Consider the following 244,898-nt stretch of genomic DNA (forward strand, 5'->3'; position numbering starts at 1 on the left):
ATTTTTTTTTAGCATTTCCATTAGGAATAGTAGCAAAATAATCGACCCCAACCGTTTCATTTCTCTGGAACCCTTCCCTTGGGTACGGTATGGGTGGAGCTAGAGTCACGACAGTCAGCTGATTGGGCGACAGAAAATCGTCACGCCGAAAAATAGACTGCGGGCTTTGAAACGTCTTGTTGAGACAAACAGTCACAAACCGAGCAGGAACAAACGAGCTGCGAGATGTTGTCTGTTGTGTCGCGTTCGATGTCCTCGCTGCACTGGTACGATGTCACGCTACGTATCTCGCAGGCCCGACAACATCAGGCACAAACCGTGCCAAACCGAACTGCGCCATGATGGAAACACGCCTTCAGTCGCATTATCTCTCGTTCCATCTTTATATAATGTGTGTGAAGTATATGTGAGGAAGAGGAGGATGAGCAAATGATCTTATTGGGAATAAATCTGCCTCCTGTGAAAAGTCTGTCGTTGCTCGTCTGTGGTGTTACTTCGAGAGCTCAATATTTTCTCAGGTTGTGCTTGGTATAAAAACTTTGAGAATCTCTGCTCGAGGAGAAGATGCCCTGAGGCCACACTTCCCTCAAAATATACAGCATGAATACTACATCACGGCAAATGGAATAACATACAATATAAACTCTGTAACATATGCTGTGTGATAAAACTGTCTGAGGTGTGGAACCTCCAATCCCTTCCACAGCCTCCTCAATCAGGTTCTCTCCTTCAGAACAAACTGTTTTGCTCTCATCTCGCCCTGAGAGTAAGTGAGAGTTGTTGGCAGGTGTCATTACCCCACAGCCCACAGGGGGCGAGGGATTCACAAACAGGAAGCGCTGATATTACATTTCTTCTCCCCAGGCAGTGAATTCCTGTCAGGTCTGTGGGAACGCAGTTATTATCATTACACGAGCGCTCGCTCGTTTGTTCGTCCGCTCCAGCAGCAGCCGGAGCTATTACTTTACAGAGTGAAGATTAAAAGATTAAAAGAATCACCAACATTTTTCATAACCCTCCATCTAATCTGATCACTCCTCTTCAAAATCCTCAAAGAATTGTTATTTACTTTTTGAGGAGATTTGGGGAAGATTAATATTTTTCGGATGAAGTGGGGGATGAGGAGTGACTTTCCTGAGGTGGACCTCCAGGCTGCAGGGGTGTTTACCCCAACTGGAGTGAGCACGGATGTCCCAAGGAAAAGGATCCATTCTCTGGGAATAACCTAATTCCACAAGGACTGCTGACGATGTCAGACTTGGATTGACAGAAGAAAAAAAAGGCCAGGTAAAGATAGAAATAGAGAGGGTGAAGCAAAGTGATAGAGGGGTCTGACAAAAAAGGAGGGGAGTGCTGGATAACTGTCCTCCACCCAGGGGCAGTGTAATTATATCTGAGGATGAGATAAATGTCCTTTTAAACAGACTCCCTTACACACACACACACACACACACACACACACACACACACACACACACACACACAGGATCACAGGTAACATATAGATGCTCCAGACCTTGGGCAATTCCCCACAAGTCTCTGACTGAGTGAGAGATTTCTCTAAACTGCACCCTTGGGCCAGCGTTCAACCATAAGCCAGCCTGACAGGAAAGTGTAATCCACATTTGGTTAACTTCCCAGTGCAGAAACACACACACACACACACACACACACACACACACACACACACACACACACACACACACACACACACATAGCTCTGCAGTGTGGGCCAGCAACAGTGTGAGAGGGAAATGGGTGATAAAATCCTCATTTTCCTTCATTGCTGGGTCGTTTGTCTTCGTCGTGCAGGCAGCTCGCCAGTCATGGAAATCCTGGCCGGCAAACAAGAGCTGAGTCACGTCAGGCGATGCATCGATCATTTGACTGTTTACTGTTGCTCTCACTTGCTCTTTCGTTCCTGTTTTTTTTTTTTTTTTTTTTTTTTTTTAACAGTCTCTTTATCCCTGTATTTGCCTCTGTCTGTCACTCACATTCACTCAGTGGGTGTGTTAGCTCAACTCCACACCATCTTTCTTTATTTCCCAGTATGTGAACACCTGTCAGGGGAGGAAACCAGTGCTTTCCACAGTGTACGTGCGAACATCATAAAGTAAAAAAAAAATCCATACATAAAACTCTATAAACACACAGCGGCAGAATAAATGTACTAGAGCTGTGGTTCTCAAACTTTTTATACCAAGAACAACCCCGAGAAAATATTGAGTTCTCAAAGTAACGGCAAGTAAATAAGACGAGCAAAGTCAGCTCCGGACTTTTCACAGGAGGCAGATTTATTCTCAATAAGATCATTTACTCTCTCATCATCCTCCTCTTCCTCACATACACTGGTATAGTGACATTAGATGAAGATGAAGCGAGAGATAAGGTAATTATTGTTTAATGTATTATTATTTTCATCTGGCCTCTGTCCCGATCACATACCTTTGTAAAGACACGAGAACAGTATTCCTGATTTTCCTTCATGTACCACCAGAAGAAGCTTGCGTACCACTGGTGGTACACGCACCAAAGTGTGAAAACCTTGGTACTAACCAGAGGAATGCGTCTTGTCGTGTTTGTCTTTGAATAACTGAAACACATAAGCTAAATAAATCTATAAATAAATACAAAGAGCCCGTACAAACGTAGCAGTTCCATTAATCCCGAGAGATTGGGATTACGTGCAGATTGTGCTAAATACAGGTCTGAATAATCCCAGTCTGTCCTGAATGTATGTTCATGACATCATTTGACCTGCTACTGTTTCACAGGTTAAATTATTTCATTCATTTGTAGCCACCACCACTATATTAACACTGACCCCTAATGGTTAACATGTTATTTCTTAACTGGTGGCTAATGATTTAAAGGATTAGGATTTTATCCTTGATATGTTTGCCTTTATTGGACAAATGTTTTCCATAGGGTAATAATCTGTATGATGATTATTCTTAAATACGTCTGATAATTATTTGTTTATGTATCTTTACACATCCTTGCTCTTGAACACGATAAATGCTGCTTAGTCACTAAAACGTTATCAAATGTTCACTTTGCTACATTTAATATACATATATATATATATTTATTAAGTGTATTTAATATTTAGTTTATACATTCTTTCTATACAAGTGCACTGCAGTGCAGAGAAAAAATGCACATTAATTAAGTATTTTAGGTTAAACTTAAACAAATACTAGATTATTTGATTACTAAGTTAATTTCCAACTATTTTGATAATCAGTGAATGAGTTTGTTGCTGATGTTTTTTTAAATAAATAAAACAAACTTTCTGATTTTTCAGCTTCTTAAATGTGAATATCTCTTGGTTTCTTTGCTCCATATAACGATGAAATTAATAAAACTGAATGATCCTCATTTCCAGGTTTGAGAAACACTGATCACCATTTTCTGACACTTTATGGACCAAACTATTACTCGATTAATCCAGAAAATATTCAACAGATGACTCAATTATGAAAATAATCTTTAGTTGCAGCGCTAATTTCACTTATTACTAAACTCAATTTTATCAGATAAAGTGGGGAAAGGAAAACTGGTCAAACATATCAGCCCAAAAATGGCACAATTTATCCACCATTGCACTGATTTCTAAAGAAAAACCCATATTGGTCAACCTCTATTTCACGGCGACAAAAGGTTCATGATGTGATGGAGTCACTCTGATCAGTTCACACATTCAACCAACTCAACACTAACACAACACTAACACAACAGGTTCAGTTTTACACCAGTACAACTCATTTCAGTGACATAAAGAGACACTGTATTTTAACAACTCCCTGAGTTTAAAAAACTCAGGGAGTTGCCACGTGAAAACAAGCAATACATGAAATGACTCTTGATGAGGAGGCTGTAAATGGGATGAGAAAACTACAACGCAGTGATTGGTCTTTCACCAGAGTGTTCCTATTATTACTGTACGCCACATTTCACCCTGACTGTCAGTGTAATCAGAGGCAGACTGAAGGCACAGAGAGGAACCGTCAACAGCTTTGGTCTCGTGCTGACGCTTCAACAAGCTGCACAGGTGATGGACTGAGACACACACGCACACGCACAGCTTTTGTGCAGCTTTTCTTCTTAGGAGGGCACTGCATTGACTTCCATTTATTTGGACAAATCGTTATTCATATCCTTAACCATAACTAGTTAATGCCTAACCCTAACTTGAACCTTACTACACAAACCAGTCCCTCAGAAATGAAGTTCTGGTCCTGATAAGGTCAGTGTTTATGCCAGAAAAGATCCCAGAGAGGTCGCAAATACACAAACATCCATAGTGAGGACCCTCATAGACATCATGCATTCCCTAACCCCTGACCCTTACTTAATCCCTGAAAAACCATTTTAGGACCAGACACTTTCCCAAAATGTCCTCACTCCCTCACTCATGTATGGCTTATGAAAGATGTTTGTCCTCACAAAACTACAAATACAATAAAACACACACACACACACACACACACTAAAATTCCCATTGGATTCCATTCAGTCGGACGTTCCTGTGACGTTCCTGTGTGTGTGTGTGTGTGTGTGTGTGTGTGTGTGTGTGTGTGTGTGTGTGTGTGTGTGTGTGTGTGTGTGTGTGTGTTGGGAGAAAACTGAAGAATTACTGTACTGTTTAGCTTGTAGCGGATGACTCAGCAGCATTCAGCCCCCACAGGGACACAGGCTGCCTGTTAGCGCTCAGCTAATAAGACGCCTGCTCGAGCTGATGCATCACCTCCCACCTGAAGACTGCAGAGAGAGCAAGAGAGAGAGGGAAGAGAAGGAAGAGATGGAGATATTAGAGAAAAGGAAGTGTCTTGAACATTAGTGTCACCTGTTCGCAGGCTGCTGATCTTGTTATCTCTCTGTGTCTCATCAGTGTACAGAACCTTGATATTAACCTTGATATCCGTCCTGTGAGATCACAATCACATGTGGACAGCATCAAGTACGACTGTCCACACCTGGTGTCATTGTGTATCCGGGGTGAGTCTCATGTCAGTATGTAAACACATATTGATGTCACGTCCAACCACAAACACAAAATTATGTTTTTAACTGTACAGATGTGTGTGTATCAACAGGAGTGACAGGTAGAAGGAGAGTGAATTATATGAGGTGCCGTGTAGGCCATAATTCCTTTTTTTACCTCTCACATACACAATTTTACCTCTCACATACAATTGTTTTACCTCTCACGTACTCTCTTTTACCTTTCACATACACTTGTTTTACCTGTCACATGTAATGTGTAAAAAAACATTTAATGTATGATGTTAAACATTTAATGTATGAGGTAAAACATTTTCGTCACATGACCGGAAGGCGTTCCGCTCACATTAAAAGTTTTTTACCTCATACATTAAATGTTTTTACCTCATACATTAAATATTTTACCTCATACATTAAATGTTTTTACCTCATACATTAAATATTTGACCTCATACATTAAATGTTTTACCTCATACATTAAATGTTTTACCTCATACATTAAATGTTTAACCATCATACATTAAATGTTTTACCTTATACATTAAATTTTTTACCTCATACATTAATGTTTTACCTCATACATTAAATGTTTTACCTCATACATTAAATGTTTTTACACATTACATGTGAGAGGTACAACAATTGTATGTGAGAGGTAAAATTGTGTATGTGAGAGGTAAAAAAAGGAATTATGGCCTACACGGCCCCTCATAGAATTAAAGCTCTACTCACGCTACTCTGACATGAAATACGTTCAAGAATTTGGGGGAAACAGCGACCAGTGTTAATACTGTAGAGACAAATAAATCAGTGCGTGCAATAATACTATGGAACTGTAGTAGGATGGAGGACGTTAGCTGAGGAGGCGGTTTTGACACGTTTCTTCTTTTGTGATTAGATTTTAATACACATTCAGGACGCTTTGGGTGCATTAAGACTTATAATGCATGTAAATTGCCATTTATCTTGTGTTAAACAGCACATTTACAGAGATGAGTACTGACAAACCAAATTTGTATTTCTGTTTCTGAAAATCTGGAAATACTGTGATTTAATGTCACTGGACTACATTTTGCAGAACAACTGTGTGATCACAACATTCTTGAAGGATGCAAAACAGGTAAATAAAAAAAGGATTTGTGTTTCTATGACCAGTTCAGTTGGTTTCAAAGATCGTCTCTGGTTGTTCTTGGCTTTCTGGACTCCATTCAAAAGCCCAAGTTCAACATGTTCATGACGTTTGGTGAATAAAATGTTGCAATAGCAAATCAAAAATTAGGGCCAGATTTGTGAAAACAAGCCCCAGGTGGTTTAAACAAACAGGCCCTGAATGAGTTCAATACTCACTTGCCGCACACTCACATGCCTGGCTCTTGCAAACACACCCACACACACAGATGCACACAGAGACAGACAGACAGGTTTGCAGAGCTATTCTTCTTACATCTGTATTATACAACACGGTCTCCTCTGGTGCTGTCTTTCTTCTTTACAAACTCACTCAGTTGTGCAAGCCCATATTTCAAAAACAAGACATACATCTAAAAAGTATGAAAAGCTATCACTATTAAAGGGGACGAATTATTCAAAATTAACTTTTTAATCATTTAAATCCTTATATTTGGGACTCTGGAGGTCCTATCAGTTGGCAAAGTGTGAAAAAAGATGACTCACTCATGTTTTTGTGGTCCTCCTCAGTCTATGAACAGGAAATAAAACACACGATGTTGACTTCTGCGCTCATTGTGACATCACAATGCGCTAAATGACTGGAATTGTTGTCTCACGGAGCTCCGCTTTGTCCGTGCTAGCGAGAGCTACGGTATCCGAAAACCGGAAATCCGGAAATTCGAGAAAAGTTCTATTCTTGGCTTCAAAGCGCAGCACAGAGTTCTACACAAACTTCCAACCTCAGAGGATTTATCTGTCCAGTGGATACATGTTATATATGACGGCAATGTGCCTGCTAGAGTCTGCAAATTATCACTTTTCCAAATGATAACTGCTGTTAGCTCCCAGTAGCCTCTGTGGCTGATGTCATTTCCTGTCCCTTAAGTTTCGTTTTACTTTTACATTTTTTTAAGGTGGACATAAAGAGACGCTACTAAACTGAGCGTTCTGAACAGGGCTGTTTTGGCAGAGTGATTGAACTGCTGTGGTGCTTCATCCTTATGGTATTTTGACCAAAGCATGTCACAGACATGTTCATTAGGACATCAGGGAACTAGGTTAACTTGGAGAAATAGGGTATAATATGAGTCTTTTTTTAAAAATATATATAATATGGCAATGAAGATAACTGCTTTGAAGGTCTGCTTATACAGGGTTTCTATCGGCGTCAGAGTGTTCTTGCTTGCTTGGGACCAGCTTATAAAACAGTATGATATGTGAGCAAAGATCATAGCATGCATAAAGACGACTACTGGCCTAACCCTAACCCTAACCGTAACCATTATGTTTTAGGAACTTGACTTTGTCCCCATAAGGAAGACAAGTCCCCATGATGTGATTGTCTGACCCCACAACATGTCTAATACCTGGAACGCACACACAGCCAGCCATTCCCTTATGTCTGCTGGCAATGTCTGACACTTTCATGCACTCTGTGTCGAGATGTTTTCAGTTCAACTTTGTGTGTGTGTGTGTGTGTGTGTGTGTGTGTGTGTGTGTGTGTGTGTGTGTGTGTGCGTGCGTGCGAGAACAGTGAAGAACACACCATAATGTGCTGGGTCACTCGAGGTCAGATCGGAGATGACTATTCATCGCACAGACGTTATCCAGCTCTCCAAGCATCTAATGCAGCAGGGCACGGATCCAAATCATTTGCTCTCACTGGCTTCATTCTTGCTGCAATGAGAGAAAAAAAAAAAAGGATTACAATGCAGCTGTGGAACAATTCATCGTTAAGACCATGGATTTCGCAAATGAAAATGAAAACTTAAGTTTCCTGAACCAAAAGGGAGCACAGACGCTGATATAAACTATTTTTTTTACAACCCCGGAAAGAAAAACAGAGAAACTGCGTGAATCTGACCTTGACTTTATCCGGACAGATGTGTCACAGTGTGTGTTAGTAACTTTATGGGCCGAAGTAAAATTCCCCTAAACAAACACGTCCTGAGAGACCAAAACACCACTAATTCATCACCAAGAAACACAAGTATTTCCTCACAGAGACCACAACACTGGTGTTTCTCCTACACAGTCAGCAAAAGATCCCACAGAACAGAGAGAGAGTAAAGGGCAAAGAAAGAAAGAGAAGCAGAAATGTCCTGTGGTTGTTTATACTCATGTCACAGGTGACGCTCCATGTTTGTGTTCCTGTCCTGAAAACCTCACATATACCAGTACTGGCTCCGACGTCTGAGGCTCCATTTATGCTGACAGAACTTCTGATTATTTTTATACCCACGTTGGCTCAGATCTGATGTTCTTTGGGCCGACTACACCATAAGGTTTCTAAATTTTCCCTCATTAGGGAGTCAGGAATAGATCTGGTTTGATACAAAGTGGCTCCTCGTGTGAAGGTGACTTTATTTAGTGTTTGCTGGGAATAAAATAAACGCCGCGTTCAATGTATTTTCAGCTATTTGGACAAAATTCCACAAGTTCAACAAGCAGCTGAAAACATACTGCTCTACATGGATAACAATGAGCTACACTGTGCATGATGCACCTGCAGCTGCTTAACAATAAATCAGGGATCAATTCAAATTGTAGACAATCATTTGCAGGCAGTTTAAAATTCAAATTAGTCACCTTGGATACTCCAAAAATAGCTGATTTGGGACGTTAAATGATTAAAATACTCGTACGCGACATATGACCTGGAGGATTTCTTATTCTTTGAATGTTTTAGCTGATACTGACAGGTTTTATTGTATTTCATGCCAAATTTTTTTGGCATGAAAGTGTCTTAGGTGTCTTAGGTTTCTTGGCAGAAGGTGTTGTTTGCACAGTATACCAGAAAGGACTTGAATGCAGAGTCTGTGAAGTAGAGCAGCCAAGACAGACACCTGTTCCTTCTCTGAGCTGCCCTGTGATTGGTCACAAAGTTTTCCACACGACAAATGTACGTTTTTAAAAGAGCTTGTTCCCTCTCAGATCGCTCGTTTTACATTAAGCTGACAGGATGTTATGGAATGACTTACAAATACCTGCCGATCTGCACGTTCAAAATGAGGATGAAGATGCTTTTCTGTTTGTGTTAATGACCCATTTCTGGAAATATCACTCATCAAACCGGCATTTCTGCGTAAAAAGCAGACGATGAAAGCAAAAACATGTCACAATTAATATGGTCAGAGGTTTCTGTGTCATTTGAGAATTCACCACCACAGATTATGTCGCTCTTGTGTTAAAGAAAACAATCTGCAGTAATAATGCAGGGAGGCTGCGGGGCTAACTTTGTATCTGTGACTGTACACTGCTGTGTCTAAGAGCACCAGAGGTTGAGTGTGAGTGTGTGTGTTTGTGTGTGTGTGTGTGTGTGTGTGTGTGTGTGTGTGTGTGTGTGTGTGTGTGTGTGTGTGTGTGTGTGTGTTTGTGTGTGTGTGTGTGTGTGTGTGTGTGTGTGTGTGTGTGTGTGTGTGTGTGTGTTTAGAGGAGACAAACATCCACCTCATGAATTATAATGTAAGCTGTCAGAGTGAGCGTGCCTTCAGGTTGGTAAGTGGCCAGTTCGTGTCAGGACAGGACAGGACAGGACAGCTAGGAGCCATGTTACACACACACACACACACACACACACACACACACACACACACACACACACACACACACACACACACACACACACACACACACACACACACACACACACACACACACACATTCTTGTATGGGTATCAAAGTGAGGTCCGAGCTGCAGCACTATCAATGTGAGGACCACCCTTTCTGCTATGCTGAAGGGGAAAAAAAAAATACATTTGCACACAAGATGGCGCCCTGAAACCAGTTACCACTTCAGCATCTTAAAAAATGGTGTTTGAAAAAAGAATTAAAAAATTGGTATCACTAGTGAAGTGAGGACTTTGAATGGGGGAACTGTTGGTGGTCATTTGTGGCCAAAACATGTTAATAACTGTCTTCCTTTGCTGCAGTTTTATGTTAAGACTCAGATAAATATTATTACAGTCTGAAAAGAAGAGTAAATTTAAGATATTATAAAATTATGATGACCCAAATAAATAAAAAGTTGTAAACAATCTGAACTAATATTAAAATATACATCAACATTAAAAATAACAAATAAAGCTGCAAATTCAAACATTGACTGTATTAGTTTTATTAAATATTTTCAAAAATCTCAAACGTTGAGAATGTGTTTAAAATTTAAAATTCTCTCCTTGAAATTTCTGACACTCACTCGTCTTCTATCGCTCTCTCCTCCACATGAGGTTCACGGGCTGGAGCCAATCCCAGCTGACAGAGTGAGAGGCGGGGTCAGACCCTGGACAGGTTACCAGTCAATCACAGAGACAACTATTCACACTCACACCTACAGTCAATTAAGTCAACATTTAAACATTTAACCTCTGCATGTTTTTGAACTGTGGAAGGAAACCGGAGAACCCGGAGAAAACTCAAACACAGATGGAGAACATGGAAACTCCTGGAGGAAGACCCACATATATATTTATATATATATATATATATATATATATATTTATATTGTAACTTGCAATTGCTGCATTGTTTTGCAGCAGCAGAAAACTTAACCAGTGTTATGAACACATTATTGGCTCAAACAGCCTTAATGCACAAAAATGCACTTTAAAAAAAACGTTCACTGCCTGAAAGTTTCCTTTCGAGTTAAAGTGACAATGGTGTTGTACACAAAATTTTTGATGTCTTTCCAGGATCTTTGTTCCAAGACTTTCTCTTTCTCCTTGCATCTCATGCACGGTTCCTTCCCAGGAACTCTGCGTTCTTCAATGTAATTTGTCAAATGTTTACGAACTGCAGTTTTCTCTGCTTCACTCCATACCCTCCTTTCCTTTACTCTGGGTAGTTCTGTAAATGACAGAAGATGGAGATATAAACACAGTCTGGACTCCAAATGCTTTTTCTTTTGTTTTATAAGAACTTGCCTGTTGCTTTCTTCTTTGAAAGACTTGGAGCACAAGTGGATGTTGGACTTTGGTCTATAACAGGAACAGACAAATGCAGCTGTTAGTCAATGAAATCACACAAATAATCAGGATCATAGATATACATAATAAAGGCTAGATGTCTCGACCACACTGCCAGCCAATGGAGTCAAACATCAGCACTGGCGGCCATCTTGCCACAGGCAGCTCGCTCACCCATAACATGTGTTGTAGTGGTACATGGACTTTTTAAATAACCATAACTTGCTCAATTTTCTTATGAATGTCAGCGATGTAGTTAAATATAACCATGGGCTTTAAATAACATTAAACCTAACATATAGTTGCAATGTATATACACACACACAAGGTATTTATGTTAAATCAATATAAGGGTTGCTAAAATACAACATACAATATTCCTGTTAGAAAAGTATACATATAACTCAGGTTGCCATTCTTTATTCTGAGTTTTAGTCACCCATATATTGATAACATAAATACCTTGTGTGTGTGTGTATATTCATTGCACCTTTCTGTTCTGTTAAATGTTTATAATAAACCAAACCGTTTGAAAATCGGTAGAAAATTGAGCAAATTATGGGTATTAAAAAAGTCCATGAACCACTACAACACGTTATGGGTGAGCGAGCTGACTGTGGCAAGATGGCCGCCAGTGCAGACTTTCGAGACTCTGCCGTAAGACATCTAGCCTGTATTATGTATATCTATGGTCAGAATAGTCAGGCTCATGTGTATTTAATTTGGCTACTCGCGTTCAAATTTCAGAGGATAAAACTAGTATTAAAAACACGGTCTGAGGTTTTTACAGTACAATCAACTTGGTAACAAACTCCCATAACTCACAGTTATGTGAATGTCCATCCTCTCTGCAGGGAGCACATCTCTTTTTAGTGGAGATGAGGTCAGAGCTTTTGTCTGAAAATCAAACAAAACAAAAATATTACAGATAAGAGACCACAAACAGATACACTACTGCACTACATTACTTTAAGAAAACAGTGATGTCATAGCCCCGCCTCTCTCTCTGCTGTCATTCACTGTCTTGTGTTGTGATAGTTTGACAGTGTTACCAACTAATGTTAATAAAAAGTAACTAAAGTCAGTCTGAAAAGACACAGATCAAGAGGACACTTCAGACACACGAGTGAAGACTGAAGTTTAACAGTGAAACTGAATTGTAAAATAAGGCCTAATAAAAACCTATTTTTACTTAAATATCTTACAGCAGTCCACGACCCTCATGTGGAGGATAAAGTGGTAGGAAATGGATGGATGGAGGGTCTCCGTGTGTGTGTTTGTGGTCAAAGTCTCTCACAGAAAACAACCTGGTCTAAAGCCCAATTTATACTCCTGCGTAAAGTGCTCTGCGTAGCTACGCAGAGTCCTCTGCGTCGACGCAGAACCTGTCGAAGAGCCTCTGCGTCGTCTCCGGGTGCACGGAATATTTTTTAAGTGTCCGTCACTCCGTCAAGGGACTACGGAGACGGCAAGAGCTGCGATTGGTCCTCAGGACAGGCCGAGCTAAGCTGCTCTGTGCCGGCTCTCAGTGCGCTCCGGGCGTCCTGACAGAGGCGGAGCTGATCCCCGCCGATAACGCCGCTGCCGAACTATAAATATGTCATATCTTAACACACACAGCACATGTTTAGACTCTAAATGGCCAATTTCTCGCCTCAAATTATCTTAAAACTGCGTTCCGTGACACAGAAAAGTGAGAAACGGCCACTTTTTCAACAACAACAGTCTTTCTCTCTCTTTCTTTCTCGGACGCCATTGCTCACTGTAGCCAGAAGCACAACAACCTTGCGCAGCGACCCCTACTGATCGGGCGGGAAATTGCAGCGAGTGTCCGTCACCACGACGCAGAAGTATAAATGCTCGAGGCGTCTCCGTGGTGACGCAGACGGATAACGCATACGCAGTCGGAGAAGTATAATGTGGCCTTAAGTCTTTTAGATTTCCTGATTAAAACACACAGAACTCACCTCCATCATTATCAGAACTCTCATCCTCACTGCAGGGGTCACTTCTCTTTTTAGCAGAGATGAGGTTAGAGCCTTTGTCTGAAAATCAAACAAACATTTATTTATCAAACAGATATTTTATTTACATATGGAGTAAGTGAAGTCAAAGTATGTTTGTCAAGTTGACAGGAAATGACCTCTTGCTTTCATAGACTTGGTCTGTTTCTGTCTTTTCTTCTGTGAAGCTATTTGACTTGAGCTTGGATTCTGATCTACAACAGAAACACATAAAAACACAAAAGCACGTCAGTCGAGGTTCATATGTAAACATTATTAAACAATTGTTCTTCACAAATGTATCACAATAACACAATACGTTAAGAGCAATATAAAAAGAAATAATAATAAATAATAAAGAAAAAAATACCTAAAAAATATATATAAATATATATATATAAAATAAAATTATAATTTAGAAAAGTAATTAATATTCTTAAGAGAAAAGTATCACTTGTGGTCTTTTAATTAATGAAATAGGTGGAAGTTTGTTTTTAATATAAAATCTGTGATTAAAAACACATCACACTCACCATCATCATCATTAGAATCCCCATCCTCAGTGCAGGGGGCGGGGGAACAGAGGTCATGACCTTTATCTGACAAAACAAACAAACCCATAGACCTTATTCTGTGTCTGTAAAAGGAATTCACTGTATGTGAGAACAACAACTGAAAAAAAGTAAAACATTTCAATTATAACTCAGATATCAAGATGAGCATTATTCTTACATTTGACAAGCAAATATTGTATGAATATTTTTGCTAAAATTCACTTTTTGAATTGAATTAATGAATTGCTGCAGCTTTAACAGAGACAAGATAAAAAAATAGACTTTAGTTTGAAAACCTTACCTTCATTCACTTCACCTTGTTCTGCTTCTATCAGAGAGGTCACTTGACTCTGTGTCAGTGGGGGACTTTCACCTAAGAAAAAGCCAATAATCAAATATTAATACAGAGTATTTTTAAAGAAACAATTTTATCCAGTTAGAAATATGTAGTCTGTGTAATTATCAAACCTATTGCCCAGCTATAGTAAGTGTTGACAAAAAACAACAACACAGACCGCTGTTACACAACAACAGTGTGTGTACATAAAAACAACAGTGTGTGTACATACATACCACACACAGAGGGATCGAGTGTGTTGAGGTTCTTCCCTATTAAGGTGGTACTTCCTTGTTCCATAGCAAACAAAAGCTTGCTAATCTTGGCTATCTGAAAGGTTTTGTCAGTCTGTCTGTAAAAGTCACGATGAACTCTGATGTCATGACCCATGAACCGAGCCACTTGTTCCAGCTCTTGTTCGCCGAGATCCAGGAGCTGACAAAGTGTAGCCACCTGTTTTCTTAGTTTAGTTGACCTGAGGAGCTCAGGGTTTTCTGCTTTGCTCTCCTCTGCATATTTCCTCAGACAGTCACATCCACGTATGTTTGTTAGCACACCAGCTCTGGCAAAAAGGTAGGGATTGTCAGTGGGAACACCAGCTTCATCTCTCCATTTCATCAAAACTTGGATTGACTCCATCATCCTGTGTGTGAAAAACACAGGCACCTTCTTCCCTCTTTTTCCACGGACCTCAATGCGAGTCAACTGTTTGCTCAGTTCCTTCTCTAAAGGAGACAGAGTGCTGTAAATATCCTCATTGACAGGATTGGTGTTGACTTTTTTGTAGGCTTCGAGAGTCAAGCGCGATGCTTCCCCTTCACGACGCTTATTAAAAACAATGAGCTGTGCCAGAACGCTCTCATTTAACACCTTGTATGCTGGCAAACTCAGCTGTTGCTCAAGTTCAGCCCTGGCTTTGTCTTCCACCATCCTGAGGTGGTCTCTAAGTGCCATGACATTTTTGGTCAGGGGAATGTCATCGGATTTGTTCCATCTCTTCTCTTGCATGGTCTGGTGAGCAGATACCGAAACATGAGTTTTCCAATTTTTTTCCAATAGCTCCAAAAACTTTTTTGCCTTTTTTTCTGCCAGGTCATCATCATTCATGAGAGTTTGCCCAATCAACACCTCCAGTGCTCCTTTCAGGCAGAATCCCACTCTCACTGCTGTTGAGGGTTTCCCGTATTCATTTTTTCTTGGACTGAATTCCGTTAATTTCTTGGCTGCATTCACAACAAGCAGAAACTTCTTGGGTACACATATGTCTTCCAAAGTCTTCACAGTACTGTCCATACCTTTGACAATCAACATGAATCTGCCAAGCTCCCTCATCCTTTGAGATATGTAGTTGTGCCTGGACTTCACACGGCCGTGTTTTGCATACAGTGATTCACCATAGTTGCAGATCAAGGAATCGCCCCTGATGTGGAAGGACACATCATCCTGTCTCATTTTATTAATAATAGTCTGACATCCACTAGATGAAGCCATTATAGGAAGTAGGCGTGCTGAAACACTCTGTACTGCCCCCCTTGTCTTTTTGTTGTTATCTGTCTTATTTGTACTTTTAAATTTACATGAGGCCTGGTGTCTCCACAATTCAGTCTTAGAAAACATGCCATAGCAGAATTTACAAGGCAAATATTCCCCTGCAGATTTTTTAAAAGACGGCTGTTTAACAGTTACTATCTGTCCTTTGCCTTCTGCCAGGACCCTCACATTGTGCTTAAAATCACCTTTTTTTCTTATTTTTTCTAAAAGAACTTTTCTTTGTGGTGACCTCAATGGAAAGCTGAATGCATGTGCCACATCCTTTACCTCCATATGCTTTCTCTGCAAGTGCCTCGCCATCTTGGCATTTGGCTGACGGCAATAGAGACAATAATGTTTCTTGTCCCATGCTCTTTTGTTGTCTTCTCTTTTTGTACATGTCTTTACAGTCACATTAACTCTAACTTCAGTTTTGTCTGTCTTTGTTTTCTTATTTTGCCGCTTCACATAAGTTCTTAGGTTCTTTTTTTTTCGAAGTGTGAACTTGCCTTTAAGCGGATCATCATCCTGGTCATTATTCTGGTCATCATCCTGATCTTCTTCCTCATCCTCATCCTGATCTTCTTCCTGGTCATCATCCTGATGTTTTTCCTGATCCTCATCTTGGTCCTCATCCTGATCTTCTTCCTGATCCTCATCCTGATCTTCCTGATCTTCTTCCTGATCCTCATCGTGGTCATCATCCTGATTTTCTTCCTGATCAACATCTTGGTCATCATCCTGATCCTCATCCTGATCTTCGTCAGCCAACATTGCATCTTTAGATTTGGGCTGCTCACTGTCAAACTTCGTGTCCACATTTTCATCCTCATCACTGGACGTTGATGCATTATAAATGGGATCATAGTGTGGGTCCTTTACGTCACAATCCACATCAGAAGACTCACTAGACATCACAGGGACAGAGACCAGCTGCAAGTAAAACACAATCATGAGAACGTCATAAAAATCTATCTTCACTGAGCCACTATACCATCATTAACTAGATGCTAACCGTGTTACCATGTTACAGTCATCAGGTCTAAACATTTGAAACCTTAGTTTCAGGCAGTGCAGATAAATTCTAAATCAATATTAAACAAATGTCATATATTTAATCCACTCTTGTGTCACAGACAAAGTTTCACCCTGCTGCGCACACGCACACACACACCTGCAGTACTGCACTTTAAATTTATCTTACTTTAAAACTATATTAAACATTCAGATAGTGAAACAGTAATGTCAAAGTTCAGGTTGTTGAACAAAACAAAAGTTAAAAAAGCTAAAATGTATTACTCTTAATTAACAAGTAAAACAAGTTTAAAAAAAAAGTGTTAAAAAAGTTCTTACCTGCAAAGACTGACTTTGAAAATAGTGTTTTTCACACTTTTGGTGATGGCTTCTTAATCTCCACAATCTTCTGCTGAATCTGTCCACGCTGTCCATGAGACTCAGTCTGCTTAATTGGTGAAGGAGGAGCGTGTGCTCTGAGCATGTGCAGTGTTAGCTAGGTGCAGTGTTAGCTAGGTGAGCACATGCTCAGAGGTTAGCTCAGAGCAGGGTGGGGGAGGGGAGGAGGAGCAGAGGAGGCTGAGCTTCAGACTCACAGTGAACCTGAACTTTCAGGCCTGAAGTTTCATAGATGTCACAACAATTAACTACAAAATACTGATGTTAACATGAATGTGTCTCTGTTTAAGTCACTTACATGAACATACAACATTATTTATTTTAAATTATAAAGACATTTTTACTGTGTCTCTGTCTGTCTCTGTCTCTGTCTGTGTCTCTCTGTCTGTGTCTCTGTCTCTCTGTGTCTGTGTCTCTCTGTGTCTGTCTCTCTGTCTGTGTCTGTGTCTCTCTGTGTCTGTCTCTCTGTCTGTGTCTCTGTCTCTCTGTGTCTGTCTCTCTGTTTCTCTGTGTCAGTGTCTCTGTCTCTCTGTGTCTGTCTCTCTGTTTCTCTGTGTCTGTGTCTCTGTCTCTCTGTGTCTGTGTCTCTGTCTCTCTGTCTGTGTCTCTGTCTCTTCATGTCTGTGTCTCTCTATGTCTCCTTATGTCTGTGTCTCTCTGTGTCTGTCTCTGTCTCTCTGTGTCTTTGTCTCTCTGTTTCTCTGTGTCTCTGTCTCTCTGTGTCTGTGTCTCTGTCTCTCTGTCTGTGTCTCTGTCTCTTCATGTCTGTGTCTCTTTATGTCTCCTTATGTCTGTCTCTCTGTGTCTCTGTCTCTCTGTTTCTCTGTGTCTCTGTGTCCGTGTCTCTGTCTCTCTGTGTCTCTGTCTGTGTCTCTGTCTTTTCATGTCTGTGTCTCTCTATGTCTGCTTATGTCTGTGTCTCTCTGTGTCTGTCTCTTCATGTCTGTGTCTCTCTGTGTCTCCTTATGTCTGTGTCTCTTTGAAAAAAGTGTTTTTCACACTTGATGATGATGATTTCTTAATCGCCACAATACTCTCCTAAATCTGTCCATGAGACTCAGTCTGCACTAAATCGGTTAGCTAGGTGCAGTGTTAGCTAGGTGAGCACATGCTCAGAGGTTAGCTCAGAGCAGGGTGGGGGAGGAGGAGCAGAGGAGGCTGAGCTTCAGACTCACAGTGAACCTCAGAGTTCTGAACTTTCAGGCCTGAAGTTTCATAGATGTCACAACAATTAACTACAAAATACTGATGTTAACATGAATGTGTCTCTGTTTAAGTCACTTACATGAACATACAATACAATACTTTATTTATTTTAAATTATTAATACATTTTTAATATTATTAATCCTAACATTAAAACTTAATAATTAAGTGACATGGATGTAAAATTAACTTGTGCAGCAGATTTTTCCTCCTGTCTCTCTCCTCTGTCTGCACTGCTCCTGTCTGTCTCTCTGCACGAATCCTGTCTGTCTCTCTGCACGAATCCTGTCTGTCTCTTGTCTGTCTCTCTGCACGAATCCTGTCTGTCTCTTGTCTGTCTCTCTGCACGAATCCTCTCTGTCTCTTGTCCGTCTCTCTGCATGAATCCTGTCTGTCTCTTGTCTGTCTCTCTGCACGAATCCTGTCTGTCTCTCTGCATGAATCCTGTCTGTCTCTTGTCTGTCTCTCTGCATGAATCCTGTCTGTCTCTCTCCTCATGTCCGTCTCTTTGAAAAAAGTGTTTTTCATCCTTTTGATGATGATTTCTTAATCTCCACAGTCTTCTCCTAAATCTGTCCTCTCTGTCCACGCGACTCCGCTCAGTCTGTGCTTAATTGGTGAGAGAGGGGCAGGTGAGCAGGGTTAGCTAGGTGAACATGTGCAGTGTTAGCTAGGTGAACATGTGCAGTGTTAGCTAGGTGAGCACATGCTCAGAGGTTAGCTCAGAGCAGGGTGGGGGAGGAGGAGCAGAGGAGGCTGAGCTTCAGACTCACAGTGAACCTGAACTTTCAGGCCTGAAGTTTCATAGATGTCACAACAATTAACTACAAAATACTGATGTTAACATGAATGTGTCTCTGTTTAAGTCACTTACATGAACATACAACCTTACTTATTTTAAATTATAAATACATTTTTAATATTATTAATACTAACATTAAATCTTAATCATGTCATGTGTGAGCTGATCCATCAGAAGAAATTAAAAAAGTGTTTAAGAAGGATTTAAAGAACTTTAGCCAATGTCAGGTTTGAAGTTGACAACATCTCAGATCACAGACTCATGATGATGACATGTCAGCACTAATGTCCAAGATACTTGGCTCGTTATTTTATTCTCAGTTGAATCAGTGATATCAACTGTTGTCTTTGTGACGACACAGAATAGGTTCTTTTCACTGGACCACATTTAATTGGACAGACATTATGTTAAGTGCTGGTTAAGATCTTAACTGATTCTAATGATTCAGTTACACTGAAAACAACTGCTTTACAAGTCACTGTCACTCGTTTGTGTGTCACAAACAAAGTCACAGCAGTTTCATGGAGCTGTGCAGTGATGATTCTGCTCACATTGAGTAGGTACTATTTTGTAGTGGAAAACCAACCTGAACCGTGCTGTGCCACAGCGAGGCGAGCTGGGACTATAGTGGAAAAGAGGCTTTAGTAAGAGCCAAAGTAACTGAGCAAAAGAGTGACCAGAAAGACATGCTCCTAATGTGGCTATAGAACAGTTAGACAGAAGGCAGTGTAGTGTAGCTATATTAGCACAGCTAAACTTCACCTAGCTATGTAAGTTAGCTACATATAACACCCCTTAAACACACGCACACACAGTGTGTGTAAGAATACTTATATCTAAGGGTTAGTTTAGGTCTGGTTGGATAGTCAATAACACAAATGCCTGTCAGAAAGAGTTGGGCATTCAGTTGAACCTGAATTTCTAAAGTTGATTTTGCTAATATCAATATATATATATTGTTAATAAGTTATTTTATTATTTTACATAATTGTTGCATTATTTATACCTCCATGTCTCCAGACAAAGACACGCATCAGTAATACAGTACACAGATGTTGGCATATCATTGTAACGCAGACACCAACCAACAAGTGAGCACATGAAAGCAGTGTATAACTGGGTTTAATTCTGCAAATTTAAGAACGAAGTTAGCATTGTTAATGAGATTTCCTGGTCAGTGAATGCATCATGACAGTCAGTGGTGCAAGAGGCCTGTCAATCATATGTGGGCCCTGTGATTGGCAGGAAATAGAGGGAAAAGTTGTGTATTTCCTGAGTTTTTGTGTAAAAAATCAAGTGTTCCATTTGAACAAGCTCAGAGAAAGTGAACTCCTCCAGGTGATGGAAAATGGACATTCAGTGGTGTGCACTGTGCTTACTCTAAATGACAAATGTAGTGACCCTACACCATCAACTGTGAGTAAAAACTTGACTAAATCTAAATTTACTCTGCTTAATTTAGGTGAGTACATGGTTTATTTTGGCTGTGTGGTAATTATCATACTCATATCTGTTCTGTGTGTGTTGTTTCAGAGGGAATTGGATAAAGTAATACATTTGTTTTGCCATAATTAGCCTCTAATGAAAACAATCATCCATGGATTTGACTCTGGATCTGATAAAACAGTTATAACTCAACTTTAATATATAAATCTTTTAACATATAAAACTGTTATTTCAATTTATCAGTGTATCAGTCACCAGTCAGTCACTATCACCACCACAGCCCTAAAATACATGGAATATTTGGGAAAAACGTAATTGTTTACTTTTACATTGTCATTATAATAAACTGCTAGAATTACTTTAAAAAAAACTCTAATTTTGTTAATAAAACATAACACAATGGTACATTTCTGCATACAATTTAAAATATGTGCTTGTTTTTAATGAATACAAACGTGACTGTGTTTTGTGTAATTGTAGTCATTTTGGTGCAGTAAATATGCAAGACCATAGAGGGCACTAGAGCGTAGAAAGGGTGTAGTAAATATGCAAGACCATAGGGGGCACCACAGCATAAAAAGGGTGTCGTAATTTTGCAAAGACAATAGGGGGCAGCAGAGAGTAAATGTGTGTGTATTTAGGTAATACACACACACACACATTTTTTACTCGATTTTTGCAGTTTGCCACCGTTCTGAGGTCCTCTCTGAAACTTTGAGAGAAGCCTAAAAACAGTCTCTAGAGGCCATTACAGTGAAAAAAAAGTGAGGACCGACCTAAATGTCCTCACTTTCCAAAAAGGTCCTCACTCCAAAGGTTTAAAAATCACGCTGGGTCTCACAAAGATAGCTATGCAAACACACACACACACACACACACACACACACACACACACACACACACACACACACACACACACACACACACACACACACACACACACACACACACACACACACTATAAACCAGGGTGTGTCAGTCACTACTGTACCTCTAACCCATTATGTCCTGTTGGATTCCATCACAGCAGGAACAGTGTTTGGAGAGAACAAAGAGATAATCACACACAAACAAATCAGCCAAATATTCAAATGTCACACATCGAGACAAATCTGTATCAGAACTCTCATTTGTAAACATCTTTCCTCGCCTTCCTGCAAACCTCTCTGCCCCAGATTCTCTCTTCAACCTGCTCTTGTCTATATTTTGTCATACGTGCACACGGTCGAGTGTGTCCTGTATGTAATGTCATTGTTTGCGAGTCTCGCTCGCGCTCAGCAGCACCAGTGTGTTGGGGAGGTATAACTGTGCCTGTAGGTTATCTACAAATACCAAGTGACAGTAGGTACGAGACCAGAGCAGGGGGAAGCTTGTTGAAGGGAGGTGAGAGAGAGGGACAGAAACAGAGAGAGAGAGAGAGTCTGGAGGGAAAGTGCTGGGACAGATGAGAAGGTCATGTCACTGAGCATCAGATCAGCTGAGCTGCTGGCCTGGGTGGTGACTGTTTCTGTGTGAAAAACTCTATCATGAAATGCTTTCGAGGCATCTTCACTGTTTCTTCGTCTGTGCTGTGTGAACCCAGTTGTTGAGCAGGAATAAAACAATGTCTATATGTTATTATTATTTAAAACAAAGGATTTCAATGGCTGACATCTTAAAATGTTTTTTTTTTTTTTTTTATGTCTAAAGGTCCATTGCTTAAAATGTGGGGTGGGTTAGCAGAAATGTTTGGATGCCATGAGGCTCTTTGTTTGTTTATGCCGCCATGTTGGCAGGAATAGATTCTGCAAACATAAAAGGCACACACTGCTTTGGAGCTAGTGATGTAACTACTTTACCTCCAATCTGGAATCTGCCCCAAATTCTCTAAAAATAGCTGTATAATTATAAAAATATTATTCACGACATATGACCTAGGGGATTTCTTAATCTTTGAATGTTTTTGCTGATACTGACAGGTTTTATTGTATTTCATGCCAAGTGTCTTAGGTTTCTTGGCTCTTTTTTATGTCTAAAGGTCAATTTGTTAAAATGTAAGGTGGGTTTATTAGCAGAAATGTAATATAGAGCTTTGGATGTCATGTGACCCGTGTTTGTTTATGCCGCCATGTTGGCAGGAAAAGACTCTGCTAAGATACAGTACAAGGCACCAGTGTCAGTGATCAGTGCAGACTTTAAATCAATCAAGCAGAACATGACAGATATCCATGCGGTGCTATTCATGAGTGGATATCACAAAGGGCCGCAATTAACTATTATTTTCATAATCGTTGATTATTTTCTCAATTAATCAAGTACCTGTTTTAATTATTAAAAACACTCACACTGATTAATAACCATCTAATCGTTGATATTACTCTAGACCTGCAGTATTCTGACATCATCAACTGTCTGATAAACGTTCCCTCATCCTACTCTGGACACTTAGACATCACAATAAAAGCATGTAAAGTAAAGAAATATTAAGTTAGTGAACATTGGAATCTGTACCTGATACGAAGTGATCACTACTGAGTGCCATTGCTCCTTCTTCTATGGTCAGCGATTGTCTCCCATACACGAGGTGTTTTTCACTGAAAGAACAAGCAAGTTTCCATGGTTACCCTCTTCTTTGTTGTCTCTTTTGACCCAAACAAGAATGTGCCACCAACTAAATTGGAAAATGTTGTGCTACAGAGAGCATGACTTCACAGACATGGGCGTACGACGACATTTACATCGGCCCTGTAACAACACGCAAAACACAGAAAGTGTGACCCTTAACCTTGACCCCAAATTGCCGATGGTGGCTGTGCTGGCACCACATGAACGAATATGAATGATAGAAAATGTAACCCATACATGTAGATACGCTATGATTGTATGTGAATGTGGTGTAAAATAAAATAATGTACGTACAGACATTTTATCATTATTATGACTTTTCTGATTTGTCAGCCTCTTATATGGGAATATTTTCTTGTTTCTTTGCTCCATATAACAAAGAAATCATTAAAAACGAGACATTCGAAGACGTCATCATTGCCAGGTTTGAAAAACACTGGTGAACATTTTTCAACATTTTCTCATATTTTACTGCCCTAATAACTTTATTTTGCTGGTTTGTTAAGAGGCATCTTCATGGATGATAAGTGGAGACCTCATGAATCAAATTTGATGATTTGTTTTCACGTCTGATGAAAGATTACATACATCCATCTCGCCTGATAATCAGACTGAGTGCCATTTCATTATCACATCCTTATTCTCTGACAATTTTGGAGATCCAGCTGGTAAATCAGATCTCGTGTACAATAATTGTTCTAGAAAAAAAACAAAAAACTGAAAAAACATTTTCCACCCTTGCAAACACCACTGTATAAACTCAAATAAAGTCTTTCTAAGTGCATGAAAAGCTACAGAATGCTTTTATCTGACAAAGAGACACTTGAGAAACAGTTAGACTGACTGGACCGGATCATATTGTACCTTAAGAAAGCTTTATTGTGACTCGGAGAAGAAAAACAAGGATAAAGAAACCAATCTTGAGTGCAGGGCAAAAAAAGAAAATCCTTACAACATTTGAAAGTTCAAGCTACAGCCATATTTCAACCATTTTTAAAAAAAAAATAAAAAAAAATAAAAGTTCTCCCAGAGTCCAAGTTGGTGTGTGTGTATCTGAAGGTGTCTGCGACTGAACCTGTCAGTGAGTCATCAAGTCTCCTCTCTAGCATTTCAATAAATAACCATTGCAACCAACGTCGGCTTTACTCACAGGTCAATTTCCTCAGCAGTCTGACAAGAGCGGATTCCCCGGAGAGAGCGGAATGAGTCAATATCTAAAGAGGAGCTGCAGAAAAACCAGCGCCGTATGACTCACCGTTCACCCAGATATGTCTCCACCTTACCTGCCTCCCGCTGTGACCTTCTCTTTGAAAAATGGTTTGTCTCAAAAACACCTATTTTGTTGCAGGGGGATGATGCTGAAAGGAGTTATGCATCAAATTTGACACATAAGAGTGTAATTAGTGCTGAAGTGACTGGACACTTAATCAGTCTGTTGTGTAGTTTCGACATAATATTGATGATGGTCACTGAAGTCTTCTCTTAAAGGTTCAGGATCATTGGGGTTCTCAGATCAGTGCCGCTCTCTTAATGTGTACTGCTTAGTTTTTTATGTTGTTATTATCAGATAAAGGTGAAATGCACTCAAAAACAACATTTATAAAGTAATTTAAGCAAAAATGTCATGTATTTTCTTTACTGTACCTGCATTCACCACCACAGCTAGTAATTCGTTCATGAATATATACTGTTCAGCTAAGACTGGGTCAATGTTAAAGGTGCATTATGTAATAATAATAACTGGCCATAAAATCCTCCTAATATGTCACAGAGACTCATGAATAATGTTCATATAACAAACTGAACTCACCAACAACAACAGTACAGCCAAAATATTTGCATGAATAAAAATATTTTGCAGACTGCAAATCATGTTTTGGCATGTGGCGCCACCTACTGCCGTCTACCAATCATTGTAGTCAGTAGAGTCTCAGCAGCAGAGCAACCATGGGTTGCCAGTTACGTCAGGAAACAAAACCTAAAAGACCTCGGTATTTTGAATTTGAATGTAGTAACCCTTTTTAGCCACATTCTTACATATGGCACCTTTAATGTTTGGGCTTTCGATTTTTAATGGTTTAAGACAACTTAAATAACGTAACATAAGACATTATTCTGACAAAACATACACTGTACCTTGGTATGAGACAACAGCTCATTTTCCACTACAGGAACTCATCTCATTTACCCGGGATTTTGAAAAATCACGGCGCATTTCCACAGAAATTAAGTGGGGATAAACTTTCCATCGACCCCAAATTTTCAATGAAACAAGTTGTTTTCAGAATTTTCGAGGGGCGGGGCTGTGTGCTCATTTATGATTCTCCAAAAAAAATGGAAATTCACCACTATCAAATCATTGTGAGTTGTTTTTTAAAAAAAAAAAAAATAAAATGAATGAAAAATATTATTGCAATACATGATCATACTGTCCTATTCTTACATATAGCAATTAAAAATACAGTACCTTTCCAGCTGAATTCGGGCCACACGGCAGAGCAGTGGCTAGCACTGTTGCCTTTCAGCAAAAAGCCCCAGCTTTGTGACCTTGGATTGACTCCAGCTCCCAGTGACCCTCATGTGAAGGATAAAGAAAATGAAAGAATGAAAGAATGAATGAAACATGAGTACAAAACAAGAATGAATGATGGACTTAAAGGTCCAGTGTGTAAAATTCTTATAGGGTAAGTTAAGGGATATTCATTCAACATATAATTGAGGTAATTGTGTTTAATATCCACATTTAACTGAGTTTATTACAGTAAAATGATGAAACCTGAACCAAACTGAACTGAGAACCTAATATAATATGATTGCAGGCTTCTACCTCCGGCTGATATAATGTTCTTGGACAGCAGCTGACCAGTCCCCCTTTGTGGTTTCCCTCAGAGTTCAGTGTAACAACGGGAGAGAATCACACGCAGAGGTTTAACCGTGTGTTTTTAACAATATGCATATAGAGTATCGCTATGTCATTGAGACAAAGGTCAAAGAACGGACGAGAATTCAGCCTGTGGAGTCGTGTGCTATATTATCTACTGGGGGCGACGACAGGTGGGGGGTAGTTGCAGGCTGAGGGCAGTAAAACCAAGCTGGGGTCGTGTGGAGGTCAAGGTCTGAGTCATGACGCTCTCACGGGGATCAGTGCATGACTATTACACATCATCTACACACACACAGTAAACATCCAACGAATGTGTTCCTGCTGTTTGAGCCCAGTCTCACATTGCAGCGTTTCTAAAATAGCTCAGCATGTGTCTCGTGTGTCTATACTATAGTGAACCATTGAGGGACAAATTAATATATACTAATATGGCCGTTTACATCATTCACAAGGATGCATGAACGACACCAATGATAAGCTTCAGTATCAAGGCAATATGATTAATCAAAATAAATCGCAGCAAATTCTGCAATCAATTAGTTTGTTTTTCAGCCGACTGACAGCCTTTATAAATAGTCCATAAAAGTCAACAGCCAACAACTCACAAGCTCATTTCTTATTCATCAGAGTTCTTTTTTCTACAACATCCAAACCTTGGCAAAAAAGAGGGAGAAGGTGCAACGTGGAATAAAGCACCCTAATAGACCTTCATTTTCTTTATTTGTAACTTTCAACAAGAAAAAGAAGGCGACATGTTGTGAATTTCACAGACGTCACCATTACCTCCTCAGAATAATGTTTACTGGCTTTGAAAAACAAGTGAGAAGTAGTTTCCCTGTAGACTTCCATTCAAATGGAGGGACAAAGAGGCTCAGTGGTGGAGATGACGTGTCTCTCAGGGCGAGACACTCAGGGACAGCCAGTATTTCCAATGAATGCATTTCAAATGTAGAATATTTGTATTTTATTGAGTTGATGAACATGCCTTTGTCACGATCCACATTTCATGGCTTCCATAGTTGTTGTTATTTTGTCTGCTGCTCCGTGTTTCTCTCTCTCTGTGTTCACCCTGCAGGGGGCGTGGTTGACCCAGTTTTTCCAAATGACGCCAGAGATGACTTCCACCTGCGCAGCTCCTGCCCAGCTGCGCCTGATCAGCGATCATCCGGGCATATAAGGCGAGACTTCACGTCTCTCTGGTGTCAGTTCCACGTTTTCGCTTAGTTGGTAAATGCTTCTCTACCTCGCTACTAGAATTCTTGACTAGAAGAACACAGAGTCCCCGCGGATTTCCTACCACTCCTGGAATCGCCTACTCCTGTTCTTCTCCACCGCATTCGTCTCTTCCACCACGACGAAGCGGCTTCGCCTCTCCTCGACCTTTGTGGATCTTCAAACCCTCCTCGCTGAACATCTCGAGTGAGTCCGTTCCTTGGGAACGTGAAACGAACTGTGTTTGCCACGAAGGAGCCGCTGAGGATATGGCCTGCTGCTATCTATACTCTTTGTCTATCACTGTCACATTCTACGCTCTCGCTAGCACGTGTATTTGTGTATATATATATATAGATATATAGATAGATATAGATATATAGATAGATATATAGATAGATATAATAGATATATCAATTTTTTCGTTTTAATAAATATTATTATTATATATATATCTACCTGTGTCCTGCTCTGCATTCGGGTCCAACCCTTTAAGTTCTAGGTTTTCCCTTTTAAAGGGAAAACATAACAGCCTTAATACTTTGCATCAAAATACTTCACTGTTGTGCATTTTTAGAATTTTGAAAATACAAAAAGACAGTATTTTATTTTGATGCATGGGGTTGGTGTATAAGTGTCTCATTTTCTTAATGCCAAGTTGGTTGGCAGTGTGTCAGGAGCGAATGTAAAACTGAATTAAAGCAGCTTTAGACTGAAACAGTTCTGCTGCATACAACAGTGTGTCCCATTAAGAAGAGCCAACTGGAATGCCTCTACACTACACTGGGATGCAGCCACTACAGCCCAAATCTGACTTTTATGCATAACCAGATTGTATCGAGCTTGATTTTTTTGGGGCAGTCTGAATAGCTAAAAAACACATGAGATCTGATTTTCCCAAAGCTGAAAAGATCTGATTTGTCAGGTCCATTTCGTCTCGGTCACTTAGACAGGATTTCATGTCTTCCCCCAGAATTCCACTGAATGTGTCTCTGTCGCGGCATCAGAAGTGACGCGCACCCACAGACTCAGTTTGCGCTGTGTACCGGCTCTGTTGTTGTTCCGCTGATCCCACAGAAAATACACATGTTCTACTTTTGCCGGATGACGGAACACAACTTCAATTTAGCAGAATTCAGCCTCAGCAGGACAGGAAGTCAAACACCGATACAACGTTAAGCTACTGTTCCTTTCAAGAATAAAAGTCCCCGTGTTGACACTATATCGCCTGTAGATCATGTGGAACATGGGACTAGACAAGATCAACATGGAAACACACAGATCAGATCTGATCACTTGCAATTTATAATGTGAACAGTTGGTCAGGAAGATCAGATTCTGATCCGATATGCTTACAAATTGGATTTAGGCCACAGACTAGACTACGCCTAAGATGGCTGCCACTTCCATTAACAATTAAATCTCAATTGTTTACTTGTTGTGGCATCTCCGACCCCTGGAGTGGTTTAAATCTAAATATCTCTCTGGCCGCACTCAGTTCATCCAGTTGAAAACCTTCACATCCCAACCATCTCCCCTCTCCTCTGGTGTTCCCCAAGGCTCTGTACTTGGCCCCATCCTGTTCATTATCTATCTCCTCCCCCTTGGTCAGATCTTCCGCAAATTCAATATCCACTTCCACTGTTATGTGGACGACACCCAGGTCTACCTTTCTTCCAAACCCACCTCCACCTTCCCGCCCTCCTCCCTCTGTAACTGTCTACAAGAAATCAAAACCTGGTTCTCTTCCAATTTCATGAAACTCAACAATGACAAAACCGAGGTTCTCCTCATAGGTTCCAAATCCAATCTCGCCAACACTCCAAGTTTCACCATCCCCATCGAAAACTCCTCTGTTTGCCCCTCCCTACAGGTTAAGAGTCTGGGTGTTGTCCTTGATGGCACTCTCTCATTCCAAACCCACATCAATAACACCACTCGATCACCCTATTACCATCTCCGCAGCATCAACCGTCTCCGCCCATCCCTTACTCCCGACTCCACTGCTATCCTGGTCCACTCCCTGGTCACTTCCCGCCTTGACTATTGTAACTCCCTTCTTATTGGTCTTCCACACAAGTCCATTCATAAACTCCAATTGGTTCAGAACTCTGACGCCCGCATTATCACCAGGATCCCATCTATCAATCACATCACACCTGTTCTGCAACAGCTTCACTGGCTTCCGGTTAAATTAAAGGCCTACTCCCTCTAACTCTCTAACTCTCTACATGTTCTGTTACTTTTTGTTGTTATTATCTTGTTGTTGTACGGTAGGATTGCCACCTTTCAGAAATTAAAATAAGGGACGCCCCGTCGCGGCTCCTCGGGGCTATGACCACCACGGAGCCGACTAATGTAGGACATCTAGGCACGTGTGTTGTAAGGGTGTCGGGAGTTTTTCTAGTAAAACTTCACTATGGAGAGTACATGGCGAGGGAGCGGAGGCGGGTTGGTGTGGAGCATTTGAAAATTTGAGGTAAAAATGGGGCGTTCTGAGGCTTTTTGAATTATGATGACTCATGAAGTAAGGCCAAGTAACTCAAAACATTACAGAACTCTGTATTACAGAAAACATCTAGTTTGGGAAGCAGCTGGGGGAACACATGAACAAGAAATGTCTTTATTGGCAAGAGCAATATAACTAGGGATGCACCGAAAATCAGGAAACAGTTGGCCGAAACCGGAAAACCGAAATAAGTTATTGTGCTAATTCTGTACCATTGTTTTTTTTCTTCTAATTTTGTTATGGCAGGGACTGTGTGTGCTTACCTCACTAAAGTCAAGGCATTGCAATTATAGTATTTTGTATTATAGAGTGCACCCGCTCATCTGGTGCAGACGGGCCTTTTTTTCTGCGCACCGCACCTGCACTGTGGCTTCTCTCTCTCTCTCTGCTGTGTTGTGCGTCGCTGCTGCGCTCTGAGCTTCTCCTCCAAGAGATCTTTCCGTATCAGCACAGACTGGATTATTTCTCTACACGCAGTTTTATCTTTACATCCAATAATAATCTTTATGACGAGGATCGAGTACAGTCGCGATGGCGTGCAGGGGATCCGAGTAGATCTTAGTGTTAACAACTCTTAACAGTGCACTTTTCATTGTTTTCACTCCGTGGTCTCAATCTTTTTGTAGAAGAGCTTTAGTTTAGTTGTAATTAAGGGAATAACCGATTAATCAGATGAGCTGATGTCTTTAGTTAACTGTGAGCAGCACCGATGTGTGGCGTCTGTTGCTAGGCAACCGTGAGAGCAGCACGCGCACGCTGGATCCCGGGGCGGCCGGGATCCTGCGTAGATCCTGCCACGACAAGTTTGCTGGCCTTATTATTCCCTGTGTTTTATTTTCATCTTTTTGCGTCCCGTATTGAACCAATATAACATTTAATTGCCAAATAAAGGACGATTCCGTATTTTACGGGACGGGTGGCAACCCTATTGTACGGCGACCTTGAGTGTCTTGAAAGGCGCCTTCAAATATAATGCATTATTATTATTATTATTATTATTATGTTAAGTCTATTGTACATGTCAACACATCCACATCCAGTTTGTAGACATGTTGCAACGCTGTTTGTTGGTGCAAAATACCACGAAGAGTGTTGTTATTGACTGGTATTGCTAACAATGGCTACCTAGAGATCCATATTTTTCCCCCAACTTCTCAACTCAAAGATGACATCACATCTAGTCCGCACCATAAATAGTTGCCCCCTGGTGGCTACTCATTATATTTTTACTTCCCCAATGGCTTCCTCCTTTAAACCAGAAGACAACATCCACTTATTATACGCAGTCTAGGACATCTGACCACAAGTTTTGACACACTGCACTGACTGTGTGCTCTCCAAAGCTCAGTAAACTTTGCTACTAACACAAAGAAAGTGGTGGCAGCACCCTGTAAAAAAAAAAAAAAAAAAAAAGCAGCCGAGAAAAGTGTCATACGAGCAGAAGCCTTCGTCTGCTTTTCAGGTCTGGGGAGAGGAATCGATGTTCACACATTACTGCGTGTGACCTCCTTTGTCTGACAATGTGAGATGGAGCTACAGGCTGCAGGGAGAATGTGTTGCATTTGGCTCTGCGGCCTGGATTGAGCTCCGACACACAAGTTCACACACAGAAAGTTGTTTTTATATCTGAGTGAGGACAAATCATTGACATAAGTTCCTAACACTAAAACCAGCTTTTAACCCTAAGAAAGGCCTTTAAAGTTCAGGAGCCCAGACAGAATGTCCCCACAAAGATAGAAGGTAGTTTTTCTGTGTTTTTGGGACCTCACAAAGACATAAACACAAGTACACACACACACATATCTAAAATCCCGAGAAACACAAATGCGCACTAACCTTTGCCTTCACCGAAATTACCACACGAACATTTCCAACACCTGCTTTCAAAGCCCGTGAAAATCACACAAAGACACGGACACACATGAGCTCACACACACTCGCACACACTGATAATGTGTCTTGATAACATTATGGATGGATGAGTGAGCAGCTCCATTGAACAGTGATTACTGGCTGCTGTGTGAGAAAGGAAATAGATTAGTCACTGTCTCCGCTCTCTCCCTTTTTAATAACACAGTACATAAACACTCCTTCATGGATGGAGAAAATAAACCCAGAATTCCATGTTAAGCTTAAGCCCAAATAAAGGCAGCAGCATACACTGAAAATGACTGGATTGCTGTATCCTTTCCATCACTGTGCATGGATCTGCGTTGAGTTCATTAAACACATTTAAAAATCTAATTTTTAAATCTCATCGCACCTCTGACAATGAAAGCCCCTGTGTGTCACCTGTTTCTTTGTATATCAGGCTCAAATTGCTTGGTAAGCCCTGCCATGAATGTGTCATGTGAGATTTTATCCAAAGTGCTGCTGACAGAAAAATACAAAAGGAAATAGACTTTCACCGTCGCTGAGGTCTTTGGAGGATGTAATATTCGAGGAGAAGAGGGGGTTGAATAGAAAACAAAGTGGCTTTAAACCTGATTTATACTCCGTTCCCTGACACTTTTAAACGTGCCGGGCGACAGATAGTGACAGAGAAAAGTGTCACTCGACACTTTCCTCTCCTCTGATGCACACCTGTAGAATTTTGTTGTGTTGCAGATGGCGTCATATTTTGTCACACGTAATGATCGGCAGTCTTCTTCTGGAGAGCAGGGGTCTCAAACTCAAATCACCTGTCAAGAGTGGGTGGGTCTAGAGAAAGTGTGGAAAAAAAACAATATGAGCTTAAAATTATACCACAATATTCCATTATGATGCTGCAATAAAGACGTTCATGATAGTTTACAGAATTTCAAGGTAAATGTACTTGTAGATGAATGTGATTTCATTGGTTAATCCCTGTGCTGGAATATTTGCATAACCTGATCTGATTACGACAGATTAATACTGTAGTTCAGCAGCACAGCACGACTCGGCTACATTCAAAATGAATAGCAATCGTTTCAGTTTGACGCTTCACAAAACGATGTTCTCAAACATCTTATTTATTCATTTACTAACCTTCATTTCACCAGCTAAATCAGATTAACAAAACCTTTTTTCCAATATTTAAAAGCAAAATCGATTCTGTCATTTTCCCAACATTCCGCTGCATGTTCCATGTAAATGGTACATAAAGAACAGAAAGAGTCTTGTTTTGCTCACAAACCAAAATGATTCAGTTTGAATGATTTCTTTGTTCATGTGAAGCAACAAAACCGGAAAATATGCACTTTTAAGAAGGTGAAGAATCAGAAAACTATAATTCAAATAATTTAAAAAACAATTAATCAATGATACAATTAGTTGACAATTAATTAAGTCATAATAAGTAATAATAAGAATGTGACCCGAATAATGTGGTAAATAATGTCCCTCTGCTGCTTTAAATATCATATTTTTCTTAATGGCTGAAATGCTTTGACATACTTTTACTGCTACAGTGCTATGATTCAGCAGATATGATATGCAGTATTTAAGGCTTTAAAAAAACAAACAAAAAAGACTCATCCCGCCCTCTTAAGTGACTGCACTTTCTTTCTCTTCCTCCTCAAGTTTTGCCAAATGAATGAAATAAATCAGTGTCTCTGCACTGCTCTAATCACAGGTGTGTGCACAGACACACGGACGGACAGACTGACTGATGCTGCACTTCCACACATTAACTCCCATTATTATGTTCATATGAATCTCATCACACAGACTGAAAACAATCAGGTGAAGTGATTTGTTGATGGCAGGATTTATAATCCATACATGATGATGATGATGATGATGATGATAAAAATTTGACATGGTTTTTCTTCACTTTCAGCACAACAGCATGAAGTGGATGAGTATGACCTCTCACCAGTGTTGTAATGTAACAAAGTACAAATACTGATACTGATACTTCATGTATCTGTACTTTACTTTGTTATTATATAGAGGCGCATGGGTTAGCGGGGCATAAGTTAGAGCAGGACAAGGGTTAGTGGCCACTGTGGGTACTGCAACAGAAAACCCCATGGAGCACAAAAGCAATTTTCCTATTAACCGCAATATTAAAAGAGACGCCTGTAAAAGTGTCCACAAGACACCTCGAGACATGGACACGGGCATTTATAGATCTTTATATGGTAGTAACACTACTGCGCATGCTCTATGGGCCCCATGACCCGGAAATAAACAAGTCAAAAACTTTTTTGGCATATGCCAAAAAAGGACATGGGTTAGCGGGGCATGGGTTAGCTGTGCATGGGTTAGCAGCGCATGGATTAGCGGAGTATGGGTTAGGCCTTTACTCCACTATATTTCCCCTAACGATCTTTGTTACTCATGACTACCACATAAAATCAGAAAAAGAAGAGTTGGTAATGATCTGTATTTATATAGAGCTTTTCAAGTCTTGATGAACTGCTTTAGACTACAGTTTTGCCATTCACCCATCTTTCATACCCATTCTCCCAGGTTAAGTGTCTTGCTCAAGGACACATTATAGACTAGCAGTGGCAGCAATTGAACCTCCTAGCTGAAAGTCAACTCACCTGACCATTGATCCATCATGGCTCAATCCTTTAGTCCTTTTGATACTTCAGTAGAGTAAATGTCATATACTTTAAGACTTTTACTTAAGTAATATTATAAAAAGTTTTCTGGTAACATACTTGTACTCAAGTATCCCTTTAAGGACAAGACCTAATCCCACACAAGTACTGCACACACACATATTCTTGACATAATGCATTTCCTAACCCCCTACCCTTAACCTTAACCATCACGGCTAAATGCACAACACTAAAACTAATTCTCACCTTGACCCTAAAACCAAGTGTTAACCCTTGAGGAAGAGCCAAAATGTCCTCACAATGTCAACATGAATCAAAATGTGTCCTATACACACACACACACACACACACATATTGGATGGAGGGTGTGGTGTTGGAGACACAGCAGCACCGGAGGGTCTTGTTTATTAACGGAGCTTGTGAGGTGACAAATGAAGCATGAAATGACTGTCTCGCACAGAACACAGACATATCAGGTGACTGTGCGGTGACGGCGTGAAGGCAAAGACGGAGACCAAACCTGTGTCACGCAGCGAAAACACTCCCAAACATACAGATAAAAGGAATCAATTTCATGGGTCGTGATGGTAAAACGGATGTAGACGTGTGTACGACACGTGGAGAGACCCATTTTACACGGGCTGCGGTTAGTCAGTCAGATCAGTCAGTCTATTGGTCAACGGCCAAGGGTTTAAAGGGATAGATCAACATTTTGAGAATTCAAGGTCTATTTTCCGCTAACAATGAGTTCATAATTTGTGTTGGCATCACAATCACTTGATGAAGATGATTTTTGAGAAATTTTGTGTTTGGTGGTTTTGATTGAAAGAGCTACAATGACAGTGCATGGGGCACAAAACCACTGTCTAACATTTCACTTCTGTGTTTGTGAGGAGAGGGTGCTAACTACAAACCAAACCGTCTGTAGAATGCCTGTAACTCCAGATGTTTCCTTCAAGTTACATCCATGCAACTCTGTCTCTGTTAGAAAACTTATTTTTAAGAAGTTGACTGTTTTCATTAAATGAAACATTTTGTCTGGACTCGTCGTCAGTCAAATAACAGAGATGGTTCTTTATTTATATAAATGAAGTTTTTGTATGAACAAGAAATGACCTGACAACAATTAACCAACTAATGATGAATCATTAACTCAAGTTATTTATGTACTTTTGCATCACAGATACCTTTTTATTGTGAACTATTTATTGTTGCATGCTAAAACAAAATACTTTTATTTTGAAATTCTGTGAACTTTTTTTCAAATATATTGTTATTGCAACATCATGGTGGAATAATGTTAATAAAAGAAATATAAGCTCATATTGCCTACTACGACTAAATAGTTGCTTTTCTTCAAAAAATATGGCCTTTTTTTTCCACTTGAGCAGACAGTGGCCTCCAGGTCATTGAGTTTGTGACCCCTGGTCTCGGGGGTATGAGTGTGGGGTGGTGGGTCAACATGTTACCTTAAAGTTTTGGGGACAAAGTCTCACAATCATACAGATCTTCAGATTTCTGGAAAGAGCTCCTGAGTCAGGGAGTCTGGATTGTCTGTGGGAAAAATCGAGCAAAACACCATAGACCAGGTATGTCCAAAGTCCGGCCTGGGGACCAATCACGGCCCTTGGTCAGATTTTGTACGGCACGCAGCTTTAGTTCTGTGCTGAATTATTTATGGCCTGGGAGGGACTGGGGCAGAAAATCGGCCTCAATCACATGTTATCTTATTATGTTATTGTGATATCTGACTCCAGATGTGAAAGAAATGCAGATTTGTTTCATTTCAGCACTCCTGCATGCCTTAGATTTGGTGACATCTCCAAATCTAAGATGATAATTGTGACAAGGACAATAAAATGATTATAAATCAGTGCTTTTGTGTGTACATTTTACAGTTAAAAAAGTCTAAAAGGGACCATTGGCCCCCGGAAAAATCTTTACATTATCAAATTTGGCCCTCGTTAGAATAAGTTTGGACACCCCTGCCATAGAAAATACAAAAATGGATGTAATTTTCGGGTTTTAAAAGGCCCAGGAAATAGGATGGAAGTAGCCACCAGGGGGCAACTCTGATGAATTCTTCTTGTCCTTTGATTTATAACATTCTTCTGAGGACTTTATGGTCTCAATCACTAATCCCAGGTCTTCTGCAGTAAATAATGTCATGATGTTACCTTCATCTTCAGTGATCTGCATATTGATTTGGCAAAGATTTTACACCGGATGTCCTTCCCGACTCATACCTCCCCATTTATCCTGGCTTGGGACCGGCACTCGGAAAATACAATGGGCTGTAATAGTTTTTCCATCTAATTTTAATGAAACCAAATTGAAAGCTCACCTGGTGTCCCCTGCAGCCTCACGACAGCAGGTGACATCATCTGCTTCAGTGTTCTTGAGCAAGAAAGTGAGACGCCACAACCTGTGAAGACAATATTCTCACCTACTGTTGCAAAGAAGCAGTAGAGAGAGAGCTTTGACGTGGAGACACAGGAGGGTAATGGTGCCATCTATAGGCAGAGGAGAGCTTCACTGGTCACTTCACACACACACACACACACACACACACACACACACACACACACACACACACACAGACACACACACACACACACACACACACACACACACACACACACACACACACACACACACACAGTCCTTCCTCTCATACCTGAGTATGTGTCAAAATCTGTCTCTTGCCTACAGCACAACCTTGGCAAACCTGGTTCCACACGGCAGTTACGCACACACACACACACACACCCCCCCCCCCCCCCACACACACACAGCTCATTAAAACACTAAATTAGTCCACACTACAGGTTATCTCCTTTCTCTCCTAACAAAATCTGACCACACATGACCTCCAGGCCACTGCTGATTGGCATTCAGTTGACCTGTTGCCACTGGCCAGCTCCTCTCTTGGCAGACTCCCTGCCAGGCGGTAAAAAGCAGAGGGCGTCATTCAGAGGTCCCTCACCCCGTCACTGAACCGCTAGCACACATACACATTACGTGGGGACACATATCTGCAGCCATCGTGGAAAAAAACCAACAACAAAGCGGCTAAATATTAATTTCCTTTTGCTGTCATAACCAGCCGCGTTTGATGGATACAACCCGAATGCCCATCATCAGTTAAATTGATCTCAGCGCAGCTGATGTGCATCATGTGGTGGGTAGAGGAAGGCTTTCTGCAGAGTGACTGATAGATAAAGTGAAGGCAGCTAATTGGAAGTTTAAGGTAAAATCACATCGTCGCTGGGGAAGGAAATTGACAGTGTTTCATTTATGCTCCTGCTAAGATTCGCAGCCGAAGTTACGAGATGAGTCGTCGCATATAGTTAAAAAATAAACGAAATAAAAACACATTTAATCACAACCAAGGAGTAGTAAAAACCAAACAGCGGGTTTGCAAGAAAGAAAATTGAAAAATGATTTGATGGATTAAGAACATGTATTGTTTTTAGAGCCTTCATGCTGTGTCAGTCTGTATCAAATAATGTGACGTTACAAAGGCTGGTGCCTGTTCCTGGTTAATCAAAGCATCTGTTGACACAGGGAGTCTAAGGGAGGACACCATGATAGAAGGCCTTGGCGCGCGTGTGCGCGTGTGTGGAGAGAGTGATTCACTTCTTCTCACACTGCGTTTCTCCTCATTGTGCGACAGACAAAGCTGATGGCATCCGTCTATGTGAGGAGATAGGACCATTAAACAAACAGCATTATTGACACACTCTTGTTGTGTGTGTGTGTGACAGGAGGAGAGAGCAGAGAAGGAAACGTCAGTGTTAAAAGTGTGTTATAAATACGTCTCCGACCAGGCCACAGTGTTCTTCAAATGAAATGCCAACAAGACAAATCAACACTATAGATACTAATATTATTTTTGAATATACACCATCCATTTCCAAGAGAATGCATTATTTAATTCATTCATAATTTCAATTCATGCATGTGTATTGAAACATACCGTTAAATATTTTATGAATGAGAGCAAAAAAATGGATTTTGGCACCTGTTTATGTAGGAATTGATACAATATTGTGGAAACGTTGCACTTTTTACTGTACTATACTTTTTGTGTCATTCAATAGTTTGGCTGACAAATTTAATGTAATGTGCTGTAAGACCATGGTTCTCAAACTGTGGTGCGTGTACGACCAGTGGTATGTGAGCTTCCTCTGGTGGTACAAAATAAAACAAATAACATTATTACAAATGATAATAGTATTACTTCAAGACCTCAATATTTTCTCACCTGGTTCTTGGTAGATTAAAATCTGAGAACCACTGCACGAGATATCCTAAAAATGTCCTTGTTTGTGCTTTCGCTGTCTGTTAAATGACACAATTTTGTTCACCATTTAACTGTGGCTAACGTCTCAAAGGGAAACACACTGGTACTATATTAATGCTATAAATAAAAAACAACATTCTACCAACTCAAAACTCCATAAGTACCAGGATCTGCACACTGTGCACATATTTAAATCAGTAATAATGACAAGAGATGGCGGATTTGGTGAAAATGAAACAAAAGTTGTTACACGAAGAAGATTAAATATGTTTTATTATTATGTTCGCAAACTCTGCTGCTCAACATTAATGATTTACTCTTGATCAGTAGCATCATAGCTTGTCAAACCTTACCTCATATTAAATATTACAGTGGCAATGCATTCTCAATAATAACAATTTCGGGTGCAGATGGTCAATCTCTATGACGATTATTTACCAGTCAAATAAAGAACGGTGCTGAAAAGCTGCAATTAAAAGCAGCAACAACAGTTGTTGTTGTTTTCTTTACAGTCATCACATTTAGCTGTAAACACCACACTGACATACTGTATCTCCTCATAAAGCGAGCCAATAATAACATTAGCATTCATTAGAAGGAATGTTAGTGACCACCTGAGGAATTTAAACCCAATTTTCACTTCCCTTGGCTGCTTCTGTGCTGCTCTGCCCCACATCCTGAGGGAAATATCTGGCTTCTCTGCCGTTAAATACTCCCCAGCTAATTAGTAGCTTTGTCTGTCTGCCGTGTGGTGTTTAGCAGGTAGCCAACAGTGGGTTTATTCTAGTCTTTTTTTTGTTGCTGTTTGTGCTTCAAACGGCTGAAGCGTTCCTGAGTTTTTTGGAGAGTAAAATGGAATTGCAGAGATGCAGTGAAATGACGGATGCTAAAACAAGACATTTCTCTGTATCATAAAACAAAGCATCCATCCACCTACTTAAGTGTAAGAACATGAAAGGTTTGAGCAGTTACGGATACATCGCTGCAGTCCACTGCTTTCAGTCGTGCTGTTGCTTTATTTCCTGCACCTACACACTCACCTCAGACTCCTCTCAGACCTGTTGCTGCATTCCCAAGGGGGATTGTTGTCGTGACACTTCCTGGCACAGTATCAAACCTTACTGGCAGCTTGGTTGTCAATGGAAGCAAAAATCCTTCTCCCTGCTCTCAAATCCTGTGCAGAACCTGCCAATAAAGAACCAGAGAAATGAAGCATCCTTGTTTTTCACTACTGCAGGTGCAGGAGACGACTCCACGCCCTAAAATACAGAATAATGAAGCATTATAGTCTGGGGGCTGAGGAGGGTAATAATAAGAATGAGAGCAGCAGGGGGTTGTGGAGCGTGTGACGGGAAAGGGGACAATAGTTTCCCGAGGAAAGAAAGTGTGAGGGAAGGAGGGAGGGGTTGAGGGACGGCGGGGAGAAGAAAGATAAGACTGGTGACTTATCCTAGTTACTGGGGGAGGATTAAGTCATGTGTCTCTTTGGTTTGGCCAGTATGAGAGTCTGACACGCTTACACACATCCACACAAACACACGCCTGCTCAGAGCCTCCATCATGCACAAACCCCTTTCTTCCATTCAGTCGTGTTTTGAGCACAGACATGTGCTGAGAGAGGGTTAAGAAGCTGCGCAGCCCTCTGAGCCAGTTTGACTGAGCTGTAATGACTTTAGAGGGTGTCAGATTCTTTTTATCCACCAGTGTGATATAATAAAACATAAAAGGAGAGAGCGATCATCTTCAAGATGCCTCTACAGGCCTCAGTGGATGATCTCTTCCACTATATCTCCTCTCTACCTCCACCAATCCCCTCCCAAAACTCTCTGTGCTGACTCCCAGATGAAACACTTTGACCTTGACAACCTTGACTCCCTTTCACCCCCGACTCTCATTGGTGTACTGGGTTCCTTCAACCCTCTGTTTTTTTTTGATTCCTTTAATCCAAGGCTCCTCTCCTCCTCTGGTGTCCTCCATGACAGTGCTGGGTTCTTGAACCTCTCTACCCTCAGTCACATGTTGTGACAGCCAAAGATTCACTGCAGACACTTGGGTCAGGTCCCCTGCTGCTCCAGGCCCCTCTGGTTATCTCTCCACCAGCCTTTGTAGTCGTTCTCTCCTCGTCTGTGTGCAGATGCTGGATGAAACGGGGTGTGCTTCACCCTGCGGGTCAAATGGAGTCAGAATATTCACTGCAGCACACTTCAAGGATTAAGCGATGTGGACTCATTTCACATCAAATATTCAAAGGAAAACCTGACATGAAAATATTTTTTGAGGGATAGTTCAAGTTTTTTTTTTTGAAGTGCGTATGAGTTACTGACACATTTACAGCACCAAGCGTGACTCTCAACGCAGGTAAACCTCAGGAAAGTTAAACATAAAGCTGCAGTAACTTTTTGTTGTTCTTTGTGAGCAGAAATAATAACATACAGTAACAGTATAATTATATGCTGCTTACATCTGAAAAAAACATAAACAGGTCAATTTTGTGGTTTGGTGTAAAGATTGTGAGGATATATCTATATGTTTGTACTGCAGAGCCACGAGCTATCATATGATGAGATGAGGCTGCGCTCAACTTTGTGTTACATGGAGTTTCTCTTCTTCCATGCCACAGTGGGATGATAAACACTGTAATCAGTGAATATTTATATAACATTCAGCTGTATTATCTCTCCCTGCCAGACTCTCTTTGTCAGCTTAAACAGTGAATCACCAGTTTTCCTTTATACGAAGCCGACAATGAAGCTGTGGTGACATCACTGACGAGGGCATGGCCCAAAAAGATCAGCCAAGGAAAGAACTGCATCAGAGTGAACGAAAAAAAAAAAAACGACGGACACATATGTGATTCTGATGAAGTCAGTTTGCTATTTAAGAGGGGGCCTGCTTACCCAAATCACCCAAAACAATAAAGAGCAAAAAAAAGCCACTTCCTTGTAAAACCAAACAATCTGAAGTGATTTACTCAAGTTTAGAGATGTAGACTCTGAGAATTCACCCCGGGCTTGTTGTAAAGTGCTGTGCATAATGTGTCTCAGCACATTACCACCACATGTAAATCAGCGGAATAGTGTGAAACCATTGGTAGGAATGTACCAACATGTGCCTGCATGCAATGTGTGAACATGTGCGTCCCTTGTGCACTTACAAAACACAAAAAAAGGCACTCACTGAGTAAAAAAAAACACAGAAAGTGCAGTAATGACTGATTACACTGTGATGAACACGCATCCTCAAAAACCACCGTCGCAGGACCAGATTACAATTAATGCAAGGAAACGCTCACCTCACATGCTCTTGTTTTATCCTCCCTCCCTCTCTCCGTGCTGGAGCTCCATCCATCCAACTGCTTCACTGAGCCGCATGTGTTTATGAGCAGGGTTGGTGATTGTAGTGGGGGGTCTAATTCAATTCACTTGCAGCCAGTTCCAGTTCACATTAACACACTTTAATAAAAGACTATTCAATTAGCTAGAGAGCTTCATGCGAGTGTGTTCTGCGTGCAGAAACGGAATGGTGGTGGCTGTCAATGACGGGAGACACACACTCCAATTAGGCTCACTGTCGACTTCTCACATACTACGCCAAGTTGGCTGAGAGAAGAGAGAGGAAAAGAGGAGAAGGGAAGAGTGAGGCACTGAGAAAAGTGCAGGGAAAGACGCTTCAGAAGTGGAGGAAGGGCAGAAGGAAGGAGGTACATTAGTGAGAATGTATGTGGGCATGTTTGAGCGTTTCATGGGGACCGCATGTGAATTCTTTCCAGTGTCCCAACTTTACTTAAATTGATCCCCATTAAGTCTGAACAAAGGGCAGCAGTTTGTCAGAGCCTCTCCAGTGTGAGAACGCACAGCTGACACGCAGCGTTTCAAAGCGTGAGCCGAACAAAGGAGATGGCGTGGAGCTACAAAAACATGTAACATTAGGCTCCGTGCCCGACTGTCAGACTTGTCTCCAGCTCGGGCTGCAGGACGTCTGACGTGTTAAAGCACTGGCAGCAACTCAAAGAATGGCTTTTCATGAAAACACCTGCACTTAAGCGAGCAGAAAAAAAGCAAGACAATTACTGTATATTGTGCTTCAGAGTTTACAGCACACACACACACACAGGTTTGTGCAGCTATTCTTCCGAGGGCTTCCATTCATTTAGACAGCCTATCTCAACCATAACCGGTTAATGTTTAACCCTAGTCTTAACCTAACAGCAATTCACATCTCGGCTTTAAACTTAACCAGTTCCACAGATATTAGGTTCTGCCTAATTAGGGACCAGGTGGTTTTAGTCGCCATAAGAACTATTGGTCCGAAAGAGGCAACAAATACAAGAATATTTACACTCACACACCCTCTGGCCTTAGCATTTATGCACATTTTCTGCTCGCCGTTGTAGTCAAGTAGGTCCAGTAATTGTCAAGGACTGGAAATCAATAGTGGAGCAGTGAAAGGCGTGAGCAGCCGTCTCCTAACTGCACACTATGCAGCTGTCTCCCCGAGTCAAAGCTGGGCTAGTAACCATGGCAACCTCAATCCCATGTCTTTCACAGTAATAAGGCGGGAAAAGAGAGGCCTGGCACTGAAGGTGTGGGGTTGACACGGATCAGGAGAAGAAGGAAAAATAAATCAAGTTCTGAGGAAAATAGGGAGAAAAGAAAATCAACAAAGGAGGTGTGACTCTGGTGAGACCCAAACTGAACAAACCTCAGCTTCCCTCCAAACATTAGTCCTCCATCAAGATTGTCTTTATCTCATTTCATCACTACACCGCATTCAAAACATCTCATAAAGCTCAGTCTTCCATTTTCCCCCCACCCTTTGTGCTCTCTTACCCAATATATTTGTGAAATAACCCTGATATTTCTGTAATTCAGCCAATTTAATTAAAGTGGGTGAGTTTCTAATAAAAGCGAAATGGCAGATAGCAGTGCCTGGGCTTTCCAGGAGCTTGTTTAATCAGAGAATTGCTGAATGTTAGAAGGCAATAACAGATTGAATAGAGGCTGGTATTTGTAAAGAAATGTCAGAGAGAGAGAGAAGGGATATGAGAGTCGCTGGATGAAACCTCTAATATGGTGTCGCTTTAATATTGGTAATATGTGCATTGTCCGTTAGGTTAGAGCTGCCAAATCCCTAGTGAGGAATGAGTGTGTAGTTTGACACACACACACCTGGACAGCCCAGCCAACACACACACACACACACACACACACACACACACCCCCCCCCCCCCCCCCACACACACACACACTCACACATGCACACACTTTAACTGTCTTTCTCTTTACGAGATTTCTACAATAGAGCACATATTGTATGGATTTTTCAGTGGCACTGTGTAGGTTGTGTCCTGATCGATGACATGGCGGCAACGGCGAGTCAAACTGTGATCAATAGACTTCTCCTCACAGCTATCATTAACAAACGCACTCGACTACATTCATATCGACTGCCACTTGTGTGAATGTGGATTTATATCCAGGCACAAGTATGTGGGCATATTATAAGTCCATTAATATTCTACATGGGTCTGCTCTGTGACTGCAAATGTGCAGGGTGTGTGTGTGTGTGTGTGTGTGTGTTTTTGACCGATAACAAGACTGTGTCATTCCAAGGGTGGCCAGCCATGTCTATATATAAGTGGAAATGCATGTTAACGGAGTCCCACTCTTTCAGACACACACACACACACTCGGGTTTGCACAGCTATTCTTCTTAGGACACTGCATTGGCTTCCATTTATTTGTACAGCCTAATCTTAGCCCTAAACATGACCAGTTCCTCAGAAATGATGTTTTGCATCATAAGGACCAGGTATTGGTCACCATAAGGACAACAGTTCCTGAGAATGTATTTTTGTTTATGCCAGGACCTTAACTATCACAAATAAATCCTAAATCTAAAAACAAGTCAGAATCCTGAAAACACCCTTTAAATGTGTAAGGAACGGCCAAAATGTCCACATTTTCCAAGAATGTCCTAATTTTCTATGGTTTATACATTTCTTTGGTGCTCACAAAGACACACGCGCACACAGGGAGGGGGTGAAGTGAGAGTGTGTACAGAGTAGTGCTGCGAGCTGTCGCTCTGTGTGCTGACCTTCAGGGTTATCTGGAAGGCTTCTCCACACCTTGCTGGTAGCACCAACCCCTGCTGTCGCCATGGAAACACAGCTTGCAGGGACAATGCACGGCCTGTCCGGTGTGTTGCTTACGTGCACGCTCTTTTTTTTTTTTTTTTTCTTTTCACGCGAGCACCTTTAAGTGACAACACACAAATATGCACACAAGCTCATTATATAGACAGGGACACACATCCTTGTACATATTAATATACAAGCACACTTCACTATTCATACGTCCTCCACTTCATTTAGCCCTTGTTTCCTTCACTTCCCTTTCCCTTCTCTCTCTTAATGAAACCATGAGCATGGCACACAATCAAGCCTGTGGGCCTGCGCAGCATTGTCACAAGGGTGCACGCGACCCCATTTTCAGTCGTGGAAGCATTATTATCATGCTGTGAAAAAAGACGACCGTGGGCTGATGCATCGCACACGCATGCACACACACACACACACACACACACACACACACACACACACACACACACACACACACACACACACACACACACACACACACACACACACACACACACGACCTGCAGTCTCATCAGCACCAGATCACTGGGATTTATTTCAGCGGCAGCAGGGATGTGCCGCCGCAACTTGACAATAAATCAACACATCATACACTCTGGAGTGACAAATCAAGATAATACACTCAAAAAACAAGAAAGGCTGCAGAGTGGGAAAGAAACTGGGTTTATTCAGTGATGGAGGAAGAGAAATAAAAGGACGTGTAGAAGGACAGAGGGAAGTCAGGAAACGGACGGATTTGACATGCTCTCCTTTTCTTCACTTCTCCCGCTCCGACTTTCTGGAGGTTTCTCAGCCGTGATTTGTCAGTAAGCCCTAAAAAAATGGGAGGTGAGAGACAAGGAAGGGGTAGAAAAGAAGAGAGAAAATTTAAATTTTCAGAACCCAAGAGGAAACTTACAAAAGTTGAGTTTCATTGTATGTTATAAAAAATGCAGAGAAAGTACCCGGTCTAAATATTTAAATGTCACTAAAGAAAACGCAGCATTTCTTCTATTTTTCAGAATCCTAACTCACACTTTTGACAGCAAGTTTTTTTTTTTAACTCCACGTACAGTAGAGTCTAACATTCAATTCTGCCTTGAGTGAATGTTTGGGAGTAGAAAGTTACAGTTTTCTCGTCATGTATTGTAACTTTTAATAGCTGTCATTTTACTGTCAATGACATTACAACGACGCGTCTACTGAAAACTGAGTGAGGCTGTCACAAAATGTTCCCAGTTTTCATCCAGTGAATCACAGTGAGTCACTGCAGACTGTATCTACAGAGATGTATCTACAGAGATGTATCACAACATAACAATGGATCTACAACAGAGACACAGTGTTTTAGCTGCACAATGTTTGCAAAAGTGACAATTCATGACCATTCATGGTCTTAACTAATCTTACAGGTCGTTGTTGCTCCAATGAAATGTTCCAAGGACATTTTGGATCATTTCCAAAGCAAATCTATCAGATGTTTGTAAATACCTTGTTTCTTCTATCAGGGAACTGGCAGGATTCTCCAAAATCAAATGTAAGATTAAGTACAGATTAAGATCCATCCATCTACCACATTGGTTCTCAAAGTGTGGCCCGCGAGCCAATGACGGCCTGCAAAAAAACATTTCTGGTGGCCTGCAATGAATTACCGTTGATAGTTTTAATCCAGGAGCTACTAAGTTTGTTAAATGTTTATTGGACATTACTGGATACAGACCAATAAAAGTAAACCGTAGAACTGCAATCTGGTCATTAAAATGATTACAAATGGGATTTATTTCTGTTTTTTCCCCTTTTTTTTTTCCTTTGGCGGCCCTCAGTCCAATGTTGGGTTCCTAAATTGGCCCTCAGGTATCAAAACTTTGAGAACCCCTGATCTACCACTTTATCCTTCACACGAGGGTCGTGGGGGGAGCTGGTGCCAATCCCAGCTGACATCTATCTATCTATCTATCTATCTATCTATCTATCTATCTATCTATCTATCTATCTATCTATCTATCTATCTATCTATCTATCTATCTATCTATCTATCTATCTATCTATCTATCTATCTATCTAAGCTTCAGATACAAAGGGCTGAAAGAGGAGCGAGAGAAGATGTGGTCAGTAAAGGCAACTGTGGTCCCTGTGGTGATAGGAGCATTAGGAGCTGTATCCCCCAAACTGGGAGAATGACTCCAACAGACTCCAGACAAGAGACAGTACAAGATGCGCCATTGTAATATTATTTTTTCCAATAATTATGAGGGAAACAGGGGGCTTTCTGCATGGATCCATAGTCCCATGTAACCCATGTTCTACCCGTGTGTGCGTGGGTTTTCTCTCCGGCTTCCTCCCATTGTCCAAAAACATGCAGATTTGGGGATTAGGTGAATTGGTCACTCTAAATTGACGATAGGTGTGAGGTGTGAGTGAATGGTTTGTCTCTATATGTGGCCCTGCGATGGACTGGGGAACTGTCCAGGGTGTACCCCGCCTATCATCCTATGTCAGCTGAGATAAGCACAGCACCCCCCGTGACCCTCATGTGGAGGATAAAGCGGCAGATAATGGATGGATGAATTATGAGGGATGTGTTTTTCATTTGAGCCCCTGTGCATGGCAATGCTATTTAAAATGAAACTTCTATACCATAATGGAGGAAACTACCATTCATGCTTCTACTTAAATGCCCTACTTTCATGATATAATATCACTGTAGTGTGAACTTTTCACAGTTTCCATACATTTCACCCAAAAGCCGAATAGCCCTAACTTTTTGTGAGTATTGTATGTTACATGACAGACCAATAGCAAATGCCTCTTAATCAAATGCGCTGACACGCCCGGTGGAAGTTCGGGGTTATCCCGTAACTCATCTCATAGCCATAATGCATTAAACTAGACAGTTTCTTCCTATTTGGTTTGATTGTTTTCACACCAGAGGAACCGTACCAAAGTAGAGCGGAGAAAGCGAGACCACCCCTTCAGGCAGGTTTCAGACCGGTTGATTTGGTGCACACCAAAGTACAGGGATTACATTCACAGCTACGCAAAGAACCGAACCAAGGGACCAATCACGTTTGGTGCGCACCAAATCCTGTAGGTTTGAAAGCACCCTTAGAAAGTCAGTCCACTTTAGGGAACAGTTCAACTCATGTGACAACAAACACAAACAAACAGTGGCATAGAAAAAGACAGGACAACCCTGGGTTAGTGAAGCGTTAGCTGCTGGGTGGACTAGTTGGCATGTTAACTACCCCGGTGCTCAGCTGGCAGGCCGATACACTGGCAGACAACTTGGTTCACTTGCCAAGTGTAACCGAGGGCATCACAGCCGCTGAGTGAGAGAGGAGCGACAAATGTGACGAGAGGATTTAGCTCTGCTGTGCCACTCAGGTCCTACGACATAAAGCAGGGCCACAGTGCGTCTGTGTGAGTGTACCGCATTATGCATGCACAGTCGATGAAGAAGCTGCTGCATTTTAAACCAACGCGAGCGCAGTTCACGGCTAACTCCGGTGCCCTAAATCTAAACTTGGACTGCTGCCGTCGCCATCTCATTAGAATAATTTTAAGACAGGAAAAAAAGAGAGGACAGCCAAATATTCTGCCTCAAGGTCTGCACATAAGTGTAGCCATATATACATTATATATCCTGGCTTTAATTCTGTATAACTCCTAGTAAAATCTAAGCATTACAATATCACACACGAGTGGCAGTACTGTATTGTAAGTACCACAGTACATATATATATATATATATATTAATACCACGGCAATCATTTTGTAATATGAAAGAAATTTAATGGTTATAACATCTTATTTCTCCATAAATAGTAGAAGCTGGGTAATAACAATGGAAATGATCAATGTTGACTCATGAACATTTTCATTTTAAGGTACTACACTGATGGTAGCCTTTAGCAATTGTCATTTCCAAGCTGTTACCTGGATATTGCTTTGGAAATACTGAACTGTACTGAAATTCCTTGCATGAAGAATATTACAAATGCTGCTAAGTCAATAATAAGCTTATTTGTTTTTATTAAGTTTAAAAGAACGTAGCTGTTGGATGTATTTAATCGTTTATAAATTATTTTTATTTAAAATATACTGTACATGTGTCCTGCAATGCAGACACAAAATGGATATTGGAATGGAAAACAAACAAACTTAGTGTAAAGTAACAAATAAATGTCAAGTGTTACTGGAGTGCTTTAATGTGACGTCACAAAAAAACCCTCCACAGTATAATTACCTTGTTCTTTCATATTTTCTTGTCTTTTACTCTACAATCTGTTGATATGGGAGCTTTTCCTTTTAACACCGCGTCGATGCAAAAGGTGCAGAGTTGAAGCAGCAGCTGCACTTAATTATCACAGACTCTTGTTGAGATGGAAAAGTGTCAGCGGAGATTCGTTTTTACACACTCACGCGCGCACACACACACAAATGCAGACGCACAAACATGTTTTCTTCCACCTGTCAGTTTTCATCCAATTAGAGAGTGGTGTGGGGTAGATAGCAGTCACAGGGAACTATCCTCACAAAGCCATTGTCATAAGTTAATGGGCAACACACAGGCAGCAGTGCAACATGTGAATGCACATCTGTCCAATATATAATTACTGCAGATGCTCGCTCACTCACACGTTCACTCTCTGGACTTACTCACTTGCCTTTTCTATGTGGGGAAAAAACAAAAATAAAATAGAAGCAGGAAATCAATAGCTGTCTTCTCTGCTCAATGCTAACAGCACTCGCTTCTCTCCCTCTCTTTCTCGAGAGGGACTGAGACAGTTGCCAGGCAGGACTGTCAATCAGACACGAGTGGCTGTGGATATAGCTGCTTTATAAAAATTCACTGATTACACAGTCAGTAAGACAACCAGGCAGTCATTTAGTCAGTCAATTAAAGAGGCATCTTACTCAGTCAGTACAGTCAGTGGGTGGGTTGGTTATGTGCACAGGACTGTCTGGATGTCGGTCAGTCAGTCAGTCGCTGTTTGTTTAGGACGGTGTGCCTGACTGATTGGACAATCAACGCATCAATCGACACATCGCTCATCAATTCAGTCAAACAGTCCTTTAGTCAGTCAGTTAAGCTGCCGAACAGAAGCAATCAGTGTCTCCATGTCTGTAAATCATCAGCTCCACAGTCAAGTCGCCGATTTAACATCAGTCACTGATGTAATTTGTTGAAAACTCTGTTGACAAGTAAGGTGTTTTAAGAGTGAGCGGATAAACAGACACACACATCGACAGAGCGACGTATAGTGACAACAGACAGACAGACATAATAGCTCACTGGCATTAGCTGTCACTGTCACTTTTGTTTGGTGTGGCACTCATGTTCAACTGCAACTAGTGGCGTTCAAGTATTGCATATTGGACATTTAACAACATGTCTACATGGGCTGCAACAACGAATCGATAAAAATCGATTACTAAAAGCGTTGGCAACTAATTTAATTATCGATTCGTTGAGTCGCGCGATTAATACGTCACTCCTAGGCACGGAACTGTTTACAGATGCCGACTGTTTCATGCCGGTTGATGCACGCTCACAGCGAGCCTTGTATGCGCGTGAATAGTCGAGCGAATAAGCGGCGCGGGAAAGTTTTAGAGTGAGCGACAACTTATATTTTAGACTTGAAACATGGCGGAGGCGGAGAAAACCGTTCGGCCGAAATCTTCTAAACTGTGGGAACACTTTACCATTCATGACCCTTAAAAGTGTGTTAGCTGCAATCTTTGCAAGAGCGAAATGGCGTGGCACGGGAGAACCACTGTGATTAACCAGCACCTAAAAAGAAAACACGTCGGAGTCCTCCGTGACAAGGAAGGGAGTAAGGAAGTAAGGGAATGTAGCAATAGTCTCTCATGTTTCTCGTTTAGTGGGTTAATTTATCAATTATTCAGCTTTACAAACATGAACAGTTTATTAAACTAACGAAAGCCGGTTAAAGTGTGTGTGTGTGTGTGTGTGTGTGTGGGGGGGGGGGGGTGTGTCTGTCTTTTTTTTCTTCTAATTTAAAACGAGTTTACATATTACTATGATGTAATAATGTAATGAGTAAGTTTCAAGTGTACATTTTCTGTAGTAAGAAGGTGAGATTCAAGTGAGGTAGAACATTATGTCGTCAGACAGGGTCAAAATCAACATATTAAAGGTCACATAGAGTAGTCCTGTTGCACATATATGTGAGTTATGGAGGTCTACTTACATATATTAAGTTGTTTTTATGGTCAAAATCCTCCTAGTTGATGTAAATGAGCCGATTGAAATCTGTCCTTTTCGAAGCGCTTGTCAGTTGCGCTATTTCAGCTATAAATCTCGCCCGAGAAGACAGAGTGTGTTGTGATTGGCCAGCCAGCGTAGAGCCTTCCCACCAGTGTTGTGATTGGCCAGGTATCTGGAAGTGACATAATCTATCACGTCAGCTCTCAGAAGCGCAGCTCCCTCTCTGGAGCGGTGGATGCATTGCTACTCATTATCAAAACATTGTTTTAACAGTGTTTAAAAATAGCTTTGTCACAACTCCCCGCCGCAGTCCCTTTTATGACTTTAAACCGGAGTCAGACCCAGAGTCAGAAGACACTGTTGCTCGTGAAACACCTCCACAACGGACGTTATTCTTCTTCTGCGGTTCAATGTACGCAACCGGATGTGCCCGGACTACCGCCCGGAGCAGGACGATCGGTTGTTCAGGAGAACCGCTGCTTACGTAACTAGTACGGGATTTTCAGTGATCTCGTTGAGCCCCGAGATTACAATAAAACACAACGTTCTCAGCAATGGTTGAACTGTTTGTTTCGAACCGTCAGGCTTCATAAACAAGGTAATGACGCAGATACACACCCAAAAAAACAGCGATAATAGGAACTTCCGGTCTAGTTCCGCTTTAAATATACTTAAATTAGTATAAAAAAATACATGTTTACTTTAACCTGTGTGAGTATAAATTAATTATCGTCTGTAAATGTATGTTTATCATACAGTGTATGTTTTTTGTATGTTATTCCAGTAAGTTTTGATTTTTTTTTATAATTTAATATTACTTTTGATAGCTCAGAGACGTTGGAGCAATAACCAGTTGTTTTTACACTTTAGTCTGCACTGTGAATTTGAAATGTTCTGTTTTTGAATAAAGATGTGGCAATTAAAAATTTTTCTTTTTTTAACCTATTCATCGATTTATCGGAAAAATAATCCACCGATTAATCGATTTTTAAAATAATCGTTAGTTGCAGCCATAAACATCAAATTATTTATTTCCATCCATCTTCTACCGCTTAATCCTCCACATGAGGGTCATCACAGGGCCACATAGAGACAAACAACCCTTCACTCTCACACATAAGGTCAATTTAGAGTGTCAAATTTGCCTAATCCCCAAATCTCAGAACCTGGAGAAAACCCAATTATTTATTTCATACACTTATATTCTGTTAACTAAAACTGATTTTGCCACTCTCCCCAATGCATTACTTATCGTTATATCACAGTTATTCCCCACATTAACTCCTGCAAACAAAAGAAAGATCGCCTAGTTCCGAGAGAACAGGAAAAAAAAATGCTTATTCTACTCTTTGAAAATGGTAAAAGAGAAGAATAAACCATTCCTTGAAAACTAACCTGAGCATAAATGAAGATCAAATTTACCCATTCCTAACAAATTAAACAGCTATTATGTCTAACAATGTAGTGATGAAGATGATAATGAAATATCAGTCTAAGTCTGAGTCAGAATTCACCCTGACACCGTATCTGCAGCCACTGAAGTAAGACACACTGGTGTGGTGGTTCAGCAAAGTGGAACAGCAATTGCATTTTTTAATGCATTTGAAAGAGAGAATAGTTGGTGGACAACAAGGAGAGAGGGACATGAGTGACAACAGATAATCTTTACGTGTGCCTTCACAGAGCGGTTGCCTTGGAGATGATGGATGTGAAGTGGAGCTGAGAAAGAGCGACATGTAAAAAAAATATAGAACAAAATATGTCAGCCAGTATGTGTATGAATATATTCTCACACATATCAATGTTTTATCAGGAAAATAGAAAATAAAAAAAAAGGGTTTCATTATCGTTTTCTTTTTTATAGTTCATAACATGAAAATGGCAGAGGGAAAAACAACCTCAGCATATACTGCAGGAACTTAAGTCACCAAAATTGTGTGTTGAGTTAAAAATGGGATGCACTCAATGCAGTGTTTCCTTTTATGAGGAAGGTGTGTGAACTTTTATCATCACCTCAAAGAAAAAAAATATATACACACATCGACATAGTGATTATACTGGTGAGTAGCAATCACACAGGAGCTATAATCAGCCTACCAGCTCATATTCTATAAAGGAGGTATTAATAGCAGCAATATTATATACATAATGTTGGATGTGAATCCGAGTGTCTGTGTGTGAAAGTATGTGTTTGTAAGTGTGTGTGTGTGGTGATGCAGGACGAGCTTGCAGTGGTTATCAGATGAGACTTAGCAGACAGACTGAGGTTCACAGTGGGGCTCCTCACCTGCTACCACTGATAGCCATACACCATAAACCGTATAGAAAAAGTGAGTGGACGAAGTCTTCCAGTGGCAAAACAATCTCCCATTTTCCTGTTTGAAGCCTTTTTTTTTTTTTTTTTTTACTGTTTATTTGCCAAATAAACAGTAAAAAAAAAACAGGTCAATATCCAGATCAACGAAGAAGAAGAATAAGGTCAACATCATGACATCAGAACGTTATGAATTAGATCATTAAAAGTCTTCACGAAAATGTTTACTGATGTTATAGTCAAAAGGCTAATTTTCCCATAGAATTCTATTCAAATGTAGTCCATCCACTTTTCACATACAGTTAACTCCACACACACACACACACTTCCCTCATTTCCTTACTCTGCCACGCCTCCTCTCAGTCTATTCTTCCTCACACAGCAGTGACCAACAGCACAAACTCCTCTTCTCTACCTTCAGTTTCCTCATCTCTCGCACTGACAGTACCTCTGCACTTCTCTCTACTCATCTCCTCTTCATCCCTTCCATCATCTGCCCATGTTTACTGTATCGCTCTTACAGTTTTCTATTAACTCCTCCTCGCTGACAGGCTCTCCTGAGCCTCTTTCACTTCTGTTTTCCTCTTTTTCATCAATCTCCATCCAATCCCCAACTGACGGGCATCTTCTATTTTTTTTTCTATTCTTTCATCCCTGCTAAAATGACTCTTACGCATTTCTCTCGTCACCCGAAAACAGCATCATTCTCCCTCATTCCTATCAATCAACTTCTTCACCTGGACAAATCAAACAGGTTTGAAGGAGACGTCTTGGTTATTTTGAAGCAGGGTTTTACTTTTACGTCCAGAGAACAGGGGAACAGTACGTGGAAATCCTCTGCAATAACTAAAGCCAGCAAGATCTTTTCATAAGTAGTGGAAGTCTACACATTTTATTACCACAGAATGTTGTCGGAGATGCTCCAACCATTACACTTACAAAATGATGGCTCCTTGCAAAATTGTTGGTAAATAACTATGGTTAGAAGCAGCTCATGTGGAAAATGTCAACCAAACTGAGGAGGGAATAGCTCTGCGCTGATAAACAAGCTGGTCAGAGACTGATGTACACGTATACTGACACATACACAATAGTTTCTGTTGACGTTTTGTTTATTTTCAAACCCAGGTTGAGTTTTGGGCAATGTGCATAGTTGGTGGCCTTCCCATACCAGAGAAGATGTTGCTCTTCTTTGTTTGCATAGTAAGTCTGCTTCAAAATGTGAAATGCACACTTTGGATGGTCTGTCTGTTCAGGCTGCTGCAGAAACATGACTGCCCAAGATGGTGGCCTCCATAAACCAAGGCCTTTGCCGAAAGAACATTTAAAAGACTTAATCTAAGGCTATAAAAACCAATAGGACATCCACTTTTTGCCAGTAAACCCTTCTAATTGTTACACCCACATATTTTATTCACATTATCACGTCAAGCATGATATGAATAGAGAGCATATGTCAAGAGTTATTAATCATTTTGTGCTGTCTTTTTTCATTGCCACTGAGGTACCAAGACCTCCGAAATTGGTCCAATTGAGTCCAAGGCTGATTTCAAGCACTACAACATTACTATATCGTCCATAATGCACTTTCCGCATCTACGTGATACAAATATTGTCGTCTGAAGTGGGGCACACACTTTCCAGTCCAGTTGGTGAGATGTGCTCTTGTTATGATCAAGAGACAACAAAAAAGATGGTTACCATGGAAACTTGCTTGAGGTTATACATGGAAGTCCACTGCAACAGACACATGAACTAAAATGGGACGTGGGTCGAGTATGAATGCGTGGGAACACTTTGTAGATGAGGAACGCGGTGGATCGATAGACAGCCTGGGCAGTGTAAGAGTTCCAAGAGAAACACCAACGAAGAAGAAGAGGAAAGGTTTATGACCTCTTCTCCCCTCAAACCCTTTGTTTTATTTTATCATTATAACTATAGAATGTTTACACATTTCTTAATAAAAAACCTGCCAGCAGCGAAGCTTCCTGACCCAAGCCATCAGACGGTTCCATTAAAAAAGGAGCACCAGCCAAAAATGAACACAAATACAAATGTTCTCTGGTGTCTCCCCAGTGTAGTCAGCTTTCTCTGCTCAACAGTCATAACTTCAGTTTAAGAATAATACTTCTCTATGGTAATCTCAGACACACAAACCCTTGCTTTTTCCACCAGCTGTATTTATATCCAGATAAGAGATGGGACATGTCCAGACTACACACAGTAGGGTTTTTAATTGCGCTGGGTAAACACACGCTTTTTGATCGTCACATCAAAGATTCCTCCTTATGTAAATCCCTGTAAGGATGTAGTCAGACATTATCTTATTTATATTTCCACACTGCTGGTAAATGTTGCACCAGGGTTGTCATTTAGTGTGGTGTATATTCAACCAGCTTAGTGTTGGGTTTGTTTTACATACACAGCTATAAGCTGGTTGAATACCCCTAAGAGAAAATCAACCTAATCATGACTTTTTTTTAAAACCTTGAATCAGAAATGCTAATGCTGATCTTGAAAGGTTACTGCACTTAAAAGCTGCAATTTGAACAGATTTCTGATTACATTTTATAAAAAATAGCACAAATAATGCACCTGTTCACTCTGCTATGTTGTTACTGCAATGAACCACCAGCTCGCTAATCAAGACTTGTGGGACTTCACCAAGCATCACAACACATACTAACACAGTAAAGTTCAAGTGGTTCAGGATGTGTGATATATATATATATATATTATATATATATATATATATATGGGAACCTTGCTGCTACAACGCTGTTGGACCCCGCTGGTCTTGTAAGTGGCACAGCACTCGCAGCAGCATTCTGTGGTCGGCACTAACACCACAGAGTACTGAAGGGGAAAAGGTTGTTCAACTTCTTAACAGCACTAATAGCTCAGCAGTCAATCACATGGCAGCAACTAGATGCATTTTGGCATGTAGACATGGTCAAGACAACCTGCTAAAATTCGGGCTGTGCATTTGAATGGGAACAAAAGTGATGTAAGTGACGCTGAACATGACTTGGTTGTGTTGGTGCCAGACGGGCTGGTCTGACTGCTGATCTTTGGGGATTTTCAAGCACAACCCAGCGTTAACAGGGAATGGTTTGAAAACAAGGAAATATCCAGAGAGCAGCAGTTCTGTCGAGGTTAGACTGGTTTAAATGACAAAACTAGGGTTGCAGATTATGTGCATTTTCCTTAACCAAGTTGGTTGAGAAATATCAGCTAATTGTTATCAATAAATCAATAAATAAAGAAATGCAGAGCTTAATTTTAAGTTTAAATAACATTTTACATTTTACATACATCACAGTTTAAGAGCCTAATAAAACATTGAGGGTCCTGTTTGTGTCGACCTGTAATTAAATCGAGCTGCAGTAAACACTCTTTGATGGCATGGATGTTCATGGGATACACAGATATTAACTGGACAAGCTGGGGACAACGTGACATATTTGCTCTCCACAGAGAGTACATCCAGAAAAGAGAGATTTTGTGGCAGGATATTTCTCTATTGTTCCACAAGAAGTCCACTGTCCTCCACCCAAGTCACAGCACTCTGCCCTGAAGTCGCTTCATCTTGCCTCACATTTCTATGCTCTTTGACTTTGAATCTTCTGCTATTTCCATCAGAGGTTTGGTTCACGTGTGCTCTCTGCTGGTATAAATCATAAAGAGAAAAGCCACACCAACAAAAAGAAATAGAAGTTGGTTATTTAATTAATTAAATAATACATTCTTAATTGGTTAAATTCCCATTGGCAATTAACCCACTAATGGTTAATCATGAACATCCCCAATAGCAAGGTAACAGAAACTCAAATAACCAGGTTGTTAGGTTGTAAGGTTTTCCAGAAGACCGTCTGTGAACACACAACATGTTGAACCCTTAGCAGATGGGCTTCAACAACAGAGGTCCTCAGTGGGGGCCACTCCTGCCACTATATAAGGTGTGTAACAAGTGTGTAACAAACTCCCTGATGTCACATTAAGAGGGACAAAACCCACAAATCTGCAAGATAACAAAGCTGACACTTAAGTCCAATTTATACTCTGTAAAGTGATCTACTTTGGTGACGGAGAGAGCCCTCTAAGTCGACAGAGAGCCTCTCCGTCACTCCATCAAGGGACAACAGAGACGGAAAGGGCTGCGATTGGTCCTCAGCCACTCTCTGGGCGGCATCAATGGGCATGCGTTGGGTGCTGTGATGATTAATATGAGCTAGCACACGGCGTAGAAGTTCCTCAAATTTGCCAGCCGACATTCAGAAGTACATGAAGGTGGTTTCTTCGTCCATGTTAAATTTGCCTGCCATCAGTCTCGGTACATTTAGTGGACGTGCATACCACCACGTCTCCTCAGTCTTTTACATCTCCATTTTGTATCAAAAGTATCTGTTTCAACGTTATTCAGCTACGACAACAACAGTCTTTCTCTCTTGGACGCCATTGCTCACTGTAGCCAGAAGTACAACAACCTTGTGTAGCGACCCCTACTGATCGGGCAGGAAATTGCAGTGCGTATCCAGCACCACGACGGAGAACTATGAAGGCTCGAGGGGTCTCCGTGGTGCAGTTGGATAACACATTACACAGTTGTAGAAGTATACATTGGCCTTCACACAGCACCCCATACACACTCTCCACACCTATACTTGAGGCTCCATTTACATGACAATAGCACATGACCAGGGACACTGAGAGTGGAGGGCCAGGGGAATAAAAGCAGGACCATTATCCTGAAGCAACCGTATTTAATGGATGGCCGTGAAAAGTGTGCGTACGCAGGATTCATAAAACATAAAAGAACTTTTGAGTGACATATAAGAAAAGCTGCGCCACTGTAGATAGTGAGTTGGGTGGACTTCAAGCGGGAGATAGATACTCGAGTGATGTTCAGATCAGGACACGGGCTGAAAACAGACAGATAAGCCTTGTGGTGGTTTCACTGGCAGATTGATTGACAAACGCAAACAAGCTGATGGGAAGTAAGACATATATGCTTTATATACAACAGAGTTTACGTGAATTAACTGTTGAAAAGTCATTTAAGTGAGTGGCAGCTGGGCAGAAGTGACAAGCTGTGACAGAGACATGGTCCGGACACACTGCAATTAATTAACATGTACGTTAAAGCTACAATATGCATCATTCTGTTTCAAGGAAACAAATAATAACTTTTTAAATATTTAGAGTTAAAACGTATTGTGCAGAGACTGACATCACACTCCTATAAATTGGATTGTTTGCCTTGACGAGTACATTTGAACACTCCATCCTCATAACTTTTACATTTCCTTGAAGCTCCGAAAACCAGGATGTCTCTTAAATGATGTGTTCAACTTCATAATGAGCTTTAGAAATAATACATGTATTGACATTTGTGTATCAATTCAGATGTTACTGACTTGATACAGCAGCAAATGATGTGATGGTAGTCTTGAGACATAAAACCATCACCTAAGGTGCAGTGCAGGACATATATATCTCAAAAACATCACTTTTCTTTGCTGTTAAAAGTGAATAAAGCAGCTGTTGTAGTACATTAGGTGTAGGATATTATTCAAAACTTACTGTGCATCATATTGTGTCATTGGTATCCGAAAAAAGGGTTCCCAAAGAATTCAGAGCTATCCCTCATCCCCTTAAACTCATAAGTGATGCAGACATGTCTGTTTTCATCGGCGAATGCCTGGAACAGACATGATATCTTACTGACATTAGCGGTCACCATCACTTTTGAAATAGAGCATATTGGACGGTTAACTTTGCTTAATTGGGTATCCTGTGTATAAGCATAGTTATGTTCAAACAATGGACTGAAAATGACTCGAGAAAACAGAAAGAGTTAGACGTCAAAGAGATGATATTTGAACGCCGTAAAGCTTCATGTACAAAGAGGAACAAAGGAGAGAAAGATAACTTTATATCCAAGAAAAAGCTTCTCCTTTTTTTTAGCCGCATTTTCCCTTTAATCATGGAAAAGAATGAGTCTGCTTGAGAAAATCCTTGCAAGCACACACTGATAACAAAAGAACCAAGCTTTTAGGCTGTCTGGAGGTTTTCACCAGGCTAAAAGCTTTTTCATCTATGGAATAGTCATATTATTGTTGCACAGAGCTGTAAAATGACTGTTTTCAAATGTTATATTTTCTAAGTCACCGAGTAGTTTATGTGTCCATGAACAGGCAGTTTATTTGCTTCAATGGTTACAACAAAACTGACCTCTTTTAGTCCGCAAAGTGCATCTTAAGAATATGTTGGTGCTTACTGCTGTCCTTCAAAGAAAACCAAAAGTATTTTTTCATAATTACACAGGTCATGTAAAACATGTTAACGCCAAACAAGTAAAAAATAACAGTGCTGGAAAGAGCTTTGTTCCGAAAACAGATATTGAAGCTTTTTAAGCCTTAACATTTTGTGACATTTTCACTGGTCTCATGATATAATTTGATGACGATTATCATGTCAATTATTTTGTTCAGTGTAATTCTACGATGCGTTCCATCCCTAGTGTTCTATTTTTATTGACATAGCTAGAGGTTGAAGATACAATAATATTGTATCTTCAATATTGTATCTTCAATACAATATTGCCGACACCAATTTTTAAATTAGATTATTATTACATTTTCTTCTTCTTCCATCAAATAAAATGCAACTGATGATGATAACAATCAGTACAAACAGTGGCTTAACTTCAGTAACCACTCAAAACTACATTTTATATATACTCAACAAAAATATAAACGCACAAACTTGAAATGGTGAACCAAAATAGAATGTCATGACATTTGCTCAGATTCTTGATGCATCTGTTTATGGAATGATTTGTTTTGCTCAAACCCAGTAGTCCAGTGTCACTTGGCCACTCCTATTGACTACAAGAGAGTCATGGAGTATGGCAGAGTGGTGGTCAATATGCATGACCAGTACACAGACACTCCTTATGGTCTGGTCAATCAAAGGGCACACCAAAATGTGGACTTTTGTCACTTGTCAATATGCCACAGTTGTCACAAATCATGAGGGAGCGTGCCATTGGGATGCTGAGTGCTGGGTTGAGCGTTACAGCTGTGGCAACACAACTGAATGACGCCGTATTCACCAGACATGTCACCTATCGAACACCTTTGGGATGTTCTGGATAGGCGTGTCCACCAGCGGGTTCCAGTTCCCGTTCCCCGGAATGACCGCCAACTTCACATAACAATAACTACAAGTTTTTCTTTGTGCGTTTATATTTTTGTTGAGTGTACTATACAAATACTGTATATAATGTATATAGAGTGCACTGCAGTGCAATTATATACAGTATTTTCAATAAATAATAATGGATAAACTAAATATTCAACACATAAAATATGTCATCTAAAACTGGATAGAAAACTATTCAAAATATTTATTTACAATAACAATAATCTGCTGTCCAGCTGAAGCTTTCTGCAACAAGCGATATTCGATTATGTGCCGTCATCATCCATGTCATTTTTATTTCAGAAACAATCATTTTCAACTCTCAGCACATGAGCGTTCCGGTTAGGTGTACGAGGTGATCATAAATAAATCATCAAATACACTTTCCCACTTTTGGAACAGGCACGTAGCCACCGCCGTTTGACAAAAAAAACTTCCATTAACACACAGTCTCAACCTTAACAAAACGTTTCCTCAGGGTTCTGCAGGAAAATTATATTTCATAATATGATCCACTGCTCTCTCCCTCGTGACTTAATCTCAGTGCATATTGCTCCCTATTGACCCTTAACAACCTGGAGCGATAATCAAACTTTTCCTAGTTAAACTCTTGTTCAAGTGCTGCGCACTGCCAAGCTACTGGCTCTGTCAGATCCATTTATAGAGAGGCAGACTGGACAGCTGCCTGTGTGTCCAGGGGGTCTGGGGACTGCCCACTCATTTCTTTTCATTAAGGCCGACTGGAAGCCTCCAGTGGCAGCTCTGCCCGTCTCCTCTCTCTATTTGACCCGGTCTTAGCCTCTTGGGTAGTGTTCCAGAATGCTTTTTCAATATTCACACGTTACACAGCATCCCTGAAAATGAAGATAATCTTAACTTCTACTCTGTATTGACAGAACACTGTGTAAGATTTTATGTTTCATGGAACTTTGTTAGGGCCTGGTACTTCGCTGACCCCATATGCCTACATATGTTGCACTGAACAACACATGACCCTGTCTAATCCATGCCATTGTGTTATAGATACTCACGTTAAAAGGTGCAGTGTGTAAATGTAAGAGGGCCTACAGCAGAAATGTATACTACCTATAAATATGTTTGCATTAGTATATATTCACTTACAGGCAGAAGTTTACAACGCAAATGAAGAAGAATACATCCTTTCTGGTTTGTGATGGCCACCATAGGTCTTTGACATGCCGAGGAAAGGAAGGTGTGAGTGAAGGAATCCTCCGTCTGTGACAAACTGGAGTCTCTGAAGCCTCCTGAAGTCCTGTACTGCCGCGGGAATAGGCAGTACTTCAAATAAAGGTTCCAAAAGGGTTCTTCTACAAGGGCTGAGGTTCTACCTGGAACCATTTGCTTCTGAAAAACCTTTTCCAGAAGAAAGGGTTTTCAAGAGTTCTTGGTAACACTAATGGTTCCAGTAAGAACCATTTTGATCCAGAGAACCCCTTTCCTGAATAAAGGGTTTTAAAAGGGTTTTTTATAAAGGTTCTACCTGAAGCCAAAAAGGGTTCTCCTATGAGGACCTAGCCCGAAAAACCTTATGGTTCTACTTAGCACTTTTATTTCTAAGAGTGTACCAGAAAGAAAAAAACACCAATGAAATGATGCAGGAATTTGCAAAAAAATAAGTAATTTGCTTGTTCACCTGGATCTCATGTCTGCATCAAACCCATTTCAACCCAGGGTTTTTGAATAGTGGGAATGGGGTATAATTCACATACTGGACTAGAGCAGAAACAATTAATCAGTTTGAAGCTTTTTACATTCTGAAAACAAGATTTCTGATAGTTTTAGCTTCTTAAATGTGAATATGTTCATTGTTTCTTTGCTCCACATAACAAAGAAATCATTAAAACGGAATAATTTTGGTCTTTGGACAAAACAAGACATTCGAGAACATCGTCATTTCTAGGTTTGACAAACACTGATCAACGTTTTTTAACATTTTCTGGATGGATGTACATATATCAGCAAGAAGTTTCAGGGTAAAGTCTTACTAACTCTAAAGCTACACAACAACATTAGAACCTGCTTTTGTGTGACTGTGTGAGTTCAACACAGAGAGAAGAGCATGACCATGATAGCACCTGACACGTTAGCAAAACAGTGCAAATCAGAGCTAATGCTCCGGTTAATACACTGGGTGATAGAAGATTTAAAATTCAAAAGAGGGAGCTGAGGAGAGTGGGAACCTAAAAGAGGAGGAGATGGATCAACAGTGACAGCAGCATGAAGCAGCCAAAGATGAGCAGATAAAACAACAAAAAGATGGCTGGATAAGTCAGAAGGAGATCTTTCACATTTAGACATTTAAATCTTAAATCCACGATACGCATTTATACGCCTCTTTAGTTGGAGATTAGGACGGGGCTCTTCAGACAATATTAAAGGTCAGACTGAATATCTCAGCATTTTTAAAAAGAGTAGTGTAGGTCACTCTTCTCTATCCCCCCAAAAAATATAAATAAAGGTTAGATAGAAAAGATTTGGGAGATAAAAAGCGTCAGATAACTTAAAAAAACACTTTTATAAATGTAGTGATTTGGCGTGCAGAGTACAAACAGAACTTACAATTTAAAGTAGAAAATTGCGTAGTGAAATTTTGATGGTGCCTGCTTCTTGGTGCATATCAACATGTCGTCAGTTAAATGGAGTTCTTCAAATGTTTCCTTTCTTTTGGACACTCACTCTGACAAGGATATTAAATCAGCATTACAAGTGCCTATGTTTCTATTATTTAAACACTCACACTCTGAATTCATACAGCACATGCTAACACAAATCCTTAAAAAACATACACTTAGTGTTTTTTCTTTTTAAGTGAGCACCATCCCACTGGCAAATGGATCTTTTGAACCAGTTTAAAAAGACTGATTGCTTTTGTTGTGAGCCTTTCTTTTATCAACTGTGAAAACTGCCAAATTCACCAGTTGTTTTGTGCCTTTTATCTTTAATCTACTTTGGAGCCATATCAGTACATTTTGTCAGGATAATAATGTGCAAATTGCTCCATTCAATATTGTTCTTTGATAGAGAAACTGGGTAAAATAAGCACTTTGTAGATAAGCGTGGGGTCTGAACACTACGTGTGAAAGCATCAGCAGAGCGCAGAATGCGTTACAAAGTGCCGCATGCCAAACTTGATTTTAATACATTAATAATGGTGTAATCTTCCTATCAGAAGGTTACAAAACACTGTTTATGCTTTGCAACAAAAAAATCTGCTCAATAAACATCTCTCTCGACCTGACCCCACCACATGGACAATAAATACGGCACAGTATAGAACGCACAGAATTAAAACTGCAATCAGGCAAACTTTGCTTTATCTTCTGGAAACATAAGGTTTTATGTTTTATATAATAAATCATAAAATCTGCCCATCAGTGTCACTGTCATGCTCCTTCCATATCTATCTAAGGCTCCACACTAATTTTCCATACATCTGCCGTCCACACTACCCTATAGGGATGGGTCAAAATATTGGTTTGGTGATATATATTGTCATCCTTCCTCTTGCAATACAAGAATCGATTCTTTGGCTGAAATATTCATATTTTAAAAATTAACAAATTAAAGCACTCAAAGCACACTAAAATAAAAAGTCCCTGCCACTTTAATTTGCTTACTTCATGTCTCCTCAAGGTGGCGCTGCTCAAATGAACGAGGGAAACTTGTGAAGAGTTTACGGCGGGATAATGCCAGAGAAAGCGACTTTAATTTTCCATCCACGCTCAATACATAGACTTTATGCACTTTGTTCTCTATGTTGGGAATAAATCGAGAAATCCTGCACTTTTAACTTTTCACTTTTGAGGTTTTGTTTTCCTTCAGTTAGACAGATATCGCTATATGATTATCCTACAAAATACTCATTATCTCAGAATCGTATTGTGATATTATTGGTCTACCATGTATCACTTATTGTGAAGTACAGTGTATGCTTCCTAACCCTATTCACCTGGTGTTTTATAGCCCCAAACAACTGCTCTGTTTTAGTTAGAAAAGCCCAGGGCTGCATTTTAGTCATTTTAGCCATTTATAATGTGAGTATCAGCTGTTAACAAAAAGCACCAGTAAAAATTACCTTCAGTTTTGGTTTCACCCTTCACATCTTCTGTCCAATAAAATAAATGATTATTCTTACTTTACTTTAATGTTTGTTTCCCGTTTAATGTTTGTTTCCCGTTTGCTTCCCCACTTTCTGAAACTAAGCAAAAAAAAAGAAAACTGCAGAGAAGAAAGAATCAGCCTGAAAAGGCTGTTTTCAAATGGACATATAGTGTGAATGTAGCCTGATTAACTGCAGTGCTCGTGGGAGCAAATTCATCTGAAAATTTGCTGTCAATTAATAAAATCCAAACCTGATGGAGGGAGTGTTTGTGTGTATACAGCAGCAGCACAAGGACAGGTGAGGATAATAAGTTTTTATCACATAGTAATAGAAATTAATTGTGGGGCACTTTTGTGTGTTTTCAATCAGACTCCAACCTGTTTTGCGGTCGTCTCACTTTACAAGCACAATATTGCTGTTGCCTGTACTTTTTGACATAAAACAAATCACCTTCTGTGTGTAGTGTGGGAATGTGTGAGTTGATAGGCTAAATCAATATTGTGTGAACTTGTCTGACATTTTATTTGTATTTAATAACGGTCTTCTTAAAGGAAAGGGAGCTGAACTATAACGTTGGCACAAACATGACACACACACACACACACACACACACACATCCTGCATGAAGCCCTCATCTACCTTCTTAGCTTGCTGGACGCAGGTCATGTATTGTTTGGCCAGGCTGGAGCAGTGCAGAGTCTGCTGTGGATTCTCTCTGAAGCACTGGAGCACCTTGGCCTGTAGTTCAGTGCACACCGACGCGGCCTGGCGAGGACTGGAAACAGAGGGTAGAAAGAAGGGTCAGAGCTACTACGACTCGGCAAAGGCAGCTGAAAACATCCATTATATGTGCTCAAATCTTTTGGCCACAATCATCCTGTGGTTGCTTTGTGACAACTCGCACCGCATTGTGTGTTTTGACAGAGGCTGAAAAAGCAGCAGGTCTAATCCATAGGTTACTCCCAGTTGTGCTGCATCAATAAGAAGTGATAGATTAATACTGTCCACTGTTGATTTATTGCCAGATAGTGAGCCATACTATTAACTTCATGCAGTATTTGTTATATTTTGAACATTTGTGATTTTTCTAGGGCTGTAAAGTCAAAGTCGACTGGTCGACTAATTGGTAGATGAAAAGCCTAACCCTAACCCTAACCCTAACCATAAACCTAAAAAAAGCTGCGCTTCTGAGAGTGGGTGTGCTGAATATGTCACTTCCGGGTACTGGCCAATCACAAGACAGTTGGGAAGCCAGGGTTAGAGTTGAGTCTGAAATATCGCAGCTGGGAAACAGCGTCAGAAAAGAGGATTTCTATCGGCTCGTTTACAGCAACTAGGAGGTTTTTGACCATAAAAACAAGTTAATGTATGTAAGTAGACCTCCATAACTAACATATATGTGCAACAGGACCACTCTATGTGAGCTTTAAAAACGGTAAGCTAAGGCTGCTCCGTCCGTTTTGAGTATAAACATGCATATTGCATGCATTGCATATTTCAATGTTTTAGTCTAATAATCATGGATTGGTTTTATAACTGCAGACGCACTTGCCCGCAACAGCAACCCGCAGTCTATTTGTGTCTCAGCCGCGAAGCTGCGTTCCTCAGTCTCGCTCTGTATTCCTCAACAGTTATTGTGCTGATATTACTAGTAGTAGTAGCCGCGGCTGGAGTTTTTCTCTGAAGTGTAATCAGTACTACAGGTCTTGATGATATCAGATTTTCACAGAAACTGTGCATCTGTTTGCAAAGGTGTTTCCTTTAAAGCTTACTGCACGTGATACCTGTAAAATTATCCCCACAGTTTTGACCGTCACCTTTTTATTCACAATTTGACTGTGACTCCTTTTAGTTGAAACTGCAGTAACAGCAGCGTTAACAGTTTCTGGTCGGTGTCATTAGAGCTTGTGATGAGCAAAAGAAAACAAAACACCTCAGATGTTTCACGTGGTTTGGTAAACTCACATTGCAGCCTGTGGAGAGACATAAATTATGCAAAGACAAAGAAGCTTAGGAGTCAACGTCAAACTTCTTCTTCTTTTTTTTTTTTTAACTTACACAAACAGTACATGTGTAGAGAGACAAGCGCACAATCATACCCACAAACACGCATACACAGAGAGAGAGGTACTGAATGTTAATCCAACATGAGGGTAATCCTTGAGTGCTCTGTTGCTTGCAGTAATTTACCTGGTGTTGTGACAGAACTCATAACTGGGAGGATTGGAATATGGATACGTGCACGCACACATGCACCAACGTACACACAAATACAGAGAGAGCTTATCATTCATGCTGTACAACCTCTCATATGTACACACAGCAACAGAATAGAACAGAATTCATTAGAACAGAAAGGTTTAATTTTTTTTTTCATACAACCTTTATTTAACCAGGACCCAAGTGCCATTGAGATTTAGAACCGCATTTTGACAAAAATTTTGAGGAATTCAATTTCATGACTAGCTGAATTAAAACCAGTGATGTCTTAGGGAATTTGCCTCCTGAGTGTCTGCAACTCACTCCATACTGCAGGTGGATAGAACAGAAAAGTATATATATACTATAAGTATATATCAGTATAATTTTTTATCAACAATTTCTGCTGCTGCTTATATAAATGACATTGTAGTTCTATAAACATGTCATCACTGACTCTAACTGTCCTGTATAAATGTATAACTTGACAAACTCAAAGTTTGTAATGGAAACAAAAATAACCTCCTGTTGGGGTTCCTACCACAGTGGTCTGGACACTAATGTGTGGAGCCAGGCACATTGATTGGTTGGCAGAGAATCATCACTTTGGTGTGACAAGGTCGAATGGAATGTACTTTGAGAGAGAGGAGTAAAGGCTAAGCCCAGAAGAAAGAACACCAAATTCCTGTATCTCCACCATTTCTAACATTCAGTTATTGTGTACCGAGACGAGTTGTACTGCACTGGCACTGCATCCTGGAAACACGGCTTTAGGTTCTGATCTTCATCCACAAATAAACTTCTCCTTGTTGTCCAGCGATTACACATCTTCAACAATGTATTGATCCACATGGAAAAACTTTGTGGAGGGATTACTTAATGAGTTGCAGCTTCGAGGAAAGAACTTTACACTCTCAACTCTCAAATAGAATGTAATAAAGTACAATACAATAGCTCTGTATGCTCATATATCATGAAGCTATCTGATATTTCAGGTGATATATAAGTCTTAGCCACCCACAGACAGAGGAATACAAAGAATGCGTGTTTATTTGATGAAGCCACGCATGGTTTCATTTGGCATGATGAGACATGCTCTGTGATTTTGGGACGCTGACCGCCTACCAGTCATGTACTCAATCATGCACACACGCCAAGAATGAAAAAAAGAGAGACAGTTGCCCTCCTGTCATCCCTCAAAGCAATTATGTGTGTGTGCATACATCAACAGGGGGAAATTCCTCCACACTGAGTTTGCATGTGTGTTAGTGTGTGCAGTCAAGGGTGGAGCGACAGGATTAAACAAATCACTGACGAGAGAATATTCATGAAAAGAGAAGTGAATGCAGAGCGAGAGAGAGAGAGGAAAGTGACAAATGACAAATAACCCTTGCAGCTTGAATGGACAAACAGTAACCCATGGCAACCACCGCACTCTGTATTCCACCTGTGCCACATCCTGTGATAACCACATCCCATGGTGCTCAGGATAGTAGCTGCATATTTGCTGTTGTTGGCTCATAAAGTAATTATAATACATTGGTACAGGTCATGTGATTTTGTGTCGAATGGCTCTCATTCAAATAATAAAAAATGAGGGTTAGATGAGATAGAGTGGGGAGATGATTAAGGTCCAGAGTGAGCGAACTAGTGACATCCAGTTTTGGGACCGGAGATTACATCAAATGTCTGCTTCCTTTTCTCAAGCTTGTCCGAGAACTAAGGTAGCCCTCACATATCAGAAAAGATAATGGTCTTCCTATGTAAAAACAAACCCGGGTCACGATTTCTATTTATAAAGTTATATTCATTAGTGGATTGGCAATTGCAGACCCGAGCAATGTTTAACAACTGACACTATGACCTTAACCACACGGAAACAGAACTTTCACAATGCAATCTCTTTCATTAGTCATAGTTTCGAGATTCATGTCCTCAGCCACAGTTCACCAGTTCTCTGTGTGTCAGTTTGTTTGCGACCCGAACAAGATTCACGTCCACAGTCAGTGAGTGAGTGACAGCGCAAACGAGATTCATGTCCTCAGCCACAGTTCTCCAGCTCTCTCTGTCTCAGTTCGTTCGCGAATCATGACTGAGTCAGTGACTGACAGCGAGAACGAATCACAGCAGCACGGCAGACACAGTTCTTCTTACTAGTCACTCCCTCCTTGCTCGGCGCACGTTGGCTGGCGTGGTTTGCCGAAGATTCACGACTGAGTGACGGCGCCGGCGAACGATTTCACGAGTGATTCACAGAACGCAGCAGTTCCACTCCCGGCCGCCACGATCGTTGCTGAGCTCAACTGAACTATGAAAGGAACTAATCAGTTCATGAAGTGATCCCAGTCAGTTCGTTCACTCAAATGATTCGTTTGAAAGAACGAATCATTCAAGCCTGACACAACACTAGTCCAAACGATGCAGTATATACGGCAGGCCTGTATGTGGCGCTGTACTGCTGCCACAGAAATACACCAACAATGGAGAAGAAGCATAGAAAGTTAGCATGGGTAAGGATTAGGTTAGTGAGGTGGAGCTATGACATCATTTCTCCAAAGTTGTTGGTGTGTGTGTGTGTGTGTGTATTCTTACTTGAAATGCACATCCCTGATTAATATGAAATGACTGGCTGATGTTTGACTTTGCTCTCTGACAGCTGGTTGGCATTCTGAATCACTCCCTAAGAGGAGGAGATAAAAGGAACAATAGCCTGAAGGTATTAATCCAAGCTCGAGTAAAGAAAAAAAAACTCATTCTTTTCTCTATTCAACAAGAGAAACTTTCTGATAGAGGGAGTGTTTTAATAATGGAATCTGAAGCAGAAAATTGCCTCTGCTAATCTGTGCCGGATGCCTCGTTTGACTGAAATTAAAGGTGAGCTCTTATTAGAAAAACATTAGCCACCCCTGCAAGTTTGATAGCTAAATTTCACAGGGAGACGACGGAAAAAACAACGCTCCAGCTGCTTTCTGTCTGTGACATTTTGCATAAATGCGTATAGAGTTGGGGGAGAATGATTAGGCTCCAAACGTTAAAACTTTCTAATTTTTTTTGTCTTGCCTTGACAGTGTGTTATTTTCATGAAGAAAGCTCAAGTTCTGGTTGGCTGCAAAGCGTGACATTGGGGGATAAAGCAATAAGAAGAAAGGGGAACGACTGCAAAGGCGTAGCATTTTATTATTCCGTGTGTAAATTGGTGCTGTTTGTGTTGTGAATGGTTATTAATGATGACAAAGATTTTTGGTTCCTTTAAAGCAGCAGCCATGGCATTGTACTTGTGCATTTTAATATTACACTGAGTGGAGGAGAAAAAAGGTAAGGATCAAAAATGTCATGGCTGGGTTGAGATCAAAAGGAATAACAGAGCATGCATTTTCATATTGTTAGAGGCTTTGTAAAGCTTTTGTGAGACCGCTATAAGGGAAACACGCAACCACAACAACAACAGCAACAACAGAAAAAGTCTGACATTTAGAATCATCCAAAATACAGATTTAGTTCATAACGCCTGTGAAGGACTGACATAACACAATTATTCTGCTGATCCCACCTGCGCTAAGTGATGGAGCACATGTATAAACTTAGCTCACACCAAAATATGACAGCAACCAAAACATTAAGTTTAAACTTTACTCCAGGAAAAACTTAAAAAGTCTCCATCTTAAACGAGAAGAACAATCAAAGAGAACAACAAGCTACAGACTGAAATCCACCTGTATCTTCTTACGTTGACAGCTGAAGGGAAACAGCAACGTACGAGAACAATTCACAGTCTGTTAGCCTGGTGGATTGATCCCCACCAAACTCACTTTGTGGGCATACAGAGAGATAGAAGCGGGGAGAGAGATGGTAAGGGGATAAGGAGAGTGTTTCATTAAATCTGGAGCTGTGCGTGAACAAGATAAGGTGCACATGTTCACGTGTGTTTGTGTGTGACATCTCCTCGCTGATAACTTTTCAATCAGGGAAGTGTTTGGACGACTCATTCGGGGTTGTGGATGACGTTGTGGGGAAACATGTTCCATGAAGTGTTTCACTGCTATCACATTTCATCGCTGGTGTTTTGATTCGCAACAGTTTCACTGATGAAAGTGTGTTATTTAATTTATTTATTCAGCCCTAGTCACATTTTTGTAGCAATGCACATTAGGGTACATTTCACTTTGTGGTAAGAGAACATTAAGTTTAAGCTACATGATACAGAACAATCATGTCCTGACACGATCACTTTATGTACCATTTAGACATTTGTAAATAATGAGGGACTGAGGGTCTTTTATTATGGTGAGGATTGTCAGTAATAAATTGATCTGTACTGTTACTGGAAATTGAGAGGGAGAATCAATAAATGATTAATGGTCTGGATTTATATAGCGCTTTTCTAGTCTTGATGATCACTCAGAGCTGCTTTACACTACACACTTTTGCCATTCACTCACACTTTCATATGGTGCATTCTTTATCACTCATCTTTCATACCCATTCATCCATTCACAGCCGTCAGGAGCAACGTGGGGTTAAGTGTCTTGCCCAAGGACACATCGGTATGTAGACTAGCGGAGCAAGGAATAGTAAATAGTCGTAAATAATACGTTGATGGCTATTTGCAACAAGTGGACTCCCAAACTGCACTTCCTGTAAACATGGCAGTTTCTCTTATGGTTGACTCTCACACATGTGGTAAAGGTGTCAAATGATTCTCACTAACTTTGAATGGAGCAGTGTCTAGAGGTGCCGAACTGCATTATGGGTCCGTTGTTTGCTTTGGTCATGTTGACTGAGGCAGAAGTTGAGAAATGTTCAACTCTCCAAGCCGATCAAATCAAGACATTAGAAAATAAGCTCAAACACTGCAGGGCTGAAACTGAGCTCTCAGACAAAGTTGTTCTCCCCGTTGGTGACTGGTTTTGTCTGACCCAACAATGGCAAGCATCACATCTCCAACGGCGGTTTGCCATTGTACAGTTCTAGCAATTCGCAGCTCTACCCGACACTTCAAAGTACCTCCTCAATGTAGGCGGGGTCTACCTCACGAATGCTGGCTTTCAGCAGTGCTGTTGCTCAACACACCAGACTCCTCTGTTAAATATTGAGATTTTAGAAATGTACTTGCTAAATGTTGGAGATTAACCCATTTTCAGGATTTGTATGTCTTTTTTAACTGAGCTACAGTTCGGCTTTGTTCAGTTTGATTCCTCTGTCCGTCGTCGCGCTCATGATTGTTCTTCAGTGATGGCCCTCTCTGACCAATCAGTGGCCGGCAGTCAGCCGAGATTCATTTTAGTCATGGAACCTCGCCAGAGCAGGTATCAAAAAAAAGCACCAGGTGCCAGGTACTATCACAAATGGAAATGCAAAGAAAACCATGCAGAGAAACTTTTGATGCGTAGTTAGCTATGACAGACACTGCTCTGCTAACCTCCACCACCAGGCATCAGACCAGTCTGCTATCAAGGGCGAGTGCAGTGGCTGTATTTTAAAAATGGACGAAGCCTTCGAGTTCTCCCAAGAACACCTATTCAGAAGCAAAACTATTCTGAAAAGCCACCAGGTGTGACTAAGCTGGTTGCAAAAAAGAAGACAGTTTGAATGGAAGTCTGAATAGAAAGTGAGCCTACTTTTCACTGACTCTATAACATCGGAAAACATTTTCCTGAGAAGTTAATGCTCTCACTCATAGTTTGGTACCTCTTCAACAGCACATTTTGTAAATTGCACGGTGTTGCAAAAAAGTCAACATGGTATCGGCTGAACTGTGATTCTGGAGGCTTCAAAACAGGATTTCAGATTCTTATTGGTGTCTTCATGACCACTTCATGGCCACATGTTTATTATCTGTTACCTGTACATCACACATTAGTGAAGTAATTTTAGGAGACCTGTGTCTATTTCTCCCCCTGTCTAACTCCATAAATGAGTAAGTCTGACCTGCCTGTGATTGTGATCTTTTGCAGGAGTTTGTGTGTCTTTTTTATGTACTGTATTCTTTAGAGGCAGTCAGGGAGGCAGAATGTGTAAGCGACTGCACCTTTCTGTCCTAATGGTAAATCTTTGTTAGACCACAGTGCAGACAGGTCCTGTCTCTGGTAATGACAAGCAGTCGGTTTCTTTGGGGGGTACAGAGATCCCAGCAGTAAGCTACCTGTCTGTTGCACTAATTGGACACACTACACTCGCATACACACGAGTAGACACACATAGAGAATAAAGAAGACATAACAAACCCACAGGAAAGTAAGCTTTTAGCTACAAACTGTCAGCAGTTACTTTGTGGTGACTCCTCACATAGATATCCACCTGAGGTTCACTTATTTTCCGTCTTCGCAAATACTTTGAGGGGAGCAAGGTTTTTAAGAGGATTAATGGATTTTTAGATCTTAAGGTAAGCTCAACTGCAAGGTTGTGGGTCTCTTAAGTGAAGTATTTTTGGTGAATATGGGTTGTCTAACACCCCAAGGCAGGGTTAATAAAAGAACTCTCTTAAACGTCCCATATAGGGAGTTGAGTTACCAATGACACTATATAACATTTAATCACTACGGGATAATATTTTGGGATTTGTGTCCTGTCAAGTGTGGGACTGGAACAAGCCTAGGAAAATATACAAGAGGGGATTCCATCTTGTTATCAACAAAATACCCTCCATGTGTCATGGTCTGTCTCTGGAGATTGTGACCATCAAGTTAATTTCAGTTCCTTTGAATGTTTCTTTTGTTTTTTATGGACATTATGTAGTATTGTGGTTTCTTTTGGTTTGTTTTCTGTTGTACATTTGAGGTCAACTTGGGGAAGCCTTAGCTCTGTGTTGGAGGGGGTGATGAGCTCTAATTGGAAGATATGAAGGTCGACACATCACCCCATACTTCAACCTCTTCACTTTCAACTGGAATCTCTATTATAATGAGCTACTGGTACAAAAGTTAACCTACTATCAGTCAATATTTAGCCAGTATGTAATTCACATACAGTTTACCAGCATTTAACACAAAGGTGATTTTCCCATAGAAGCAGAAATCCATCCATCCATTATCTACCGCTTTATCCACCACCAGAGGGTTGCAGGGGGTGCTGTGCCTATCTCAGCTGACATTGGGCGATAGGCGGGGTACACCCTGCACCAGGGGTCGCGTTAACCGAATATTTTCCGTCATTAACCAGTTTTTTAAAACAGTGACGGAAAAATCTGATGGCCATCCGTCATTTTGACGGATTGCAATTTACACCCCTGACCACTTGGTGGTGAAGAGCATATTACAGTAATTGGCTCTTGTAGAAGAAGAAAAGTAGAAAAGAAGAAAAATGTCACGGCAGTTGAGTGTCAGAAGTTCCTTTAAAAAGCCCAATAACGATGTTGATAAAAGAGGTGAAAAAATAGGGATAGATGAAGGACAAACTCAGGCCTTGGCCTCGGCGGAGCAAGGAAGCGGCAGCAAGGAGGTGAGGCCGGAGTACAGAGTTCAGTGGGAGCGGGAGTTCTCCTGGCTGAGGACGGAGGATGGAAAAATCCGGGTGGTGCCGACAGCGCGTTAAAGAGCTATGGACGGGAGGCTTTGGAGCACGTCTGTGACCCGCTCATATTTCACTATTCATTGTTCATATTTTCAAATTTCAAATTCAAAATAGAATTGAATATCTATTATCATTTAAAAAATTAAAGTGACCGGTAAAAACAGCTTATGACAGGATTTTTATGACCCTGTCAGTCAAAATGACAGACAACAAAAAAGTCTAGCGCAACCTCTGCCCTGGACAGTTCGCCAGTCCATCACAGGGCCACATAGAGACAAACCCACACACACACAGGGAGAACATGCAAACTCCTTGCAGAAAGGCCCTTGTTCCGAAGTTGTTCCAAACGGGGCTCAAACCCAGGAACCCGGGTCTTCTTGCTGCAAGGGCAAGAGTGCTAACCACTACACCAACTGTGGTTAGAAGCAGAAATGTTGAAAAAAAAAGACCTAGCTCTGACTCGACTTTTAACCAACCTTTAATTTAAGCCTATCCTACAGCTACATTTCAAGCTTCATCAGCTAATTTGTTGTCTGCAGGAGCAACAACACATCAAAAAACCTAATAGAACAGGTGAAGAAGAGGAAATGATTGAGATAGAAAGTTGTTTTAGGAATACGAGGCAATAAGAGAGGGGAAACTGTAAGACTTAGACAGATAAAAGACCTATTGTTGCTACATAACATGTAAGTCAGTGGCGCAGTCTCCCCCCACAGTGCCCGTCACCTTCAGCGATGGGTAAATAGAATAATTACTGGGTGGTCAGTGTAGTGTGAAATGACAGCATGACCACAGCACAATGAAACACTGCCCAAATGCTGACAGAACATGATGAACACATGGTTGTCTGAATACAAAATGTGCCTGTGTGTGCGTTGGGAGAGATAGAACATAATAAATGGAAGTGGACATTTGTGTGCATATTGTATGTGTGTGTGTGTGTGCATCAGCATTAAAAAATAATGATCAACACATTATGGCTCAACGAAATGCCATTTCTTAGGCAAATTGGTGCAGGACTGTTCTTTCTAACCTCTTATAGTCATGGACAACAGCAAATCCCTGACAATGTAATCTTTTGATTTGCACAGACTTTTAGACTGGAAGTAAACACAGTTACATTTAATGGAGCAGGTGTATGAGGGTGACAGTGTCACAGATGAGGTCACTGTCCATAAATGCAGAGCTGGCAAAAAGAATTGGACTGACCACATCATAATAATAGCATTTAAACATTAACTTCTACATTTGCCAAGTCTTTAGAGAGAGAAGGATGTCATATAACAAGTGTCCTTGGAGAAGTTAGAAGGTTGTCTTCACAAGGTTAGCCTTAACTTGCTAAGCCTAAACCATGTAAATAATCCCTAAAGAGGTGGGCCACTAATTTACCAAGGCTTATCAATGTGTGTAATGTACGAAGACAAGACAATCACTTGTGATTATCTTTGAATATGAATATCTTTCAGATATAGTTATTAAATTCAATTTGATTCAAGGATGTAAAATTATAAGTGTTTTTCTTAATCACAATTAATCAGAGAAGTTAAATCACAATTAATCACATTTCATTACAGATTTATAATCATAGAATGGAAGTGAAATAAGCGTGAGGTTACACAATGTCTACTTCAGAAATAAGAATGCAACAGCACCTGCACTAGTTTAGTTGCCTTTTCTGTTTGATACAGACTGTGTATTAGTGTTGGGCAGATAAAAGAGCCAAGCCACAAAGTGGCACATATGGAACTGTTGAAGTGATTCTGTGACACAGAGAAGCAGCAGAGTTATTTCTCACCCTTTCTCAGCAGCTGCAGCAGCACCATTTATTTATTAACTTCACTTCCTGATTAAGTGATTGATTCTGAAAGTCTTTTTTGCCAAAGTCACGTTGTTTTCCAGTTTTTTGAGCATAGTGTTTTAAAAGTGCTGTGGCTCATTGGCGACTGGGCATAGTGATCATTAGTAGATGTGAAGAAATAAGTGCAAGACACGTCCATAAGCACCTGTGTGTTTCACCTACTGATAAAAATAAGGAGCAACCCCATGTGTGTGGGTTAATTCTGGGTTCTCTGGTTTCCTCCCTCAGTCCAAAAACATGCAGATTTGGGGATTAGGCAAATTGGACACTCTAAATTGACGATGACTGTGAAAGTGAAAGTTTGTCTCTGTGTGTGGACCTGTGATGGACTGGCGACCTGTCCAGGGTGTACCCCGCCTTTCACCCCCTTTTGACAGCTGGGATTGGCACCAGCGCCCCCCTGCAACCCTCATGTGGAGGATAAAGCAGTATAAGATGAGTGAGTGAGTAAGTAAGTAAGTACAAAAGAGGTAGATCATGGTCCCTGGAGAAATAATCTACCCTGAGCTTCTCAACAACAATCCCAGAGCTAAAGCAGGAAAGCTTAACAATATGCTACACAACAATCATTGGCTATTTTTATAATAGTGACACCTACCGACCCCCCCCCCCCCTCTCACTTCCGACACACTCCGTTTGTGAACATCATGCATGACGCAGCGAGATGCAGCGAGATGCAGCGTGCGATTAAAAGAATAGCGCATTGAGGTCAGCCTTTAATTGACTGAAGTTACTGCATTGATGCTAACAGCCGTGATTAAATTGTATTAATCACGATTCATTCTTACAGAAGACATGTCCTACTTTTTAGCTTTATGTGTTAATGAACAGCACAAGGTGAAGAATGAGCATGTGAAAAAAAAAATCAGAATTAATCAAGCATCTTTTATCAGTTTTGCGATAATCAATGCCATGTAAATGGCAAAAGGTAAAATGAATGGCTTTCTGACTATTAATGGAGATGTTTGGCTTTCTCTCCTTCCATAAAGGGGTGATGATAGGTGTTATAACGGGGTGCAAATTGGCAAAATCCCGAACAGTCTGGAAGTGTCAGCGTGGTTGTATTTCACTGTTGAATGAAACTGACATTCTTACAGCAGGTGAGGTTGAACCTAACACCACTGATCCCCCCCCAATAATACTTTCTAATTCATATGACGTGTTTGAAACGTGTTCAGAAATTGGCAAGTTATTCCAAATCTTTACATGGCATCATACAAAACTATCATTAAGATTAACTGTCACTGTCAGAATAATTAGACGTGATATATATGTAAGAAAGAATATGTAACAAACATGATGTGTCAACAGAGATTGAAGAAACAAGTTCTATTGAAATACTGTCTTCACTGATGACAGCGGTGCCACTACTATACCTTTACAAAATACATTTTCAGTTGAGCTGCAAACTGTGTTTATGCTTTTGTTTAGTGTTTTGGTCTGTTGTGCCACCAATAACACAGCTTGTAGCACTTCAACACACAGGACGCCAGCAGAGTGAGCAAAGAGCAGCTAGCGGCAAAAAGATTAAATAAAACACTGAATGATACCAAACGCTGTGTCCAGTACAGCACAGAAGAGAGTGCAGGCAGGGTGGAGTGGGTGGAGACGAGTGTCAAGGGTGATGTGTGACAGAAGGAGAGCAGCAAAAGTGAAAGTCTACAAGACAGTAGTGAGACCCACTGTGATGTTTGGCTTGGAGACAGTGGCAGGAGGCGGAGCTCGGGCTGGCAGAGCTGAAGATGCTTTGATGATTTCCATTGGGAGTGACAAGAATGGACAGGATTAGAAATTTGCATATTTGAGGGACAGCTCAGGTTGAACGGTTTGGAAATAAAGTAAGAGAGTCAAGGTTGAGATGGTTTGGTCACGTGCAGATACGTGAGGAGGGAAAGTGATTAAAATGCATGAAGGATGCTGGAGATGGAGCTGCCGGGCAGGAGGAAAAGAGAGGAAGACCACAGAGAAGGTACATGGATGCTGTGAAAGAGGACATGAGGGCAGTCAGTGTAACAGAAAAGGGCATAACGGAGAGAACAAGATGGAGGCATATGATGCGCTGTGGCGAGCCCTAAAGGGAGAAGCCTGAAAGACGAAGATACCCTTCAAGAATGTTTTGACCAGAGGAGAAGGAAAAACAAGTTCAGTGTCATCTCCTCTCAACATCATCATATGATGGAAACACTTTGACTCCCAATCTCTGTTGCAGACACTTGAAAACCAACAAAATAAGGTTTATAACAGATGATGGGACGGTGCTGAATGTGGATGTATTTGTGCATGAACATGTTACATGGTTGTGAATTCAGCATCTCATTTCCTTCTTTTTAAATTTGGCAACCACGCTCCTACATAGTTTTGAATAGGAATTACAGTAACAGTATTAATTAAAAGTACATATTTTATCACCTTTAGTAATTACAATAATGACATCCAGTGAATAACACCGGGTCACTGTTTCTTTAGGCTATTGGCATTTCTGGGCTGACACATTTTGAGATTCTGATATATACGACAGGAGAGGTGATAATAGTCATTTATAGCCAGGCCTCACCACTGTGTGAAAAACATTGTTTTGACAGGCAGTTTCAGGAGGTGTGGAGTTTGCATTAGCAGCACCCTAACACTGCAAACAGCCTTCACACTCTGCCTGTCCACATCGTCTTTCTCAAAACTGTTGTTTGGAGATTCTGAAAGTCAGAGATGAGACTTCAAATTTAACTATTAAACAGTTTCCAGGTGAATTCTGAAAATGTATTTTGAGTAAAGTAGCAAAAAAAACAACAACACAGAGTCAGTGACAGAGTAAAGGTGTATTGTGTCACAATCCCTGGGCACTTTCCACTTTCCAGGGCACTTTTAGTTGGATATTTATTCAGTTTGGTCTTTTTGTTGTTTTGTTTTTCCTTACCATGGATTATTGGTTCTTTGTGTTTGGTTTCCTGTTTTATTTTGAAATTCTTTCTTGTGTGTACCTTGTCCAGTTTGGCTTCCAGTTTGTCTCTGAGTTTTACCCTTAGCATTTTTGTTAGTTTTATTTAATAAAGCTTTTTCTGTTATTTTTTTCATGTGACAGTACTGATAATGTTCTGTAAATCTTTCCACAGAAAATAATGCATATGTTCACAATATTTACCTGATGCGAGCCTCAGCTTTAGTCGCTGCTTGGTTGTACTGTTCTGTCGACTCCTTGTAGATGTCAAAGTTCTGCAGGCAGAGAGAAAACCAATTCAGGGTTTTTGCACACTTCCATTTTTATTTTGAATATAAAATCAGCTTTTAAAGGTGCATTATGTAATAAATCTAAAGCAACTGGCCATAAAAATCCTCCTAATATGTCACAGAGACTCAGGAATAATGTTCATATAACATACTGAACTTGCCAACAATAACACTACAGCCAAAATATTTGCATTACAAAATCTTTTGCAAACTGCAAATCATGTTTTTGTTTTGAAATCATGTTTTAGAATGTGGCGCCACCTATTGCCGTCTACCAATCATTGCAGTCAGTAGAGTCTCAGCTGCCGAGCAACCACGGGTTGCCAGTTACGAAACCTAAAAGACCTCTGTATTTTGAATTTGTTGATTGTTGATTTTATTAGTAACATCATGAATGAGTGGATTTTTTGAGCAGAATTCACCTCTGAAACCTAACATTGCCTTTCCAACCTCGCTTTAGCAGCACAATGTTGCTGTTGCCCTTTTCTCTCTTTAAATAAAACAAATCACTTCCTGTGTACAGCGCGGAAGTGTCCGCGGGTGACCACTATACTGATGGGCTTCATCAGCATTGTGTGAACTCATTTGACAGTGGTTTGATTCTAACTGACGTTAGTTTATGTTCAAAAGTTACACGCTACAGTTTCAACATCTTACATATCTACATACTTTCACACAATTTATATTATTTAGCTTCAACGTGAGCTCTAATAAGCCAGTAATAATAACCAAAATGCATTGCTCCCTGTTTTAAATGTCACTGTTGTTAAATTAGCGACCTTTGAAATTTACAGGGCACTTAACAAATCTGAATGCTGATGGACTGCTGGAACTCCATAATATTTTACTCCATGCAGTACACAGTGGCATTTAAGCACCAATTACTACTCAAATGGAGCCCATGTCTAGAGGGCAAGGTCACATACAGCACACCTTTAGCGGAGTAATCAGTGGTCACAGTGTTAACTACACTGCTTTATGGTCTGAGCTGCTTACAGGGTGATGCCACGAGGAAGTATATGTCCTTTTAGAAAATGTGGTTGTGGAGTATTTGGAGCCACAGTGCTGAGAATTTTTAAAACCATGATCAACAGCTGTAATACAGTTTTTCCAAAATCCCTTCAACATGCAGAAAATCTTCATTGACATCATACACTCTTATCTGAGCAGTGATCACTGTTTTAAACTGATAACTACCATGCACACGCTTTACTTTATTTTATTTGTCCATATTTTGAAGATGAGAAATATTACTTCAGTGACTTAACAGGAAATCGATAACAACACAAACCATCTCAACAATCTCTGGCCTTCTACACACCAGGTGACCATGAGTTGTGTTCATACTGTTTTTTTCAATTACTTGTTGATCCACACCACAACACGGACACTTCTTTTTGAAGATCTCATTTTGGTCTCAAGAATTACCATATTTTTCCCTTATTTTCAAGCTTGTATTTGCTTCAATATAATAACCTACCCCCATCTTGTCTGTTCTTCATAGGAAACAAAACAGTACATAGAAAACCTAGCCCAGAAATGATTTAATTTGCCTGGTCACAAAAAATAAAGACTCAATCAATAATCAATAATAAATCAATTTTGTCAAATAAACATTGTGAATTTTGTTAAATTGTCTGTATTTATAGAAGGTTCTTCTAGTCTTTATTACCACTCAAAGCTGCTTTACACTACAGTATTTACATTCACCCATTCACTCACACATTCATACAGACCAGTTCAGTTAATTTCAGTTCAGTTCAGCGCAGACCTTTATTGTCCCTCCCTTCATTTGCTTTGCAGCAGTGGTCAAAAACAGCAGTCCCCAACCACCGGGCTGCGGACCGGTACCGGTCCATGGGTCTTTTGGTACCAGGACGCACAGAAAGAATAAATAATTTACATTATTTCCGTTTTATTTATTATCGGGGTCTAAACAATGTTTTATTTTGAAAAATGACCGGATTCCCTCCGTTACATCTGTCTTTGACTCACTCTTGACGCATCCCGAGGGAGATCGCTGGCCAGAGTGTTTGAATTATGAGAGCCGCAGCGATTTCTCTCAGAAAAGAAGTCACCGCTGGCAGCATATTTCAGTGACAAGGAGTAGGTCGCAAAACTTGCTTACTTGTGCGACGTATTCAGCCTTCCCCCCCTCCACAAAAATAAGTATATCAACTAATGGCCAAGGCCGCAGACCTCACTCACTCGCACTCTGCACCGCGCTCTCGGCGCATACTGATTTTGATGAACAACAACAATGCTGAGAGCTGATCAATAGTTTTGTGCAAATAATGTAAGGTCCCGACTCTTGTTCCAAATACAGGCTTCATTCAGCGATTGAAACAAATATATCAACATTAATGAAATCTTTACAGCTGTTTTGTGTATCTTATTTTGAAGGCACGTTTAAGCGTTACCATAGCAACAAGAGAGCGTTAGGGGACCGGTCCGTGAAAATATTTCCTGACATTAAACCGGTCCGAGGAGAAAAAAAGGATGGGGACCGCTGGTCAAAAAGACAAAACAGAACAAAAAATATTGCAAGCAACTGGACACTGGTGCCTCGTGCTTGCTCATTGTGTGAACTGTTGGGTTCCTCTGCTCTCCATGATGTTGTCTATGTACAGTGCCTTGAGATAATGTGTTATGATTTGGCGGTATACAAATAAAATTGAACTGACAAAATTTAGCCCTGAGTATTTGTGTACACAAAAAACAATAATGAACAAATAAGCAAAACAATACAGTGCATCGATGTGCGGCACAAATCTTTCATACCCATTCAGGAGGTAGAAGTGTTTTGCCCAAGGACACGTCGAGATGTAGATTAGCGGAGCCGGGAATCGAACCAGGTGAAAGACAACTCACTCTACCACCATCGCCCCAGTGGCTCTGGCTCAGTAGAAATTACGAGAACAATTAAATATGTGTCCGTCTACAATTTACCTTTATCTCCTCTTAGCTTCTGTTCCATTTTGACTGCCAGGGTAATTCAATGTGCTGAAATGCCAAACATCCCTAGTTGCAAGGTTTTACCCCTGCCAGTTCAGGATTAGACTTCTGTTGCCACTAAGTCTCCCCATTGTGGACATGGCTTAAATACTACACCTTGACATGGGGGTAACATATGCAGCTCAGAGGGCTGGAAAGCAAATAACCTTCATCTGAGAACCTCTGCTCAGTGTTCAGATGTTGTTCCATAAATCTGCTAAAGTATAAATAAAGTGTTAAACGGGACTATTTATTGCTTTGATTTAAAGGCGCCATATGTAAGAATGTGGCCAAAAACGGTTACTACACTCAAATTCAAAATACCGAGATCTTCTAGGTTTTGTTTTCTTCTCCATTGTAGCTCAGACGTCACTGGCAACCCGTGGTTGCTTGGCAGCTGAGACTCTACTGACTGCAATGATAGGTAGATGCTGATAGGTAGCGCCACATGCCAAAATCATGATTTCAAAACATAAACATGATTTGCGGTCTGCAAAATATTTTTTTTAATGCAAATATTTTGGGTGTACTGTTGTTGTTGGAGAGTTCAGTTTGTTATATGAACATTATTCCTGAGTCTCTGTGACATATTAGGAGCATTTTATGGCCAGTTGCTTTAGATTTATTACATAATGCACCTTTAAAATGACATCAAACCAAGCCATAGAGTCATTGACATGCACATATTCAGAGAGCCAGAAAATACTTTCCCTTGCTTCCTGAATTTTTGTGGTAAAAAGTTAGCCACATATTAACAACTTATCCTTTAGCCCCAGGTCAAGGGCTCAGTGGGTACAATCAAACAGAAGAAAGCTGAGCTGGAACTTGAACTTGAAAGTCTGTGGTTGCCCTGTGGGACATTCAGTATTCAAGTCAAGATAAAAAAAAAAAAAGGGCTCCATGGGGATTTAGGTCTACCGGGACCACAGATTATGCAGGACATAGAGTACTGCACCAGCAAGGGAAGCAGCAAGAAGGTGGTTTTTTAGGTGTAGCTAACTTCTCTTTATTGCACAGTGCTCTATCCTGAATGTTTTCAGGGGTCAGACGGTACTTCGCATCACACTCCGTATCCCCTTTTCCTAGTTTGCATCATCAACAGCCAAAAGAGTAGCAAAAGAGAGGAATGTGGTACGTTCAAGCTTGACCGAAAGAGCAATATAATACAACTACTATCAAAACATGAATATTCAGTTTCCAACTCCTATCAAAGAAAAATAAAGTGGCTTTTAAATCAACAATGGAAAACAAATACAGAATTTGACATACAGTAATAGCATAGAAAGTATTTTTGGCAAATACAAAAGTTTGTCCACATTCACACTCCCCAGTATGGTAAAGACATAATCTGTCTTTCCTTTAGGTATGAATACTTAAAAAACAAAACAAAAAACATACAGTTTGGTTGTTATGGGATGTACCAGTAGTTAGTGGAACAGCTATGATGACTCTGATCTTACTAACTAGACAATGTGGGGATAATGAGGGTAGTGGATGCGTGAAGGAAGTATTTGGACTTACAGGTGTATCTTATCCTTTCCATGTTGGGGGACTGTGTGTATCAACACGTTTTTTGTGTCTTGTGACAGAACAAACCCTGAGAAACAGCTCCAGTTGAGCTCTCCTGACACCAGAGTGGTGGCTGCACTATCACTGGCACACACACCCTGAGCAGTTCCCACTCATTTGCCCTCATGGGGACAAAAAACCCAATGTGGAGAGACAGGGTTTGGTGGGGGGGGATAACTCTCAATGGGGGAAAGCAAGGTTTGGGGGTTGTTGGAAAGGCTTATGCAGAGGATTAGTGTAGGTGCATGTATACTCTGCAAGTGTGCCTGTGTGTAAGCTTGCACACACACAGGTGTGTGACTAAATCTGTGTTTGTATTTGAATGCTTGTCTGAACACCCTCCAGGAGATGGGTTGATTTTGAGGAGGGGTTGCTTCCACACTAGGACTAAGGTGGATTAGTTGTTTTTTTTCTCCCAGAGGCAGCATCAATAATGGGGAAGAAGATGGGATTAAATGGGGTGAATTTTAAACTGAGGGTTGTTTACGGAGTCATAGGGTCTGTTGCCACAAGAAGACAGATATAGTCCACCTGTACTCTGCTCAGAGATTAGGAAGGTTTCCACAAATAAATGAGAGAGAGCGAGAGAGAGAGAGAATGGAGGATGCACTGGTATGTTTGGCAGTTGTTTCAATCTTGGGATGCCTTTCAAGGAGAAATGCACAGTTGTGCAGGAGAAATGCACAGTTGTGCAGTGCAATGGCCACTCTACCACAATAACTCCTTAAGTGACAGTATGCACACAAACCTGTCAATCATACACACAATCTGTGCAATGTGCAGCTATCCCTTTAAGGACATGCAGACGTGCACCCATTTTGACAGCCTGAACAAAGAATTATCTCTAACCTTAACCATAACCACTCAATGCCCAAGCGTGTGCTTTAAACTAAGCACAATTCAAAGCTTAGCTCTAAACTCAACCAAAAACCTTTTAAAGGAATACTTCATCGATTTGCATTTAGCTTTGTATTACTAGAATAGGGGTAGTACTTTTTGAAAAACTATGTTCCCCAACTTCAGTTTCCCCTGAGTCGAGAAATCATTCTTTTTCTTGTTATGTGCTCACCAGTGACCACCTCGGACCAAAGCTCAGACCGAGTGTCACTGGTGGACACATTGTGACGGTTTCCGTGTGAGTATTTGTGGGGAGGGTTTTTTTTGGGGGTGCCAGTCAGGTTTCTCTCCTGACACACAAGATGTTTTGCTCTTTTTTTTTTTTTTCAAGCTCCCACATTTAATAAACACCAGGGATTAAAACTAACTTTTTTCACCACCGTCCCGGAAACGTCCCGGAAAACATTTTTGAACCGTCCCGAATAGTCCCGAAAATCTTTTTTTACATTTTGAGTTGTTACTTACTGATAATATAATAAAAAAACAATACATTATGTTGATAATAAATAATATATTTATTTCCAGACTAGATTTGTTGTGTTGTAGATGACAACCAACACACTCAGTCACAGAACTGTGGCCTACCGGACCTAATGCCACTACTCCACCATTTAGTGACTGCATTTAGTGGGTTATAGTGGTCATGAGAAGGGCCATGCATTGAGATATGCATGAGGCTGTTTAGGGCTGTCAAAATTACTCAAAAATTATGTTTTAAAAAACACAAATATTCGAATATCTGTATTTGCGCATCTGTTGTGCGCTGCATCCACTGCGTCTGGGCGCTGTCAATCAGCCAGACTGTCAGGTGATGACAGCATGACGTCAATAACAGGACAAACTAATACAACCAGACATAACTACTTGTAGATGTAGTTTATTTAAGTTTAAACATATTTCACAACATATTACCTACACAAAAATAAGTAAATTAACTATTGACCAAGAGCACTGATCTCTCTCTCTGCGCATACTGGTTTACAGGGTTTCCCCCAGAAAACATGCTAAGCCAGTGGTCCCTCTTGGGTCCACCGGCGGCCCACGGCGTTTTTGAAAAAAATTTTTTTTAACGCAGCCAAGTTTCGCTTTTGCGCAGAGACTTTCCAGCGTTTAACAGGTGATGTTCCACAGTGTACTCGCTCTGTTTCGACTGCTGAATTATCGGTGTATCCCTAAATAGAACATCTTTATTGACAAGAAAGATGTAAGCGTAATGATGAATCACTAGATGGTGTGACTTGGGTTTCAATCGGCACCTGGACTAGGGAGCGCTGCACTGATTTCATGGGGGAACGTGCGCTCTTGTTCCCCGGTATAGAAATTATATTATAAATAAATAAACAAGCAATGCTAAGCCTGGCGGGAGGGCAAGTAAAGGCGGCCCGCCAGGCTTATAATACACTGGGGAAAAACCTGGGTTTAAATGAACAACAAACAAATGCTGATCAAGAGTTTTGTGCAGCAATTTAGGGTCCCAAATATGACAGGCTTCATTCAGTGATTGAAACAAACATGTCAACATTAATGAAATGTTTACATGCAGTGCGGGCGCGCAAAGCAGACAGCAGCGCCGCGGCTCGAGCGGCGCACAGTGAGAGAGCAGCAGTTTCTGCTTCTCACTGAACAACACAAACATGAGCGCGCAGCCATTTACCTTTTCAAATGTATTTGAAAGTACACAAGTATTTCCCACCGACCGCGAACCCGTTCTGGTTCACAGAAAGTGTTGAAAACTTAAACAGATAAATTTAGTCAGTCAAAATTCTCTTTCGTCCCGTGGTCGTCCCGAGAGAGAATATTGATCGCCCCGATGACAATTAATTATGTCCCCGGGACGACGGGACGGTGTTAATTTTAATCCCTGATAAACACACAACAAAAACCACACAAAGAAAGTACACTATACAGTGTACCCCTATACCCAGAAAACCAATAATCTAACCCACCATCAATGTAAACACAAAATAACAATTGTATTAACGCAAATAATATTTTCAGGATTTCTGTAATTCTCAATAAATCATTTATATATTCCCATTCAGTTCAGTTCATCTGACTCAGTGTATATAAAAAAAACTCTTCATGAGAAAAAAAAACACTGTTTCCGGGGGAACAAACAAACAATCCCACAGTTCAGGAAGGGAAAAAAGGGCGACTACCAGGGCGTGGACTGCCTGGCTGTCACAACATTTTTCAAAAATTCTAACCCTAATAATACAAAGCTAAATGCAAATCGGAGAAGTATTCCATTAATGCCCAACCCCAATCTCAAAGGACTCATAGTATACCCTATTTCTACAAGTTAACCTAGTTCCCTGGTGTCCTCATGAACATGTCTGTGACATGCTTTGGTCAAAATACCTTAAGGATGAAGCACCACAGCAGTTCAATCACCCTGCCAAAACAGCCCTGTTCAGAACGGTTGGCTTTGAGTGCCTGTCTCTTTAAATGCAAATGAGACACAGGAAACTACGTCAGCTTTACTGAGGCTCCGGCAGCTAACAGCAGTTAGCCTTTGGAAAAGCCATTGTGTGCCGACTCCAGCCGGCACATTGCCGTCATATGAAATGTATCCACTTGTATCCACAGCCAAGAACAGAACACTTTGCAGACTTCCGCTCTTCCTGATACTATTGCCCTCGCCTGAACTCTTGTGTTTTTTAGGGACATAGCGGAGCTTTTGTGACGTCACAATGAGTGCGGAAGTGCATGTTTTATCTCCTGTACTTAGACTGAGGAAGACCGATAAAAAACTGAATTATCTTTTTTCACACTTTGCCTACTCATAGGGCCTGATTTACTAAGATTCCAAATAGCGAGCGCTAAATTGCTTGCGCGAGCAGAAAGACTGCGCCTGTTACTAGATTACGTTTTGCGGGTGAACTACTAAGATTGCGGCCGCAATTGACTACAGGCGCAGAAGTGGTTAAGACCGCCCTATTTAAATGAGGATTTTGCGCGAGTCAAGAGTTGTCTACATGGAGAAAGAGCAGACTCAACGGAAGCGCTGAATTAAATTTGAAGCCACTGAATAGAAAGTGACGTTCTGCGATGAGCAGATAACTGAGATCGAGGGATATGAGTTTCTTGTTCCCCGGGTCCATAGGACCTTTTTATATTATTATTATTTTAATCCTGCGTCGGTATTATGGACAGCTCCATCATTACCTGACGTATCAAACAAAGAAAACTATGGACTATGGATGTTGCCGTAAAAAAAAAAGGTGCTGCGCTCTCCTCCTGACTCACCTGCAGCTCACTGACAGCTGCCAGGGAGCGAGTTCTGCTGTTTCTATGGATCTAATGGATGAGTGACTTTCTTATCAATAAGTAAATAAATAAATAAAGCGGATCATCACAACGGCTTTTTAGTCCCAGTCCGTCCCTGGTTTCATCTGTGTTCATTCAGTCAGGCTGAGTTTCCATTACGCGTGCCAACAGCCTTTGATCTGACGTCAGAGGCGACGGAACAATCGATATAGATGATATATCTATAGCTGATTCAGATAGTTACATTAAATAGTGATTGTTGTGATTATTTATTGCATTTAAATGTGCCTGGAACTGGAAGGGTTAGGGTTAGGGTAACCTGCCTGTGAGGTTTTGGTGACGTGTGCGCACTGTGCCACCTGCGCTTCGCCGTGTAGACCAGGTTAGAGCTGGACCCGTTAAAGGTCACATAGAGTGGTCCTGTTGCACATATATGTTAGTTATGGAGGTCTACTTACATATATTAACTTGTTTTTATGGTCAAAAACCTCCTAGTTTCTTTAACCTAGCCGATAGAAATCCTCTTTTCTGAAAGTGTTTTTCAGCCGCGATGTTTCAGAGTGAACTTTCACCCCCAGAAGACAGTCTTGTGATTGGCCAGTACAATCCAGCACATCCGTTCTCAGAAGCGCAGCGCCCCCCTCTGGAACGGCGGATGCACTGCTCCTCATTTAAAAACATTGTTTTAACAGTGTTTAAAAATAGCTTCGTCACGACTCCCCGCCGCAGTCCCTTTTATGACTTTAAACCGGAGTCAGACCCAGAGTCAGAAGACACTGTTGCTCGTGAAACACCTCCACAACGGACGTTATTCTTCTTCTGCGGTTCAATGTACGTAACCGGATGTGCCCGGACTACCGCCCGGAGCAGGACGATCGGTTGTTCAGGAGAACCGCTGCTTACGTAACTATTACGGGATTTTCAGTGATCTCGTTGAGCTCCGAGATTACAATAAAACACAGCGTTCTCAGCAATGGCTGAACTGTTTGTTTCGAACCGTCAGGCTTCATAAACAAGGTAATGACGCAGATACACACCAAAAAAAACAGCGATAATAGGAACTTCCGGTTTAGTTCCGCTTTAAGGTAAAGCGGGGTTCCCGGTTCCTCTGGTCTTAACCGGGGAACATAGGTACCCCTCCTTGAACCACAAACTGCAGACCAAGGTAAGCCCATACCAGTACAAACACGCATTTCTCCTCTGGATATCTATGTTTAATTTATTCAGATATACCAAACAAGAAATGAATGTGCGTCATCTGTGAACGCGTAGTTGAACATGCTCTGGAAACGCGTAATTTTCTGATTTACAAATATATATAACTATAAATAACCGCAGCCATGTGCGCGCGGCGCACCGATGTGCCAGTTAAAACCTGCCTTTCAAACGTGCTAAATATAGACGCAAAAATAAGCACCGCAATCAGTTTCAGGTTTGATAAATCACTTTGCGCGTGCTAAAATAACATATTTACATTTTATCCTCCCATCACACGCAAAATAGCGTGTAAACGCCCCATATTGCATATGCATTAAGGCAAGAACGCTAAATGGGTTGCGGGTGCTATTTTGCCCGTCTGAGGAATGCGCTCCTCGTTGCGCCCTGTTAGTAGATCAGCATCAACGCTAATCTGCGTGTGCAATCCAGTTTGCACACATTTTTGCACACCCAAAGCTTTAGTAAATCAGGCCCATAGTGTAGTATTAAAAAAATGTAAGTTAATTTTGCATAATATGTCTCCTTTAAATTAAACAAAATTCAAATCTAAGCCCTAAACTTAACCAGTTCCTCAGAAATAAGGTTCCGCTTCATTATGGGACGAGTTTTTTGGTCTCCATGAGGACTACTGGTCCTGACAATGTCCATTAGTATGCCAGAAATGCTCCTAAAAATTAAGCAAATACAAGTACAAGTACACACACACACACACACACACACACACACACACACACACACACACACACACACACACACACACACACACACACACACACACACACACACACACACACACACACACACACACACACTGATTTGTGTCAGTGGAAGACAGCATCCACAGCCTTTGGACAAACACAATAGTCTGTTATCAAAATTCATCCCTTTGGCAAACTGGACGCGAGAGATTGTTTGTGTCTGTTTTACAGGTAAAACACCCACGCACACGCACACACACACACACACAGTTAATAGCCTATTAGAGGAGGCTGCGACTAAGCCAGAGTAAAATGTTGATTTAAGGGAAGATCACACACCAATTACCAGAAGAATCTTCCTCTAATCTGGCTGCTCATACATACGGTTTAAAACTCTGCCTCTGATTGTCACGATCCTGCAACAGAATTGTTTCTTCAAGGTAAAAAATCAATAAAGTGTTATGGAGAGAGCTACGAGATGATTTGTTGAAAAAAAGCACCACAGGCTGGTGTTATTCACAGACAATTGCACTGTACACCTGCTAATCCATGCAATCATCCAATCAGCTAGTCATTTACAGTCATTTGGCAGCAGCACAATGCACACAATCATGCAAATGTAGGTCAGTAGCTTCAGTTAATGTTCACATCCGACATCAGAGTGGAGAAAAACAATGTGATCTCTCTCTGACTTTGCCCAGGACATGAGTGTTGGTTACAGGCAGCCTGATTTAAGTATTCTTGATACCAATGACCTCAGACACAAAACTCTGTGTTTGGAAAAGTCATGTTGAAAAGAGAGGTCAGAGGAGCATGGTCACAATGGTTTGAGATGACAGAAAGACTAAAATACCAAACTACAATCACTGGATACGGTGCAATTAATAAAGTGGCAAGAGTGGTACCTCCTGCTGCTGAGAACATCTGCCTTAAGTTTAGAATGGTTGTGGACCAGCTGTTTCTGGAAAAAAAACATCTGTCATCAGCCATGACATTCAAAGTCTCTTAAATCACATTTCATCTCCATTCTGATGCTTGGTTTGATCTTCAGCAAACTGTTATGACCATGTATACACGCTTAAATGCATGGAGCTGCTGAAATGCGATTGACTGATTAAATATTTGGATTACAAAGCAATTGAACAGGTGTATCTAATAAAGAGGCAGGTGAGTGCACACCAAATTAATGGCAAACGGTCTTTAGGCATTTTTCTAATCTTGCCGTCCACTGAAAGCACTTTACAGAGCAGTTTTGCCATTGAAACCACATCCATTCACTTAAAGTACAACTACTGAATATGACAAGCTATTTTACATCATACATAATTTACACCCGTTCACATGCTGCTTGGACAGTGGCTGTTTTGCCCAAGGCAAGGCCACCGATGGTTGAAAGACCAGAAAAACACAGCCTAGGTCAATTAATCTTGAATGTCTGCTGAGGCTGCAGATGGTGGTGTCAAACCTGCAGACATCAAGTGATGCATTTATATCATCATAGGGCAAAAATGTCTCACAAAAGATTTTGTTGAACCCACGTTACAAAAATAACTGAGGCTGTCTGAAAAGTGAAGGGAGGCTCCACACCTGCAACCCTAACCCCCAGCTGGGTTGTACTTTCTGCTTTCCATGTTTGCAACTACTCATTCCCACATGTATGTATACGGCCTAAAATATAACTAAAATCTGCAGCTTAGTCTCAGGTTCCACACACGTTTTGGATTGGAAAATATTTATTGTACTCGGGGGGGCACTTTTGCTTGCGACAGGAGTCATACACCACATAAATACAATATGCATACTTGATCTCACAATTTTCATTCCAGTCGTGGGAGTCTCTTGCCAGGAGTTTGCCCTATTTGTATATCCTTGTATACTTTGAGCAGCAGTTGGTACATGTGTGGGTACCAGCAGACATCCTTGAATAAACGCAAGCAAGTTTCCATGGTGACCATCTTCTTTGTTGTCTCGTTTGACCAAAACAGGAGTGCTACCAAATGGAATGGAACGTGTTGTTTGGTACACGGCGCAAGAGCAGTCAGCGCGGACAATCTGTGGTCACAAAATGTGGAGGTATTGCAGTGCACTGCTGCAGGTATATGAGCGGATGACGACATTTATATCCTTCGCGGACACTCTTCAAACCCACCTGTTCAAAACAGCCTACTCTCTGTAATCACGCTCCATTTTCTGTTCACTGTCATCCTGTTGCCTGTTTTTTTATTGATGTTTGTTTTGTTAAGTGTCCTTGAGTGTTGAAAGGGATAAATAAAATGTATCATTATTATTGTTATATGTAAATTATGAAAGTATGAGTATTTGTTTGATGTCCCAAGACTGTGAGTGTAGGATTAATGCACAAATATGGTGAAGGAGGCCTTGATATATAATCTCTTCATGCTGTGTTCATTATTTATATGAGAATTGAGACATATTGCATTATACAGTAATATATATAGACAGTATATAAGGGGCCGTTTACTCCTACCAAAAGGGAATTTTCCACAGGTATGAGTGAGTGAAAGAAAGAGCGATAAGCAGAGAAAAAAGGAAAAGGGGCATAAAAGGAGACCAGGATGAATAGAGTGCTAGATGGAAAAATGAAGGAAGATGGAAGCTGGCTCAGGATAGGCTGTCTGTTAAATACCCGGTCCATACAGCCTCTTTATCTTTTGGTCTCAGTCCCTGCTCCTCCTCACTCCTTCATCCACATGCAGGTCAGCAGCGAGCAACTGAGGGGTGGAGAAGCGCGATAGAAAATGTGACCGTGCTGGCGAGCGGTGAAAGATAGAGCATCCTCCCCTTCTCTGCCAATCAGTCTCTTCCGTCGAGCATGTGCCGCCTCCTGCACGCTGTGCAAGGGACCTGTCCATTTAACTTGGTTATGTAAAAGGTTTTCTCAGAGGCCTAAAGAAGGCGAGTGCAAGAGACTAGATAAGGTTCCCCATCTGCCTGATGGGCTCTGCCAGAGGGAGAGAACAGGTAGAGAGGGCTGGTGGGGGATTCAAGTCCCTGAGAGTGTTTGCTGAATACAGGAGGGAGAGTCGTGTGTGCGCTGAGGGTGGGAGAGAGTGAGGTAAGGATGTGTGAGAGAGAGAGTTATGCATGTCTACCTGTGTCTGTACCTTTTGGTTCCTCATTTTTTAAATCAGTTTTCAATAGGTGGGTTTCTATCAGCCTGCTTTCATGTGCATTTTCAATTTCTGCATTAAAAACCTGGATGGAAACAAGAAAATTTTAAAAAGCCAAATAAATTTGGCAGAACAGTTGGCAAACCAATAAAGGGGGAATGTGAATGAAAGCAAAGATGAGAGCTTCAGCGAGTGATGTTTAGAAATCACATGAAGGTCGATGGTATGTGTGGAATAATGCAGAAAGCACAACATTACACAACTTAGTGCAAGAAGCAAACAATACTTGTATAATAGAAGGAAGGAGCAACCAAGTGCCATCATTTATCAATAGGCTCCTGAAGCTCTTTATTCATCTTATCAAGTTGCTTTTGTGCCACCTATATCTCCTGACGCTGGAAGTCACTCCCTGATTCTGTCGCTGAGACCCTCATTCATGCATTCATAACATCACGCTTAGATTACTGCAACGCTGTCCTGTATGGGGTCCCCAACAAAACGCTGAATAGGCTACAACATGTTCAGAACTCTGCTGCCAGGTTCTCACCTTGGCAACACTTCACCCACACACGTAAACATCTGCACTTTCTAACCGTTAAGTTTCCCATCATTTTCAAGCTTATTATTATTATTATAAACCTAATTTATGCAGCAGATTTGTACGTAGCAGTAAATATCAAGCCAGTTAAATACAAAAGAAAGAAGTTAAGTAGTAAAACAAAAAGGGTTAAAACATATAGTGTATGGTAGCTTTGATTAAAAACTAATACAGCTAATCCAGATGAACAAACTCCAAATATTTAATATTTATACATGAATACATAAGGGCATATTTTTCAGTGTCTTTGCTTTAGATTTTAGACTTTTTGTCAGCATCCTTGTCATTCATTCCTTAATTTACCGTTTCATCTTGCCACTGTCTGTGTTTACAGGCATAAAACCAAAAGATTTTTTCTGACCATGAAATAATACACTGTTGTTGCTTCTTTCTCTAACACAGGTTTACTCTGTAAAAAGTGAGCAACATTTATCAAACCACTGTGCTTTTAAAGGGTGTGAATTGAGTGAACACAGGGTCATAATTTCTTAAAAGCACACAACAAACCCCCTTTCATTCTTTCTCCCATTTTGTTAAAAGACCAGTGGGTTGCCAGCAAAAGGACAGTGTGGTAAGAAGAGCACAGTACATTTGATTAGGCAGCTGAAGCTTTCTGAGAGATGGAGCGCTGTGAAACCTCTTGAGTGCTAGTCCATCAACAGCAAGTCGTGACTCCCATCTGTCTGCAGGAACTTTCAATTCATTCACATTTACATTTTGATGCTGGTATGTGGGCTTGACATTTCCAGGACGTAGAAAAGTCTTGTGTTTTACTCTTCAAGGACAGAGGGGAACATGACACTTGGATATTTACTATTTCCACTGTGTGAAAATAGGGATGCTGATGTTTAACAGTTAAAGTATTAAAAATGTTCATTTAGTTCAATTCTTGATGCAAATTAACTGACCGACATGTTTACTTCCCTTTGTGAGTTATTTCTCCTCACATGCTCACAGTTTCTCCAGTGTCCCAGAGACAATCGTATCACCCGTGTTCACTACAGCGTAACGTAATGATAGGCAGGCACAAGCGGTCGTGTCAAGCAAGGGCCTTGTACTTTTATTTGAAACCGAGTTGTTTTCTTCCTGCATTTTTAATGCATTTAATTTACCATCGTCAAAACAATATTTCACTCAATGCCTCAATATCAGTGATGCAACAGCCTGTAAAATATGGAAACGACACCACGGGTACTATATCACAATATGACCATATTCAAAATGTTGCATCATGTTGCTGGATATAATATCGATGTATAACCCAGTGCTATAGCTTATGTGCTGCTAAGTTCCATGTTTAAATATAAAATAAATAAATATGTTTGTTTCTAATTAGCAAATGCAGAGATTCTCCTCTACATCACATAGAAAATATGGGCTGAACAACTGAAAACGGGGAAAAAATAGTGTTTTGGCTCCTCTAAATCTATGGCTCGATGACCTGCAGGAGCGCTATTTAGCATAACTCCTCCTTAAATGCTGTAATGATATAGATGAATAAGTAACTGCATCTGCTCCTACATGAGTCTGGCCTTCACTTTGCTCGCTGATGTCTTTGGCCCATAAACATGTCTATGTAAAAACCCAGATGAAAGCTCTGCCACTTCATTTTAAAATCCGAGAAGAACAGAAAGAAGAGCAGACTCCTGCTGTGAGGCTGCAGTTACCACTGAGAAGAAGAGGAAGGGACAGAGTGTACGACTGTAATTAAAACCAGCTTATGCGTTTATGGACACTATGTCATTAAACCACAACCAAAAATGGGGAAAATGTTGTTTCTGTAGGTTTGTTAAAAAGTGGTTTGATACTAGAGCATTTACATTAATATTCTGTACAAACACTGACGAACAGCAGTGGACACGCCCCCCGCGTCTCAGAGCAGAGAATTTGAAACCTAATTTTTTAACACTTAGCATGTGCAGGTAGATGACAACATCCCAAAGTGACAATATCTCATGGCCACTTATTGGATCTGATCAAGGACCTCATACTGAAATGACACAAATCTGTTTTTTAAAATCTGATTCACAGCCCTACAAAATAATCAGATCTGAGTGACTTCAGGCTGAATGTAGTCTAATGGACACATTTGAGGAAGAACGTTTATGAGGCCTTTAAGCGGAGCTGTGGACATTTGCTTTATGTCATGTTTATAAGATGAAAAACAAATACAGTCCTTACCTTTTTCTCCAGTACTTCTATTTGTTCTTTATAAAAGCTGGAGATGCGAGCAAGTTCCATCTCTTTACTCTCCAGTTGTTTGGCCTGAAGATGAAAAATAAGAAGACGTTGAAGAAGAGCTTATGAAAAGCCCACATACATCAATAAAAAGACAGAAGATATAAAGTAGCAGCAAATGCTACCAACTCAACTACCGGAGAAATGAGGAGAGCAAGGCCAATCCATATACTGTGTGTATCAATGAATGTTTCTTATGTTTCAGTGTTGAACTTGATACAGTTACTAAGTGGGTAACATGATGCTTAAAAGGTAATGGACGAAAGCGGCTCATTCACTACCGTTTGTGAGGAGCATGATGCGCACATGTGACACAAGGCAGAAGTAAATGACGAGGGCAAAAGAAACAAGAAGTCAGATACAGAAAACAGTAATATAACACTGTTTTTGATTCACATAAACGTCTCAGCTATAACACGATGTAATTTTTTTAACTGTATCCAACAACTCTAATCAAAAATCCCATATAATCACTGTACTTTTTTAACATACAAGTACATAACGACATAATAGAAATGTAAGCAGTTGCTGTAACCGCTGCTGTGCAATCATGGAGTAGAAAGGCCCTCATGATACTTCTTACATCAGCTAATGCACAACTAATTACATTTTTCGAAATGACAACACATCTTTTCTGCAGCAGTGTGCAAACAAAACAAATAATTCCATTTACCAACAGATTAATAGGAAGAAAAAATACTATTTGTGAAGAATATGGTTAAAGTGATACCCTTCATCAGGGAGCAGTTAAAGTATCAAATTACAGGTTTATGTTTCAGTGCATTGTTATTCTGGTGACTTAAAGAGTGTTCCTCCTCCAGGCACTATTTCATGGATTTATACAGTACATAATAATGGACATGGAATCTATACTTAAAACACAAAGGAATGTTGATTTAAAGGGGCTCTATGTAAGATATACAAAAGATACTGCTATCAAAACTGAAAATACGACAAAGGGTTGTCCTCCTCAGAGTCCAGACAGTTTGAGGGTGCAATCTAGGACAATTAATCAAAATTTTAAATCGTAATCACAATTTAGCCAACTTCAATTTTCAAATCGCAAGTGGTGCAATATTTGCTGAAGCCATAGTGTGTGTCAAAACACCATATCAGATTAAATATTTTCCTGACTAACACATCATATTCTGCACAGATCTGCACAAATATATCATTTTAAATCTGTTTTTCAATGCAAATGAGAATAATTATGTAAAAATTTGAATAATCATATCTCAATTTCAGTCAAAACAATTGCAATTAGACATTCAATATGGTTCAACACTAATCCAAAGAATAATCAGTGTTCCAGGAGTTTTTCAATTCAACTTCTACATCTCATGTATGACTTAATACAAGGTACAATTTGTTAAATTTAGCAACATTTATTGGTTGCAGTTGAATATCCCTCACCAAACAGTATGTTTAATTTGCCTATTGTATAAACATGGTGGTTGAAAATGGCAGCTGCTGATACAAATGAAAAACAACTCAAACAATCAGCTGTGTGTGCACTTATTTTTCATCTAATGTAACAAAACTTACAAAGCTATTGAAGTGGCATATGATGGGCACAGCAGCAGCGGCAGCAGCAGAAGCAGGCACTGAGATGGTGATGCTGGCATTATGATGAGATGAAATCCTTTAAAATGCCTGCTGAGCCAAGCTTTAACAGACAGCAAGATGGCAGAGTGGCTGCAGGACGACCCATAGTCTGGGTTGTGATGAAGCATCAGGCAAGCAGAGGAAGATAAGAAGCAAGACGTCAAAGAAATGCACAGCGAAAAACAAGTTGCCAGCTATAGGTTAGAAATGCACATGCATGAAGGATTCTAAATTAAATATTCACTTTGGGGAAATATTCACATGTATTGGTTTGACAGAATGAGGCTCCGCAGTATGTTGATATTAATACTAATACATATTATTACTGAACATACTAAAGTATTTACAAATAATAAGGATGTGTGCAATCAAAGCAGCATCAGTGTAAATGAACGGTTCACTCAGCTTCACAATTTCCCTCACTGTGTTGGAAATACAGATACTAATCTATCTCCCATTAGATGGTCCATCCATTTAATCAATAAACAACTGAAAACAGTGTCATTTTAATTTTTTTATTAATTATGTTGATCTGCCAAGTAGAACCAAAATAAATAGCACTTGCATTTCTGATTAGATGCATGTATGAGAAGTTTGGTCAGGCCGTGAGGAGCACGCAGTTGTGACCTCATTGTGGGGCTGGGCGCTGTGTGTTTTATCAAGTTATATTGTATGTATTTTCAATCATGGTATAGGTGATTGAAAATGGAAAATTGCTCCCAGCCAGAGCTCACAGAGCCAGAGATTTGTGCATAAAATCCAAAATCACACACTCCATTTGATAATCAGAACACAGCATCACCCAAAATTAAAACCTGTGACCATTACTGTGTAAGCAAGTCTCATCAGGTCAGTTAGCAGCTATACCTGATTGTGTTCCTGTTGTCAGCATCTGTGCAACAAAATATCACCTCTGAAAAATGTGAAAGTACCAAAGACTCACTGGTATCAAAAGTTAAGTTACGTTGGTTTGGTTTTGATTGTATGGACACACAGGAGAGTTTTTTATCCGCATACACTGTGAGAAGAGGAACAAAAACCTACAACTGGTGTTTATTTTTGAACAGTTGTAATTATTCACTTTATTATTTCGGTATGTGTGCACACACAGGGGTTCAAGCTGGGGGGCCTGGTTTGCACAGGGTTTTTTTTTTTTAAGGAAAAGGTTTGGGATTTATACCATACTCGCGTTTCTTCATCTCTTCAGATTTCTACCAGTGTGTGAAGTGGAATTTAAAAATAATAATAATAATAAAAAAATACTTAATAACACATTTTCTCTCACAACAGTATGTGAAGCATGACTGAGGAGAGGAAGAGGGAGGATGAGGGAGCACCTGTGCTCTCACAGCTCCAAGTGAAAGACGTGATAGTGAGTGATTTCTTTAGAGCGGGATGAAAACTGACCAGAGAGCAGAATAGTACGTGGAGTAAACGTGGAGTGGTCTGCAGTGGCTGTGAGAGCGATGGATGTAAATTCTCATCAGTCTGCTTAACTGAACTGAACATAACACTGTGTGCAAGATAACACCAGAATATATAAGGTGGACCGGGATCAGATTTTTGATCCATATCGCCCAGTCATACTTCACCACAGCTGAGCAGCTGCATAAGCACAATGATGATGACCAGAACACGTTAAAAGATAGATAACACAGAGGCTTGAATTGTGTTTAGAGAAGTTTACATATGTGTGTCTGCGTTTAACAATCACTGCACACTTTCTAACTAACAAGGGTAATGAGTGAAGCTGTCCAACAGCTGTGTGAACATGAAATGGTGTATGAACACAGCAAGAGGCAGCGATGGGGACAGATTTAATGTAGCACTAAAATAGAAAGTAAACATCATGACATGGTGTAACCCCATAAGCACGCACACACGCACACACGCTCACACATGCACAGTGTGCGCGTCATGGTGTAATGGTGACTGATCGCTGAGGCTGATTTGTGCATTAGTGGGTGTGATGTAGATCAGATGGAGCAACAGCATCTTCACTGGCTGTGTGTACACACACACACACAGAGAGAGATTGGCATTACATGTACTGTAATCCAGTTTAATCTTATCTTAAACTTAGCGGACACACTCATCTCCAAAGAGCACATCTGCAAATCCCTGTACTACGCTCACAGCACTTTTCTTTTCATACACTGGCTGTTTGATGCTTAAGGGCAGTGTGCGTGTGTGTATAAAATCACATCTGCCAGCACTACAGATGATGTGCAATTTTCTAGTTGAATACCTCCCAAAGTGTTGTTGTGTGGAATGGTGGCAGCAGCACACTGACGGCCTCGCTTTAATGCACAATGAAAACATGACATTCGAACAGAGAGAGAGAAAGAGAGAGAGAGAAGCGTAATAACACGAGACACTAGCAGTTGTAGTGTTGCTTACCCAGGCATCCAGATCTGCAGGCTAGGAAAGAGTGAGGGGACAGTGGTTAGTGAGACAGTAGAGGGTGTAAGGACGACACAAGGTTAGAAGAGACGGTGACAGAGAGGAAGAGAGGGTAAAAGACAGACGTATCATTACGTCTGTCTCTTTGAAAAATGAAAAGGGAGAAATAACAGTCCAAAGAGGAGCAAGGTGGGCACAAGGTGAGTAAAACCAGTGACCATTGCATACACGTTGCATATGGTAGGGAGTTTAAGGAGAACGATCAAAAAGTATTTTCTTAGCCAAATTTGCTTTGAGAGATACTGAACACCTGCCTTCCTCTGATCCAAAAAAGACATCACAAAGAACTAGGCAGGTCAGCAATTTGGAGTGCGACGGGTGTGCCGGCAAATCAATCATTTTGTTCCAAACAAAATGATTGCTCATGATTATTACAGTACTGTAACAGCAATGGACACAGCACTCCTTTTATAATCCTTTTTATCCCCCAAAAAACCTGGTCAAACTGGTGGCACAATGTTGTGACATGTCTTCTATCTACAGCCCACGTCCACCAATCTGTTTGGTTTCTCTTCACGCCCTTGAATTTAAATTGTATTGATTCTTGTTCAGAATTAGTATTTCCTCCCCTGCTTTTTTTGTGCTGTATGTGAATGTGTTTTAAAGCACCTTGGTGCGAGCACTCACACTTGTGTTGTATTGAAGCATACATTCAGTGTGTTTACAAGCATGTTAAGTCAGACTTTAGTCCGAAATTTGGTTTTCTTAATGCCATGTAAACCGGTTAGTCCGACTAAAATCGAGCTCGTCTTAGTCGGACTAACATACCTGGATAATGCGACTCATACATGCATGTATGCGCTTAGTCGGACTGGAGTCGGACTGCATGCACAAAAATTTAGACGTATAACGACTACATATAAACTGCAGCACTGGAAAAGAACTAACAACACGATGGCAACGATGAGAGCGAAATCTGCGGAGAAGACTCACTTTTGGACTGGTGAAGAGACATGTACAGCAGCTACAAACATACAGAACCACAGCACGGTCCAAAAAATGCCGAGACTCAAAAATTGGTGAAAAGAATGTGTGCTCTCTTTCTGTTCCTGCACATGTGCAGCTGAGTTGTGGAGTAGTTATAACAGAGCTATTTTCTTCTTAGGGAGACCAGAAAGTAGAGCATTACATTCGTCAAGTCTGCATTTAATGAAAGCATCTATTTTTGTCGACGCATCTGACTAAAGTAGAGAAAGGGACGTACTTTGGCAGTGTTTTACAGATGGTAAATTTGCCATGTTTCTAATATAAGCTTCAAAGTTGAGATCTGAAGGGAAAATAAGGCGAAGGCTTTTAACTTGTTTGACAGTGTTTACTGCCAGTGTTTTCAATTTATTTCTCTCTGAGCTTCAGGACAATCACTAAATGCCTTCATACTTTCATGTCTAAATTACTCTATATCTTATAATTTTGGCACAACTATACTACCAACGTATTACATTTCTTTTATTACTGTTAATACACAATTAAATCAAGCACAAATGTTTGAAATCAGTAACACTCGGGTGTATTTTTATTTTCAAGTGTATTGAGTGTTCATTTGTAGCTTGCACATTAATATTTAAAGGGCAGGTGTGTGTTTATTGCCAGAAGATCTTAGCAGGACTCGAACAGTCAGAACTCAAAGATTAACATCACCCTGACCATCCATTTTATGCAATCAGAGATCTGTAAATGTGCCACTCTAATGCAGATGTTAACAGTGACGTGCAGTCAGGGTAGGCTGTGCCGGCAGTGCCTACCCTAGGCTGTCAGGGAAAATTTGAGGTTGAGTTCATGTAAGGTTTGATTATTTTTTTAAATTTAGTATTTTTTAATTTCAAATAACTTTACCACACGCGACTCAACAGCGCTGTTTTCTGGTCATGCAGCGGCTGCACAAGCCGTTCACCATTGCGTTACATTACAGAGCAAAAGCACAGACCTCCTCTGCTTTTCTGTCTCATCTGGGTGTATGGGACTGTTTGTGCATGTGCAGTCAGTTTCCCGTACAGTTAAAATGTACGTCAAAAAGCAGATCGCCACACTGCCTGACATTACTGTACTATGTTTGTGCTGCATTTACGTTCACATTGCTTTTGTGAATTGTCAACACACCGTCACGCCCTCTCGCTGTTTTGCGTCCAGCAATTTAGCGAGAGGTGTAACGATGGCTCTACAAGAGAGGCTTAAACATTTCTTAAGGCTGGCATTTGATGAACAACGGCAGCTTTTATTAGAGGGGAGATCCACGCCTGAGCTACCGGACCTTCTCCAAAGAAAGGGACAGAAAATGATACAAAAGGAGTGGTATAAGAAAAAGGACAGAGCAACTGTAAACTCTGTAGACTCTGTAAACTGAAGGCCAAGTCAGGAGACTTTTATAACTCTGTCATCAACAACTTTGTGAAGAAGGAATGGCACATGGACTTCATCTTCAAACGAAATAAGCAAGTCTTAAAGCTCTCTCTCTCTTTAACATGCTACGCACACACACACACACACACACACACAGTTTAAGTTTCTGTTATAGTACAGTACTACAATCTTGATATTCTCAGATTGCATGGTGCACTGTCTGCAACGTATGAAATACTAATTTAGTGTGTGTACGTCTTGGTCTGTGACTGCCTGCCTACCCTACCCTAGAGCTCACCTCACATCACTGGATGTTAAATTTTACAACGGCACATTCTACACCACAATATGTTACAAATCATTTATCACAAAAATCAAACAGCACGCACTTAGAGCATCAGCACACAAACACACAGGACACCAAGGTGTGTCTATCCTTGCCCACTCCATCCGAGTGCTCCCAGTCCAGCATTAGACACAGAGCAGGACAGGATAGATTAGAGCAGTGGGTGGCTCTAATGTTGCCATGCCTCATAAAAACACCATTCAGTTAAATGAGGTGAACTCGCAAAGCCACTTGCTACAGTGTGTGTGTGTGCTGAGTAATCTGTGTAACGGATACAGCCGCTGCCATCTGTTTAACCTCCCTGCTCTTCAGTGGATGGCCCTAAACTGAATATGTGCCCCAGTCTGAGTCTCCCTCTGTGTGTGTGAGTGTGTGAGTGTGTGGCGTCCCACAGAGTGCTCACAGGAGTGTGGAGGTCCCATTTCCATAGATGAGAGACTTTCAAAGGGAGGTGCAGGGGCTTGTTGTGGTTCAGCCACAGACACAAACACACACCCAAGTAGTTTGGTGTGGTTGATGGGCCGTGTCGGACATTTCAGGTACTTCCACTCATTGTTTTTGGGCTCCCTAGTGACCAGGAGTCAGCAACCGCAGTCTGAACGTTAAGAGTCTAAATGAACTGAGCTAGCAAAAACACAGCCAGGGAAGTATTCCACACAGAGCAAAAGAATAGCATGAAACCTGATTTATACTGGACCAAAAAAGTGCTGACTCTTTTCCCCTCCTGCCATGCACCTGTAGAATTGTAGTTGACACTAGGGCTGAATGTATTGCTGCAGCAATTAATCGCATGGCTCTCAAACTGTGGTATGTGCACCACCAGTGGTACACAAGCTAAGCCTGGCGGGCCACCAGGCTTAGCTTGTTTATTTATTTAAAATAGATTTTTTTTATACACCTCGGCTTTTTCTATACCGGGGAACAAGAGCGCATGCACCCCCAAGTAGTAACTTGTCCAGGTGCCGATTGAAACCCAAGTCACACTATCAAGTGCGTCATTATTACGGTTACATCATTCTTGTCAATAAAGATATTATATTTAGGGATGCTCCGATAATTCGGTGGTTCGAAACCCAGCTACAACACGGTGGAACAGCACCTGTTAAACGCTGGAAAGTCCCTGCGCAAAAGTGAAACTTGGCTGCGTGCGGCACAGATTATGAACTCCCCGCAACATTCACTTCACAGCAGAGAACATTCTCTCTCTTTGAGCAGTTAACTAAAGACATCAGCTCATCTGATGCATCCGTTATTCGCTTAATTACAGCACTAAAGCGTCTTCTTTCACAAAGATTAAGACCACGGAGAGAAAACGATGAAAAGTGCGCTCTGCTCTTCAGAGTCTGTCACCGGCGTTTTACTCAGATCTACACAGATCACCTGCACTTCATCGTGACTGTACTCCATCATCGTCATAAAGGTCATTATTCTTATGTGGGGATAAAACATGTAGAGAAATTATCCAGGCTGCTTTGGAAGAGACCCCTTGGAGACGCAGGAGCGCAGAGCGAGGAACGGCGCAGGAGAGGGAGAAGGGAACAGCGCAGGGGCAGTGCGCAGAAATAAAAGGGCCGTTTGTCTGCACCAGATGAGGCAGATGAGGGGGCACTACCACTTTTATGTTTATGTTGCTTTATTTTACTTTTAAATGTAACCATTGCATGGCTTGTTTTAAGATTCACTGGCCGATTACTTAATTAATATTTAACTTAAGTGAAAAAAATGTATATTATTAGTTTAATTTGTGTGTCTTTTTGCAAGACTCTATAGTTGGTGTTTAAGTATTGTTAATAAATGTCTTACAATAACACATAATAGTCATAATTAAACATTTCCAGTGAACTTTTAATTTTTTTTTTTTACAAAAACGCCGTCGGCTGCCGGTGGGCCCGAGAGAAACCACCGGGCTTAGCTGGTTCTCTGGGGGAAACCCTGAGTATAATAATAATGATAATACTAATAATAATAATAATAATAATAAGAGACACCTTATTTCTTGCTCCATCTTAATCTAAATTCACTATACTGGTGTGTGAAGTATATGTGAATAAATCTGCCTCCTGTGAAAAGTCTGTAGCTGACTTTACTCGTCTTATTTACGCCTCTGTGTGTTTTAACATTGGAGACAATGGTGTTACTTCAAGAAATCAATATTTTCTCAGGTGGTACTTGGACTAAAAAGTTTGAGAACCGCTGAATTACTATATTAATTGTCCAAAATTTTCATAAACGACTGATCATTTAAAGTGCTTTTATGATCATAAAAATAAATGTGAATATTTTCAGATTTCTTTGCTCACAAAGAAATCAGTAAAACAATAATTATGGTTTGTGGACAAAACAAGAAATTTAAAAAGATTATTATTTCAATGTTTGAGGGAAAAAAAATCTTTAACCAAATAGTGATGCAATTATAATAATTGTTAGTCACAGCCCTAGCTGAATAATTTTGGTATAACATCTAAATGTGAATATGAGAGCAAATACGACGATACATTGCGATATAATTAAGATTCATAAAAATATTTAGTGCTATAGATGGAGCATTATCACAGGACAGGACATGCACATAAAATATTAAATATTATACCATTAAGATTTGAACCGTTTCAAACACTTATGTACTTCAGTGTTTCCCAAACTTTCGGGATGTCGACCCACTTTTAAAAGATGGCTGACTATCGTGGCGCAAACCACATTACAAATCACGACAAAAACACGACAAGTGCTTAACGTAGCGACTAATTTACAGCTATATCTATATGGGAGGATAGTAGTGTGCAGTTGGTTGTCATGGAGTCGTCTGCTCATTTTACGGGGAAACAATTCAGGCCAAAAAACGGTCGATCAACAAAGTAAAAGAACAGACCTAAGGCTCACAGAGTCATCAAGGAGAAAATGGAATGATTAAAACATGTGCATAATATGTGAATTTTTCCCTCACCTCATTGTCTGTGACAAACAGCTAAGAGCTGCCATTTACTTTTTCATAAGTGCTTGTTAAATGTTTAAAAGCCTTTCCGACGATGGATTAGCAGGACTGTTCGTGTCAAACAACTTCTGTTACTTTCCATAACAGAAAGTCTGACATTACACCTACTTCCTTCTCAAGTTTCTTTTTCCCCTAACTTGACAAAGCTATTAGTGCTGTTTTACCAGCAATACAAATACAATAAATACGTGAAATAATCCCCATTTTCGAGCAACAATAGCACCTCAGCCCTCTCTTTAATGGCTTTCTTCACAGTGTGGCATTAAGCGTAGCAGTTAGGAACATTGCAATAGAGATTTTCCTAAGTGGTGAACCATTTGCTTCTAATAAAGCATCAAGAATATGAATTTCACCTCAGTCTACAATCTAAGCAAGGTATGGCCATTAGTCAACTTGGACCCAGCTTTACCTGGGTTCACTGAAGGTTATGTAATTATTCCTCGACAACAAATGTCGCCTGTGACACCAGAACAAGAACATTCCTGCATCTACAAAAGTGCTCTTCAGCTCAAAAAGGTCAAAGACATTTACCGGTATAGAGGAAACAATTATGTCCCCTCTAAACAAACAAACCAATGTAGTGAATCGAAATGCATTTTATTATCTGTGCTTGACCGAGTCATGACTGCTGTGGCTGAAACACGAGGGTCAGCAGATGCACCAGCTTGGCAACACTTCACGCTTCATTAAGACTTGAAACTGCAATGTTCTAGCTAAAGAGAGTGTGTGTAAGTGTGGACTCTATATGTGTCTTCACGAGGACCAAAGAAACGCATTAATCATAGGAAGCAAGGGGATTATGGGAAAGTGTGGACATTTTGGATGGTCTTCACAACTTTAAAGTTAAGACCTGGTTTAAGGTTTAGGGTTGAAGGTTAGGGAATGATTTATGTCTATGAGCATCCTTACGAAAGATGCTATACAGCTGTATAAGAAAGTGTGTTTTTGCGTGCGTGCGTGCCTGTGTGTGTGTGTACAGGTCATAGGCTACCTTTGAGAACAAAGACGAGATCCTTGAGGACAGCCAATTGTGTCCCCCTCTCTAGAGAAAGCACGGTCTAGTGGTTAATATTAGGGGGTAAATCAACTGGAATTGCAAGGTATGTGGTAATTTAGTTCGCAGCAATTATAGTTATGATATGATATATGATAAACACACAGGAAGTAAACATACGTTTATGGAATGTGCCAAAGTGGGACGGAATATGCATTAATTCAAATGTAAAGATTGAGCGCGTGTGTGTGTGTGTGTGTGTGTGTGTGTGTGTGTGTGTGTGTGTGTGTGTGTGTGTGTGTGTGTGTGTGTGTGTGCCAGAGACAGAATGGAGATGAGACCTCTTGGTCACACGGTGAAAAACGCTTCCTTAAAAATCAATTATGTAAATACAAAATTATGCAAACGACACATTTGAATAAATCTACATGTTTAGGGAGAAAGGATTTGGGTGAGTTTTTCTACTTGGAGACAGGAGAAGAGAGAGAGAGAATCATCGAGATGAGGAAAGAGCACTTACACGAGAATGTGGCAAGAGACAAACTGTCACGAGCAGGCACAGTCTGTGTTGTCAAACTGCTGATTTGGCTTTTTAATAAGGAAGAAGGGAGAAAATAAGAGTCAGTTAAAGGATGAAACAGTTGTAGTTGCATGCCAAACCACAGCTACATACCAGACAGTTAATATTGCCATTTCACATTTTAAGTATGACTTAAAACGTGTTTGATTACTGTGCTTTTGGTAAAGGTAAATGCAGATCAACATTAAACAAAGTCGAACTGCTTTCAAACCTGCAGTGATCTCTGGGTATTGGCCAGTGTTCCAATGCATGCTCACACTTTCCAGGTTTTATTTTTCATGAAAAATCAGGGAGCATTTTCTTTTCTTTTCTTTTTTAAAATTATTTTATTTCTTGAAGGCTCCGATCTCAGCCGCAGGTAATTGTCAGGAGCAAACTCACAGGCATCACAGGCATTTGCAGGTTTCTGCATCAATTGCCGCTTTTCCACTACATAGTACCGCCTCGCCTTGGCTCGGCACGGCTCGACTCCACACGGTTCGGTTGGTTTTCCCTTACAATAAAGTACCTCCTCAATGTGGCCGGGGTCATCACAGCACGGCTGCATGTGACACACTCGTCACTAGTGACTTGTAAAGCAGTTGTTTTCGATGTACTGAATCAGTTATTTAAAAAAAGATTAGTTCAGTACTTCCTGTATGACCAGAGCACAGACTCCGTCTGACACAATCTCTGAGCTGAAATACAGTGGCAGGATTTGTGAAGCCGCTCGCAATCGCAGGCTTTCACGTTTTCAGGATTTTTAAGTCTTTTTAACTGATCTACAGTTCAGCATTCTTTGCTTTGATTCTTGTGTCAGACTTCTGTCTCATGCTTCTTCCTGTGACGGCACCCTGACCAGTCAGTGGACGGCAGTCTGACGACGTCATTTATAGTATGGGCTCAGCTCGCTTGGAATCTCGCCTAAGCAGGTGCTAAAAAAGTACCAGGTACCAGGTACTATCGCTAATGGAAAAGTAAAATAACCGTGCCGTGCCGAGGCTAACACACACACACACACACACACACACACACACACACACACACACACACACACACACACACACACACACACACACACACACACACACACACACACACACACACACACACACACACACACACACAACACACACACACACACACACACACACACACACACAGATGCACCTGAACTCACACTTCAGCACACACACACACCATAAAAACACCAGAGGCATGAATTGGCTAGTCTAGCTCTTTGCTCATTAAATGCATGTGCTCATCTCATAGCTCAAGGAGGTGCAATGAATTAACACTTCATCATCAGCCTGCTTTCCCACCACAGACTGTCATGCAAGAAAAAAAAAAAAAACGACACTAAGAGGAGGATACAGCGGATGGAGATAGAGAGATGTCGTTTAAATGAGAGCAGTAGGTTTTGTCGAGAAGAGAGTGAAGGATGAGGAGAATTCAAACAGTAGTAGTCAGTGAGGAGGTACAATAACCACAGGCATTTTCAGTCTTCTCCTCTCATTTGCTCCAATTTTTACGACACTTAGCCCAAAATAGTCACATTCTGCAAAGTTTTACTTAGCCAACACGACTATAGACGGTAACAGTTTGGTCACAGCGGAGTCTGATTACGTCTTTCAACTTAAACCCACCCACAGCAGCCTGTCAGGGAAGCGTTCTCGCTTTGACCACCTGTGCAGTTACACTCGGCTGCACTCGGAAATGAACCGAAAACAACAGGGTTTAGAGTTTGCTTGAAAATCTTAAAACCAAGAGTACATTTTAAAAGCAACTTCCCAATTAAATAACATTTAGGTGGAATTCAAGGACCATGAGTGAATGCACAGCTTCAGTCAATAATAGTTTCTACCATCTTCACTTGAACATAAAGCAGGAGGAACCGAAATCATATTACAAAGAGTAGAGGTCAACAACACAATAGTGTGTTTTTCTATAGACAATGTCAATCTTTAGCAATCAGGACAATCAATAGCTAATATACTGTATGATGCAGGTACCTGCAGATCCAGATCTACTCGTGAGACTACCATATTATTAGTAGTAGTTCCCTCATCATTATTGTTAAATTAAAACACAGTATATTTTACGACTTATTTCATGCTACTGCTTGTATAGAGCTTGGGACTTCATGTGAATCAGTCCCTAAGAACCACGATGTTGGCAGCCAAAGATGCGGCAAAAATGAGCGGGACAGGTGCTGGATTCAACCTGTCAGAGTTTAACTTTCATTAGTCTTATTCCAGCGAGTCACTAAAGGTTTATATGAGCCTGGAGGGAAACAAATGATGCAATCTGGCTTTGTGACAAACATTAAACTCTGGAGTCTATTGGCTAAGAATAGCTTTGTTGCCACTGGAACAGGCATTGTAATGTAAATAATTGTGGAGTTAATGTTGCTATGCAGACTTGTATGTCAGTTAAACTGAGCCCATTGTATACAGACAGCTAACCACAAAATCCGTTTGCTTGTTAGTGACCATCTATCCGTCTTCTTCTGTTCAATGTGAGCATGTTTCATCGCACCTATCCACCATCTCCCTGGATCTGTGGGGATCCGGTAAATGCTCTCCTGTTAGCTCCTGTCTCCGACTGTTTTGGCATTCCCGGGCACAAGAGCCATCTAAAATTTTCACTTGATGAAAACAGACGGTGAAGAGACAAATTGTCTGAAATACTGTCTGATTTATGTATTGTCCTTAAATACGTCGAGGTGAACAGCATAGTATCCTGCCAGGAGGCTTTACCTGGGTTGTGCCACTCCATAATTGACACTGTAATAATTAGAATACTATTCTATCTTCAGAATTACTTTTTATCAAGTGTCTAACTCCACATATATACTCAATAAAAATATAAACGCACAAACTTGAAATTGTGAACAAAAATAGAATGTTTGCTCAGATTCTTGATGCATTCGTTTATGGAATTATTTATTTTCCTCAAACCCAGTAGCCCAGTGTCACTTGGCCACTCCTATTGACTACAATCTCAGATTGAGTATTTCAACTCACAAGAGTCATGGAGCATGGCAGAGTGGTGGTCAATATGTGTGACCAGTACACAGACACTCCTTATGGTCAGGTCAATAAAAGGGCACACCAAAATGTGGACTTTTGCCACAGATGTCACAAATCATGACGGAGCGTGCCATTGGCATGCTGAGTGCTGGGTTGAGAACCGAATGTGCATCATTCCAGGATCAGTCCAGGCCATGATCGACAACCTGGTGATGTCCATGTGTTGCCGGTGTAAAGGCCACATTATACTTCTCCGACTGCGTATGCGTTATCCGTCTGCGTCACCACGGAGACGCCTCGAGCATTTATACTTCTGCGTCGTGGTGACGGACACTCGCTGCAATTTCCCGCCCGATCAGTAGGGGTCGCTGCGCAAGGTTGTTGTGCTTCTGGCTACAGTGAGCAATGGCGTCCGAGAAAGAAAGAGAGAGAAAGACTGTTGTTGTTGAAAAAGTGGCCGTTTCTCACTTTTCTGTGTCACGGAACGCAGTTTTAAGATAATTTGAGGCGAGAAATTGGCCATTTAGAGTCTAAACATGTGCTGTGTGTGTTAAGATATGACGTATTTATAGTTCGGCAGCGGCGTTATCGGCGGGGATCAGCTCCGCCTCTGTCAGGACGCCCGGAGCGCACTGAGAGCCGGCACAGAGCAGCTTAGCTCGGCCTGTCCTGAGGACCAATCGCAGCTCTTGCCGTCTCCGTAGTCCCTTGACGGAGTGACGGACACTTAAAAAATATTCCGTGCACCCGGAGACGACGCAGAGGCTCTTCGACAGGTTCTGCGTCGACGCAGAGGACTCTGCGTAGCTACGCAGAGCACTTTACGCAGGAGTATAAATTGGGCTTAACGCTCTGCGTGAGACTAATGGTGGACACACACGTTATTGAAGTTTGTGAACTTGGATCATCGACCCCCATTGTGTTCTTCCTGCCATTACTCCAGGACTTTTGTTTTGAAATTGATCCTAATGCTCCCAAATTAAAATTATATTTTTGTTGGGTGTATGTAAAATAACATGAATAAGTGTCAGATGGTTATTAAAATGGCAAAAACTGACCTGATTAATTGACTGACCAACTGATCGGTCTACCCCTGACCAAGAGCAAGAGTAAACGGAGTAAACTTTTGCTTCAAAACAAATGCACAGGCTGGTTTGTCAGATCAGGCTGCTGCAGAAACATGGTGGCACAAGGTGGCCCATCATTTGAGCCCTTGCCTGAAGCACATACAAAGGCTAATTCCAAAGACAATATATTTATTCTAAACCAAAGGTTTTTATTTTGAAGTAGAGCTGAAACGATGCATCGATTACTAAATTAACTGTTTTGATAATCGATAATCGGTTTGAAGCTTTTTTCATGATCAAAACAAGATTTCTGATTGTTTTAGCTTCTTAAATGTGATTATTTACTAATCATTAAAACTGAATCATTTTGGTTTGTGGACAAAACAAAGACATTCAAGAACATCGTCATTTCCAGGTTTGACAAACACTGATCAAAGTTTTTTAACATTTTATGGACCAACCGATTCATCGAGAAAATAATCGACAGATTAATCGATTCCGAAAATAATAGTTAGTTGCAGCTCTATTTTGAAGTAATTACACATGTATACCAGCACACTTCTGAATAGTATATTCAATTTCTGCCAATAAATCCTGCTTAAAGTTACACACTGGACATTCAAATACAAATTGTTGTATAATAATATTAAAATGATCGCCAATATCACTAGAAAAATATGAGATACATGTACATGGCCCATGGATTCTGGGCCACATGGAGACTTAGTGGCTAGCACCGTTATCTCACAGCAAGAAGGTCGCCAGATTGAATCCCATTTGGGCTAAGGGTCTTTCTGTGTGGAGTTTGTGTGTTCTCCCTGTGTGTGCGTGGGTTTTCTCCACAGTTGGTCACTCTAAACCGTAAGTGTGAGTGTGAGAGTGAATAGTTGTTCATCTCTCTATGTTGTACCCTGCCTTTCACCCCGTGTAAGCTGGGATTGGTTCCAGCAACCAGCGACACTCACGTGGAGGATAAAGCAGGAGACAGTGAATGAATGTGTGACTCTACAGAATATTGTAAACTGCCTTCAATTGTCATGGCATTGAATGCAACTTAAAGAGACTCAACATTTGCAGGAAATGTTACACGGTTCAAAAACCTTTGGCCTGTACTTTGATTGTTCTGACATAAATCATCATTCCCCCTTCAGAAGAACGAGCAACAAGGAAACACGGCTGTTCCTCTGGATAATAAGTCTTGTCCAGCTGTCTCATTACATTACCACCGCTCTCTGAGGGGAGCGGTATTCCACTCCTACACATTTGTCCTTTGAACCGACAGGATTTATGCTCGCCTCCCCCTCCACACCTCCCACCCTCGTCGCTCTGTACTGATCAAAATCTCCTCAGCCTGTTAGCGCTCCGCTCGTCAGCAATTACCGCCGCTTGAGAAGATGGGAGAGTAGTGAACGTGCGTGCATGTGGGTGCGAGTGAGAGCAAGCACAAAGGGCTGAGATGCTTTAACATGCAGAAAAGATGTCAAGTCTGTGATTACACTAGCTGATAACAAGTAGTTAAGTCTTGTGTGAACTGCTTTTGTATTTTACATTGTCAATGTCTTTGAGAAACAAAATTCAGCGTTTATATCCGTGTGTGTGTGTGTGTGTCGGCACCTTCTCAATAAAGTCACACGAGGCGAACAAGCAGACTTCTTGGGCTCCTGTAGCCCAATGCTGGCTCTGTCTATGTTCCTCTGAGCTTTCGGGCCTGTACTACCAACATCTACCACAACATCTATCCTCGCAGGTGGGAAAGAGAAAATGCAGATATAAATTTTGTTTGAACACCTGTATGTTTACATGTACAACATACAGGATCCCCTGATCCGATTATGATCTTTTTACTGTTGTGCATCTGCCAATGCCAAGTCCGAATCAGACACTTATATTTGCCAAAATACAAGAGCTACACAGTACACCATTAAAAAAAATGGTTGCCGTCTGTAAATTGAAAAGAATATTTGTGATTGAAGTTTTGTGTGAAAGAAGGAAGAGCAGACTCTGCTGGTAGAGATAGAAGGAGGATGGGGCTGTAGCTACACCATGGCTGAGTTTGTGTAGAAATATGTTGTTCAACTGCTGAAAATGCTAAATATTTAACTTTTCACACATTTCTTTTCTGCATTAACATTGACAAGCGGTGTGGTAAACTCAAGTTAGTGTGTGTGTGTGTGTGTGTGTGTGTGTGTGTGTGTGTGTGTGTGTGTGTGTGTGTGTGTGTGTGTGTGTGTGTGTGTGTGCGTGCTCGTGTGAGGCATCAGATTAAAATATGACCAATTACATTAAACACATTTAATAATATTGAATATAGGAAATAAATGTCTCAATGATTTTGCACCATATAAAGCTGTACGGTCCACAGCTGAGCTACATTAAGAGCCTACTCCCTGGGCTCCAATCAGATACCAGGATCGGTACATCCCTAATTTCAATGTCAATTTTTATTTTACGCTGATATCCTGCGTGTAAACAAGCATCTCTCCTATGGGAACCAGTAAACATGGGATGATTATTATAGACGCTCAATAGATACACAAAGTTAAAGGACAATCGTCTTATTGTTCTTGGATTGACGGAATACCTCTATGCCAATGTGTCCATCTGCTGCTGCAAAGCAAACACTCAAAGCAGCTGAAGTGATCTGGACCGACAGACTGATGCAACCAGAGGCTGGTAGGATGTGGGTGGATATGATGTTATAATACCAACACTGTATTTGCTGTCAAATCATTGATTTGATGTCAAATTGGCCACAGCCTAATGTCTAAGAGCACAGAGACTTTATGTTGCCATGGAGAGGAAGTCAGTAATTCCACAATAATTAATTTTGAAGCATGAAACATAATGGCCAAAATATATATAAACATAACAACAATAATGGAACAACAGTAAGTCATGCTAGAGCAGAGCTAGAGCTATCTAGAGCAGAGAATTTTATTCATTCGGAGATGATCGACCAATGTCTCTTGGACTCAGACAGCAGGGAGGCCTGCTGGTTAGCGTGAAACATCTCGTAAGTGAAAGGCTAAATATTCAGTGCAAAACACATCATTTCCAGCCTTTCGTGAGACACTTCTCGGTGTTTCTAAGCAGCAGAAGCAGCAGCACAGCGGCAGAGGCAGTAGAGGAAAAATCATCAGAAGCAGCAGCAAAATTTCTGTTATTATGTGTGGCATCATCCACTGTGGTCTGAGTGTTTGTCATCTCAGGTCTGACTTTAATGAATGTTGGGCTTTTCACTCTCGTTTTCATCATCTTTCTTTTGGACAGTGTCAAATGCTTCGCTCTGAGTCATCACACACACACACACACACACACCCACACGTCCACAGAACAGGGATAGGGGGTTGAATAGAGAAAGATAAAAAAAAAAAAGAAGATGAGAGCCAGAGGAGGAGGAATAAATGCTGGGAGAACATGTTGCCCTTGGAGCACATGTTGCTGTGCAGACTATGCTCTTTATCATGGATCCCTGGTAAACCAAACACACTTCACCACTGCCATCTAGTGACTCTTTACGGGGCTACATCTCGTTTACCCTCTCATACCCTCAACATGCCAAGATTCAAAGGTTAAATTTCTGCCTGGCTGTAACATTTACAAGCAAACACAATATGACTGAACAACACGATTTCTTGTTAAATTGACAGACTGCGGTGTTTAAGGAAAGAGGAAGTGAAATATTTAACAAATATTTGGAATGATCAATGGCCTCTCGTCACACATTTAAGCAGAAACTTTGCAACTGCCTAGATTCTCATATCGAGATGTCATTTAACAACATATGTCAGCTGCTCTGTCAAAAATCTGTCACAGATTACATTTGCAAAGTAGAACCGATGACAGTCCTGAATGAGACGGACATATTGATATATGAAGTGTTGACATTTAGGAGGAGATAGTGATGAATAATCATATTATAACTTTAAAAAAAAGGAAACAGGGACACTACAGTTGAGTCAGCATTCTCTACTTAATATTAGTAATAATATGTTTCAGCATTTTGCTAGCAATGTATTGTGTAAAATTGTGACGTTGGTGAAAATACTTAAACCAGTGTCGGCAAATTAACATGAAGGATAAAGGTTTTGGTAGTCAGGAAAGAAATCAGGTCACAATTTGAATAAAACAATGAAATGTAAACTGTTTTTACTCACACTAAAAGGATATTACATTCAACATGCATTTTTAAGGAAACACAAAATTAATTGTTGCAAATGGGAAACTCAAGCAGTTGTGCTTTCTGATAGGGCTGCAATGATGAACTATCAACCATCAACTTTTTTTTTTTTTTTTTTTTTAAATAATTAAAACAATTTTTTGGATTTTTCACCTTCTTAAATGGGAATATTTCCTGGTTTCTTTGCTCCATCCATATTATTATTATTAAGAACCCCGCAGCTCAGCATGGGGAAATTTTATTCTGCAGTGAATTAGTGAACACACACAGCACACAGTGAGGTGGAGAACATGCTAACCCAGCGCAGTGAGCTGCCATGCAGCAGTGAGGGGGTTAGGTGCCTTGCTCAACAGCACTTCAGCTGCGGACTGGTCAGGGATTGAACTGGCTACCTTCCGGTCTCGAGCTCGAAGCCCTAACCACTAGGCCACAGCTGCCCCATAACGCATGTATATGGCCTATGGTGAAAACAAGACATTTGAGAACATCATAATTTCCAGGTTTTGGGAAACAACGATCAACATTTTATTATGAAGTATTCGTTTAATCAAGAAACTAATCGACATTCATCACTTGTGAAAATAATGAATTGTTCTTTCTAATCAACAAATCAACAATTGTGTCTCTGTGAGGATGGAAAGCATAGACTCACTTGCAAAAACCACACAGGTACAAAAAGTAGATTTTTTTCACCCATGCTCGCTATTGTCTTAGTATGTGTGTGTGTGTGTGTGTGTGTGTGTGTGTGTGTGTGAGAATGCTTGTGCATACTAATAGCAGGTTATTTGCGGCACAAATGTCACCTCTGAGGTAGAGAGACTATCGTCCGGGGGAAGAAAAGAAACAGGAGGTGTTAATGAGAATAGGAAAAAAATTGGCAGAGGTGGGGTGAGGGAGACACTAGGTGTTAACTTAACTTGCCGTCTCTTCCGTGTCTCCTCTCAACGTGCGACTGCTGAGCTTTAAATATAGTCTCTGAACAAGGTAGAGTGGCAGGTTGAAAATGTCTACTTGTGTGTGGAGTGAGAAGGTGGATGACACTGAGAAATGATGAACTATGGAGAAGAAGTGATAGCTGAGAAGAAAAAAGAAAAGGGTCACCACAGTAGAATAAATATAAAACTGTTGAGTACACATTACTTGGTGTGGGGGTTAAAGTCCAGTGTGTAAGAATTAGCCAACATCTCATAGTGAGACTGCAGATTGTTTCCCATCACCTCTTCATTTTCCAAGTGTGTCAGGTAACTACGGTGGCCTTCACATACCAGAAAGGAGGTCATATTTCTTTGTTAGAAAGGTAAGGTAAGGTTGCACTACTCGGCTCTACTTCACTCGGTTTGGTATCAGACACGTCATTTTCATAGTACCTCCTCAATGTGGACGGGGTCGTCATAGCATGGTTGCACGAAACTACCGTGACGTTGTTTTATTTGCGACACAAACGCACAAACTAGTGGCGGACAAAGCAGTTATTTTGGGTGTAACTGAATCAATAGAATTAAAGACTTGTTCAGCGAATCGTTCTAGTACTACATCTGACACAGTCACTGAAATACAGCTGAATGGGTTGTGATTCGGCTCACAGTCGCCAGCTTTCGTCAGTGCCGTCAATAAACACACCAGACATTTTCTTTGCTAAATGTTGTGGATTAGCAAATTTTTTCACGATTTTTAAGTCTTTTTTAATTGATCTCGGTTTGATTGTTGTGTCAGACGTTGCGCTCATGACTCTTCCAGTGACGACACTCTCTGACCAATCAGTGGACTGCAGTCTGTCGACATCACATTTTTGATATCGGCTCAGCTGGCTTGCAACCTCGCCAGAGCAAGTACCAGGTACTATCCCTAATGAAAAAGCAAAACAACCGAGTAGTCGAGTTGAGTCGTGCTCGAACTGTATAATGGGAAAGTGCTCAGTCTGGATGATGGCAGAAGATGGCGACCTCTGTAGGCCCCTGACTGAACTAGATATAAATTATACTCAATTAAATTATATAATATAATATAAATAAGTATGTTTATTGAAAATAAATATACTTAATTTCAAGGATTATATACAGTACATTTGATTATGCATATGCATGGGAGGTGTATTCAATTCCAGCCAATTTTAGCCTCCTAAATGTTACACACTGAAGAGTGAAAGTTTCTGTGTCCTCACCTTAAATGACACATACCAGTGTGATTTTGTGACGATGAAGAGGTCAATTTTCCTTAAAAAAAAAAACAATCACTCAAGATACAGTGGTAAGAATTGCTTTATATTGTTAAGATGGAACTGAAAACTTGTGAATTGCAAATATAAAAAGTGATAAAAATGCTTACCTATTGATCGTCTGTGAACATGTATAAATATTTTAACATACAGTTTATGAAGCACATCCCAAACTAAAAAAGGGGGAATGGCCGAGTTATTCATGAACCAAGTTTTAGGAACAAACACTATCAGGTGCAGCACAATTAAACAGAGTTTTGATATGAAAATATGCAAGATGCTATAATAATATCGTATTAATTGATCCATTTATGGATCTTGGAAGCAGAAATGCCCCTCTAATAGCAAACACATTCCTCTGCTTTAAAATAGCCAGTTTAATTCACAGGTACACACACTCACACATGAACATACTGTATACACACATAAACAGTCCCAGTGGTGTTGGTTGGCACTGAGACAGGAGTAAAATGGCTAATGCGAACGCTCCTGACAGGAGGCCTGAGGCAGTGTGTGGAGCAGCTCAGCTCTCTGACAGGTGTTGCCTCCCCCACCTTCCTCACCCCTCGTCACCCGAACACTAACACACAGGCTGCATGCTGGGCGAGCCAAAAGTGCACGTGGGGAAATAACACTCGCAATATATGTGCTTGTGTATTTTCATAGCAAAAACCGCAGTGACTGTGTGCATGTGTGTATTTGTCTTCTCCTCTGGGAAATAAAGCAGCTACCAAACGACTCAAAGCATTTTAAGGTGGAAGAGAAGAGGGAACGAGAGGGGGTGAAGAGACTTTTCCTATAAGTTTCCAGCTGTGTCACTGGTGTTGGATGCAAGGTTGATGGAAAATGCAAAGAGGAAGAGGAAGCCCACCTGCTAAGCAGAGAGATTTGATAGTGGAGGAGCTTTTGAAACAGATTTGCTCTGCAAGCAGATTTCCAAGTCCTTTCAATCTTCTCGAAAAGTCGAAGCAACTCAGCAAAAAAAAAAAAAAAAAGAGTATAAAAACCGAGCACATCTTTTAAATCTTAGAAGTGAGTCCTTGGCGCTGTACACACAAAAACGAGTTCAGGAGAATCTGCTAAAGTTTTTGTTTTTACATGTCAGCTTTTATCCATAGAGAACTAGCGTTTTGGAGCAATGAAATGCTATTTTTGGAAAACTGGTCCAAGAGTGGGAGAAATCGTATATACAACCAATACGCTATCATCATCGTCCTCTTTTGGAGAAGCTTTGGTCTATTCACTTTATGATAACTTTACATTTTATTTCCTTAAGCCCCCTTGTTATTATACTAATTCAAATAAAGTTTTATTTTTTAAAAAGTTCATGCTCCATCTCTGTTTTTGGTGCATTTCTGGATCAGTGTTACAGTTTTTGGTGGGTTTTGTGTTGATGAGGACATCTCTTGAATCAATGCAGTGTTAAAGAAAACTTTATTCTAAGACTGTAATTGGGAAAGTTCTGTTTCCATGTGGAGAAGACCCCAGAAGGTTTCAGGTCTTTTTTGTCTTGATAAGTATGTGTGAAATGTCAGACGGCAGACAAATCTCGCTGGGGAACAATGAACGTGTTATACAGGTGAGGTGACACTCAAGAAGGACAGGTGAGAAAGGAGAGGAGGTGGAAAAGGAACAGTTACAGCTGCTGGGGAGGTGTGAGTTACAGACACACACAGGTTAGGCAGCTATTCTTAGGACTTACATTCATTTGGAAAGCCTAGACAAAGTGTTATTTATTAACCTTAATCGTAACCTTAAACTAACCAGAATTCAAATCTTAGCCGTAGACTTAACCAGTTCCTCAGATCTGACGTTCTGCCTCATTAGGACCAGATTTTGGTCTACATGAGGACTCCTGATCCTGACTAGGTCAGTGCTATGGCCAGAAAAGGTCCTTAACAGGCAAAAAATACACACAAGTGCACATAGTCTTGTACAGCATCCTTAACATAAGCCTGACCTAAACCCAAGTCTTAACCCGCAAAAAGCCCAAAAAGGACCAACCAAAATGACATTATTATTTCTAGAGCGCTTTTCTAGACACCCAAAGCGCTTTACAAATTGGCCATTATTAATTAACACATTCTCACTGGTGGTGGTAAGCTACGTGTAGCCACAGCTGCTCTGGAGTAGACTGACCGAAGCGTGGCTGCCAATGTGCGCCAAACCACCATTCATACATCGCATGTTTTTTTGAACTGTGGGAGGAAGCCGGAGAACATGCAAACTCCTTGCAGTAAGGCTCTTGTTCCAACTGGGGCTCGAAGTTGTTCCAACCAGGGTTTGAACCCAGGGACTCGGGCCTTCTTGCTGCAAAGGCGAGAGTGCAAACCACTACACCAACCGTGGGCCTGGTCCTTGCAGAGACAGATTTGAATGAAAATGTGACCTCACAGGTTACACATCACATGCATCTAGTTTTTTATTCTGCCATGTGAAAGACCAACACCAAACGAAACTCTGAGCTTCCTTTTAAAGCGACAAAAATGTAGGATTTCAACCTCAAAACAATGTCTCCGCGATTCTTTTGATGGTACATCAACTTATAACAGAGTGAATATCACCTCTGTCAAAGCCTGAGCAGGTCTGTATTGCCTGCAATGGTATGATGTACAGTAACTTTATTGGCCGCACAAAAAAAACAAAGAGGGTTCAGGAGAAAAAACTGATTATAAATAAACATTTTACACTTACTGGTCCAACAGTGGACGCCCTCGTTCCTGTATCACTCCTCCTCTTTCATCTCATGCCAGCTAGTAGAAGTATTCTTAATCTGTCAGTGGTTCAGCTTGCCAAGAGTCAGGCCGTGTTATTGAAGTCATCTCATACATCTTCATGAATAAAGTGATTCAAACAATAACCACACAATTAGCAATGCGTTATATAAGCCAGGTCTAAAACATAAGCTACGCAAACCAAAGTTGTAACAAGCAAGACCATTTACCAACTGTAGGGGGACCCCTAGAGCAAGACCTACTTTTTTGTGTTACATTAATCCCACATGCAGCTTAAACCTGTTACACACAAGAGTAAAGGAGTAGAAAAGTCGAAAAAACAAGACCCAGAGGAGAGAGAATACTGTTCCATTTCTCATTGTAATCATTAAATGTTTGGAGCCATATCAGTGTTTGCCTGCCAGTGTTCATTATAGCAGGCTGGCACACACAAAACAAAACACTGCAGAACAATTCAGTTGGAGAGAAGTGAGAGAGAAAAGAAGAAAGAAGAAGCCCCTTTTTACACACTCTGTTAGAAGCGAGAAAGTTTATTCCACTTCATTCTGTGTTAACGATACCAGCATGTAACAGGGAGAGACTCTCACACCTCAGATTATGTAGAGCCCTCATTCCATCTGGAAGTCACATGCTGAGCTGGTATTTGTGGAATCTTGTTCAGTTCAAATCAAACAAGCGAAGCCTGTATATACAGGGGGGCTTTAATTGTTTTTAAAGCGGACCTAGACCGGAAGTTCCAATTAACGCTGTTTTTTAGTGTGTATCTGCGTCATTACCTTGTTTAAGAAGCCCTGAAGGTTCAAAACAGTTCGGCCACTGCTGAGAACGCTGTTTTTTTGTAATCTCGGGCTCAGCGAGATCTCTGAAAAAACCCGGTCCGGTTACGTAAACACCGGTTCTCCTGAACAGCAGATCGTCCTGCTCCGGGCACTAGTCCGGGCACATCCGGTTGTGTACATTGAACTGCAGAAGAAGAATAACGTCCGTTGTGGAGGTGTTTCACGAGCGTCAGTGTCTTCTGACTCTGGGTCTGACTCCGGGTCAAAGTCATAAAAGGGACTGCGGTGGGGAGTCTTGACAAAACAATTTTTTAACATTGTTAAAGGGACACAATGTGTAGTATTTATGGGTTTATATGACCCAAAATCCACTTTTGTGTACATATGATATGCTCCTGCACTGTCTAGTCACTGTATACTATTCTTTGTTTAATTTTCATAGTGTTTAGACAAGCGCGAGAGAACAAATCAAGCGTCGCTTTACTTGTAGCGGAAGTCCCGCCTCCACTCTCTCCGCTTCGTCTGCTACGGCCGCGGTAGCTCGCCCTCTCCCTCGCCTCACGAACCTCATCTGCCGACACGGAGAAAGACGACGAGGACGACATTTGACCAGCTGAGGATACCATAGCGCTCAGGGAAGGGAGGGGGTGAGCAGAGGAGCAATTTGTTGTTGTAAATTTTAGCCTCTCCTCTAGATGTCACTATAAACTACTTACGTCACCTTTAAAACAATGTTTTGATAATGAGTAGCAGTGCATCCACCGTACCAGAGGGGGGAGCTGCACTTCTGAGAGCGGGTGTGCTGAATATGTCGCTTCCGGGTACTGGCCAATCACAAGACAGTTTGATGATCACTGCAGCTTCGTTTCAGAAGAGCTAAATTACTTTAAAGTGAATGACAAGTAAAACTCTAGGAAAGATTCAGACACTAAATACACTCTGCACTGAGATTGCATGCTGTGAAAGTAGCAAAAGTGGAGTTGGACACGTCCTAATGCACCGACACCACACACACTCACTTGAGACCATGTGCTATACTCTAGATTGTTTTAGGGCCCTGAGACCAAAGTGTACAGAATCAGTAATTTCTCAATTTTCTATCGACATCCTGAAGACATTATCAACAGCTGCTGTCACACGTCTTTCACTCCCACACTCTGCAATGTCATGTCACTCATTATCAGTCAGAATTCAGAATTTGACAAGACTCTGTCAACAAGTAGAGCTGTCAGCTGGCGTATGTGCAGACAAGGATCAATGCAGTCACTGTACACACACACACACGCACACACACAGACTGGCAGAGTTAATCAGACTGCAGATATGACACCTGTGTAAGTGTAAAAAAAAATGCAGACAGCCTTTTTCATCCAATAGGTGATGGCATTTAAATACATACATATATATATATATATATATATATTATACGTATATATATTTAAATATGTATGTTCATACATATATACATATACACATACAAATATATATATGTATGTTGTATCATATATACATTCAAAGTATCCTAATGACACTTGCAATAAATTGTCTGTTTTTATATATATTTTTACAAAAATGTCTGGTTGGTAGAGGGTGATATTGTCATACACGCAAGCCAAGAAATTGTAGAATTAAAAAAATGTAGTAATTGAAACAAAAAAGAAGAATATTGGTATGGATGAAACTAACAGAATACAATGTTATTGGTAGATAAATAGATTTATACTGTATTGAAGCCATGTTTTCAATCATTCTGCAATAAGAGGTAAAATAAACTTGGTGGAAGTGCACAGAAAAAGGTCTACACTTTACAGCTTTGACCCTTGGTGAGGGCGCTGTGTTTGTTTACTCACCAATAACTTGGCCTTTTCTTGCTCTTCGTGGACTTTCCCTCTCTCTACGATGAGTTTGGGCATGAGCTCATCGACACCTGTGGTTGCAGCCGCCTCTCTCTCCTTCTGAGCCAGTCTGGACAAACGCTCCTGCACAAAAGCCTGCTGACGCTCAAAGCTAAAGCAGGGAAGGGCAAGAAGTGTTTGAACATTAGCCGATACAAACGCACAATCAAAATGTACATAATGTAAGATAAAATAAAATAATATAAACACATCTGTGTCCTTGACATTATGGGCACCTACTCTTTTCGCAGTTCTTCCTGTATTTCTGTAGGCGAAGTTCCGGTTGGATTCGGAGCTGTAATTGAAATGGGAGGAAAATCAAAACAATTAGAAATTTAAAAAAGCTTTCATGGACAGATCCAACAAATGAAAAGTGGTGTTGAGGGTTTAGTTCTGACCAATCACATCCCCTGCCAAAAGGATCTGTATTAAGTTGATTAAGAACCAAGTTCCTGTGAAATTGACTTGTGATGCTCGTATGGTTAAGGTGTAAGATTTAGACACATTTATTGGCGTAGCTGCAGCTTAATATCCCTCACCTCATCTCTCCTTTGTGTTGGAGAACCTGTGTAGCATTCAGTGAGCATCAAAACTCAAGAGAATTTGGTACAAATATAAACAGTTCTTTCTGGGATAACAAAAACAACAATGCATTCAATGATTGTACACTTATATAAAGAAGGGTAATCATCCTAGCTTTAATTTCTGCCTACTGAAAACAATTTCACCTAAAGTTTACACACTGGACCTTTAAAAAGTGTATAGTGCGTGTGCTGTCCATGCAATCTATAAAATTATTCTTATCTATGATTTTAAGTTCTCGTGAACTCATCTGGCACTGTAGTGTAATAAATCCTTGATTATGCATTATCCATGATTACAAAGGATGTATAAATGCAGCTCGGTGTACCTAATAAAGTGATATATGAGTGGGATGACACAGCAGGTTTGTAAATAATAACAAAAAGGACAGATCTGTGAGTGTGGAACGTACTCGCTGGTGGTTTGTTGCCATCTGTTGGAGATGTCGAGGACTTCTCACTGTCGGACTTCCGATGTTCCCTCATCCAGCGGAGCACATCCTCTGAGAGCTGCACAGGAGTGTGGGAATAAACACACGCACATAAACACACACACACACACACACACACATACATAATGTACAAGGCGTGTGGTGTGTGTCCAGATCAGGACAGATGTGTGACTGCCTTTGCAAAGCAGCAGAATAGAAGCCCACAAGCGACACAAGAGGTGGCCCGACTTCGCTGACATTTGAAAACCTACTGGACAGCCCACTGTGGGGACAGGACATACATTAACTTGTTTTTATGGTCAAAAACCTCCTCGTTGCTGTAAATGAGCCAAAAGAAATCTCTCCTCACTGAAGCTCTCGTCAGTCATGCTGTTTCAGACTGAAATCTCACCCTCAGAAGAGAGACTGTGTTGTGATTGGCCAGCCAATGAGAGCTTTCCCAACTGTCTTGGGATTGGCCAATACCCGGAAGTGACGAAATTAGCTCTCATAAGCACAGCGCCCCCTCTGGAACGGTGGATGCACTGCTACTCATTATCAAAACATTGTTTTAACAATGTTTAAAAATAGCTCAGTCAGGACTCCACGCCGCAGTCCCTTTTATGACTTTGACCCGGAGTCAGAGTCAGAAGACACTGTCGCTCATGAAACACCTCCACAACGGACATTCTTCTTCTTCTTCTTCTTCTTCTTCTGCAGTTCAATGTACGCAACCGGATGCACACGGACTAGTGCCCGGAGCAGGAGGATCCGCTGTTCAGGAGAACCGATGTTTACGTAACCAGAGCGGGTTTTTTTCAGAGATCTCGATGAGCCAGAGATTACAACACAACACAGTGTTCTCAGCAGTGGCTGAACTGTTTGTTTCGAACCTTCAGGGCTTCATAAACGAGGTAATGGCGCAGATACACACCAAAAAAACAGCCTTAGTTGCTACTTCCGTTCTATGGGAGCTTTAAGGAATCTCTGGTTCTCTGACACATGAGTGATGTAGTGAGACACAGAAACAAATTTTGAATGAGAACGGTTGGAATATGGACCTAGAGTTGTCCTTTCAGAAAGCTTGACAGGTTCACCTGAGGAGTGTGCTAATGGTGCATTCCAGTTGTAGTCAGCAGTGGAAAACACTCAAGTTGAAAACACCAACAAATGATTCCAAGATGGCTGCCACTTGCATAAGTCTGGTAGGGTTGCGACAATGACAGTATTTGTAGAAAGAAGTTACACACTGGAGCTAATGTGAAACATCAATATATCTCTGTAAAAGACAGCTTAATAGCATGCTTACTTTGTGTTTACTTCGCCTATTATTGTACGCCTCAGGGAAGTTTATGATAACGGACTGTTGCTCCATTTCAGAGCAATACCACTGGAAATCATGGGGGCAGTACAGAGTCAATAAGGGCATTAGAAATAGTTGCAGCAAAATAACCTCTTCCAATGGTCCCCATGTTTGTTCATTCATGCAACTTGGTGCTTGGCACTGCCCTCTAGAGGACGTATTGTGTAATACCAACGTGGAGGTATAAGGGTAGTGAGAGAGATACCGTTTATGACGTAAAACGGACGAAAATGGAGTGTTAATTGGCCTTAGCATGGGTGCCCACTGCCCACCTGTCTACTGACCTCAGGCAGCGAGGACACGGCACTGGAGAGAGAGAGAGAGCGGCCGGGTATGTGTGACCGTGTGTGACCGGAGTTCGTCTGAGGACATGGGAACTCTCCTGTCCTGTCAAGCCCGCGCCAGCCATAACCGCTATTAGCTTCAGCGTTAACAATTCAAACTTTGGCTTCACACTATGCGATACGTTCAGTTATTATACACATGTATCTACCTTCACTCCTTCAATAACTGTGACCTTCATGTCTTCGTCCAGTCCGAACGACACTCTCCGTGTCGTGCTTTCGTGTGCTCCCATCTCCCCCCGGCTGTGCGCGGCTGCACACACCTGATTTATGACCAGATAAAAACAATAAAAACACCGCTGTCACAGAACGACACACACATGGATGACGGAGCGGCAGGAAGCGCCGCCAGTGGGACTGGTGTTTCTGAAGACTCCAATAAAGGTCACTGTCGGCGCGGCAGTGTCCTCAAAGCGGATTGGCTGGATGAAAAAGCTCCGAGCCAATGGGTGAAGGCGGTGCAGCTCTGTGGACTCAGGGAAGACGGGAGATGTAGTTTAAACACTGTACCACTGATAAAGGCCTGGAGCCACACTTTAAAAGACAAAAAATACAATATCATTACATAATAATATTATATGTGAAAACACAAGGACGAGTTCTGTTTTTATGTCAGTGTGACATACAGCATACACATTTTGACGCCGTTTGACAGCATAGAATACCTGTTTTTCTAAAATATCAATGACATTCTGACTGTAGTTCACTATATTTGAAAAACTACAAGTGGGGTTTTCTATGGCACAGAAACGATCTGATTTGCAGTTGCATTTATGCACATGTGAATATATTTGAGAACATGCAGTGTAGTAACTTACAGTTTAGTGACACCTGAGGTAACCTCAGAAAATATTCCAAATAGTTGGAATCAGCTGGGACTCCTGTAGTAAATTTCCTCTTGTATTATGATTTTATTCATTTGCTGTGCCCATTCTGTCTCCATCTCTGAATAAGACATTTATTGTGTAATGTATCAAACACAGAGGTGGAAAGTAATGAAATACATTCAATCACGTTACTGTAATTGAGTAGGTTTTAAAAGTACTTTTTAAAGTATTTTTTTAAATTTGCAACTTTACTTTTACTTAAGTATGTTTTTTGTTACTGTGCTGTACTTTGCTACGTTTTAAATCACATCCATTGAGTAAAAAGAAAATGGCACTAATTAAGATTCCAGAGTGAGTGAGACCTTTGACCCATTTTGACTGATACATCATGTGTTTACATATTTAATTTTGTCAGCACTTTTTTTTGTAAAGGTTTGCCTTTAATTAAAAAGAAAATAAAAATTAATGTGAGATTTGTGTCCCCTTGTTCTTTTTGCACGACACAAGAACCCCAACCTTGTTCAAAAGTAACTAAGTAACTTTTACTCTGAGTACATTTTAAATAAGCAAACTTTTTTTTATTTTAAACATTTTTTACTATGATACTTTTACTTGTACTTAAGTAAAATGTATGTATCCATCCTGCACAAAACCTGAACATAACCCTCCTAGTAACATAAGTGTAGTTCCTAAAATGAACAACATGGTGGCACCCAATCCCACATTTCAATATGCTATAAGCCATGACGTCCTTTTCTCCAAACAAAGCACATCAAGTAGTTCATCGTTTATTCTGTTGCTCATGCAACGCTCAACACATTGCATTAGTACGAACTGAATACTATACAATCAATGCACTTAAATTAAAAAATGCGTTTTTTGTTTTGTTTTTTTTAAACACACCATTTGCAAAATTATTTCCTCCTCAAACAACTCCTGTATCCACAATGTGCACTTTTCATTTCCAGAACATTGAGCGTAATGTCATAATACAGAAAACTGGTGTTTCCAATCACTAGTCGAACAGCAAGCAATGCAGCAGTGTTAACCAGCACTCAAATATGAATACAAAACATTCCAAGAGTTAGGCAATTTACTGTATTTACTTGTAAATATAGCACTTCTTCACTTTGCAGTAGTGAAAAATATATATGTAACCCTATATTTTCTGCACACAGCTCACCACTAAATACTGCCATCTTAAATACAGTAATCCACTCCTGCCAAACACATGTTCAGGGGAAAACTTGCATCATATCTTATCTCCTAAGTAAATGTAATGAGGTGGTTTCAAAGGTATAGTATGGATCATGACTTGAGCCAAGCTATGAACAAGTCAAACTTGATATAAAATGATTCAGGATGATTTTTCTTAAATAACCACTGAAAGCCTTATTATTGTTTAGAGGGGAAACAAAGTTATTCATCTTTGTATCGAAGCTGTATAAACACAACAATGTCATGCGACAGAATTGAGCAATGTTCTCTTTTTGGTCAACTGTTACCACTTCTCTTAATATAATATAAAAACTATACCAAATGGGGGAACAAATAGTAGGGGTAGCAGCAAAATAAAACATACATACATCAGAAAACCTCTTGTGCAGCACGCAAAGCTGAATAAGATATGTTTATAGGGAAAGAGCACAGGTCTGAATATGAACACAAAAAATAGGTTCATATTTCTTGTTTGAATCACACAGATGACGACGCCTCCATAATCGCTATGAAGTGTGCTTTTGTGCTTTCAGTAGGACTGATAAATCAGATGCAAGAAAGAAGCAAAACCAAATAAAACAAAAGAGGAATGAAATGAGAAAACACATGCCTGAGATGTGATTTTTATATTGATCGCTTGTTCTGGTCTCAGTCTCTAGCAGGGAGTCTCACAGGCGGCGTGTGGTTTTTAAAACGAATGCAAAGCCTGCGTTAACGACTTAATGATTTTCTTATTAGGCTGCGTTGCCACGCATCACACTAATACTTGTTCACTTGTTACCAGGACAAGCAGCACCTATCTCAAAGTATAAGACAAAGTACACCTGCCAAAACACACACAAGTCCTTGCCCTGCATTAAGAGGCACAGTGACAATTGAGAGACAATTATAATACAGGGCAGCGGATAAAGTCATTAAAGATATTGTTATTCAAAGGCTTTAGTGGGAATGTACAGATGTTAAAGATTTGGGAACTTAAAATGGAGCTAAAAATGTCAACACTGAAGATTGAGCATTTGATGCTGGAATGACAGAAAATGTGCTAAGGTGAGTCATTTAAAAGCCTGTGGAACACAATCAACATGGAGTCAATCGGGGTCACAATAAAGGACAGAACAACTCTGAGTGTAGAGCCACAGTAGCAGTGCACTCCCGCAACCGTTTTAGAAAAGCAGTTGCTAAATCCACAGTCTTCCACATAAATGACGAGCATAGGTCCATCTCCATTAGTATCCAAATGCTGTGCGTTTGTTTTGTTTGTTTCGGTCAACTCCACTGGTCGCCATCTTGCCCAACATGTGTGCATTATATTTAAAGTCCAGCTGGATGACCGTCTCAGGCATTGACGGGTCTCCAGCGGTCAGCTTCAATGCTGTTAATGCTGCTGGACCCAAACGGTCCAGAGGCAACATCATCCAGGTACGCTCCCACCAAACGAGAGCTGCCTGGACCAGAGCCATCGATCTGCGTGGAGGAGTAGAACAGACCCTGGTCATTCAGCTCCTTACGGCCAAGAGTGGTCGCGACGGTCGGAGGAAGGTGGACGTCGGAGTCGTCCGGCTCATCCATCTGTGACTTGTAGGAGAACAGGATCTTGGGCTCTGAACTGTGAGAGAGGAGAGGAGAAGTGAAATAACAGGAAAAAAACGTATGTTTTTAAATATTTTCTATGATTCTCAGTACATACCCAAAGAAGCCTTTGAGGAACGTGACATAGATGAGTGGAGCAAATGTGGAGAAATAGAGGAAGGTGGTGACATCCACACAGCTGGATCAGCAACAAGATAATTCAGACAAGTTAGGGTGGGCAACATAGGCAAAGACATCAGCCAAAAAGGTTATTTTGATAAACATTAAACCAGGCAATAACAATAATTATCATAATAAATGTCAGATTATAAAAATTTTACTTTTGTTGCAGAGTGAAATTTGTAGAAACAATAATAAATAGAAACTATAACAATACACTATGCACCTCAGAATGTGTTTGCACAATACATAAACATTATATCACTGGTATACACTCACTAGCCACTTTATTAGGAACACCAATTCAGCTAACCCTAACCCAATCAATACATTTAGGCAAGTAAACATGGTCAAGATGACCTGCTGAAATTAAAAATTAGCATCAAAACAAAGAAAAATTAGGATGTAATGGGCCGTGAATGTGCTATATTTGTTAATGTCATATTCAATATACAGTGAGCAGCAGTTTTCTTGGCAAAAAAGACACCCCAATGATGCCAGAGGTGGTTTTAGATACTAATAGAAAGGCAACAATAGCTAAAATAACCCATCACATATAAACATATTTCCGAACCCATTATTAGATATCCTGTGTCCCTAATAAAGGGGCCAGTGAGCGTATATTGAACCCTTGTTGTCTTGGTATAGAAGAGAATTATATTATGATATAATATACAAATATATATGTATATAACATAATTATATTGCGTCTGTCTGTCATGTTCTCATCTACACTTGTCCCTTCTTTGCAACCCAGCAGAGAAATAATCGCTTACAAAGAAGGCTTTACAAAGAAAAAAAAAAAAAAAAAACAGCCACCCAGGTCCAAATCCATTTCTCTAAAAAGGTTGTTCGACATAAATTTTTGGTTTTAAAGTAATAGCTGCTCTCGGTCCAAAAACATTACTCAGCTTCAATTTCTCTTTTAACAACTGCGACATAAGCAGGTCGACCAACTCGACACACAGAATACAGAAAATCTTCTAAAAACCAGCGTTCTGTGGCAAAGGTACTGTATATGGATATGCCGCTGCTACTGCTGCCACACACGGCACTGATGAGAATATTACTGACCAGAGACCCTCTGTGATTCCAGCACAGAGCAGAGCGCTGCCCAGACCCTGGACCAGGTTGAGTAAAGACAGGATGGCAGAATACACATAGAAACTCCTCTTAGCTAAACACAGCAAGCAAACAAAGAAGAAGGTTAAACAGAGGACAGGGGCTTTTCATTTCATGTTCAGAGAGAACAGCTGTACACTCTGCCTTTTCTGCTTCAGAATATATTGATTGAAATAAAAATAATGAGTGCATTTAAGTATCAAGTCTCTGATTTAACTTGAGTACATTTGATTCAATATTGATTAAAAAAGGTCTGAGAGATATAACCTTTTCATCATAAAGTACCAAAATGGCAAGGGCTCAAAAAGATGCTAAAAGCTTCTTGGGGTGATTATGTTTTGTTTTTTATTTTTTTTAAATGATAGTTCATGGGTCTGATATTTAGAAGTTAATAAGATTAAATGAAAAAGGCTCAGTTTGCCAACAGACCAATTGCTCAATAAAGTAAAATACCAAAGCCAGATTAAATGAAAGCAGAGACATATTATATGACATTATTCTTACATCAAACTGAATCTCCAGTGGCACAGACATTTATGGAGAAGGTGGTTACTAAGCAAATAAATAAACGAGTAAAGAACAATGTTCTTTAGTGGGAAAATGTTTCCCTTAATTTTAAACTCATAAAATCCCATTCCTTATCTACGATGAACTTACATGGCAGAGATATCCTCTCCCTCACCGGAGTTTTAGGCAAGACCACAATCAAAGAGTACACCTATTAGAAAAAATATATAAATAATTAATCAAAAATCAGCAGTGCGAAAAGTGTGAGCTCATGTCACTACTGCTGCAGATCTACAGGTTACTGACCAGGAAGAAGAAAGTGGAACTGGCCAACCAGAAGTGCCGTCCTCCGTGGCCGTAGATGTTGAAGTCCTCAGCCGAGAGGTGACTGTCTGGATACAGGATTTCTAGTGTGCCCTAAAACAATTCAACAATTAAAAGTTAGAAATGTACTGCGTACGTTCCATAATGACAACTTCCAATGATTTTCTGCTGGGCAATGTAATCAGAGACTCACTAGCCTCTTTATTAGGTACACCTGTTCAACAGATTGTTTGCACCAATTGTCAAATTGTTTACACCAATCACATGGCAGCAAACCAAAGATTCTGTTCAGATTACCAACCACACTGTTCAAATCTGATCACTTATAGATCACATATGATGGTTCACATTCTTAACTACAAGCGTGTTGCAACGAAACGTGACTGCCCTCTCAAATGACACCCATAGCTGCATGGATTTTGATACGACTGATCTCATTTACGTCACATGGTCACATATTGAATATACTATATGTGATCTATAAACTGAAGATCAGATGCCTGTGTCCTTGCAAGGCTGAAAAAAAATCTGTCCATGCATCTCTGGGGGAAAAAAAAAAGATAATCTTAGCGTGGCCATAAGCTATGATCAGGTGAAAGTTAAAATGAGCATCACAATGTGAAGAAAGGTGATTTAAAGGTGACTTCGAACATTGCATCGTCGTTGATGCCAGACTGGGCTGTTGTGGAGTATTTCAGAAAAGGCTGACCTAGTGGAATTTTCTGGTACAATCTCTGGGATTTACAGAGAATAGTTAAAAAAAAAAAAGGAAAGAAAACATCCTGTGAGTGGAACAAGTTCTCTTGAAAAATGCCTTGTTGATGCCAGAGCTCAGAAAACAATAGTCAGACTGGTTACAGATGATAAACAGTTAATAACATGTAGTAAATCAAATAACTAAGTTATTCAGAAGACCATCTGTGGAAGCATAACACGTCAAACTTTGAAGCAGATAGGGTACAACAGTAAAAGATCATACCAGGTGCCATTTTAGTCACAGTCCCCTGTACCTGATAAAGTTACTGGCAAGAGTGTAAACTTCTTGTCATCAGTCATTACCTGTGTGATGGAGTAAGCCAGAGCCAGCACAGCAGAGATGGCCAGCACACGCTTTATACTGGACTTGCTCTCCAGGTGACCTAAAAAGTACAGGTGATAGAACGTGTCACAAACACGGAGACAGAAAAAAAAGACTCCACTTAACATGAAAATGAGAAATGAAACCATAAAAAAGCACTAACCAAAAGCCAGTCCCAAGATAACAACACTGAGCTCAATAGCCAACAAGAAGAAGCGGGTGATTTCCCATAGCACCTAAAGAGACAAAAAATATCATGTGAATCTAGTATGACACAGTAGACCACATCACATAATGATCCTGAATATGCATCATATGTGTGTGTGTGTGTGTGTGTGTGTGTGTGTGTGTGTGTGTGTGTGTATATATATATGTATATATATATATATATATATATATATATATATATATATATATATATATATATATATATATATATATATATATATGTATATGTATATGTATATATATATATATAAATAAATAATCTGTGGGTGTGTTCTTTGTTTTTTTTGTGTTTTTTACTGTTGACACTGTTGACCAATATGCCTTTACAAAAAAAAAAAGCAAATCTCTCAAACACAAATTTTTGTTTAAATGATTTATTTTTATTTATTTAATCTAATTAGCCTCGTGGAAAACAAAATGCCTGACGTCAGCCCCTTATAATCAGCCAGTCAGACGACTGGTCAACTCTAGCACACTGTGGGAACAGTGCTTACATCACTGGACACGTCTGGTATGCGAGCAATGTCAGCTATGCTTTGACATGAAAGCCCTACAAACTCAGTCACACGTTGTGCTACGTATACTTGAATTTTTGCTGCAATTTATTTAAAGAACGCATTTAATTCTTTTTTTTTTACATTTACATAAATTACCAGTCCATTTAGGATGTAATGACACAATTGAATGCAGATTTTATGCTCCTACAAATGAAAAGCTTTGTTTACACGGTAGTTTACAGTCAACATGAATGTCTTGTGATGAGTACAGCTCGGAAGAAGCCTGTAATTACATTAAACCCATCTATTTATGTTGAGCGTACTTATTTACATTACCGTATAATCAAGGAGCTTGACTTTGTAATTCGTGTGAGCATGTCCTTACTTTGTCTATGACGGTGGCAGCACTGGACGCACTGACAGTCATGGACACGATGGCCCGGGTGATTCCAACTGCTGCTACAACAAAAACCTGAGAAACAAAAACACACAACATTTTAGTGATCATTGGTTATGCTGCACACAATACAAGATGATAAGGTAGTCAAAAAAAAAAATACTCTGATACTTATTGATAATTTGTTCAAATGAGTTGAACAGTAATGATACAAACAGTGTTGTATATGTAACGGGATAACCCAATTGTTTGTATCCGATTGTGTTATATTTTTTTAAATAAAATCCCAAAGACCACCTCTAAAAACCACACGGTTGGCCAAAGTGCTGTATAGTTACATTAGAAAAAAAAAATGTGTGAAATGCCAAGGAAAAGAGGTGTATTTTAGGAACAGTGAAGATGCCTGACTGATTTGAAGTGGTACAAAGTTTGGGAGCAGCAACCGAAAAGGTACTTTCACCTGAGCTTCAACCTTATTTCTGCGACAGCCAAAAGCAGCTGATAAACTAATCTGAGAGCCTGTGTTGGAGGCCAGTCAGAGAGTGAAGGAGGAGAGAGAGAGAGACAGTTGATGGATTTAAAAGCAAATAAATAATTTTAAAATGGATTTCGTAAAGGAACAGAGAGGCGATGGGATTATACAGTTCTCTAATCTTTGCTCATAGAATACCATCACTGGAAAGAATAATTCAGACAAACACAGGAGGAACAGCAGTAAACAAGAAAGAATCTTATCAGTCGGTTATTCATCAAGGTCATGTGTCCTTGTTGTAGGACATAGGGGAAAGTCTTTAACAGGTTTTTGTGAAGATCACAGTGAAATATCCAGGGATCTGTTTTGCACCTTTGTGTATTTCAAAGATTGGCATAAACACCAGCACTAGTGCGCAGCACTAATTTGAGCTCATTTTTACTGAGGTAAGTGTTTGTGTCCTACCAGCAGGTAAAAGGTGACGAATATGGGACTGGAAGTGAGTCGAATCTTTGCCCTGGCCGAGGGCAACTTCCACATCAGGAATACAAAAAAGGCCACATTCGGCACAAGCAATAACATATCCCAGAACCGCACCCTAGAACAGAGAGATAAAGGTCAGGAGGTCAGCATATTTCACCTTCACTCACTGATTCAAGAGTAAAACTACAGCTCCCTGTTACCTGGATTCTCCAATGTCCTCATAGAGAACTTGCAGACATTTGTGAGGCTTGGTGATGTTGGCTTCACGGTCAGGTGTCCATGTTGTAAATGTTGTAGTGTTCTCCAGAGGTGTGGGTGAAATACTGCCATTGTACTGAGCAAACCTAACCACAGCAGTCACTGTGGCTAGCATGGTGTCAGAGACTGAGGGGGAGGAAAATATCAGATTATAATAATATTGAATCCTCACATCAGCTGATACAGACATTTTAATTCTCACATGAGCACGATACCAAAACCCAGATAGTTTGTAAATACACATACTCCAGTGTTAAAAGCAACAATCTGTGTCAAGTGCAATCAATAGGTTTTTACCATTCTGAACAAACCTCTTTATTTGGTCTTTGCCTTTAACTTTGTGAGATCATCGTCTCATGTATTTATTCTTTCGTTTTGCACTTGTTCAAGTCATATAGGACTGCATGATGCATTGAAAATGTATTGTAATTGCAAATCTACAGAAAATGTTTGATTTTCTTCACTATATCAATATTACAATATGCATTTAATGTCTGATTTTCATATGATATTTACTGTATCTATTTGAATGTCGTATATTTATGGCTGGTGACTATTTCCTCCTTTCTTTCTTTTTTTACTGCTCATATTCTGTACATGGATTCCCCTCATGGGGATCAATAAAGGATCCTAATCTTAAGATTAACATCTAATAAAATAACTTATCATATCACAAGATCACTTCCAAAAGAAATACAGAAGGGCTTCCTTGGGGTGAGAAATGACGACATTAAAGTTGGCATCCGATTCACGGTTTAGGAATTTAGGCATTTTAGGAAATTTCACTGCCTTTTCTGCATCTAGACCACATTAGACCAGGTCCAGATGAAAAAGTTCTACATTTACACCTGTCAAACCTGGACTGGATAACCCAAGAGAGGCTTTATATTCTTCAAAACTGTTTTTAAGATTCAGGAGAGTCTGTATTACACCCTAGGCGCATTTTGTTTCACAGCAGGTAGCAAACATACAACAAACACATCAACAAAACATTCAACATATGTCGTTTAAAACCCTGATCACTGCAGGGACACGGTTTTCTGATTTGTGAAAAATTGTACCCATTTGAGAAAATCCAAAAAGGGGACATTTCCAATGTTCTTTCTGCATTTGTACAGCAGCTTGCTTCATGTACTTGAGCATGGTGCTGCCACAGCTCTCTCCACTTTAAAACAAACATTATGTAACAAGACTTGAAGCTTTAACAACCTAATGTATTGTGTTACGCCTCAAGTTTTAAACTGTCAAACCAATACAATAACATTACCATTTATTCACGCGTACTCTGACATCACAAACCCCAAACATGTTCAGTTACGTTATCAAAATACTTTCGCTTCTTCACAGGGATTTCACACATTAGCTAACGCTGCTACTCACAGTTTGCTAGCTCTCATTGGGATATACTATGTTTCCCTTAATAAAATTAAAAACTATGTTTTATTCCATTACTCTTAGAGACAACGCGGCAGGGGTGTTGACAGTAAATATAGCTTGTTGACAAACATATGACACCACTGCGTAAACGTTAGCATCCAAGCATTCGCGATACTTCCAGTGCAAGTGCAATGACGCTGTCCCGACGAAACGACAGCTACTGAACCAGGTGGAAATGAAAAGACTTACCGATTCAGAGGTTTCGTATTCAAGGCTGCGGCTCACAGTAGAATGTTTTTAAAACGGGGCGACTCAAGCACACGCTTCCAACGATCTCACAAACACTGTAATCGATCGACAAATCGATCCGTGATAAGGAACATGGCAGGACTTGATAGTTCCGTTTACAAATCTCTCCTGTGGTCAGCTGACCGAGCATATAGCAAGTCTCGCGAGATTCCCCTGTGACGTATGTGTTATTTGAATATTGACGAGGCAGCGCTGCAGAATGTTCTGTATTTCTTTGGTTTTACAGTACTAATATATCATTTAATGTCAATTATGAGAATATCATCTTCCAAAGTTGTAATTATATGCACCAGTTCTCAGTTTCTTGCACAATCAAAGTCCCGATGCTAATGATAACATGGCGCTGGTGTACCAAAAGACTGTAAGTATGGCCTTATTTGTGAAGCCCAAACCAAAAGATAACTTGACAAAATGCTCTGCTTGTATTGGGATACAAGGGGCTTTGTCAGAAAAGTATTGGCCTGAAGAAATTACAAAAAAAAAAAAAAAAATCACAAAACTGTTTAGATCTGTATTTATTGATTTGTGTATTTATTTTCTTCAATGTGCATCCCTTTTTGCTTTATTTCAGACCGTACAATGACAGTGCAGTACATTGCTATGGCACTGACATTTCTGGACATATCATCTTTACACAAAAAAATGAAAACACAGGGAAGTGAAATTAGAATAGTTTGAAACAAGTTGCTTGAGGATGGAGAAAATGTGCCTTTATAGTCTGTAATGACACATCTAAAGATTTTTAGGGTCCAGTGTGTAAGAATTAGTGACATGTATTGGTGAGACTATGGACTGTAATGGAGGACTCATCTGTTAATGCCTACCTTTGCTAAGTGTCAACTACTCAGGTTGCTGTAGTAGTGGAGTAGTGCAAGATGGCATTCTCTAGAAAGTAATGCCCTTGCCTCAAAGTATACATAAAAGGCTTATTCTAAGACTACAAATACAAATCCTTTTAAGTTAGTTATATACACAAACTTAGTTTATTAGGTTGGTTTATTTAATTTCTGCCAATAAACACTGGACCTTAAAATTCTTCTCATACAAATATGTTTTTTAAACAGAATTTTATTGCTCTTCTATGCAGCACATTTGCTAAGAGGTTCACAACAGTTGGCTGAAACATGGCTTTGATTATGAATAAACAGTGACATGTGCATTTGGGTGCCCTGACAACATCCTGTATGCCAGGTGTACCGGTTCAGTCAGGTTAGCCTTGAATGTGTACACGTGTGTCTTTCCGCTGATGGGGCTGATGTTGTAGAAGCTCAGCCTGTGGGTCTTGAAGCTCAGCCTGATCTCGAGCCTGCACAACACGGTGGTCCTCTTCAGCGGCACAGCGTGTTTTCGCTCAAAGGCCGTCAGCAGGTTGTTGAACCACATCAGACACCAAGAGTCGCGGCTGCTCTCCAGAGCAGACGTCATCCCGCTGCGTGCCAGCTTCGAACTGTAGCACACGCCAATGATCCACGGGGCACCTTCAAGCTCTACCTCCCAACTATGATCTCCTTCTGAGAAGCTCTGTGTGCTGAGGACCTGGAAGAAGCTGGTGAACCTTTGAGGAGAGGATGGGTAGGGCTGTTTTGTTGGGCTGAACGTCACGGTCTTCATGTCCTCGGAGAGAATCAGGTTGGGATGAGCAGTTTCTGGATCAAATGTGACCTCTGAGGTGTTTAGGGTGTTTCGCAGAGAGCGCTGAATCCCTCCAAGTCTTTCCCTCATTTCAGCACTCATGCTATCCAGCTTGGGACAGACTCTAGCTGGGTTAACTTTTGATTCAACATGGTCTTCCTCTTCCCCCACTGGTTTCTCCATTAACTCCACAATGTGTGGTTGAAGGTTTCGAAGCTCGTCATTAAATTCACTCTCATCGTCTTCGGTCAACAGGGACTCAGCTCTGAGCATAGCCCGCCTCAGCTGTTTAGTCAGCTCCGAGGTTTGACTGACCCGACTGACTATAGCAGCCTCACCTGGATCTATCTCTTCCTCAATCATTTGCATCACCTGCTCGCTGAAGCGCTGGGACAAATCCTTGATTTGCTCCAGGAGTGTGGCTGCTTTCTCCCTCAGCTGAGCATTAGCGGTGGTAACCTCCAACTTCCATTCCTCGTCTCTCTTCAGAACGCCCTCTGCCATCTCCAACTTCAGGTTCAACTCTGTGATTTGAGATGCCAGTCTGAACTTCGGTTCTTCCATTCCCGTTTTACCTTTGCCACAGCCGCGTTCTTGATCCAAAGAAAAAGGAAGCTCTGTAGATTCAGATTCAGTTTGTGTGTTATCATCAGAGGAGTTTGCAGTGGAGCTGGTTTTACCATCACTAGCTTTGTAGATCTCTACCATGTTACACATTTTTAAGCTTTTCACTAGGCCTGTGGTTCCCTGATATCCTGCCTGACATTCAGGGCAGCTGTGTTGGTCAAGGCCTTCTCCCATGGTCTGAAGGCAGGCAAAGCAGTAGATATGACCACAGGGAAGGGAAACTGGATCAGAGAAGAGTTGCTGACAGATGCGGCAAGTTAGCTCCAACTCCAGGGCTTCTGAATGAATCCTTCTCGGATCAGACTCACTCCCAGACATTGTGTCACTTGCTGGAAGAACAGATCAACAAATCAACTTTACTTAGGATGCACGAGCTGAGCCATAACAGGTAAGATAAATTAACAAATAAGACATGCTTAAAATAAACCATTTGATGAATAACAATTAATTACAATTACATCTTTAGGACACAGTATACTGTATATTTCCCTCTTATCTCATCTGTTGTGTCATGTACAAACTGTACAGTCAGAGTGCAGAAACCATAACATTTTACATTGTCAGAGGATATAATAAATTTATAAAGCATGTTTGCATTTGAGCATTTTGTATTTCCTTGCATCTCAAGAAAATATACTAAAACCACAAAAAAACTGTATGAAAAACTAAATAAAAGTCCCCTATTTATTGAACTAATGAAACCTGCTGCCCCAAAAGAGGAATTTGTTTTGAGTTTAGAGTATTAAAACGTTAAAAAAGTATAGAACATAAAACATTTTTCAGCATACATGCTGAAAATTTCCCTAAAAATTGATTCTCTTGTCATTTAGTTAATTTGAGTTCACTTTAGTTTTCCAACATAAAACTGTGCTCTAAGAATAAGAATTATAGTAATGTAAGGCCGTAAAATAAAAACACCTGAACTGATTCAAACTTGTGCTGTCGCAAAAGGAGATATCATTTTTATCAGGTAATCTCCAGGTGTTACATTTTAAGCTGCACAAAAATACTGAGGTCAGTAGTCGGACCTCGGTTATAGATATAGCTCTGCATAAAACAATTGTGTCTGTCTGTATCTGGGACAAGGATTAAGAAGTAGAAAAATAAAAGCGTAGCCAAATGCTCCCAATGAATTGTTTGTGCACCTTGGCATGATACACCTAGGTCGTTCCTGCTGCAACCTATTCCTGCTAACATACTTTTGACCACTAGGCGTGCTAGTGCTCTTTAGAGAGACCTGGGACCAGTGTCAGATCCCAATTTTTGTTTGGTGACGTTTCGTGCATGGCAAGACCCCCGATCAAATGGTAAGAAGAAAAAACAGACCAGTATCACATGATAAGGGTTTGGTCACGATCACAGTAAAATGAGTTATTATCTCCCCATCATGTAAAAAGATCGACATTTTAATAAACAATTACTAATCTCAATCAACTTGTGCTGCTATAGTGTGAAACAGTTAAATTAGGTATTGCCGTTCATCTGCCATCTTCCCGATAAGATAATGGCCGTTTCTCAATATCCATACTTGTCCGTACTTGCATACTCCCGTACTTGTGAAAACCTCATCAGCCTCAGTCAAGTTCTGTTCCATTTCTCAAGAACGCGAGCAGTGAGTACGGTTCTCATACCCGGAAGTGTTCTCGCTCCGCCCATTTTACCAAGTATGCAACGGGTGGTGACTTGAGCGTACTTGGGAAAGCCATATATCCCACAATGCATTTCGGTGGAACATAGCAGGATAAAATACAAATATAAACCTGAAATAAATATTTTTCTGTGTCCCGGAACGCAGTTTTGAAATCATTTTAGGCGAGAAATGTGTCATTTAGATGTGTCATCCAAACATGTGGTTTGTGTAATAAGATATGACGTATTTATAGTATGACAGTGGCGCTGACGGAGGTTATCAGCTCCGCCTCGGCGGACGCTCGGTGCTTACAGTGCCCGGCACAGAGGAGCGTTACCTCGGCCTGTCCTGATCCGCTGATCCGCTGGCTCAGACGGCTCCGTCATTACATAGTTGGTGTGATCTATAGATTTGTTGTTGACGTGTTGTTTTGTTTTTAATGCAAACGTTTTGACCTGACAGTGTGAGCTTTTGTATAACATTAATGTTTAATTTATTGTAACTTTGAATTTTAGATTTATATTAAAGTCGCACTGTCATTGTATATGTATTTACATATAATGGACAATATTTTATAGTGTATAAAATATTTAAAATGTGAAAATAACAACAATTTATGCATTTATCAAAAGTATTTTATATGTTCATTCATCAACACTGTAGATGGCGGTAATGAGGCTTAAGTGCTTGGCACCACCCGCCATTTAAACAGTAGAACAAGGAAGTACACTGCTGTTCCAATTGAAGAGATCATACTCGTTTACTCCCGTACTTGGCAAGTATGTACTTCAGTCGTACTTCTTAAGTATGTACTTCCCAAGGATGCCAGTACGTACTGGCATACTTGAGTATTGAGAAAGGGCCCTTGTGTTGACCTCTGTGGTTCTTACCACTTATAGCCCGGCCCCCTTAGTAGGCCCGCCCACGTCCAAAGTTACGCCCGTGTCTTGAGCAACAGTCTCACATACATGAGCACCTGTTCACCAGCACGAGGTCTGAAACCAGGATGTGTACTCGTGTAAAACTAGTTTTAAATGGCAAAATCGCCAGAGTTATGTGTGTTTAAATTCGAGAAAAATGTCTGAGTGTAGCTCAGTGATATTTCTGCTTCGTCACCGCTGTTTACTTGTCGAGTTAAGTTTCGTTTTCCAGTGAAAAGAAGACTCTCCGTTTTATTCTGTCGGTTTAATTAAAACAATCGCGCTTGTTTGTGTTCTCAAACAACACATTGTATGATATATAAGATATACAGTAGTTTCATGAGAGCAAAATGTAAGACTTACCTACGGTGAGAGCAGACGACTATTGTGTGTGACTGACTGCTGTTGACTCTTCGTGTGTTCACTGACGCATAGATTAACGGGCACGATCATTACGCCTCTCATAAACAAACCGACCTCACTGGAGCTCAGAGTGCAACAAACCTCGCCTTTTACAACCCCAATCCAGTCTACCGTAATCCGCTCCGCTTTTTACCTGACGCCCGTTAGAACTGATCAAATAATTTGTTTCATTATTAATACTGATCAAAGCATTTAAAAAAAAGTTTATTCTATCAAATCAGATAAATATATATACATATATTATTATTACTTGTATATTATTTTAGGCAGTTATTATCACGCTAAGGTGTGTTCAAGTGTCTCTTATTTTACTACTTCCGGTTACCGACCGTGTGAATTTGCGCAATAGACAGATATTTGTATATAGATTGTGTATAGATTATTTTATTATTATAAATATTAATTAGATTAAATATATTAATATTAATTAAATATTATTGTTATATTCAACATGAGCCACTTTACAAACGGCACCTCATATACAGGAAGGTACTCTCAGTGACCACTTTATTAGGTACACCTGTTCGCCTTCTAATCTGCCACATGCCTTCACGTGCTAAAGATACTTCCAATTTGTGACATCACCACATTAAAGTCAAGAATTAAATCATGAACATAACTTATTGCATGTAAAATTGAAAGATAGACAAAGCAGACACTGGTGTGTTTTAATATATTTTATATTTAACATTGGTAACAGTTAAAGTCTTCACACAGATGAAGAGTGGAAGATACAGAAAAATAATAAATAGATTTGTGTCACAGTGCGACAAAGAGTAAATCATTACTATAAATCCCCATCCAAAGTCTACGATCCACATCCACACATCAAATCCACATTCAGAGGTTGTTGTTGTTTTTTGGACACGTGGTCACATTACTTTGTCACGTGTGAACACAACTCGTCCCCACTCTCTCATGCATGGAACACACGCTCAAACTTAGCTGTACCTCAAAGGAAGTCTTGGAAATGTCACCCTGTGCTCTGATCCACCCTTTTTTTTTTCTTTTTTTTTTTAAATAGCAGTCCTGAATCAAGTAAATTCTATTACTACACTATAAAACCAGCTCTCACTCAGTCATTTTCACAGTGAAGTGCTTTCTTCACCCCTGAGGCTAAAATGTTCTTTGAAACAATCAAACCAAATATGCTCAACACTCATGAGGATGAACTGCAGCTGTCGGTCACAATTACAAGCGGAGACACTAAAACTCAAACCATTTTTAACCATTTCTTACACAGTATTTGGTGACTTGGTACATGCAGGTATAAAAACTCAAGTTCAAATACATTCTCTGTTGTCATCAACGCACACAGACACACAATCTAATCTCCACAGAATACTAGTACACTAGGTTGCTACGTGTGACCATATCTGTTGCAGGTGATGAGACGCTGATGAGAACTATGGCACTGATCATTTTCCAGATCAGTCACAGAAAACACAGACAATAGTACGTGCAAGATTTTTGGAATTTAGGCATCAACATTAGGCAGGATGGCTGGAAAAAATGTTGAGTTTCTTTCGCAGGTTCTTAAAATAAATCCTGTACTCAACTCTGAAGCACTGCATATTGTACAACTCTACTTGTGACTCTTACTTTTTTGAGATGTCATTGAGAAGTTTTTGTTGGTGTTGCAGCACAGGAAAGGACCTGTAGACAGAGCAGATGTAGTGGAACAATTAGAGCATCTGCCCTCTCTCTCTGTGTCAGCCTCCAGTCATGCTATAGATTTAGTTGTGAGGCTGTGAACAGAGTTAGGTCACTTGATTTACATGATGTTGATTATAGATTATTATGAAATTATGGATCAGTAACATCCACAACCTAAGGTCACTGAGATGAATGCATTAAAGGTTTATGCACTTATTTTTGAAATGCAGAATATCTGCATTGTGACTTTATTTGCCTCTGTTTATGTTCCAGTTTATCCAGCGGCTCATAACACAGGATACACAGTTGGCTGCTCTATCAAAGGCAGTATTCAGACATCCACTGAAAGGCCTTTCTGGCAAAACAAGGGAGCGGAGAAATAGTGAAGGCATGTGCTGGTGTGGGTGAGTGTGTCTACAGAAGTGCATCCAGGTCCAGTTCTGGCAGAGGCTGCTTCCAGTAGGAGAAGCTGCTGTACTCGGGAAACTCAAACGCAAAGGACGCGCTGGTCTTGGCAGAGAACATGGGGAAGAAATGTTCCACCAGTTCAGTGAGGTGGCTGTACCTGCAAAACACACAATAATTAACTCAAAGTACACACAGGCGGTGTAACAGGTTGCTTTACAGTGCCAATTCTAATGCATTAAATAAAATTCAAATACAGAGTTTGGATCTTCATTCTGTGTTTGCGTGGGTTTTCTCCAGATTCTCCGGATTCCTTCCACAGTCCAAAAACATGCAAAATGGGGTCTTGGACGCTCTAAATTGACCGTAGGTGTGTGAAAGAATGGATGGTTGTTTGTCTCTATGTGGCCCTGTGATGGACTGGTGACCCCGCCTATTGCCCTATGTCAGCTGAGATTGGCACAGTGCCCCCTGTGACCCTCATGTGGAGGATAAAGCGGTAGAGGATGAATGGATGGATCATTAAATCATCTTTTCAATTCTGAATAGACATGTATGCAAATGTAGACCTCAGGTGGTTACAAACCTTTTAGTGACTTATTGTTTTGTTGATGTCAGACTAGACCTTGTAATTTGTTGTATGATTTTGTCCTGTTCTATGGATCAACAATGCCATTCACTTTTGTGTATTTTTTTCTTTCCTTCATATACACTATATGGCCAAAATATTTGGCCACATCTGTTAAGTATTGAAATCAGGTGTTTCAATCAGGCTTTTGACTAGGCCTCTTTTCTCCAATGAAGGACTATAACACTTCAGCAAACCAAGACATTTTGGACAACGCTATGCTTCCAACTATGTGGCAAGTTTCAGGAAGAACCTTTTCTATTCCAACATGATTGTGTTGATTCCTCAACCCCATCAAGCACCTTTTGGATAAATAAATCAGAGATTTTTCTTCAACATTCCCATAGAAACGATTCAAAATCAAGAGGAAAGTCTTCCAATAAGTGTGGAAGCTGTTATAGCTGCAAACGGGGAAACAACTGCATGTTAAAGAAGTGTATATGTATTTGAATAAATATCAGTCTCTGCTTTAATGGTCCGGTGCAAATACTTTTGTCCATATAGCGTATTTTCTTCCTTTATAATTTTTTACTTCATTCTACACGGTATTGTTATTTGGTACTGTGGATTAATTCTATATTGTATTGTTGCTCCTTTGTTAAATTTAATAAAAATGTGGAAAAACATGCATTTTTAAAGCTAACTTTTGTCACACTTACGAGGACTTGATGACTTTCTTCTCCTGGATGAGTTCCCCCTTTGGGTTAACAGTGAATATCCTGATGTCGGGCACACCAACCTCCTTATAGGCATAAGCATCCTGCAACAAAAATACGAAAGAATCACAAAGTGCTATAAAAATATCTGACAGAGGTCAGGATGGACAAAGTGGTAGAAGTTAAATGAAGTCAATCGGTAAAATTCTAATTGGAGCTCGTCAACATGCAGTCCTAGTGATTTATTGTGTTAAAAGTGTCACAACGCAGCATGAAGCATGAATTGCAAAAATCAACCAACTTTGACGTAACTTACATTAGTCCTGTTACCAAAGGCAGCGTAGAAGGGTTGTTTCTGTGGGTTGAACAGGTCTCTGATGTCACTGAGGCAAGCGATTTTAAACACCTCCGGCTTCTTCTCAATCACCTCTCTGCACAGGTTAGAACAGACAGTTAAAAGCTGTTTGGGTTATCGGGTATCGAGTTGTGCGTTATATACAGCGGATTAGCTGAGCATGACATAATTGTCATAATTGGGAGTGTGCATTAGTTACCTGTGCAGTGCTGAGAAGAGGCTGCTTGGAGCCAGCAGTACAGGCCCTTTAGGAAGGACAGTGCCTCCTTCATTGACCCACTGCAGGTAGTCCTTAGTGATAGCAGCCATGCCTATAGCCCGCGCTGAGCAGTAGAGAAATTTATAGCCATTTCTGCAACAAAAGGGACAACAAAATTTAAAACTAGGACCGCTCATAGCACTTGCAGTAATGAAGGGGCCCTTGCCCCACGCAACTTGTTTGAGCCTTCGGACTTGAAGGGGAGGGAGTTACCCCCGAAGCTCTGGTGCCCGGCTCGGTCAGAATCGTGGCGTTAATGAGCCACAATGACTCCGATTCACATCAAACCAAAAAAATAAATAAATAAATAAATAAACAATTAAATATCAATTGACTCATCATAATTGATGACTGTGAGAAATATGTAGTTCTGTTCACGTTAAAAATTACAATTGTAATTTAAAGGTCAACTTTGTTGTAGCACTGAGGAATTTTGAGTTATATAAAAGTCTTGAACATCATTAACTTGTCTAGAACATATGTGCTAAGTTTGGCGGGGCTAGCTCAAACGTGCTAGGAGGAGTTTGTTCAAATACATAGGCCGTTTCTCAATACCCAAGTATGCCAGTATGTACTTTCTTACTTGGAAAGTACATACTTGAGAAGAATGACTGAAGTACATACTTGCCAAGCACGGGAGTACACGAGCACGATTCTTCAATTGGAACAGCAGTGTACTTCCTTGTCCTACTGTTTGAATGGCAGGTGGCGCGAAGCACTTAAGCCTCATTACCGCCACCTACAGTGTTGATGAATGAACATATAAAATACTTTTAATAAATACATATATTGTTGTTATTTTCACATTTTAAATATTTTATACACTATAAAATAGTGTCCATTATATTTAAATACATATACAATGACAGTGCGACTTTAATATAAATCTAAAATTCAAAGTTACAATAAGTTAAACATTAATATTATACAAAAGTTCACACTGTCAGGTCAAAACGTTTGCATTAAAAACAAAACAACATGTCAACAACAAATCTATGGATCACACCAAGTATGTAATGACGGAGCCGTCTGAGCCAGTGGATCATTTCATCAGGACAGGCCGAGGTAACGCTGCTCTGTGCCGGGCACTGTGCGCACCGAGCGTCCGCAGAGGGCGGAGCTGATCACCTCCGTGATACTATAAATACGTCATATCTTATTACACAAACCACATGTTTGGATTCTAAATGACAAATTTCTCGCCTCAAATGATTTCAAAACTGCGTTCCGGGACACAGAAAAATATTTATTTCAGGATTATATTTGTATTTTATCCTGCTATGTTCCGACGAAATGCATTGTGGGATATATGGCTTTCCCAAGTACGCTCAAGTCACCACCCGATGTATACTTGGTAAAATGGGCAGAGCGAGAACACTTCCAGGTATGAGAACCGTACTCGCTGCTCACGTTCTTGAGAAATGGAACAGAACTTGGACTGAGGCTGATGACGTTTTCACAAGTACGGGAGTATGCAAGTACGGGCAAGTACGCACAAGTATGGATATTGAGAAACGGCCATAGAGAAGTCCTTTTTTTTTTTCCAAAATGGCTGACTTCTGGGTGGGCGGAGCTAATGGAAGTACATAAGACATTTGTTTGGAATCATGAGCGCGAGAACAACTGTCCCAAGTTTAGTACAAATTGGAACAACGATGTGCGACTTAAGACACAAAAAACCCAACATTTAGCTTTTTACGCAATTTTGACTTTATCTCACGTCAAAAATTCCCCAATAAAATTTGGACTTAGCCTAGCACACTCACCAAATTTCATCCCGATCGGACTACTCTTGTCCGACCATAGTTCATTCAAATGTAAAAACTAGTCATTTTAGTTTTTCCAAAATGGCCTACTTCTGGGTAGGCGGAGCTAATGGAATTAACTACAACTATGTTAGACTTGGACAGAAAATCAGAAAATTTGCATTTTATGCTAATTTGACCACTTTATCTCACATCAAAAGTTCCCTCAAAATTCCTCAAGAAAATTTAGAATAAGCCTAACTCACTCACCAAATTTTGTCCCGATTAAACTAGTTTTGTCTGACCATAGCCCGACCTCTGGGGGTGCTATAGAGCCCTGGGGCTCGGCACAGGTTGGGGCCGTATGCCATTTCAAGAGTTTTTATGCACGTTAACCCCCTCAAAAATGAGTGCAGGATAACAATAGGTTCCTCGCACTTCATTTGTGCTCAGGCCCTAATTAAAGCTAGCTTAATAGCTAAATGTGTTTTCCAGTTCTGCCTGTACTTGACTTGATCTGAAGCTTTAAGCCTCTGAAGGTGCAGTGAGTGAGAATAATCTAATGGACTGTAGACTAACTCATGACTCCCTTTTCACAGGGCGTCAGTAAACTGCAGTGGCTTTGACATGCCAGAATGAATGTCATTCATCTTTGTTTATGTGGTATGCCTTCTTTTGCCAAGTCTGGGCCTTTCTGTGTGGAGTTTGCATATTCTCCTCGTGTGTGTGTGTGATTTTTCTACGGGTACTCCGGTTTCCCTGCAGTGGACTGGTGACCCTGCCCTTTCTCCCTATTTCAGCTGGGCACCAGCAGCCCGCGACCCTCATGTGGAGGATAAAGCCATAAACGATGAAGGAATGAAGATAGTTGGTTGCCAATGATTACACATCTTCTGCCGAGCACACCCTCCTAAATGTAACACACTGATCCTTTAACAGCACATGTCATGTTTCTAATTCATGTGTTAAAATATCAGCACCTCAAGATGGAATTCAGCCTTTTTTCAGTTAACTGAGCAGCTGAAACCGTTTTAAAAGCTTAACACGAGACACGTGTAAGAAAAACAGAACAAAGAAGGAAAATGTGGTGATGCAGATCAAAAAGATAGAATAACTTTAGAATCATCAGGAGGTGCTTTTCACTTGTTTTCACTGTCACATGAGTGAAATTCATTGCAGCAAATGCGTCGGAACAGAAAACCTATTAAAAACAACGATTTTCAGTCACGTACTGGTGGATTTTGTGGTAGAGTTTGGCAATGCCTTTGTGTGTCCAGTCTTTTCCCAGCTGAGGTAGAATATGTCCCAGAGCATCAGACCTGCAAGAGACAGAGAGTCAGGACCATGATAACACTCACACAACATCCTTCACTGTATTTTACTCAATAAGTCGGAAATCTGTGAACTGCTGTGACTCGAAAAAAGATAGCATGCAAGGAAACACTCTGTACTTTGTGATGGTCCCGTCGATGTCTGATATGATGATGCGGTCGTCCCAGTTCCACAGGTAGATGGCAGCCTCACATCGACAGGTGCCTTGATATTGTGTGGTCACACTGAACACCACTTTGTTGGCTCCCTCACGCAGGTTTAGGTACACCTAAAGGAACAGGAGAGGGAAGAATAAGTATATAAAACCAAAGGACAAAAATGTTTTTTCCGGGTTGATGTGTATGTGAATGCACGTCTTACTATCTGTGCAGAGGTCAGGCGTAGTGATTTGCAGTAAATCTGGCTGAAACACTGAGCGGCGTTGATGGTGTCTGTCGATTGTCTGGAAGGAATGGTGGCCTTTTTTCCGAGCCCTGCTGCCTTGTCACTGTCAATGTCATCTAGCGTTGCCCTAAAGGAACGACACATTTTCACAGTTTTCTGTAAACACGACATTACTTCAAGAAATGCCTTCACTCACAAGGAGCCCAACCAAAAAAACGCTCTAAACACTGTGGTATGTTTACCAGGCCTGTAGGTGGGCTGTAACGCTGCCACAAAAATACACCAAAAAAAGAACAAGAAGACATGACAAATGCTGGATAAAAGGCTGATACAGGTGTACCCATGTTTATTTTTTGAAATAACATTTTAATGGTCAGATGACTGATACTGACACAGCTATTTTATAGTTTATCCTACAAGTGGACATAATGAGTCATGACACTTGCTTTTGATTATATTTATTGACCAATGTGCTATATATATTTTTTTTTTCTATGGATGAAGCTTTGGCATCCCCTAAAGTTGCAAAGATAAACTACATGATGAGATGACAAAACAAAAAGAATATGCATAATCTTTAATTGGTTGTAATGCCGTGGTACCGGCATGAGGCACGTTCAGCTGCACAAACAATCCATCTTCTAACAAATTAACCAGATAATTAAATGAACATACAATGATTAGAGAGCAAGAACTCTGGGAAATTACAGAGTTGATACAAACATGGATTCAAGTCCTTACAAAAGCAGATGGAAAAAACGGAAATAGCTTCTGCTTTTTAATTATCCACTTTGGTGGGGAACATCTCTTGGCCGTGTTCATTTTGACTTAATGTTTTCAAATATTAGAAGGCTGCAGGACACAGGTTTTATGAGGTTCATTAAATTTACATTTGACCATTTTCTACTTACTTCACAGTGGAAGAAGCACTAACCAGCTGATCCTCCTGTTCATCCTTTGAGCTTTTTTGCTGGAAAAAAAGTTACAAGTGACATTAAAATCAAAGAAAAGTGGTAATTGTGTTTTCTTTTACAAACAGAACAAATGCTTAAAAGCTAATGCATTAACTACTCCACCTCTTCAATATTTGTTCCTTACAAAATCAAACTCAATTGTGTTTAATTTTATTGTTAATTAAATTTTGTGTAATTATCACAAATCCAAACATATATCATATCCATTGTGCAACTGCACCATCATAATGTAATACTATCAACAACCATTTCTCTCCTTCTCCAGGAGAACCACCAGCGTCCAGACTTCTTCGGCATCTTGTCCTTCACCAGCCGCTCTATTGAACTCTATGTCACACAAACACAGATAGAGAGAGACATTAATAAGAAAGTAATAATAACTAATTGCAGTCCGATTTATTAATAATAAAATACCTTGGGTAGGTTTTTCTGGAAAGTTGTCATCGACAAAAGAATCGGAGCAGCCACTGCCCAGTTGTAGTAGCTGTGAGAGATGACAGCAACCAGGTGATCAGTCATGGATATGAGTCACACCATCTGATTTCTTTAATTGATTTTTTTTATCTCACTTGTTGTTGATGCAGATGACGAGACTTGGATCGTCAATGATCCCTGGATTGTTGGCAAATTCCTGGTAGGTCACAATGTGCTCCAAAAACTTTTCTGCAGTCAGCACAAAAGTAACACGGTGAATGATATGAACGATAGGAACATTTCACATCGTAATTATATCGTCCATAAAAGTTGCGATACACAATATTATTGGGACAATTGTAAAAATTCACTGAGGCTAAAGCAGTGTCTTTTGTTGACACCGAGAGTTGTGTGCTTTTAGATTTTCACAAATTCATATTTTTGAACAAACAGGATAAATAACATTAAAGGTGCCATATGTAAGAATGTGGCCAAAAACAGTTACTACATTCAAATTCAAAACACAGAGGTCTTTTAAGTTTCGTTTTCTGACGTAACTGGCAACCCGTGGTTGCTCGGCAGCTGAGACTCTACTGACTGCAATGATTGGTAGACGGAGGTATGTGTCAAAACATGATTTCAAAACATAAACATGATTTGCAGTCTGCAAATTTTTTTTTTAATGCAAATATTTTGGCTGTACTGTTGTTGTTGGTGAGTTCAGTTTGTTATATGAACATTATTCCTGAGTCTCTGTGACATATTAAGAGGATTTTATGGCCAGTTGCTTTAGATTTATTACATAATGCACCTTTAATTAGTAACATAATTAACATCAAGCATATCGCAAATGACCCGTTTGACTGACTTTGCATTACTGTAATTATGTGACGGTTTGCGCTATCAGAAAAAAATACAACTGATTCTGAAAGCTGAGAAGTTGCCAGTCAAAGTCAACGTGTGGTTATTACGGTAATTTTACTCGCACTGTTGCAGGAAGCCGGCAAATCAGAGTCTTTGTCACCAGAAATGAAAGAGTTGGAAACATAAGATTCCATTTTCTGGCTTGTTTTTGGACATTGAGACAAAGACAAAGGAGTGTTATTTTAAATATGTGTTTAACTGTTCACATTTCAAATTTAACATGCAAAAGTTGTGTTTTTTTTCTCAATAAATTTTTTTTTCTTTATTTTAAATTGTTGGAAAAGTGGACATTTTCTAGCCCTTTTATGGTTAAAATAAGCAAAAAAAAAAGTCCAGACGGGCATTTTGGGGCTTAGGTGTTAAAGGGTTAAATGTTTTTAAATCACACATTCAAGAAACTAAACAGAAGAATCATGACATGACCTAAAAGACGCAGACTCCCCCTCGTGGCACATTTTCAAGCTGACAGTGTTTAACAGTGACATAGTGAATAAACTGAAATATAGACGGTGCTATAATATTGTATATGGCCCCGTCTATTGTGACTGATATACTGTAACTCCCCACGTAGCAGCACATATTCACCTTTGGTTATCTGGCTGGTGTCGCCCTCTTGTCCGCAGAGGGACATGCTGACGTCCATGTTGTAGGAGGCAGAGTCTGACAGGTATTCTGTGCCGCTGTCTATGGCGCCGCTGACCACGGAATTAGGTGACTGACTTCCTGAGCACGAGCCCTGTTCTGCTCCATGATGAGACGCTCCCTCCGTCTCACTGCAGGGACACAAGACAAGTGTATTTCATTGTCATGATTCTCAGTTGTGAGTGGGGATGAGCCAATGTTCAGTATCTGTGTGACAGGTCACTTAGCACAGACTGTTAAAAGACACATGCCACCAATGTCATGTGACGCTGCAGGGTTCATTTGAGCTATGTGGGACTTATTTTAAGATAAAAGAAGGGGGAAAAAAAGCCAAAAATCAAGTGTGATTCGGGGAAAAAGAGGGATCGTATCCTACTGATATCAGTATTGACACCTAGTTGTGAGTAAATAATCATTTAACAGAAACCAAAGTACAATTACTGTTAGGAAAGGCATTTTTGTGTCTGATATTGATACCAATATCACAACCATGGATATCTACTGAAACCGCTATCAGACTGATGTAGCAACTAACATTACATTTGTGCTAATAGATTACCACCTGATAATAACCAGCCCTTTTCAAAGACCTAACGGTCTACCTGTGTCACAAATATTCTGCTATATCATGCTTAACATGACATCAAATGTTGTTGCAGTTTTTTTATTTACTATTTTACAGTCTGTGCATGGTAAGTAAGTATATGATATTAAATATAAAAACCCGTAAATTTTAGGATTTTTTTTTTATATGGTTTTTGGTTTCACTGACACCAACACTTAACATCGTACTGGCTGTTCTCTAGTTACTGGGCTATTTCAATAGGAAATGGTCAATATCAACACAAAAACCTCATTTCCAGACTTGGTATTAACACATCACATGTGGACAGTGCCAAGTACAGGTTTCAACGCACCCAGTGCGTCACAAATACATCCTCAGCTACAATCACAAAACCCAAAGCGGAGGTGGTTTGAGGTTTGAGGACGAATGCGGGCACATTCCTGAGCGTACATGAACGCAACCTGCCCCCTTAGCCGATGTACTTTGATGAGCTGCATCAAATACATTCTTTGCGCACAGACATGATGTCATTGTGTGTTTGAATAGAGGATGGGTAAAGTGACCGCGGTTAATTTTATCAGGTCTCTCATGACAAATATCAATTCGATGTTGCAACAGGACCTAACGGTCACACACATTTTCATTCATCTACTTCACAGCATGGTTTCAAGATCACTCATGTGTCTTCTCACCTTTTCGGGAAGTAGAGTGCAGCCACTTCTGGGTTCAGTGAGGTCAGATCGTCCAAGTAAATGTCTGTTGGTCCTAGATGGTGCTTCAATTTACCTACAGCAGAAGGACACACAAAAACAGTTGGTGGACTATGACATTATCATTATCTAAAACTAAAACTATATAAAAAAAAAAGCTCCAACCTTTCTTCTGGCACTGTTGCTCCGCTTTGGAAGATGCCACAGAAGTGTCTGTTAACAACTCGACGGCGGTAGAGCCATCTCCGCCTTTTACCGCTTCATCTTTTAGTGCAGTCTTATTGGTCGGTGTGATTCCATTTGATCCGTCCATTACTCCAGGCTGACTGTCCTCTTCCCCTGCCTCAATGCAGGGATCTATCCCACTGTCCCCCTCACTGACCGGGGCACTATTAGTCAACACCGGTTCACTTTGCTCCAATGAAGCGCCCTGCTGCTGTAGATATGATGATTCTGTAACTATACTAATAGTGCTAACACTGACTGCGGCTCCTTTGCCATCAATAGGATCGGTGCCATTAGTTAGACAATCAGAGCTAACAGATGAGTGTATTCTCTCCTCTTCCCCTGATGTGGATTCTAGTGTTTCTCTCGAGTCCATGTCGGAGGCAGAATGTGGAATGTGCGAGTATGTTTCATTGGATAAATGAATGGTTTGCATGACATGGCTGGTTACGTCTACGGATTGAGTCCTGGGTTGTGGTCTGACCACTGTTACGCTGCTCACTCTGCCACAGCTAATCACAGGCTCCAAACCCATGTCAAACGAGTCCTGCCTCTCAATGGTGCGGAAGTGAGAATTCCCAGGAGGTGAGATACTCTCTAACTCGATTGATGACTTTTCTGATTGACGCAGCTATGAGGGGGGAAAGCAGAGAGAGAGAGCAATGTGAAGCAGTATTACAACCTCATATGTAGCGTTAGCACACGCAGACCAGGAAAGCACATCTTCAACTTGTGTGTGTGTGTTCCTTGCCATACCGTAGGAAAACCTCCCCAGTTCCACTGCATCTGAGGCCCTGTGGGCTCTTCAGGTCTATGCAGAAGCTCAGAGTCGCTCTTTGGAGACGAAGGGCGACTGTGAAACACGTTGCTATGAAGGAAAAAGACACAAATAAACATATTGATTCATGTACAGACAGGAGACAATGAATATATCAGTGAGGTTATGTCAACTCAACAATCACAGACGGTGTTTAACTGCCTGCAGTGGAACTGCTCAATACAAACATTCAATCAACTGAAAAAAAAAAGGGAAGAAAAACCTTCCTCACCTTTCCAAGGGTAACGGTTCTCCATCTGAGTGAGGATGAGTGTCTCTGATCTCCTCACTTGGCTCCTCGGACAGTGAGTAATACACTGATTTACTTTGACATGAACACAAGAGAAATGGTTAACTACTCCTGTACTGTGTATCAACTCTCTGTGAAAGTTCGCTCACACAGTCAATAACACTGACAGTCAACATCATATAATTTAACAGTGACTGAAATGATGGACAGATGATGGAGTTTGGGGTCACTTAGAAAAGTCCTTATTTTTTGAAGGAAATGCACTTTTTTTCAATGAATATAACAATAAATGAATCAGAATAGGAATATAATCAGAATGGAATATGTACATAGGTGTAAAGAGGCCCATTTCCAGTGTTCTAATGGTACATTGTGTTTGCTCATTGCATTAAAAGGCTATTGGATGATTAGAAAACCCTTGAAAACCCTTGTGCGATTACGCTAGCACAGCTGAAAACAGTTTTGCTGGTTCTTTGACAAAAGCAAAGTCTGAAGGGCAAAATTATTATTTTGAATAAAAATCATTATTTATAATCTTGTCAAGGTCTTGACTATATTTTCTATTCATTTTGCAACTCTTTTGATGAATAAAAGTGTGACTTTTAATGGAAAACACAAAAAAATTGTATGGGTGACTCTAAATTTTTGAAAGCTTGTGTATCAGTCTGAATGGTCCGGAACTGAAGAGCAACTCTATGTACAGAAGAGTTAAAGTTATAAATGTTTAGCTCATTATTTATTAACTTCAAAGCGATGCAGTTAAACTATTTAGCACCAAACCAGTTAGCAACTGCAAAGACACTACTTCGTTGTCTGTGCCTGAAGCAAAGTGAAGAGCACAATTCATTAAGAAAAGAATCCACTGACCTGACTTGTAAAGGTGAGACAACATCCTCCTGAGCAGAACTTTCACTTTCCCTCTCCCACTCCTTGTCTCTTTCTCTCTCGTCCGATGACGAACGGTCTTCTCTCAGGTGAGTATCTGAGCGCATGCGTTTGCGACGACGTTTCTTCCTGCGAGTGCCAGAGACGGAAGATCCCTCAGGACTCTCCTCCATCTCCTCTGGGATCTCACGAGGAATTGGGGAGGTGCACAGGTGGGGTGGGACCTGGGACTGAAAGAGGTTAAGAGAAGAAACGAAGAATGAATGAAAAGTATTTGCAAAGCTTTAAAGCAATAGTGTGACTTTTGATCATTTCTGTTGATGTTGTGATTCTGCCTCGAACAGAAACACTGTAACATTATTTGTTATATTTGTGTGTATAAAACGGCAGCACAGGGGTGGACGGGGACAAGAAGTGTTTCTCCTGTCAAACTGCTGAACGACCAGTTTTATGAGCAGAATTACTTCTGAAATGTTTCTTGGACACTTTCTTGCATTTTAGTCATTAGGAACACCTCAAATTGACTTACATATAAAATTAATCACTTCCTGTGTGGGGTGTGGTAATGTCACCAGACAACACAAGATCTAAACAACACTATACTGGGAAACACAGAGCAGGTGTGTGGAGCTGACAGACATAGGGTGAATTCCAATTCCTTGCTTAACCCTCAATCTCAAAAATGGGCGCTCCCAGTAGTGCAAGTGCTGTCCCGATTCTCAGAAAAATTAAGTTGAGGGGCAAGTTTAAGGGCTGTATCGCCCTCAATATTGAGATTTTCAGAGACCACCCTTGGGAGCAAGGGCTACCCAGAATGCATTGCGTGTTTTCACATAACAAAGATGGCGTCGAAAGCAGCGAAACGAGTACGCTACAAATTAAGTATTTTATAATTCTTTGTTAATAGAGATGTAAAAATTATGAAAACCATTGTATTATCTTAGTTTAGGCCCATATTATGGATTACTGAAGTTATTGTTGCGTAACATTTATTTTTATTTTACAATCTTTTGTCAATAGCCGGCCGGTTCGCACACGTGATCATTTGCAGTCTGAAGACGTATCTGCATTTAAGGGGTGTCCCATTTCTAAGTGACAAAATAACACTCAACACTTGGTTTTGAGGGCCAGTTGAGATTAAGGGTTGAGCTTGAGGGTTAAGATAGGAATTGGAATTGGCCCTTAATCATCATTGCGTGAACTCATGACGATGTTACGCACTACAACAATCTTACCTCCAAATTATCATTTTCCTCCACAAAAAAAGCTTCTCCATTGTCCCCCAGCTTCATATGCAAGTCAACTGCCTCTCCATTTATTTCAATGTCCACCTGAAAAAGACACAGTGATGAATTTAAAAAAGGAATGAAGGTACAGGCAATATATAATGAAGTTAAAAAGAATCAAAACACAGAGAAAAAACAACTCACAATTTTCTCCTTGGAGCGTAGCACACCAAGCTTTCCAAAGCGGACGTGGAAGGGGGAGCACTGGAACGTTCCATCAGGCTGACGGACCACAATGACATCGATCCCTCCGGTGAGAGTGGCGGGGTTAAGGCCGCGGTACAGCTCCTTTACCGTCACAAACACCGTCTCTGCTAACTGGCCCACAATATTCATGGTTTGGGACTAAAACAAACAATCAAACAAAAACAGGAAGTGAGAGCAATGAGCCATGACACAGAGAGAAAATAAGTGTTTATCGTAGATTGCTGTTTGATTTTCTTTTCAGCAGCCACTCAACAGCAATCAATTTAAAGTGAATAGAAGAGCCAGTGTTACTATGAATCAGTACAGTGGTCAGTGGACATTACATACCACAAGATTTCAGAGATTTAAGCCAAGGATACTTTTCCACTCAAAGGGAGGATGTCCACTGACTGCAAAATGAGCTGCTTCTAATGTTTTGACAACACAAAACTGACCTTTAGAATCTGATCTTAACAATGCAAATGGACTTATGGGCCGCAGCCCTGAGGGGAAGGTGAGCTCTAATACGGGCAATTATTTAGAGGTTTGTCACAGACAACTGAAGCCATTGATCTGGCCAGTCACGATGACTATGTGAAAATGTTTACAAGGTGGAGTTTTCACCCTGCAGAATATGACTCATCTGACAACACACTGTAAAGAATGTCTAAAGGTTAAACAGAATGGTCAACAAGTATGTCGCACAAGTGTCTTCAGCAAGTCACCAGTCAAACTTTGCCAAAGGCAACAAAAGACATCACATCATGTGACCTAGCTTGTGCCTCCATCAACATGCTTAGACCATCAGAGGAGTGTGTTATCCTACATAACCACCTGGTATATCTGGACAATGCAATCATGGCCTCTTCATATTATTTTCATGGTCATTGTGGGAACATTTAGGAGGGTTTATTGGCAGGAATTGAATATAATGTTTGTATCAGTGTAAAATCTGAAATTTGATATTCCATAGCATTACAATAAGCCGTTTACATGTACTTCAGGCAAGGACGCCATCTTGTGCCTCCATGTTTCTACAGCGTCCCTAACAGACAAACCACAGTGTTTGTTTTGTGCTTCAAAGCGGAAGCTTACAACGCAAATAAAGAAGTATAACATTATTTTTTCATTCAATCCCACAGGAAAAGAAGAAGCAGACATTTTCTTTATTATGCGAAGACCACCATAGTTCCCTGAGGCACTTGGGAATTGGAGGGGTGAGCGGACTGGATTTTTAGCAATCTCACAATTAGATGTCACTAATTCTAACACTTCAAACCTCTGGTAAAAATATATTGTTTCTGTAACAAAACAAAGACGTAAACCTTCTATTTCATCCTCGAATAGAGCAAATGAAAAACACCCAACTGTGATGTTCGACACAACTGAACTGAACAACAACAAGACGTGTTTCATCATCAGTGTCATGTCTTACCCACAGAGAAGGATGCAGGTGTCCCCTACTCTCCGTGTCGTGCTCCCTTGACCTCTCTTCTGCCATATGCCACCACTATAAAGGCTTTTTTCCCAGCACAGGATCTCAGGAGGAACAGTCCGACAAACTTTACCTCCATTTCAACCACAGGAACCTGTCAGCTCCATTTCCCATCATGCACGGCTGCTTCTCATAGGTCTGCTACTTAACCTCTCCCACACACACACACTGTCACACAGTTGTGTGGCTGTAAGGCCATATTTACTCAGCTTTGGCCCCAAAAAACCCTAGTGTTGCTCTGTTGATAATTCTTCTTGCTGTTAAGTCTAAATAAAACCAGTGGTTCTCAGAGACGACAGCACTCTAGTCCTCTCTGTCCTGAGATCAGACGCAAAATATAACAATCTATGAGAGAGTCCGAGTAAATTCAGTCACACGCTAATGCTTCCTCTATTTCACACAATTTGACAAGCGCACACTATACACACACACCAGCCTGTCACACTGAATTCATACTTCCCCACTTGCACTGCACATGACAGCCAGACCAGCAGTTTCTGAAAGGCTTGGACAGGCTATTCAAAAACATTTGGCACAAAATACACACACACACACACACACACACACACACACACACACACTGATCGACCGCTCTCTTTCTGGGCTTGACCACAGCTCTCTGGGCCATCAGAGATGAAGGGATTCTTCAGTTTCATGCTCTGTCAACACCGGAAAATCCTTCATCAGCCTTGCCAACTTGGGAGGAACTCAAGATAAGGTAACCCCGTATTATTAGTCCCACATATAATGAGAAACATTTAAGCAGAGGATGAGATGAAAAGCTAGGCCTAGAAGAAAAAAATCAACCTTAATATGTAGTAAAAAGAGGAAGAAAGATCTCCATTCTGGTCAGTTATGTCGATTCATCCATCACCGTAGTGTAAAGTACAAGTACATAGCTTTTCTTTAAGTGTTATTAAATATATAAATATCCTCCATGTGTATTCTAACAATGTGAAAAGTTTATAATTCCTAGACGGACAGGCTAAAAGTTCACAACACTTCACTGACATTGGCAAACACCAGAGGTTCTAAAAATCAAATGATCAGGGGCCCACATGAGCCTCAGTCCAAACAGTCCAACTGAGTGGGAAATACCAACTGTTCAGGAGGAGCGATACGACTATGAGATCAAAATTATATCAAGATATTCTTTGAAAATTAAAGTGTTTGCTTTAATATTGAACTATATATAGTTCCCCACAAAAACACATATTCATGATGCAGAAGAATCTTCAAATGAAAAACACTATTTATTTTACAGCTCAACAGCAAATGACCTACCTGAGGAATAAAGTTAGTCTTAGTGGATTCTTTGGAATCACTTGTCTCTGTTGTTTTACAGAATTTGACTTCTGTAATGCTGCATTAGAGCTTCATTTTTTCCTTTCCTTTGCACAACTTCATTCATTGTCCTCTCCTCACCAGCTACAGGAGTAACTGTTGTTCCAGCACCTTCCTCGTCTTCTTCAAACTGTCGCATATGATGCTTTCCTTTAATCCTTTCATGGTTTCATCTGTGGTTTACAACGTTTTCCGTCCTCCACAGCTCTAACATTTCACAGCCTCGATCTTAGTCCTGAATCGGTTCAAAGTTCTCCTTTATTCTCCCTTACCTGGACTTAAGTCTTCATCTCCTTCTTCTAACATTAATTATAATATTCAGCAGGCTGTGCACAAAGAGGTGTAATGCTTCTCTACATAGTTCATAGTTCTTCAGCACACTATTTGTCTTATCGCATAATTTAATTGAAATCTTTGGCCATTTTACCTTTTATCTCATAATGTTGACTTTCCATATTGTATTTTCTGTACATTATTGCTGATTTCATTGCTGTATTTCGACTTTTTATCTCAGAACTTTGACTTTTTACATTTCATTTTATAATTTCAATGTTAATTTAATGGCTGTATTTTGACTTTTATCTAATAGTTGTAGACTTTTGTAATGTTACTTATTATTATGAGAATTCTGACTTTTTACAGAATATTGTATAAATATCAATGTTAATCTTATGAATGTATTTGCATTTCACTATGTGATGCGACTACTTATTGGGCACTTTTGCACAAAAGGTGCATTACAAATAAAACGTTATTATGTCTGTCTGTCCAGTGCCAGTTATCCGTGTCTGGACGTGTACTGCGCTCATTCACGTAAGGATTTAAGACAAACTCGTGAACTAAGTTCCGCCCATGTTCTCATGTTTCACGAATAACACGTAACATAGTGAGTCACGGAAAAGTAGCGACACATACACATGTGTTTTATCGCCACTACAACACACTAAAACTACAAATACATACATAAATATGTATATGATAAATCAAAGCGACGTGTTGCTCTTTACTGTTTCCAACGCCATCGGTTCAGACGCAGCTTTGTTTGAGTTGAACACATCTCTGCGACTTGACTGAATGTTGTTTTTAAGTTAGACTAAGATGAAAAACACCCTCACATATTGACACAAGCGACACGACTTCAAGCCACGTTTCAACACAACAGAACACCTGACACACAGTGTATTTATTTTGAGTATATTCCTGTGATAAAGAGAGAATGTGGAGAGTAGCTTACCTTTAGAGCTGCTGCCCTTTCCTCACTGACATCACCGGACGCTTCCTAGTTTCTTGCGCATGTGCAGAGCGCCAGTCAATCATTCCTGACAGCCAATGAGAACGCTGGAAAACAAAAGGACCCGCCTCCATTTATGTTTTGTAAACAAAGCGTTTGAGGAAGCTTTAAAATGGCTCATAGACGATGGAATTCCACGCGTTTTCTCTGTCACAATAAAATAGAATGACATGTTTCGATTGGTTGAAGTTATTTTCTTCAGAAAAGAACCTTTCGCTTTCAAATAAAACCCCTCAGTTTGATTAGAAATGGTTAAACTCAAGTTTCGTTATTTCCTCATACTGGTTTAATAAATACAAAACCTAATCAAGTTTACGTAATAAACTGCATCTTTAGGTACTTTACAAGACAAACATACAATACAGTTAACATTTTGGAAATTCATTGAACACCCAACAGTTCACACAAGGAGCAAGCAATGTGTGAGTGAAAAGGAAAACAACAACATAATAATAACATTTAACAAAAATATATATATATATTTTTATCATTAATTGAGGGGTTTTCAGGTTTTGTTCAAAGACAATGACTAGTTTACTCCAGTAGGGGGCATAACAGCACCTGCAGATAGACTTCATACAGCTGTCTTTCATCCATTCCCTCTATCTATTCTTTCAGTGAAATAAAAACATGACTTTAAGACAAAAACACATATCATTTTAAATTCAGAAAAACACTTCAACAATCATCATTACAGCAAAAGTGTAAATAATAAACAGCTATTCTACAGTATACAGAAACAAAACAAGTACAAACACATTTTCATATGTCCAACTCAAAACTAAATTCACAACAATAAAAACATGTAATAGATAATAGATTTGTTAAGATTTATAAATAATACATGTAATGTAAATGTCATAATCTCGATCATTGCTGCCTCAAAATGAGGACGTTCTCAAATGTCTTGTTTTATCAACAAACCAGAATTAATCAATTTGATTTGATTTATTTTGTTACATGCAGCACAGAAACCAGAAAATATTCACTCTTGAGAAGTTTGTTTTAATTATTAGAAGAACCTCAAACCAATTAATCGATGTTCAAAATAGTTGGCATTTCATTTAGTAAATGACTTATAATGGATTTATCCTTGCAGCCCCTAATGTAGAGCAAAGCGTTATTTTCCAGTTAAATATGGACACTGACATATTCAATGTATCATGAATGTGTACAGAAGAGAACTCAAAATGAACACACAGTATGTTATGTACTGCCCAGTTAAGGTGATGAATATGCTATACAGTTGTTTATGTTGCCAGAGCACAGTCAGTCAAATCCTTTTTAGGCTTTTTATTATATAATTGTTTATGGTCAGACTGTGATACAGCGAGACCAACCATAAAACAGATGTTGTGTCCATGACATAATTTAAGTTTCCTGATTTCAGGCCTCAGTGCAGGCTGCCTATTTAGGGAAAGCCACCATCCTTCAAAACTGCTCTGCATCTGCTCACAGCTCTCTCCCCCATGTCTCCACACTGCACCGCACACAGTGTGTCCTCCGAATGTTTGGGCCCTTTTCTCTAAATAAGGCAGCCTTATCGTAGTTCCTGTCATTTCTGCCTCTTTCCCAAACATCCCGAGCCCAGTCTGTGGCAGTTACAAGCTGCAGTCCGTGCATTCTTTGGCCATGTATGGAGAAATGGCCTGGCCTAGGGTGTCTTTGTATGAAATGAGCTGGTGTCTCCATTGGCTGGGGCAGAAAAGGGGGAGGAACCCACTGGGAGTCTGGTTCTTTAAACAAAACTTTTCAGTGGGACTGCCTGCCTGCCTGCCTGCTTTCCTTCCTCTGCTGTGTTTGACCCGGACAAAAGGGAGTTTTGAAGGAGTCTCACATACTTTCACCTGAAGCCAAGGTGAGAAACACACACTGTTTTGTTGCCGTTTGGTTGTTTTTATACATTTCACATGTCTTTTCTGTATTGAAGAAGCTTCAAAGTGTCATTGCTGTGAGTCCAGTAAGAACAGAGGACTTCTGAAGAGCAGCTTTGATCAAGATAACTTACACAGAGAGTGAGAGAGAAACATCTGTACTCCAGTACAGACTCACCGTGTACTTACACTATGTGTTTACCTCTCATCTCATCTCTATGGTACATTAGACAGAGGAATCTGAATGCAGCTGATCCGTTTCACTCTGCCTCACTCACAATCCCCTGAACACACATTCATACACACATCTGATGTCTTTTTATAGACGGTTAGAGCTTCTCTTCCACTTCACTCTGTTTGGTTTTGGAATATTCCTCAACCATAGACTTTCTCTATCTTCACCTCAGATGTGGAGAATTGACGTTACAGTGAGGGATGACAGTGTGAATGTTTGGCATGTCTGTGAGTGTGTATGTGTGTGAGTGTGTGTGTGTGTGTGTGTGTGTGTGTGTGTGTGTGTGTGTGTGTGTGTGTGTGTGTGTGTGTGTGTGTGTGTGTGTTGCTGGACAGTGGAACAGAGGAGCTTTGTCATCTCATCACAGGCGGATAAGAAGGGGACAGAGCAGCTGTGGTGACCAGAGAACAAAGCTGAGGCACGACAGCCTAATGTTTGTGTTGCTGGGATTGGAAACAGTTATAATCTCCCTCTTTGTGAATCATTGATGATTGACTCAGATTATATCGTCAGGGATGGGACGATATTTAAGTCGATCGTGGTGAGTTACCATTATAATCACTAATGAGGAAAACTGTTGAAAAAGCTGCTTGGTTTGCTTTATTGCACATTATAATAATAATCACCCTGTGTACAGTCTACAGTTTAATTTGAAGGTGGGCACTTTCTTTTTCTCTCACACTCAAACAATCGCAGGATAAATTGTTGCACACGTCTCACATAATGAATAAAACGTGGTGTATCGTGAGAAAGATTGAGTGGAGCGATTGGAACTTAGACGCTGTTTTGTTTCTTACTTCCTCTGATGGAGAATGGGAAGGGTGTGAGCCAGCAGTGCACATGTGAATCAACAGAAGCAGCCAAACAGCAGTGAAATAAATGAATAGAAGGACTGATCCAACACGAGGATCAGGAGGAAAGAAAGAAAGAAGTGTGTGTGTGTGTGTGTGTGTTCAAGCTTATCTTATAACTAAAGTTAGACACTGTGGACAGAACCCAGGCTCGTTAAACTCCTTTGCATTGGCGATAAAAGTTGAAATGCTGCTTCATTTGAATCAAGGTCACATGAGGAAAGCTGCAAATGTAACGACGCTATGAGATAAAAAGTTAAAGATAGGCAAACCTGCTTTCACTGGCTTTTCTTTCTGACTCATACAGACACAGAAATGTCAAATAATCCCATCAAAATAAACATGACAACAAACACTGTCACACAGACACCGTGCCCCTAGTGGACAGATTTGGTAATGACACAGTTGAGCGCTATTTATAACTGTTGGAGTACACTTGTATGGTGCTCATGCAGGGATACATTAAAGTATAAACACTAAGTGGCCACTTCATTAGGTACACATTTATTAGTTCACCCTGACAAAATGGCAGGAGTGGCGCCTGGTGTAATCTTTTGCTGTCCACCTGCTTCAAGGTTTGATGTGTTCAGCGATGATCTTCTGCATTACATGGTGGTTATTTGAGTCACTGTTCCAAGTTATGCTTGCCTGTGTATCACTAGAGCAGTCCCAGCATCACTGACTCACTGATTTAAGAAGGACTGACTCAGCATCAGGAGCATGGCACATTGACGGCTCATTAAGTGATATATATATATATATATACATGTATATATCACTTAATGAGCCGTCAATGTATATATATATATATACATATATCTGTCATATCTTGTCTTTTGTAAGTCACCTGTCAGGTTTTAAGGATGTCAAGTGACCCACTGGAATAGTTATGTGATTAACAGATGGACAGAAAGACATATATTCCTTGAATAGGTAACATCACTTCCCTTTGATCATCTGTGAAGTCACATTTTACATCAAAGGGATTTAAAGACTCTACTTTAATATCAGACAAAAGATGGGAGTTCACAGAGCAGTGGTGGTTGACATCATGCTGCTTTCATCATCTGTAATGAACAGATGTACCTATTAAAGTGGCCGGTGAGAGCATACAACAAAAAGAGTTGAAAAGTGAAAAGAATTTCAATAAATGTGATACTACAGATACTGGTAGATCATCACGTGTCAAGACATACATGAAATGTCCCTTTAACTGGAGTTAACACATTATACAAATATTTCATCATCAAAAAGCCTGCAATAAATCAAGTACTTTCAGTTGGCACCAGTTGAGAATGTTTGAGAGGATAATTTGAGAGGAAGTGATCTGTCTTAACATGATTAACACTGGATCATTTCAGCTCCTTGGTGTGGAACCATTTTTTTCGTTTACCCCCCCTGAGATCTAATTATACCAAAAAGGATAATTGTGTCTATCTATTAAAATGAGCATCTACATTACAAAGCTCCTCACAAACAAGTGATAAATAGGATCAGAGTCTTGTTACAGTGTACGTGAGAAATTACCTAATTGTGAAGTGGTAGCACATACAGTATTCCACACATCCATGTGATAAACTGGTCTCCCTTCTGGCTGTCCAACCTGTCTCCAATCTAAAACTACCCTCTGGGTTCAACTCAATCACAGTCTTCCTCTCTAGCTCACACACGCACGCACGCACGCACGCACGCACGCACGCACGCACGCACGCACGCACGCACGCACACACACACACACACACACACACACACACACACACACCCACACTCACACACACACACCTTGCACCTTGCAGACATTGATGCCAGGTCTAATTCTGGAAGCAGCAGAAGTTCTGGAAGACAAGTCGTTTTCACACTCATCATCACTATCCCCGACATTTCAGCGGAGTGTGACTCTGTCTCTGGAGGAGGCAAAAGGAGAAGATTCCCCTGCTTGGAATAAACGAACGAAAAAAAAATGAAAGCTTTGTACTGTGGATGCAGTGCTACGGTTATTTAATGTAAAATATACATTTGTTTCAAATGGATGCTGGAATCTGTGTATATAGCATTAACACAGTCTAATCTGACCGCTTTTGAATGTGTGCAGGCCCAGAACCAGCTGCCACAATGTCGAGCAAGCGCGCCAAAGGGAAGACCACCAAGAAGCGTCCTCAGAGGGCCACCTCCAACGTCTTCGCCATGTTCGACCAGTCTCAGATCCAGGAGTTCAAGGAGGCGTTCAACATGATCGACCAGAACAGAGACGGTTTCATTGACAAGGAGGATCTCCACGACATGCTGGCCTCTTTGGGTAAAGAAAAAGCTGTGGTCTCACTCCCTTTCATTTGCTATTATTTCAAGACTAAAACCAAACCAAAACCCCTTAAGCCCCAAACTCTTACTGACTTTGGTAACAACCACTGCCTGAGTGTGTGAGGAAGATATATCAGCACTTTTATGATTTCCAGTGTTCAAATATAAAACACGAGCTGAGTCTCCTTTGCGGTTTATGTTAGTGCTTGAATGTTGAGTTTCAGTGAATTAAAGATACAGTGTGTAAGATTTAGTGGTAAATTTGCATGGTGGAGCTGAGTATCCCTCCCTCACCCTCCCATGATCTTTTGTGATCCAAAACGGTGGCCACTCTAAATGGCTCGTTCTTTGGTAATGGAAAACAACAATTCATACACAGGTCACAGGAAAATTATTTCCCCTGAATTTTACACACTGGACCTTTAAGCACGGACTAAAACGTCATAGTCCCAGAGAAAAGTACAGTAGATACATGTAAGAGTGTTGTTTGTCCTCAGGTAAGAACCCCTCTGATGACTACCTGGAGGGGATGATGAGCGAAGCACCAGGGCCCATCAACTTCACCATGTTCCTCACCATGTTTGGGGAGAGGCTCAACGGAACAGACCCCGAGGATGTGATCCGCAACGCCTTTGCCTGTTTTGACGAGGAGGGTTCTGGTAAGATGATTTGAGAAAAATGAGAAAAAAAACCATAATATACACACATATACAGTGTGGTGCCTCTGTCAGTGTTCACAACTTTATCTCATGCTGCGTGGAGGTGTGATCCACGAGGACCATCTGAGAGAGCTGCTGACGACCATGGGCGACCGCTTCACGGACGAAGAAGTGGACGAACTGTTCCGCGAGGCGCCCATCGACAAGAAGGGCAACTTCAACTATGCGGAGTTCACCCGCATCCTCAAACACGGCGCCAAAGAGAAGGACGACGAGTAGAGAGGAGGGAACTACTGCATCTAAAAACCCCGCACACATACAATATCTATCGATCTGCGGACTGCAAGAGAGGGGGCGGGACTACAAGAGGGTGGGACTATAAGCAAGGGGTGGAGCTTCAAATATCCATTAGAAGTTTGTAAAATCACAAGATAAGGGTGAGGGTAAAGGTAAGAGCGCGGTTATGCCACTTGTGAGAGAACTACAAGTGGGTGGAACTATAAGCAAGGAACTGCAAGTTGTCCAGATCACCTGTAGCTCCACCCACTCAGAAAGTTCCACCCCTGTCTTGCACTCTGCAGACAGACCCCTCCCCACACGTCAATCCCGAGCTTCTAGCTTTGTAAACCTTGTAGATTTGAAAGAAATTGAATAGGAATGCATGTAGGAACACTGTAACAAGGATTTTTGTTTATTAGAGCTATGTGTTTGTCAGAGGTTGAAATATGGGATTCAAATAATCTATAATAAACTATTTTTTCCATTTTTTCATCATTATTGAAGGTTTAAATCCACAAAGAGAGATGTGCCACAGTATCTGCATCTCTACATATGTCTACATATTTACTGCAACTTCATCTACTTGGACTGCAGCTGCTCTGAGCTTTAAGGGGAATTTAGTTTAAAAAAGCATTAACACTGGTATGTGTGCGTGGCTGTTGCTTGGACTGCCAGATTCAGAGCTAACATACAGCTCCAGCCATGTTTACCACACCTGCACAAGCACTGCGACGAGTTTCCTGCTCTGTTGATGTCTGTGCCCCCGTACGGTGGAGGAAAATGATCAGTATGTTCTTTGTTTCTTATGACCTTTATGACAATCAAATGTGGTGAGTACTACGGTGTGATAGATACACACACACACACTTCAAGCTTTCTCCCATCGACTGGTTGTGTGTATTTGTTGAAGGATAAGGTGTGTGTGTGTGTGTGTGTGTGCACTGTTGAAGGAATCAATCTTGAAATTGCTCAAGCAAATAAAGGAAGTTTGTTCATACCATTGAGCGCAAAAAGTGTAGCTATGTGTTTGGGTTGTTTTTCATTATCTTTATCTTTATCTTTATCATGATCATTATCATTATCATTGTTGTATCTGTGATGACATTGACTACAACTTGACAACCAATCAAGTGTCAATAACTTAATTATTATGCCATAAAACACAAGTTTTTATATTTTGTTTTAAACCAGTGGAAGACACCTGCATTCTACAAGTTAGAGGTTCCTGCCAACATCAACTCACAAGGATAAAACACAAACAGCAAGATTATTTTTAGATTTTAACCATAGGTTTTCATAAAAGCTTACTATTGACTTGAAAGAATACTTAAAGGGACAATGTGTAGTATTTATGGGTTTATATAACCCAAAATCCACTTTTTTATACATATTATGTGCTCCTGCATTGTCTAGTCGCTGTATAATAGTTTTTGTTTAATTTTCGTAGTGTTTCAAAAAGTCATGTAAAATAACATGGTCGCGGGCCGCGGTTGCATAGCCACTGTTAGCAGCGAGACGCCATGTTTCTACCGGAGCCTGTAAGGACAAACGCGAGAGAACAAATCAAGCGTCTCTTTACTTGTAGCGGAAGTCCCGCCTCCACTCTCTCCGCTTCGTCTGCTACGTGAGCGGTAGCTCGCCCTCTCCCTCGCCTCACGAACCTCATCTGCTGACACGGAGAAAGACGACGAGGACGACATTTGACCGGCTGAGGATACCGTAGCACTCAGGGAAGGGAGGGGGTGAGCAGAGGAGCAGTTCTTTGTTGTAAATTTCAGCCTCTCCTCTAGATGGCACTATAAACTACTTACTTCACCTTTAAATGGGAAAACGGAGACATTTGTACACCGATTTTTTTGTGTGAAAATGCTAAAACCTTGAAAAAAGTAAATAAAATACTGTCTAATAAAACTTTAACTAGACGTCTTGATAATTTAAGATTCTACGTTATTTCCAGCTTAGAATTAAGTAGAAAAATAAGTAAATAAAATGTCTTGTTTTGCTAATTTTTTCCCACATAATAAATTCTACTCAATTTCAAGCTGTTCAGTAAATACAAGGTTGCGTCCCAGAACACTTTGTAAATGTCATTATTTAAATACTTTCACAGGAGGATAATTTTCAGCTTTATTTCAAGCAATAATTACAATTTAATAAAACACTTTATCAGTTCTTTGTGGTTTTATAGGATTGATTGACAGTGGTCAAACACCACAACAGCTGTAGCGCACAGTAAACTACCATGCACCAATAAAAAAACCACCACGTCAACATTATCTTTGGAAAGAACCAAGAAAATAAGTAAGTTTGCATCTCAATAAAGACAGCAGAGAAACCAAGTGTATGAAAAAATGAACTTTTATTCTTTGAAATGCTTATACAAAACACACATTTAAAGTTTAAGGCATATATTGCACGACTATCTTTTATATATATATACACGTATATATATATATATAAAAAAGGGACATCATCCCTCAGTCGTATTAAGGCACAGCAGCCAGTCGGTCCAACATTCAGCCATGATTCACATGACCATTTTTAAAAAAAAAAGAAAGAAAAAAAGAGAACATTTTGGAATGCACCTGGCTGAAAAGAAACAAGTTTGAGATAAAGTTCATGCCAATACTTACATACAAAAAAAACGACCTCGACTATATTTACATGCATCAATACATAGTTTTCTCTGTTTGGAGAATCTGTTTGCCTCTAAAACCAAATGTAAACCCTAACTATATATATATAAAAAAACCTGTCTGCCTAAGCTTAAGCCTTTTTCTTTCCAGTATCACAACCGATTGGGTGTCGTTACAGTGGCACAATGTAGTTTGAAGAAAAAAATGTAATACTCGGAAATCATTACTACGCAGTATTAATATATTACACATATGAACCAAACCTGACATGACCTATGTAAATTGAGGTATAAATGCACATCAGTCTAGTGAGTACCAGTAACAAATAAAACATCCACCGACACGAAGAGCCGAGCAGTGAGAAGGAAAACAACGTTAAAATGAGAAAAGACAACAACAACAGAGTTTCCATATTGGTCATGAATAAGACAATGGGAGGATTTGCTGGGGACGTTGGGAGTCAGTGCTCCTCAGTATTCTTGACCTCACACATTTGCACATGTAAAAATGTAACCGTGATGCTCAACAAGATAATTCTGCTACAGTATTATTCTCCCAACTCCACCGACACAATGCTACTATTAGTACATCGACAGCATTCAGTCATAAATCCTGGTTTAAGCTTCGACAGTTTCATAGAAACTACAGCTTCAAGAATGTCTAGAAATTCTACAGAGTCCACTGCTACTCAGAGGTGAAAATTAAAAAGGAAGGAAGGAGTGAAACATTATGACCATATGCTGCTGTACCTGTCTGGCAAACAAGTTTATATATCAGCTACTTCAGTAAATCTGCTACATTTGCTGTACCACTATTATGACATCCTGGTTTAAATTAGACAGACCCGATTCTACAGCGACAAGAGAAGTCAACATAATATTCTCATTCATCCTCCAACCAAGAGGATCCTAGGTTTAAAGTGTTTTGCACCACAAAAGGTAAGAGATTACCCGTCTCAAAGCGAGCGTAGTAACCTTTCATTTCAGGAAGTGACATCATCAGACCCAAGAGCGGCACACCTCCCCAATGAACATAGATTTCTGTAACAGATTCAATGTGACCTTTCTCTTCATCCCAGTCACACAAGCCCCTGCCCTGATCACTATCCCTGTAGACTGTGCACAACTGAACAAGGTCACTCGCAAGTAACAAGAAGCATGTCCTATACAAATGAAGGAAAATGCTAATCATTTGTTTAAAGACACTTTTAGTATTGAAATGACTTCGGCAAAATGTTGAGGTGGAAATTCAAGAAGGGGGTGGGAGGTGAATCGCATAAAGTTTTTGAAAAACTTCAGGAACGACAATAATACATTTCTCCTCCACGCAAAAACAAAAATCTTTAAAAAAGGGAAAATGTAGTGGAGTAAATACAAAACTATGAATTGCACAACTATAGAGGGCTGTGAAGTTGTTGCTTAAGTAATGTCCTTCTATCCTGGATGGGAATGGGTGATCGGCAGCTTAGCCATTCATGTCAGTGCCTTTTGTACATTCAACAAAGTCCAGTACTGTTACTGAGGAGGCAAACTCTGCTGGTGCTCCAAATGACACCAATTTGAATTTTGTACAATTACAGGACATTTCCTAATCAGTCATACACGCAACTTGGAAAAAGAGGTTGAAAAACTCTGCACTGAAGAATTTTCACTTTGAGAAAAGGCGCCACAGCTTACAATCAACAGTGTCCTCCCACAACAGCGACATAAAACATTAAAAGTCACTTGAAATTGCTAAAACACCTCATGACCGTTGCTTCACTTTGTCCCACTTCACACATCCAATTCATTACCGTGTATATTGTGCAGGCACAGGCTTCAATGTCAACAAGATCTCTTGATAGATACATTCAGCTATATACAGTGTTGTCCAGCCTTAAGGAAATGTCCGACCTCTCTCCTCTGCGGATATTTATATTTAAAATGATGGCCGCCCAGTTGCAGCTCCTAGTTTACAGTTTCACTCATAGTGTGCAGAGGGCCCCACCCTGTGGTGATGGGGTTTTTTACCACTTGAAGTGAACTGGGTTGCCTGGTGTCAGTGTGGACCATATTCCAAACACTGGGTCCCACTGTGGAATTCCTGCTGCTTGTGGAAGAGGGATGAAGAGGAGGAGACGAGAGCTGGGACGCAAGACCCACAAGAGGTGTGATCGTTGGAGTAGAAGATGGTGTTGGAGCTGAGGCTGGGCCAGACACTGATAACTGGGCTGAGGAAGAGACTTGGGCTGGAGACGATGCTGATGTTGAAATAAACGACGGACATGGAACTGTGACAGGGATTAAAGGGGATTTATGGAATGGCAGGTAAATTGGGACTCCTATGGAGGATGCAATAGAGGCAATGGTTGGAGAAGAAGCTGCTGGAACGAGAGGGACACTTGGGGATGAAATCTGGCTTGAAGCAGCGACAGAGGCAGAACTTGTATTAGGCAGAAGGACTGCTGATGGTACAGAGACAGGCCTTGTAGCAGGTACTGTGGCACTAGTTGAAGTGGGCAAAAGAGCTGGAACTGAGCTTGAGGGTGGAGCTGGTGATGAAGCTGTGGTGATGGCTGGCACTGCAACTGATTTCTGAGAATCTAGCTGCCCAAAGAGAGAGGCAGACACTGGTACAAATTTTGGCAAATGAGCTGGGATAAGCTGAAGGTGGTTTGGGCTGGAGGCTCGAGTCATGTCCTTGTCCAGGGGGCTCCAGATGACTTTATTCATCGGTAGAGGAGACAGCCGTGTGGCTGAGACCAAGACAGGAGCTGGAACAAGAACAGGGGCTGGTGGGGACTGGGCCACTGGGGCCTTCAGTGAAGTTACACCCGACACTGGAACTGCCATAGCCTTCTCCATCAGACTCTGTACTCTGGAGGCGTCCATGACTTGTTGGCTGTCCTCTGGAGGCGGTGTGGAGCCACTGGGTGGGTCACTGCTATAAGCACGGCACTGCGTCTCCACAGCATCTGATGGTTTGTTCTGGGCCTCCTGAAGTCTTTTCAGGTTTTCTTGCTCTGCTGCCCTTTGCAGAGCTGCATCAACCAGAAGCCTCAAATCACTGAAGTCATGGGTGGGGAACAGCTCAGGTGGAGTTGGGGGAGGAGTGTTGAAGAGGCCACTAGTGGGACTAGCTGCCATTGTTGTGCTGGTGAGACAAGCTGTATTAAGCCCTTGTTCCTCTGCTTCCCTCAGCAAACTTTGTGTGTCCAGTTTCATGAGTGCCTGCACTGATCCTTCTTTACCCGGGTAGCCTGCTCCTGTCAGAATAGCCGTGGCTGTGTTCCCAAGAAGACTGAGGTCCAGTGTCGGGGCAGAACGGATGACCGATGGCCGCAGTTGAGATGAACTGGGGGAGGTGTTTCTTTCTGGAGAGCTGGCTCCACCTCCATTAGATGAGTTGCCTTCACTTTTACCCCCAATCTTTCGGGAGATGGTGAACTTGGCTGGGTCTTTTCCATCCTTACGAAGCAGGTCAGGGAGGAGGCGGCGACGTGCATTGATGAACCAGTTACATATCTGTGGAAAAAAAGATGTGCAATGAACATTATTGGCATAAACTGAACTAATACAGATTACTGTCTCAAATGTTTCACTTTTAAAACAACGTGTTAGGTCTTTGTGAGCAGATAAATGCGAAAATATTGTATGCAGCTTCTGTAAAGCAAAAAAAATATCAGTCCTGAATGTTGGACTGTCTGTGTTTGCAGCAGCAGCAGCATCATGGCAAGAAGCTTTTATTCCATCAAAATGCTGGCTGGGTTTTCAAAGCTGTAGAAAATGTAGGTGGCTCCTGTGTATTCAGTCACACTCCAACCTGTTTGCAGCCATCTACCTTTAATAACAATGTCTTGACATGAAACACATTACTTAAATTACATAAATGTCAGCAGGTGTCATGAGATTCTAAAAACGGCAATACTGTCAGCTAGGGCTATACATACTGACAATTTGAGAGACAAATTTCTGTCTGTATTGACCAGTAATTTCACGTGTGAATGTCACCGACATGTTTATATTCAAGTGATGCACTACAGTTTCAAATATGTAAAAGACAACAGGGATGTCCTTAACATTAACATTGTGTAATGATTTCATGTCATGTCAGCTTCAGTATACTCTCAATTAGCAGGATCCAAAAAAAATCAATCCATGAAACACATTCAAAGAATATGATCTGGATGTAAGGCCTGTGATTTTAATAACAACTTACAGCTTTTCTTCAATCACCATCTGTGAGAGAATACCAGACTTGTCTGTCCTCTAGTGGCACAGCTTCCCACACATGGAAGATGAGTGAAGGCAGCAGAGATGACAGCCTTCAAAAGGCTGGCAATAATGAGGGTCTGTGCTCAAAATGTGCTGAACCAGAGAAGGCAGCTGAGAGCATTCCAGTAAACCGACTACATAAGAAATGATGCTGCTGATGCCTTGTGCAGATCTGTTCTGCTTCAGAAATGACTACTAGTGATGCAATGGAGGGAATAGGAAGACTGTAAAGTGTCCTATACTGTGGTGATAGCATTTGATTTAATGTGTTGCCTTCAAATGCAGATAGAAATGAATTTGAAAGTCATGTTTATCATACAAGTACTACTTGACACAAGTGACATGTCATGTGTACAGTGCTCCTGGAAATAAATCAAATGAATAGACAGAAATCCAGCCCTTACCTGTAGTACTGACAGGTTGGTCTGACCAGACAGACTGAGTTTCTCCTGCTCTGATGGGTAAGCGTTGAAGCGGTGTTCATACAGCCAGCTCCGCAGAATCTGCACCGCCTCCTTAGGCAGGTTGCCACGGCGACGGCGCTTTCCAAGAAGCCCCCTTCCTGACAGGTCGAGTGGGGAGCCGTCATCGCTGTCCGACATGGCCGAGGAGTGCTCCTGATCCGGCCGATGCTCTTCTTCAAGAGCTGGGGGAGACGAGGTGTGAGGACAGGTTCACGCTACAGTGTCATTCACACAACCATGACAGCCATGTTTTGTCATTCACAGCAAATCTGCATATCTTTAGATAAGACTTGGTCTTTAATTTGCCATATGGTGTGAACGGAAGAAGATAACAGTTCTGGGATCATACAGGTAAATGATCCCTTTGATTGTTTTAATGTCAGTTATTTTAAAGTGTGAGCCATACATGTTGAAAAGTATACTTATCTTTTAAGTTCTTAACCTTGTAACGGAATGTAGAGCCAGACAATAATTCAATTGTATGCTGTAAACTGCAATACAATTTTCTTCAATATTGTGTGTTGTTTTCTGCCCATAAAGCCACAATTGACTGGTTCCTTCAACTTTTACTTGAGAGCGAAACTTCATCTAAAATGATCTGATATGTCATTGTAATATTTATCAATGTTGATCAATTTGAAACTTCTTGATCATGATGGCATTTCTGTGTTTATTTTTCTTATTTACTTTTCCGAATTGCCCAGCTCTAAAAGTAAGTAGTAGTTTGATGTCGTCATCGCAAATCGAATCTCCACTGAAATATCTGTCCGTAGACCCCCAACCAAATATCCCCAGAGCCTTGGTGGTGAGAATAAGAAAAAAAAATGTGTTTGAACTGATGTCGCTCTTCTGCACAAGTGAATTTAAACTTGGTTGGTGACTTTTAACCTCCAATTCCAGCCTGCTTCACAGTGTGAGACACACTCAGGCTTCATGAAACATGCTGAACATGTCTAAACAATGCCTCTGAGGTTTAAACTTTGTTGTGCCTTTCTTTTCTATCCATGGTTGGCCACTGGAGGGAATCTCCCCTCAAAATGGTGCATGCCTGATCCCTGGGGTGGGCCACAGAATGCAGTAAATGTCTTTCTCTGGAGCTGGCTGAAACCTGACCCCCAGGGCAGCGCCTGTCTTCACAAAGGAGATTGTGTGCATATCAACATCACAGTAGCCAGTGGCCCAGGAATCTATTGACCAGGCAGAGGAGGCCGTTTTCACCTCATGCCATTTCGAATCAAAACGGCTGCTGGAGCAGTTGACAACTCTTTTGAATTCTGCATTCCTCTACGACGGATGAACCGGACCAAGCTAGAAAAGTGGTGGTGGGAAATAAAATGTTACAAATGCAAATACCTATTCGGTGTAAGCCCCCCGCTTTTGTAAATGAGCAAACCCACACCACCAACTTACTGTACATTAGTAGAAGTTGAGGGCCTTTCCTCAGCAGGTTGTTGGTGCAAGTAACCAAATCAATTGCATGATATACATCCACGATTAATGATTAAGAGGCAAAAATCCCCAAAACAAGAGAACTTGCTAATTTCTTTAAAATACATTTTTGGGACAAAACCATTGACATAAATCTAATTCACTTTTCAAGGGTGAGGACAATGGAAATGAGTCCACAAAAATCTCCCACTCATATGACACAGTTGAGGTTGACAGACAGATCTGGTTGTCCTCACTTCAGTTTCTGGGGAGGAAATGATGTGGGCCACACAACAAAGTTGCAGCTCCACATGTTCAGTCGACTGAATTAACTATCAATTTAGTTGCCATAACCAGTCAGGACAGGACAGATTTTAGACAAATGTCACATCAGGAACACAATGATAAAAGATGTCAGAAGACATGGTGGAAGATCATGTTCATGTATCTTCAGACTGCAGACACTGTTTTCTTTTTGTCAAATCAGATCATTTAGGGCAAATTATCCACATTGTTAACCCGCAAGAGTTTAAATAGGATTTGTGTGTCCAGGCATAGTCTACCTATTTGCAAAGGTTGTTTTAACGTCGACATTGGTTTACCAGTGTTTGTAGCACGGTTTTCCAACAAGGAAAAACTAAGGTGTATCATCTCACTCTTTAAACCATCACGCCAACAAGTCGTGGTACACAATGTACTAAATACTTCAGGTACACCAGGCCATTGTGTTTTCCATAAAGAGAGAGACAGAAGACTTATTTGAAATCTGATTTGAGGACCCAGAGCATTCAGACCTGTCAAGTCTGCAGTAGAAAACTCAAAGTGAACACATTTCAAACAACTTCCAATGTTGTGCTGTCCAAAAAAACGACCTGGATATGCAAAAACGTGACCTTTTTCAAGACCATAGGTTGATGCAGTTTCCTCTCTGCTCATGGGCCGTTTATGCATTCACTGCTCACTTTATTAGACACACATGTGTAAGTGCTTGTTAAAGCAAATATCTAATCAGCCAATGGGGGAGAAGGGTGATTGATGTGACTCTGGAATGAATGTAGCATTGATATTGATAAAATAAGGAGGGCCAGTCTGAGCATTTAGTCAATTGTCTGAAAATGATTCAAATATCCGGTGGGCATAAATGCCAGATAATAAGTTTAGCTCCCAATTTACATTTGAGATGAAACCACTTAACTGTGGAAAATGGACAGAGAAACAAACCATAACCATGTGAGTCAAAGCAGATTTTCTTTAAGTGTGTTTACACAGTGAGTAAACATGTCAATTCATGATGAATATTATTGATTTTTGAAGAAAAATACATCATGTTATCGACTCAAAATGTACTTTTTGATATTGTGATGTGATGTCATGTTGCTTCTGTCACAGCAAATATTGTTATGAAACTTGCCATAAAAAGAATACGATATTCCAAATCAATCAAATCAATTTCATAAAAATGGCAACAAAGGGGGGGGGGGCAAGATATTTAACCAAAACCGTTCAGTCTTTGGCAGAACTGACAAACTAATAAACTTCTTGTTTACAAAATGTCGCCCGTGCCAAGAGTCAAGCTGGTAAATCACTGCCCTGCTCGGGTATTCTTTGTGTTACCTTAAAGCATACGATAAAGACGAAATTAGACGGGCGATGCTGCTCAGATCTAAGTTTAAAAAGAGTCTGTTCACTAAACTTCAGCTCGCTCTCACTCAGTTTGAATGCGACCGTTAGCAACATCAAACCGAACTAACTTCTCAGAGCAGCTCGCTTTGTCCCGCTGCTCTTCACGTCACTGGTGCTCGCGTGAGTGTTTCAAATGACGCACGTTCTTTACTAACGCGGCCACTTTATTGAATAAAAAGCCCGAATGTTTTGCGGTCGCCCCTTCAAAAACCCCAGCGAGTAGCTGTCTATGCTAAATTAGCCATCTGGAGTGCACAAAGAAAGGAGAGCGGAGGCAGGCAGGGAGTCACGTCGCTCCGCCAGATGGACACCATGCCTCTGCCTCCGCACACACTAGCTGGCTAGCTTGTCCCTCCAAATTCAAACACACGCAGCATAAGCCCGCAACACAAAAAGAGCCCCGCATACCAGGCTAAAAAAAAAAATCAACAAGCGGCGGAGACACATCGTGGGGCCAACAAATTAAAAGCGTGTCCGGCAGTGATTAAAAGGCACGACCTGTGTGAGTGAGTGTCTGCGTGTGCGCCGCTCTCACCTCGTTTGAATGCCTTCATTCTTTGTTGATGGAAAACACGCAGCTGTCCCAAGTTGCTCCGCACAAAAGCGTGGAGTCCAGGAGCCAAACGATGGTTGACACTTTCTCTTCAAGACGTCGCTTTTCTTTCACACTTTAAACGCCTCGTGTCTGTGTTTCTGCCGCGTGGAAACGCTTCTCGTTTTCCATCGCTTTTTCTGACACGATAAATGTTTTCAGTGTGTGTGTTTTTTTTTTCTTACTCGTGTGTGTGTGTCGCCTGTTCCTTTTACCTGCACGTAGCAGCAGCAACACAGCAGCGCCACTTCTTTGCCAATCTTGACAGTCGCAGCCGAAGTGGTCCCGCCTCTTCAACGGCTCCCAGCCAATCACATCTCTCCATTCTGCCTCGCGGGGAAGCAGCGAGCCAATCTGGGCCCTCCGCCACACAGCAGACAGGCCCCCGTCTCATTGATGTGACTGACGGCTGAACCATTTCATTCAAAATACGGTGCGGCCATTCAAAAAACAACGTTGTTGTTTTTTAAGTCGACACCGTTTAAGACGACGCGAGTGTTTCTGTCGTGCAGACACTGTGTCCCAGCGTCGTGATGCGTTTTGAAGCCACCGCGGACGGGTTTGCTCCTAAAATACACAGTGTACAAAAAAAGGACTTTATGTAACAAAATGTTCTTGTTACGTAAATCAGAAACGTCCTCTTGTTTATGTTTGAGCCCGCATGTGCATGTGAGCATAATGTTTCTACTCACTGTTTACATCTAAAGAAAAATAATAATCAAACTTTGAAATTATTTCTCTAAATATTTCACGAAACCATACAAAGTACATTCTGTTCCCATAAAAAACTAAATTTGTTTAATTTTATAGCTACACGGTCCTTGAGTCAATACTCACCTTCTACGTTTATTTCTGATTCCCACCCTTATTTATGTTCACATTTTTTATTATTTACTCTAGGTTTTAGCTGATATGATACTCAGTTTGCATACTAGTCAAGGTTACTGAATCAAATGTCAGAAAAAGAAAAAAAAACTTTTGTCATTAAATCACAAAATCTTTATATTTGTTATTATTATTGTACTTTGCTAGAGAATAACTTGAAATGTGTAGCATCATTCAATGTCATTGCATGAGTCAGGGATGATATCTTTTTTTTTTTTTTTTTAAACTAACATTTTCCGTTAGATATGATTTTATATTCACTTCCGTTGCCTTGGGTACATAAATACATAGGACGATATGTTAAATGTCCTCCAAAAGACTAATTCTAAGACTATGAAGACTATTCAATTTGTGAGTAAGTGACTGTACACATGTACGAGCAAAAACATAACATTTAAATCACCTGAGATTCAGCAAACACTTTGTACAAGAAGTAAAGACATGTTTTTCTTTTTTGAGAAAGTATTGTGTTCATTTTATTGAATGTCACATCTCTCTGTTATACATCTGAACAACCTTGAAGTAGTATAAATAGATCTACAGAGCATTGAAAAGATGAGGATTATCACTCTGTTTTTTTCTCGCTCTTATTTACAGAAGAAAACTAAAAGAAGCACAGGGAGGAGAGAGATGCAAGATTATTAGTTTGACCTTAATACCAAAGGACCCTCCTACTCAGTATTGCACATACATTTAAAATGTTATCATAGTATAGTGACATGAATCTATAGGAAAATCGCAATTTATGAGCAAAACACTCACACACTCAACTCTGCCAAAGCAGAATAACCCTGGTATACTAAACCCCACAACCCCTGAAATACACACAGCCTATATACTGCACAGGTCCTATTCTTGAAAATATGTGCTTGCTTCATAAAATATGTGTTCTAGTATTTGTACGGATACTCTTTTTTGCTACACGGTATCTCTGTGATAAGAGCATTTCCAAGTTCTGCCCCCCACCCTTTCCCGGTTTTATACCTGGAACAAAGCAAAATGTTAATGATCCTGTTCTTTTGTTATAAACAGGCCTTAGGACGACTGTAAAGGAGTGGATTCACCAGTAACGCTCTTCTTAGGATTAAACTGTTTTTTTCTGTCTGACATTTTCTGTCCTCGAACGAAGAAAACAATTTAAAAAAGAATAGAAAAATAGGTTGATACATAAATAAACACTAACATGTTTACTTGTAGAGGAGAAAAAATAAAGGTACATTAATGTGATTATGTTTCTTTTTCTTGCTTAACAAAAAGGCTATTGCTTTTTTTCACGGCATAATAACAAATGTTTTGCTATGGCTGAAGAAACCAGCTTAAAGCTGCAGAGTGTCACTTTTGGTGATTTTTGTTGTCGTCTGTGTAACTTTATTTGTATGATGATTACTTGTATGATGCGTCCGTCATCTGAAAAGGGGTTCTGAGAAGCAATACCATCAGACCTGACTGAAGGGAGCGTTTGTGTGTATACTGCGGCAGCACAGGGCCGGGTGGGGATAAGAAGCCTTTTTACGATCAGGTTTGTTGAGCAGTAGCAGAATTCACTTCCGAAAACTTTTGTCTCCAGTCGTACTCCAACCTGTTTACAGTCATCTCGCTTCACTAGTGCAATGTTGCTGTCGCCTCCGTCTGTCTGGACATAAAAGCTCATTTAAAAATAGTGTTTAAATAGGTGTTTATATTATTTAAAAGTTAACACGCTACACATTTTAAGGAGTGCAGCTGAATACAAATGTTACAGACCGTGGCTCAAGTAGATGCCTCTGCTTTAACTTGTTGACGGATAATGCATTAAAAGGCCAAATCCATCAAACATGTATGGGGGCCATTATCACCCCCAAATCAATGGCTTTAAAGCTACCCCCGCCCCATTCCCCCCAATCAAATACTGCAGCTGTTTGGATCATGGATAACGCAGCCGTAGACCTAGGTGTGTCCTGGTGATACACTTGTGTGTGTATTGAAGTGAAAGCCCTGTTAAAATGTATGAGACATGCTCTCTTTTATCTCTGTGAGTCATGCCACTGACATCTCTTGGCATTTTACACATCCAAGTTTTAAGCAGGCTGGAAAAGCATCTCTTTTCAGCCACCGGGCAGCTTTCTCCGTCTCCATGCCCTCCTCCTCGCCGCAGCGTACTTCAGACGCCTCAGTAAAGTGATTGATCTGTGATCCAGTCGGGCACAGAGCTACAGTTATGTGCAAGGAAGTTTCACAGCAGGGTCTGAGCCTGAAAAACAATATGCAGTCAACGGAATGAAAGTAAAAACAACAACAAAAACAAAGAAAATGATATGAGTAGGTGCATGGTTGGATGATAGTGGATTTTTTAAGCAGTACGTGAAACAATAAACTGACCTGAGCACTCAAAAAAATAGAGACAACTTCAGTAGCTCCACTCTGCTTACGTTAGGAAAACAACTTTTCCAGATACACACAAGCTTTTCCTGGCAGTCGGAAATCAAATCAAGCCTTTGGCTGAGTCACACAAAAGGCCTTTAGGTGCTAACGACACCATCCACCTCAGTCAAATGGAAGAGGGCATTGACAGCGACCGGGGAACAGGCTATTGACACTCCTGAGTCATTTTCCTCACTGAGAGTCATCCCCAGCAGGCAAACACAACAGCAAACAAAGGCCCACCATCAAGAGAAAGCTCTTGCCAAGATAGAGAAAGAATGGCAGCCATCAGGCTTTTCCAATTCAAAGCCCCTGGCTGCATTTTTCACTCACAGTGGGTGAGAGAGGCATTGCCGCAGTCAAAGCAGTGGAATGACAGTGAAGTAGTTTAACATAAATAATTAGGAGGGGAAGACTTGGTGTTGTTTACAATAACTTACTACTTTTTCTTTTTGAGGAGAAACCAAATGCGAGTAGAATGAAGGAAAACAAGTGTGGTTCATCTATTCTTGGGCTCATTACGCCAGTGTTTATGGGTAGATATGTACTTTTAAGAGAGCTATTTCATCCCGTTAAAGGGTTTTTTCCTCTCCACTGACACCTAGTACTTGCTCTTTGTGTGTCTCTGTTGGCTTTCCTTCTTTCTTTTCTCTGCCTTACAAGGCAAGCACCTTGAATTATTTCAATTGGTTTGATTTGACTGTCAAGCACTTGTTACATTTGTTGAGAATTATTACTGAAGTGTTTACAGATCCAGCGTGTAACATTTAGGAGGATTTATTGGTAGAAATTGATTGTACTAACCACAAGTGTCTTCAGATGAGTGAATAATAGCTTCAAAATAAAATGCCTGGTTTTAGTAACCGTAGAACAGGGGTGTCAAACTCATTTTCATTGAGGCTCCACATCAGCATAATGATTACCCTCAAAGGGCCAGATGTAACTGTCATACAGAATAAATGTAACTAAAATGTAACAAAATAAAATGCAAAATAAAGGTAACTACTCCGTAACATATTGCTAAATAACTTTCTGTATTTATTACTTATTCAAGTTACAAATATTATGCATTATAGATGTAACCCGGTCCGCGATGGTGTTTCTTGACAAACTAACAGTTTTAAAAGTCTGTATCTGGTCGGAGCAGACCTGCTCACACACCTTCAGCATGCACTGCTTCAAAAATGCACCCTCAGAACAAGACTTTGTCTTTTTCTGAACACATTCTGCTGTGATCACAGTCTCAATCTCAATTTTACTCGTCGCATGATACACTGTGATCTAGTGGCAAGGTTCCGTCACTTTGCGGGTAACGTAATCGCCATGCATTATGGGAAATGTAGTTTATGGTCAACACACGCCTAGAAAGTGGGGAACATAGGACCTTTTTTGGGAAAACGGGGAACATAGGACCCGGGGAACATAGGTACGACCCCGTCTCAACTGAGTGTGTATTTTGTATTGTTTACAGTTTTACACGGCTTCCATTAAAGTCCCTAAAAGACAACTCTTGTCTCTGGTGCTCTATGGGAGAGTGTTTGGTCGCTGCATATCTGTGTAGACGAACACACAGTGAGGGCAGCAGAATGACCATGAGATTACTTACTTACTCTTACTTCGCAAAGGAAGAAAGGTGGAAAGGGCAGACAGAGTGGGAGAGTTAGGAGACATGTGAAAGACTTTTTACATCCTATGTGCGAGAGCCAGTGAAAGGGATTCATTAGATTTCAGTAATCCTTACACACTGGACCTTTTTACAAAAGACGTAGTTACAGACTACTTGGTTTTGGGAAGTGCCTTCAAATGGCTCTTTAAATATACATAATCCAGGGTGTAAACCAGACCAGTAAGGAACTTTTACTTATGATGTAAATGCTTTCCAACTGTATGGATATTTAACTGAGAACTGCTGAGAGGAGAGGACAGTGCAGTGTTGACAGACGCCCATGTTGACAGCAGTACACACAAAGTCCATTCTTTAAATTCAAAGCCAAGTTTCAAACTGACCCTAAACACTCATCCTCGTGAGGCTACATCCAAACTATAGCGTTTTGTGATAATAACAATCTGCGTCCATAATAACACACCTTTACATATATATAATTGCACGGTCAGTCGAGTACACGGGGCATACGCATGCTGGTGAACCTGATTCCCTCTTCTGCTTAGTTTCAGAAAGTACTACAGAGACAACAGTGGTGAAAAGTTAGAGTTAGTTTCTGACAGTGAGGTGAAAGTAAATTCAACTGTTTTTCATTCAGAGTTACAAGGAATTTATTTGGCTAACCTTTAGGGGTATTTTCAACCGTCTTTCTTTTCTGATCCTTGGCTTTTTTTATGCAGTCTTCCATGAAAAAAACAAAACAGTCTTCATGTAGATTAATTAAGATATAATCGCCGTAATAACAAAACCCTCCTAAACAATTTTATGACCTTGTAGTAACAAGAAACGACAAAGTTCTTCAACTGAGATTTTCAATGGCAGCCTCAAACGAATGAAGTCTCTTGCTTCACAGTCCACAAGAGTCCACAAGTTAACTGTTTCATTTACTGATTAGTGAGTTAATAGTGAATGATTCCACTAGGACCAGCATACGTTCCTGTACGTGCTGCATTGTCCATGATATGTTTGTGATCTGGGCTCTGAAACACTGGGGTTAAGTAGACGGCAGGCGCATCCAGAGAAGAATTGATGCATTCTTTAAACAAAAAAAATGGGTATGTGTATTAGAACCCTGCAGTACATTAAATATTGGAGCTGTGGCTACATTCCACTCTCTCTATTTTCACAGTAAAATGCTGACACAGAGCTCCCTGCTGCTGACATTTGAACACACAAGATGAATTTAACAATGACTTGATCCTTGGCTTTTATGCAGTCTTCCATGAAAAAAAAAAAAAAAAACAGCAAGCAGCACTGAATAAATGATGAAAACACTGTGACTAATGTATGCAATTCTTTAATTTAACATTTTTCTTCCTTGAATAAAAAAAGTGTGGACACTTCTGGATGGAACAATGAATAAGACATGTTTTGATTGATGATGCACATCAAATAACAACTGCTTTTTGAAAACAAAACTAATGTGAGTTCCTTCAGACAATAAAGAAACACTATCCTGCAAACTGAGCCAGCTGTATTCATTCAGAAAAAGCCAACTGATTTGTAAGTGTACGAGTTGAATGCTAAGTGAGGTTAATAAAAGCACTTTAACACACTGACATACTGTATGTACCTACACATCTGCAGGTACAGCTCAAACAGGAAGTTCGGGGAACAGAGAGAATCAAAATAGACTAAAGAGGATGATTTTTCCTCGACAAAAACAATATTCAATAAAACTGGCTGCACACACGCCGGAGTTAATTGCTAGGAAGTAAAGGAACAATTCCCCTGACTTTGACTTTCATCACACCCCTGAAATATTCACACGAACCAGACCTAAATAGATTGTATACACAAAAAAGAAAAGGGCGACTAACGCAAACGAATACGTACAAGGAAGAAGTACATAGGCGTGACGTTAGTGGAGTGTCGTGACGTGGATGCAGTGTTTGTGATGGCCACAGGGTGGCATTGTGCAAAAGCTACAGGATGGCCGATGATCTGGGACGAGAGGACAACGACTGGACAGGAGGAGCATTCATGCCCATCGTCTGTCCACATACTTCACCTTGTAGCCAAGACAGGAGCATTTTAAACAGTCTTCATGTAGATTAATTGAGATATAATCGCCGCAATAACAAAACCCTCCTAAACAATTTTATGATATCAAGAGTAGTAACAAGAAACGACAAAGTTCTTCAACTGAGATTTTCAATGGCAGCCTCAAATGAATGAGGTCTCTTGCTTCACAGTCCACACGAGTCCACAAGTCAACTGTTTCATTTACTGATTAGTGAGTTAATCGTGAATGATTCCACTAGGACCAGCATACGTTCCTGTACGTGCTGCATTGTCCATGATATGTTTGTAATGTACTGCTTGTATTAATTTGAATAGTTGTTTGCTGGCCTGTCTAGTTTCTAAATCTGGTGGGTGAGTGAGTGCAGTATTGTAACTGCATGGATGTGACTCAAATGCCCAATTTGACCCCCACCCCCCATCTCTGGGATCCTTATCTCTCCTCCCCCACTTCCATCCATGTTGACTCATTTGCATTGCCAAAGTTCTCCTTCAACTCTACTTTTTTTCCAGGTGACACTTATCTATCTTTTGATACGACCCACATCCTCCTTCTGTTTGGTCACCATCTCTCTCAGAGGCGAGTCTGATCCTCAGGGACGTAGATTTCGATGCTGTCTGAGCTCTCTGTAGCGGAGTTCTGCCGAAATGAGGCGGCCTTTTTGGCAGCCTGCAGACGCTTGCGAGCCTCCTGTTTTTGCTTTTCTGCTGAGATCGGGGCTGAGGCCGCGTCCGAGCCTGAGGCCGCGGAAGAGGTGGACGGCGAGTCTGCGCTCTTCTCACGTCTCAGCAATGGCTGTCCCTTACAGGGCTTCTTTGATGCTGGAGGAGCCCATTTTTGCCTGTCCTGTAGTGACAGAGAGAGACAGAAGGAGAGAGAGAGTAGTGTAAAGATGAGAAGGACAAAAGACAGATTAATGAGAAGGTATCAAGGAAACGATCCACAACGATTTCTGTGTTTGGACAGATTTGGCAGACAGGACTCTGACAGACAGTAGGCTAACGCTCATTGTTTTTGTTTGAAGCCTCATTAGACCACAGAAAACCCCCGTTCACAGCTGGAATCAACATCTCTGTCCTGAGACATCTGATCAAAAGTGGACAGAGTTAAGGCCACATTATACTTCTCCGACTGCATAATGCGTTATCCGACTGCGTAAGCACGGACACCGCTCGAGCCTTCATACTTCTGCGTCATGGACGGATACGCGCTGCAATTTCCCGCCCGATCAGTAGGGGTCGCTGGGCAAGTTTGTTGTGCTTTTGGCTACATTGAGCAATGGCGTCCGAGAGAGAAAGAGAGAGAAAGTCTGTTGTTGTTGAAACAGTGGCCGTTTCTAACTTTTCTGTGTCACGGAAAGCAGTTTTAAGATAATTTGAGGCGAGAAATTGGCCATGTAGAGTCTAAACATGTGTGTATTAAGATATGACGTATTTATAGTTCGACAGCGACGTTGCGGTGATCAGCTCCGCCTCTGTGGACGCTCGGTGCGCACTGTGAGCCTGCACAGAGCAGCTTCGCTCGGCCTGTCCTGAGGACCAATCGCAGCTCTTGCCGTCTCCGTTGTCCCTTGACGGAGTGACGGAAATTGGGCTTTAAGGATAACTGATCACACCTCATGTGAGTGGACATTACTTCTCGATGCAAAATACACACAGATGTCATGTCTGTGAGTCTGACTTCACAGATGTATCTGTTGTGAATGCTGTGTGTCAGTGTGACAGGTACTAAGAGAGAAAAAGAGTCAGGAGGAGCTGCGTGATTCAATGCACTACTCACTCTGCTGTAACATGAATAAATCAATATATGGCTGCTGAGAAGTGTAAAAAAACCCTTTCAGTTCACTGTGAAACTGCAGCGGGTCAGAGGATGTCAGCTGAGGAGATGGTTTCTAAAGCCTTATTAACAAACTGTCTGGATAAACAGGAAGTCATTGAGACAATGTCTGCTAATGCATATAAAGGTTACATTAGAACAGTTCGAGTGAATCACTGTATTTATTTCCAAAGACTTTAATCTCTTTTGTACGACACATGGTTCTGTATGTGTCGTACCTGCTGCTGTTTGTTCTGTTCTGACAACAGTACTGCAGTTCATACGTCGTCTCCCTCTACTTAGGGGTCAAAGACCGGGGAGGAAATTTTGGTGCATGTGCAGAACACCAAGTCGGATCCCTTCTGACTAAGCATATACATGTAGGAGTAATCGAACTATGAATCATATTATCCAGGTATATGTCTGACTACTAGCTCGACTTCAGTCGGACTAACTTTCACATGACATTAAGAAAATTTCATTATTGTCTTAATGACTTAAGTCAGACTTTGTTGAGTGTCTGATGTAGCACACAGGTAACTTTTTCCATATGTTGCTTTGTTAATTATGCTATGAAAACCTCTCTCCATGAACCATGTGATCGACTCTTCAGTCTCTCTGATATTGAGCTCTTTTCAGAAGTGCACAAGTACAGCAACACAGAGCCCTGGCTGCTCTGTGTTGACTATAAACCAAGCTTAATGTGTCCTGATGATGGATTTGTGTTAACACATGCCAAAGACTGTGGCCACATGTGTCCACAAACCACCTCTGAATCTGACCTTCTAAAAAAAGGAACCCTCTCAGGATGCACTGGCTGTGGTCAGAGCCAGACTTGGCACTGTCCACTTGTGATAGGATCAGAGATGTGGACACCAGATTTGAACGGGGGTCAGAGACAGTAGAGACAACTGGTAAAAACAGGCAAACATTGAGGGAAAAAAAAGCATAACAGTTAATTAAATGACAGTTGTTAAAGAAAATGGCAACATGAATTGATGGGCACACGGTATCACACATAAAAGCAAATTAAATCATTTAAAGCGACAAAGAATAAGAACACACACTCATAATGCACATCATCTAAAGCACTAAAGGCATAATTCACATTTTTAAAGCTGTAGTATTTAAGGTACTTATGCACAGTCAATGTGTAAGCTGTCTATTTAGAAAAGGAGACAGGGGAACTATTACATTAGTGATGCATTTTTACATTTACTATGGGGACAGCAGAGAGACCCAACTTAAAAAAATCAATGCAATTCTTACTGTTCAGTTTCTGGGCAGAAACGAGGACCTTTGTAGATGATGACCATGTTACCTACGCTTATTTTGTGACTCAAAATCTCTGTTAATGCTTACTTATTTTGAGTTTCACCTTTTTGTCAGTCTCATAACAGAGAAATTCTTATTAGTTACATAGTTGTTTCTCATTATTAGCACCTTGTGTCAGGTGTAAAACAAATAAAGAGGAGAGAATGGGCTTCCCGTTCACACCAGCATGCATATGCATGAGATACACATTTTAAAATGTGTTTTTCTGTATATGGATTAATTCTGTTATGGAGCTGAAATGGATGCATTTTTTACCTAAACCTAAAACCTAAAAATGCTAGAAAAACGTCATATTGACTATGCAAAAGTGCCTCATGTGCGCCTACTCAATAAAACCCCAATTAAGCCTTTAAACGACAGACAGACGGCAACAAGGACACATAAACACAAGCATTCTGTCACAGGGACGAGAGCATCACAGCCATGCTCCACACAGCAGAAAGTGACACATGCATGCTCAAATCAGGGCGTTACACTTAAACAGACAGCAGCGAGAGCCCTCTTTGAGATAAACATTTCCATGCATGCCTAAAGGGATCTCTCTTGCCCTTTTTTTGATGGACAGGGAGGTCCTGTTAGAGTTCATCCCACGCAGGGACGAGGGGAGGAATTTTAGAAAGGAGGTAAGAAAGAGTGGGAGCAATGGTGGTGGTGGTGGGAGGAGAGAGGCCGGTTTCGGCGGCTATCCTACCCCAGCCAGGGCACTGGGCAGCAGGGGTGGGAAGTACCTTCCGCCCAGGGGGCGACTGGGCAGCTGTCGCCTGCATGTGCTGCCAGTCACTGGACTTGAGGTGGTACAGCTCATCAAACTTGAGGCTGATGTCCTCGATGGAGAGCTGCAGCAGGTCCCAGAAACCAGCCAGGTCTTGGGCTGTGGGTCGTGGATTGGCATTCACATTCTGCCCAAAAGACGGGAGAGAATTATGAGTTAAAACTAACAACGTGATCAGTCGTGATTTTGTACACAGACCAAATGTAACACCTGTGTGTTTATCATTGACTTTATCGAAGAACTTAGTCTTCTGGTTGCAAAACAAATTCCTGTTGTTATATGTACTTCATCGTCTATTTTCCTCTAAATGGGAGCATCATGTACAAAATGTTCTATTGATGAAGACCTAAAACTAGTTATTGAGACCTTTAACTCCACAGAAAAACATTTACTGATGATATAAATCAAGTGAGAAATAGGCTCATTTTCTGATTGACTTCCATTTGCAACTAACAGAGTTGCCCCCTGGTAGCTGCTTTCTAGGCTTCACTCTTCAAACTGAAAATGTCATTTTTTTTATTCAGTGTGTATTATATAAGAGCGTGGAGTCAGATTCTGATCTGTGTTGGAATTACAAACAGGCAACGGGTATCTTTTAATCACACTGTAAGATTTTGAAGACTAAAGAGAAGATTTTCTGCAAAAAGGTTACACAATATTTGGGTCAAATCATTGTCGATTGTTTGTTGTTCTTTGTGATATAGGTTTAAATGTGTCTTTTGAATTATACTGGTCTAAAAACAAGAAAACCAATTTAAACAACTTGTATGACAGTGAAGACAGTGATATGAACAAACAGGAAGGACACAGATCTGAAAAAAAAAAGAGTCCTGTGGCATAACTGTTTCAGGAAATCATGTCAATGGAGGGAGCTGCACTTTATATCCATCCATCCATCCATCCATTATCTACCGCTTTATCCTCCACCAGAGGGTCGCGGGGGGTGCTGTGCCTATCTCAGCTGACATTGGGCGATAGGCGGGGTACACCCTGGACAGGATATATAATATTAATATTATATAACATTATATATTATTGACAACAACAATAATAATAATAATAATATGTATGATTTGCGTGTAATTTTTCACGTCATGCCTTACAGGAACGACTCTTCCTGCAACAATTGCTCCTGTAATTAATTGGTTATTGATTGTTGACTGTTAATCAAGGCCCTTGCACTTGTCATATTCACCACTAGGGGGAGCATGACACAGCATCATTTTCTTGAGCTCAACATCAAAATAACGGCTCACACTAGTCTTATCCTTTTATCTCATAAATATGGGGAAATGATACAGAATACATTCAGAAACAGAATGAATACCTCATCAAAATGATGCTTGTTATTTATCATTATTATATTCATATTATTCTGTCCATGGTGTGACCTGCATATTGCCCACCCCCGTGACCCTCCTGTGGAGGATAAAGTGGTAGAAAATGGATGGATGGATGGATGGATGATCACATTTTTATTGTACAAATTCTACTCTTATTTTTATATCTTTGAAGTTGTTATTTTATACTGTACTATGTAAATCTCCTTTTGGTATTTATTGAGTAGAACTTTTATTTTCTTAATTTAATCCAGCTTTAATACTAATATTTATTGATGACCAAGTCTCCTCTTTCTTGGTAGTGTGTTTATTTTGAACCAAAACAACAAAACTAATTCCTTGCATGTTGACACTTTGTTGGCAAGAAAACTGATTCTGGTGTATAAAGTGACTATATACTATACTATACTATATACTTATATATATGAAGTAAATCCTGTTCAGTAAACCATTTTCTCGAGCCAGTGTCTTAACTCCACAGGCAGACTGGTTTTTGCGTGCACTTTGTTTGTCACATTTGAGCAGCTGCCCTCACGGCTGTCATGTATGTCCAGATACTGTACATGTGCTTCATGTGTTATGACATTCCCAATTCAGTAGGTGTACAGCTGAAGATGTGGAAAGCAGATCCTGCAGAGCTACATTATGTCTTAAGTAGAAATAGAAAAATGTTTAGTCATTGCAAAAAGCGAGTGAAAGAACTTTACTCAGAGGATACAGGATATATGCATTCATTGTCAATTTTCTATTCTAATATGGTAAAAAAAATAAAATCATTTTCTCACACTGCATCATCTTCCAGCACAGTACAGGCTGAAAGATGTAGCTTTGACATTTGTGTATTACAGAATCCTCCTGTGATGTGTCTCAGTCTAATTGATCTTTCAAAAAAAAACAAAAAAAAAACATATATGTCAAACTTCTGGATCAGGCCACTTTGATACAGATGCTTGAAACATGTGGCAGTAATTGGCTGCAATTTGTTTCATGCCATTTCCAGTAAAACATAAGCTCCTAATCATAAGCTCCTTACGCATTTTGTGCTTGTGGGCTCCCGTGTCGTCCTCTGTGTGGACTAAATATGCTGCGTATCATTGCAGACCAGTCAGTTTTCTTTTGTGTATCAAGGAAATATTATCCAGGAGAGGAGAGAATAATCAAACTATTGATATTGGACTGAGGATGTAGGTTTCAGTTCCATGTCTGTGCAAACTCAAATTCAACAAATAAAAGGACGGTACACACCATGTTTTGTTCACACAGTCCCCGGAACTGCTGGAACTTCTGGGACATGAGGAGCTGGGCACTTCCCACTGCAATGCGAACCTTTCCCAGCACTGTTGATCCAAAAACAAAAACAACAGGACATGCATTTGTTACAACGATTACATGACTTATTATTCCAGATACTTCAAGTTCTCCAAATCACCCAGAAATTGGCACAAAGGAAAGATTGCTCTTGCGTTATCTTTCGACATCGACATTAGGGATGCACCAATTGCTCGGCCAGTGGCCGGAAACCGGCCCCAATCGGCGACCGGCCGGTCAGTCAGAAATATTCCGATTTTAATAAGCCGGTCAAAAATGCACCCGCATCGCGCAGCATCAGCAACACACGTGCACGTGGCTACACGCACATGTAGTAGAGTGTAGGGCTGGGCGGTATACCGGTTCACACCGAATACCGTTTTTTTTCTGTTATTATATGAATTTTTAAAATACCGCCATACCGGTGTATTTGATTACAAAACATCCGCGCAGCCGCGGCGTTGCTTTCTGCTTTGCGAGTGAGCGCGCTCTGCATGTAAACGTTTCATTAATGTTTATATATTTGTTTCAATCACTGAACGAAGCCTGTCGTATTTGGGACAAGAGTCGGGACCTTAAATCACTTGCACAAAACTTTTGATCAGCACGCAGCATTTGTTCGTTTGTCATTTAAATGTGTGAGCAGAGAGCACGAGGCATTGTTGGCACGGGGCGGGAGAGAGAGAGAGAGAGAGAGCGAGTGCGAGCGAGTGAGGTCTGCGCTCTTGGTCATTAGTTAATTTACTTATTTTTGTGTAGGTAATATGTTGTGAAATATGTTATTTCTACCTCTACAGGTAGTTATGTCTCGTTGTATTAGTTTGTCCTGTTATTGACGTCATGCTGTCATCACCTGACAGTCTGGCTGATTGACAGCCCCCAGATGCAGCGGATGCAAATACTATGAGAATATATTCAAATATCTGTGTTTTTTAAGAGGGAATATTCAAATATAATTTTTGAGCAATTAAAACATTTTTTTAAATCGGAATTGGCTAAATTCGGTATTGGCAGATCAAACTTCTTGAAAAATTGGAAAAAGGAATTGGCCCCAAAAATGGCAATCGGTGCATCCCTTAATCGACATGGTGGCATTCCCTTGCTACCTGTAAGGTAACCTGGTTCTTTATATTCTATTTAAATGCTTCTCGCTATTACTTTTATATTCTTTGCAATATCAGGCTTTTGAGAATATCTTTAGAACTCATTCCCACATTATGCCTATTTCGTGACAAATAATTAGTATTTTTTTCCCCCTTGTCATGTCTGGGGCTCCGTAGCTTCTGATGCTATTGAGAATGAAAAAATAAAGGCATGTAAGCTTTTATAGTATACAGTAGATCAGTGTTACCCAAAGTGTGGGTCATGGCCCACTAGTGGGCATTGGTGGTACTGCAGGTGGGTCTCAGAGAGTCTCCTCTTTTGTGTTTTGTACTTCGTACACACAACATAGGGGTGTCTCACCATTGGTTAATCAAATGTATTTTTGATCAAACAAGACCATGATTATTCATGTATGATTATACACTACCGTTCAAAAAGTTTGGGGTCACCTATACAATTTTTTTGCAAAAGATTAGAAATAGTGATTTTTATTCAAAATAATAATTTTACCCTTCAAAATTTGCTTTCGTCAAAGAACCAGCAAAACTGTTTTCAGCTGTGCTAACATCATTGCACAAGGGTTTTCAAATCATCCAATAGCCTTCTAACACAATGTACCATTAGAACACTGGAAATGGGCCTCTATACACCTATTGTACACATTCCATTAAAAACCAGACGTTTGCAGCTAGAATAGTCGTTTACCACATTAACAATGTATAGAGTGTATTTCTGATGCATTTAATGTTATATTCATTGAAAATAAGTGTTTTTCCTTCAAAAATAAGGACATTTCTAAGCGACCCCAAAGTTTTGATCGGTAGTGTACATCAGTAACAATCTAAATATCTTAACTTCTGTGTCATTTATTTACGACAGTGTTGTGTCACATTATCTGGGCCTGGGCTTACTCCAGTCTTCTGCTGCCAACGCTCATTTGACAAAGTCTGTCACTGTGTGCGGGACAGATTTAGAGCTTCGATCTAATCAAATTGCCAAGTTATAGCAACGTGATCACTGCTTTGTGAAACCAAGCTCTTTGCGCCAGAGTTACAGCAAATGATGTCATGATAAAACAATGTCACACACGTGCACATTCAATCCGGAACTTCTGATAAAAAAAAAGTGGGCATCCAAAGCCTCCCCACTGTTCACTTGTTTGCGTGTACTGTGTGGATTTGAGCGTTGTGCTCTCTGCCGTTTGCATCGTCAGGCTGATGTTGAAGCACTAATCTAATCTGGAGGTTTAATCAGTTCCAGAGTAGATTTGTGTAATTCTGAGGATTACAGGCCTGCTTGTGAGCGCAAACCCCAAGTGTTAGTGCTTCATCCCCTCCATGCTGTGTATGTCTGATTTTAGGGCCTAAAGAACAACCTCATCAGGAAGCTGTGAACCATGAGCTGAGGTCAGACGGTCTCTGACCTCTGGTACGAGGCTCAAAAATGCTGGGTTCATTCAGAGGGCCTACACATGTTTGACTGTACATTGCTTTGTCGTTCTGATGTTATTCTTATTTTAAGTTCTGTGATGGACCCCTGAAAGCAAACCTTTAAATTTAACAACCTTCAGTTTCCAGTCTGCACTTTTTTTTGTTGTTTTGTTTACGTCATTGCAACGTACAAGCTCCCCCAGCTGTATGGAAGCAATTTAACTAAAAGACCAGGAGCTGTGTTCACAACCATTCAGAGAACACTCCCAGAAAGCTACAAACCTTAATCACAATTACAGTCTTGTGGTTATCTGCCTCTGCCAAACTGCAGCTTGCTCTGCAACTTTTAGATATAAAATAAAATCACACAATTTTATCCATATGAGACTTCATTCGTGGGCAAATTATTGAGGTGTAGCCAAAATGTATTTTTCATGGCACAGCCGAGGTGACCTTTAAGTGCGACCCCAAAATCGACTCAGCTCATTTAGTTTAAAAGAAAGTGTATGCCAAACTTGCAGAAAACCACATACTAAAAAAACCCAAAACATAAACCTTCATCAATTTGTGTGGATTCTGAACACTGTACAAACTAGAGCTAGTGGTGTTAGTTGGTGTGTCAGGGTATACAATAAACTTCCAAACCACAACAGCAATGGAAGTGAGTCATTGCCAAACATTGCTGAACCTACAGTAGATCCTGATCGCCAACAAACACAGGCTTGTATGAAAGACACTTCAAGTGTTTGAGCACTTTTTCTTTGACAGGCAGTGTACAAGTCCAAACACTAGAGCCTCCAGAGTAGTTGCGAGTAGCATTTTGCCAGCCTTACCTTCCTCTGAGAGCTGGTTGTCTTTGGTCTCCTGCTCCATCTGCTGGCACCAGCCTTCCATGCGTCCCGTCTCTGCCTGCAGCAGTTTGAGGAACCAGTGGCCGTCTCTCCGACACAGCGTCCCCGATCCTCCGCTGTGCGATACACTGCTGCTACTGCCACTCGCACTCTCCAGCCAGGGGTCAGGAGGTGGAAGAGACGAGGGGTCCAGTGCTGGGTCCAGACTTTCTGAGAAAGAGGAAGAGCTACTTCTTGTGGTGGAGCGTTTAAGGATCTGCCTTGGTGGTGGGGGTGAAGAAGGATCATTGGCATTGTCTCCGTGGTCTAAAGAGTCCCTTCCGGGAGGGGAACTCATGGATTGGCTAGCACTATTGACCATGACTTTTTTCTCAGTGGATTTGGTATGAATGACGTGTGGGATGACAGGGGCGTCCTGTGAGCCTGAGTCTTGTTTTGAGGCCATGCTACTGGAGCAACTGTTCCTGAAACACATAGGGAAAGACTTACTGTTACAGGTTGAACTTGTAATTTAATGTACACAGCAGTGGATAAAGAAAACAATCAATAACTTCTGCTGGTCAACATATGTATAAATAAACAAGATCAACAAGAAACTGAGCTTTGTGTATAAAGTATATTGATAGTGTAGTTTTGTCTGTTGTCGCCTGATCCATCATCAGTGAATGTCTCACCTAGGCAAACGAACAGAAACCTTACATGATTCATGTGTCAGAAAACAAACTTATTAACACCAATAGCAGTTGGATGGTATTGGCTAAAGCAAAAGCAACTGTCACGGTAGGCCTGGGCGATATATCGATTTTATCGATTAATTAGATTTTTTTGTTCCGACAATTTTAAAAATAAACTCTTACTACGGCGCACTTTTTTAACGTTCGCACTGGGGAAATGTTCCGGGGAACGCTCATTCGTGGCACCACCCGTGCATCTCCTCACAAACATTGCTTGTATATTTACTTTATATACACTTTTTTTATACACCACAGATTTTTCTACGCCCGCATGTAACCGGCGAGCGTCCCCTTGTCCAGGTGCCGATTGAAACTCAAGTCACACTATCAAATACGCCATTATTACGGTTATATTGTTATTGTCAATAAAGATGTTATATTTAGGAATGCACCGATAATTCAGCGGCCGAAATACAGCGAGTAAACTGTGGAACAGCAACTATTAAATGCTGGAAAGTCTCTTTGCGCAAAAGTTAAACTTATGAACTCCCCACGACATTTTCACTTCACACCAGAGATTCTATATTTTGTCTTTAGTAGTTAAAAAAGAAAAAAGAAAGAAAAAACAACGTTTTAAATCGAAAAAATCTATTTTTTATTAAATAAGGCCAAACTATGAACACACAGTGTGATATTAAACTCCCTGCAGTGATTTTAAGCTCAGGGTCTCTGCAGGTTTCAAAAAGTCAAATTTAAGACTTTTTAAGACTTTTTTAAGACCATAATGAATAAAATTTAAGACCCATTTCAAATCCATACTGGCAAAAAGTACAAAAGACATGAAGGAAAATTGGAGCCACAAATCGTTGAACTTGCAATTTGGCTTAGCTGTGGGCTTTAATTAAGTTTTCTCCGCTGCTATGCTAAGCTATAAGACTAACACACCATGACGCGCGCACAGCACTCTAGTGGTGCTCGATAAATTCTCACTGGGCAGCACCGGTGGCCTACTTTAGTGTTGTAGTTATGTTATCACATCCTCAAAAATAGAAACAATTCAAAGCGAGACTGAAGTTTATGCATGTTTTAAATAAAAGTCACGTTAATAGATTTTTAAGACCTTTCAAAACTGTATTTAAGACCTTATATGAGATTTTAGGAGAATTTAAGACATTTTAAGGCCTTAAATTCAAATGAATGGATTTAAGACTTTTTAAGACTTTTTAAGACCCCACGGATACCCTGAAGTTGCTTTTATATTATATCCCTGATGTACTGTGGCTTTGTCACTGGTTGTCTTTAAAATAAAAATGAACCAAAGCCAGCGAACCAAAACATTTCATAATCATCTATTTTACAATTGTCCTCCTCATTATTATTACCGAGTGTTCAAATGGAGAACACCAAGACAAGTATTTCACACATTTGCACACCTATTCTACCTTTTTCCTGTGATCGGCTTTTAAGCTTTGCACCATAAAGCTACACTGAAGGGATCGCCTTGTGCTCCTTGAGAAAATTGTCAAAGTTGAGCCTGAAATAATTTAGACAGCAGAGACACATCTGCCATCTCAGCCTTTGTAGCTGCTTTGACAGAAAACAGTCGTTGCCAACAGCAAACCAATGTGTCTGCTGTAAATAAAGTATCATAATTTACAATTATCACTAAAAAGCAGTAAACCACAAGGAGCAGATGAGCTACTGCGCTAGAAGAATGCCATAAATTTGACTGTGCCGTCCGTGTGTGTGACAAGACGTCGTAACCTTGGTACTGCCAGAACTGTGACAGCCCTAAGTTATGGTAATTGTTGACACAGCTGAGGGATTGTCACATAGCAAGACTGTGTTTACAAAAAAGCTACGATAGGAATTATACGAAGAAAAAAAAGTATCATGGAATGTCCTGGTGTCTTAAAGAGAACAGAATGTAAACTACAGAGTGACAACTGAGTGGAAAACACAGTGACAAGAGACAGGTTGGAAGAGTTTAAACGCTCATGCCAAGAATCTGCTGCTGCAGCAGCACCAACAAAACACACACAGATGGTTTTCAGACACAGGAAGGATGACAGTCACATTGCGTTCACATATACAGTAGCTCCTGTAAAGGGAAAGAGTGGTCAGAGCAGTGTGTGTGGCTGTAATGTAAATTCCTCACGTTGTTACAAGGACAGGAAGAGGACTTACTGCCACCCGTCCTCCACCTGCACTCCGATGGACTGGAATTTGGCAAGTGGTGGGGTCTCTTCTCGTGGAACTTCCTGAATACAGTCAACCTTGCAAAAAATACAAAGAGAAACGGGAAAAGGTATCATCAAAACCTGGTCAAAACTAATGAGTGACAGTGGCAAATCTAGAAAATTCTACATGGGGGTGGCAAAGTGGTGGCAAGAGGTCTTGGCAGGGTGGCATGAGAGGACGGTACACAAGAATCCCCAAATGTAAATGGACTGAACTTAACAAACATATATATACTTTAAAACTACAGGAACAAGCCCAGTGCATCTCTTAAAAAGTAAAAGTATTAAAATAAAAAAATGTAATAATCAAAAATAATAAAGAAAAACTTCCTGCCTCACTTTCTGAATCTGCAGCAGCCTCCTCCTCTTCATCCCATATTCTTCCATGCATATTTTTCTATATCCATGTATATTGTGATGACCGAGTTAAATTTAAACGTCCAGTGTGTAAGAATGGATGACATCTAGGGGTGAGGCTGAAAAGTGCAACAAATGGAGGCCATCGCAGGAGAAACACTTGGTCAAATGCGAGGTTCTGCACAAGAACCTCTGCACTCACTCCTCCCTTTCCTGAGAGCATTTCAGATAACTACGGTGACCTTCACATACCAGACAGGAAGTCTGTCCTAATCTCTCTTTCTTCCTCATTGGTTTATGCTTTGGGTTTTGTGATAATGAAGTCGTTCTTCATTTACTTCATATGTGAAATGCACATCCATGTGTGCTGCTCTAGAAACATGATGTGTCTGTAAAACAAGGCCCTTGCCCAAAGTGCATGTACAAGGCTTTTTCTAAGGCCACAAATGATTCTCGTTTCAAAAGGATTATACACTTACACGGACATAATTACATGCGACATTCAATTTTTGCCAATTACCCTCTTTAATGTTTCACACTGGACCTTTGAGGGAAGATATTTGGTGTATTTTATTACAATTCTCATAATTTAGTCCAGGAACGTCGAAAATGTAGTCAGGGAGGTCACAGTGACTTAAATCTTTTGACGACTGAAATGTAATCAGTTCACCCTTGAATCCAAGAGAATAACTGTGCCAAATTTGAATTAATGCCCTGGAAGTTTTCCTGGTATATCTCATTAACCTGGTGTGAATGATGAATGGGTCGTCAGACGAGCTCTAAAACATAACGACTCTGGCCACAGCTGTCGCCTGCATCAAGGAAATTCAGAGAAAATCCTCATGATTTACAGTCACATGATTAACCTTGCTCTGTTTGGAAAATGAAAAAAAAAGGGACCATTCTCTGCCTTTTTACGACAGTATAATAGTGAGAATAGTTGGAGGATAACTCACATGAAACCTTTAGCTACATCCATAGGGCTCTGTTTTTATTTGAGAGAACATTTCATCAGCGCTTTCAAAACTACTACACACCCATGCAAACACCTTAAATGACCCTTAATGTATGTGACATTCAGGCACATGCTTCCCGGTGTAAGAAGCAAGTGAATTCTCTCGCCCGCAATTGTTTGCTTAATTACAGAGAGAACTACAGAGAAACAGCAACAGTGAAAATTCAAAGCAAAGAAACTTAGAGTAAATTTTAATTGGGACATATTATGCAAAATCAACTCTTTAATCATTTTAATACTTATATTTGGGACTCTGGAGGCCTTATTGGTAGGCAAAGTGTTAAAAAAGATGACTCATCATCAATCAGTCATGTTTTTGTGGTCCACCTCAGTCTTTGTCAAAGTTTAATTTTATTCACCATTTTAACAGTGCTGCAAAAAAAAATTTCACCTTAGAAACATGGCCAAAATTAGACGTTTTTTTAAGCCAGGGTGATACTGAAACACTTGTACATGCTTTTATAACTAGTCATGTGGACTACTGCAATTCCCTTTTTATTGGTCTCCCTAGAAAGTCAGTAAAGAAACTTTAAGTTATTCAGAACGCGGCAGCCAGGATTTTAACGAATACAAAAAAAAGAGATCACATTACTCCTCAGCTTGCAACACTGCACTGGTTGCCTATTTCTTTTAGGATTGATTAAATTGAGTAAAGTTCTTTTACTCGTTTATAAAGTTTTAAATGACCTAGCAGCATCTTATATAGGCGATTTGCTTTCTTTTTATACCCCAACAAGAACAACAAGGCCCTCACTGCCTGTTTTTAGTTGTCCTAAGATGACCCACAAGAAAACTGGTGAAGCTGCTTTTTGTTTTTACGGCCCTAAACTCTGGAACACTCTTCCGTAAGAATAGTGGACTCATTAGCCATTTTTAAAAAGAAATTGAAAACATATACTTTTAATTTGGCTTTTAATAAGGGTTGATTTTATCTTTTATCACTGTTACTGCTTTTCTTTGTTTTGTTGAAGTGTTGTGTTTTTAACTGTTAAATTGTTTCTAATATTGCTTTGTTCAAGCACTTTGGGCTGCAGTCGTGCATGAAAGGTGCTCTATAAAATAAAGATTATTATTATTATTATTATTATTATTATGTACAGGTGGTAAAGCATGCAATCTGACGTCACATTGTGCAATTTCTTGGAATTGTTGTCTCGCTGAGCTCCGCTTTGTCCCTAAAAAAAACACGAGAGTGCAAGCGAGGGCAATAGTATCCGGATGAGTGTAAGTTCGCAAAGTGTTCTATTCTTGGCTATTCAGCACAGAGTTCTACACAAACTTCCAGCCTTAGAGGATTTACATGTCCAGTGGATACATTTTATATATGACGGCAATGTGCCGGCTAGAGTTGACAAATGATGGTTTTTGCAAATGCTAACTGCTGTTAGCTGCTGGGGCCTCAGTGATGCTGACGTAGTTTCCTGTGTCTCATTTGCATTTAAAGAAACAGGCACTCAAAACAGAGCGATCTGAACAGGGCTGTTTTGGCAGAGTGATTGAACTGTTGTGACCAAAGCATGTCTGTGGCATGTTCATTAGGACAACAGGGAACTAGGTTAACTAGTGTATAATATGAGCCCTTTAAGTTTACAGCTGGTCATTGAGTTGTGTTTGATAAAAAAAAACGAAAAACAGTCTGACCGTAAATGTGGGTAACTGTGTCATTCTTTCCAAAGGTTTCCTTTTCTGCCTGTCCAGACTAAGATGAAGCAAAAACTGACAAAAGCGTTGTCAAACTTCTTCTTTTTCCGGGCTGGAACATGCTGGGGCAATGTGGACAGGAGGCCTATCCGGAGCAAAATTCAAGCATTTTTTAAATGAAAATTAAAGCTCACATAGAGTGGTCCTCTTGCACATATATGTTAGTAATGGAGGTCTACTTACATACATTAACTTGTTTTTATGGTCAAAAACCTCCTAGTTGCTGTAAACGAGCCGATAGAAATCCTCTTTTCTGACACTGTTACCCAGCCACGATATTTCAGACTCAACTCTGACCCCGGCTTCCCAACTGTCTTGTGATTGGCCAGAACCCGGAAGTGACATATTCAGCACACCCGCTCTCAGAAGTGCAGCTCCCCCCTCTGGAACAGTGGATGCACTGCTACTCATTATCAAAACATTGTTTTAACAATGTTTAAAAATAGCTTTGTCACGACTCCCCGCCGCAGTCCCTTTTATGACTTTGACCGGGAGTCAGACCCAGAGTCAGAAGACACTGTCGCTCGTGAAACACCTCCACAACGGACGTTATTCTTCTTCTGCGGTTCAATGTACGCAACCGGACGTGCCCGGACTAGTGCCCGGAGCAGGACGATCTGCTGTTCAGGAGAACCGATGTTTACGTAACCGGACCTGGTTTTTTCAGAGATCTCGCTGAGCCCGAGATTACAATAAAACACAGCGTTCTCAGCAATGGCTGAAATGTTTGTTTTGAACCTTCAGGGCTTCTTAAACAAGGTAATGACGCACACTAAAAAACAGCGTTAATTGGAACTTCCGGTCTAGGTCCGCTTTAAGCAGTGAGGAGTGTCGCCCTTTAGATTGCACCGTTTTGGACTTGCATTGATTGAGTTAACAATAACCTTTAAAAAAAGAATTAACCATAGCACACCTCTGTGCATCAGTCCCACGGCCTACCTGTATGCCAATGGAGGAGAGTTTCCGTCTTGGTAGTGGGGCCACGAAAGGCTCCTCTGCCACTAGATTCGCTTTATTAAATCCTGATTTCAGGGAGTCATGCTGGATTACAGAGTCATTTGTCTCAGTGGAAGCATTGGCGGTGGCGGGGGCAATGGGATCTCTCGGGATGGCAACAGGAGTGGGAATGATGTGTGGAGGGCGGGGAATACCCCGGGCCAGGCTGTTGGCACGGGTGCTGTCAAGGCTGTCAGAGGAGTTGCTGTGGGCGTGGCTAGACTGGCTGTTGACCTCTGACCTCCGGTCCTGTTGATCCAGGTAGTTGTCCTGGGCTGACTCTGTGCTGCTCTGTACCGTCACAGAGATGTAGGGCTTGGACGTCGTCCGGGGTGGAACAGGTGGAGGAGCAGTCTTCTTGCAGGTGGATATGAATGTGGAGACTGTGAGAGAAAAGATGCAAAAGTGATGAGAAAGACTTCAAATGCTTGGTAAAGATCAATTCAGCCTGAGAAGTGACTCAAAAACGTTGTCCTCAGTTGCCCACAGCTCTAAATGCTGTACATGAGGCCACTGCTGCATGAAAGAGAAGCACCAGAGAATCACAGAGGCATGAGGCAATAAATCAGAGGAGCAATGACCAAACGTCCCCAATCACGCAGGCTGAACTTCAAAGCCCTTCAAAGGAAAATCAGTTAATGAAAAGATCTCACTCTGGAGACCAAATATGGTGGATAATTTGAAGATGGAAATGTATCTGCACACTCATGAAAGTCAGACCTCCCTCCAGTTATGACTCGATTACTGACAAGAAAGTCTAGTTAAGTGACGTTAGAGCATTTTTTGTATTATTATTGTTATTTATTTTATTTTTTTAACAAATATTGCAATACTATTGTGATTAGAATACTCACAGCCTCTCACACTGAGGACCAGGCGTACAGAGCATTTAATTTTAGATTTTTAATCAACAGATAGACAAATATGAATATAGAATTTAGAGTAAACAAAACATATAAAGGCAATAGCAGTGAGCATAGCAGTCAATAACAATAAGTCGTGTATGGGTATTGAGATATTCTGGTAGTCTGTTTAACCCTAGAACACTATCGCTCAAATTCAAACACCATCACTAACGGCGGGTGATTTTTATCCGAGATAATAAATAGTACTTGTCATCAAAACATATCAAAACATGACAATACATGACAAATTTGAGTAGTGTTCTTTTATTTTAAACGGTGTCATGTCTAACAAAATCAAAGAAAAGCATCATGAGGGGACCATATAAAAATGCTCCAAAATTACTGGAAAATTAGGAATTTGAACAAAAAATTTCGAAAATAAATAATAATGAAGATGAAAGATTTTCATTAAAACCACCCGAATATAAATCTCTTTTGAAATGTATAATCATACAAACTCAACACAAAATTTAGTTTAAATGCATTTAATGTTTATCAATACGGAAACTTTTTTTTTTTTACATGAAATATAAATAGAAAAATGTATGTTCACTGTCCTTTTATGAGTTAAGTGCAAGAAATAATTTATATGGATGTTTGGTAACGGACTCTAATTGGCAGTCAGAGCGTCCACGTTGTTGTCAGCTGTTGTCAGTTGAAGCAGCAGATTGAGGGCAGATGGTCCAGAGGAAGAGACGGCAGTGGAGCCACAGTAGTGCACTTTGAAATTACTCGATAATATATATCAGAGTGTAATAATCGGCCAGCCTGATAATTGGTTCAACCCTAATGGAGACCAAAACCTGGTCCCAATGAGGCAGAACCTCATCTCTGGGGAACTGGCCAAGCTGAGGCTAAGCCAAGGTCAGGGCCAGGCATCAACTCACTTGACTACAAGGCAAGTACATTCACTTATTCACTTATCTCATCCATTAACCTAGTGACGGTCAGTGGACACTCTGCTCACAGACTGGACTGTATCAGTGAGAACAGACATAAATGGCCCGTCTGTGAGGAGGAATTCACCCAGTGACGTAAACAGATCAGGAGAGATCACTTCAATGTTGCCCACACTCAAACACAAGTTTCAAGTGTGTGTAGTTTCCATACAAATGACGTGTTGCATTGAATTCAGTCACACAAAAGGCAAATCATATGTCACAGATACATTTACACATGTAAGCAGATCATTCAAACAGCCAGAGCTCCTACAGGAAACTTTAAAAGTGATGAGGCCACAGAAATCTGAGTGTGATGCTGGACCTTCTAAAAATGGAATTTTGACAGTATAGTTTTGAAGCCTGTGGCTGCTATATAATCTCTGGAACAGATGCTTTTTTTCACACCACACTGAAAAAAACGTGGAAAGCTTGTGAAATACGTACAAACTTTCCATGTAGTAACTTTTTTTTTTGAGCTCGCACAGAGGTAACTACAGTGAGAGCAGTCCTGAATGCACAAGGCATTTTTCCTGGACTGTTAACAAAATAAGGTAAATGTTAACTTTTATAGTCCTGATTTAAACTCATACAGACCTGATTTCAAATTAATTCTTACATTAAAAAACAACAACAAGAAAAACAATAACATAAAGACCATTGTCACGCAAATGTCACAATATAATTTTGCTTAGCAATAGTATATCACTTTTGAGAGACAAAGTATTGATTATTTTGCACATTCTTTTTTAACTCATGACAAATAAACATGCAACTTTTGACATTTCAGTCCACTAGATGGCGCCAAGTGACTCGAGCTGTTGTGTGAGTACATCGCAATATATGATTTTGCAAATACTGAGTATTTTAATATATAACGTGATTATATCGTATTGTTACTCAAACGTATCGTATCGTCCTGTATCTGGTCACCAACTGTCACTATCCTTTTTAATGATGCATAATCATTTAATTACGCATTTCTCCAGTTAAATGACAAACGACAGTCACTTACATCACATACAGATCTATAATATGTGTGGAAATGTACGACAAATTGATTTAGCCGTTAGTGATCGGCCAACACGATTCTCGGTACAATTCATCACAAGACACTAGACACTGAACAAAAAAAAATGTGTTACAATCCAAAACAAAAACAAAAATCTAATAATAAAACTGTAAATAAAAATTAACAACATCAGTTTGCTGAGTCATGTTGTGTGCTGGTGGGTGTGGTGAGGTAGTGGTGCATCAGCAAAAACGTGTGTTAATAGCTCGGAATTTTTAAAAGATGGATTTTGACTTATTTTGGTATTCATAGATGCTTACGCCTGTGTTATCAGACAGAAATATGTTGCATTGAGCCATCCTTAAATTGTGCTGTTACTCAGTCTGTCATCTATTGATTCTGGCCAGTAAGTGGACTCGTACGTTTCTGTAAAGTTCAGCCATTACATAAGGCCCTCGAAAGTGCACAAGTCTGCATGGACACAACAATACATAATCAAGAAGTCATCCGGGATTGTGAAAAAACCCCCCGCAGCATGAGCGGCTAAGAAAACAGTCAAACAAAAGGCGTGTTGTTCACTGTAATCCACTCCTTAGCTTTAACTCAGTGTGTAATGTGTCTAATACAAAACTCATATGACCTGACACATATCTTTCTGTCAGACTGGACGGTGAGTTGTCAAAAAAGTCAGTCTGAACTACCCCTCTTGTCCTGTCTTAAAAGTGACATATGTAAAATATGCACAACACTGCAGGAGCCGGGTTCAAGTGTTTTGCCAACACCCCAAAAACACAATGAACCCATTTGGTAAGTTTAATATAATCGCAGCTGGCACGTTGTGTGATATAATATACATTTCTTACATTCAGCATCTTTAAAGAGCAGCTAAGTACTTTGCCTATTTCCCCTTTACAGAGTCTCTGTAAGTACACTCTTAGAAATAAGGGTTCCAAAAGGGTCCCTCTACAAAGGCTGAGGTTCTACCTGCAACCATTTGCTTCTGAAAAACCCTTTCTTCTGGAAAGGGTTCTTGGTAACACTAATGGTTCCAGTAAGAACCATTTTGATCCAAAGAACCCTTTAAAACCCCATTCTTGAAAAAAGGGTTTTAAATGGTTCTTGGTGGAACCCTTATATGGTTCTACTCTGCACTTTTATTTCTAAGAGTGTAGTACCCTGAAGGTTTTCCCCTTAAAAGCTGAGGCGATCCAGGTGATCAACCCCTTACCTAAAGCTGGGGACACACGACACAACTTTCACAGTTGTTACTGATTTTGAAAAGACTTGCAGTTCACACGAACCGACCGGTTTACAGCAGAACACATCAAACTCTCGTGACTCTTGTTTTGATATTCCCGCTACTTCTAGTCGTCTTTGTCTTCTGACACTATTTCCTGTTCCCCACCTGCTAGTTTTCACTGGGTTTTGGCAGCATGTTTTTGCAGTTGTGTCGGTAATCAGTACACACTACCCAAACATGTCCTATTGACTATGACTGAGATCAGGTTGGGTGTGTTAACCTCACACACTTGCCGATTCTAGTCTATACCTCTCACACACTCAGCACGAGTCATGCTGACTGTCAACTCGTGCAGACTCTGGCCAACTGTGAAAAATTGGGCAAAAAAGTCTCACAGTGTGTCCCCAGCTTTAGCCGATGTCAGGGAAAGTGTGACGCTTTGATATCTGGAACACACTACGCCAGGAACCCCTACTTCCTTTACTTCTGTTACAATGCAGATCGTTGGGCGTCAACTGCACAATAATTGTTTGTTTGACAAGCCATTGGATTTTGGCTCTTGATACAAGAAACAAAATGGGAGGCGACGTGATGCCCAGCTGGCATACTTAACTCTTTGTTAAATCAGCTTTAAAACTTTATGCAAGTAAATTGATGACATATCACCATGTTGGCATATGGTCAGATAGTTACTCATGTTGCTCATGTTACAGCCTCGGGAGATTCAATTATTCTAGAGGCAGCTTAATAACGTAGTCCACCAAACAAGTGATCAGACAGGTTTTGAACAAGTTTGAAGTGCAAACACATCATCGACTGTTACTGTTCGATCTATGGCTCAAGCTGCTCCTGTCAGTAGCCTGATACCAGCTGGTGACAAATAATGACAATAATGACAAAACTACAGTATTGAGGTCCCAAAACACAATTTTAGGTGCAGCATATAAATCCACTATGAGGAAATTGGGGTTGCAGCAGAGCACAGATAAACCAAACCAAACCAAATCAAACAAAAGACAACGTGCATATAATGCAATATTATTATTATTATTATTATATGCAACGATGACAACACAACAATAAGAGCATGAGGGGGTGCAACAGCAATCCACGGCAGAAACTTCCAACTGGCAGATGGATCAGAAACAATTTTACATTAATATCAAATTGCGATTATTTTGACTGAAATTGTAATTGGGATATGATTGAAAATATGAGAAGGAATGGTCATTTTTACATTTTCATTTGAAGAACAAATTTAAAATGATTACTGTGTGATATTAGTGCAGCTCTGTTAGAAACAAAGATGTTTTCTTCAGTCTGTAGCATATGATGTGGATATGGCACACTCTTAGAAATAAACGTGCTAAGTAGAACCATATACGGTTCTTTGGCTTGTCCTCATATAGGGGAACCCTTTTTGGCTCCAGGTAGAACCTTTTTATGAACCCTTTTGGAGGGTTCCACCAAGAACCCTTTGAAAACCCTTTTTTGGGGAAAGGGGTTTTAAAGGGTTCTCTGGATCAAAATGGTTTGAACTTGGTAACATTAATGGCAAATGGTTCCAGGAACCTCAGCCCTTGTAGAAGAACCCTTTTGGAACCCTTATTTCTAAGAGTGCAGGACAATATTTGATCTAAAATGGTATTTTGACTCACATTTTAGTTTTAAGAAATATTGCACCTCCTGCAATTTGTTTGCAATTTTGATTCATTGTTCAGTGGCATAGACAAATTCAGAGGGTTCCCTGTGTTTCTTTCTTTCCAGAACCAAGCCACGCAAACATACACAGCTGTGCAAGCACACAACACATAATATGAACCAGCTCCTGACAACAGCACCACAGCTGACAAACTTACCAAAGACACCTCCACAGCTACACACACTGACATGAAGCCAAAGTACAGTTTTCAATAAAAGTTAATCTGTGTAAGCAGAACGTTCTGTTTCTCTACAGAAGGAACAATCACATGCTTTGTGTCAACAGAATCTGGAGTGGGCATTGAGTGCTGCTGTTTTCATGCCATCTGGACAGTGGTGCTGTTGTCCACTGCCAGGCCTGGTTCAAGATGGGATTTTCAAAGCCGTAAAACAGTTGGACTGGAAGAAGCTACATCCACTGACAGTTTCCAACAACGCAGCTAACTGCTCTCCACTCACCAGTGTGAAATGTGCAGGTTTGTCCCACAATCTCAGCAAGTGAAATGTACAAAAATAGATCAAGAAAATGTTTTTAAGAAGATGAGGTGGACGACGCAAACCACACAGCACATGTTTAAAACCTGGGCGGAGTTTACAATCGTATTCTTTTTATCACAAGTTTCTTACGAATACTCCAATATTCACAACACATCATTTTGGCAGTATCCAAGTTCATTGGACATTCAAGTGAAGAGAACTAGATACCTAGATAATTCTATGCAAAGTCCAATTACTCCTGGATGTATGCGCTTAAACAGACCAGAGTTGGACTTTACGTTTTGTGCATGCACCAACATTTTCTCTCTGGTCTTGGACACTGAAGTAGAAGGAGACGACACATAAACTGCAGTACTGTTGCTGGGAAATAACAATTGGTAAGCTGTGGAAAAGAAGACCCACTCACATTTAACATGTACAACAGGTACATACAGACCCACAGCATGACCTCCGCCTGCTCACAACTTTCTCCACACCTCCACTCTCTCTTATTATACACTTTTATGAAAACATAATTAAAAATCAAATTCTGCTGATAAAGCCTCTTAACTGTTACGCAGGGTCGTTTGCAAGCACTTCCCAAATCTAGAAACTGGAACATCCACAAGGAACTTTTGCCCAGGAACACAGCACGGGTGCTATAGTGGGTGTGTGTCGATGTCGTTAAACAGTCCAAACAACTATTAGTCAGATCAGTGATCCAGCTTTATTCTGCCTGCTGAGCTGTTGGACCAGTAAGAGTATAATGTTAAGCTTCTTTATTGAAAGTGTGCTGTACTGTGGTCAGCTGGAGCCGGACAATAAGTAACAATTAAAGACAAAGGTGGATTGTGCTGCTCCCTGAAAACCATTCTGTAGTGTCAGTTGACCCATCTGTATGGTTTACCAGTATCTCAATGAACTACCACACCAAATGTGCTCATCAACAGCACTGCTGCTACAAAAAACGGCACAGCATTTTTTTCTTTTACATGTGACCGCGTAATGGGACCAGAGGCCTCCATGTGGTGGTAAAGTGGGGCAGCCGTCAAATAATCCCCTGTGCAAGCCAATTTTCCATTTCAGCAGGCAAAAAGAAGCAGCTTTTATAAAGCCATGCAGATATATTAAAGTCTAACAGCGAAATAATCACACGGAAAAGCAGATGTAACTTACTCTCACACACTAATGTTTGCTGACATTAAAATTAAACTATTAGGCTCAATTTCCCACAGAGACTTCCATTCAAACTGGCATCTTTCAACCAGGAAAGTCCAGACGGTGAAAATACAGCTACCCTGGTGGCTAATCAGTATACTCACACTTCCTGATTAGTTTCAACCAGCAAACTGGAAAAAACTACGTCCCCCTTTGATTTTGAGTAAACAAACTCAAATAAGTAATAATCAGGGCCTGTACACATGAAAACAAGCTTAGGACAAACTGTAAAACTGCTTTTTATCCACATTTTTGGGAGACTTAAAGGTGCCATATGTAAGAATGTGGCCAAAAACGGTTACTACATTCAAATTCAAAATACCGAGGTCTTTTAGGTTTCGTTTTCTGACGGAACTGGCAACCCGTGGTTGCGCGGCAGCTGAGACTCTAACTGCAATGATTGGTAGACGGCGGTAGGTGGCGCCACATGCCAAAACATTATTTCAAAACATAAACATGATTTGCAGTCTGCAAAATATTTTTTTTAATGCATTGTTATATGAACATTATTCCTGAGTCTCTGTGACATATTAGGAGGATTTTATGGCCAGTTGCTTTATATGTATTACATGATACACCTTTAAATCTATTTTAGGGCTGGGGAAAAATGACATCATGGCCCCACTTTCGTCTTGTTCTTGTATTGAGTTTGGGGTTGTACAAAATTGCAGCGCCACATACAGGCCTGGCATATATACTACAGCGTTGTAGTTGTCTTAGGGTGTTTTGAGCATGAAAACATTTCTTGACATGCTGCCAGGTTAAATACAAAGCTTTTTTCTTATTTTTTGAAAATAAGTATAGAAAAAGTTTTGTTTAAGTATGGATATAGGCTGTATTTTAATTGAGTAGCCCTGGAGTATGTAACATTGGACCTTTGTGCATGGAGGGAGAGAAAAAGGACAAGTAGTTCAGGAATATTAGTAGAAGACCCTTGCAAAATCTTTTGGTAAAATTGTTTAACATCTAAGTATTGACCTTGTGTTTGGAGGAAATTACGATGAATCATCTGTCCACTAAAGTGAACATCATGCATCACTAACTGTTTCATTAATAAATTAGTTAATTGACGTTATTAGAATGCAACTTTCATTTTACATTTTGTGCACATTACAACAGCAAGTGTGTTCATGTTTTGTTGAGCTCATGTGCAGTGCGTATTAGAAAAGTCTACAAAATCTGAATCATAAGTGAGGATGAAGTGGCAGTGATGCTAAGAAAGAAACACATTCGAACTTCAACATTCAAAGGCCATTTCCAGTGAAACTATACAATCAGCACATGGGAGGGGTATACACGCAAAAACATCTTTACAGCATGGCAGGTCTACAATAATGTGTATGGCTGAAGTAGGGAAGTAGTTCAAAGGTTCAAAGGAGTTCTAATAGGCAAAAGTTTTTTCACTGCATTTTTTGACATAACATATAATCTGATGAATATGTTAGTCAATACATATTTCTTCAACTACAAACAAAAATATAAATACAATAAATAAATAAATAAATAAAATAAAAAAACATTAAAAAAATGTGAAAAAATAGGAAATAATTTTTCCCCTCATGGCCAAAGATGTATAAACTAGACTACAAAGTCAGCTCAGTTAAATAAGAGAAATAAAGAATGCATTTCTTACCCTGCTGTGAAGTGTCGAAAACACTGAGTGACGTAATTAGTGCGCACCGGTGCAGCAGAAGACACGCAGGTCTCTGACAGACTGAGGGGAGACGCTGGTGCGTTACGTTTGGACTGCGAAGGGGGCGTGGTGTCATGTCTAATGCTGCCTTCAAGGACGCCTCGGAAAAATCGAACTCCGATTATATTTCCCAAATTTTATATTAGAGCTGAAACAGTTATTCGATTAATAGAATATTATCGATTACTAAATTAATCGTCAACTATTTTGATTAGCGATAATCGGTTTGAAGTTTTTTTCATTATTAAAACAAGATTTCAAGATTGTTTTAGCTTCTTAAATGTGAACATTTTCTTTGTTTCTTTGCTCCACAACAAAGACATCATTAAAACTGAATCATTTTGGTTTGTGGACAAAACAAAACATTCGAGAACATCGTCATTTCCAGGTTTGACAAACACAGATTTTTTTTTTTTCATTGATTAATCGAGAAAATAATCGACAGATTAATCGATTACGAGAATAATCGTTAGTTGCAGCTCAAGTATATATGTATAAAAAATAATTTATACGCAAATTATTTTTTGTATTTTTGTGTGTATTTCATAGACATTAGGGCTGAACAATTCATCGAAATGTTATTGATATCGATTTAGATAAATGTTTGTCTTAATTCATACACATACTTTGTACATCTTTGTAACAGACATGCACAAATAGCACAGTCATCATTTTAAATATGTTTCTCGTATGAAAACGAGTATAACGACTATATCACAATTGCAATTCCTGTGACAATAATCACAATTAGATATTTATTCAAAACAGTTCAGCCCTAGTAGACGTGTTAGAAATAAAGCCTTCATTCATTACCTCATCAGTAAACCAGATCATTCCAAAATATACATCACACACTTTTTTTTATACACATATTATTTAAAACATACACACATCTGTAGTAGAATGCTGATGATAAAGTAAAAAAACTGCCAGTTTCTTTGACACAAAAATAACAGGATAACAAGATAAAAATGTGTGTGTGTGGTGGGGCGTCAGTTAGTAACCATCAAAATGTGTCAAGTGATTTAAACAGACAAGAGAGAGACAACTTTCCCACATTCCTCCTCCTCCAGTGAAGGCACCACATTCTCTGTGGCGTGCTAATGCTGCGGTGAAGATAGAGCACCACCGTGTGGATGCTCATTAACAACAACAACAACAATGCACATCCACAAAACCACCATAACCACACTATCACTATTTCTCTGTTTTTGCGAACTTGGGAGCGGTTACACCTCAACCCCACCAGCCCCTTTGGAGCAATTCGTTCATTCATCCATGCATTCATGTCTCATCACACACACAGTTCATCATCCACTTTTGCAAATTCAACAACAAGATGGAACAGATATCACACACTTTGTGCTGCTGTATACGGTCATCACATCCTGTAACAATGTAAAATCTGGAATGTACAGAATAAGTACAAAGTGCACCTGCATTAATTACATTTACTTTTTTGTATTATGCGTTGTCTTTTTCCCCATCGAAGAATCTTGAATGCCTGATTTTGTTATGAATAGAATAGAATATAATTTTATTTAAATAGGGACAATACAGTTGACATAGTTCCAATACAAATAATGCAACTGATGTGCTGTACATAGGGTTCATAGCTATTGCTAGTTTGCAACTCTGGTCCTTAGTTGGGCTTTTACATGAACAGTAAAGTAACATATACATGATCAAACACGTTAAAACGACACTAAAACACAGAACTACATGCTAAAATTACACAACACATTCAAATGTAAATGCATATACATAACAATTACAAGCTAAACTACATTACACACAATAATAATTGTCAAATGATAAATATAAAACATAATCAGTACAATAAATCATGATAAAACTGGCTAAAACTACTTCATAATACACTAAAACACAATATAAGTCAAATAAACCTAATATACCCAAAACAATGAATGCGTGCAGCTCTTTTGTTTTGTTGTAAACCGTTTTATGTCTGATAATATTTTGATTTTGGTTGGCAAGCCATTAATGGAGAATGACAATTGTCCAAATGTGGTCTTATTACGATATGGCGTTTTACAGTTATGATTCACCTCACTCCTGGTGACTCTGGTACAATCGTGTTTTTGGATGGACTTGGAAAGAGGCTCTGTGGCGAGACTGTGCAAACATTTAAGAATTAGTTTGAGAAAACAAAGAGTTATGTATGTTTATTTCGTGGAAGAAAGAAAAAACAATGTAGAAACCACAATAAATACAGAATAAATACAAGAATAAAGAAAGCAATAGTGCACATTGCCAGTTACATTCTGGTTTTTTTCTATCATGACAGTGCAAAACAAAACATGGCTCCTCTACGTCCAGCAGCTAAGTGGGAGAAGGACTTAAAGATATTAAAGAAACCAGAGAAATTATCCAACAACTGCAGCTAGTTAATCATGTTGTTTTTTCAGTGATAGTAATGTTTTTTTCCTTCTCTGTTCCATAAAGTGGTAAATTAACTTTTTTTTTAGGTGAGAGGAGCCAGTTTTTTAAGAGTTACCTGTGCGTGAGGGTAGGATGCATGGTCTGTCTGTCCCAAAATGATGCAGAAAAATTGCTAGCTGTTTCTCCTTTGGGGCTTTGTCCAAGCCTGTGGCTCTCAGGTAAGAGCCAAACTGTTCTTTCCATGTCCTCCACTGGGTAGAATCATCGTCTAGTGTGGGCAAAAGATGCTACATTTGAGCTAAACATGCTTAGTGTGTGCAATGTTGGAGGACGAGTATCCCACCCAGGACCAAGGCTATGAAGAGCATCTAAAACACACTACAATGACGGGTCTAAGTCACTCTACAATGGGTCAAAACCTTGCAAAAGAGTCTTCTAATGGGATTACATTGCAGATATTATAAAGAAAGCATTCCAATGGTATCAGCCTGGCAACCTGTTACAGTGCATCGTATAAGAACTCTATTTATACTCATTTGCAGCAAATCATCTGTTATTCTGCCTGTGACTCACCAGTGCTGGTGCTGTAGGTGCGGACAGTGGAGTCAGCCGGAGGAGGCGAGCAGCCTGAGTCTACAGACGCTGTGTCGTCATCTTGCGAACAGCCGGCCTGGATGGCTCTCAGGTAGCTGTGGCTGCGGGAACGGAAGCATGTGGGCATGGGCAAGTCTGAAGGCTCTGTGTTGTCCTGAGAATGGGAACGGGAATCTCTGAATGTGGACTCTGAGCTGTGATCCTCGTAATGATGCCTCATTTGTTGCAAATCCCGCAGCTGGAGGGAGAAAATAAGGACAACATTGGCAAAGACAGTATATAAAGTGCTTTTTTCACTGCAATAACTGTTCTCAGCAGTGGACTGTGTCTGCTGCCAAAGTTTTCAAATGTTTAAAGGTGCATTATGTCATAAATCTAAAGCAACTGGCCATAAAATCCTCCTAATATGTCACAGAGACTCAGGAAAAATGTTCATATAACAAACTGAACTCACCAACAGTACAGCCAAAATATTTGCATTAAAAAAACATTTTGCATACTGAAAATCATGTTTATGTTTTGAAATCATGTTTTGGCATGTGGCGCCACCTACCGCCGTCTACAAATCATTGCAGTCAGTAGAGTCTCAGCTGCAGAGCAACCACGGGTTGCCAGTTATGTCAGAAAACGAAACCTAAAAGACCTCGGTATTTTGAATTTGAATGTAGTAACCGTTTTTGGCCACATTCTTATATATGGCACCTTTAAAGCTGCACTGTGTCAATTTTGTTGATTTTTCTGTTGATGCTATTTACAAGGCCATAGATCATTTTTCACACGAGTCACGTGTGTTTCACAGGAAAATATTCTTAAAAGTGTCACATTTAAAATGATCTTTCTTTACAGTTCCAGTTTCTATATCTGCACATAATGTCACTAACACTCCTGTCCTGTTCATGTTTCAGAGTAAAAACACTCAAGCTCATTTACTGTGAAATAAGAGCAGGATTGACAGATGCTTGATTGAGGATTTAAAAGTATGTTTTGTGACTTTCAAAGGCATAAAACATAATGTTAAACCATGCAGAAGCTGCACAGAAGCTCTAAAGCAGACATGACCATGCAAACAAAAGAACTGTCAATCAAAACTCTCCGACCAATCAGCATGATCAAACCTGACTGAGGGAGCATTTGTGTGTATACACAGGCAGCACCGGAGCGAGCGGGGTATTTATACTGAACTAACAGGGCTTTTGACAGAGGTGGAAAAAGTACTAAAATAATGTACTCAAGTAATTGTACCAATACGTTGATGAATATTACTTTTTATTTTTACCCAGTAACGGATAGGATTTATAAAGAAACTAAGTACAATACTTGAGTCAATATGTACTCAAGTAAAATACAAAATCCTGATTTTATATTGTACTTAAAAAATACAAAATACACAAAAAAAGTATTCAATACAGTAACTTGAGTAAATGTATTTCGTTACTTTCCACCTATGGTTTTTGAGCAGTAGAATTCACTTCTGAAACGTTTTGTTGGAGCTTCTCTGTGTTTTCAGTCATACGCCGACCTGTTTGCAGCCGTCTCACTTTACTATAACAATGTTTTTCTAGACATAAAATGAATCACTGCTGAGAAACATGTGATCATTTGAAAAGGGTTTTGTACATAACTGACATTTGCTTATTAATAAAAGTTATTTGTTATATGTGTGAAAAAAAAATACAACTGGTGTTGTAATAGTAATGGTGACTCACAGTCGTGCGAGCTCTTAAAACTTCCCGCAGCCCGAGTTTCTGGGTAGGTTGTCATTTCATTAGTGAGATGCATTTTCCCTTTCTTTTGACATTTCTAACGTAGCATAGTCGCAGAGAGCTGTCAACTTGGTGAAAATGAAAGAAATTCCTAGGCAGCAGGCATCACTTTGAGAACTTCTTACAGGGCAATTGCATGCACAGAAAAAGTGAGCCATCTCTGAGCCTTCCTTTGAAGAACAAGAAGATAGGTCTCATATTCTGCAGGAGTACAAGTCAAAAATGTGTTTGTGACGCTTCTCTGAGTTATAACAGAGAGACATGTGGAGGGTAAGTGTGACAGCAGTTACAGAGAAAGAAGATATATTTTACATGCACTGACCTCAATAAGGCAAAAGTTATAATAATATACACATTTAGTGACATTAGCAGCATGTATAAAGTTTATAAGAACAATACATGTAAGTAATAATCGGGGCCTGTACGCATTTTATGATTATGGTTTTTGCCTTTTATATGCTTTTAATTTATTGTTTTTTAACTTTTAACTTTCTTTATTTTACCATTTGGTATCAGTTGTGCAGCACTTTGGTAACGTGTTGTTTATAAAATGTGCTATACAAATAAAGTGGATTGGATTGGATTGGATGAAAACAAGCTTATGACGAAGGTTTTGTTTTTTTATCCACATGAAAAACAGTGTTTTGGGAGGCTTAAAAATGATGTTTACGTTTGTACAACTTTGGGGAGAAAAAAAAGAAGACAACACTGCTTTTGTCTTACTCTTACATTCGCTTTTACCATATTTCCTCGTCTTCTTGTGTTTGGGTTATATATCCAGTACACTACCAGTCAAAAGTTTGGATACACTGCAGAGTGAAGGCAACAGGGCCAACAAGTGCTCAGCATCTCTGGGAACTCCTTCAAGACTGTTGGAAAACCTTATAGGTGACTACCTCATCGAGAGAATGCCAAGCGTGTGCAAAGCAGTAATCAAAGCAAAGGATGGCTACTTTGAGGAATCTAAAATATGGAGGAATCTTTGTTGTTTACGACATAATTCCATATGTGTTCATTCACAGTTTTGATGCCTTCAGTGTCCAAACTTTTGACTGGTAGTGTATATATTGGAATGATGTATTGCCTGCACGTTAAAGCAACACATTCTATTTCCTAAAATGTCTCATAAGGCAAAGACCTGTGAGAGATTGAGTATAAATCCTTCACTTACACCTAACACTGGCTCATTTGATGAGTTCATTGAAAAAAAGATCAGCGCCACCTCCTGCAGCTGTTCATCATCACAGCGACCTTGTCAGTGGGAGGCTAATTGCTCTTATGTAAGACGATAACTAAGACTAAGACCTACAAATGTCATTCACGTGGCTTCGAGGTTTATAGCATTCAAATGAGATAGAGTTAGAAATGTGTGTGTTTTTTTAATTTTATTTCTGCCAATGGAGGCCCTTTTTATATTTCTGTCAGTCAGGCACTTTCTGTGAAAATGCAGATCGTACGATGGAAACGAGTGTAGCTCGAGGCAGACCGAGGCCACTTTTTGATCAAGGTATTTTTATTTAGTTTTACAAGTTATAGTTTACAATTTAACATAAGTTCAACAGAACACACAGGAAGAAAAAACAAACAAATCGTAAATCCCATCGCCCAATCACCCACAAATACCAGACATACAAAGTACACAGTGTGAAATACATAGTTCAATATACAGAACTCATATAGCCAGATAACAAAAAACAAACAAACAGTAACTATAACAAAAAAGAGATACAATAATAAAGATGACTGAGGACAACAACAGAGGATTACAGTACTATATTGTCTGCTTCCATATCTTCAATAAACATTAAGAAAGGCTGCCATATGTTATAAAATTTTCTAGTAGACCCCCTGATTGTGTATCTGATCTTCTCCAACTTGATATGGGACATGATTTCCCGGACCCAATAACTGTATGTTGGAGGTGCTGGATCTTTCCATTTCAATAATATCAGTCTCCTAGCTAGGAGAGAGCAGAAAGCCACCATAATTCTTTCCCACGTCTCTAGATGGGAGTCTATCCGAGTTACACCAAAAAGTGCAATAAATGGAGACGGTGCCAGCCTTTTCGCAAAGATCTTAGAAAAGGTCTCAAAGATGCGCTGCCAGAAAGTGCCAAGCTTTGGACATGTCCAAAACATGTGTAGGAGAGTGGCTGGATCTCGCCCGCATCTATCACAAGTGGGGTCTATATCAGCATTGATCTTAGAGAGTTTTACTTTAGACCAGTGCAGACGATGTACAATTTTAAACTGAATGACAGCATGTCTAAGACAGATGGAAGATGAAAAAATTCCCTGTATTATTTTGTGCCAAATGTCGTCTGTGATTTGCTCATTTAAGTCTGTCTCCCATTTATTTTTGAGGAGGTCCAAAGGCATCAAGTTATGAGAATATAGTATTTCGTATATTGTGCTAATAGTTCGTTTTCTGACTAGTTTACAATCAAAAATTGAATCCAACAGGCCAGCTGGAGGACGTAAGGGAGAACATATAAAGTTTGAGAATACAAAATTCCGAAGTTGCAGATATCGATAAAAATGTGATTTGGGAATGTGATATTTTTGTACCAACTGTTCAAAGGAGGCAAAGCTGCCGTCAATATACAGATCAGACAGTGATACCATACCTCTTCTGGACCACATATCAAAGACCCCATCTATTAATGATGGGACAAACATATGATTCAGTGTAATTGGGGCAGTCTGAGAAAGATCTGTAAGTGCAAAGGATCTTCTGAATTGGTTCCAGATCTTGATTGAGTGCAAAACAACAGGGTTAGAGGTAAAGTTAGAAATGGGCTGTGTAAATGGCAACTTAGAACACAATAAGGCTTTTAAAGATGTGGAATTTACAGATGCCCCCTCCAGATTTAGCCATTCAATGTCAGTGTTATCATTATCGTTATCCATCCAATATAACAGTACTCGAATGTTAACCGCCCAATAGTAATACAAGAAATTAGGGAGTGCCATTCCTCCCATTGAGCGAGGTCTCTGAAGTACACTTCTTTTTATCCGGGGCGGTTTTTTATTCCAAATGAAACTTGATATCTGATTATTTAATTTTGTAAAAAAAGATTTAGTTAAGAAGATGGGAAGACACTGAAATATATATAAAAACTTGGGCAGTATATTCATTTTTACTGTATTAATTCTTCCACCCAGAGATAGAGGCAGGGGATCCCATCGTTCGATATCCTGATTTAAGTTTGATAACAGGGGCTGATAGTTAACAGCATAAAGATCTTTATGTTTATCTGTAATCCATATGCCGAGGTATTTGAATTTTTTGGGGCTAATTTTAAAGGGGAGTGAATTTAAGGATGTCTCATCATTACTAGTGCCAACAGGCATCAGCTCACTTTTTTGAACATTGACCCTGTAGCCGGATAGTTTGCCAAATTCTTTTAGTAAGACCATTAGCTTAGGAAGACTCAAAAGGGGTTGTGATATATATAGTAGCATGTCGTCCGCGTAAAGCGAGACCTTGTGCTCCTCCCCTGCTCGGTGAATTCCTCTGATATCAGTATTTTGCCTCAGAGCTAAAGCTAGTGGTTCCATTGCAACCGCAAAAAGAAGCGGTGACATGGGGCATCCCTGTCTTGTACCACGTTTAAGCTCGAAGAAAGGGGACAAATTATTATTAGTACGAACAGCAGCCACCGGGGAAGTATATAAAAGTCTGATCCATGATATGAATTTATTGCCAAATCCAAACCTCTCCAGTGTGCTGAAAAGGTAGCCCCACTCCACCCGGTCGAACGCCTTTTCAGCATCAAGTGAGAGGACGACCTCTGGCACACCAGGTGGAGAGGGGCTATAAAGGATGTTAAAAAGGCGTCTGACATTGAAAAAAGAGTAACGGTTCTTAATAAAGCCTGTTTGGTCAGGCGATATAATGGAAGGAAGAACCCCTTCTAGTCGGCGTGCCAGAACCTTAGCAAGGATTTTTGCATCCGTGTTAAGGAGAGAAATTGGGCGGAATGAATTGCACTCTAGAGGATTTTTTCCTTTTTTGAGAATTACAGAGATTACTGCTTGGCGCATGGTCAGAGGTAACGTCTTAAGTGAAAGTGATTCTTCAAAAACTGACAATAGTAAAGGTGCAAGTTGGCCTGAGAATTTTTTGAAGAAATCTGTCGGATATCCGTCCGGCCCTGGGGACTTGCCGCTTTGCATAGATCTGATTGCAGATATTATTTCCAGGGCCGAGAAGTCTTTCTCCAATGAATCAGCCATGTTTGGGTCTACGGATGGAACATGTAGGGATCTTAAAAAATCCTCGAACACTGAGGGTGCAGTTGGACATTCTGATGTGTATAATACTTGATAGAAATTTTGAAAACAGGAGTTCATTTTGAGGCCATCTGTACACTTTGAACCTTGTTCATCATTGATTGCAGGTATAGTCTGATTGGCAGTTCTTTGTCGTAACTGATGTGCGAGAATACGTCCAATTTTTTCCCCATGTTCATAGCATCCATGTCTAGATTTGGAGAGGAGATATTCTGCCTGTTGCGTTGATAGGATATCAAATTCGGTCTGCAAAGACAGACGTTTTTTCACTATGTCAGGAGATGGTTGATGGCTATATAACATATCTAGTTCCAGGATTTGATCTGTTAGTTCTTTAAGGCGTACTGTATTTGTTTTCTTCTTATTTGCACAATAAGAAATGATTTGGCCTCGTAGATAAGCTTTTAAAGATTCCCATATAGTTAAATATGACATTCCTGGCGTTTGATTAATTTCAAGAAAAAATTGTATTTCAGATGAAATGAAGTTGGTAAAAGACTCTTCTGATAAGAGAAGGGGATTGAGTCTCCAAGGGCGGTAACTATTTTGTGTGTTAGGAATGCTGATTTTCGTGGTTAGCGGACCATGATCTGAAATGACTATGGCATCATAATCACATTTAGTTACAGAAGATAGAAGTCTTTTATCCAGGAAAAAAGTATCTATGCGAGAATAGCTCTTATGCACTGGGGAGAAAAAGGAGTATGCTCTAGCAGTGGGATTACGAAATCGCCATACATCCACTACACCATATGTTTTAAGAAAAAGCTGGATTGCTTGTGCTGATTTAGACAAGGACGTCTTTTTGGAGGAACTGCGATCTAAGGTAGGGGAAAGTACACAATTTATATCACCACCAAGGATAAGATGGTGTGATGTCATGTTTGGTAGACGAGAAAAAAAATTTGAAAAGAATTCTGGATTGTCCCAGTTTGGTGCATAAATATTGGCCAGGATGACCGGAAATGAAAAAAGTTGCCCTGTCGCAATAATGTAGCGCCCTGCAGAATCAGAATCGACATTAGCCATTGTAAATGGTATATTTTTATCAATGAGGATGGCTGCCCCCCTAGTCTTTGTGTGGAAATTAGAATGATAAACTTGTCCTGACCATCCTCTTTTTATTCGGAACAGGTCCGTTGTGCGCAAATGCGTCTCCTGAAGAAACACAATATCGGTCTTAAGTTGTTTTAAGTGTGTAAATACCTTTTTTCTCTTAATTGGATGGTTAAGTGACTTCACGTTCCAACTCACTAAGTTCACTGATGAGAGTCCATCCAGCCCTCTAGTAGAATTAGGATCAGTCATAACCTACTGAGTAAGAGATTTAGTGCACTTGAAATTTACATCTGGCTGAGCCAATAGAAAGGAAGAAAGACATACATAAAATAAATCCAAGAAGTAAACAAGTCTGGTATAATCCCACCCTCCCCCACCCCACCTAGTGCCTAGAGAAACAAGGCGAACATGGTACCCCTCAAGAACAAATCCACACATATGTGTTTGTGTTGGGGAACTCTATAGAGCCAACTGTTCAGGCTCCCATCGAACGCTTCATGAAAACCAATTCAGCGCATTGTTATTGTAGTATTACAACATCTGCTATGTGTTTAAGTAAGAGAAAGGAAAAAAAAAAAAAAAAAAAAAAAAAAAGTAAATTTAAACCCCACATCTCTTATGGAATCAATAGTTTAAACACTTTGGATTAGCCCTCATATAACATTTAAAAAATTAAATTTTGTAATCAACAGAAATATATTCAATCCGACAAACCCTTTCACTATAAGGCAACCTTTAAGTTGTAAGAAAAACAAAGAACTATTAGGCTACAGTAAGCCTATGAATAAAGGTAATCAGCATTGACAAAGAAAGGAGAGAGAGAAGGGGTCTCTTGGTCCAGTCATTTTACATTTGTTTTCCACTTTGAACATTGACAGCAGAAGCTGGTGAAACTGTAACAGTCTAACAACAGCGACATTAGTCCACTGGGTGCAGCCAGTTTAGTTGCCTTTCCACGGATGAGAACAAATAAAGTATTGTCAGAATAGTTGAAAACACGAAAACAGTCTCACTCACGCTCCTCGGCGGGGATGATGTGGTTCCTCACGTAGGTCATCGCTTTTTCTGCGTCGGTGAATTCCTTTTCTTCCCCGTTGTGTGTGACACGGAGACGGGCTGGGAACAGTATGCCAAACCGGACGTTTTGGCGGTTGTGGAGCAGCTTTCTGACCTCGGTGAACGCGGCTCTGGCTTTGGCGACTCTTGTAGTATAATCCGGGAAGATAGCAACTGACTCTCCGTTGTACCGAAGTGGAGCACGGGTGCGCGCCCGGTTCAGTACCTCAACACAGTCTTGGAAATAGTGAAGTTTGGCTATTATCGCTCGTGGTTTCCCGCCGGGTTTTCTTGGAGCCAGACTCCTGTGTGAGCGATCAATGAGCACATCCTTGTTCAGCTGCAGCGCCTCTCGTAGCAGCTTTGAGACCGATGACGTTGAGCTTGATCCTGGCGTCTCAGGCAGCCCAAGTATTCTGATGTTACACCGCCGCGCTCTTCCCTCCATGTCCTCGCACTTGTCTCGGAGCTCCGCCACCTCCGTCTTTAGGGTGTTCACCGTGGTCTGCAAAGTCACCACCTCGTCTGACCATGCTGACAATCCGGTCTCCATGTCTCGGACTGTGGTTTTCACTTGGTCGATCTCCGAGTGAATCGCCGCCGTGCTATTTTTAACTTCTGCTTTTAATGCCTGCAGCTCATTTTTAAGGAAGTCGAAGTCGTCGGCAAGTGCGTTTTTCATTTCTGATTTTATCACCGCCGAAATTTCTGTTTTCAGCGAGAGAAGAATCTCCGACTTCAGGGACTTGGCGTCCATCTCGGGTTTAACGTTAGCTGACCGTAGATGTGGTGGAGATGGTCTTGCCGCGGTGCTAGTAGCAGTGTAGCTCCCGGCGGTGTTGGGCCTCGTGTTCGCTGCTCCAGTATATTGAAATTTTTTCAGCTTCGGATTCGTCGCCATTCACTCTGCTGCTGTTTCTCAGCTTCGGAAATGATTTCAGAGCAGATTAGTCGATGTTTTAATGTACTGCGCGCTTATTAACTTAAAATAAAAAAGAAGTTCGACGGGAGCTCAAACAAACACGTCCTACTCCATCGCCAGCTCAACAGCGCCCCCAGACCGAGGCCACATGACTGGTGATTTGATTCCTTTGCTGGGAGCTAAGTGATGCAAATTATGAGGAAACATAAATGTACTTATGACTCATTAGAAAACGCAAACAGGAATTCATTAGTGGCCTCAGTGATCATTCATGAAACAGGAAAATCTGAGATCTGTCAACCTGGGCCTCTATGGGTGTGTGAGTGAATAGTAATGCCAAAATCCTGTTATGTCAACACAGCGCCGGTGACGACAATGTAACGCTATAGGGCAGCGACAACATTCTGCATCATGGCCACGAAAAGCGTTCGTTTTTGCAAATAATGAACGCAAAAAACGAACACAATCTGAAAACACTGCTGAAGCACTAGTGTCACTTAACTTTTACTCTGAATCCTCACAGAGACACAGAGCTGTTGCAGGGAGATGGAGCAATAAATGTGAGAACAAAAGTGAGGGAATCCAACAGAAATCTCCATGTCTCTCTCACTCGTGTGTGTGGAGACTAGAGCGAGAGTCAAGTGACAATAGTGCCTCAATAATGACTCTAAAAAAAAAATAATTTGAGCCATTTATTCGAGCCCTTTTAGTGGACATAATGAAGATGTCACATGCCCTGTAGAATCATTTTAATCGTACTTTAAAAGTACTGATCACTTACACACCCACATTTGTAAATGTGTAGTTTTTATGGGTTTATATGACCCAAAATCCACTTTTTTTTATACATATTATGTGCTCCTGCATTGTCTAGTCGCTGTATAATAGTTTTTGTTTCATTTTCGTAGTGTTTCAAAAAGTCATGTAAAATAACATGGTCGCGGGCCGCGGTTGCATAGCCACTGTTAGCAGCGAGACGCCATGTTTCTACCGGAGCCTGTAAGGACAAACGCGAGAGAACAAATCAAGCGTCGCTTTACTTGTAGCGGAAGTCCCGCCTCCACTCTCTCCGCTTCGTCTGCTACGGCCGCGGTAGCTCGTCCTCTCCCTTGCCGGCTTCTGACAGCTCTACCACGGCCACGAAGAGCTGTCCCTCGTCCTTGCCCTCTCCCCCTCCCTCTCGTTGTCTGAATAAATACTAGAACCTCATCTGCTGACACGGAGAAAGACGACAAGGACGACATTTGTCCGGCTGAGGATACCGTAGCGCTCAGGGAAGGGAGGGGGTGATCAGAGGAGCAGTTTGTTGTTGTAAATTTCAGCCTCTCCTCTAGATGTCACTATAAACTACTTACGTCACCTTTAAACACAACACATATTGTAATCGCTGACCTGTCCCATGCAGCTACGTCTGCCCAAGGTGCTGCAGGCCTGACTAAGGTCATCATCGTCCCAGCGTGGCAGAGACAAGGCCGTGCCTTCGATGCAGTCGAGGTTGTCGAGGCTGCGGTTATTGGAGAGCTCTCTGAGAGACGGAAGACAGCTGGACAGAAAGTGAGATCGAAGGAGAGAAGACGAGATAAAGGACATTTGTCAAGGATATGAAACCTAAGAGGAAAATTACAAGCAGTATCTGGAGGGAGAGGGGAGCAGTTTCTTATGTGATGACGTGGAAGCAAAGGGGAAACATGGATTCGGGGGAGAAAATGAAAGATCAGCAAAACGAGATAAGAAAGAGGGATAAAAGGATTCACCCCTTCATTTTCATTGTCATCTCAACATTGACCATGAATCCAAATGTGGCCTCAGTTACAATTTCATCTCCTCAGCGCATGCAAAGCCAGTTACTTTAGATGACGCATGTGTAGCTCTCTGTGTGAACATGATGCCAAAGCCAAAGAGCAGGTGTGGGTTTAAATGGTGGTTGTACGAGGTATTGGCACACAATCAACACAAGTTGTGTGTGTGCGCCTTGTATCGGAAACTATTTCATTGCACAATTACAATAATTGTAAATCTATTTTATTCTCCTGATATTGTGGAGTATATGCCACAGAGGGTGACACTAGTTATCCCTGAGAGCTGAATTAGTTCCTTCATGTGCCAGCATGGACAGAAGATTTTTAGCCACTTAAGATTTTCCCAGTTTGCGATCATTAAAGTAAGTAAGTAAGGCCTACCAAATGGAATCTACCTCTGCTTTAGTCGATGATGCTTTACCTTGCAACAGGTAGCCTTTTTCTGGCTGGAAGTTGTCAACTTCCCACTCTCATTCACATAAATTTTTTTTTACGGTTTTCTAATGACAAGATTTTCAGGCTATTGTAGATTTAATATGGTGAGCCTTTTGTTAATTGGCTTAAATCTGTTTTCTCTAATGTCCCTGCTAGCAGCCATGTTATCAGTGAGAGCAGCTCCCCTGATCCCAGGCACTGGGAGGCAGCAGTAGAAAGCTCAGGAAGGTCAGATGTAATTGTATCAATACCTCCAACAACCACATGGCAGTGAACATGAACTATCCCTTTAAATGAACTGAAAAAGCTGTAAAGTCATATTTTCTTTGTGAGCACACAGTGATGGTAACATGACAGTAAACTGCCATAAAACATGGCAGTTTTATGGCATGTTTTAAATGCCATAAAACATTTAAAACATGTTTTATGGCATTTTACTGTCATGTTACCACGACACAAGGACGTCCCCTTAGTCATAGTCAAGTACTTACAACCTAATACTGGACGCTGGATAAATATAATAATAAATAATATTTATGTGATAAATGGAAATTTTGCAGTTGCTGGTGCATGAATTTGGCAATTTTTTTTACTGACTTGATGCAAATCTGAGGCGAGCAGTGCAAAGCCAGTGATGATCAATCATCCAATCAGACCTCTAAGCATGTTTGCACCACACACCTGAGATGTGACTTACAGGCCTATCACTGACCTGCTCATTGACCTGCCCAGCTGGTGCAGAGAGGACACACTGTGGAGCGGAGACCACAGGGCATCCAGCTCCCCCTGCAACATGGAATAATCCAGGGTTCTGCTGCTCACGCCAAATCAGGGTGGAGCAGAGCAGAAGTGGGGTCGGACGGTCAGGGATTGGCAGGGGAGGGGGGCGGGGGGGGGGTTGGGGTCAGGGTTAGTCACTCACGCATGCTTTAGGGAAGAATCAACCTTAACATTTCTAAACACAGACCTGAGAGGATGTTAAAATATTTGAATGTGTGTGGAGTTGGAATTATAGACTGTTTATAATGCGGTATGGACATGTGACACGAGGTGACACGTGACATGAGGTTCTACCTGGAACCATTTGCTTCTGAAAAACCCTTTCCCCGAAGAAACTTTTTTTCAAGGGTTCTTGGTAACACTAATGGTTCCAGTAAGAACCATTTTGATCCAGAGAAGAATAAAATGTTTTAAAAGGGTTCTTGGTGGAACCCTCCAAAAGGGTTCAAAATAAAATATAAAAAAATAATAATAAATAAAAAAAAGAGCAATTTCCTTTCTGGAATACAAAGGCCACCATACTTTCCTGACGTGCTCGGGACAGGGAGGGGTGAGTGGAGGAGTCCTCTGTTACAGTCTGCAGTCTCACCATTGGGTGTCACTAATTTTACACACTGGACAGGTATTTAGTCAGGAACACAACAAAACAATAACGTTTTTGGAAGTCATGTAGGTTTTTGAGAGACATTTAGAAACATAGTAACTACTATATCTCTTCTGCTGAATGTGGGAACAGCAGTGAGAAGGTAAATCATTGCTGATGTAAGTGGCATGTGGTGAACCCCAGGAGTCTGACACCACTTCATTCTATACATGAGTAAGCACAGCTTGGACTCAGTGTGTCAGTGTGTTTCTACATCCTGTGCCTGTGTGCACATGACAAGAAACAGGTTTGTTTGTTTATTCTCTTTTGATTGTTGAGAGGTTGTACCAATCAGTATTTATAACTGTGTGTCAGTGGAGTGTGAGAGAGTTCACCAATTCACACATTTTAAAGACTTTTCATCAAAATTCATTTGCATATAGAATATAACAGAGAGGTTTAAAAAAAGACAACAACTAACATTTCATGTATTTCTCAACAACCGATGACTGAACAATCCTTGTTTCATCAAGCAGTACTTACCCAAACAATCTTTACAAAACATTAAAGGGACAGTTTAGGTTTTTGGAAGTGTGGTGGATCACGTGTCAGTGAACTTGCCCAGGGCCTGGATGTGCTCTTTCACTGATAACATGGCTGCCAGCAGAGACAGAAGGGAAAACAGATTTTATCCACTTAACAAAAGACTCTGCCAATAAAACCTGCAATAGGATATACAGAATATGCTTGTCACTTTTTCCAGGCCTTAGACAGCCTTTTCCAGTGGGAAACTTGAGTTTACAAACTCTGCACCAATGTCCTTAGAGAAAATCAGCAATTTTACACCAGGACACACAGGAGTTGTTAATCCACCAGCAGCTCATGTGTCCTCACAAGCTAAAAAAAAGAGCTACTTTTATCTACTTTGGTGTGGGAGAGTAGGTGATTAACAAACTGCAGTTTGACGACAAAAAACCCTGTCTAATGGGTAAGATAAAGGAACAAACATTTTCTTTGGGCGTTGACTTAAGCAGGCATAAAGTATAATCAGTTTTTACTTGTGTCCTTGCTGGCAGCCATGAGTATCCGGATCCCAGGCGGTTTCACAGAAACTGATTATGTGCAAAACCAAAGAATAAAAACCTGAAATATCCCTTTAAATGTACACATCTCTTCATCTTTGTCTGATGTTAGTCTTTTCTTTGGAAAGCCTGTCCATCATTTTCCAACTGATAGCAGGTCGCAGTCCCTTTATAATTTGTAATGGTCTCCCTTGCTGTTGTGTGATGATAAGAAGTGGTTAATAAAGCACAGCTCTGCGTCTCAGTGTATTCTCTTACTTGTGTGGGGGTAGCTGGTCGCTCAGAGACTGCTGCGTAGCCCTGAGGTAGCTCTGGCGGCGAGCAGCAGTTTTCGGAGAGGGCTTTGGGCTTCCCTCCGAGTCGTCGCTGTCTTCCATGTCTCCCATGGCCTTCACGTAGCTACCGCTGCGCATCCGCCGACACGGGATTTCATTGGCTCCCCCGCTGTGGCCTAATGTGCTACTCCAATCACCCTAAAGGCAACATTAAGTGGCTAAAATTAGTAATGTGTTTTATTTATTTTTGTCAACACCGCATCAGTCGGTACATTTCCATGCAGATAAGTTGAGCTACAGGGTTATAGCTCTACTACGCCATTTAATTGGACTACTGTCCTTGTTCCAGTACAAGCAAGAGTGGGTAATTGATTTATTTCATTTTATGCTTGGTATTATAATGCATTTTCTGGTATGTTTAGTTATTTAAAATGAACTGTATTTGGTGTAGATTTAACCATATTTTTCACGCTCCTGTCTTCTTTTTGTGTATCAACTTCTTCTATTATTTCTGGATCAAAGACCAGGGGGCTGGAACTGTGCAACATGCTCAGGATGTCAAGGCCAGTGCGTGTTAGTCCGACACCCTGGACAGGTCGCCAGTCCATCGCAGGCAAAACACACAGACAACAACCATTCACTCTCACGTCCACACCTTACGGTCAACTTAGAGTGTCCTCTGCCTGTTTTTGGACTGTGGGAAGAAACCGGAGAAAATCCATGCACACACGGGAGAACATGCAAACTCCTAGCCACTATGAAACAGCGTGACTCTTTACATGTAATTTAAAAGTCTAGTTTTAGTCAGAATAACACAATAATTTGACTCTTTCCAATGTCATGTACATGTACTGACTGTGTTAGTACACATGAATAGCACTGAAAAAAAAAGAAAGAAAATTGTTGGCCAACTTGAAAACCTATAATTACTTCATTTGGTTATTCTCAAATTGAGTTTGTTACCAATCTAAGGGTGAATTCCAATTCCTTGCTTAACCCTCAATCTCAAAAATGCGCGCTCCCGCTAGTGCAAGTGCTGTCCCGATTCTCAGAAAAATTAAGATTGAGAGAGTTAAGATGGGAATTGGGATAGGCCCAACGTCTGTCACACGTTTTCTTTTTTCACTGAGTTATTACTGATACAGTCTATAAATACAAATACTGTGTAAATGTAACTACTATCATGCACTGCACTCATTTCAGATGTACTCACCCTTCTCCCAACCTGCAGATAGTTGCAGGTTAGCTCCTGTTGGCAGGATTTGGACTTGAGCATGGATCTATCCAGAGTTGCGGAGCCCTTCTGGATCACCTGTCTTGGGTGACCCATGGTCAGTGTGGACCAGGAGCCTCCTTTCATATAGTCATTATCATTTATAACCATACCTCCAGTTCCACCACCGCCTCCAACCGAAGGCCCAGTAAGTGCCTGATACTTCATGTCATTACTGCTTTTTGAGGAGCTGATCGTGTTGTAGCCACTGTGACTGTATCTGCTTTGGCTGTCGTGGCCAGTTGAACGCCCTAGAGTCATCATGGCCATGGTGTTGTGGTAGCTGCTCAGATCGCTGCTGTCCAAATCGTCTGAGCTCCAGTAACCCGACATGTTGGAGCGTGGTCGTCTCTTGGCAGCATCTGACTTTGTACCCCGATCATTACTTTTGGATCTGCGATTCTGCTTCCCTCCGTCCTCGGTGCCAGACGAGCCTCCACCGCTGCTTGTAGAGCGTCCGTTGAGATTTCCTTTCATGGTTTGGTGTTCCAGTGATTGGGACTTTGCAAAGAGTTTCTGCACCGAGTGCAACATGTAACGAATGCGTCCAGGACTGTCTGTGCGCTGCTTGGCGGCAGAGAGGGCAGATGATCGGTGGAACTGCAATGTGCTGAATCCATCACGTCCTCCAGGTAGCTGCTTCTCAAACTCCAGCAGACTGGGTGGTGGCTGGTTCTTAGTCATATGGTGTGATATAGTTGCTGAGCCACTTGTAATCATAGCTCGTCGTCCGGCCATCCCTGCCATGCCCATGCCCGTTCCCATGCCCATGGACATGGATGTCCCCATAGTCCCTGTGCTTATCCCTCCAATACTGTCCCCAGGTGGGGAGAAGTCAGACTGGTCATAAGAGTTGTAATGAATCCCAGAGAAGGTGTTGCTGTTTGAGAGTTGGTTGTTGAGAGGCAGCATGCAGTCTGATGGAAAAGACGCCGGGTTGGTTGAGGGGTAGAGATGAGGGTCCATGGTGCCGTAGTGCTCCATTGTAGGTCTCAGCAAGTAAGGGCTGCGAGGCAGGGTGCTGGTCTTCTGAGGGTAGAGGGCCTCTGGATGACCCAGTGATGGATCGCAGGAGTCAGACAGGTGTCTGTTACGATTGGTCCCCATCCCTTTCATGTTGGTGAGGAGGCCCAACCCCCTAGACCCTCAGGTAAAAGTGTGTTAGCTGATGACCTTGAGCGTGACTCCTATAAAGGATCAGCAAGATAGACACAACACAAACACAAAAAGACAGAGAGGGATTAGTTTCAAAACGGGTGAATATTGTACACAGAACAAAGACACCCAGACTCTCTGCAGCGTCTATCTGCTCAATCATACAAACACGCCCACTCATGTGCCAGATCAGACAACAAACAGGCTGACTGTCGGGCTGTGAGGAAAACACTGAGGACAGTGAATGTGGCAGTTTTCCACTGCCTCCCACAGCAAACATCTGTGTTAAATTGCTGTAAATGAATAGAACAACAACATGTGGAAGAAAGACAAGCTGTAGCTGGGGGTAAAGTAGTATACCAATCAGTTAGAGCAGTGACTGACAGTCATTTACAGAAGCAACAGCAAATATCTCCTCAGAGAAATTAGTTTAGAAGTATGGGAAGAATTAAGTGCTGTGTCATTTTCTCCTCATTGGTCACTTCATTAGGTACAGGCTACACCTGATAAAGTGGCAGTAGTGGCACCAACTGTGGTCTTCTGCTGCTGATTCAGGGTCTGACGTGTGCTCATAGATGGTCTCCTGTAAACTGCATGTCTTAGTTGTATCCATAGATCCATGTTTATAAAAATGGATGTCTTCTGGTTTGAAAAGTGAAGCCCAGGAACTGGGATTGAGATGGCAGTGAGCCACCAGGGGTGACTCCACTGGTATATATGAAAAAAAAATTAGCCGACGTGTCACTCGATTTATGTCAGTAACCATTTTACTGCGAGGTTAATGGTCTGAATCGCCAGTTTTGATGTGTCTTCAGTAGGACATGATATCAATTTTGTTAAAGAGAAATGGATGATAAAGCCCAGCACAGTGGTCACCAGTGTGATTGACAGCTAGTATTGTCCGATAGGTGCCTGGTTGCAAAGGATGTTTGGGAACTACTGGTTGCAAAAAGTGTCATGGTGCACATCTCAAAGTTAATAAACAGGAACTTGTGTCCAATAGTCTACGTCCTATATGGTTATTTGAGTTACTGTCTTATCATTCTCCTTTGACCTTCAACAACAAGGTTTTTTTTTTTTTTTTGAGAATGTTTACTCAATAGATATGTTCACTTTTCAGACTAAACCCTGGCTGGTAAGTGTATATAAACCGACAATAATAAGTTGTCTACAAATAGAGAGAAAAGAAAAGAAAATCTAAAACACATACCTGCTGCCTCGGTCTGCCTCTCTGCATATTCTACAGGTTTGCAGAGATAGGAAATATTAACATTTTGGGGAGAGCCCTTGCTGTCAGCCTGTAGCACTCAATCTGTGCCCAATAATCCGTCTGTTTCTTATCTCTTTCCTCCTCCACTGTTCCCTCTCTCCTTCTCTCTCTCTCTCTCTCTCTCTCTCTCTCTCCTCTTCCCACCTCCAATGGGCATCGCTGGCACTGTGGTCACAGTGCTCTTGTTCTATCTTTGCATAATGAGCCAAGGATGCCACGCAGACTGTCACAGTGAAACCACTGAAGAGGATTTGACCAGTGGGGAGTGGGCAGCAGGAGCTGGCAGCTACGCTTCTCTGTCCTCCAACAGAATCTGTGCCAATGCTCTGGCAAATTCTTGCTATGGAAAAGCGACAGACGATAATGGATGGGGGAATACTGTGCAAATGTAAATCAAAGAGGATAAAGACTTGTATGGTATTTTACTATTTTTAAAACACATTTGTGTGGCAAAGAAATTCAAATAGACAGAAACATATCTCATCTCAGTCGCCTTTCAGCCTCGGCATCCTCAGAAATGGGATATATTTACATTTTAAGCAAAACTTGGCTTGACAGGCATTGAGGAAATAGGTTTAAAGATCCCATATTATACCCTATTAACCCAAGTTAAACTAGGTCCTGGTGCCCTAATGAACATGTCTGTGTCATGCTTTAGTCAAAATATCATAAGGATGAAGCACAATAGCAGTTCAATAACCCAAAACAGCCTTTTTCAGAACGCTCGGTTTTGTGCCTGGTCATTTACATGTGAATGAGACCCAGGTAAACACACATCCACTGCTCCCAGGGGAGTGTCGATCTAACTTACTATCCACAGCCATACTGTTGCCACTTATCGTCATGCACCGTCGTCACAACCCCTGCTCCATATACCGCATAGTAATGTCCGTTTACCTGTTGTTACTGCGTTTCACCGTAATGCATAGAGTGACCACGATTTTGGCTTCTCGCCATCATAAAAACATTAAAATCAAAGAAAAACGATTAATGCGCGGCGCGGTGTGTATGTAAATTCCCATGCTAGAAAAAGACCCTGAACGCACCAGTGTTACTACGGCTCCAACTGAGGTGTGTGGATCAATAATATGAGGAGAGAACGTGGAAACACGACAGAAAGGCGGCCTTTGGTTGAGAAGAAATGTAGGACAACATCTTTCTGCAGTGCTTTCAAACGCGTGCTCCTCATATCACCGATCCACACGTCACTCGCTAACCGCAGGCACGTAACTGGTGCGTTCAAGGTGTCCCTCCAGCATAGGAATTTACACAGACAATCAACAACAAAGGAGCTACGGTGGAGCTGTGAAGTACTCTGCCTGGCGGGGTGCCAACATTCACGGTGAAATGTCCGCACTGTCGTCACTTGGTCGGGAGGTGTAAACATTTCGTGTTTTATCGCCTATACTTACACAAAGTGGAACCACTAAAACATGACTGAGTCTTGTTTTTTCACATTTTGGGGACTGGTATGGCCCACTGAGTCCCAAATATAAGTACTAAAAGATTAAAAAGTAGATTTTGCACAATAGGGGACCTTTAAATGTGCTCAGCATCTATAAAATGACTTTTCCTCATTCTCCCTCTCTGGGAGAATGGTTCTGTTCCCGTTAGGACAAATATTACAATTAATATGAATTTGACACTCACTGGCAACATTATTAGGTACACCTGTTCAGCTGCTTGTGAACACAAATACCATTTAGGCAGAGTGCGAAATACTCATTAATAATCAGGGGGTCCCCATCTCCCATTTGTTGTGCAATACTGTTTCACCACCCCAGATGCCACCCTGCAGTATTGGCTATCTTCCCTGTCAGATGTGGGCTTGTGTGGGCCTTTTCCAAAGCACCATTTGGAAAGCAATTATTAAAACATTAAAAATACACAATTAGAAATAAAATAATTGACATGTTGTCTGGTTAAAAAGGATAAGAAAGAATGCAACGTGTATTATGTATGAAGATCATATATCTAAAACTGAAATGACAAAAATCTTTAGGAAAAAAACATGCTTTCCAATTACACTGTAACATGTTTAGACCCCCCTCAAATTTTGCATTTGAGGCTTTCAGGGGGTCTTGAGTGTTAATCAGGGGGGTCTAACCCTCCCCCAGATCCCCCTGTATTTCGCACAGTGATGCGTAGACATGGTCAAGACGAGCGTCAGAATGAGGACGGAAGGTGAGCTAAGTGGCTTTGATCGTGATACGGCTGCTGGTGCCAAGTGGTTGGGTCTGATTGTGGCAATAATTGTCAGACTGATTCACAACAGGGACTCACAGAGTGACGTTAATAACCACTCATTTGGTATGTGGAAGACCGTCTCTGAAGTTTGGGACTACAGGTAATTTGAAACAACCACAAATGAATGCTGCCTTTACTGCAGTGTGTGGACTGAGCCAGCGAGGATTTTTAATGACTGCCTTTGTTATTTAAATATTTCTTGAATCCATCTGTCATGTATTATTGGTTTTGGCAGCCGTTAGAAGTAAGCAGAACTCTGGCAGCAATAGAGTGACACCAGCAGTTTTCACTGCAACTCATATATCTGTATGCATGTATGTATATTTAATTCCTTGCATGTTTGTCCTCATATTTAACATATAATACTTTTCGGAGGTTGATACACACATTACCATCTGTAAACGATTCAGATGAAGAGGTTAGAGGTTAAAATACAGCTGCAGCTTTCCTTCACACACATTACCACACTGTGCATAAATAAATGCTCATGATGGCAAGTTAAATATTTAGTCGAATGTGTTTTTGTGAGCGATTAAGGTTGATTTATGCTTTGCCTCTGCTTAATGTATCTTAACATGACATTTGCAGAGTATGAACTGTATTGCATCCTCTGGTGCCGATTGTTGTCATAAAAGTTGGAAACCTCTGCTCTCTTCTATCCAGGACACATAGGCAAACAATGGGAAGATCCCAGTCTCGTATTTGTCTTACAGAGAACAGAACATCCACAAGTCGTCTTTCAGGCCATATGTAATAACTACACTCTTAGAAATAAGGGTTCCAAAATCTTACGGGTCACACCTCAGCCCTTCTACAAGGGCTGAGGTTCTACCTGGAACCATTTGCTTCTGAAAAACCCTTTCCCGAAGAAAGGGTTTTTCAAGGGTTCTTGGTAACACTAATGGTTCCAGTAAGAACCATTTTGATCCAGAGAACCCTTTAAAACCCCTTTCCTGAATAAAGGGTTTTAAAAGGGTTCTTGATGGAACCCTCCAAAAGAGTTCCAGATGCAATCTTTATAAAAAAGGTTCTACCTAGAGCCAAATAGGGTTCTCCTATGAGGACAAGCCGAAGAACTTTATATGATTCTACTTAGCACTTTTATTTCTAAGCATGTAGGATAAAATTGTTGAACATCACTCATACTTAAACTATCTCTGTTATCTGTGTGATGCGTTTTTAAAGTAATCTGTGAAGCCCAAGAAACATTTCCCACATCAGTTGACAATAAAGAAAACTTATTTTTCTTCATTTTATTACTAATATTTATCCCCCCCCCCTCCACTGAAACTGGACTTAAAAACCTGGTTGAAAGAAGAGGATGAAATAATTACATAAAACTGTGCGACGGGTAAAAAGTGCTGGGATGTGCTCACACTTACCCATTTGCAGTTCAGGTTTGAGAGTGGCTCACTTTACCCTTTTAGCTCAAGTGCTGAACATATTGTGCGCTACACGATACTTTTACACACTTCTAGTAATTAGCTTCCCCCCCGCCCCCCATCAAAAAAAAAAAGGAAATCCTCCATATGAATTATAAGCCTGGCTTTCATGTCACTTTCATTAGCATGCTGTAGGCCCAGACTCATTTAGTGTCATTAACAGAGCCACTGTGAGTGCCATCTCCGCTGATAGGGTCAAATCCTCTAAATCCTTTTACACCACATTAACTAACTGCCTCATATCCCACCGCGACACGCCACTCAGCTAAGCTTAGCATAGCCTCCACAATGTGTCAACCACTGCGGCTCCAAATGACAGTGATGGTGGCATTATCAACGTGTAAACTGTACACTGCCACTCGTACACTGGCAACGTTTCAAGACATTCAGAAAACGTTAGCCGTTTCAGTACATGCTCTATATTTAGACTTAATTAGAGTTGTTTTCTGTAGTTTGACATCATGTACCTCGATTTTTAAAATTATGCTTATATTTTACCATCCTACAATTTACCTATCAGGCAAAATCACTAAGTGATTTAAAGCAGAAAAGAAATAGAAACTTGAATAACAGTGTGCTAAAGGACCAGTGTGAAAGATTTAGGAGATTTATTGAAATAAATTTAATAAACAAACTATATATTTGTTTGTAAAATTGTGCAATCACATCAAAAATCTTTTGTTGTTTTTTTCACAGCCTTGGCGTAAGTGTGCATTTTGAAGCGGAAGGTCACTAAGCCAATGAAGGAGAATTACATCTTCTCTACATATTTTCTGCTATGTGATGGCCACCGTAGTCTCACCATTAGATGTCACAAATTCATACACACTGGATCTTCTGTAAATAATGTTACATTTAAAAAAAATAAATAAAATAAATAGATAAAAAATATAAAATAAATAAAAGTCAAGTACAATGTATGACATTAGCCCAAATATTACATACACAGTTTCACTGCCAGTTAGACTTATTGAAAAATATTCAAAAAATCCCTACAAGTCATTATTGTTTAATATAAATATAATATGGTTCGTGTGAAAACCAAAACTATAGCTTCTACTGTTAGTGCTAATGACAAAAACCTCATACACTGAGAGACGTTTTGACCCCAAGAGAAGAGAAAGACATGAAACTAGGTCAAGATTCTGCTAAATAGACAGGTGTCTGCGTGGACAAAAACAAATACACACAACAACACCTTTAATGTGTCTGTGTTTGTTTTTACACCCTGCTTGGAGCGTCTGGTGGCAGCATTTCTCTGCCTCGTGCACTGGTGAGCTGCCATCTGCTCCCAGAATGGGGAAATGGGAGTTTGGCTTTGTGTCCAATTTATGACCTTACTCATTCTCTCAGCCACCGCAACCTGAATGAGCGCCACGCGCAGTTCACGGTGCCCGCCAGAAGAGGGAGACAACGGTCAATGCAAGTCTCTACCAGGTTTCATAATTTTTGATTTTACAATCCCCCCCCCCCATATACACACACACACACAAAAAAAAACTACAAGCTCACGTATCAACAACATGTCAGCAAAGTGCTGAACTGCAAGAAAAACTCTCACTTATATAATTAAATCTTGCATAAAGTCACTTATGTGCAGTGAAAATACTTAAATCATGCATCAGAGGCTGTGAGTGACTTATACCCAATATTTATTTGTTATCATTTTGTATCCGTGCCCTGGTTTTCTTTGTGGCATTTCTCATTGTACTTGCAAAGGTAAAATGACTGTGTTTTGCTAAACACTATGTAACGTATGTGTTGCATGTACTACAGTAAATGGGTATATAATAGGTATCATTGTATAATAGGTTTAATAGGTATGATAGGTATATAATAGGTATCATTGGATACTTCAGAATTAAATTTTTTCCCCTTGTCGTTTTAATTGAAAAGTAATGACAAAGTATCCAATGAAGCATTTGAATATGTAACATTGATGCTCTATTACACACAATCATATAATTAGTAAGTATTAATTTTGGTGTAAGGCATCTGTTTCTTAGAAAAGAGGATGTGTTCCATTCTTCAAGGAATTTGTTGAGTTTTGACCTCTTTTCAGTTTGTATTTAGTTTTTTGAGTTTTTTATATCAACTACAGTTTCTATATCAACCCAAACCCATCTGTCTTCCCACTTTTAGCCTCCAGTAAAACACTCAATTTGATGCAGTGTAAAAAAAAAAAGAGAAATATATATATAAAAATATACAACAAAAAATCAGCAAACTGCTCAATTGAAAGTGAGAATTTCTATTCCCATCCAAATATTCTGACTGACTATAACGTCTATGGTTCATCTCTGTGATATTCCATGACATAAACATTGTTTACGTCGTATACATTTTTCTATTTTCATTATTTCTAATATTTAACTGAATTGAGTTTGAATGTATGTTTCTGTCTCTGCCGCTATAGCACTGCATATGTCCCTGCTGAGGGACAGCTAAAGGAGCACCTTATCTTATCATGCCACATTTTTCAAACCAGTGTCCAGTTTCTCGATTGACGAAAGTCTCTGGGAGGCCAGATTTAGATCAGTGTCTGCAAAAGACATCATCCCTTCATCTGAGCAACACAGGCAGTTTGTCAGAGCACAGCTCTGTCATTCAGCTCTGAGCCCATCTGCTCCATAGGCTTATAGAAATGCCCTAGACGACAGGCCCGTTTTTTTTTTTTTTATGTGTGTGTGTTTGTGTGTGTTAAGGCGGCGTATATAATATGAAACAAGCCAGACGGACACTTGCAGATTGCTCGTGGAAACCAAGGGTGCAAGAGGAAGTGAGGGAAAAACTGTGAGGAGTAAGGTGTGGGGTTTTGACAGCAGCGAAAATGAAAGTAATCTAATGGGAACAAGAAGGTGTGAAAATGAGTCAATGTGTTGTAAAGTGGGGTGGTGGAGAGGAAATATAAAGATGCTGACAGATAGAGAAAAGCTACTGGGGAAAAGGATTGTAATGGAGGAGCAAGAAAGATCTTACCGTTAAACCTCCCTACACACTCACTACTGTTATATAAGATTAAAAACAGAAATTATTGTTTAAGTTCAACTAAAACCAAACTTTTAAAGGGACACTGTGTAGTATTTATGGGTTTATATAACCCAAAATCCACTTTTGTATACATATTATGTGCTCCTGCATTGTCTAGTCGCTGTATAATATTCTTTGTTTCATTTTCGTAGTGTTTCAAAAAGTCGTGTAAAATAACATGGTCGCGGGCCGCTGTTGCATTGCCACGACGCCATGTTTCTACGGGAGCCTGTATAGACAAACGCGAGAGAACAAATCAAGCGTCGCTTTACTTGTCCCGCCTCCACTCTCTCCGCTTCGTCTGCTACGGCCGTGGTAGCTCGCCCTCTCCCTCGCCTCACGAACCTCATCTGCTGACACGGAGAAAGACGACGAGGACGACATTTGACCGGCTGAGGATACTGTAGCGCTCAGGGAAGGGAGGGGGTGAGCAGAGGAACAGTTCTTTGTTGTAAATTTCAGCCTCTCCTCTAGATGGCACTATAAACTACTTACTTCACCTTTAAATTACACATTAACATGTTAATCTGAGGACACACGGTTGGTGTAGTAGTGAGCACTCTGCCTTTGCAGCAAGAAGACCTGGGTTTGAGCCCCGGTCGGATCAAGGGTCTTTCTGTATGGAGTTTGCATGTTCTCCCCGCGTGTGTGTGTGTGTGTTTTCTCCGAGTTCTACGGTTTCCTCCCACAGTCCAAAAACATGCAATATGGGGATTTAGGGGACACTCTAAATTGTGGTGTGAGAGTGAGAATGAATGTTTTTTTGTGCTATGGACTGGCAAACTCTCCAGGGTTTATGTGCACTGACACACCCAGATAACGTGACTGAGATATCTAATTATGACTGAATAAATACCTTCAGTCACAAGGCACTTTTCCACTACTCTACTCGGTTTGGTGTCATGTCGTTTTCCATAACTATAGGACCACCTCAACGTGGGCGGGGTCATTGTATCATGGCTACACAAAACTGCAGTGACGTTGTTTTATACGGGACACAAACACGCAAACTAGTGACGAGCGAAGTTGTTTTACAGTGTAACTGAATCATTAGAATGGGTTTGTTAATGAGATTTGCTCAGTACTTTCTGCATGACCGGATCACAGACTCTGTGTGACAGTCGCTGAACTGAAATACGGCTAAACAGGTTGTGATTCGGCTCACGATCTGCGGCTTTCAGCAGTGCTGTCGCTAAATACACCAGACTCCTCTTTTAAATATTGACATTTTAGAAATTTCCTTTGCTAAATGTTGGAGATTAACTCTTTTTAACTGATCTACATTTTGGCATTTTTCCTTTGATTCTTGTGTCGGACGTTGCGTTCATGACTCTGACGACATCTGTCATATTTCTACTACCCTCACACCCCACGCAAAGTAACTAAGTAACTTTTACTCAAAGTACATTTCAAATGAACTACTTTTTACTTCTACTTGAGTACATTTTCAGATGATTACTTTTACTTTTACTTGAGTACATTTTCAGATGAATACTTTTACTTCTACTTGAGTAATATTTCATCAAAGTATTGGTACTTTTACTTGAGTACAGTATTTTAGTACTTTTTTCACCTCTGGTACTAACATGATGAACACTTCACTCTGTATTTATAAGATAAGCACTCAAAGCTGCTTTACACTACAGTTTTCTCCATTCACCCACTCACACACAGCTATTAAAGCAACTACTGTCTTGGCCAAGGTCACATCCAGACGTAGACTAGCAGAGCCGCAATCTTCCAGTTGAAAGACGACTCGCTCTACCACTGAGCTTCCGCCACTCTGTTGTGACAATGTCATAGTTGCTGTTTTAGTTTTGGAGCTTCTGTAAATTCAATGGTGAGTCACCGATAAAATAACGTGATGCAGGAACTTGCATCGCTGCCATAAACAAAGCAAATGAAGAAGAAATGATTGCGTTGACAGAGCTTGTACTCAGTACACTTTGCTACTTTTAGCAAATAAAAGGTGGCACGCCAGTCATTTTCATGAGAGAACAAATTAAATATAATAAAATTCATGGGCAATACATTTGTGTTCACCCGTAAAATAAAACATAACATTTACAACTCAACTGTTCACGTGTGTGATTAAACTGTTTTTTAACCAGTGGGAATGTGGTATTTCTTTTTTGTCTATGACAAGAAAAATAAACACCATCTGTAGTTAAGTGGAGGTGATCAAACAATAATGGAGGAGCAGATGTGTGTGAGTGAGCATGTATTTTCTTCAAGAATGGGGTGTGAGTGTGTAAATGAGTGTGAAAATGCGAGGCACGTGTGTGTGAGATAATAATTGGCTGAGAGTTCTTGAGAATTTTTTTTTTTTTTACGATTAAGATATGAGGCTGTGCTCTTCCAAGTGAGAAGTAATTTAATAATTTGTCAGTCACTGAATGGAAGCCTCTGAGTGTTTGTGAGCGGTGAGCACAAAAAACAGCATCTGCGTACATTTGTCATGTAATTAATATAAGAGACGGAGAACATGTGTGAGCATGCATGCGTGTGCATGTGAAGCAGGTTAACCTTGTCCTAATTACACTCTATCTGTTCCATCAGTGCTGTGCTGTGGCCTATTTTCACGGCTATAAATTTACCAGTCTCCCCTCTGTTGTGATAGATGACCCACTCATTTAAGCCCATCTCTGAAGACTGTGAGCCAGAAAGGAAGTCAATGAAAAACAGTGGCACTGCTTATTGAGGAACTTTTCCGTGTCCTCAAAACTACTTCTGGTTTTGAAGTTGCTTCATTAAAGGAATATGGTGTGCTATTGCCACGGTATTGTTTATTTTGGAGGAATCAGGAAACCCTACTATCAAAAAACAAAGTGTGCCACCTGGGGAAATCAAGAGTGTTACAAGTGATTTATGTTGAAGGAAATGTGGAGCTCAATTTATTCATGCATTTTTAATCCCAATTACCATAAAACATTAGTCGTGGTTAAAGACTTAAAACCTTCCCTTCTGGAGACAAGTAACGTACTCAACAGCCACCAGGTGAAACACGTTTGCTTGTCTGTCATTGCTCCTGACCTCTAATAAGACTGGAGGGAAGTGAAAAGACAGCAGGTCAATAAACTGTCAGGTCAGTAAACACACTGCCACTGTCAAATGATAACTTTGTATGAGGGAAAAACTTGGATCTGGGGAATAAAGTGGGTCATCTTCTAACTGGAAGAAAAAAGTCACATATTCTAATATATTTGCTTCGTGTTAATGACATTATAAGCCTGTTATGATCTGGAGTTGCTTCAGTTGCTCAAGTCTATGTTCAGCAGACAGGTTTTTCAGACATGCATGATTACATTGCCAGAATTCATCAAGCTCACATATTATATATTACATATGTAAAATGACCTAAACCCTGCGAAGAATCTTTGGGATGTGATGGAGAAGACTTGACACAAAGGTCCAACTCAACATTTTTACAAAGAAATTAAATTAACAAGTTTACCGAAAACAGTACAATGGTACGACAGAGTATGAGGGCCAAACATAATTTCTTTTCTTAAAAAAAAACCCCCCAAAAAAACCCATAATAATACAAGAATAAAGTCCTAATTATTATTCAAGCAAAATCTCAGATTGCAATATGGAGATCTGCAATTTTATTCTCAAAAAACTCAGAATTTATTCTTGTAAATTATGACTCTTTTAATAATATGACTTTATTCTCGGAAAAATTAAATACTTTTTTCCCTTCAGTTTGGCTCTAATGTGTGTTTCAAAGCTAAAGGCAGTTCAACCAAATACTGACAGTAATTATTTCTTTGGCTGTGCAGCGTAGATGAGCTGTGTGAATGTGCGTGTGAATGAGTGAATGGTAAAACTGAAGCGTAAAATATTATACATTTTAAGTGGATGCGACAGATTAGCCTCATCAGTAAGCCAACTTTGAATTCAAGTGTAAAAATACACTTTAAAAGTGTTCTACTTGTGGGTAAAATAACCAAATTTTTAAAAAAGTACTCCATAATCCACAAAGTAAACAAACAGAAGTGCTTTCTCAATATTTGCACTCCATGTCGTTCACCATCCAAAGCAATTTTAGGTACAAATCAGACCTAAACAATACATTTGTATAAACCAGAGATACTGTGAGGCAACAGTTATTATGGCAGTGATCCAATATAAACATCCGCTCCCACCACTTTGACCTTACTGATGTCCTTTTGTGATTCTGCTGGGAAACCTGCTGCAAGTGGGAAGACAAAATGTAAACTCTACTAATAAGCGAGGCGTTACAAACAAAACAATTACATTGGCTGAATTACTTACAACAAAAACGCTGAGGCCAAATATATTTCATAAGTGTCCGAGACCGAATCCCAAAGGATAGTTTCAGATTCTTAACAGTTCAGACGTTGTGTAAAACGTGAATAAAAACGTCCTCTTTGACCTATCTTCAAATTAAAACACTACAAAGACAAGATATTTAAAGCTCACATAGAGTGGTCCTGTTGCACATATATGTTAGTTATGGAGGTCTACTTACATACATTAACTTGTTTTTATGGTCAAAAACCTCCTAGTTGCTGTAAACGAGCCGATTGAAATCCTCTTTTCTGACGCTGTTTCCCAGCCGCGATATATCAGACATAAATCTCACCCCCAGAAGACAGAGTGTGTTGTGATTGGCCAGCCAGCGTAGAGCCTTCCCAACTGTCTTGTGATTGGCCAGTACCCGGAAGTGACATATTCAGCAAACCCACTATCAGAAACGGGGGTCCCCCTCTGGAACGGTGGATGCACTGCTCCTGATTATCAAAACATTTTTTTAACAATGTTTAAAAATAGCTTCTTCACGACTCCCCGCCGCAGTCCCTTTTATGACTATGACCCGGAGTCAGACCCAAAGTCAGAAGACACTGTCGCTCGTGAAACACCTCCACAACGGACGTTATTCTTCATCTGCGGTTCAATGTACGCAACCGGATGTGCCCGGACTAGTGCCCGGAGCAGGACGATCTACTGTTCAGGAGAACCGTTGTTTACGTAACCGGACCGGGTTTTTTCAGAGATCTCGCTGAGCCTGAGATTACAATAAAACACAGTGTTCTCAGCAATGGCTGAACTGTTTGTTTCGAACCTTCAGGGCTTCGTAAACAAGGTAATGACACAGATATACACTCAAAAACAGCGTTAATTGGAACTTCTGGTCTAGGTCAACTTTACTGTTCAACCTGATTAACTTTTTATTTATTTTTGCAAATATTTGCTGATTTTATATTCGATATCTAGGTACAGACAGGGGCAACAAAAGACTGAGAAAGTTAAGGAATGCTCAAAGAACACGTGTGTGGAACGTTCCACAGGTGAACTGGTGACGTGGAAACAGGTGAGTGGGTATAAAAGGAGCGTCCCCGAAAGGCTCAGTCATTCACAAGCAAGGATCAGGCGAGGTTCACCACTTTGTGAACAACTGCGTGAGCAAATAGTCCAACAGGTTACAAATAATGTTTCTCAACATACAAATGCAAGGAATTTAGGGATTTAGGGATTTTAGAGATTTAGGGAATTTAGTACTCCATAGTAGCATCAAACGAGTCGAGAAATCTCTGCACGTATAAAACCAACATTAAATAACCGTGTCCTTTGAGCCCTCAGAATGAGATAGTGAAATATATCTTCTGAGGTTACTTTTGAGTCATTTGAGCATCAAGGATATCATCTTCCTTCTTTCATTTGAACTCAAACTTCTCAGAAACTACATTTCAAAAACAGAAAACAAATGCATAACAGAGTATATGTAATCTTTTTAAGTTAGGGT

At 40.5% G+C, this 244,898-nt stretch overlaps 6 protein-coding genes across 7 annotated transcripts; 1 reads left to right on the plus strand and 5 right to left on the minus strand.

Annotated features, from left to right (window-relative positions):
* Positions 1-45,294: 45,294 nt before the first annotated feature.
* chchd6b (coiled-coil-helix-coiled-coil-helix domain containing 6b) lies at positions 45,295-126,176 on the minus strand. 2 transcript variants are annotated; one of them, XM_083891877.1, is made up of 9 exons: positions 125,964-126,176; positions 124,090-124,186; positions 123,336-123,390; positions 123,051-123,207; positions 99,902-99,922; positions 95,840-95,923; positions 79,198-79,268; positions 65,135-65,270; positions 45,295-45,454 (listed from the first exon to the last, which is right to left on the minus strand). In XM_083891877.1, the coding sequence occupies exons 1-9, from the start codon at positions 126,045-126,047 to the stop codon at positions 45,431-45,433; spliced, it is 729 nt and encodes a 242-aa protein (XP_083748003.1). In that variant the 5' UTR covers positions 126,048-126,176; the 3' UTR covers positions 45,295-45,430. The 2 variants fall into 2 exon arrangements, with proteins under 2 accessions (XP_083748003.1, XP_083748004.1); XM_083891878.1 differs by lacking the exon at positions 99,902-99,922.
* A 1,904-nt stretch (positions 126,177-128,080) lies between these two features.
* On the minus strand, positions 128,081-136,734 carry tpra1 (transmembrane protein, adipocyte asscociated 1). The gene is made up of 11 exons (XM_083892935.1): positions 136,601-136,734; positions 134,917-135,100; positions 134,699-134,831; positions 133,750-133,836; positions 132,803-132,875; positions 132,621-132,700; positions 131,544-131,654; positions 131,388-131,448; positions 130,683-130,785; positions 129,547-129,627; positions 128,081-129,465 (listed from the first exon to the last, which is right to left on the minus strand). Exons 2-11 carry the CDS (start codon positions 135,087-135,089, stop codon positions 129,195-129,197), a joined length of 1,173 nt encoding a protein of 390 aa, XP_083749061.1. The 5' UTR covers positions 135,090-135,100; positions 136,601-136,734; the 3' UTR covers positions 128,081-129,194.
* Positions 136,735-137,223: 489 nt separating this feature from the next.
* trim107 (tripartite motif containing 107) lies at positions 137,224-141,915 on the minus strand. Its single transcript, XM_083893073.1, has 2 exons — positions 141,833-141,915; positions 137,224-139,248 (listed from the first exon to the last, which is right to left on the minus strand). The coding sequence occupies exon 2, from the start codon at positions 139,235-139,237 to the stop codon at positions 137,795-137,797; it is 1,443 nt and encodes a 480-aa protein (XP_083749199.1). The 5' UTR covers positions 139,238-139,248; positions 141,833-141,915; the 3' UTR covers positions 137,224-137,794.
* A 733-nt stretch (positions 141,916-142,648) lies between these two features.
* Positions 142,649-161,278, minus strand: LOC310929229 (phosphatidate phosphatase LPIN3). Its single transcript, XM_083891950.1, has 20 exons — positions 161,264-161,278; positions 157,149-157,349; positions 156,954-157,049; positions 155,701-155,948; positions 154,816-154,908; positions 154,523-154,634; positions 153,707-154,397; positions 153,524-153,617; positions 152,210-152,397; positions 150,856-150,949; positions 150,701-150,770; positions 150,533-150,613; positions 150,224-150,282; positions 149,289-149,439; positions 149,048-149,196; positions 148,829-148,915; positions 145,792-145,944; positions 145,554-145,668; positions 145,241-145,341; positions 142,649-144,113 (listed from the first exon to the last, which is right to left on the minus strand). The coding sequence occupies exons 2-20, from the start codon at positions 157,338-157,340 to the stop codon at positions 143,963-143,965; spliced, it is 2,925 nt and encodes a 974-aa protein (XP_083748076.1). The 5' UTR covers positions 157,341-157,349; positions 161,264-161,278; the 3' UTR covers positions 142,649-143,962.
* Positions 161,279-163,083: 1,805 nt separating this feature from the next.
* Positions 163,084-168,517, plus strand: myl9b (myosin, light chain 9b, regulatory). Its single transcript, XM_083892710.1, has 4 exons — positions 163,084-163,178; positions 166,373-166,576; positions 167,076-167,237; positions 167,341-168,517. The coding sequence occupies exons 2-4, from the start codon at positions 166,393-166,395 to the stop codon at positions 167,514-167,516; spliced, it is 522 nt and encodes a 173-aa protein (XP_083748836.1). The 5' UTR covers positions 163,084-163,178; positions 166,373-166,392; the 3' UTR covers positions 167,517-168,517.
* Positions 168,518-186,116: 17,599 nt separating this feature from the next.
* Positions 186,117-231,100, minus strand: dlgap4b (discs, large homolog-associated protein 4b; the record flags this gene model as incomplete). The annotated part of the gene is made up of 12 exons (XM_083893049.1): positions 186,117-186,389; positions 189,422-189,592; positions 192,051-192,142; positions 195,481-195,962; positions 198,360-198,448; positions 202,425-202,864; positions 214,184-214,336; positions 214,642-214,900; positions 225,150-225,300; positions 226,704-226,805; positions 228,695-228,909; positions 229,925-231,100. 12 exons carry the CDS (start codon positions 231,098-231,100, stop codon positions 186,117-186,119), a joined length of 3,603 nt encoding a protein of 1,200 aa, XP_083749175.1.
* Positions 231,101-244,898: the final 13,798 nt, after the last annotated feature.

This window comes from Microchirus variegatus, assembly GCF_963457635.1.
Source record: "Microchirus variegatus genome assembly, chromosome: 7".
Taxonomy (NCBI): Eukaryota; Metazoa; Chordata; class Actinopteri; order Pleuronectiformes; family Soleidae; genus Microchirus; species Microchirus variegatus.

Bases quoted from the DNA above. Each gene is read 5' to 3' on its own strand.
- chchd6b (XM_083891877.1), bottom strand. From the start codon at position 126,047: ATGGGAGCACACGAAAGCACGACACGGAGAGTGTCGTTCGGACTGGAC. The intron at 79,269-95,839 runs GTAAGGACTGTA...CTCTGCCTGCAG, and splicing joins TAGAAGTACTGGAGAAAAAG to AACTTTGACATCTACAAGGA. The intron at 65,271-79,197 runs GTAAATATTGTG...CTCTGTTTCCAG, and splicing joins AAAGCTGAGGCTCGCATCAG to TCCTCGCCAGGCCGCGTCGG.
- tpra1 (XM_083892935.1), bottom strand. From the start codon at position 135,089: ATGCTAGCCACAGTGACTGCTGTGGTTAGGTTTGCTCAGTACAATGGC. The intron at 133,837-134,698 runs GTAGGACACAAA...TTTGTTTCTCAG, and splicing joins TCGTCACCTTTTACCTGCTG to GTTTTTGTTGTAGCAGCAGT. The intron at 131,655-132,620 runs GTAATGACTGAT...GAATTGTTTTAG, and splicing joins TGGCTTACTCCATCACACAG to GGCACACTAGAAATCCTGTA.
- trim107 (XM_083893073.1), bottom strand. From the start codon at position 139,237: ATGTCTGGGAGTGAGTCTGATCCGAGAAGGATTCATTCAGAAGCCCTG.
- LOC310929229 (XM_083891950.1), bottom strand. From the start codon at position 157,340: ATGAATATTGTGGGCCAGTTAGCAGAGACGGTGTTTGTGACGGTAAAG. The intron at 155,949-156,953 runs GTAAGATTGTTG...AACCTCTTTCAG, and splicing joins AGGAAAATGATAATTTGGAG to TCCCAGGTCCCACCCCACCT. The intron at 150,283-150,532 runs GTTGTTGATAGT...CTTTTTTTCCAG, and splicing joins CCTGGAGAAGGAGAGAAATG to CAAAAAAGCTCAAAGGATGA.
- myl9b (XM_083892710.1), top strand. From the start codon at position 166,393: ATGTCGAGCAAGCGCGCCAAAGGGAAGACCACCAAGAAGCGTCCTCAG. The intron at 166,577-167,075 runs GTAAAGAAAAAG...GTTTGTCCTCAG, and splicing joins CGACATGCTGGCCTCTTTGG to GTAAGAACCCCTCTGATGAC. The intron at 167,238-167,340 runs GTAAGATGATTT...TGCTGCGTGGAG, and splicing joins TTTTGACGAGGAGGGTTCTG to GTGTGATCCACGAGGACCAT.